General features: G+C 45.6%; 5 protein-coding genes across 25 annotated transcripts; 3 read left to right on the top strand and 2 right to left on the bottom strand.

The window, feature by feature from the left end:
* Positions 1 to 31,945: 31,945 nt before the first annotated feature.
* LOC128340957 (sterol 26-hydroxylase, mitochondrial-like) lies at positions 31,946 to 63,506 on the top strand. Its single transcript, XM_053286898.1, has 9 exons — positions 31,946 to 32,400; positions 37,748 to 37,938; positions 41,327 to 41,526; positions 43,707 to 43,904; positions 44,156 to 44,316; positions 55,680 to 55,846; positions 56,044 to 56,125; positions 56,539 to 56,742; positions 62,196 to 63,506. Exons 1-9 carry the CDS (start codon positions 32,146 to 32,148, stop codon positions 62,319 to 62,321), a joined length of 1,584 nt encoding a protein of 527 aa, XP_053142873.1. The 5' UTR covers positions 31,946 to 32,145; the 3' UTR covers positions 62,322 to 63,506.
* A 3,613-nt stretch (positions 63,507 to 67,119) lies between these two features.
* On the top strand, positions 67,120 to 97,192 carry LOC128335493 (rac GTPase-activating protein 1-like). 7 transcript variants are annotated; one of them, XM_053273914.1, is made up of 17 exons: positions 67,120 to 67,144; positions 67,774 to 67,856; positions 69,609 to 69,811; positions 71,408 to 71,544; positions 73,214 to 73,286; positions 76,561 to 76,602; positions 77,080 to 77,157; positions 79,573 to 79,705; positions 85,718 to 85,896; positions 86,228 to 86,383; positions 86,536 to 86,631; positions 91,369 to 91,570; positions 91,909 to 92,014; positions 92,699 to 92,831; positions 94,049 to 94,160; positions 94,286 to 94,400; positions 95,074 to 97,192. In XM_053273914.1, the coding sequence occupies exons 2-17, from the start codon at positions 67,775 to 67,777 to the stop codon at positions 95,123 to 95,125; spliced, it is 1,899 nt and encodes a 632-aa protein (XP_053129889.1). In that variant the 5' UTR covers positions 67,120 to 67,144; position 67,774; the 3' UTR covers positions 95,126 to 97,192. The 7 variants fall into 7 exon arrangements, with proteins under 7 accessions (XP_053129889.1, XP_053129863.1, XP_053129853.1 ...); XM_053273888.1 differs by lacking the exon at positions 67,120 to 67,144 and adding an exon at positions 67,243 to 67,448; XM_053273878.1 differs by lacking the exon at positions 67,120 to 67,144 and adding an exon at positions 67,244 to 67,448 and having other exon boundaries at positions 67,771 to 67,856.
* Positions 97,193 to 97,714: 522 nt separating this feature from the next.
* On the bottom strand, positions 97,715 to 129,520 carry PRKAG3 (protein kinase AMP-activated non-catalytic subunit gamma 3). Of its 4 annotated transcripts, none has more exons than XR_008311642.1 (13): positions 129,390 to 129,520; positions 126,054 to 126,093; positions 123,871 to 124,529; positions 122,952 to 123,033; positions 122,430 to 122,488; positions 122,003 to 122,048; positions 119,917 to 119,971; positions 117,392 to 117,518; positions 115,346 to 115,511; positions 109,949 to 109,986; positions 109,132 to 109,278; positions 105,130 to 105,311; positions 97,715 to 98,803 (listed from the first exon to the last, which is right to left on the bottom strand). XR_008311642.1 is itself a non-coding variant. In XM_053273944.1 (13 exons), the coding sequence occupies exons 1-13, from the start codon at positions 129,432 to 129,434 to the stop codon at positions 98,781 to 98,783; spliced, it is 1,581 nt and encodes a 526-aa protein (XP_053129919.1). In that variant the 5' UTR covers positions 129,435 to 129,520; the 3' UTR covers positions 97,715 to 98,780. The 4 variants fall into 4 exon arrangements, 3 of the variants coding, with proteins under 3 accessions (XP_053129919.1, XP_053129932.1, XP_053129942.1); XM_053273944.1 differs by having other exon boundaries at positions 105,218 to 105,311; XM_053273957.1 differs by lacking the exon at positions 105,130 to 105,311.
* Positions 129,521 to 140,134: 10,614 nt separating this feature from the next.
* Positions 140,135 to 191,739, bottom strand: TTLL4 (tubulin tyrosine ligase like 4). 6 transcript variants are annotated; one of them, XM_053256762.1, is made up of 19 exons: positions 191,584 to 191,739; positions 175,547 to 177,006; positions 174,607 to 174,728; positions 172,518 to 172,581; positions 171,620 to 171,744; positions 169,394 to 169,504; positions 168,063 to 168,139; positions 167,453 to 167,647; positions 165,581 to 165,663; positions 165,038 to 165,166; positions 164,012 to 164,134; positions 163,624 to 163,722; positions 158,559 to 158,693; positions 157,924 to 158,061; positions 146,470 to 146,572; positions 143,876 to 144,086; positions 143,107 to 143,177; positions 142,595 to 142,677; positions 140,135 to 141,573 (listed from the first exon to the last, which is right to left on the bottom strand). In XM_053256762.1, the coding sequence occupies exons 2-19, from the start codon at positions 176,926 to 176,928 to the stop codon at positions 141,420 to 141,422; spliced, it is 3,405 nt and encodes a 1,134-aa protein (XP_053112737.1). In that variant the 5' UTR covers positions 176,929 to 177,006; positions 191,584 to 191,739; the 3' UTR covers positions 140,135 to 141,419. The 6 variants fall into 6 exon arrangements, with proteins under 6 accessions (XP_053112737.1, XP_053112745.1, XP_053112728.1 ...); XM_053256770.1 differs by lacking the exon at positions 191,584 to 191,739 and adding an exon at positions 180,263 to 180,399 and having other exon boundaries at positions 167,576 to 167,647; XM_053256753.1 differs by lacking the exon at positions 191,584 to 191,739 and adding an exon at positions 180,263 to 180,398.
* A 154-nt stretch (positions 191,740 to 191,893) lies between these two features.
* Positions 191,894 to 208,338, top strand: ZFAND2B (zinc finger AN1-type containing 2B). Of its 7 annotated transcripts, none has more exons than XM_053256821.1 (9): positions 191,894 to 192,007; positions 192,466 to 192,550; positions 194,820 to 194,914; positions 199,346 to 199,477; positions 200,142 to 200,293; positions 200,707 to 200,811; positions 201,512 to 201,584; positions 204,197 to 204,273; positions 204,520 to 208,338. In XM_053256821.1, the coding sequence occupies exons 2-9, from the start codon at positions 192,496 to 192,498 to the stop codon at positions 204,668 to 204,670; spliced, it is 840 nt and encodes a 279-aa protein (XP_053112796.1). In that variant the 5' UTR covers positions 191,894 to 192,007; positions 192,466 to 192,495; the 3' UTR covers positions 204,671 to 208,338. The 7 variants fall into 7 exon arrangements, 6 of the variants coding, with proteins under 6 accessions (XP_053112796.1, XP_053112809.1, XP_053112794.1 ...); XR_008308747.1 differs by lacking the exon at positions 191,894 to 192,007 and having other exon boundaries at positions 192,017 to 192,550; positions 204,520 to 204,746; positions 205,434 to 208,338; XM_053256834.1 differs by lacking the exon at positions 191,894 to 192,007 and adding an exon at positions 192,017 to 192,176 and having other exon boundaries at positions 192,462 to 192,550.
* Positions 208,339 to 209,378: the final 1,040 nt, after the last annotated feature.

The following is a 209,378-nucleotide window of genomic DNA, read 5'->3' as shown; positions in this document are numbered from 1 at the left end:
CCTGACGCTCCTTGACAGTGCTTAGACTGCACAGGTCAGGTGTGCCTGCCTGGCAGAGGAAGGCAGGGAACGACCAAGTCAGACCACCTCTGGCCCATCGAGCTCCGTCTCTCCCATCTCTCCCTGGAGATGCGGCTGCTAGGGATTGAACCGGGGACCTGCTGCTGCAGGCCCAGCAGATGCTCTGCCACCGTGCTGCTGCTGCGGCTCTACCCCGCTCTCTCAGAGCCTCTGTGTGCCTTTGGTCGCCAGAAAGTGCCTGGGAGCACCTCGTGTGGCATAGCAGTCGTGAGCATTAGCTATGGGCCCGAGGATCTTTCTACCCCTCCCTTTCAGTCTCTCCACAGCCTTTAGCTTCCTTAGTAGTCCCAAGCAAGTCTCCTCGTCAGAACATAAGTCTATAAGGAAAGCCCTGCTGGATCAGCAGGACAAGGAATTGCCTTGCCTCCTTGCTGCAGTGAGCAATCCAATGTCTCTGGGAAGAAAGCGCAAAGCAGGGGTTGAAGGCAATGGTCCTCCCTTGCTGTTGTGGCTCCTCCCAGGAACTAGTATAGATGTATATACTGCCTCTGAAGATGGAGCTTCCACAGAGCCATGTCATGGTCAGTGGGCAGTCCAGTGACAGGTCCCTGCTTCATGAATTTGTCAGATCTCCTTTTAGAATCACTGATATTAGTGGCCATCACCACATCTAGCAGCAGCAAATGCTACAAACTGATAGCGTGTTGTGCGCAGAGGACTTTCTTCTGTCTGTCCTGACTCTCCTGCCTGTCCATATAAGAACATAAGAACAGCCCTGCTGGATCAGGCCCAAGGCCCACCTAGTCCAGCATCCTGTTTCACACAGTGGCCCACCAGATGCTGCTGGAAGCCTACAGGCAGGAGTTGAGTTCATGCCCTCTCTCTTGCTCTTGCTCTTACTCTCTCTTGCTATTACATTGGATGAGTTTGAGTGCTGGTCTGAGCCTCAGTCTTTTCTCTGCAATAGAGTGGTGAGTGATAATATTTGCCTTGGACTTTATCCAAAAGGATTGATTGATTGATTGAGTGCCATCAAGTGTCAACTCTTAGCAAGCACATAGATAGATTCTCTCCAGGATGATCTGTCTTCAACTTGGCCTTTAAAGTCTCTCAGTGGTGCATTCATTCATTGCTGTCGTAATCGAGTCCATCTACCTTGCTGCTGGTCATCCTCTTTTTCTCAGTATTACCTCTACCATTATTATTTTTTAAAATGTATATACAATTTTCTACCAACAAAAAAGGTATCATAGGCAAAGGAATAAGAAGATTTCACTGTCCCAAAGGGGCTCATTACCTTAACCCACAAACACACACACACAAACAGCTGGATGATGGGAGGGGTGGGAGGAGGCGATGCTGGACTTACAAGGGACAGTTGCACTCCCACTGGGGAATATAAGAGAGCCACCATTCTAAAAGATGCCTCTGCCTGCCCAGTTAACAGGAATAGCAATATCTGTGAAGTACTCTGAGCACCTAGAAAGAGAAATACTTAGTATTATCATTAAAGCATATCAAAGGGCCTTCCAGAGGATAAAAGAGTATCCTGTGGAACTCCTTATCCTTATACGAAAGTATTGCCTACAGGGGAGTGTTGTTGTTTAAAGGAACAAACAAGTTTCTGGGTCATGGGTCCAAATCAGGCATCTCAGAATAAGGGAACTTTACTGAAATTCTGTGTTATTTGGATCATCCAAATAACACAGAATTTCAGTAAAGTTCCTTGGATGTAAAGTACTAAATTTACAGCAGCTTGATATGCAGCTGTACATATGCGCTAAGATTTTATAGAATAAATTAAAGCAACTGGAAATTCTCCCCTGATTATCCAGGAGCTCTGCAAGTAAGGTAGGTCATCACAGCTCTCATTTCACAGAGACAGGAAGGGGAATGGAGTCAACGGCACTCAGGCTGCAATATTAGGTACACTTAGCTGGAAGTAAGTCCCACGGAACTCAGTGGGTCTTACTCCTAAGTAGACACGTATAAATCGGTGCCTTCATTTGTTCAGACTGGGCTTGATTGCATGAGCTGGCACCACAATGGACTCACAGGTTCAAGTCTAGAGTCTAGCATTTAATCCCCATTTGCAGGGTGTAGAAATTTGTCAATCACCCGATCTCCATTTGTCTTCTTTGAAGCTTTTCCGCCTTGGCATACACTAAAGGCAAACTAAAACTATATATGAGTCATATGAAATCCCTTCTTGATGACAAATATTTGGTACTCAGCAATATTTTTTTTTCTTTTTAGGAGGATAGCAACACCTGGCATAAATAAAGGTTTGTATTTTTAAATATAGATATTTCAAAATCCTTCTCTCCGCCACCACCACCCGCCCATAATCTCCACTCCAGAAGCGTCCCTAGAACTCTACTTCCAAAAATAAAAAAATAAAAAAATCGGAGCTGAGTTGGAAGGAGCAAAATACACTCCTGCATTTCTGAAAATCCTGCCTGCCTTCTTCGCTTCTCCTTACTTGCCTTCCCCTCTCGCTGTTCTTTTTCACCATCAGTTGTTCCAGTTACAGCGAGGCTGGTTCCCCCTCTGAATCTGACAAACTGGCAAGGGTGTCTCCAGAGGGGGGCAAGCCCCCCTCGAAGTGGTCGCCCCCAACTGCCCTCCTTTTCTGTTTCAGAAATCTAACGTGTGGGACACAACTCGCCCGCCCAAGAATGCACTTTGCCCCTTCCGTGCCCCCTCTCAGATATATATATATATATATTTGGCGCCACCACTGCAAACTGCTCCTCGCCCAAAGCAAGTGAAATCCATGTTCAGCACTGTTCTGTGCTGTGGACTGAGAGGCGCGGCCGGGTCCTGCCTCCCCAGAATATTTGTAAAGCAGGGACAGGAGAAGATCTTTGCGGCTACTCACCGCGGTCCCCCAAAAGCAGGCGCACAGCGTCCTCCCCGTGGCGGGGGGGGGGTGTAGAGAGAGGGAAAGCTTCAGGAGGAAGTCCTCACTTAATTTGAGGGGATGGGAGTGGGAAGGAAAGACACGTGGGGGGGGGAGAAAAATAAGTTCAGGGGGAGCCTCTTGGATGCTTAGGGTGGGGCCGCCTGCTGCACCCCTGCCGACCCTCCTTCCCCCACCCCCACCCCCCATGGACGCAGAGCCCTCATCGGCCCGACGAGACTGAGGACCGGGGGCTCTCCCCCGCCCTCCTTTGCGCCACGCCCCCTTCCCGTTTTAGCCAAGGGGCCAGCGGGGCAGGTGAAACCCCTTTATCTGATTTCCTAACCGCCCAAAAATCCCTTTGATGCCCCTGGTCCCGGGGAGTTCAAAGCGGGAAGAAAACGAAACTCTGTTTGACGCAACAGCAGGTGCGTCCGACGGCAAAGCTCCATTCATCATCACTGCTGCGGCGGGGAGGCGCGCGGGGCCGGCAGGCGGGCGGGCGTGGGGGGGGAGGCGCCCTTTCCTTTGCAGCGCCGGACTCGCACGCACTCACACATCCCCGCTCCCAGCCTGCTTAGGCGGCTTGCAGCGAACCACCGCCCGCCATCCGAAATACCATTCATTTTTATTCGCTTTTTTTATTGCCATCGTTTGATCGGCCGCATTGGATTGGCTGGCTTCACTCGCGGTCGCTGCATCAGTCGCTGCACATGTGGCGGCAGCTAGCAGGAGCGCTGCAGCAGCTCCTTTTTCGTCCTTGTTGTCGTACAGAGCCTGGGAACTGACTGAGGGGTGTGTGTGTGGATGCTGGTGACTGGCCCAAGGCCGGCCAGCCCAGCAGGGCTTGCTGCTGTGAGCCGGGGCTCAGCACAGACAGCAGGACTCAGCCCTGGATACCAACCATCGGGATACGAGAAGGCCTCCAGTCCTCCTGGCCAGGAAGGCGAAGTGATAGCCAGGACCAGGCGAGGCCAGGGCCTGGCCCTCCAAAGCTGAGGTTAGGGTGCCGGGCTTGCAAAAGGGAGAGGGATGGCTGCCTCAGGCGGTCCTCTTCTGAAAGATAACCCACGCAAGTCAGACTGTGCTCGAATTCCCAAACTCTCTTCCAGCTTTTAAGTTGTTACAAAAAGCAAAACATTTCTCTTTTCAGCCTACCTCCTTTTCAGTGACAAGCAGGACTTAATTTGAGACAAAACTCCCATACAGAACCTCCTGGGATCCCAACCCCAGCATGACTGAGATGCTAGCCCAGGGGGTCCCAACCTTGGATGTTGTGGACTACAATTCCCACCATCCCCAGGCATAATCGCCACTGATGGGAGTTGTAGTCCAACAACATCAGAGAACTTCCTGGGCTAGAAGATGGTGGGTAGCAAGAAATGCAAGTGTGTGGACAATGTATGGGCAGAATTCTCCCCACGCACTGAAGAAATGGCATAGCCAGTGAGCAGCAGGCCTGTCTACAGATCTTCCAGGCTGGCTCGAGCACCGTGCATGTTGGTAGCAATTAGCAATTAACCACTATCCTGCAGGTATTTGAACTGTGCTGTCAGGAGAGTCTTTTGGTGTTTCGGCATCCCTCTTGGAGAAAAATCTTGGTTTACCCACTGAACTGAATCCAAATTCCCATACATCTGGAGGAAATCTAGAACAGTTGCCTGCAAAGAAGGGGCAACCTAAGAAGAGCTAAATTAGGCCCAAGGTCCATCTGGTCTAGCACTGAGGAATGGCCATTCTGCTTGGGAAGCAAAGCAAACAAGGAGGGCATGAAGCAGACACTCACCCTTTTCTGCGGCTGGCTCTCAGTACCAGCAACCGGCATCCAAAAACCAACTACCTCTGAACAAGGGATGTCATGAAAAATGTACCAGTCCTTGACAAACGCGCGGGATTAAAAGTCAATATGAGTATATTATAGTATCTGTCATATGCTGGCCTTGGGCCGAAATAAACAAATATATACATAGTATCTGTCTGTCTCGATTGCTGTCAATAGACATAGGAACAGATTATCTGCCTCTATGGCTGCTTTTAAAAATTATATCACTGTCTTTTAACTGATTGATGTGCTGATTCCACTGACTTGATGGGTTTGATGTTTTCTTTGAGCTAGGGGCCTATTGGTGGTAATAGATGATGATGATGATGATTGATTGATTGATTGATGGAAGAGGAGGAGGAAGAGTCAACATGAGCAGGACTCAGACTTGGCATCCATTTTCAGTGCCAGAATTTTACACCAGAGCAGGAGTGGTCAACCTGAGGTTAGCCAGCGGTTGCTGGACTACAATACACATAATCTCCAGCCACAATTTATTTTCCGTCCTGCTCCAGAGCCCATGAAGGGGGAAAAGATGGCTATGCTCATGAACAGGATCAGAATAGATCTCCCTCTTGAGTCCTTCCGAGTCAAGAAAGAGTCCCCACACGCTGGGGCTTTGGGGGGGGGGGTTAAGCTTCTGAACCCAGACAGATTTTTAAAAACACTTTTAATTTTGTTGTTTTCACAATAAAGAAGAGCAAAGTTGTCAAACAGTCATCATGATCAATTATGTCGAGACAGATTTGACCCCTTCACCCACACGTATTTGTATAGAAATTAAGCATGGCCAATGAGTAACGAGGGGGTCGCGCCGCGATACTCTCGTTTTTCCCGTAAGGAAGCGAGCCGACGGTGCGCCCAAAGCCATCTAGGGAGCCCTCTAAATCCAGGTCTTCATGGTAAACCACTGGCCTGGCCACGGAGGAAAACTTTCTAGCCTCCACCAAGTCGGTCGTGTAGTTGCTCCCAAGGACGAAGGTCGACCCCCGCCTCCGCCCCCGAGCCCAGGCGTGTTGAGCCTCTCCGAGCTCCGCTTGCTGGAGCACAGCGACCCCTAGCAGCCAGCAGGCGAGAGCAGTGGGGTCGGCGACACTGCCCTCGGGGGCGCAGCAGTGCCCTTTGTCGTCGCCCACCGCTCTGCCTTCTGTGTGGGCCGTGCGAAGCCACGTCGTCCCGCCGCCCTCCCAGCCTCCGGCCCTGAGACGTCCTCCTCGACAGCTCCAGCTTCGCGGCTCTGCGGCCTCCCCAGCCCCCGCCTGAGGAGCCTTGGCTTGCAGAGCCTCTGCTGTTGACAGAGGATCGCCCTCCTTCCCCGCCGCTCCGCCGACCAAGGGAGGGACGGAAATGGACGATCCCGCTGCGGGGAACGCTCGTCTGTCTCCAACTCAAACAGCCGCCCGCTTAGCAGCCACATACTTTCCCAGCGCTTCGCGTTGCCTTTATTACCCGGGCCGTCGACGATTGAATGCCGGTGGGCCCAGCTCCTGCAGTGAGGTCATCGAGGCATGTTTGTGACATCTCAACCGTCTCCATAGCAGCACGCTGTGATGTCATAAGCACGGGGTTGCGACCTCACGGCAGGGGGAGGCGGATGATCTGATTGCAATAACAAAGCTTCGGCGGAGAAGGTAACAACTTTGGATCTTCCACTGCCTCATGGAGACCTCTTATTGGCCTAATGAGGCAGGGGGCAGAATTTGCCAGAAGCCACCTACTCATCACCAGCCTGAACCGTGTGCATCCAGCAGTAGCAAGGATCTAGATGTGAGCTGGTTCTAGGTCCGATGTAGGCTACTACTCTCTTAACTATCAGATTTTTGTTGCAACTGAGCATGCCCCAATGCAGTGGAGCCATGGGTAGGAATGGTGGTGAGGCTCAGGCACAGGCTTCCAGGCATGCTTGCACACAGAACTGGCGCACCATTGTGCACTCCTTGAACACTGCAAAGCTCATCCACACACACATAGTTAGGGATTAATTAAAAGTCAGTTGGCTGTGAGTGGCTGTGTTCATACTTTGGCCAAGACGGCTCTTCTCACACCAGCAGCCAGATTCACCAGAGTGGCGGAATACATGCCTCTAATGTTATTTTTATTGGCACTGCCTCTAGGGTTACCAACAGTCCTTTATTAGCAGAGATGTCCTTTATTTCAGCCCCAAGTTGTCTGTCCCTGATGGGATGCCATTTGGCCCTTATTTTCTGCTAATGGGAAGAGCCTATGGCTCCGATCAAACCAGTTTTTCCCCACTAATAATGAAATAAAGGTCATGATCATGAACTCCGACTCCTTTCCATTCTCCCTCCCCAACCAGAGTACTCTGTGGTTCTGGTGGCCTGGAGGCGTAGGGTTGGCAACAGTCCCATATTGGGAACATCACTAAGCCAGAGGAGAAGCAATCTAAGTTGTAAGATATAGTTTAAGTCGAGAGTGGTAAAAACTGTACTGTGTATACTGAAATACCCTTCTCAGCTACTTCTGGTAGTTCCAGAGCTGGCCTCAGAGGTGTCCCTTATGCTTTATAATGTTACAGGGCACATGGTATTTTTGCGAGCCCTCATGTAATAGTGGTTAAAATCTAGAGTTAGGTTGGAGAGGCCCAGGTTCAAATCCCCACTCAGCCATGAAATTCACTGGATGACCTTGGGCCAGTCATTGGCCTGGTTCACACAATTGTTCGAATCTAGATTTAATGTGGGTTACCAACATTCGTGTGGTTATGTGAACAATCTTTTGTGCCAAGGTGGTTTATGCCCTGAGATGAATCTGAGATTCTCAGCTGGATGTGGGTTCACACAATTATGCTAAAGCTGGTGGTAACTCACAAACCTAGATTCAAACAATTGTGTGACTATATTTCTGCTGAACAGGATTGATGGGAAGATGAAAGTGGGAGGGCAGGGGAGGGAGAATGCCACTGTGAGCAACTTGGGAAGAATGATAGATGACTGCAGTTTGAAAATAAAATGCATGGGAATGAGGTTCCAGGGACAATTTCATTCACTGCCCCACTACAACTCACCTTGAGCAGCAAAGAGCTGACAATTAAACAACTTCTCCTTCATGACTGGCTCCTGCCAGCCACCACAAAACCTTCCACTTCCAGCCTCTCAACAAGGATAATAGTGCAACAGAGCAACCTCTTCACTCTACAGCAAACTGTCAAATGATCGCCCTGAAGAAAAGCAGGAGGAGGAAGTGGCCTGAGGCAGAAGATTTGGGGAACTATTAAAGGGCGGAAAACCACCAGCTATTATTTAATATATCTCTGTTTTCAATTCAACCATCAGAATAGATTTGGTGCTCAAATCTTGGCATGAACAAAAGCGTAGCTTGCGCTGATTTATTACTGCCTCAGATTCCTACACTTATCTTTGCTCTCCTAATAATGGTCCTCATCACATATTTGCTTTCTCCAGCTAGTTTCTGAAGCATAATTCCTGTGGCTAATAGCAATTTCTGCCTGTATGATTGTGCTCTAGAGGCCTAAGATCAGTACTAGCCTGCAGAGTGTAACAATACCACTATTAATACTACTACTATCTTTAGGGTGTCACTTCCCATACATTATCTTACCATCATCCTCACAACAAACCTGTAAGGTAGATCAGTATTATGTTTCCCATATTGTGGGAGGTGGGACTGAAGCCAAGACCGAAGTGCTATTCAGATATTATGTTGAACACACTCATGCAATGAGTGTACAGTACATGGGTACAGTTATTCACATCTTATGTTGCATGCTGGTACAGCAGTACACTTCCTATCTCTACCATGCATTTCTCAGGTTCATGTTTGAACATGAATGCAGGTGCAGCCGTTCTCGTAAAAACGTGAATGTGCAGACATCTAAACACTAGGACAACATAATGTCTGGATAGGGTTAGGGAGTAGCTTGTTTAAAGCTATCTAGTGAGAGACAAGATCTGAATCAGTCACCACGCTAAAAGTTGTGCCATTGAGTTGGTGTCGCCTTCTGGAGCCCAGAGAGCCCTGCAGTTGTCTTTGGTAGAATCCAGGAGGGGCTTACCATTGTCATCTCCCACACAATGTGAGACGATGCCTTTCAGCATCTTCCTATATCGCTGCTGCCCAATATAGGTGTTTGCCTTAGTCTGAGACACATACCAGCGGGGATTCAAAGCGGCAACCTCTGGCTTGCTAGTCAAGTCATTTCCCCGCTGTGCTATGTGCTAAGGCCACTGTTTTTGCCGCGCGTATGAGCTGAATGATGTGAGGGGAGTGGGGTATGTATGGCACAACAGTGGTATGATGAACAGTGGTATGATAAACAGCAACCAGAGTGCTTCTGTGGCTCTGAAGACTGGCACTGTGGGGTTTATTGGACTTTTAAAGGAAATGCTTAACCCATGTCCACATTATGTGTTGGGGTCTGTATGCACATTCAGGCCTTATTTGCCCATTATGTTCAGCACTTGTATGACCTGTACAATGATTCACACCTTATGCTGGATGCAGGTGCAGCAATATACGTCCTAGCTGTACCACACATTTGAGGAACCTGTATCTAGGTTCATTTCTAAAACGAACACAAGTGCAGGCATTTACACAACATGTATGTGTAGATGACATGTGTAGATGACATGCATTCAATTGTCTGCACAGAATGCAGATGCAGTATAAATCTGAACTGGGCGACCGTTATTCACACATTGAATGTTCAATGTATATACAGTAGTACACTTCTTATGTGTCCCCGGAGGAAGCAGCTGGGGGAAGTGTGCTGCCAGCATAGCGTAGTGGTTAGAGTGTTGGACTAGGACCGGGAAGACCCGAGTTCGAATCCTTATTCAACCATGAAACTCACTGGGTGACTCTGGGCCAGTCATGTATCTTCTCAGCCTAACCTACCTCACAGGGTTGTTGTGAGGATAAAAATAAGCATGTACACCACTCTGAGCTCCTCAGAGGAAGAGTGGGATATAAATGTAAATTGTTATTGTTATTATGCCACTTTGCACACTAGCCCAAGGCAGCGCAAAGCATGCCTCTCATGGCACCAGTGAGCTGACCACTCTCTGTCACTGCTGTATTGCTAAGCCAGCCCCAGCACACACACCCCACCACCTCCCCCAGGGCTGTCCTTAGGGCAGGGCCAGCAGGGTTCACTGCCCCAGGCCCCGTGCCTTTTAACCCCCATAAAAAATAATTGAAAGGGGGTCCCCGCACTGGCTGATTTGCCCCAGACCCCACACCCTGCCAGTGCTCTCTACGGACACCCCTGACCTCCCCTCCAGGAAGGGGAGAACTGTCCGACAGAGAAGCTCGCCAGCATAGCAGGAGGCACGCTCCACACCCTCTCATGCTGGCATGCAAACTTCAAGTGCGGGCCGTGCTTCCCAGAAGCTGAGGCCAGCAGCGAGTGCAAAGAAGAGCAGAGTCTGGGGGGGTCAGTGAGGTGGGGAGACAGGCTGGCAGGGAGGGACACTGGTGAGGGAGGTGGGCCGAGGGAAAAAGTGAAGGAGGGGGCAGCCGCACAGATGGGGCAGGGCGGGGTGACAGAGGCAGCAAACAGGCAAGGCTTAGGTGGGTGATGCCTGCAGTGGGGCTGGGGTGCCTGCACTCACGGCCCTGTGATGGTGCACAGTGGCAGATTACTGGAGAGGCAGAAGAGGCATCTGCCTCAGGCAGCAAAATTTGAGGGGTGGCAAATTTTGCCACTCCTCAGACTTTTCCACCCCTCTTGCGGGACGGCGGTAACAGCTGCAGCAAGGATGAGGGCGAGGAGAAAGCTCCCCCCCCCATGGTGTGTGTGTTGTTGTTTTTTAAGCCACTGCGTGGTGGCGACAGTAGCTGCAGGGAGCGGGGTGAGGAGCAGAGACTTCCCCTTAACAAATCCTTTACCTTTTACCCAGGGAGGGAGGGTGGGACGGGGCGCGGCGCTCCTTCCAGCTGCCCTCGCTCCTCCCAATGGACTGTACAGGCCTCTCGCCTCTCTGCTGGGCAGCCTGTTTCCCGCCTTCCTCCCCGTGGAGGAAGCAGAGAGGCGGGACTCAGGTCAGGAGCCCCCCCCCCCCCCGTGCAGTCAGTTGGGAGGAGGGAGGGAAGCTGGAAGGAGCTCACCCCCTCCCATCCCAGTGAAAGGGGAACTCTCCCTCATTGCCCCCCCCCCCCGCAGCTATTGCCACTGCCACACAGCAGTGTTTTTTTAAAAACAACAACATGGGGGGCGGACTTTCTCCTTGCCGCCACCCCTACCCTCGCTGCAGCTGCCGCAACTGCGCCCCAAACAAAGGGGGAGAGTTCCCCCTCGACCCCCCCTTCCTGCAGCCTACTGCCGCCACACAGCAGCATTTTTGGCAAAGATCTTGTTTTGCCTCTGGGAGGCAAAAGGCTAACCTGCCCCTGCTGGTGCACTTGCTGCCAGAGGCCGGCGCCTTGTGTGGCCTCCCGGCAGAAGCGGCCCTGTCTGTTCCCTGCATCGGATGGTGCCTACCCAGGTTCCTTCCTAAAACCAGTCCTTACATATCTGCCTCATTCATTCAAGAACAGGCACATGTGTGTGCAGACCCCTTTATGATGCGTGTACACTGCAATGCCTGGGCAGGGTTTTCGATACACAGCCTTTTATGTCCTCATCCATATTGCATCCTATGAGGTCCCGCCTATTACAGCTTTTGAGAACGGCTGAGATTCCCGGGCTCACCAGAGGCGACATTTCCCAGTTTTGTCTGGTTACAGCAACACCAAGCTGGTCTGACTAGGCACGAGGGCATGCCTGCTTGCCGATGGGCATCGAGGGGAAGAAGGGTTTGCTTCAGGCAAAGCGGCTGTGTGAAGCAGCAGCATCCCAATGGAAGAAGGCCTCTGGTTCTGAAGCACCCCCTAGACCCATTGCTCCTCCTGCCAGCCACCCTGTCCCCACTCCAGCCACCAGCTTCATGCCAACGAGCTCCCCCCTGTCCTGCTGAAAGCAGCAGTCTGGTCTGGGGCCGGGTGGAGGCATGACCCTCAACCCCAGGTGAAGTGGCACATAACGTCTGAGAGCAGGGAGGGGAGGAGGGCCCCCCCATCCCCTCCCTCCTTCCTCTCAGAAGCCACTGCTGTACTAAATGCCGTGCTATGGGCTGCTGCACTCCGTCTGGACGCAGCCACCACCACCTCGGGGCCTCTGCAGCTGGGAGCTTATCGAGAAGCAGGAGGCCCTTTCATGTCCTGCCGGCCCAGACAGGCAGATGAGCTGCCAGCAGGAGGGGGGCTGATTGCTGAGCCAAAGCCTGTCCGCAGATCACTGCAAGCTCCCTGCGCTGCCGCCGCCGTGTGCGGCTGGGAGGCTCTTCTTGCATCAGACGAGCCTGTCGCACCAGGCTCTTCCTCGGAACAGCGGCCCCCTCCTCCTCCTCCTCCTCCAGCTTGGGGGTGTCTTTCAAGCCATAGTCTGAGAGTTGGTGGGGGTAGGCTCTCTGCAGGAATGTTGGGAAAGGCTGTCAGTGGATGAAAGGGGTCCCCCCCCAAAAAAATCCAATTAATCTAGTTTGTGATCCGATGTAAGCACATTTACAGATTGAAAAAACTGAAATGCGGGTGCCCTTTTTGAGACTTCTGGGGGGAAGGGGCAGCAGCGCCTCTTAAGTGTGGAACAAATTACTGTGCCATAAACCAAAGTTATCACTCATCTTCTTCTTCTGCTGCTGCTGCTGCTGGTGTGTTGATGGAATGGCAAATTGATGCTTCCGATGGGCATCCTGCTTTGGGTAGCCATGTACAGATGTGAAAGAGGGCACTGGACACCAGTGGGGGGAGAGCAAACAGGCAAGGCTTAGGGTTTTTCAAAGCATGGGCTACAGCCCCACCTGGAACTATTGAAAGGAAGGAATGAAGTTGCCAGGCCCTAGAGCATGCTAGTCCAGTGGTCTCAGGTAAAGGTACAGTGTGCCATCGAGTCGGTGTCCACTCCTGGCAACCACAGAGCCCCGTGGTTGTCTCTGGTAGAGTACTGGAGGGGCTGACCACTGCAACCTCCCGCACAGTATGCGATGATGCCTTTCAGCACCTTCCTGTATCACTGCTGCCCGAAACAGGTGTTTCCCATCGTCTGGGAAACATACCAGCCAGTGGGGATTCAAACCAGCAACCTCGGGCTTGCTAGTCAAGTCATTTCTCTGCTGCATTCGGTGGCTTAGTTGTCTCAGACGAGAGGTCAAAAGGAGAAAGGAGGCTTGTATGGATCCAGGGAGAGAAGTGGCATGCGAGGGTACAGAGGAGCTGGCTGGCTGGCTGGCTGGCTGAAGTGGTGGAGATGGAAAGTGTAGGAACCAGCTGGGCAGGAAGCAACTAAGTAAGGCAGTTTAGAAGCCCGCCATGCCGACTGACTGGAGGAGTGGGCGTGGGCAGAGAAGAGCTAAGGAGGTTCAAAGAGACCACCGTTTCATAAAGCTTCAGGAAATCCTGACACGGGGGTGGGGGGGCCCACGAGGAAATCAGGTTCTTGCAGGTGGGGCTGCACCACAACTCAGACCATTTGGAGGTCCCAGAGGCCTAGCAAGGCTGGAGTGGGCCCTAGGACCCCAAAAGGGAAGACGCCTCTGCTGGCCTTCATCTTGGGAGAGGCAAGAGGGAGAGAGTGAAGAGCAAGCTGCTGCCCAGCCAACAGGAGGTGGGGAGCCCCCTCAGGGGCCCAGCCCAGGGACATGTGCCCCCCCCACCTTGCTCAGTTACAGCGATGCCCCGGGAGGCCCCTTCTGTTAGCTCCCTGCTAACCACGATCTTCCTTTCTTGAAGAGGGGTGCTGGGGAAGGGGTGCAAATGACAGCAGTGTTGTAGTCTGATGGACAGAGTGCCACAACCGGCCACGAGATGTGTGGCTGACTCCAGCTCAGGCCTCTTGGGCAGGCGCTGTCTTCCCTCTCCCTGCTGCTGCGTGATTCAGTGGAGGGCAGAAGCTGTCTTCTCACTTGGCCCATGGAGCATTTTGTGGGCAGTTTGGTGGCCCTTTCAGGCAGCAGCAGCAGCAGCAGCAGCAGCAGCGAGGACTGCAGCGCAACCCATTCGCCCAGCTTCCCTCTGTCCCTGATTGTGTTTTACAATTACAAGCCTCGCCTGCGTAGGAGGCATCTAGCAAGGGAAGGCGGCCAATTCTGACTGGAGACGGAGATAAAAATCAGGTTTGCTTAGGGCTGAAGGCAAGCAGCCATATGCAACAGGGGCAGGGACACCGCTGCCTTGTTGGCGCTGCACATTCGCTTCCCCCCACCCCCCAGAGGGTTTTTAAAAGAATGAGCAAGCAAGTCTGAGAAATTCTTCCCTTGAGTTGAGAGGCCCCCCCCGCTTGCGATTCTCCAGCAGACGGGACCGGACAGCTCTGGGCTCTTGGGTCAAGAGGCCAGGCCCCACTCGCTGGGGGCAGCGGTCCTTCACACTGTGATGATCAGCCACTCTGCTCCTCGGCCTCTTGAAAAAAGGCTCCGCTTTGATAATTACTTGTAGGCACTTCAGACTCTAATCAGCCCAGCCCACTTGAAAGGGAGACACGGAACTCTTGGGGCCCTGGACCTTGTCACTGCCAGGATCTCCTGATGAGAAGGGCTGGCCTGTCCCTGCTGGTGCTGATCTCAACCTAGATGCCTGGCCTTTTGTTTTTCGTCCCAATCACAGCAACATATGGGTGTACAGAGCACAATTTTACACCCTTCCCACACTTGGTCCCCCAATATCAATGAGCAGGGGCGTCGTCATAACTGAACGCGGCCCATGAGGGAAGGGGGCTCACACTGTCTGGCAAGCAGCCGGTTCATTGCTCTTCCCTCCCGCCTTCCTTGCACATTAGCAAGCAGCTGTCTCCTGACTGGAGTGTGTGATGGTAAGAACATAAGAACAGCCCTGCTGGATCAGGCCCAAGGCCCATCTAGTCCAGCATCCTGTTTCACACAGTGGCCCACCAGATGCCGCTGGAAGCCAACAGGCAGGAGTTGAGGGCATGCCCTCTCTCTTGCTATTACTCCCCTGCAACTGGTACTCCCCTGCAACTCCCCTGCAAGAGGCATCCTGCCTATGAGGCTGGAGGTGGCCTATAGCCCTCTGACTAGTAGCCAATGATAAACCTCTCCTCCATGAAGTTATCCAAACCCCTCTTGAAGCCATCCAGGTTGTTGGCTGTCACCACATCTTGTGGCAGAGAATTCCACAAGTTGATTATGCGTTGTGTGAAAAAGTACTTCCATTTGTTGTTCCTAGATTTCCTGGCAATCAATTTCATGGGATGACCCCTGGTTCTAGTGTTATGGGAGAAGGAGAAGAATTTCTCTCTATCCACTTTCTCCACACCTATACATGTTATTTGTATAGGAGCAAGAGAAAGGGCATGCCAAGACTGTTTCATTTTTCATTATGCCCATATAGCCCTTCCTCAGCAAGAACACTGTGTAGGGAGAGGAGAAGGCAGGGGCCCAGGGGCCCATCTTCACTTCTTGTCCCAGGGCCCACTTCAACCTTGCTAGACCCCTATCATTGAGGCATACAACTATATATGCCACCATCGCTTATGGAACCCAAAAGCACTGGTCTTGGGTTTGTTATCTTGTCTACACAAGCAATGCCAAGATAGAGGGAGAGGCCTGAGGACAATAAGCTGAGATATTTATGGCAAGAGGTCACCAGCCAGTGCTGTTGAACAGCCTTGAATCTATGGAGCAGCAGCTGCAGCCTGCCACAGTCCTGGGGTGTTAGGTCTGTCTGGAAACCAGCACTCTAAAAACAAAGGGATCCGGAGGGAATACAATGCACAGAATGGAAACCTGGAGTTGACAAATAAGCCGGGCCAGGGTGGGAGGGACACAGAGTCTGTGTACAGGGATAAAATGTATAGTTCTCTGTTGCCCTCTAGCGGTTGTTACTATAAGAAGCAGAAGTTTGCGGTTCTTCTCCGTGCTCTTGAATTCTAGCTGTGCGGCAGCTCAAGCCAAATGTACATGGTATGTTAAGTCTGGTCATTAAGAGACAGGCTTAAACCAGAAAGTAAACACAAGTGCCTCTTCTCGGTCAAAAAGTAACGGGGAGGATCTAGATCAGGGCCATGCTGCACGTGTGTGTGTGTGTGTTTCGTGTAAGATCCCGCCCCCTGCACTGTTTTCCCACTGAACTTCGCCTCCCCCACCAGCGACTATTTGCTTCCCAAACAGCTGTCTGCAGAATCTACTGCTGGACCTGAGCCTGGAAATGGGTGTTGGCAGTGGCCAGCAGGACAGTCATAGTGCTGCTGTATGGCTAGAAACGAAGAATACTTTCGACTCGCTGGGCAGAGAACTGGAAGTACGATTTCTCCTAGCAACAACCACTAGAGGGAAACCCAAAAACGCACATTTATACCTTCAGAGACATTTATACCTTCAGAGACAAATAATAAATAAAAGAATGTATTTATTATTTCTCTGTGTAAACCACCCTGAGCCATTTTTGGAAGGGCAGTATAGAAACCGAATAAATAATAATAATAAATAATAATAATAATGTCTTCCCTGCCACCACAAACTTATCTGTCCTCCTCGTTGTGGTCTCTCTGGTTCATTTTGTTAGGTGGAGTGCAACCAGCTGCCTGAGAGATGATTAGACTGGGAAGTGGTTGGTTCAAGCTATCCATGAGTTAGTTGGGCTAGATTCCTGGGCAAATAGTTTTGGGCGGACAGACACACACTGATCAGGAGTCATATATGTCCTTAAGAGGTTCACAGGACTTACTCAATATCCCCTCTTCAAAGGGCCAGAATGCAGGCTGTATGTGTTGGGGGGATGCTGCTGAAAACAAGTTTGCCATAATGACTACGTCCACTCCCCAGTATAACATTTGGAATGTTTCATCACAAGTACCAGGGCCGTCATCAGTCTGTTGAGTATCCCACACAAGCAGCCTCAATACCACAAGAATCAGGGCCATGATCATCATGTTAATAGGATCTCTTTATTAACACAGCACCATCGTTTAGCAAGCCCCTGCTCCACAAGGCCAACCCACTAATTAGGCATGGAGAGGTGGCCGTCTCAGGTGGTGGATTGATATAGCCCTGCCTGGACTCACCCCATGCCCGACACCAATAGCCACTATCCTGCCCCACCCTATCTAGCAGCAGTGGCAGTTCCACCAAAATGTAGGAAGTGAGACAAGTGGGAGGAGGAAGAGGAGCAACAGTGGTCCTGCCACCTACCATCAGGAAAGGGGAGATGGGGGCCGGAGGGGGGAGAGAAAACCTGGGAGGGGCGGATATCACTTGAGAGGTGAGGGAAAGAGCCCTCAAAAGAACCCTATCTAGCAGCAGGGGCAGATCCACCAAAATGTAGGAAGTGAGACAAGTGGGAGAAGGGAAAGGAGCAACAATGGTCTTGCCACCTACCACGAGGGAAGGGGAGATGGGGGCCGGGGGCGGGGGAGAGAAAGAGATAACCTGGGAGGAGCGGATATCACTTAGAGGGAATTTAAGAGAACTCTTTCTTCGTTCTGAACTCCGCCACCTATTAAGATCTTCAGAGGAGGTTCATCTGAGGGTTCCACCAGCTCGCTTGGTGATGACTCAAAGGCGAGCCTTCTCTGTAGTTGCCCCAGAGTTACAGAAAACACTTCCCGCTGAGATTAGAGCTGTTCCATCCCTGTTGACTTTTAGGAAACAATAAAGTCACATCTCTTCAGCCAAGCTTTTTAGCTATCTAGTAGTCTTTATGGGTATTTTATCTTTCTATATGTTTTAATTGTTAAAATTTCTTGGTTTGTTTTTGTTGCTGTAAACTGCCTAGAGACTCCGGTAGTGGGCAATATACAAATATGTTAAACAAACAAACCAATAGGTATGGGGCACACTCTGGGCAGATGGGAGAAGACACTGTTCCGGGTACTTATGACTAGTGTATGACTACGAAGAGCAGACATGTCTTTGGAGGGGTGCTCTCTTCGTGGAAATCTCTCTCTCGGAAGATCCCTTGGGGCCATGCTCTGTTGAGCTACAGGCCCACCACTAAGGGGGCAAATTCATGTCTGGGCTGAATCCAGGGCTGTCCTTAGGGCAGGGCAACCACCCCCAGCCCCACTCCTTTCACCTCATTAAAATTAACTAGAAGGTGGCCTGCGCTAGCTGATTTGCCCCAGGCCCTGCACCCCACCAGCGCTCTCTAAGGGCAGCCCTGGCTGAATCGCTTCAGACTACAGATGGAGGCTCACACAATTGAAGGCAGCTTTAAGTCGGGGGTGAGGCAAGTTAATTTAAATCAAAAGCTAGCCTGGAGCTCTTCTTCCTTGTGGTTTAGTAAGGCGATGTGTGGTGGAGCGTTCAGTCATGTCAGCCAGCCTCCACCTACTGTCCAGTGGCGCACCTGGGCATTTTGGAAGCCTGGACTTAAAGGGTCTTGGAGCCCCCCGCCCCCGGCCTCTCCACACTTTAGGGAAAGCTTGGAACTTTTTCAAAAATAAAGAAGAAAAAAATGCTTCTCGCATGGTGCGTATTGCACACTCACCCTCTCCGGGTGCCCGGGGGCCTGCAGCTGTCCTGGGGGGCCTCCCCAGCAGTCCCCCCCATGCCCCCCCATCCACTGTCTTTTCTTTGTGCTGCAGTGTGCACAGCTGGGGATGGGTGGGTGGGAGGCCTCCTCCGTACCACCAGCTGCAGCAGCTAAGCCATTGGTCATGCCAGGCAGGTGAGCCAGTTCAGGCCTGCTAGATGCCTGAGCACAGGCGAGAGGCTCCCACATGCCTGCACAGTGTGGGTCTCAAGCATTGTGACCTCCAGCAGGCCCAGACAGACAGGGCAACCACCTAGTGGGACCAGTGGCTTAGCCCACTCGCCTCCCTCCCACCCACCCCGGCCACACAAATGGCGGCACAAAGGAAAGAGAGTGGCGTGGGGGTGGGGGTGAGGGAAGGCACAGGGGCATGGCAGGGGGCTCCAGGGAGCCCCCCCTGGACATTTGAGGGGCCCCTCCTGATGCTGAGGACCAGACTTCATCTCTGAAGTCCGGTCCAAAGAGCGCCACTGCTGCTGTCCAAAGGTGGTACAGCCCAACACAGGCCTCTGTAAGCAAGAGGACAAAGATGTTCTTGTTTCAGAAGGCCTTCGAGGCACAGGGCTGACGTGACTAACATTGACTTATATTGAATGATGTAAATTAGTGGAAGTGCTATAGTATTGCTTTGCAGTGTAGGGATGTGCACAAAACGGATTTTGTGTTTTGTTTTGAGCTTGAAACAAAATGCAGGTAGCTGAAATATCAAAACAGCAGTCAAACCAGTTGTTTTGACAAGACAAAACTTGAAATGTTTTGAGTGTTTTGGCCATAGGGAACAATGGGGAAACTCAAAACACCCCATTGTTCCCGATGGGTAGCTCCTAGGGACAGTAAAGTGGGTTGGGTGGTAGGGCATGATGGATGCTATCCACCACACAATCCACAAAAGAAATAGGCAAGTGGGCAATTTAAAACAAATTTTTAACTTCCCCCCCAAACCCTTAAAGGATCCTATGGAGTTGTGGGGTGAAAGGTTAAACATTTGTTGACAATTGCCCACTTGCGCATTTCTTTTGTAGGTTGGTAGGTAGCACCCAGCATGCCCTACCACACAATCCACTTTGGTGTCCCCAGGAGCTACCCATGGGGAACAATGGGATGTTTCGAGTTTCCCCATTTTCCCCTTTGGCCAGAACACACTGCAAGCAGTACCATCATAAGCTCAACTAGAGCAACTTCAGCCACATTTTGTCTGAGTACACCTTGCAATGCAGACTGCAGAGCAGACCAGAGCAGTGAGCAAAGCACAAGTTAGTCTCAAGGCCAGACATGGAGCTTATCACAGCAATCACCAAGAAATATCACACACACACACACACACACACACGTGCATCTAGGTGATTTTGGGGCATGGACGTAAAAGCCTTTGGAGCCCCCTTCCTCTGCAAATTAATTATCATCATGCTCCACAGGGTGACCACACCACCCATGACAGACTAAAGAGGATTTGGGGGCCCACAGGGACTGTGGAGGCCTCGGACTTTGGCCCTGAAGCACAAGGGGTAAGAGCACCTCTGCACACACAGAGAGCTGCCACTGTCCATTTCTTTCCACAACACTATCTCACAAAGAAACCAAAACACAACTCAAGGAAGGCAGGCACCCAAGTTCTGCCTTTGTCAATCTGAGATACAGCAAAACCAGATAGTCATAACAGCAACAGCACAACATATTATACTTGGTGCTGAGAAAACCAAAAAAGCAAGCCTTCCTTGAATCCTTCCTCCTCTCCTGATATATCCTCTTCAAGAGAGGCACACTATAAGGGCTCTCCCTGCATCCCAGTCCCTTTGAATACATTTTGAAACTGCCTCCTTTAGTGTTCCCCCCTTCCTCCTCCCTCCCCTCAGCCAATGGGAACACAGTTGCCCATGATTTGTGTGATAACCAACCAACCAAGAAGCAAGGTGATCAGAAGCCAGTGCCAGAAAAACAATCAGCAAGGGCAAAACAGGCCTCCCAAATGGTGCTCGAAACATTGAAACATTTCAAATCAAAACAGTGTTGTTTTGTCTCAAGCTTGAAACAGGCCCTTATTTATTTAAAGGGAATTTGGTTTCAAGCTCGAAACACTCAAAATGCCCTGTTTCAAGTCAAAACGTTTTGACATTGAAATGTTTTGCACATCCCAATCGCAGTGTTTTTAATATCTATTGCCTAATGCTGCTTTAGCCACCTTAAACAGGGCAGCAGGGAAATGCTTGACTAAAAAGCAGAAGGTTGTCGGTTCGAATCCCCGCTGCTACTATATAGGCAGCAACGATATAGGAAGATGCTGAAAGGCATAATCTCATACTGCAAGGGAGGAGGCAATGGTAAACCCCTCCTGTATTCTACCAAAGAAAATCACAGGGCTCTGTGGGCGCCAGGAGTCAAAATCGACTTGATGGCACGCTTTACCTTTAATGCTGCTTTAAATTACCTCAGACTCTTCTATATCAGCATTACTAAAAATAGCTTTAAAGCCCTGTCAAGCATAAAAGCAGGTTATAAACAAAAGAAATAAATAAGAAATACAATAAAAATAAACAAACACACCTCTCCCTCTTTAAACCACGAAGAATATGATATTCAGGTCCCTATTGACCATTAAGCAAACACAATCAAATAATTGCTTCAGGGAACAGATTCAAGAGGATATGATGTTTTCTTCCCTCCAGTCTCCATCTTCCCCTGTGTTATTTATTTTCATTTAAATAAAAAATAAAAAAGAGTTCCATTCCAAAGTGGGGTGGGGAATGTCATTTTAGACTTAATTTCAGGTGCAAAAATGTCTAAAGGCCAACACAAAGACAGTTTGCTGTTGCTGTATGAAAGATGCATTGCTACTGCCCTCTTGTGGATGTCAATGTGTCCTTTAATTAAAACACACGATGCCTGTCCCAACATGACTGCCAGTCCCTTTGAATTTGTGAGATCTGTCTGTTGCAAGACTCATTTGGAGCCTCATGTGCATCTACCTATGAATGAATGCATATCTCCCACTTTTTCCAGCCTCAGTATGACAAATAATTGTAATAAACCATTCAACATGAAACAAACAAATAAATAACCAGACCTTGTGAGTTTATTCTTCTTCTCAGAAGCGACCACTCACATGCCCCATGAATAGCTATGAATGCGAAGCAGGACTGACTCAAGACATCTGGTGGCCCCAAAAAGCTGCACCATGCACCCCAAGACCTGCCTCCTGGGACCTCTTATTGCTGGGGGTGCACCCCTTGCATTGCATACAGTGGGTGGGTGTGGTTCATCTGGGCTGGGAGGTGGTGTTCATCTTGTTCTGGCCTGTCTAAGGAGTGGTACCTATTTGGGGAAAACTTTTTAATTCCAAACCGGCAGCATATTTAGATAATATTCTTATCCTTAAATTTAGGCATCCATTTACTCTTACCCGTCTAAATGCCCTTTCAACGGCTGTTAGGGATGGTAGCTATAAAGGGATTCCCTTTAATTTAAGGATTTGCCCCTGTGGAATGGGTGCCGTAGAAACTACCCCTCATGTTATTTTATATTGTAAATTTTATAGCAATGCTAGTTTAAAACCAGTTTCTCCTCTTTTGGGGAAGTTTCCAGGTCACTCTGATTCATTTTATTTAGAGTTTTTGTTATCTAACTTTTGTAAAGAGATCACTTTCAATGTGGCTAGGTTTTGCTACATTGTTTGTTTTATACACTCTAGTCTTATGTAATGTTTTTTGTTGTACAGTCTGCTCTACAATTGCAATACAGTTTCTCTATCTATCCTGTTCTGGATGGGGTTCCACTCCAACTGAAAGATCACATCTGCAGCCTGGGGATGCATTTAGCTCCATTCTTGGATGCTCAAGTGGTCTCTGAGACATGGAGCATCTTCAGCCGTGTGACATGGAGCCACTCCTGGCCACATTTATCCATGCACTATTGATAACATCTCAGACAATCGCACCACGTCGTTATGTGGAACTACCTCTGTCCACACATGTGGTGAGGCTCTGGCACATTGGGTGTCAAAATCTCCTTTGGATCCATGCAAGTCTCCCCAGGGCAGGAGAGGGTTCTCCATTTTCTCTTGTTCCCCCTTTTCATTAGCAATTCAGTGGTGCATGAGGGAGGAGGCTGAGGAAGGCATGCACCCCTGGGTGATGGGTATTACTGCCACAAAGGAAGCAGAAGGCATGCTCATCTGGGAGGCATGGCCAGCCGTATGTGGTGAAGGAAGAAGGTGCAGTGTGAGCAGGAACAGCATTTGGCACACCCTGCCTCAGGGCACACTCAGGTCTTGGGCTGCCACCAGATTTCACTCTCTAAACCTTTAGTGTGACTTCAGTGTTGAAAGAAGTTGAAAATGGGCTCCATTTAGATCCATTTGTTTTTTCCTACATTCTCAAGATACCATCTAGATGCTGAATGCTTAGGGGAAAAGAGGCATCACACAACCACCTTTCATGCCATTATTATTATTATTATTATTATTATTATTAGATTAGATTTGATTTGATTTCTATACCGCCCTTCCAAATATGGCTCAGGGCGGTTTACACAGAGAAATAATACATAATAATATCACTTCCCTGCTTTAGTTCTTGCCGCCATCACTAACATGATGGCAAGAACTATTTTGTAAGCCTCCACAAGATGTTAATATGTGGCAGTATAGAAATGTAGTCAACCAACCAACCAAGCAATAAATGAATAAATAAAATGGATACATTAACCCTATGCATACAGTACTTCCTTGGGAGTAAACTTCACTAAACTCAGTGAGACTTGCTTCTGTGCTGCCTGCCTGCCCATGTATATCGCAACTTGTCCATGAGAGTATTATCCAATAGGCTTCATTCCTTTGCCAATGTTCCAGGTAGATTTCAAAAAATGGCTCAGGGCAGTTTACACAGAGAAATAATAAATAAATCAGATGGCTCCCTGTCCCCAAAGGGCTCACATTCTAAAAAGAAACACAAGATAGTGTGTTTCTCCAGTCACTGGAGGTACTGTGCTGGGGGTGGATAGGGCCAGTTACTCTCACCCTGCTAAATAAAGAGACTCACCACATTAAAAGGTGGCTCTTTGCTGCTGTCCAGAAATGTTAGTGCTAGGGGAACTATCCCAGAGATAATCAGTACTGAGCATGGTAGTTTCTTATGCTATTGTTTGATTGATTGATTAAGTGACGTCAAGTCGATGTCGACTCCTAGCAACCACTATTCATTAGAAGCTGCTAAATATGTAGTGTCAGATGGCTGAAAGAGGTGATGGTTCCAAATGTTAAGATCTGACTAATCTAAGATATTGGATGTTGTAGTAATGAAACTGGAAAATACTTAGGCTGGAGTCTACATTGATTTTTTTTTTAGATAAATTGGCATCCTTCTAAGCCAAGAGTTTTCAAACTTGGCCTTTGGCCATCGTGGCTAGGGATGAAGGGAACTGTAGTCCATGACATTTGGGGGCTCAGGTTTGAGAACTCGATCTAGGCATTAATAATAATAATAATAATAATAATAATAATAATAATAATAATAATAATTAAAGGTTAATTCTGTTGGCAGTCCTCAAGGAATGACAGATGAAAAGGAGGACAAAGCTCCTGTACTTTTAATAGCTTTGTGGAAATGGGAAATTTAAGCTGTACAATTTTTCTTGCAGAGGTGAGTAAAGCTCCACCTGCTGAAATTGTCTGCTCTATGTAATTATTGAAGGTACAGGAAAGCTGTTCTCCTTTACTTCTGGTCACCTGTGGGCCAGCTAAACATTGTTGCAAGCAAGCATGTTTATGACAAGTCTAGCTATGAAGAAATAGCAGCCTATGAGAGAAAGGTAGCAGCTCTAATGTGATCCTTATCTTTGGGAGGTGAATGCATAGGGTGAGGACTAAGGGTCAAAGTGCACGTTACCGTAAGCTTGTGCTCTGCGCCTGCACACTTGTGCCTTGTTGTAAACTAGAATGCATGGGGGGGGGGAGCAGAACCACATGGGGGCAGGGCTTTATCCTTTTGTCTCTGCTGTTGTCCCAGTCCAGACTTCCTTCCATGCATGCTATTTTAAAATGATTTTTTTTAAGGGGAAAAAGTGTGCAGCTGCATAGCATATGCTAAAGAAACATGTAGTTAGACATTTATTTATTTATACATACATACATACCTACATACATACATAGCCCACCCCTCCAGTACACTACTGCTGTGGTTCACAACATTAATAAAAATAGATACAATGTAAATGAAATGATTAATAATGTTAAACAAGTTAAAAGACCAGGCTAATACCACATTTAAAATCACATTTTTTTAAAAAAAAGTTTCAAATTAAAGGTTATTAATAAAAAGCTAAAAATGGAGGACTATAAAAATTAAAGACTCTACCAGATATAAGCAGCAGATAAAACATTTAAAAGCCTCTTTAAAAAGATGTGTTTTAAATTGTTTTTTAAAAACACAGAGGGAGGGAGCATGGCAAAACTCTTTGGGGAGGGCGCTGTAAAGTCCAGGTGCCACAACCAAAAAGGCTGTCTCTAGTCCCCGCCAACCAGATCTCTTAGTCTTCATCATATGCATTTATCTCCCAAATATAAAGATGACATTAGGGTTGCTACCTATTTTTGTTAGGGCTGCTAAGCCTTTAAGATCAGAATTATCACCTGCTGTTGTCCCCCCCCCGCCCCACCCCCTGACAGAGGGGATATGCTTTTAATACTGGGGGGGAAAAAGGCAGCTAGCAGGTCAAGCTGTTTCTAGCATAGAGATGCAGTAATGATGGACTTTCTGCCTGTTTTTCCCCTATTTAAGGTGCAGGGACAAATGTGGCAACTCTGATTTGATATGCTGGGTGGGTTATTCAAGTTCAGGTGACACCCCAGAACAAAGGTTAGCCCTGTAAGGAGACACCTCAGCCCAATGATTTGATGACAAATTAATAATTAGCAGAAGCTAATTATATTACCTAAAGAATAGCAATATAACTGTGGAAATGCTTCAGGTCAAGGAAAAGCTTTTGAAAACTGGGGCTTCAGCTGCACCCATTTCATATGAGCAGGGGTTCGTCCGCAGAATCTGTTTTCAGTCCAAGATCTCAACCCCAAAACAGGTGGAAAATGTTGGCTATAGTGCATAAAGTATAATCCTGCTTTGAGTAACCCAAGGATTACACATATAGTACAAGGATATTGTGTAATCCTGCTTTGAGTAACCCAGTCCTATACACGATTTCTCAGAAGTCCTCCAAGTTCAATGGGGCTTAACTCCAAGTACAAGTGCAAAGAATATAACCCCTTCAACCATACAGAACATAAATCCTTCTGGATCAGACCAAACATCCATCTAATCCAGCCTTCCTCCAGTTCCCACAGTGGCCAACTGAATGCTTCCCATTAGTGGGACAGTGAGACTGGCAATTGTCCTTCCTCACTGCCGCCTCGGGAACAGGTATTCAGTTCCCTTCCGTTGTCATGACTAGGAGCCACTGGTTGATTGATCCTCCAGGAACTTCTCCAAACCCCTTTTAATGCTATCTAAACCAGTGGTCTTCGCTACATCTTGCGGCAGTGAATCCCACAAATCGTGTCAAGTACTTTGTTGTTGCTGTCAATCCTGAACCTATTAACAGTCAGTGTAATTGGTGACCCAGAGTTCTAGTGTTACGAGAGAAAGTTCTCTCTCTCTTTCTCCATATCATGCATGATTTTATAAACCTCCATCATGTCTATTGTTCTCCCTTATTCATCCTCTTTCAAAAGTTCCCAGCACTTTAGCCTTTCCACATAGGAAAGCTGCTCCAATTCCCTGATTGTTTTCCTTGCTCCGTTATATGCCTTTTCCGGCTCTACAATATCCTTTTTGGGGTGGGACAACCAGAATTGCACAGAATATTCTCAATGCAGCTGCTCTAAAAATGTATACAAAGGCATTATGATACTGCCCATTTTAGTCTCAGTCCTTTCCCTGATAACCCCTCGCAAGAAATCCTTCCCCACCCTCCCCGGTTTTTATCACCACACACACTGAGCGAACAGTTTCAGTCAGCTATCCACCATAACCCCTTCACTGCATATAGGAAGTTAGGATAGTTTGTCCCCAAGCCCACCATTTTACTCCAGCCTAAGCTACATAGGAAGGCTGTAGTCACGAGCAGCCAAGCCTGGGTGGGGCTGCCCTTGAGATCTGCCAGGACCCACATGGATCCTGGTGGTAGTGCTGCACCGCCAAACCCAGCTCTGTAGACCAGCTCTTAGACAAGGTTAAGGGCATGAGTGTGCCTTTAACCCAGCTGCCAGGATCATGTGCTTGCAGCCTGACTGCACACAGAGACCGGTGCCTAGAGCACCTGTCTGTCTGACGGGGGAATCCCCCAACACACCACGCTTGTGTGCAGTGCATTGTGGGATTGCTGGAGGCCGGGATGCATCATCCCAGCCTCCAGAGAGCCATGCTGCTTGGCACAGCGTGGATCATTGGGGAGCGTGGTCTGCGCTCCAGGCTACATTTGTTTTATCATCTGGGAAGAAGGTAGGTGAAACCCTGCTCCCCCCCTCTTGGCCCGGTATGTTGTATGAATACCCTTGTTATGTGCATCCTTAGAGTTGATATGCCTAACATTTCTGCCACTAAATAGGAGTTATGAGGTCCTGATCTGGCATGGACCATGGAGAGCTTTAATCATTTTCTCTAGCCATGGTTCCAATCTGGATTGGACTCCCTAAACCTCTTATTTGGCCCAGAAGAAAAGCTGCCATTGGTGCCAAAGGAAGCTTTCCTCCTAAGTACAATAGCAGCCATTGGGTTGGGGTTGGGAACATCTCAGTTGGACCATACAGGGGCAAAGAGTTAGCTTCCCTCCCTAGCCTCCCTCCCTTCAGCCACAGTTCGTCTGGTTCAATCCCCATGGCTCCTATTTATATAGGAAAGTTAAGCATGCCAGCTCTAATGAATTGCTTAATGCATTGTATTCTTTTGCTCTTACTTGTAATGAACAATATTTGGCATTTTGCTCAGAAGTGTAGTACGATTGGAGAGAGCCCTAGGGAGGAAGAGGAAGAGGAAGAGGAAGAGGAAGAGGAAGAGGAAGAGGAAGAAGAATGGTTCCTGTTCTGCCCCTCTTGCCATCTCCCCATCTTTTCTTTAGAGAGGTGGGAGAGGAAGAGTGAAAAGCAAGTGGTTGCTAATCATGGGGCCCCCTCCATCAGGGGCCCAGGGACATTTGGTTTTCCCCAGCCCTTGTTCAATTATAGCTCTGATTTTGCTGCCAATCTACCCAGTTTGGAGACTCAGCTCACCTCTCAATCCACCTTTTGGAACTCAATTTGCAGTTTGCTAGGGTTTTCACTATCCTAAATGTTTTGGTGTTTTCTTCCATTTTGGTAAAATAGTACCAGTCCTAATATAGATTCTTGGGGGATACCACAGTTTACTTCTTTCCACCACAATAGCTGTCAGTGTTTGCTCCCACCTAATCCTTCATACTCTTTAACCAGTTTTTGGTACGTAAAGCCCTGTCCCCTTGTCTCACTGCTGTTAAGCTTTCTTCTGGAGAGTGATTTGGTCGAAAGCTTCTTAGAAGTCCAGGTACATGTTTATCACCCCTATTTACATGTCCAAAAGATTTGTGAGGCAGGGACTTCCTTTTGTAGAAGCCTTGCTGATTCTTCCTCAGCAAGGCTTGTTCTTCTATATACTTAATAATTATTTCATCATGCTTTCTTCCATTTTAGCCAGGATTTTAGGCTGAAAGGTCCATAATCTCCTGGCTCCCCTTTTATACATTGCTGCTAATGTTGGCTACTTTCCAAATGTTTGGCAAGGAAGCCAGTTTTAGTGAAATGTTGGCTTGCTTTCTTTTGTTTAGAAGCTAAACAATCTCACATTTGAGTTATTTACGAATTCTTGGGTGTGTGCCATCCACACTCAGCAACATGTTAATTTCTAACTTGTCAGCAAACCTTTACATGTAATCTCATGTAATTTATCTCATATTAGACAATGCAGGAGATTTGCAATCACAATCTCCCACATTAAAAAAGAAGAAGAAGAATTATCAGTCACAGGAGGCACCCCACCATATAGGACCTCACCTGTATGTTTTCCCCTATGGGAGATTGCAAATAGCAGCTTTGAGGATTTGATTCTGGAAAATGGCATGTGGAAAGGGGTTTTTAAAAGCACCCCACCCTAACCCTAACCCCACTCCAACTGCTATTAACATAACAAATAAGTACCCACAAGAAATCTTGATCGCGTATCTCTCATAACACATCTTCTTTGGCCTTTAATTTTTCAGGCATGCCCACTGCCAGGTGATTCAGTTGCAGAAATCTGGCCAGCATCTTCCACAATGAAAACTGATGCAAAGAATTCATGGGGCATCTCTGCAATCTGCCTACTCTCCTTTATCATAATTTTCAGCCTTGGTCATCTAACAATCATCTGACTGCCTCCCAAACTGGCTTCCTGCTGCTTATGGTGGTGTTGTTGTTTTAAGGTTTATTGTTTGTCTTAATGTTTTTAGCCATTTGCTCCTCAAATTCTCCACCTGCTTTTGCCACAGTCTGCTTTCATTTCTGCCCTCCCACTTTTTAAAGGCAGATTTCTTGCCTTTTCTAGTGTATCCTTGACTTTGCTAATTAACCAACCACCCTGGCATCTTCTTGGGCTTGTCTGTCCCTTTCCTAGCCCGTCTCACACAATCCAGCAGCAGCAGAGCTGATTGTTGCGGTTTGAAAGAACTTCCAAGCATTCTGAAGAGAGACAACTCTCTTTCTCTAATCCACTCAGCCCTGGATTAACCATAAGGCAAAACAAGCACGTGCTTAGGGAATCAAGGGAAGGGGGGCACCACAGAGTTCCCCCGCCTAGTTATCATGCCCTTAACTCTTTCACTGAACATAAGAACATAAGAACAGCTCTGCTCGATCAGGCCCAAGGCCCATCTAGTCCAGCATCATGTTTTACACCGCAGCCCACCAGATGCCACTGGGAGCCACAGGCAGGAGTTGAGGGCATGCCCTCTCTACTGCTGCCACTCCTCTGCAACTGGTACTCAGAGGCATCCTGCCTTTGAGGCTGGAGGTGGCCTATAGCTCTCCAACTAGTAGCCGATGATAGACCTCTCCTCCATGAAGTTATCTAAACCCCTCTTAAAGCCATACAGGTTGTTGGCTGTCACCACATCTTGTGGCAGAGAATTCCACAAGTTGATTATGTGTTGTGTGAAAAAATACTTCCTTTTGTTGGTCCTAGATTTCCTGGCAACCAATTTCATGAGACGACCCCTGGTTCTAGTGTTATGTGAGAGGGAGAAGAATTTCTCTCTATTCACTTTCTTCACACCGTGCATGATTTTATAGACCTCTATCATGTCTCCCCGCAGTCACCTTTTTTCTAAACTAAATAGCCCCAGGTGTTGTAGCCTAAGCCTTGCCTCATAAGAAAGGTGCTCTAGGCCCCTGATCATCCTGGTTGCCCTCTTCTGCACATTTTCCAGTTCTACAACATCCTTTTATAGATGTGGTGACCAGAATTGTAGGCAGTACTCCAGGTGTGGCCGCACCATAGTTTTGTACAAGGGCATTATAATATTAGCCGTTTTATTTTCAGTCCCCTTCCTAATGATCCCTAGCATGGAATTGGCCTTTTTCACAGCTCCTGCACATTGAGTCGGCACTTTCAACAAGCTGTCCATCATGAAGCCAAGATCCCTCTCCTGGTCAGTCACCGACAGCTGAGATCCCATCAGTGTATACTTGAAGTTGGGGTTTTTTGTCCCAATGTGCATCATTTTACACTTGCCAACACTGAACTGCATTTGCCATTTTGTCACCCACTCCCCCAGTTTGGAGAGATCCTTTTGGAGCTCCTCACAATCCATTTTGGATTTCACTGCCCAAAAGAGTTTGGTATCATCTGCAAATTTGTCCACCTCGCTGCTTACCCCTGCTTCTAGATCATTTATGAATAAATTAAAAAGCACCGGTCCCAGTACAGATCCCTGGACTTCTTACTTCCCTCCATTGTGAAAACTCTCCATTTATCCCTACCCTCTGTTTCCTGTCTTTCAATCAGTTTGCAATCCATAAATGTACTTGTCCCCTTATCCCATGACTGCTAAGTTTCCTCAGGAGTCTTTAATGAGGAACTTTGTTGCTTTGGAAGTCGAAGTATACTATGTCAACTGGATCACCTTGATCCACACACTAGTTTACACCCTCTAAGAACTCCAAAAGGTTTGTCAGGCAAGATTTACCTTTGCGGAAGCCAAGCAGGGCCTGTTCTTCTATGTGCTTACAACTTTTCCTTGAGAATGCTTTTCATCAATTTGCCTGGAACAGACATTAAGCTAACCAGCCTGTAATTTTCTGGATCGCCCCTGGATCCCTTTTTGAAAATCGGTGTTACATTTGCTACTTTCCAGTCTTCCGGTACAGAGCCTGTTTGCAGAGATAAGTTATATATTTTGGCAAGGAGGTTGGCAATTTCACATTTGAGTTCTTTGAGGACTCTTGGATGGATACCATCTGGCCCTGGTGATTTGTTAGTTTCCAGTTTTTCCAGACAGTTTAGAACATCATCTCTTGTCACTTCTATCTGACTCAGTTCTGTAGCCTCCATCCCCCATAAGTCCGCTTTAGGAACAAGTATATGCTCTGTATCCTCTGCCGTGAAGACGGACACAAAGAACTCATTGAGCTTCTCTGCAACCTCCATATCCTCCTTAATAATCCCTTTCACTCCCTCATTGTCTAATGGTCCAACTGCCTCCCTGGCAGGTTTCCTGCTTCTGATGTATTTAAAGAAGTTCTTGTTATTCCCCTTGATACTTTTAGCTAAATGTTCCTCAAACTCTCTTTTCGTCTCCCTTATTGTCACCTTGCATTTCTTTTGCCACCTTGCATTTCACTGCCACACTAGTCGATTTTTTTGTAATTGTTTTTATCTTCCATGTTCGACTTTACTCTGCATTGCTAAAAAAAAAAAAAATGTTTTCTTTGGCTCAGTGGGTGACTAAAGTTTCAAGAAACTACCGTACTAAACTATGTATATGAAGTAAAAAGTCATTGATCTGCAAAAGATTACTTTAAAGAGCAGTGCAAAAATATTGATAAAACTTCACGTAAAAGATGGTCCTATGGTATGATGTCTGACCTTGAAGATGAAAGATTTTTCTCAATCATTCGTTTTCTTGCGGCAATTTATAAGAAATTATAGACAGTGGAACTGTTTTGGTATACTTTAGAAATCTAGAAGAAAATTTTTAAATTTAAATAACTGTTAAGGTATAAGTAAATAATTTGCTTGAGTCTTAATGTCCTGTCAGTTAAGCAATGGAGGGGGCCGAGGGGGGGCACCATTGTTGGGCTGTGCTTAGGGCATCAGTTGCCCTTAATCCGGCCCTGAATCCGCTCCTCTGTAAAATGGGGCTTCCTTTTTTAAACACGACCGCGTTGGACTTCCCGGGCAGTTCCCCACTCAGATGCTTCTCCACGGAATTTCACCGCGCTGTGGTCGCTCTTCCCCGTGGGTTCGACCACACTTGCCCCGAGCCAGAAGCGCCAAGTCGCGGTCAGCACCACTCACACAGGACAGGACTGACTCCAGCAGGGGCGCCTCCGCTGTGCTTTACGGCCAAAAGCTGCAAGGAGGCGCCATAATCTCTGTGGCATCAGAGGCAGGCAGAGATGGGCTTAAAAGGGTCGAGCTGGAGGCTGCTGCGTTGCCTTTGAAAGGCTGGAGGGAAGTTGTGCGTCTGCGCTTGACTCAGCTCAGCTCGCCTGCCCCAATCCAACCCCCTTGGCACGGGCCCGGGAAGCCGCGCCCACCCTCCCCTCTGCGCCCTGGACAGCTCCGCCCCGGCAAGTTGGCTCCGCGCCGGCTTCTCCTCCTCTCGCCCTCCTGTCCTCTGCCTGGCAAAGCAGCCGAGGCACGCCATGGCGAAGCGAGGGTGCTTTTTGCCCCCCGGGAGGCTGAGGCGCTGCCTGGGGGCGCTGCCAGGGCCTCCCTGCCCCTCCGAAATGGCGTGGTGCTGGAGCAGCAGGGGTGCAGCCAGCGCGGCAGAGGCCGCCTCGGCCGCCCGGGCTGAGGAGCGGCTGAAGCGGCCGGAGGAGTTGCCGGGCCCGGGGCTCTTCAGATCCCTCTACTGGCTCTTCGTGAGGGGCTACTTGCTGCACACGCACCGCCTGCAGGTCGGGCAGAAGCATCTGGGCTGAGGAGGGAGGGGCGACAACTCGCGGGGAGCAGGGCAGGGCGCGCGGGCTGGCGAACTCGCCTGGGCTCGGCGAGAGAGCAGCCAGGAGCGGGTGGTACCTGGGCGTTTGGAGACGCGCGGTGAATGAAGCGGGCAGAATATGGCGAGTCCCTGGTAGACGCCGAGAAGCGTCCCTCCTGGAGGAAGCAGATCCAGCCTCTGGGGCTCGCTTGAGCCTCCCCGGTGGATTTGTGGGCAGACCCAGAGCTGAGAGCCTGAGTCTCCTTGTTCGGTGTCCTCGGATTCATTTCAGCCTTCCAAATCCCGAGCGTAGCCCCACACATCGCTTGCTCCTTAGCACCAGCACGCTGATGCTAGATGGGGCTTTATCTGAGCCAGGGGTCAGCGCAACAACCCGCCTATGCAGGGACTCAGCCCTAGGGCCCATGGTGTTACTTAAAAGGCTGAAATGCATCTGAGAGTGTGCAGAGTGCTCCCCCCTACTCCGCTGTGAGTAACCGTAACCAGTCCTTCTCAGACACATCTGGGTTTAGAGAGGAGGGTAACTTAGCGGCTGCCTGGTAAGGTAAGATGCCATGTACATTATGATGTGACAAACAGGCCATGGTGTTGGGCCAGGTGAGGGCTGAGAGAAACCCTGACATCAGTGCTTCATTCTATGGAAACTGGTAGTAGGGCTCAAGCAGGGGTGTAGCTATAATTGAGCGGATGGGTCCAAAGAACTCCCCCCCCAGCTCCACCCCTCCCTATTTTCTTCATTATCTCCCTCACTCCGAGGGGCCACCAGGGAGGGTGCGAACACGGCCCCCTCTCCCCAGCTACTTCGCCCCTGGGCTCAAGAGTGCCTGGAAGTCCCAGCATCTTGTCTAGATGCCTTAATAATCCTAGCCTATGATGGGTTGCTTCCAAGTTACACGGGCAGTTGGATCTGTGGGAGCTCCTCCTGTGAACCCAGTCCACAGTAAAGCCGTTGTGATAGAAAGACTTTGTTTTTCACAAAATGCTTCACCTTGGGAAAGCTGCCAAGGGAGCAGCTAGCAGCAAAGAAGAATCTGTTTGGCAATCCAGTTGTTTCATCCTAGTGGCCGCCTCTGAATTGTTCTGTCAGCCAGGCCAAAGGAGCTCAGATGGCTAAGAAACAAACAGCTTTAGTTGGTGTGGGGTTGTGTAAACAGCAGCTGGAAACTCAGAAGAAAAAACACTGTGGTACTCTCCGTAGACTTCAGTAAGAATGTTTAAAAGTCTGTTCCCACCCAGAGTCTGGTCATGACCAAGAAACAGAATTTCGGACGGATGTGGCTCTGCTAGGGTGGGGGCAGGGGCGTAGCTATAATTGAGCAAAAGGGTTCAAAGAACACGGCCCCCAGTTCCTGAGGGCCCTCCAGATCCACCCCTCCCTATTATCTTCATTATGTCCCTCACTCTGGGGGGGCCGCCAGAGAGAGGGATGAACACGGGCCCCCTTTCTCCTAGCTACACCCCTGGGTGGGGGAGAGGGCTATATGGACTGAGGAGCAGACCAATGACAGGACTCGGAGCTTCCTTTTTCATTCTGTGGGGTGAAGGAGCCTCTTGGAGAAGGGAAGGCTCCTGCTCCTGCCACAAAAAGTGGGGTGACCTGGATCAAGGGGTCAGTTTTAGCCCCCACTAAAGAAGGTTGTCCCTTATCCTGGAATAATGTCCTAAAATACTCTGAGAACAAGTTGGGAAAGTAACTAATTACTCTTAAGTATGGAACTAATTACTCCATTAAGTCAGAGGTGGCCAGCTTGAGGCACTCTAGCCGTAGACTACAACTCCCATCACCCGCAGCTGCAATGTATTGTGAATGGGGGTGATGAGAGTTGTAGTCTAACAGCAGCTGGAGAGCCTGAGGTTAGGGTTTGGCTCCACCACTACATTCAGTAATTAAATCAAGGAATTGTCTATAGCTCTGGCTGGAGGTAGCACCATTACCTGCTAATTTCAGTTTATATGACATCAGCGAAGCAGATGAAATCCCTCCCACCCCCGCCAAAGCCAGTTTGTTTTTACTCATTAACCCATCTTGGTTAATGAATGATTTCTCATTATTACTGGGGGCACTGATTGTCTCTGCTCCAGTCTGTAGTGGAGGGGTGCCTCAGCTGTCCAGGAAGCAACCAGAGGAGCTACCTGGCTCGATTTGGTTCTCTTTACACCTTTCTCTAAGCAGTTGTAGAACTCCTAGCTCTATAGCGTAACAGGCACTGAGGCACTGTTAGCCATGCTCAGACATACACTGGACACGGGTTGTCAATGTGCTGAACGTAACATGTGAATAGGGCTGTTCTCTCTCTATGGCATTTGTACAATCTCGGTTCTCATCCTCTATAATAAAATGCTAAAGTGTGATCCCGTGTCTCTGCACCTGTGTCTTTCTCGGCCGTTCTGCGCATGCCCAGAACATCTGAGAAAGATACGGCCGCAGAGACACGGCGGCCATGTTGCCTCTCCGCGGAAAGGCCAGAGGCGGCCACGGGGAGGGCAGAGGCAGCGGCAGCGGCGGGTACAGCCCGGCCGCAGGGGTAGGAGAGCTGGCGGCGCCGAAAAGAACAGGGGCGGCGGCAGGTCCGGACGGCCCGCAGGAAGGCCAGAGGCATCGACAGCGAGTCCGGCCTGGCCGCAGGGAGGCAGAGGCGGGGGCAGCGGGTCCAGCCCGGATGCGGGGATAGGAGAGGCGGCGGTGGGTCTGGCCCGCCCGCCGAAAAGAACAGGGGCGGCGGTGGGTCTGGACCGGCCGCAAGGAGAGCAGAGGCGGCGGCGACGAGTCCCAACCGGCCGCAGAGAAGGGAAAGACGGCGGGGGCGGGCGGCACTCTTGGAACTCTCCCCTACTAGCGCCCGTTATTTCAACGGGCTTAAAAACACTAGTTGTTCATAATCATTCAGTTTCTCTCGTAGAGACAAGTTTGAAGAATACCAAAATGACATGTATCAGCTCTGCAAACAAATGCAGGCCTTCTAATGGATGAGACTGTTGTGCCTCTTCTTACTATATCCTTTCTACTTTCCCTTTACTGCACCAATTGTTGCCAAAACAGATGTTTATGTATAGTCTCAGCAGATTGTTTGAAATATTGCAGCAGATGAATCTATTTTTGCAAAGCAGTATTGTGCGCATAATACTGAAAACAGAACTTGGATTTGATTTAGTGAAGTGGGTTTATTTCATGTATATAAAGATAAAGTTGTGCCGTCAAGTCGGTGTCGACTCCTGGTGCCCAAAGAGCCCTGTGGTTTTCTTTTGGTAGAATACAGGAGGGGTTGACCATTGCCATCTCCCACACAGTTGAGATGATGTATCTTCCTATATCGCTGCTGCCCGATATAGGTGTTTCCCATAATCTGGGAAACATACCAGCGGGGATTCGAACCAGCAACCTCTTGCTCTCTAGGCAAGTTGCTTCCCCATTCTGTCATTAGGTGGCTCATTTCATGTATATATTGACTTGCTATTAACTGCTTTGATTTGAACTGAATGATATTTTACTTCTGCAGTCAGAATCAACATTGCAAAACCTGAATCTAAATAACATTTTAATTATCTTTAAAAAAGAAAATTGTTTCTCTCAACTAAATAACAGGAAACCAGTTATTTTGGAGCAATGTCAGAATACCACACTGAAAACTATATCACAAGAGTCAGTTCAAAACAAAACCCAATTGAACAGCTGCATTAATTTGCCTCTGGTCCTATTTTAAAATTCAATTCCGATAATACTCCACATCAAATATAGTTATTCACTCAAAAAGCTAATAATCTAAATAATTGATCTGCTTTTCTAGAATTATTTATCTGAACCTGGCACTCATGGAACCTGTAAAGTTCTTCTACTAAAAAAAGCTGGTGAAACTCAGATAATTCTTTTAATTAATAATGGTTCCTAATTTTAATAAATCTACAGCCTTTCTGAATTTTTCTTGGCAGTCTTCTATTGCAAAGCTTGGTGAGAATTTTGAACACTTTGCTTTCCCATTACTTTGCAATTAAGGCTGCCTCACCAACATAATTAGACAGATTTTAAAGCCATGCATAAGATTGAGAGCTATGCACAATTCTCACTGAAATTAGAATACTAGTAACAAGGTTCATTTGACTTCAAAATATTTATGCCTTTCACTAAGCCAAGCAAGGGGCTCAACATAGTCCAATTGCACAACTTTAATGTTTAAATTAACCATGAAGTATAGGCCATCCAGTATTGTTGTGTGCCATTAGGAGAGGAGAGCTGGTCTTGTGGTAACAAGCATGACTTGTCCCCTTAGTAAAGCAGGGTCCACCCTGGTTGCATATGAAAGGGAGACTTGGAGGCACTTCACATAACATGTGTGAAGCACCTGATAGGGTTCTGTGGATTGGCCACCCACACAATTAAGGAGCCGGTGGGGATCGGGGGCCGTGGGGATCGGGGGCCATGTGGGGATTAGGGGGGGCCGTGTGGCCACCGGAAGTTGGGGATCGGGGGCCGTGGGGATCGGGGGCCGTGTGGCCACCGGAAGTTCCAGGATGCCTGCGAGCCCGGGAGGCTACTTGCAGCTTCCCAGTCAGGGGTCTACTCATGTGTCACCATGCGCTGCGGTGACACGCAAGCACTAAAACAAGGTTAACGGAGCAATCGCTCCGTTAACCTCGTTTGGGGGGGGATTTAACATGGCTAACTGCTGGGAGCTGCACAGCTCCCATTGCAGTACACGGTCACCCCAAAGCGGGCTGGGCTCCCTTAGCTCGCTTTTGGGCGATTGTGGGAATAGCTTCTTGATGTGTGAGCACTGTAAGATATTCCCCTCAGGGGATAGAGCCTCTCTGGGAAGAGCAGGAGGTTCCAAGTTCCCTCCCTGGCGGCATCTCCCTGGCGGCATCTCCAAAATCCTGCCTGCAGGCTGCAACCTTGGAGAAGCCGCTGCCAGTCTGTGTAGGCAATACTGAGCTGGATGGACCAATCGTCTGACTCGGTATATGGCAGCTTCCTAAGTTCTGTTCCATTTCATGATGTGGGACAATAATTTAAATGATGCCACCTTGGCAACTTGAACAACTTGAAATAACTTGCCAGACTAGCGGGATAATGGCAAAAAACTAGGGACGAGTACCCTCCAGCCAATATAATGTTGGCTTCAAATATCAGACATGCTTGCCATAAATATGAATGGTGCCATCTTGGTATCACTGAACGATTTTTAAAAACCACCATTGAAATTCCTGCCTTACATTCAGTTTTCCTCTCCCTCCACGTAGCCCACACACTCTGAGGACCTGGAATGGCCCAATGTTCTAGATAACCCCACTGGCCTTATTTATTCCAGGTGCTTTCCAGGAAGCTGTATGGTCCCATTTGGAAATCCAAGTTCGGCCTTTACAATAATATTAATATTGGCAGCCCTGAAGTCCTAGAGGAGCTGTTGCGTCAGGAGGGGAAGTACCCCATACGGAGTGACATGGCCCTCTGGAAGGAACACCGGGACATTCGACATCTCCCCTATGGCCCCTTCACTGAGTGAGTGCAAAGCCAATAATCCCCCCTATTGGGCTGCTGCTGCTGCGTGACTATACCAAGGCTTGTATTCCGAGAAATGAGGGAAGGCATAGATCTCGCATCATGCACTTAATCTGGGCTGGAAAATATGCCCAAGGCTGTGTATCGTCTGTACATGCACACACACACACATCAAAATTATCTGAGCTGGTCTTGTGGTAGCAAGCATGAATTGTCCCCTTTGCTAAGCAGGGTCCACCTTGGATTGCATTTAAACGGGAGAATACATGTGTGAGCACTGTAAGATATTCCCCTCAGGGGATGGGGCCGCTCTGGGAAGAGCATCTGCAGACTTGTCTGCAGAAGGTTCCAAGTTCCCTCCCTGGCATCTCCAAGATAGGACTCAGAAAGACTACTGTCTGCAACCTTGGAGAAGCCACTGCCAGTCTCTGTAGACAGTCCTGAGCTAGATGGACCAAAAGTCTGACTCGGTATATGGCAGATTCCTAGGTTCCTATGTTCCTAAAAATGCAAATCTTTGGAAATTGTATTAAATTATGCAAATTACATTAAGTGAATTTGCATTCTTCCTTATTTTGCATAATTTATTCTTCTTGCAGTAGTTATGGGACAGGCAGAGAGTGACTCACAGTACTGAAGCCTCATTTCCTAGTGTCTGGAAATACTACTCGACCACATTCACCCACTCATTTCCCTGAGATTTTACAAAGAATGGCCTTCCTTCAGTACTACTTCACAACCTTATTAGCTAGAAACTTGCTTTTTTATGGAAGATTAAAATTTTCAGAATGCTGAATTCTGCATCTAATAACTACGGTTGCTTCCACAACGTGAAAAGGGTTTCCCAACCCTGGATTTGCCCTGCTGCTCTCTTTCCATTTATGAAAGTAAAAGTGGATGTAATACTTGATTATTATTTTTTTAAGTATCTGGCCTGCCAGTGCTTGCTTGACAACATTTTCAGGACATCACTGAGGACACTTCAGTTTGAACTAGTAGCAGACCCATGCTAAAGAATCCCTTTCATTCTATTCTGGATACAGAGCCTTTCAAGGCCACTGATCTTGAACTGAAGACTGAAAGGGCTAGCAGACTTAACCCCAGTGGCTCAGTGGCTACTCATTCTCCCTAACAAATAGTGGTCATGAATTTTCCATGGCCACAGAATCTGGGAGTAAGTGTCACTTCTTAACTAACATAAGGGATCTTAAGGAAGAGAGTGACAGGAGAGCTGGTGAGGTGAGGAGAGCTAGTTTAGGTGAGGAGAGCTGGTCTTGTGGTAGCACAAGATGCCCTGGTTGCATCTGAATGGGAGACTTGATGTGTGAGCACTGCAAGATATTCCCCTCAGGGGATGAAACTGCTCTGGGAAGAGCAGAAGGTTTCAAGTTCCCTCCCTGGCATCTCCAAGTTAGGGCTGAGAGAGATTCCTGCCTGCAACCTTGGAGAAGCAGCTGACAGTCTGTGAAGACAATACTGAGCTAGATAGACCAATGGTCTGACTCAGCAGTTTCCTATGTTCCTATGACACACCACTAACATCTGAGCAGTAATTATGATTTATTAAAATATAGCACATGCAGTGTTATTACTGTGCAATACTGTGTTGTTACTATTAACTCTGGCTTGGCTTTCAGCGTTACTCCTCTTCTTTTCCATTAGATGATCTGTCCACTACCTATACAAATTTATGGGATATATATATATATATCCTTTCCTTTACAACTACAACAAAAGGGTCACAATTACTCACAATACTCCTAGTATCAGAAGGAGATAAGTTGATGTCACTTCAATAGGCCCCTCACCATACCTGAACTTACCCTGACATGCAAGAAACTTGCAGTCTATTTTTTCCACAGCTTGCTCCAAAGATACTTCCAGACTAGCCCTTTTCTTTTGCATTTTTATAGCATTCTTGTCCAGAGTGGTGAAGCAAGCAACAAAAGCCTCAATTTCCCAGTCATGATTTAGCCTCCATTGCTCATCTGTTTATTAGAGTTTTATCTTCCCTGGGTCATGTTCTGGTTTTTCCAGATTAAGCTCAGGAAGTCCTTGGGAGAGGATGGATTAATCTAGCACAACAATCAGAAAAGTCTGATTTAGATCAAGTGAACTCCCTATTCATGATAGAGGATCAACAATTCAGCATTAAGCTGTTATACACATAATGGCCCCATTATGTTTTATTTTAAAATGTGTATTAAATTCAGATTTCATTTGAAAGCAAAAGCCACAGTCTGATAATACCATCACTACAGCCAAGCAAAAAAGTTGTGAACATCCAACTTTTGGGTTCTCCAGAATGCTTAGCATCCAGGGTTCAGAAGAACTCAAAAGCTTGACTGCTCACCACTTGATGTCATTTTGACTGGTCTAATAAATGTATTACCAGACTGTGACTGGATATTTTCTAATTGACCTTTTAGGAACAAAGGAAGCTGCCATATACTGAGTCAGACCATTGGTCTATCTAGCTCAGTATTGTCTTCACAGACTGGCAGCGGCTTCTCCAAGGTAGCAGGCAGGAATCTCTCTCAGCCCTATCTTGGAGAAGTCAGGGAGGGAACTTGAAACCTTCTGCTCTTCCCAGAGCGGCTCCATCCCCTGAGGGGAATTATCTTGCAGTGCTCACACTTCTAGTCTCCCATTCATATGCAACCAGGGCTGACCCTGCTTAGCTAAGGGGAACAAATCATGCTTGCTACCACAAGACCAGCTCTTCTCTCTCCTTTTAACTTTTGTGTATCTGATCATTGATCGTAAATAAAGTTCTTCTAATGGACTAACATGCTGCCTACAGTTTTTGTGTATTTTTAACCAAGTTGCTTTTGAACGGAAACTTGCTATAATTGACTTTTTAAATCAAAACAAATTTATTACCGTACACGACCAGCTTATAATTTACTTTTAAAATGTATATAAATGTGTATAAAAATCCAGTTGTTTGGATGCTCTGCCCTGTGGTGAATAATATGAAGAATTACATTAGGCAGTATCAAGTCAGGCGGGCCAAAAGCAGCTTGGGAAAAGGCAGATCCCTCTCTCCATGAGATTCCTCTGTCTTGAGTCCAGGTACCTAGCTGGGTGTGCAGGTTACAGAGCCTGCTGTGGGCAGGTGGGCCCAAGTACCCAAGATCTGCATTCCATGAACTGAAGGTGCTGAAACAGCCCTCCCATTCCATTCCATGAATTCAGGGCTGTCAGAATGTACCTTATGGGGCAAGTGGGAGACAGACAAGCTTCTTTGGGAGCACTGCAGGGAAGAGCTAAGAGTGGATATTGGCAGATGGAGAAGCAGAGCATCGCCTGACTGATTACCTGCTAGATTCCAAGTGATGCTTGGGTTCTTACTTCCCCCACCATCAACCCACTCTTTCATTCTCAGGGACGGGGAGCGGTGGCATCACCTGAGGCAGGTGTTGAACAAGAGGATGCTTAAGCCTTCCGAGGCTGTGCTGTATGCAGATGTCATCAATGAGGTGGTGTCTGACCTGATAGTGCGGCTGGAGGATGACAGAAAAAAGAGCCCCTCTGGAATAATGATTCAAGATGTGGCTAATGTACTTTACCGATTCGCCCTGGAAGGTGTGTGGCCACTGGCCAGTTATGATGTAGCACAGTAAATTCTTTTTCCTTTCAATGATATCCTGTTGCTCTCAGGGTGTGGTTCATGTCATGTGTAGGTGAAAGATGAACCCTTATGTGGCAGGCAGGTATAGATATGATCCATGCATGGCCCATTTAAGAAAATGTCTTCTTCACTATGAGCCCCTTCACCCACTGACATCATCTAGAGAAGTTTGTCCGTAATTGCCACCAGCTCAATTCCTGTACACAGGGACAGGAATTCTCTGTTGCTACCCCAAGACTCTGGGAAGTGCTCCCTACTGAAATAAGAGCCTCCTCATCTCAGACAACTTTTAAAAAGTCTCTAAAGACACATTTATTCACCCAAGCTTTTTAACTAGACTTGTAGTTTTAAATTGTTTTATGTTACTATAAACCATTCAGAGATGGAAGTTTATGGTGGTGTACAAACGTAATAGATAGATAGACAGATAGATAGATAAAAATAAAATGTGAGTGAGATATTTGAGGCTCCTTCTCAGGTCCACAGTAGCTTGGGAAAAGTCCCTGCAAAGCACAGAAGGGAGGTAGGATTGTACCCTAACTGGTGCTTGAATTAAAGGTAGCCCTTAATGAAATCCACAAGTTCCACTCTCTTATATATTCGCCTGATCATGGGCTACCTTTAAAACAAAACCAGGCCCTCTCTGGCCACTTTGTAAATCAAGCACTCCAGTCTCAGTTCAGTTAGTAGGAGGCAAATTGTCTCCCTGCCCTCGCCCCAGGTGGTAGGGAAGAAAACAAGGAAACAGACTGCTGTTGCAATTATGCAGTATATTGACCAACAAAGCCATGGTAACACTTGTGAGGGTTGAAAGAAATTGCAGTTCTACTTCCACATTCTGTCAGGTGTGCTCAAGCTCATTAACTCTCATGGGGCTAAGCACAAGCAGCAGATGTGCAAAGGATTCGGCTTTAGAAAGTTTGGGGTTCCATTTTTCCTTTAGAAACCAAAACTAGTATTTTTTTAAAAAAATCAGAAAGAAAGAAAAGCTTGGGTGGGGGGGGGCGGGGAACCAGAATTAGACAGGGTGAAGGAACATCTCTCTTATAGTGCCATATAACTTTTCAAATATATTATTCAGAAATATTCAAAATATATTTAAATAGTAATAAAACAAATTTGTAGAAGGAACAATCCATCTTTTGATCTAGCACATCAATGCTATTGGAGAGTAAGAGAGAAAGTGTGTCTTTGTATTTATTCCCTTACACTTCTATCCTGCTTCCTCAGGGGTAGTGTCTATGGTTTCTTCCCACCCCCCATTTTATCTTCAAAAACACTTAGGAAGTCAGTTTGGGTGAAGATGGCAACTGGTGACCAAAGGCCACCCAGTCAACTTCAATGGCTATGGGGGGATTTGAACCTATGTCTTTCCAGTCCATCAGTTTATCTGTTGCACCACATCAGTTCCTATAGAGAACAGCTCTTCAACAGACCTGGGTGGTTGCTAGAAGACATATGCATTGGGTGTGTAGTCGCTGCTGGTGTGTCCTCTGCAGTCCTGAGTCTTTTCACAGCAAGGAGTGTAGAAAGAAACTGATGGAGGCCCCTGGCTTAGTTTTTCAGACATGTAGGGTTGTCCAGTTAAACATTTCAACAAAGGGGCACTTTGACATTCTTGTATCTGACCTAAGAGTCAGTTTGATGTTCATGTATAAGGGCTTATGCTTAACACAGGGTATGTCCTTTAAAATAAAGGACATAACTGGTAGATAGACACCACCACCCTTAGAGAGTTAAGTAGATAGTACCACCATCCTTAGAGAGGTAGGTAAATTGGGTAAGGAGTAATGCCTAGGTAGGCTCCGAGCCACTGTATATCCTGCCCCCTGCGACTAGCATTGCCATTCATTCCAATACTTCTTAACAACTCCAAACAGGCAAACTCCAAGTACAACCTCAACGTTTCTCCTGATCTAGTTAACCCTGTTCCCTCTTCTCCTAGATCCCAATTTCACTCTTCCCACCACATACACATAGTTTGCTCTCCGCGCAGCCTCTATTTTACACATGCACACACTGCCCTCTGATCCATTGCCATTTAACTGCAGCATTCTGTTTCCTGGGGCTACCATTTTACAGGGCACTGAGGGACCTTTTTTCCAAATGTGACTCCTGTGCTTTTGCCATCCAGGCATCTCATACATCCTCTTTGAGACCCGCATTGGCTGTCTGGAGAAGCAGATCCCTGCTGAGACCCAGAGGTTTATTGATGCTATTGGATACATGCTGAAGAATTCGATCTTTGCCACCATCCTGCCTAAGTGGACCCGGGAAGTACTGCCCTACTGGAACCGTTACCTTCAAGGCTGGGATACCATCTTTGCCTTTGGTACGTGAAAAGCGGAGAATTAGAGAAGTGATCACACTTCATCTGGACTTCTAGCCAGAATTAGTCTGGTGTCATCATATGAGGAACTGGGACCTGTCCCTCTTCATCTTTGAAGGTGGGAGGATGTAAGATGGCAGTAAGTGGAGTAATCAAAGCAATGCAGTAGATACTGTGCACTGGAGATGGATGTTGTCATGACAGGTCCAGCATTGTATTTCTGCAGTAACAGATAATGTCTTTCATTGCTCCAGGAAAAAACCTGATTGATCAGAAGATGGTGGAGTTAGAAAAACGTGTGGACCGGGGCGAGGAAGTATCAGGCTATCTAAGCTACCTACTATCCAGTGGGCGGCTTAGTCCTGAAGAGCTATATGGTAGCATAGCTGAGCTACTGTTGGCCGGTGTAGACACGGTAGGATAGCTACATATTAGAGAGTATATTGTTATCTGCTAATCAGCATTGTGCAAATAAACATCACAAGTACATTTGAATGCTCATCATGTTTTCATAACATGTACTTGAAATTTCTAAACACCATTCTGAATCAGGCCAATATCTATAGACACTATTATTATTTCTTGTTTACACAGTCAGACAGGTGTTATTGACTGGTTTGTTTTATCCAGACATCGAGTCCTTCCCAAGGACCTGGGATGGCTGAATTTTATTGTCAGTTGTTATAAATATCGTCGCAGAATATAGGCTGTTCCCAGTAAAGTTGCTTTTTGTAATTGGCTGATGGTGATTTCTGTGGCCCCTATGGTGTTGAGGTGCTCTTTAAGGTCTTTTGGAACTGCACCCAGGGCGCCAATGACCACTGGGATTATTTTGGTCTTTTTCTGCGACAGCCTTTCCATTTCAATTTGTAGATCTTTGTATTTGGTGATTTTTTCTATTTCTTTTTCTTCTATTCTGCTATCCCCTGGTATTGCTATGTCGATTATTTTGACTTGTTTTTCTTTCTTCTCGACTACAGTTATATCTGGTGTATTGTGTGGCAGATGTTTGTCTGTTTGTAGTCGGAAGTCCCATAATATTTTTACATCTTCATTTTCCACCACTTTTTCAATTTTATGGTCCCACCAATGTTTGGCTACAGGTAGCTTGTATTTTTTGCAGATGTTCCAGTGTATCATCCCTGCTACCTTGTCATGCCTTTGTTTGTAGTCAGTCTGTGTGATCTTTTTACAACAGCTGATTAGGTGGTCCACTGTTTCATCTGCTTCTTTACAAAGGCAGCACTTGCTGTTTGTGGTTGACTTTTCTACTTTTGCTCTTATTGCATTTGTTCTTAGTGCCTGTTCTTGCGCAACCAGTATTGAGCCCTCTGTTTCTTTCTTCAAGTTGCCATTCTTAAGCCATTGCCAGGTCTTGGTGATGTCTGATTTTCCACTTATATTGTGCAAATATTGACCATGCAGGGGCTTATTTCTCCATTTTTCGGCTCGGTTCTTGACTTGTTCTTTCTTGTAGGCCTGCTTTGTTTCATTGGTGTTGAATAGTTTTGCGTTATTGACCATTTGAAGTGCATCTTCTTCACTGTCCTTGATATATTCTTCAAGGCCTCTTTTCTCCTCCTCTACTGTTTGATGGACTTGTAGCATTCCTCTTCCACCTGAGCTGCGAGGGAGGTAGAGCCTATCGACATCACTGCGGGGGTGCAGAGCATGATTGATGGTCATGATTTTCCTGGTCTTACGATCCAGCGTCTCTAGCTCTGCCTGAGTCCAGTCTATTATCCCTGCAGTGTATCTGATAACAGGTATAGCCCAGGTGTTTATGGCTTGTATGGTGTTCCCGCCATTGAGTTTGGACTTGAGGATTTTTCTAACTCTCCTGATGTATTCACTTCCCAATTTTCTTTTAACTTCAGTGTGTGCGATGTTATCAGCCTGGAGAATGCCCAAGTATTTGTAATGTTCTTTCTCTTCCAGGTTCTTGATGTTGCTTCCATTGGGCAGTTGTATTCCTTCTGTTTTTCTTATTTTCCCTCTGTTCATTATTAATGCAGCACACTTGTCTAGTCCAAACTCCATTGCTATATCGCTACTGAATATACGGACAGTGTTTAGCAGTGATTCGATTTCTGACTGGGACTTTCCATACAACTTCAGATCGTCCATGTACAGCAGATGGTTGATTTGACTTGATGTTTTAGATGTTTGGTATCCGAGGCCTGTTTTGTTTAGTATTTGTGAAAATGGGGTCATGGCGATTACAAACAACAGAGGGGATAGTGAGTCCCCTTGGAAAATGCCTCTTCTAATGCTAACCTGTCCAAGTGCCTCGCCATTGATTGTTAACTGTGTACTCCACATGCTCATTGCTTTTTTAATAAATATCTGAATGTTTTTGCTAACACCAGTTGTTTCTAAACATTTTAGTATCCATGTGTGAGGCAATGAATTGAAGGCTTTCTTGTCAATCCATGCAATACTTAGATTTGTTTTTCTTCTCTTGCAATTTTCTAAAATCATTTTGTCAATCAGCAGCTGGTCTTTTGTGCCTCTGGTGTTCGGGCAATTTCCTTTCTGTTCAACTGGAAGCTGTTTGTTAGTTAATAAGTGTTGCATCACTTCATCTGCTATTATTCCAATTAATAATTTGAACATGGTTGGCAGGCAGGTTATCGGTCTATAATTACTTGGAACTGCACCTTTTGCTGGGTCTTTCATGATGAGATGAGTTTTCCCAGTTGTTAGCCATTGTTCAATATCACCTCCTTGCAAAATGTGATTGAACTGTTTTGATAGTTGTTTATGAAGGCTTATTAGGTGTTTAAGCCAAAAGCCATGCAGTTCATTGTCGCCTGGCGCAGTCCAATTTTTAATTTTCTTTGCTCTTTCACTTATTAATTCTGGTGTTATTATTAGATCTTGCATTTGTTGGTTACATTTTTTGACCTCTTTCATCCAGCCTGCTTTTTTATTATAATCTATTGGATTGTCCCAGAATTTCTCCCAGAATTGCACTGTTTCTTTTTTATTTGGTGTTTCTACGTTTCTTGCAGTTTCTCCTTCTATGCTTTGGTAGAAACGTCTCTGATTCGACTGGAATTGGAGATTCTGCCTGTGTTGTGTAATTCTGGCTTCATACCTGCTAATCTTCTTTGACACTGCTGTTATTTGCTGCTTTATTATTTCCAGGACTTCTCTAATTTTTCTTGAATCTAGGTGGTATTTTTGGATCAAATACTGTTTGGTGTTTTCATTCTTCATCTTCTTGTCTTTCATATCTTTCAGTTTACTAGCATCTGATCTAAGCCTGGAGATTTTATTTTCTAATCTAATCTTCCATTTAGGTGATGTACTGCTTTCTTTTTTTACAGGTCCACTGATCTTATATCCGAGCTCTTGTGTTGTTATTGTTGCTGCACTGTACATTAGTTGGTTTGTTTCTTGCAAATTATTGGTTGTTATCTCTGCAAGTGCAGCACTGACATCTTTTAATGCTTGAGCGAGTTGTTTTTTGGCAACTGTTTTTAGAGCTGGAAGTCGAACCCTGGTGGTTGTTTGGTTCATGTGCTCAGTTATTTTTTGCTTAAGTTCTTGTTGCTTTTCTGTTAAATGGCATTTGGGTTTTTGAGGTGAAGGCAAAGGGGTGGTTGCCTGGTTTTGATTTTGAAACAGTTCAGTAACAGTGGCATCCTCGATTTCCAACACCTCCTCCACCTGCGCCTGAGCAACTTCTTCAATTGGTGGTAATTCTTCTTCCATATCTTGAGCCTGTGTTGCTCTTTGCAGTTCTTCCAGCTCAACTCCTGTGAATACTTTATTTCTTATTATGTATCTTCTCTGGTCTGCTAGCCTTTGTTCTGTTATTTCTGTATCTGGATGCTTCTCTTTCCAAATTTGGTACATTCTTTTTAAATAACCTCTTCTAGTTGGACTAGACTTGTAATAACAGATCATTATTTCCTTGTTGGCATTTTTTGTATATTTTTTTCGGTTAAGCGACGTTTCTTCCAGTAACTTTGCTGTCTTCAGCCCTGGTTGCTCAACTGAAGATCCTGAGTCCTGTTGCCCACTTGCCACCAGATGTCCAGGGACTATAGCACCTGGCGCGGTCCTTGCTGACCCGGGCGACGACCGATCCGGTATAGATTTATTAAAGTTACGTCTCACCATATTGTTGATGGGTGAGGCACTCTTTGTCTGGCTCCTCCGGTGAGACCTGTCCAGTATGGTTGGACCTCTGGCATAGCTCTCACCTTCCTCAGAGCACACAAGCCCCACAACCACGCCAAGGTAGTGCCTCACTGGGGGTTGTTGTTGTTGTTGTTGTTGTTGTTAACACTATTATTATTATTATTATTATTATTATTATTATTATTATTATTATTATAACAGAGGAGTAGGAGGAGTGCCCTGCTATTTGTAAGATCTTGTGCAGTATTTACACAAGAATAACTCCAAGCAGAAGACATGGAACCTGTAACAAAGCATTTTTATTAAGCAACAAACATACTCAGTAAACACACTGAGTAAAGATAGCAGATACAACAGCTTGGCAGATTCAGTATATTCCAATAGAGTGAAACCTAACTGCAGATGCATTAAACAATTCAAACATATATAACGCTATTCACTGCAGGCCCGCCCCAGTTTGTACTGCAAGGGATGCTCTAAACCAGGGATTCTCAAACTTGGGTCCTCAGGTGTTATTGGACTTCAACTCCCATAATCCCCAGCCTCAGTGGCCTTTGGTTGGGGATTATGGGAGTTGAAGTCCAATAACACCTGAGGACCCAAGTTTGAGAATCACTGCTCTAAACAAACGTGGCATATCTCTTTAGCTGCAGTACTCTCCAGTGTCCAGAAAGTGCTTTCTGTCTTTCATGATCATAAGCAATTCTACCTCCAGGCATTTTCCTCAGCCAAAGCCCCCTCTGTCACCTGCCAACACCATGACCCTGTGGAAAATACATAGAAAGGAAGGCCTGGTATCCTTTCCTACCATGGTTTTCTGTGTGAATAAGCTCCTAAAAGCCATGAGCTCACACACTCCCTCCTCTCCTTTCCAGCTCCTTTGTGCAGAAGTGGTAGAGAAGGATCACATTTACTTTCAGTTTGAAATTAATCAAAGTTTCACATTGCATATAAACTCAAGAAACTCTGGTTTACTTCATAACAGTTAAAGCAGGGGAACCAGGATCAAACCAAGGTTTCTGATACTAGTATTAATTGAGGCTTGAAGTATATCAGAGTCCCCCAGTTCACACATAATACAGAATTCAGGTTGACTTCAAAATGACAATAAAAGCTCATTAAGGCCATGCACACAACCGTGGCAGCAGTGGGGAGGCAAGAAGGGGGCAGGGGGGCAGGGAGGCAGGGTTGGACCTACCTTCCCCCAGAGAATCTGTAGTCCCTTCTTCAGCACACCAGGGTGCGCCCACAGGATCCACGCTGCTCCCAGCAGCGCAGATTGCGGGAGGCCGGATAAACTGAGTCCCATGCGACGTACCATGCGATGAGAGTAGTGCACTGGGGAATCCCCCATGAGTTGGGCGCTCTGTGCATTCTGCCTGCATGCAGCCCAAGCTCACACGACCCTGGCCCTTGGGTTGAGGGTGTGCTTGTGCCCTCTGACCCAGTTAAGGGCCAGGGTTAAATGTTGGGCTTGCAGGGGCGGAAGCACCAGGATAGGGAATGATCCCAGTGCTACACACACGCAGCCCGGGCTGCTCATGTGGATAGCCTCACTGTTTCCTACCTTTGCACAGTTTCTTGTCATGTCTGAATGGGCTAAAGATTTCTATAAAGCTCAGATGTTTTGCTTAACATATATCATGCTAATTAGCAACATTAATGTAAAACAAATATTCTGGAAAATTGACTCTAAACCAAAGTTTCTTATCCTTGGGCCCCCAGATGTTGATGGACTACAACTCCCATCATCCCCACCCATGTCCATTGTGGCTAGGGATGATGGGAGTTGTGGTCCATCAACCTCTGAGGGCCCAAGGTTATGAAACCCTGCTCTAAACAATAGACTCAGTTTTCTGTGTGTTTGTTCTCTGATTCTGTGCAAATATATCTGTGCTGTGGCTCCATCTGTGAAATCTGTGTTATATAATCTCCACTCTAACAACTTTGGTTAACTCCAAAACTAACTGTCAGGAGCTACCGAACCTGGACTGAGGACTGAGATTCTGCATAATATGCAGCAGGCCTTCGAGCTTCCCAGTCCTGGAAGCCAGCCCACTTTCCGGCTCTTTCCGTAACGGGGAGGGATATCGGAAGTTTCCTGCTTGAGACTGGCCTTCCCTCCGTTTCAAGGTCTTTTTTGATGCTGCTGTGTTTGGTTTTCTTTCTCTGTTTCCTTGATCTTTGACTTGCTCCTGACCTCAGGCTTGCTGTTTGGCTCCTGCTCTTGGTTTGTCTGCTTGGCTTGACCCTGAAATCTGGCTTGCTGCTTGATCCCTGGCCCCTGGTTCACGTGCTGGCTTGACCCTTGGCTTGTTCCTGACTATCAGCACACTGCTTCACCTGTCCTGGGCTTTGATCCCTGCCCTGCACCACCTGCAGGTAGCTGCCCATGGCTCAGCCTGACAATAACCTCCTTGTGTAAGTGCAATATTTTACTTCAGTCCCAGTAAAACGCAAGATTTACTTCTTGGAACTTTACAAATTGCTAAGTAATAAAAAGGGGAGCAAACAAGTATTGTCTGCAAGATAGCCTTAATTGGGGCTGTAAACTGTAATCAGTAAATTATTTATTCATGTTATTCTTAATGTAGTGTTCAGTTTTTATACCGCCTTTCATGATGCATCTCAGGGTGGTTTACAAAACTTATAATACAATAAAACTCCATAAAAGTTTCATCTAAAACCTTAAAATCAGTGAAACAGTAAAAATCACAAAACAGCAAAAAAGAATCATCAAAAAGACAAACAGAAACAGGAAAGCTGAGAGACCTGGCAGCCCCTAAAGGGTAAAAGCCTGAACAAATAAAAGAGTCTTTAGTTGTGTTTTAAAAAACAGCCCCAGATGTCAAGGAACAGACATTCACTGGGAGAGCATTCCAGAGTCTGCGGCAACAACAGAGAAGGCCCTGTCCCATGTGCACGACAATCTAGCCTCCCTAGATATGGAAAATACCGCTCTTTATTGGTGTAATTATGAAGAGCTAAAGCTCAAAATCCTTGGTTCAAGTATCTTCTCAGCCAGGATGGCTCCCTGGATGGCTTAGATAAACCACTTTTTACCTCATCCCATCCTACACACTGGTCAAAGCTTTGGTTTAATGAGTGAGGGCCAGTTTTATTTTATTTTTTATTTATTTTATTTTACATTTTATATCCTGCTCTTCCTCCAAGGAGCCCAGAGCGGTGTACTACATACTTAAGTTTCTCCTCACAACAACCCTGTGAAGTAGGTTAGGCTGAGAGAGACGTGACTGGCCCAGAGTCATGCAGCAAGTATCATGGCTTAACGGAGATTTGAACTCAGGTCTCCCCGGTCCTAGTCCAGCACTCTAACCACTACACCATGCTGGCTCTCCACTTTAATCAGTGAAGCTTAGGATATTGTTTGTTTATTTTGAGGCTCCTTTGGCTCTGCTGTGTTACTGTAAGAGGAAACTGGTGAGCAGTGAGGAAAAAAATAAAGATGGCCTTTCCTACCTATGAGTGGTAGGTTTCATGTATTAAATTGCAAGTTCTGGCCTCAGACAGAGACACCATGAGGAGGATCATTTTCTATGTGTGCCCCCTTCCTGCATCCTCAGGTCAACATGAACAGTCCTGCTTCATGTTCCCTCACTGCTTGAAGTTAGGTGAATGAATTTGAAAGGCAGGATTGTGGCACCCTCAAAAGGCCCATCTAGCTCCCAACACTGTATAGCTTTAGGAACATAGGAGGCTGCCTTATACCAGCCATTACACTTATATCAGTCAGACCATTGGTCCATCTAGCTCAGTATTGTCTACACTGACTGATAGCGGCTCTCCAAGGTTTCAGGCCAGAGTCTTTCCCAGGTGCCAGGGATTGAACCTGGGACTCCCCCGCATACATGTGGGGAGAGAATCACCAAGAAGTCTAACACAGACACTTTGAATTTCAGAAGAGGAAACCTCTCCAAAATGAGGAGTATGTTGAAAAGAAAGCTGAAAGCGAAAATCAGGAGAGTCACTTCGCTCCAGAATGCATGGAGTTTACTCAAAACCTAGAAGCCCAGTTAGATTATATACCCAAAAGGAGGAAAGGTACCACTAAGCCCAGGAGGATGCCAGCATGGCTAATAGGTACCGTCAAGGAAGCCATAAAAGGGAAGAAGACTTCCTTCCGAAATTGGAAGGCCTGTCCCAATGAAGAGAACAGAAAGGAACACAAACTCTGGCAAAAGAAATGCAAGGCAACAATAAAGGAGGCGAAAAGAAAGTTTGAGGAACATTAAGCTAAAAGTATGAAGGGGAATAACAAAAACTTCTTTAAATACATCAGATGCAGGAAACCTGCCAGGGAGGCAGTTGGACCATTAGACAATGAGGGAGTGAAAGGGTTTATTAAGGAGGATATGGAGGCTGCAGAGAAGCTCAATGAGTTCTTTGTGTCCATCTTCACGGCAGAGGATACTGAGCATATACCTGTTCCTTTACCAGGCTCTATAGGGATGGAGGCTAGAGAGCTGAGTCAGATAGAAGTGACAAGAGATGATGTTCTAAACTGTCTAGAAAAACGGAAAGCTAGCAAATCGCCAGGGCTGGATGGCATCCATCCAAGAGTCCTCAAAGAGCTCGAATGTGAAAATGCTGACCTCCTTGCTAAAATATACAACTTATCCCTGTAATCAGGCTCTATACCGGAGGACTGGAAAGTAGCAAATGTAACACCGATTTTCAAAAAAGGATCATGGGGCGATCCGGGAAATTACAGGCCGGTTAGCTTAACATCTGTTCCAGGCAAATTGATAGAAAGCATTCTCAAGGATAAAATTGTATAGCACATAGAAGAACAGGCCCTGCTGGGGGAGAACCAGCATGGCTTCTGCAAAGGGATATCTTGCCTCATAAACCTTTTGGAGTTCTTTGAGAGTGTCAACTAGTGTGTGGATCAAGGTGATCCAGTTGACATAGTATACCTGGACTTCCAAAAAGCTTTCAGCAAAGTTCCTCATTAAAGACTCCTGAGGAAACTTAGCAGTCATGGGATAAGGGGACAAGTACATGTATGGATTGCAAACTGGTTGAAAGACAGGAAACAGAGGATAGGGCTAAATGGAGAGTTTTCACAATGGAGGGAAGTAAGAAGTGGGGTCCCCCAGGGATCGGTACTGGGACCAGTGCTTTTTAATTTATTCATAAATGATCTAGAAGTAGGGGTAAGCAGTGAGATGGCCAAATTTGCAGATGATACCAAACTCTTTTGGGTAGTGAAATCCAAAATGGATTATGAGGAGCTCCAAAAGGATCTCTCCAAACTGGATGAGTGGGTGACAAAATGGCAAATGCAGTTCAGTGTTGGCAAGTGTAAAGTGATGCACATTGGGACGAAAAACCCCAACTTCAAATATATGCTGATGGGATCTGAGCTGTCGGTGACTGACCAGGAGAGAGTTGTGGTGGACAGCTCATTGAAAGTGTTGACTCAATGTGCGGCAGCTGTCAAAAAGGCTGATTTCATGCTAGGGATCATTAGAAATGGGGTTGAAAATAAAACTGCTAATATTATAATGCCCTTATACAAAACTGTGGTGCAGCCACACCTGGAGTACAATTCTGTGTACAATTCTGGTCACTACATCTTTAAAAGGACATTGTAGAACTGGAAAAGGTGCAGAAGAGGGCAACCAAGATGATCCTAGAGCACCTTTCTTTCTTATGAGGCAAGGCTACAGCACCTGGGGCTATTTAGTTTAGAAAAAAGACGACTGCAAGGAAACATGATAGAGGTCTATAAAATCATGCACGGTGTGGAGAAAGTGGACAGAGAGAAATTCTTCTCCCTCTCACATAACACTAGAACCAGGGGTCATCCCATAAAATTAATTGCCAGAAAATCTAGGACCAATAAATGGAAGTATTTTTCCACACTACATATAATTAACTTGTGGAATTCTCTGCCACAAGATGTGGTGACAGCCAACAACCTGGATGGCTTTAAGAGGGGCTTGGATAACTTCATGGAGGAGAGGTCTATCATCGGCTACTAGTTGGAGGGCTATAGGCCACTTCCGGCAGATGCCTCTGAGTACCAGTTTCAGGGGAGTAATAGCAAGAGAGAGTGCATGCCCTCAACTCCTGCCTGTAGGTTTCCAGTGGCATCTGGTGGGCCACTGTGTGAAACATGATGCTGGACTAGATGGTCCTTGGGCCTGATCCAGCAGGGCTGTTCTTATGACTTTCTGCATGCAGAGCGGATGCTCTGCCTCTGATATATGGCCCCATCACCTAAGGCAGGGTTGCACAACTTTAACGCCTGCCTCCAGCAGTTGTTGGTCTACAACTCCCATCATCCCCAGCCACAGTGGCCAATAGTTAGCGGTGATGGGAGATGTTGGACAGCCAGAGGGCTGAAGTTGTGCAGCCCTGCCCTTAGGGTAATACTTCGCAGCAGACAGTGCTCACATGTAGTCACCTATCCAAATACAAATCAAGGTTAACCTTACTTAGCAAAGGAGTCAGTTCATGCTCACTACTGCAAGACCAGCCGAATCTTAGCTTTTACTGCATGGTAAATATCTGCTTCTTTAGGAGAGCTGTTAGAAGTTAGAGAATGCTAGTAGATCTGCTGCTGATTTTCTGAATTATCCTGCTGCCATAACTTTTCTAGTTTTTATGAGTTTCTGCAGATTTGATGTGTGGTTTTTTTCATTAATTCTATATCAATATTTTTTAAACATTATTTTCATTGATTTTCATATAAATAGCTAAAAAGCACAGAAATGTAATTTCGATTCTTGTGAGTGGCTCATTACTGAATCAGTTTTTTAAAAAACCAAACACAGACCAATATAATAATCCAAATATGCAAAGGCTAGTACACAAATTGTCTACGAGAAGGGAGGTAGTGGATTTATACATTCCTTTAATTCTGTATTCATGTTTCAACATTGATTTTTAACTTGACTTTATTAGCTGCCTTGGCAGTAAGATATACATCTTGCAATAACTTTTTATTTATCTCTCTATATCTCTTGCACTACCTTCCGTATCTCAGAATGACATCTGGAATGATCATTTGAGAATATTATATCTACATTGATTTAAAGTGTATTGATTTGATTAATCATTTCAAATATATGCATTAGTTAAAATGCTTTAACTCAGAAGCCCTAGCTTTACTTTGCATTGTACATCCCGTTGCTTTTTATTTGTTACAACTTGCATCCCATTCTTTCTCCAAGGCACTCCTTGGAGAAGCTTTTAGCCTCACAGGGAAGATTAGGTTAAGAGAAATGGCTAGTCCAAAGCCATTCCCTTTAATAGGCCAATAGGAATTTGAACCTAATTTGCTCACTCCAGCTGTTACATCACATAGGCTCACAACATGACTGAAGGAATGTGGAGGGAATCGAGGGAAAGTGTTATTTTGCAACAATAGTGGTACCAATGCTCTTTTAATTATTCAGGGGAAATGTGAAAATTTAACAAACTGTAAACAGCTTTGATAATACATGTTTTTTTAGCTATTTGATTGCTGCAAGTTAGACACTGGGTCAGTGCTATGCAGACAGACCATCTGTTTCCTGACTAAGTCATCCCCAGGATTTTGGCCCGTATTTGCTGTCCAGATGGGACTATCTTCACTCCCTTGCTTTCCCTTCTCAGACATCCAATACCCTCTCATGGGCCATGTACCATCTGGCCAGGGACCTAGAGATTCAAGAAGCCTTGTACCAGGAGGTGATCAGTGTGGTGCCCAAAGACCGCATCCCCGATGCTAAGGATCTTGCCAGAATGCCACTGCTTAAAGCAGTCATCAAGGAGACGCTCAGGTAAGTGTCATTGGTCATCTGAAGACCAAGAGATGGAATAAGAGGTGTGGTGGCCTTGGGTGCCTTCTTTGTGACTCCTTTGTGACCACCTTGCCCAACTGAAATATCGGTTCCATCCATTTCCATTTTTTCTTGTGTGAAGAGTTCCTTCTTACCTGTTGAGCCACACGGTGACCCCTCCCTTGCTGTCCTTGCAGGCTTTACCCTGTCGTCCCCACCAATGCCCGAGTCATTGCAGAAAATGACGTGGTGGTTGGAGGGTACAAGTTTCCAAAGAATGTGAGTAGAGATGTATTCCTGATTTTTCACGTCCAGCGTTTGTTAGTGTCCAGCAGCCAGAAATGAGGGTGAATTAAAAGGGAGTTGCTGGACTGGCCACTTGAACAGCCTATGCTAAGAAGGGAGCTCAGCAAAAGCAGCTTGGTGGGGTGGGAATGCGACAGTTTGGTTGTTCTATTTATACCCTGCTTTTCAGCTGGGATTGCTTCCCAAATGTGTGAAATTACAATTCGAATCCATTCAAAATTATATTAGAGATATATGAGGGTGGGGGGTGGTAGGCAATCTCTTCTGGTGGCAGTTGGATGACATAGTCGAGTTCCCAGACTGCTCAGCAGGGTGGGTGCAGAAGGCACGGCAAAGAGGCTGGTTCAAGACCGTTGCTAATTCTCTGTGTTTCCCTCTGGGCTCAGACCCTCTTTGTGTTGGCCCACTATGTGCTCTCCCATGATGAAAGCAGCTTCCCGGAGCCAGAGCGCTTCCTGCCACGTCGCTGGCTGCGGGATCAGAGAGACTCGCTTCCTCACCCCTTCAGCTCCATCCCCTTTGGCTATGGGGTGCGTGCCTGTGTGGGGCGCCGTATTGCTGAACTGGAGATGCATCTGGCTCTTGCCAGGGTGAGTTACTATATGTCAGCTGGAGCTCTGGAATTGTCTGCTTTTGGAGAAGACACGACGGCAAAATACAGGCTTGGAATTCCTCAAAGCTGAGGCATCCGGTCAGGCAAAAGCTAGGTCTCTACCCAAAGGAAATTCAGTTAAAACAGCTACTTCTGATGGTTATTAATGGTCAGGAAATCATACAGGCACTATCATGCCTTGGACTGCAAGAAACAAATTTTCACAAGCAACCTATTTTCAGCCAAGGGTAACATAACCTTTCCCCCGCTTGTGCCTTTCAATGTATCTCACATTGTTAGCTTATAAAATGTTCATTACAGAAGAAGATAATCTAAGGACACAGATTGCAGTGCATGATCGTTTGATATTTATATTTGATGTTGGTATGATAAAAGCCCCCTTCGTGCATTATGTAGATGTGTACGCTGCATCCAGTTACAACACCCACAGGAGTGTGCTGGCAAGCCCCAACCCTGTGCCAACATGCTCTGCCTCCACCTAACCATTCTCCAGGCATACGGTATTTGTCTACAGCAGGGCTGCACAACTTTGATCCTCCAGCTGTTTTGGACTGCAGCTCCCATATTCCCAGCCACAGTGGTCAATCATCAGGAATGCTGGGAGCTGTAGTCCAAGATCTGCAAGAGAGGCAAAGTTGGGACTAAATATTTAGGACTCAAGCTATACCTGGGGAGAGATCTTTCCCAACACTGGAGCATTCTTAATCATGGGGAGGATCTTCCTCTGGGTGCGGATGTGTTTGTCTTCAGATGCTGTATGCGTAGAGAGTAGGGTGTGTGGCTAAGGAGCACATTGGTAGGCGGGCAGGGCTTGTACAGGGTACACAGTTACAAACTGCTTGAAGAGGGCTAGAATGTTTGCCCCTAAAAAAGAAAAGAAAAAGGCAGCTGCTCATGCAGCCAAATATGCAGGAAGGAAGCAGCCTGTGTTGAACGTTGTGTTGGTCATAAAATAGAAACCATCTGTTCCGTCTTGCTGAACTGTGTATGAAGTAACTAGCTAACAGGCAGCACAACCTCCCCTAATTTGGTGCAGACCTAATGAGAAACGACTTGAGATACATTTGTTTGAAAGCATGTCCCCAAGATGCTGAGTTGTTGTTTTTCCCCTGTGTTTTTAGATGCAAAGTAATTGCACCATGGTGATTCACTGTATTTGCACTTATAGTGCATTTGTGTGGGAGCAATATAAGCACAAAAACAATGGCTCATCAAATGCAAATACTTTGTCCCAATGTGGTGAAGACCTATGGAGCAACAGCTGCAACTATGGTTCCCAACCTTTCCCACCCCAAGGCACACTTGCATAAACAATCGAGGCACCCTGCTCTCACTTGACACATACACCGGTCACTGAGCACAGGAAATCATTGTTAATTCTAAATAATATTAATATTGTAACTTTATTTCAATGTAAATTTTTTGCCTTGCTCCCCCACCCCAGCAAGAAATGTTACTATTACTTTATTTTTATAAGCTTTTATCTCAACCATACAATATGTCTGAGGAAGGGGGAAACACTCCCTAAGCAGGGACCCTGTTGTGAACTACACCTGGTTTCGCACTCTGTACATGCTCAGAGGGAAAGAGGGAAAGTCACATCATACACAAACTGAATTGGTTCTTGGAGATGGTGACCATGTAGGATCTAGGCGTGCAAACAGAGATAGAGAGAGAGACACTCAGAAAGTTCAATGGGCTTTATTATTAAAAGTTGCTCATCAGGACAAAATAAAAACATGTTTCCGATTCAAAGTGTAGTGTAATGTGCCTAACTAACATATGTGTGTGCAATCAGTAATTACAGCTATCTAACAATCTAACAAATCCTTAATAAAACATTTAGAGAGAAGCAGAGAAAGAAGGAGGAGGAAGGGGGGGCTTAGGAAGGGGGTAGCAGTGATTAGTAAGGAGGAGGAAAGTAGGGATCCAAGGCTTGTGAAGGCAGCATATTACCAGGATCAGAGGCTTGAGAGCGGTGGGGCTTTCAGCTGAAGGAGAGAGGCTGTAGCTGGGAACAGTAACTTGGGAGCGGTGGTCTGGCTTCTGGTGGTCAAGCAGGCTGGTCAAGCAGACAGTTTGCTCAGAGCGAGGCAGAGAGTGAAGGTACCATGGCTGGGGAAGTCTTGACTTCTCACTGCACAGTGGAAGTCACAAACAGTCCCTTCTCCCATGGAAAGAGTTCCTGCCTGTAGCCCTGCGGCTTGGGCAGCAAACTCTTGGATTGCTCATGAGCAGATCTTGCTTGTAGGCACAAGATTGCTTGTAGGCAAGAGACTGCCAGTTCTCTGTCCAGTAAGCTATTCTTTATAGTTGTATCTTCCTTTGATCTCCCATCATCTTTCCTGGGTCCCAAAAGGTGACAACTTGCTGTTACCTTCTGGATAATGTCTTTTTAATTATTCAGGCAGTCCAGGGAGAAACATCTAACATCTTCTGTTAGCTGCTATCTTGGGGAGGGGACCAAAGCAAATCTGCATCTCTGAGCTGCAAATGGGCCTCTTCTCTTGTCCCCAGATTTGGGCCTAGTCCCAGAAGGTGTTAGTGAAAGGACTAAATCTACAGGTGTTCTTCTAGGGTGGAATTTCTATAGACAGCAACTGAGTAATCCCCTTTGGGCATAGCAGAGCAATCATTGACAAAGATTAACATAGACTTCTTGCAACAGGAAAGGGGAGATCAGCCCCTGGCCTCTTCCACAAACATTATCTGATAGTGAGTTACATTTTAGCATATTGATTAGCTCAGGCCTAGCCCTTGTGTTTCTGTGAGTGCCCATTTCACAATGCAATGCTGGATTGCCTTCTCTTTCACAGAGTAGTACATGAGGCAGGCAAGAGACCTGGGTGTCAGTTCACCTTGAGTCCAGGCAGTCATTCATTCCTTAATAAAATGGAACTAGACACAGGCCTGAATTCAATATAATTCTGGGTTGATAGCTCTGGGTTGAATGTTGGGGTCAAGCGGGGAGTCCCCAACAACCCCATCCTTGGGTGATGTGCCCATATCCTCTCGCACAGAGGATACTCCTCCAGGGGGCAGGGGCCTCTTAGTAGTGGGTGATTCGATCATTAAGGGCATAGAGAGATGGGTCTGTGACCTGCGTATAGACCGCACAGTTACTTGCCAGCCTGGTGTGAAGGTTGCAGACGTCACACTACGTCTAGATAGGCTGTTGGGCAGTGCTGGAGAGGAATCAGCTGTCGTGGTGCACATTGGCACTAACAATGTTGGGAAATGCAGTCGGGAGGTCCTGGAAGCCAAATTTAGACTGCTAGGTAACATACTGAAGTCCAGGACCCCCAGGGTAGCATTCTCTGAAGTGCTACCTGTTCCACACACAGGGACAGCGAGACAGGCGGAGCTGAGGGGTCTTGATGTGTGGATGAGACAGTGGTGCCGAGAGGGAGGGTTTAGATTTGTTAGGCACTGGGATATATTTTGGGGAAAGTGAAGCCTGTACAAAAGGGACGGGCTCCACTTGAACCAAAATGGAACCAGACTTCTGGCGCTAAAAATCAAGAAGGTCGCAGAGCAGCTTTTAAAATGACACCAGGGGGATTGCCGGTGGGAACAGGCTGGTATCTGCTTCAGCTGGCAAAATCCCCTAAGGTGTAAGGGTGAACACGTTTTGGATAAACCAGGAGGGGACAGAGTAAAACCAGGAGTTGAGCAGAAGGAAACACAGGACAGCTTGCCAAATAGGTCAAATGATGGTAAGGGAGATAGCACACACCAACACCAGGTGAGGGACCCAGCTTATAGGTTTCTGTATATCAATGCCAGAAGCCTCCGAGCCAAGATGGGTGAGCTGGAGTACTTGATTACTAATGAGAACATAGATATAGTGGGTGTAACAGAAACCTGGTGGAATGGTGAGAACCAGTGGGACACGATTATTCCTAGATATAAACTCTATAGAAGGGACAGGGAGGGGAGGGTTGGGGGAGGATTGGCACTGTATATCAAAGAAGGGATAGATTCCAATAAGAGAGAAAACCTAGGTGGACCAGAGTCCTCCACAGAAGCATGGTGGGTAACATTATGAGGACTGAAAGGAAATGTATTACTAGAGACGTGCTATAGCCCTCCGGATCAAAATGCTGAGAGTGACCTGGAGTTGGAGAAAGAAATAAAAGAAGTGTCAAAGAGAGACAGGACAGTAATAACAGGTGACTTCAACTACCCACACATAGACGGGGTAAATTCATATTCAGGTAATGACAGAGAGTCCAAATTTCTAGATGTTAGTCGCAGAACCAACCAGAGAGATGGCCACTTTGGATTTAATCCTGTGCGGTGCCCAGGACCTGGTGCGAGATGTCAGAGTTGCAGAACCATTGGGTAGCAGTGACCATAGTGTGATCCAATTCAGCATATATGTGAGTGGAGAATTGTCAAGGAAGTCCAACACAGATACGTTGGACTTCAGAAGAGTAAACTTCTCAAAAATGAGGGGACTGGTAAGAAGGAAGTTGAAAGGGAAAGTCAGGAGGGTCAAATCACTCCAGAAAGCATGGAACTTATTTAAAAACACAGTACTAGAAACACAGTTGGAATGTATACCAAGAAAGAGGAAAGGTACCCCCCCACCAAGTTCAGGAGGATGCCAGCGTCGCTAACAAGTAGAGTCAGGGAAGCTATAAAAGGGAAGGAGACTTGTAAAAGGGAGAAGATGAGGGTATAAAGTATGAGATCATGATTATATCTAGCCTTAGTCACACACTATGTTCAAGGCACATGCAATCTGCTTACAGTGTACATGTGGTTGTGGTTCTATATGCACATGTAGTTGTTCACATTATTTTTAGTGCATACAGCAGTACACATGAACAGTATGCTGTACAGTTCAAGGGATCTAGTCCCTGTATTGACTTTTGAAATGAATGAATTAATGTATAGTCATTCACATAAAAGGGTTTGTGTCATGACAGACATGATCTTTGTGGCTCTGCTCATCCCTGCCCAACTCTGCCCCTTTCCCTCTCAACTCACAAGCAAAATATGACAGGCTGGAGATTCAGGAAGGGAAGGTGGCATTGGCAGTGTCTCTTGCTGCCCTGTCCCAACCCTACATCCCCAAAGAAGTAAGCAACAGGCTTTTTCTCAGCCAGGAGTTCAACATACTTGGTGTACATTATGGGGAAGGAAAGAGAATGGCATGTGGGAAATGGCCCTGCAACTTTTCTCTTGAGAAAATGTCCGTGGAAGTTTGCCCTTGTGGAGTGAGTCATCCCTCTTTTCCCTCTGATGGCTAAAAGGGCTTTACCAACATGGCAGCCAGATGCATGGCAAGGGAGTGCTGGGTGCCACAGGGGATTAAGGAAGAAAATAAAAGGGTAATTGCAGTTCTCCTGGGTGTGGTTGTGGGGAATCATATGTGGGCCACTTCATCCAAGAATTTACCACTTTTCTCTGGGTTCTTTCTAGCTTATCCGGACATTCGCATTCAGGCCAGACCCACAGCTCACAGAGGTGAAGCCCCTTGCCCGCATTGTGCTGGTGCCTGACAGGCCCATTAACCTGGAGTTCCTTGACAGACGGACGATGCATTAATGGACCTTGGGCTGCACACCAAACTCTTCTGGATAGACTGAAAAGATTCAGAGCACATGGCCCAGGGTTTGATTGTGCCCTAGCCAATGGATCACTCTGTACACAGGATCACGATGAGCTTCTGAAAACATTTGTTGTTTCCCTAGTCTATTGTTTCCCATGAGTCCTTGCATCATGAGTCCTTGCATCACTGATGACCACATTAGGGTCGTGCACGAATTAAGGTTCGTGTTCTGGTTTGGCGCCAAACTGGTTCAGACAAGTTCCAAAACAGTTTGGTGCCATGGGGAGGGGAGCGGGAACTTTTAAAAAGAGTTTCCTGGTGGGACGGCATACATTCCAATAACCTGCACATGGCGCCAGCACACACAAGGCATCAGTACATGTGCGGGCATCATTTGCATGGTCAGCATAGTGTTGCTGACCATGCAAATGGCACCCATGCGCGTGCAGATGCCAAGAGGAGAGAGGACCTGCTCTCCTCTTTTTTTTAGCTCCCACTCACTGCTCCCCTCCCTGCAGTTCCGAACCAGTGCACAAACTTTGGTCCGTGCACATCCATACACCACATTCTATTCCTGCTTCATGCTTGTGTGGCTGCAGAGGGTACAGATTAGCCAGTGACCCTCAGAATGGCTCGGCCCTCTGCTCTATCATTTCCCCATCATTTGCTCCATCATTTTCCAGGAGTCCGATTGGAATATTCCAGAAAGCAATCTTAGCAACTCAGTGGTTATTGCAACCTTTCCTTCTTTTGCTGTATATTTTCTGTTTTACTGAGGGAACTAGAGCTCCTGATACCTCTGTGCACACATGGTAGAGTTCAAACAGAATCTTGCTTACATCCAGCATCTGAAATGCAAGCGTTGCGATGTGAATTTCCCCTCAGTTTGTTATGGCCCTAGTTGGAATACTATGCACCAAACACAGTATCCCACACAACTGGACAAAACCCACCCCTGCTGCATCCTTTGCACTGTAGTCTTAGGTGCCCCAATCCAGGTAAAGTAGTGTGATATCCCTGTAATGCATGGTGGTGGGTAGAGAGAGGGAGAGAGAACCATGCTGCTGTTTGCCTTCTCCTCGCTTAAAGAAAAACCTGGCTGGATGTGTGCCCCACTTCCAGAAAGGAGAGTCATAGAATATACAAAGAATTAATAGAAATAAAACAAAGTATTCGCAAAATGAATATGCAATTCATTTCAGGGGTGGGTGTACGTGTGTTGCATTGGGCATGGTGCATATAGGGGACCTAATCCTTGCCTTAGCTATATGATGAACTTCTAGGGCAGGGGTGACAACCTGAGGCTCTCTGGCTGTTGTGGGCTATAGCTCTCATCACCTACTGCAATCAATTAGGTTAGCCTCCTCTGATACTACAGTGGAAGCCACGAGTCACCACCCTTCTCAGCAAACAAGGGCAGGAAGAGCAAATGCAGTCTGCAGCTTGTCTACCTGAAAGTCTCACCTTCTGCCCGGAAAGCCTTGAACTTCAGCTGCCTGTGTGGGAACAGGCATATCAATGCCTGTATGTAGACATTTAGGCATGTATGTAGGCATGCTCTGTGACTAATAGTAGCCTGGAGCAGGGGATTTACATCAGGGAACTAATGTAGGATCTCAGTCCCAGTCCAATTCAGCCCCCACTCTCATTACTTTATGGAAAAGGAAAAGAAATCATGGGGAGCTCCACCATAAAAACAATTAAACAGTCAGAACAATTTAAAAACCCTGAAAGACTTGGTTACAACATTATAACCATTTACAACAATTTAAAAACCCTGGAAGGCCAGGCCAAACTTATAGGTTTTGAGGGCTCTCCTGAAAGCAAATTAAAAATTCAAATTACGGATTTCTGCAGGGAGTGCCTTCCACAGTCCAGGAGCAGCTACAGAGAAGGCCTGCCTCTGAGCCACCACCAGACGTACTGGTGGTAACTGGAGACTGACCTCTTCAGATGACCTTAATGTGTGGTGGGGATCATGCAAAAGAAGGCATTCTCTAAGGTAACCTAGACCTAAGCCGTTCAGGCTTAGTCCTCAAGGTGCCACAAAATACACACTTTAAATTATCCTCTCACATAGACAACCCTACTCTGAAAACAGGTTCTGGGTTTGACCGCTGCCATAAATTTAGCTCGGCATATCTGGTTCCCCAATCTCCTTGTACCTTCAGTAGCATGGCATTGCTGGTTGATTGGTCACTGCTAGGCTAGAACAGGCACCATCCTCTCTTGCCACTGTTTACTACTCATGCCCACTTTCTTCCTTTGGATTTGATATCTATTGGGTTAGTTTAGCTCTGCAGCTGAAAAGATGGGATAAAAGGTGTGTTGCATGGAGAGCACAGGACTTGGCAATGTAGCAATCCCTAAACGTAAAGTGTACCTTCGAGTCTGTGTCGACTCCTGCTGACCACAGAGCCCTGTAGTTGTCTTTGGTAGAATACAGGAGGGGTTTACCATTGCCATCTCCCGCAAAACATAGCAGCCTTCCTGTTGGAATAGGGAAGGCATCTTACAGGAAATGGCCTTTTTTGAACCAAGTCTCACTTCATCTTTGGACTCACATCTACAGCATTAATCAGCTCCCTGCTTCTGAGTGTCATGCAGGCAGAAATTCTAAGGGGAAGGAGCATCCAAGCATAAGGCATTTTATTTTAAAAAGTGATCGTGTTGCAGTAGTTGCATTTGTGATATTTGTTCTTGCACACACACACACACACACACACACACACCAATGTAAAGGGGCAGGTCTCAGTTATTCTGCTACTTATATTTCAGAATAGAGCCTGTGCATTTATTTGTGAGTTTCCCAGTGGGTAAGTGTGTACCTTCCTCCTATTTCCTGGATTAAAGTCCCAAAACGACCTTGTAAGTGGGTATGCAGTGATCTCCCCCCTCCCAACATTTTTACAAGTATTATTATTACATGGCAGGCTCTAGAAAATCCAGTACTGTATCCTAGTAGCCAGCTGTGTGCCTGTGATGTGCCCACAGTAAGATACAATTAGCACAAGCAAGAGTGAGAAGGTTTGCCATCTTGTTTCTGGAAGGGCTCCTCCTCCTGTGTCTCTAATAGCTGTGTGACAAGCCAAAATTTAGCTCAAAGCTGTTCCCATAATTGCATATCTATGCTTGAAAAACGGGACATGGGAGCCTGGCTGGGGAGTGGGGAAATGGATGGCCTTATGACACATGATTATTGATCATTTCCATGCACTGATTCTCCTTCATCCCTATAAAGCTGGTCACTGTGGTATCCCCATCTTACCCCATTCCATGCACTGGTTGGACCATGCATCTTACCCCATTCCATGCACTGATTTTCCTTCATCCCTATAAAGCTGGTCACTGTGGTATCCCCATCTTACTGATGAAGCTTGGAATGACATATCCAAGACTGCCCAGTCTGGGTCTTCTGGGACCAGACCCAAGGTCATCGCACCATGTGAACTTTCAAATATGTGGGGCTGCCTTTGCATAGGTTAGTGCTGGCATAATGGGGAAGGTGGGTCAATCACAGGTATCTGGAGGGGGGGGCAGCAAATCTCTTCCCCAGTGTTTTAAACTTTAAAGGTAAAGTGTGCCATCAAGTCTGTGTCGACTCCTGGTGACCACAGAGCCCTGTGGTTTTCTTTGGTAGAATACAGGAGGGGTTTACCATTGCCTCCTCCTGCACAGTATGAGATGATGCCTTTCAGCATCTTCCTATATCGCTGCTGCCCGATATAGGTGTTTCCCATAGTCTGGGAAAACATACCTGCAGGGATTCGAACCAGCAACCTTCTGCCTGTTAGTCAAACATTTCCCCACTGTGCCACTTAAGGTGGCTGTTTTAAACTTCGGGGAACATTCAAAACAATGTTTGAAACAGGAAAGCAGGCGTCTAGTCTAAAGGGCTTGTGTGGAGACCTGAACAATTAAGTTTTGTTAAAAATAGATCAATACATGTATGTTAGATATATAGTCAAGGTGGTACACTGCTGAATTTGTGTTCCTGTGGCCTTAAGGGGAAGAAACTCAACTGTGGGTAGTGGGCACTACCAGAAAGGTTGGCAGTGCTGTTTGCCCAGTGCTAAACCACTTAATCCTGGATGGAGGGGGCGGGGCTTGTGTGCTTTGAGACTAGGAATGGGGATACCAAACCCGCAAGATAGATGGAGACCTCTTTTCCTGGTAGTGTTCTGTGCCTTTAAGCAGCTCTATAGTCAGAAGAAACGGAACAGATGCAGCTTGGCGGCAGGAGAGAGAGTTTCACACATTGAGTCTCCGCTGCCGGAAACATCTGCGAAAGGCTGATGTCCCAGTTGCAGGAGGGACAGAGCGCGCCCTATCCTTCACAATGCAGTGGGCCAGTTCAGGGGGTGTAGCTATAATTGAGCGGATGGCTTCAAAGAACGGGGGTGCAGCTCCTGAGGGGGCCCCCAGTCCACTCACCCCTATTTTCTTTATTATCTCCCTCACTCCGAGGGGCTGCCGGGAGAGGGGTGAACCCGCCCCTTCTCTCCTAGCTACGCGCCCCTAGTCCAGTTGGTCTAACGGGGCAGAAATGGAACAAGATTGACGGCACTGCCTTGTAGCAGAACTCCTGTGGCATCTTGGGTGCAAAGAGACAAAGCGGGGAGATACAGGAATGGCGAGATTCTTTTCTGTCTAGGCTTCTCCTGAGTGATGGGATTAGGTGGGCACTGAAACACTTCGATAGTTACTCATGTCTGAACATGGATATCGCACCATTTTAAGGTGGCTCTTTATCTTGCCGGAGACCAAGCCTCGTCTCTAACAGATCATCGAGAGTTGGGCAGGCCGCGCGGACTCATAAGTGAGGAGGAGAAAAAAAGCGAGAAAGTTTCAAGCGTGCTGGGCGGGGCTTTGCAGAGATCTCCGCCCCTCGTCAAATATATGATTCAAATCACGAGCTTCATCATTCCTTAGCTGGCGCTGAATGGGGAGAGAGAGGAGAGCGTTCCCTCTAGCTAGGGCGCTTGCTTTGATCTGTAGATGGTGGGAGGTATTTCGTGCAAGTAAGAGAAAAACTAAGGGATTAACAATTCGGTCTGGTCCTGCGGGCTGTGCAGCGGCGTGTTTCCAAATTGAGTTGCCTTGGGTTTATGCGTCAGTAGCTTGTGAGTGGATGACTATTTCTCCTACTGTCTTCTGTGGTTCCCTCCCAGACCCTGAGGTATTCTCCTGCCGAAGACGACTTCGCCAAGGAATGCTGAGACAGTCTTCTAGCTAGGCATTCCTGTCCTGGTCTTCACAGCACCCAGTGCTTCATTGTAGAAATGTGGGGCCTAGCCCTGGGGGTGGCTGCTCTCTGCACAAGCTCAGAAGCAGTCTTCTCATTGACTTGCATACGCTAAGGCTAAGCCTGGACAGTGCCTGCCTTATGCTGGACTTGCACATGCTTGTGTCCAATCTCTCCCCTTCCAACTATTGTATCTTTAGCAGGATGGCTCGCCTGGGCACCCGGCTTATGCACCACATGGACGATCTATTGCAGCTCATACAGTTCAACAGCAGCATTGAACTAGGTGTGTGTGTTTGGAGTAGGGGAATGGAGTTGGGTTTTCCTTTCCTCCATCCTTGGCTAAGGCTTGTCAATGTGTGAACTCTTCCATTGCTCTCCACTCGGAACTTTCTGACTTCAGTAACTCACCTGGGATAACAAAGGGTATTGTGGCACCTGAGATATGCTCTACTTTGGGCCTTAATCACCTGGACCCACTATGAATTCCACCTCCGGATTTCCCTATCCCACTGTGGTAGTCCACCCGCCCTCTTTTGTTCTGTTATCACTATGCCTAAAACCTATAGTATATTTTAAACACCGTAGACCATTTGCACTGGAAAACTTAATGGACATGTTCTTGATATCTTGGTGTGGATTTAGATAATGGACATACCCTCGGAGGTTATGGCCTGGCCCCTGAAGATCCCTTCTTTTAATCTGAAATTGGTTTCCAGTCCTCTAGATGAATACAAAGCGTTTGTACAGTGCTTTTAAGTATTTCAGACTCTTGGCATATGCACCACCTCAGCCCTCCAGCAAAGATGAAATATATTTTGTCTTTACTACTAGTGTATGTTGGATTCTCAGGCAGGCCTGAGGATCCCGTCTTAAATCAAACTGCAGCCGTGGTGCCAGATAAGACTTGATGTTTGCAGGAGGCTTCTTTAAAAGGTATCCTTGTATCCCCACTTGGGAGCTTGCCAAGTAGAACAAGTCTTCTGGACTTGACAGGGGTTGACTAGAATCACTAGACAATATGAGTTTATTCCAGTTTCCCAAAAGGAAATCCTGTAGGGCATCACAGCTGTTAGAATTGGGATCCAGCAATGCTTCTCTTATGACTGCTCTGCCCCATAGAACGCTTCAGAACCGGGGAGGAGGAGACAATGAATGAGAGCTCCAAGCTAAGGGATTACCTGGTGGGGAAAGGTGAGGGCTTGGGTATGCTCTGCTTCTGTCTTGTCTCAAGGGAGATTTCCAGAATATGGTTTCTGTTTGCTATATTTGATGCCAACACTTGGCAGCATCAGCACAAGACACCCTTGGGCAACTGACAAGGTCTAGCACCCTGACCCCGAGTGGGCCTGTTGCTGATGCCTGACTTCCTGAAGACAATTTGGTCCAGCTGGAGGATGTCTACATGAAGCCCGCTATTGTGGTTGTTTGTTTCTGTCATACTTGGCAGGCCAGCAGCCATGTTTTCCCCCACATGCAACATTGCAACACTCTGTGGAGCAATGTGGGATTAAAAACGTGGTATGTGGCCACTCCTGGCAGGAATACTGTTGCTACCACTGGCCTGCCAAAAACAAAATAAATCTATGTCTGCCACCCAAGTGTGGGGGTGTACCAGAAGTCGCCTTGCTAAGAGCCCCCTCAAATGTGGAAATGGCTGCTGGAAAACTGTCAACCGTCCTCCTGTACTGTATTTACCTGAATCCAAGACTATGTTTTTTCCAAGTTCTTTGATGTTAGAAATCAGAGAGTCATCTTAAATTCAGAGTCCTCTTCCTTTTGGGTAAGTATAAGTATAAACTCTATTTTTTTAAAAGGGACTTGTCTTAAATTCAGAGGTGTCTTATATTCAGATAAATATGATATTTTGGCAAGTGTCTTTTGCAGTTCCAGTCCCTGCAGCTGGTGGGTACTTCTAGAGTGACAAACGTGCTTACAAAGCATCCACAGACAACTAAGTGTTTTTCCCGAGGCCCATGGAGAACGTCTTGCCCGCGAATCCCAATTTCAATGAAATGCTTCTTTCTCTCCCCGCTAGACTACCTTCAGATTGTACGGTGTCTTGAGGGGATGCGCCAACGCTGCTGCCGATTGGGCCATGACTTGACGGGAGCAAGAGAACAGCTGCGCAAGTCAGAGTTTGAGCGTTCTGTGCTTGAGGTGAAGCTGAAACATGCCCGCAACCAGGTGGAGGTGGAGATGAAGAAAAGGCACCAGGCAGAAGCGGAACTAGAGAAGCAGGTTCTTGGAGGGAAATAGAACCCGGGTGGTAACGCGGGAGGTTGATCAGCATGTATTGTGGCGATCAGTAATCCATGCTGGGAAGATCAACCTCTTCACCTTAAAGATCATACTGCTGATTTATGTCCCGCTTGTCCAGTCGTGTGAAAGCTCGAGGTGGCTCACAAGGCAATAAAGTAAACAATTAAAAGCAAAACAAGGGGGAATAATAAAAGAGAAAATTGCATATAGCACAACAAACAAACTAACTAAGCAACAATAATGATAAATTTGAAAATGCCAAGGCGTAGCAAATACAGTCAACAGCCTGGCTATTTAAATGCCAGGTCTAGAGTGGATACTCTCCTTTACTTTCCAAAAGTAGAGATGCTTTGCACCCAGCTTATCTCCGAAGACAGGAAGTTCCACATTGTAGGGTCCACCTCATAGAAGGCTAGTCTGTGCATAGGGTTGCCAAGCCTGTCCAGGACTGGCCTGGAGTCTTACGGAACTGGCATCAGTCTCCAAGTGACTCTTGGAAGCAATCCTGGAGATCTGAATGAACGCCCTGGTATTGTGAAATATATATATATTGGGAGTGAGGAGAATAGCTCCAGGAAACATTTCAGTAGAGTTGGCAGTCTTGTCTGTGTATCACCACCCACCAATCTTTGGAAGGTGAGGGTGGGGTGTAGAAGAGCCCCTCCCAGCTAACCTTAATGAGTGGACAGATCAGCCTGGAAGCAAATAGATCCTTCTTTATTTTGCACATTTTTACACCGCCCTGTATACAAATCTCTGGGCAGTTTACAAATTTAAAGCACAAACAATTAAAAACATTAAATTAATGTTACTACCTTTTTGTTCTGAGGGATATAGGACTGCTTTTTGCTCTGAACCAGCATAGATTTGAGGAGCTAATGAGACCCCACCACTGTAGGAAGAAAATGCGATGCATGCACTAAGTGAAAAATTTAGGTCTGGTCTTCACATGCAGCAGAGTAGGATGTCAGAACTGGTATCTGTTGAGCTATAACAAACAGGCGATATAGAAATGTACTAAATACAATAAAGAAATTTGTAGAATAGACTGTGCCACTTCTGACATCGAGTAGGGAATGTTGAAAAGTGGCATCCAGTGCAACAGGCGAAGCGCTGGGCCTGAGCCTTTCCTTCATATGCTTGTTTTCTTGTTTGCAGGAAGACTTAGACATAGGGGAAGCGTTCAGATGTGGTATCCGTCACCATATGAAGTGAGGCAGTTTGTTCTACAGCCTCGGTGTTCTACAACCCAATTGTGTTGCATGTCTCAAAACAGAATTTGAATATAGTTTTGTGCAGATTTAATGTTGCCCTGGCCATTCTCCTGCAAGAATAATATGCTACATTTGGTCCAAAGCACTACATGCACTGCATAGACGTGTGTGTGTGTGTGTGTGTGTGTGTGTGTGTGTGTGTGTGTGTGTGTACATACAGTGTGTATATGTGTGTGTATACACACACACACACTTTGGAGAGGTGAGTGCATAGAGCATCTAAACATTCTACTGCTATTTGGAGGTACCATTTTGAGAATCCTGCATTCTAAACGGCTCTCCCACTTTCACCCCCACTCAGGACCGCAAGCTGAAGCTTATCTATGACTACCTGATGGCTGATCCACATCTCAGTCCTCTCACTGAGGACCAGTGCTCAGCCCTGGCTGCTCTTGATGGGCGATGTTTCGGCCGCAGCACCCTGCTGCCTGGCAAGCGGTGAGTGTCGGGGGAGCAAAGGCTTAGTTAAGGCAACTGGGATCTGGCAGTCCCTCCTAGGTCACAGAATCCTGTCTTGACCTTCAGCTCTGCTGTTCTCTTGGGGTGTCGGGGGAGCAAAGGCTTAGTTAAGGCAACTGGGATCTGGCAGTCCCTCCTAGGTCACAGAATCCTGTCTTGACCTTCAGCTCTGCTGTTCTCTTGGGGTGTCGGGGGAGCAAAGGCTTAGTTAAGGCAACTGGGATCTGGCAGTCCCTCCTAGGTCACAGAATCCTGTCTTGACCTTCAGCTCTGCTGTTCTCTTGGGGTGTCGGGGGAGCAAAGGCTTAGTTAAGGCAACTGGGATCTGGCAGTCCCTCCTAGGTCACAGAATCCTGTCTTGACCTTCAGCTCTGCTGTTCTCTTGGACCTGCCCACCCGGCATTACCAGTTCCCCTTGATCCCAGCCCATCATTCTACCTCCACCCTTGACTTACCCACTTGCTCTGCCAAGGCGGTGAGTGTCGTCACCAACACCAGTCAAGTGCTGCAATCCATTTTTGTTATAATGTTTAGTGTTCTGAAGTAGTCAAACCAGTTCACATGCATTATTTACAGCAACATTGTAAGGCTAGTGCTATCTGCTAATTGAGCAAAGAGGCACCTTCTTAAAAGTGGTTTTATCGAGCAGGAGGAGAGCAACTGGCCCTACCCAACCCCAGCACAGCATCCCTCCAGTGGCTGTTGTTGGTGTCTATTTTATCTTTCATTTTTAGATTGTGAACCCTTTGTGGACAGGGATCCCCCCCTCTCCCCCGCTTCTATACACACACACACACACACACACACACACACACCACTTTGGGAACTTCTGTTGAAAAGCAAAATATAAGTATTCATATCCATGAGTGCCTGATGGTCAAACTATCAATTGCATTGAATATGATGCACTTAACTCAAAAGCTTTAAAAATAAGACCAAGGGGGCTGAGAATGTGTCTTATGGCAAGCAGGGGGTTAATACTTCCCAGAATTAAAGATGAGGGCACCCCCCCCCAAAAAAAACCACAAGAGAAGGAATTCCCAGGTGCCTTACAAAATCCTTTATTGAGCCTGACATGTTCGGGATTTTAAGAAGTTATCCTTTTCCAAGAGGACTTCCAAGGCTTAAGCATGAAACAATTCAAAAAGGAAGCAAAAAACTGCTCATAGCAGCTCTGCTGGCTAATGCTCTCCTCTGCCACCATTTTTGCCCTGAAAATCAAATAGCTGATTTAGGAGCAGATTACTGCTGGAGGGTGTGTTTTTTCAAGGGTGAAAATGACACAAGGCACAAAGGGGAGAGCGGAGAGACAAAGGACAACTTCTTCACACATCAAGGAGAACCAGTTCCAAAGCTGCAGTTCCAAACCCAACTCTGTATCCTACTTCAAATCTAGGTTACAGATGTCAAGCTCGGAACCCCAATCAGAGTAGAATATGCTGACAGTGGCAGATTCAGATGACACACATGAGGTCGGCATCTCTTTCCTGATACTGGAAATCAGGTTCCCACATGCGCTCTGGGAACCAGCGCTTTGACCAAGCCACTGGTTTTCCATGATATGTGAATGTGAACCTGTCCAAGCTATGACACTAGGCTAGTATTCCTTCTGTAGTCCATTCCACACTGATCTGATCTTCTTCGGTAGATTGTCTGTGGTGGAAGAACTTGGCACCTCCTTCATATCTGACATCAGTTTTGACCCTTCAGATGATGACGTGGTAAGTTAGTCTCTTCCTCCTATGCTAGTCATAAGAGGTTTAAAGTGTGGCCAAGCTTTTGTCAATACTAGGTTCTGAGAGCCAAACTGATAATGCCATTGCAGACTATGGCATTTTCAGGGATTAATTAGCTGCTTCAGTGAGGGAGATTTTTTTCAGCAGGAAAAAGGGAATGCAAGTGAAAGGGTTAAACACTTAATACCCCTGCACCACGGTTCTGATCCAATTCATGGTTCTATGAGATTGCTACTTGTGAGTAAATTAAAAACCCTAAATAAACAATGACGCTTTTAAGATTGCACCTAGTTTGGTTCTTGGTACTCTGTACCAACAGAGGCCGAGATTCTCAGTGTGCTTTTAGCACAATCTCTTTCAATCTGAGGCCACCTAATGGTGCAGCAGAGAAGCTACCTGCCTAGAGAGCAGGAGGCTGTTGGTTCAAATCCCCACTGGTGTGTTTCTCAGACTAAGGGAAACTCCTGCATTGGGTAGCAGTGATATAGGAAGCTTCTGAAAGGCATCCTCTCATACTGCCTGGGAGAAAGCAATGGTAAACCTCTCCTGTACTCTACCAAGAAAACCACATGGCTCCTTGGTCACCAGGCTGCTTTCCAGACTAGACCCTACAATGGGGTCAGGATGAATCTCAGAAGTGTGTTTCCACACTTCCTGCATTGTGACACCGCAGTCCCTACACGGACAGCAGGGTGCCGTTCACATTTCCAATGCCTTAGTGTGAATTTAATCACTGCGATATAGAGCTAGGACGTCGTATATCCGGCATAAAGAAGTTGCTGTTTTTTCGGGATGTTAGTTGCTGCGAGACTGCCCCCCGCTGCTGTTTACATTCCAAATGAGACTTGCCCGAACGGAGGCATTTTGCTGCTGATGAGCAGCAGGGAAACATCTTTGATATGATCACATTGAGTACCGAGGAAAAAGGAGTGTGTAGCCCGAGGGCAAGAACTGTACAAAGGTTTGTACTTGTGAATATCCTCATGTGCAAAGGTTAATCAAAGGCATCTTTCCAAAAAGTGGATGGAGGAACTGCTGTCATTTACGCAAGCAATAAAGGGTTGCTGTTTTGAATAGAAAGTGTCCAGACCACTCCCTTTCAAAGGCAAATCTGGTGTTTCATGAGCATCTCTGAGGGCACTGTGTGCCACACTCTGTCATACCACTTGCTTATAGAGCAGCATGCAGTAGATTTCCAAAGAAAAACAATTTCCAGCTTGGCTATTATCAACGAAATGTAGTCACTTATTTGGGGTAAAAGGTCCCTGTGTTGATCACCATACAAAGTTGAAAGTTTAGGATCTGGCAAAACACACTTCTTAACTATGTTAGATACTCTTGCAAACACTTGAACCCAGAATCTCGCCACTGTTGCATCAATTAATATTTATTATTCAGGCCAGAGTGACAAGCTATGGAATCAAACTTCTTCACAGGTATGGATACCACAATGTATGGTGGGTAACCATTTTGTAAGGTCACCCTTAAAAGTTTGAAAGAGTTGAATGTCCAAATTAGCACCTCCCTGTCTGTAGGATTTCAGCTTCAAACGTTATTTTCATTGTATAATTTATTTATTTTATTTTATTTATTGTTAAATTTATATAGTGCCTTTCATTAAAACAATCCCAAGGTGGTTTACAGCAGAATTTAAAAACAAGATGGTAAAAAAGACACAATTAAAATATTAAGTGAAAAATATTAAACAAATCTGATTTAAAAATCTGATTATAATAACCATATATGGTAAATCTGAGAAAGATTTTCTGCTTGTCTTGGTCATTATGTTTTAGAATTTTTGAACTAATTATTGAGTGTTAAAGATCTGAGAAAAAGAAGTGTTAAAACATGAGGATTGATTCAGAATTTCTTCTAACTCCCCCTGCCACACACAATTATTTAAATGTGCCCCCAAGCATATTCGTGTTGGAAAATGGTGCATTCAGCTACTTTAAGAGGCAGGAATGTTCATCCAAAATTTGGTATCTGTAGGTCATCTGGAAGTATGACTTTATTTTGCTTCAACAAATTCTTCAAAATATATAATAGATTCAGGAATTGGTTTGCTTGTGGATTACATATTACATATAGGATACATCATCATCATAATATAATGAAGTTTATTTGTTAGCCAGCCACCCCATATCAAATTGTTCTCTGGGAGGCTCACAACAGAGGATTAATACATACAATAAAAACACAGAACACATTAAATCATAACAGACGGGAAAAGGTGAAAATAAAATACAAAATACAATACAAAGCAGCAATAAAACTCATTTTAAAATTAGTTAAAAATCAGATCAAATCTAAAAAGCCGAATTAAAAAACACACAACTCAAATTTAAAAAGCAAAATACAAGATCTATGTGCTAAAGGCAAGCTACTTTCTAGGTTTGAGCTTAAGGGAAAACTGGGATAACTGAAAGCTTATTGATGCATATGTGTGTGAAGCAAGCTGAAAGTCAGAACAATGAGTGAACGAAGATCCCACTGGTGAAATCTAAAGCTGTGTGCAAAGCTTTCCTCTCTGAGCCTTCAGGCAGAGAGAGACTGCAGTGCCTACACACTCAAACATTTGATCGTGTTCTAATGAGAAATCAGATTATCGGGCAGTGGTGGCACCAGAAAAAAAATTGGGGGGAGAGGTGCAGAGAAGGAGCAAAATGCATTGATGGGTGGGCAAGCTTTGTCCCACATATTGAATTTCTGAAACAGAAATGGGGGGCAGGAGCCACTTGGGGGGGGGCTCGTCCCCCCTGAAGCCTCCTTTGTCATCGAGAAGCTGGATATCATGCCAGATGTGACATTTCTGCATATGCAAAGTACAAGCTTCTCTGTTACCTTGTAGTCCAGGCTGTGAATGGAGCAGTTTTAGTGTAGCTCACAGGAAATGGGAATTTGGTATCTAGGGTTGCCAACAGCCCCGCATTATGGGATGTATCTTGCATTGTTTTGTTAACTGTTAGGGTTACAGTGAGTTCCTTGCTGCTTCATCTAAGATACTCCCCAGAGCCCAGAGGGAATCTCTTCCAATAGGTTTTCATGGAGTGATCACAAACTGACTGATGGTGAACTGACCGCTGAGCTAATACACGTACAGTGCCAGCTGTAATTTGGGGTGGGCAGAAGAGGCAAGGTAACCATGCATTTGAGGTGGAGGAGGGTGGGGAAATGACTGTTAAGTAGCTCATTAACTACATGTGTTCCTCACCCATTTCTCAGGCTTCCTTTCTCTATTTTCTCCTTCTTCTTCAAGGTTCTGGATATGACAAGACCCATCAAAGGCAGAGACAGGGGGGTAATTGAAGAAGACATCCAGTCCTGCTGCTGGCACTTGTTGCCTGAACTGCAGCACCCTTCCTGTCCTATTCAGTAACCTAGTGTGGTTACTGAAGAAATCTGTTCTGACATCCGCTGGACAGGAAACAAAGGGACTTCTGTACCCTCATGCAAGGACAACTCTCCATTATTCTGCTGTCGAGACTCTGGAAGCTTATCTGTGCCCCTGCTTCTTGGGCAAAGAGACAGCCTTGCAAGTGGTGGTCCTCTTGTATTTAGTGGACAGAGAGTGTGCAACTGTCCCCATTCAGCCCAGCATGAGCGTGGCTAACACTATAGCTTGCTCTGTCTAATCAGTATATTGTGGGGTGGAGGACAGCAAGGATCTGTACAGAACTGGCCACTTCTTGGAGTGAAGTGGGGCCCTCTTGATGTTTCTCTCCCACCAATATTTCTCTCTCTCTCTCTCTCTCTCTCTCCCCCCCCCGCCCCCCAGCGCACCTCACTGACCCCTTTGATCCAGCCAGTAGTCGCAGCCAAGCGTGTGCGTCCATCAGTAGCACCTACTCCCAGAGTGAGTATCTGGCAATGTTCTCTCTTGGTGCGAACATGAGCAGCAACATGACCTGCACTGTGTTCTCTTGGATCATCTTGCACGCCCAGCTCTGATGCTGCATACATGAACTGGGGCAGCGAGAAATTATGGGACAAACTGCTGAGCATCTGTGTATATCTGATGTGGTCAGGGAACGGAAGGGTTGGGTGGAACTGAATGTGGGTGTGTGCAAAGCAGTGGCATGAGAGGCTCCCCAGCATTGCACAACCCAGGGAACTCCTCCATTTCTCGAGAGAGAGAGAGAGAGAGAGTGTGTGTGTGTGTGTGTGTGTGTGTGTGTGTGTGTTTCAACTTCTATGCCCCTCTTTGCAGAAAAGCCTCAAGGCAGCTCATGATGCAGCATTAAAAACAACAACACCCAAGCTAAAACAATAAACGCCCATAGGGGTAATGACATGTATACAACCCACTGTAAGGTAGGCCAGTATTATAATTCCCATATTGCAGATCCATTGTGGGTTTTAGTGTGAGAAAGCAGTCCTATGCCTGAGGCCACACTGAGCTCATGGCTGAGGTAAGATTTGAACCAGCGATTTGCACTAGAGTACACCAGCTCTCTGTAAAATCAGTTGGGATCAGTTTGGACCAAGCATCCAAAAGTTCCTCTTCAGTAGTCACTAGCCTATCTCTGTCTGCGCTATAGCAACAGGTACACCACAAGCCTCTGTCATCCCCAAAACCAGGGGCGTAACAAGGCTGGAGTGGGCCCAGAGACAAAATTTCAAAATGGGCCCCTCGCTGATACACACACACACACACTTCACATGTGACTTGCCTCTGGGGGGGCCCCTCTAGGTGTGGGGGCCCCCAGGCAGCCGCCTCCCCTTGCCTAATAGTAGTTACGCCCCTGCCCCAAACATCTAGGATGTATTGACTCTGAGGAGTCAAACGCTCTGGAGTTAGCTCACTTCAATCCAACTACTCCTTCAAGCCCTAATCAATTTAAAATTCAATTTTTGCATTTTTTTTCCAAAGGAAGACCTTTATAAATGGAGATGGTATAGAAACAAAGTGATACCAAGGAAAAAGGAAAAAAAACCCATGAAGTTCTTTAAGACTTAGCATCACGTGAATAGGAAAAAGCATCAAGTTTTCATTAAAATATCCAAGTAGTGTCCACCTCTTCAACTGATGCAAAGGCCTTGTCTTTTAAATGTTGTGAAAGCCAAGATGATGTACAGGGTAACTTGGAATTCACATTTAATTTACTAACTATATATAGTATAATTTTATTTATATCTATGTAAGCTGCTTTGAGCTACCTAATGGCGCAGAGGGGAAATGACTTGATTAGCAAGCCAGAGGTTGCCAGTTTGAATCCCTGCTGGTATGTTTCCCAGACAATGGGAAACACCTATATCGGGTAGCAGCGATTTCGGAAGATGCTGAAAGGCATCATCATACTGCGTGTGAGATTGCAATGGTAAACCACTCCTGTATTCTACCAAGGACAACCATAGGGTTCTGTGGTTGCCAGGAGTCGACACCAACTCGACGGCACACTTTACTTTAAACCACTTTGGGAACTTCTGTAGAAAAGTGGTATATAAATGTTCATTGTATTTCTAAATTAAGTTTATAGAAGGCTATAGAATATCTAGAGAAGGTACAGAGAATAATCTAAGGATGGACAAAACAGCATTAGGAGAAACCCAGTAGTCTCAAAACTCTGGTTTAAACTGAAAAAGAGCTTTTTGTCAAAAGTTAGAGCTTTTTTTAAAAGCTGGGATTGGGAAGATTGTGGGCGGGGTTCCCAGTGTTTCCTCTAAGGCATGCGCATGTGTGCCTGCTCACAAGTTTTTGGATGTCTGCTCAGTTAATTTTAGATCCCGCTCAGGTTGAATCAGGAAAGCCCCATTCTGAATGCACATGTGCACGCACACTGCCTTGATAGGAACATAGGAAGCTGCCATATACCGAGTCAGACCATTGGTCCATCTCGCTCACTATTGTCTTCACAGACTGGCAGCAGCTTCTCCAAGGTTGCAAGCAGGAATCTCTCTCAGCCCTATCTTGGAGAAGCCAGAGAAGGAACTTGAAACCTAGATGCACTTACCCGAGCAACTCCATCCCCTGAGGGGAATGTCTTACAATGCTCACACATCAAGTCTCCCTTTCATATGCAACCAGGGTGGACCCTGCTTAGCTAAGGGGACAAGTCATGCTTGCTACCACTAGACCAGCTCTCCTCCCAGAACAAAACTCAATCTGCACACAGATGAAAAAAATTAGAGAACACTGGGGGGTTCTGTTCTGTACAATCGATGCAGAGGTCTCTTAAGTTTCTTTGTGCTTGTATGTATGCTTGCATCCCTAATCTGGGTAGAGGTGATTAAAGGTCCCCGTCACCAAATTCTTTTTCTCTCTCCAAAGCCTTGCCAGTCCAGTGAGATGTCTTTGGCCCCAAGATCTGCTGAGAGCAAGGGTGCCATCCACAGCTTGCCCCCTCTTACCGTGGTGCCACGTCGCAGATCCCAGCAGAGCAATTGCATCTCGACATTCACAGGTGCTTCCTCCCGTTCAGAAGCTGGCAGCGGGCTGAAAGTGAGCAGGTGTGATTAGGGTATGCTCAAGTCTGCCTGGGTGTCCTGCCTTCTGCCTGGAAGGAAGCCTTTCTCCTTGACTGGACAGACTCCAGTGGTTCACTGGTGTGCTCATAGTTTACTCTTCATTACTAAGAGGAGGGATGAGACCACAAGGTCAACAGTACCTGCAAGAAGGCTTCTCCCCGCTTACACTATTGAGACTAGTAGGCTAAGCCTAAAGGTTTCCACGGTGGCTTCCAATGTGTAGCTGAGCCAGAACTGGAAGAGGAGTGGCTCTTAGGAGGAGGGGGAAAGGTTTTGACTTGTGACTTGTCTCTTCCTCCTGGACCTCCTTGGAGGTTGGGCCTTGGGCTGTACATCCTGTTAATTGAACTGGCCCAGGGGTGTTTGGTTAGCACCCCAGTGTTTGGGCTTTGCGGGGAAATTGGCTCTTAAGGGGGTCAGTTCCACCAGTTTTAATTTGTGCAAACGTTTGGACTCAAGAAATGACTGGACTGAGGCAGGATATTTAAAAATTTAAAAATTAGTTTTTCAAAATTAAAAGAAGAATTTATTTTTGAAGAAGGGGGATACAGGAAGAGAATTGTGTGATTAAAGCAATTAAAATACATTTCTAGCTAAGTCTACTACTATGAGGCATTTTACCTTAAAGTCTAATACTCCAGGTAAACCAACTGCAATGAGGCATTTTAGCTTAAGGTCTAATTGTGTATGAGATCCCAGGCATGCAAGAGAAAAGAGGCTTGATAGATGATTGTAGAGGGGTTTGGACTTAAGAAAGGGGAACAGAGATAGTTCCAGGGCCCAAGAAGGGGCGAAGGCTCAGATGCACCTGATCCAAACGACGAGACCCGGGTGCACCTGGAGGGACTGCAGAGTCTCGCTTCTCAGCATGACGGAAATCAGGAGGGGTGTAGAGATTAGTAGAGTGGGAGATGCCCATGAGAAAGGCTTCTCCTTGATTCCAGCTTCCTATGAGTACAAGCTGGATGGATTGGCACAAGGACCGATCCAGATAGTGATTTCAAGCTCTTTGTAGGTTGTAGGAGGCCAAAAGCAGTGCCCAATGGAGTCCCCTAGTATAGCATATGAGGGAGCATGAAGGTTGGTTTGGAGTCCCACGTATAGCACATAGTGGAGTATACAAGGCAACACACTGGGTCATGGAACTGGAGATACTTAAATGCCAAAATGTGCTACATTCCTGCTGTTATGCAGGTGCGCAAAAGAGTATCCAACAATCCTATCAATAATTTCAATGAGTACACCTCTATGTCTATGTCTGACTCATCTCCTTTGTGATGGGGAGAACATTACTTCACCGTCCTACCTACTTTCTTCCTACTTGGCACAATTGGCTCTTTAGCGTGTTATCTTCTGTGAAAGGAGTGAGGGGACTGAGATGGTTCACTCTGTTTAGAGTGGCCTTGGAAGCTAGTTAACTCCCGATTCTCTGCTGCTGCAGTCCAAGGGCATCTCACGTGTGGGTTATGCTTCTCCATGTGACTCTAGAAGGCAGGACTATGCAAATTAAGTTAGGCTTTTTAAGGCCAGGAGGAGCATGACTGCCTCCCTAGTTCTTTAGTCCTGCGTGGCTCCAAGGCAGCTTTTTCTCAGCTCTTTTCTGAACTTCTCAGCTTGTTTCCCCCCCCCTTAGGTTCTTATTGTTTTTTCTCCCATTTTTGTGCTCCCTTCTATCAACCGTGTCTGTGTGTAAAATCTCAATTTGCTTTCTTACTTTCATTTTCCTTTCTCTGCCTCCGCTTCTTTCCTGCTTTTTTTTTTTTTTTTTTTGCTGCATGGAAAGAGCAGCCAGGGTACTCCACGTTAGAGTACCAAAGGGAAAGCAGCAACCGGGCCTTCCGAAGGCCATTAGAGCAGCCGGGAACCCACCCCTAAGGTCCCATTCACCAGCCTGCTCAGCAGAGCTCCTCAGAATGCTTAGCCCCCGCTGAACAGGTGGCGTTCCAGAGAGGGAGGAAGTGCTGGCCGCCATTTTGGAGGGCAGGAAAGCAGTCCAGGCATCAGCCTCACTGCTGCTTCCTGCCAGCCCTGTGGACTGCCTGCCATCTGCAACTGCAGCCCTGCTACCTCCGCATGCTCTTAGAAGCCTTGTGAAGCGTGCGGAGGAACGTTGCGGCCTGGAACTGCTGGCTATGGCCTCCACTAGAGGCCAAAGCCCCAGAAGAAAACGGGGGCACTCAAATCAGTGGCGGTGCCGGAAGACACAGGAGCGGGACCAGCGGCATCCAGAGCAGCAACTACTCGCATCGTGGTGACCAGGAGCTCAGCAATGGCAGCATCTTCTCACTCGGTGAGTTCAGCCCATGTTGGGCTTTCTGATTCCTCTCCACGCCCCACCCCAGGCCCCTCAGGGGCATCTAGCCTATCACAACTCACCCCAAGGAGCCAAGCTCTCTCCCAGATGCCAGGGGATATGCCACGTACCTGGGGCACATGGTTTGTGGACTTGTTGGTGAGCTCATTTGAGAGATGACCAACTAAACTTTAAGAAGAGGAGACAAACCAAGTGGGATTCTTCCTTCTCCTCCAGCATTATTGCTTCTTCCATCTCGGAGGTGCCAGCCCCTAAAAACGCAAAAACATGTTAAGAAAGCTGAGAAAGGGAGGTCTAAATCGAAACAGAGAGATAAGAGTGTGCATTCATCTGAACTCTCTGAACTCCCCCAACCCCAGAGGCCTAGTTTCCAGGGAGACAGGGGAACTTCCCACTGAACCTCCTCAGAAGCCTCCAGCACAACCCCCGGGCAACCCAATCTCTGCCATCCCTCTAGATGAGGAATCCACCTCACCAGAAAATCCAGGACTCACTACATACCCCCTGGGGGGAGGGGATCCTGATCAACCAAGAGAAGAGGGGGGGATGGTCAGATGTCAAGGGACCAGAGAGTTCTGAGGTGCCACATGAACTTTTTCAGTCCATAGACTTGGCTCCCCTCATGGCAAAAAACGTGCACGCCTTGGGGCTAAATCCCCCTGCATCTCAGCAATCACAGCCACTAAGTAAGAGCTCACTGGAGTTCCTGGCTTCCAAGCCAAGTAATGCGCCCCCTTCAGATTCCAAAGCAATTTGTGCAAGCTGCAAAAAGTGAATGGACTGTTTCCACCTCCTGAAAAAGAGCTAATGCCATAGCAGACAAGCTTTATGCCTTCCAACATGGTGGGGTGGGGTGCCAAGATTTTCAACACACCCCTTACAGGTGGCCATGATTTCCAGTTCAGTCCTGATGCAGGACAGAGAGTCTGCTCTTAAAGACTCCTCAGACAAATCCACAGAGGGGGGGCCATGAAACGTGTGCATGATTCCGCAGCATTATCAATGAGATCTTCTGCAGCCGCCTCTATAATGGCTAAAGTGTTCTTAATCTGGCTAGATGATTTGATTCAGGAACCTCCCTCTGACTGGTCAGGTTGAGGAAAACCCTATTAAGACTGTGCAAGGCGCAAGCCTTCATGGCGGATGCTACTCTTGACTCCCTCCGGTTTGTATCCCGGGCAACCACTGCCTTCGTGGTGGGCTGCCACAATTTATGGCTGAAATATTGGCAGGTGGATGCTGCTTCGCTTTGATGGGGAAAAATTGGGGGGGATGAGGCCCTAAAAGAGATCTTAGTGGAGTCAAAGGACAAAACGTCATCCCTCCTCGACACGGAAGCAGGACCGCCCTCAGGGACGGCAGCCCTTTCAGTCCTTTTGTCCTTTTAGATCATCCTTTGGGGGCAGAGTCAGGATTCTGGTCACAGCACTTCTACTGGGGCAGGCATACCTCAAGGAGGCATACTTGCATGTACCAATCCATCAAAACAGCTGCCACTTGCTCAGTTTCCTCTATGCAGGAGTCCATTATCCGTATAGGGCTCTCCCACTCGGCCTGTCCTCAGCCTCGTGCATAGTTACAAAGATCCTGTCTCTTGTGCATCTCCGTCTCCAGGGAATGAGGATCTTTGTGTATCTAGATTATCTCCTCATAAAGTTTCCATCAATGCAGCAGGCTCAGCAGGACCTACAGTCTACCCTACAGGTACTCGAGGATCATGTCTTCCTGATCAACAAAGAAAAGCGCCAACTGCGACCTAGTCACCAACGACTTCATCTGGGGTTTCTCTCAGATAAGCAACAAGACAAATTGTTCCTGCCAGTGGAACGCAGATGCACATTGGAGACCGAGGTGCGCCAGCCTCTGGTGAAGAAGTCTCTTCCTCTGCTGTCCCTATCCAGTCTCCTGGGTCTGAGGGTGGCAAGTTTAGAGTCGGTTCTATGGGCACACTTCCACCTGCGGCCCCTTCAATGGTTCCTGCTGCCCTTCCACCCAGAGCTAGCAGTGAAGTCCAGCAGATGGATGACCCTGACTCAGCCGGTTCCCCAATCACTGTGTTGGTGGATCACTGTCCCACATCTGTCAGTGGGCAAAGAATTCCTGGACCCGCCAAGGGTCATTGTGACCACGGATGCCATCAAGAGAAGCTGGGGTGCTCATTGTCTCCAGCAATCAGCCCAAGGCAGATGGTCAGCGGAAGAGCATCAACACAGCATCAACTGGCTGGCGCTCAGAGAGATCCACATGGCTCTTCAGGAGTTTCAGTCCATAATTCTCCACCACCATGTCCTTATACACACCATGTACAAGGCACACGTAAATCATCAAGGAGGAACCAGGTCAAGGTTTCTGCAGGCAGAAGCGGTTCTTCTGTTTCTGTGGGCAGAACAACATCTCTGGAAGCCCATCACGCGCAGGGGGACCTGAACATGGTGCCAGATTGGCTTAGTCAGTCAGATCTCATTCCAAGGTAGTAGTATCTGAACCTGGAAATATTCCACCTGATAGCAGCTCACTTTGGCCAGCCAGTAGTGGATCTCTTTGCGACCCCATCCAGTCCTCAAGTTCCATGCTTCTTCACCAGGTTCCCCTGCCAACAAGCTGAGGTGGCGGATGCGCTATCGTCACCATGGCCGGCTGGTCTTCTGTAAGCCTTTCTGCCCATGCCACGCCTGGCTTGGGTACTCTGAAGAGTCAAGATCCTCCAAGCAGAGATCCTCCTGGTGACTCTGTTCTGGCCAAGAAGACCATGGTTTGCAGAACTTTCCAAGCTAGCCACAGAAGCACATCTGCTTCCCTTCCTTGAGGTGCTCTTCACTTTTGGGCCTACAAGAACTGGGGGAGAGGCTATCTGTCAACTCCTAGATGGTACCTTCACTGATGCGCCTCCTGGCCTTAAAAAAAAAAAAAAAACCCTAACTCAATTTGCATTGTCCTGCCTTCTAGAGTCACATGGAGAAGCATAACCCACACATGAGACGCCCTTGGATGCAGCAGCAAGAAGAAACCTTAACGGTGAGTAACCATTGCTCCAGTCTACTTAGTTGGGGCTTTCACATGGAGAGAGGGGGTGTATCTTATCTCCATTCCAATTTGCTTTGTTTGCAGCCAAATCTAGGGGCGACTAGCCCACTACCAACTAAGTGACCTGTCCCCATGTGTACTATAAACTGAGAGCTCACATTGCGGTGTAGTTCCTGAGCATACCCAAAATGCAATCTCCAAGCCTGGAGATGCAACTGCAAACAGGGAGGCTCCTGGGAGCTGATTAGAATAAATGTAGCTGGTAACAATACGTTTAAGATATTCTCAAGCATTGAGTCTGATCCCTCTTCTCCATTGTCTGGAGGCTGTTGCCATATTTGCAAGCCAAGTCTCCTGGGAGCCTATTGAGCAAGACCTCCAGAACTGTTGCTGGACAACTTCATATCCAGAGAGCAGCAACAAGGGGCCTTTCATCATGGGCTCCTATGTGTGTCAAGTAGAGGCTGCAGCACGGGTGGAACAAAAACACAGGTATTAAGGTTCTTCAGTGCATGCTGAGAGGTGTCAACCCAAAGCCCTGCAAGAACATGGCCCAGGTCCATGTCTTCAAATGTTTGCCCAATACTGAGGGAGGGCCTGGTCTTCACAGATGTCACTACCATCTGGGGCAGCAGTGGGGAATCGGGTGGACGTAGCAGCCGATGTGAGAGTGACCCTATCGGCACAGAGGTTGGAGAAGAACTGAGAGATGTCCAGGATCCCTTTTCCTCTCCCTCTCCTCACCAGAGAATGCCACCACTGCAATCCCACCACTTTACCTCCAAAACAGTAAGCCTTGGGAGCACAGGACTCTGTCCCAACCCCTGGAATATTGTCTCTGTCAGTCCCCATCTCCTCTCAGCAATGCCCTCTGCTGATATACATTTTCTAAGGGGAGGGGGCAACGAGTGGGTTCTCAGCCAGTTGACCACAGGGTGAGGAGGGGAGGGAACGAAAAAGGAAAAGATTCTGTGGCTTGTCACGCAGGCAGAAGCTCCACCAGGCATGAGCAAGTTGCCTACCCTCTGTTAAAGAAATGGCTAGGAACCCTGTTATCCTTTCTGCTTGATCTCTAATCACCATCATCTCCCCCACCCTCTCTCTTCTCCCCCACCCCAAGGTAATCCGTCTGGAGTCCTGTGCAGTTTGCAGATCTCGCCTGCGCTTTGGGAAGGTGGCACTTAAATGTCGCCCCTGCCAGCTTCTCATACACCCCGAGTGCAAAGACCGCTGCTCCTCTCTGTGCATCCCAGGTGCCCACCCCAGAGTTAGAGATGTAAGTGTGGTGTTCCTGAGTTGGGAACCTCGGGGTCATTTGCTAGCTTTGCCTCTGGTGAAAGCACTCTGGATGGCCAAGTTGTCTGTGTGTGGTGGATACGAGTAGACCCAGAGTGTGTTTGGCACATTCCTCTGTCACCTCTTTTGTAGGGAACCCTGGCTGACTTTGCACCCTCCACACCACCTCTGGTGCCCCACATAGTGGTTCAGTGTGTGAATCAAGTGGAAAAACGTGGTTTGCAAGAGGTAAGTGAGGGAAGGACTGACAGTTGGTGTCTGAAAAGCTGACTGGGCTGCCTTGCTTTGGCTATGCCCTGCTCAGTTTTTTCAGCCAAACTTAATTCTTGTCCTATGTTATTCTTCTGTTATTTTTGTGCTTTATTTAATGTCTCTCTTTGACTAATAAAATTACTATAATTCCAGATTTTAAAATGTGTTGCTCTTTGCCATCACATCCTGTAATACGTGCAGCCATCTCATTTAGTTCTTTATTTCCCACTCTTTCTACATTCATGGTTGAGGTGGGTGTGCTGGATTTTTCTTGTTTTGCTGCAGTCAGCTCCTCTCAATATCTGTTTGTTCTCTACAAGCTGTTGTATATTTTTCACACATTCTTTCAACTTCCACCCTTTATTTTAGGTTTTTTTATTCTGTTGCCTGTCCTGTTCTAAAGTATTTTCTCTTCACTGTTTTGTTCTGGCACTTGCTAGAAGCTTCTTCATAACCTTGCTCCTTCCTCTCTTTCTCCTCCTTTGCATCCTACCTGTTCACATTTTGATTTCTTGTGTTATCAGCTGGTGGAGAATGCAGCTGCACATCTGCTGAATGGTACTGGGAAGTGTGCTCATTTATGGTCTGTTTTGCACTAGCTATGTTGGTTACTTTTATAGCTACTTCCCTCCATAATCACAAAGCAATATTAGCTTAGTTAACAACTCCATTTTTTCTCCTTCTCCTTTCCCTCCCTTTTCTTTCTGACTCCATCCCACACTCTCTCTACAAAATCCCCACAGGGACAAACTTCTCATTCACAAAACATAAAAGCTTGCTAGATAGAATATAACACATCCCTCTCCTTTATAACAAACAGAATTGAATTCATTTAAAATTTGGTGACAAATCTTTTAGGTGGTCTCCTGTTGCACACCTCTAATTCTTGGGGTCTCTGACACAGGAGCCGTTAGTGATTTTTCTGGTACAGAGGATTGTCCATCACTTTCATGGGCCTCATCTGTGAAGTCAAAACGGGAGACAAGATCAAGTTCCTCTCCTGAGATCAGACTCCCCTCTTGTTTCATTGTATGCATGCTGGAAAGTCACCCTTCCCTGCTCCATTTCTTTCCATCATCCAATATGGCAGAATCTCCTCAGATTTTGATTATTTGTTTTGGTCCAGAATATCAGGAACATCCCTTTCTCAATTTATAAGGGAGCTGTATTCAAACAAAGTCCCCCACCTGAAATATTTGCTGTTTTGCACCCCATTTCTGATCCACATACAGCTTATATTTTTGTTGCTTCTCCCTTTCCCAAACACAAATCTCTGCATCCTCAGAGTGAGATGGCATGAAAAGCCCTATCAGTTGTTGCCATTGGGTAGGTTTGGTGGTAGCTTTGCATCCTCTCACTAGATCAAAAGGTGATTTTCCTACAGTAGAATGAGGGAGTAGTTCAATAAGCAAATAGTCTCATGGATTGCCTCCTTCCAGGATTGTTGATGCATAGTAGCCAGTTGTAAATTTTTATTCACTAATCTGCTCATTCTTTCCACAAAGCCATTCCCTTGAGGATGGTATAAGGAAATAATAATATTATGCAAATATACTGCCCCATTTCAGATAAGGTAAGCTGTGTCCCATTGTCAATCACCAGTTCTTTAGGAAGACCTTATCTCACAAAAATTGCAGCCATAAACTGGATTACCTTGTCTGCAGTAATGTTGTCAGCAAATTGAGAATGGACAGCTCACTTGCTACATACATGTATGTTTGAAGATGATCAGGTACCCTGTTTTTGCATGTCCATCCATTAGTTATGTAATATTTAAGTTCAGTAAGCACTTGATCAGAACTGATGGCTGCTTTCCATTCATGAGTCAATGAAGCCATTTGTGCAATTACTACTACTCCATCTTCTTCTTGGCCTAGAAGTAGAAGCAGAGATAAACAACCTGCAGTTGTATTCCGAATACCTGGAAGATACCCCACCTGAGAAATCAAAGTCCATAAATCTGATGATCCATTTGGATATTCTTGGGGTCACTCTACTTGATCCCCAATCAGTAAATAAAGTAGACAGGGGTTACTATAAAGTTAATTTTCTGCCCAACAAGTAAGTCTTGAAATGCCTCACAGCCCAGAAACATACTAGATCTTCTTTTTCAATGACAGAATAAATCATATCCAAGTGCTTCCAGTAAGCACTCTGGAAGCAAAGGCAACTTTAACTTCCCTATCCCCTTTCTTCTTGGTCAAGAGATCACCCAAACCATGTTCAAAAGTATCGGTGGTTACAATAATGTGCCTGTTGGTGTCAAAAGTAGTGAGAGCAGGGCTTTCAGCAATCTGATAGTCTGAAAACTAGCCTTGCAGGATGCATCCCAATTAAATGCAACATTCTTTTTAAAAAGAAGACTCAGTGGAGCAACTTTTGAGGCAAATTGTCTAACTAATTTAGAGTAATACTCAGAGTCAGTGTTCCAATTCGTTTCACCTGTGCACGGAATGAGTTTTGATACTGCCACCCAGAACAAGGCACTGTGTGCTCATGTGCATTCAGAATGAGGCCTTCCTGATTCAACCTGGATCTAAAATTAACTGAGCAGACATCAAAAAGCTTGTGCGCGCACACACACACACACACACACCCCCCTACCTTAGAGCAGGGATCCTCAACGTTGGGCCCCCAGATGTTATTGGACTTCAGCTCCCATAATCCCCAACCAAAGGCCACTGGGGCTTGGGATTATGGGAGTTGAAGTCCACTAACATCTGGGGGCCCAACATTGAGGATCCCTGCCTTAGAGAGAACACTGCTCTGAGTCCAAAAAATGAGCGAAGCACAACCTTGTTGTGTGGCTCTGGTGCTTCCTGAATAGCTTTCACCAAAGTCTGTTTTGGGATGTACGCCACTCTGAGATATCATGTGTCCCAAGTATGTCACAGGGTGTATGCAAAACTGACATTTCTCTGCAGAGATAGTGAGTCTGTGGTGTTGGAATTTTCTTAAGACTTCTGTCAGTTTAGCATCATGCTCCTCAATGATTTTGCCATAAACATGTCATCCTGGAAGTAAGTGATGCCATCTGTAGTCCCAGAAATTGCATGCATCATTCTTTGAAATACTGAAGCTGCAGAGGCTAATCCAAAGCCCAGTCTTTTTAATTGAAAAGGACCCTCTGGGCTAATGAAGGCTGTGTATCTGCGAGAACCGTTGAGCAGAGGAATTTGATGATAGGCCGAAACAAGTCCAATGTTGTGCTTACCTCTTTCAAAGTAAGCAGCGTTTTACTGATATTGGGTAATAGATGGCAATCCACTGCAGTCATCTTAAATCTGTGCATACTATTTGATTTTCATACAAGAAGAATGGGAGAGACCCATTCTGATGAATCAACAGGTTCCATGAAGACTACAGCATGCTGACCTTAAGTGGTTGGCACAATGCTATGGGTACGTTCCTCACTTTGTGTTGTACAGGTACTGCATTTGCCTTTGCCTTCATCTGAATTTTATGTTTGAAGTGTATGGCAGTGCCAGGAGTATCAGCAAAAACATCATAAAAATCAGCCATCATATCAGAATTTGATTGCTCCATCTGTAATACAGGTTCTGTGCTATTTGGGTCTAAAACTATCTGTAGATCTTTCTGATGTTTCCAGCCCAATATTGAGACTCCTTTTTATGACATGTACACTCCTTCTGCAGTATGTCCTTTGTATTCCAAGACAGCAGTAAAGTATTTATTATTTGATTTGATTTATATACTGCCCTTCGAAAAATGGCTCATTTATGGCAATAGGGGAACCTCCATATCCCCATGGGTGGATGTCTGTAGGCTACAGGTGCAGATGTGATGTAGTAAGGAGTTTCATGTAAAGTAAATGGGAAATGATCGTGTACAGAGAACCAGAATCAGCCAGCATCCACACTTCATGGCCATTAAACTTAGGCTCTGAGTCTGTCACCCTTAAAATGCTGTTAGGAAGTGGTTCACCTGCCTCATCTTTATCATATGTTGAATCAATAATGGAGTGGACATAAGACTTGCAAACCTTAGCATAGCGTCCTCTTTTCTTGAACCTGTTGCAAGTGACCTTCTGTGCAGAACAGTGAGCAAAATTGGCTTTGTGGGCAATTAGTAGCTCTTCCTTGGTACACATTGGTAGCTCTTCCTTTCTTGTGCTGCCTCTTCCTGGGGCAGTGCCAGATGAGAAGATTGGGCTTGGAAGGATATAAACTGAACAGCCTGGATCTCAGGTTTTGGGGTACAAAAGAGTGATTTGGATCAGTGAAGAGTATTTTCCACCCTCCTAGCCATCTCTAACTTTATTTGTCCCCTGCTAACTGAGTAAAGAGGCACCTTTAAAAGTAGTGATTCTCTTTATTGAGCAGCGGGGAGAGCAACTGGCCCTATCCATCCCCAGCACAGCATCCCTCCAGTGGCTGTCCTACATTTCTTTTTTAGATTGTGAGCCCTTTGGAGACAGGGGGCTATTTTATTTATTTATATCTATATAAACCACTTTACTCTATATGACAAAACCTTGTAGCCTAGTTAGTGTAGAAAGATCTGTAGATGCTGATGGATGCCTGGTCTTCACTCACGGCAGGAGGTTGGACTTGGTGGTCTTCTCATGCCTGTTACTGGTCTTAGTGATGGATGGTACTATGCCAGGCTAAGAGTGTTGGCTGCTAGGATTGGGGCTAGTGGCTGTGTCCTACCTTGCTGACTGCTTCCGCTTTCTCTGCCCCTTGCCTGCAGACTGGGCTCTACAGAGTGCCAGGTGCAGAGCATCTTGTGCGTGAATGGAAACACAAACTGCTTCATGCCCAAGGAGCCATTCCTTCACTGGATGACGTGACTGATGTGAATGTGATCTGTGGCATTCTCAAGGACTTTCTGAGAGGCCTGAAGGAACCACTAGTGACCTTCTGCCTGCACTCCGCCTTCCTGCATGCTGCAGGTGAGTGGGGACAGGCTCCCGTAGGAAGGGAAGTGGCTGCCCTGAGTTAACTTCTGAGGATGTTGGTGGCTGTGGGGCTGAAGGTTCTCCATATTGCCTGGTCAGAGCTGCTAGAATGATTTGAGGTGGGTTGTTGCAAATGAGGATGAGTGATTCCTGCCGTTGATTGGCTGCTTGAGGGACCTCTTCTGTAGCTGTATCTAATATTGAACAATGTTGTTCTGAAAAGCTTGGGGACATCTCTTCTAGGAGGGTAGGGCTAAGTGGCTGAATATTGATGTTTATGTATGGCCTAGAAGGCCAGTAAGGATTCATTTCTCTTTTTTCCTTCCAACTAGACATTCCAGATGAGTCTGCCCGCCACACTGCCCTCTGCCATGTTTTGATGAAGCTGCCTCTGGCCAATAGACATACGCTAGCTTTTCTCATGCTTCACCTGCACAGGTGAGGGATTGCTGAAGAGAGGCAGAAACGGATTGACTGGAGGGAAAGGCAGGGAGATTAGCATCCCTGAAACCTGTCCTGTTTTCATGGATATTCCTGCTCTGACAAAAAAGTATCCTTGAATATTTGGGATTCTTATCTGACAACAATGGATATTTTCAGGATGGCAAACTTTTCTGAACTGTCCAAGTGCTAGTTTGGAACCTAGCACTGTTTCTCCATTTAAAGGCAGAGGACAGACTTAATTGTACTGCCTTGTTTTTATGAAGGAGCACATCTTCATGGTGGCTAATTCTTGCCCTTTGCAAGAACAAATTGATATCTGACTATTGTTCCTCTCTGGCCAACTTGCTGTTGCTGAGGTGCTGGGCCAGTATATTTCAACAAATTTCTCAAGGTGGTTTACAAGGAAAAGCATAACATTTGTGCTTTTCAATCCAAAGAAACACCAGTCATGGATATCTGTAGTATCCCTAGTGCACAGGAAACACTGTTTCTGCCCACGATGGTCTCATGTGGGCTTGGTTGCTCCATCACATTATGTGGCCTGCATATATCCTGATGTAATGCTCTCCACTACACATTACAGGCTCCCTTAACCTTACAGGTATTGCTGGACCAAGACTTCAGGTTAGAGATTTTGGGCTGTGACACCCATTGATCCAGCAATCTCTCTATCCTTAGGGTTATGGCGAGCCCTGAGTGTCGAATGGACCGGCATAACCTGTCACGTGTCTTTGGACCAACACTAGTTGGGCACAGTACTCCCAAACCCACCCCATTCACCATCATGGAAGACACACCCCGTCAATGCCAGGTAAAAGTATGGCCTGCATGTGTTGAATCTTTCTTTTCACACTCAGTGGGACATCAAGGAAGTCCATGCAGTGTTTAACTTACAGATTAGTAAAAGCCTTGAGAATTCAGGATTGTTTCCCTGTAGGATGTGCCTGTTGGACAAATACCCCTCTTGCTCTGGGGGTGAGGAGGACTGACTCCTTGCTCTGAAATACAAATAAATCATATTTTCACATTTTTCCAGAGTACCCTCTTCCTTTTAAAATGAAAGTACTTTTTGTGAGGTAACAGGATTATAAATGGGGGTATACGACGTGCTTATTTGTACTAACTAGCCTGGACATTTCATCCATCAGGGAGTGAGCAACAGGGATGGGCTAGGAGAGGAGTTATAAGGTCTTAATTTTGTTTTTGTTTTTTAAAAAAACCTCAACAAAATTGTTTTTTAAACTACAAGATTTTACAACGTGTATGATTTATTCATATAGTAAGGGTTTCTCTGTCACACACTCTTTGATGGCACAAATGCCCAGGTTAGTTAGATCTTCAATTCACTGAGGATCTCTCTCGATCTCTCTCTCTGCTGTTCAGTTCTACAACTTCCAAGACAGCCTACAAAGTAAGTGATGGGGAAAGGCAAGGACTTTAGGTCATTCAAAATGTTCCTTTTGATATCCTTTCTGGCCCTTGAGACTTCATCCAGTATTTTGTACAAGCTTGCGAGCCTATCTTTGCATCTTAAGGTCTGAAAACCTTTTAAAAGAAAGAGCTGGGACTCCAAGGATGATAAATTCTGACCTTTGTGTGCACATAGTATTGTATACCAAGCCCTGGCAACTAGTCATGGCTTTCTTAATCTGATAATCCCATCAGAGCAGTGACACAGCTACTGTGAGGGAAAGGACCCCATAATAAACTGAACACAAGGTTTCACTGGATGCTTCTTCATCAGTGTTCTGGTGTCTCAATTCAGAGTCCAAGAAAGAACATGAAGCCTTTACAGTATTTCAGATCTTGGCTTGTGAGAGTGATGGCTTGTTTTCTTCAAGTTTTTGTGTTGGTTTGGATACTTCACTCCCATTGCATTGTCAAATCTTGGTGTTGTAAATTGACTTCAGCGAATACCTGGTAGGCACAGATAGCCTGCTCTGCAACATAAGCAAGAACTGGCAAACGAATGTGTATGAAGGGCAGAGGGAGAGGAAAGGAAGCCTGATATATATTCCTCTCCCACAGGTGGTTGCCAGTCTCTTAACATTGCCCCTTGGATTTTGGAAACGCTTTGTGGGAGAGGAGCAGGAAAATCTGGTGCCATCAGTGCAACCGCACCATGCACTGAATGAGCAAGGTGAGTCCAATTGGATAGTGAGGTAGCCCCCCCCCCCCACTGCTCGGGGCTGGCAATCCTCAGGTGGTCAGCCAGGAGAGAACTGGACTGAATCCTCCCCTTGAATCTCGACCCTCCTTTCACAGAGCGGCTCTTCCGTCCCCTCACTTCCCCGAAAATCAACACCATCCAGATGAGCCCAGGAAGTGGTGGCCTCCCCAGTAAGCAACATGCTTGCACTAGCACCACCTACCCATCCTTGTGAGTAATATAAGAAGGGAGGAGCTGGCACCTGACTGCAGCGCATATTGTAGGGGGGTGGTATTGATGCTACCCCACCAGGATGCAGAATGCGTTTATGGAGGGCGCAGGTTGTTCTGTGTATGTGCATTCCTGCCAGCTCTGAGGTGGGGATGCTAGACAGTAGGGCAGTTCACACGGTTATTAACTGAGTAGACAAGCATCCCACCCAGGTTCAGGAGCTATGCATGCTCCCGTTTTTTAGTTGTGTGCTTGTAAAAAGTGAGGTAGGAAACAAGGGAAGTGATCATCTGTGAGGTTCCCCCTGGGTGCATGAGGTCTCTGTCCTACTCAGCAGCTACACCCAGCTGTTTAATGTGGTAGGAGAAAAAACCCTCCTACCTAGCAGGATCATTCCCCCACCTTGCTTTTTACTCTTACATGATTGCAAAACAAGGAGTTCACACAGCTCCCAAACCTAGATAGGATGCTTGTCCTGCCCAGTTAATGCTCATGTGAACTAGCTTAGTATTTTCTAGTTACTAAGGCTCTCTGGCTGCTGTTGGACTGCAACTCGCATCATACTCCTCTGTTCTTGACTGCTGAAGGTACCATTGCTAAAGATATGCTTATTTGTTTATAGGGGGAATATTAATTTCCTGGTCTAACCTGTCTGTTTTTCCCCCTCTGCCAGGAATGTTACCCACACAAAGAAGACTGGCAGATTATTCCCTTTCCCAACATAAGGAAGCTACTCTGTGTGACCACCTGTACCACCTGCTGAGGAAGGATAGGCTCATTTCTTGCTGTGATGCTCCAGCTTTCTTGTGGCCCTGCCAAGCAATCTTACTTGCCACTCAAGGCTTGGCTTCTCACAGTTCATGGGAGGATTCTTTACCTTTGGCTTCGTCCTTAAGGGTGGTTGGCACTCTGGGGGCTGTCTCCATGAGTATCACTTACAGACCCTCTCCTCTCTGACTGGAGTTTTTCAGAAGAGAGGCAGTTCTTTCCTTCCTTCCCCTTTCGTATTGCTGGACTTGTGGGTGGGATGAAGAGGTCCTGGCTTCCTCTGTTTATAGGATGCAGCCAGGTACATGTATGCATGAGGGTGAAAGTTAGGCTGGTGGGCAAAAGCCATAATAACTTCTGTACCTTCTGGGAGGTGAGGTTTCATTACCGATTACATCTATATGGCAGAGATCAGTGGTGGCTGAAATGGTGGATGGTTTAAAGAAAGAATTGGTTGGTAGAGCCATTGGAGGACTATTGGAGCAATGACCTTTCCTCCACCCACCCATCCCCAGTCTTGTTTTGAATGCAGCAGGCAATAGTGATTGCTCTTGGGCCCTGGCCCTTCAATGGAGAGGAAACTATATCCTTGACTCTGTCCTTGGTGCTAGTCAAATCACTTACCTTTCCAAGTGGTAGCTTCTTTAGTGGCAGGAATGCCAAAGCCGGAACAGAGAGTTCCTCAGAGGTATTTACTAGTCTAGGAGGGTGGAACTGTCACTGTGTTCATCTCTGTAACTGCTGTACCTCTTATGATGATCCATTTGGGCTATCGGGGTTTGTGAATGTGCTGGCCTACAACACCGGGGCAGCCAACTTAAGGTGCCTGGCTGCTGCTGGACTACAGCTTCCACTATCAATAGCTGGAGAACTTCAGGTTGGCCACCCCTGCACAACATGCTTAATATCTTTCATCTGGAAACACCTTGGGAGTAATGGCTGTGCCATGATTTGCTCATGTGTCATTCTGAAGTGTGGTGACTTGCACGAAGGACATGCGGAGTTCAAAGGCTTCATTCTACCAGAATGTATTGTTTGGAACTAAATTCATGTTGAGCTTCAGGAAGTCAGGACTCGACTCAATACATCCTTTCATGACCATGTATCAAAGGGTACTGTAATCTAAATGCTGCAAGAGTTGCTTACCTCCAATATTCCCCTGAGATTAAATTGGGTGCATCTGTACCCTTGAAGGATAGTGACAAGTGAAGAAGGATGGAAAGGTATAAGGTTGTGTTCATTTTATTCTGCCCTCTTCAATTCTGTGTTCAGTCTCCTCCCTTTCTCTCACTCTTCTGGGGCTCTAGCCCCTGGAGGACCGCACTCCTCTTGGAAGTACTCAAAACTGGTAAAAGTATTTGCTGAGGTTTTTTATTCTGTGCTCTTAACAAATGCTTCCTCCTTGAGACCTCCCAGCTGAATGGAAGGATTTGTAGAGGGAGCTACTAGTTATTGAGAGTTCCAATGTGTCAACCTTTCATGGAACCATCATACCTACTGAAACTGCTGAAGCTTTTGGCTATTTTCAAGATGGGCTGGGGCTGTGACTTCCAAATGGCTGACAAAGCACCATGAATAGGTTGTGAGGGTCCCAGATGGTGGTAGCTATTGATGCTTGGCATGATAATCTCAAAGGTCATCTTATTTTTATTTTTTTAATGTCCCAACCAAAATCCCCTTGTTGGTTTTTTTGATAAGCATACTTGGGAATTCTTGAACAAGGGCCTGTAGCTTTACTTAGTAGCTGTGTTTGGGCCTGTTTTTAATAACGATAAAAGCCACTGGTATGCAACTAACTTACATGTGGAGCAATTGGCAGCTGCTGCCCACCTCCAAAGATCACACAACACCCAGCCTGTGCAAAATGGGCTCCTTCCTTCCCTTATCCTCAAATTGTATTCCTACTTCACTCCCTGGAATAATCCCCTCACGTGGGATTATTCTTTACCAACTTGTAATATGTACATTTGTCTTTAGTGTGAACATTTATTACAAAAAATAAAAGAGCAACAAAAGAAGCTGTACGCTTTTCTGTAACGAGCCTCTCCTTCACCACATCTGTTAAGTCATTCTAGTTACTGAGGCTATTCTCATGCACACCCTAACTCGAGGCTAGCCTGGGTCAGGGTGCGAGTGAAAACTGCTGGAATTGGGCCTGATCCCAATGGGGCAGCACCGCTTAGCCCTGCTTTTAAACCCAGCTCTTAGCCAGGGTTACAAGCTCAAACAAGCCCTTAATCTGGGCTCTGGGATTGTGTGTTCACTGGGGCTATGTTTCACTCCAGCAGACACAGAGATGGGTACCTGCAGCACACATCTCATGGGGGAATCCTCCAGCGCACTGCGTGTACTTTGCAATACATTGTGATATTTGGAGGCTGGGACGCATTGTCCTGACCTCTGGAACTCCATGCTGCCGTATGCAGCATAGATTGTCAGGGAGTGTGGTCTGCATGCCCAGCAACAGGCAACCACTCATCTGGGGGGAAGGTGAGTTTATCCATCCTCCCACCACCGTGCCCGCCCAGTTGTGCGAATGACCTCACTGTGAGCAAATCCTTTTATTCTACTGTTCCGGATACATAAGAACAATGCTTTGGTTATTTGTACAGGCTCACAGTAGGGAAGATTGCTGATGGTCAATCATGAATGTGGACTGACTTGTGTTTTTATTATTCTTAAATATTTATATACTGTTTTTCAACAAGAAGATTCTCAAAGTGGTTTACATAGTAAAAACAGGAAAGAATTGTGCCCTTCTCTCACCATCGCTTTCCTTTCTTTTCTTTTCCCTTTGACAAAAAGAGATTTTGAAATGTCAACAGGAGAAAATCTACTACTAGATGGAGCTTGTTAAGGTTTCATACACAGGCCTATAGTTACTTCAAGAAATTTCTCTCTACCTTACACATTCTCACATCTTCTTGCTGGCTCAAGTGTAATGAAATATCAGAAAGCAATGCATTAGCCTGATATGTGCTCAGTCTTCAAGTGGAAGCAGCATGAAAGGGAGACTCTACCACTTCTCCAAGGCAGTATTGCCTAATGAGAAAATCCTCTTGTCAAGAAGTGGGGTCTGGTTTCAAAGCTTGCAGATGGCTCCTCTTCTACCTTCCCCCTTGTATGCATAGAGACTGTCCACAGGTCTTAAAGCTACAGCTATCAACTGCTTTTTTAAAAAAGGACTTTAGCTGAAATTAGAAGATCTGGAAGCAAGTTCAATTGACGTGACTTCACCTACATTCAGCAAGGGCTGCAGGAGGAGGCAAACACATGCATTGTTCAACTAGGACCTACTTTCTCCCCATCTGGACCAAGGCTGCTTGAAAAACCATGTAAAAAGCTTTTGAGGGATTAAATGTCTGTCTATTTACAGTTCTGAAGTCCAGGTCTCCTCTCCTCATCACTTCTTCTCTCTCACTTTCCTCTCTTCATCTTCCTGTAGCCTGGGGAGCAGGAGGAGGTGGCAATGAGTGGTCAGAGCGCTAGTATTGCTTGTTAAGAGGAAATGTCTCTCGTTTCTCTGTCTCGGAGATTTCCTACCCCACTTCATGTGTCATGGATGCAGTGGCAGTAACCCAAGGTGCTGGGGGCAGCAAGTGCTCTTTCACATCAGAGGGAATGGCGGTCAATGCCTGCAAAAAAGGAATTAAATAGTGAATCATCAAGGAAGCAGGGGCTCACCTGGCCTGTACTGCTCCCTTTCTATGCCTGTCAGAAAGCAGCTTCCATTGACTACACAATTCCCACAGCAGGAGTTCACCATCTTGTGTCCCCAGCAGTGGTGGTGTCTCAAATTCAGAAGTGCAGGGGCTCTCCATGACAGCCCCCATAGTCGCACCCCACATTTAGACAGAGATGGTAATGGGGCAATGGGGTTCTGGTACAAGAAGTCAAGGATCCTGTCGATTGTAGGGAATGTACTAGAATGAATCGGTGCACTTCAGTGGGCATTCCTTGACATTCATTTTAGTATGTCCTGACACTAGTCCACCATAGGACTTGCATGCTGACAGTCCCAGGTTCAATCCCTGGCAGCCTCTCCAGGGAGGGCTGGGAAAGACTCCTACCTGAAACCATGGAAAGCCACTGCCAGTCAGTGTAGGCAGTACTGAGCTAGATGGACCCAAGAGTTTGATGCTGTATAAGGCAGCTGCCTATGGTCCTAAGATAGGAAGAATGGTAATAAATGGGTGGCAATAATAGCACATTAATTCTATGTAGCAAGCCAAAGCCTCTGCAACCCTGTAGAGACCCTGGAGGGGAAAAAGTACCAGGACTACATCCCTGCAGCACTACACCACTGGTCCCCAGATGTTGGACTACAGCTCCCATCATACTTTGGCCATTGTGACTGGGGCTGGGCATGATGGGAGTTGTAGCGCAACCACATCTGGGGATCCAAGTTGGGAACCTCTGTCCCAGAGGACAAATTCTATCCCACTTGGTGGCCTGCTCGGTGACCCACTTGGTACAGCACCAGTGGTCATTTTGATACATGAATTCATTTGAATTATAACATTGGCTAGTAGCATTTCTGTGTTATGTTTATAGCCATCTCTTTCAATGGTTCTCAGAATGGCATTTTGGCCTTAATATGAAGAATCCATCTACCAGTGGGGTTCAGAACAATGCTGTGCTTATCAAAGGCTAATTGGTGGCTTATAGTTACATAGGTTCCCATCTGTTCTTTTCATGCTACTCTCGTCTCAGTCAGGAGTTGATGGCCTGGCCTGTCTTCTTTCTCCTCCTCAGGGCAAGAGGGCTCTTCTTAAGTAGCCCTGAGCTGGTGTTTGGAGTGAGTGATGGGTTTTGCTAGATATCTACTGTTCAAACTGTGCAGGGCATTTTCCAGATTACACACTGTCACGTGTCCCATAAGTGCCCCTCCGTATTGCCAATGTTTTGACATAGCACTTGCTGTGCTGTCAGCAGGGTGCCGTCCATATTTCCCATGCCTTGTTTCAAATTTTAATGATGTGTTATGGCCCTATATAACGTGGTAATAGTGCTGAAGGAAAGTAGCTGTGTTTTTCCATGTTAGGGAGGCTTGCAACGGAGTATATGCGTTGCAGTGTGATGCGGTATGGACAGTACCCACACACACACACACACACACACACACACCCGTGCTTGCTTTCTCCACCACCTCACTGTGGGGAGAGAAGCAGGAAGGGAGAAATCTCAGCTTTCTCCTCCTTTCCTCCTCTGCTTGCTTCCAATATAACTTGTTTTTGTTCACATGGGGGGGGGGAGATTGGAGGAGTATCCTTCCTTCCTTCCTTCCTTCCTTCCTTCCTTCCTTCCTTCCCTCCTTCCACTGGGGTTCTTTTTTGCAGTCTCCTTTTAATTTGCTACTTTGGCCAGAGACTCATACTAGTGCAGCTGAGCAGATTTCTGAATCCAACCCTTTCTCATGCATTTTTACTGAAGAGGAAGTCCGTTAAACTAAACCATTTACTTCTGTGCAATCCCATTTGCTTACTACAAGGCAAAGGGCAGGGAGAGAGAACAGTCATTTACTTAAAAGGAGGTCCACTGAATTGAATCATGATTCATTTACTTCTGTGCAATCTCACAGCCCTCACTGGAGGAGCACTCCCCTACCTACCTACCTATCTAGAGGCATGCCCGTGCCTGTCTTTCCCCCTTCCTGGCTTGCCACAGGATTCCCTTTCGCTCCCCCTACCCCCATAAGCAGTTCCCTTGTTTTGTCACTCCAAAGGATCTCCTCATGCACCCCTCTCCCCCCTGGCCGGGTGATTGCTTGTGCAAAACTGGAATGATGCAAAACAAAGTTAGATTTTTGTTTTGGAATGGTGCTTCCCCCTACTGGTGGATTTGCACAAGGCAGCCGAGAAGTTACCAAAAGAAATTTCACATTTCCCCCATCCACCACAACTCCATTGGCCCAAATGGAGCAGGAGGAGGGGCAGATAAACGTGTTTCAAGGAGAATATGGACAGTCCTGCCTTGAAAACACATTGCAATGGACAAAAAAATATAAATGGCCACCAGCCTACAATGAAGCATTGAATAACGCTTTACTCTCAGTTTTAAACCGATGCAGTATTCCGTCACACTATGCAATGCTTTACCCGTTGCAAATCTCATAGTCCAGAAAACGTCCAGATTTTGCCCTGAAAGCTATACAGATGGAAGACTTCCTGGAAGTCTGAAGCTGTTATCTGAGCTTCTTTGAACAAAAGTACATGTTATCTTAAGGCCAGGGGTGCAGCTATAATTGAGCGAAAGGGTTCAAAGAACACAGGCCCCCAGCTCCTGAGGGCCCTCCAGTTCCCTCCCTCCCTGTTTTCTTCATTATCTCCCTCACTCTGGAGGGCCGCCAGAGAGAGGGATGAACACGAGCCCCCTCTCCCCTAGCTAAGCCCCTGCTTAAGGCCATCATTAAGAGACAGGCTTAATGCAGAAAGTAAACTACGAATGCATGTTTTAAGAAGCAGCCACAGTGGGGTGCTGCTATGTAGAATGGGACCATGGAGGAGGGCTTTCCCCCCTACATTGTTTTCCTGCTGAAAATCCACCTCCACCCCCCACCCCCGCTTCAAATCGCTACTTTTGGAGCAAATAGCCACTTTGCAGGGGACACTTTTGGCAAAGAAAATGGAAGCAGGGTCAAATTTATTTAATTTTATTGTTTGTATATCATCCAAAACTTGTCTTTGGGTGGTTTACAGTAAAACACACACACACAAGTAAAAACTTTAAAACAATTGAAAATTTAATTTCCCTTCCTGCTGCCTGGTCTTAATCACCCTTCTTCCCCCACCCCATTTTTTTTTAAACAAGGGCACTTCAGTTTACTTCATGTGTTAATCCCATCTCTTGATGATGATGGATTTAACCTAATGAGTCATTTGGCCCTTAGAGAAGCATTAGATTTGGGTAGGAAAAACCTGAGTTCAAACTGACACTCAGCTATTCAGTGTTTGTAAGAGACAATGGCAGACATGAATCTAAGTTTTCCCTATCCTAGTCCAAATTTTAGCCGCAGCACCACATGGCTGAGCTTAAATCCACTGCATCATAAACTATCAACATTGGCAGCTCTAGAAGTGATTCCATTTTAGAGCCAAAAAGCTAATAGCTTTTGACTCCTCCTGTATGTCACTTTTTCAAGCATTGTAATCAAATTGGTAGGTGATGTGCCCCAACAGAGACAGTTCCCACCCTGTGCAATTAGGAACATAGGAAGCTGCCATATACTGAGTCAGACCATTGGTCTATCTAGCTCAGTATTTTCTACCCAAACTAGCAGCGGCTTCTCCAAGGTTGCAGGCAGGAATCTCTCTCAGCCCTATCTTGGAGAAGTCAGGACGGGAAGTTGGAACCTAGATGCTCTTCCCAGAGCAGCTCCATCCCCCTAAGGGGAATATCTTACAGTGCTCACACTTCTAGTCTCCCATTCATATGTAACCAGGGCAGACCCTGCTTAGCTAAGGGGACAAGTTAGAAGATTTCTCACATAAGCTGGGCCGCTGCCTTTTCCTAGAGTGACTTGCATCTCTTTGAGGAAACCCCAGGCCCCCTCTCCTCCCACTTTCCCTCAGCCAGTTGTGGGGTGGTCCTATTTGTGTCAATGGCTGTTTTTAAAAACTCATGTTTGGCAGGACATGGCCACAGCCTTTGACCAATGGGAGGGATGCCAACCTACATACACCATCCACAAACAAACCTTGGCCAGCATACAGGCACGTATGAGCACAGACCAGAGGCGTAACTAGGGAAAACAGCGCCCGGGGCAAGCACTGAAATGGCACACCCCCCCCCCCAAACATACTACATTATACTTAGGTTTTTCCTCACAAGCGCCCGCCGCCGCCGCCAAGCCAGGCCACTGACTGGCTGCCAGGCGCCAGCAAAGCAATGGGGGGCGCGGGCAGCGCGGAAGGGACCGCTCGTGGGGGAGGGGCGCCGACACGCTCCCTTGACTGCTGCAGCGCTGCTGCACTGAGCAGGAAACATTTGTATTAACAAAAAAAAAAAAAAAATTAAAAAAATTTAAAAAAATTTGTCATGGCGGCGCCCCCCCATGTGACCAGAAAAGATGGCGCCCGGGGCACGTGCCCCCCCTGCCCCCCCTATAGTTACGCCTCTGGCACAGACTCAGCTATATACATGTGACGGTGGCAATAGCACAGCATGAGTGAAGAAGGCAACCATGTTGTCAGGCAGGAACAAGGAGGATATTTCAAACTCAAGCCCCCTGGAGCAAGGCAACACAAAGAGGGAATGTGTGCATGCAGCCACTGTGGCCAAAGCATCTTCTATTATCCACACTGGGTATTGCCAGAAGGTGATGTCTTTCCTAGGAAAGACTAGGAAACTGGCTTGAGTGCAAGAAGAAATTACAAGCCATGATAGCTACATCCATTCATGGGTTGCATGCCAGTCCTACAATCAGAGAGCCACATCTGCCCCCAAACTTCCTTGGCTGGAAGTCAAACAAGAGAGGGGTGGGGAAATGGTCCCTGGCTCCTTTTTCTAGCTACTCCTCTTCATCACCATGACACTGCTGTGTAGGGAAAGAAGCCAGGCAGGAGAGTCCCAAAGCCTTTTGAGAGAACAAAATAATAAAAGCAGCAGCCTTGATCCAGTTCTAGCAGCCTACGATACTGTCCCCATACAGTGCAAAGGGTAGCCTTGCTGCGGGGAAGATGACTGACTGTGCTGCAATGGATTGTCTGTCTGGATTGGTTTAAGTGATGGGAGGAGAGAAGGGCAGCATCCTCTAGCACTGGGAGGCAGGGAGTTGCTGCAGCGGTTGCTGCCTTGATGCTATTTGCCAGGGGTCTCCTCTGCCTGTTCAAATATAAAAAGGACCCCTATGTCCCATGTTCTAGCACTGAAGTGAGATCCTAATTTATTGGGGCACGACCATAAAATTGATCAATCGGTTTACTTACCAAGACATTTTGCCTCAATACTGGCACACTACCTTTTGCCCCAAAAGTGTTCCTTTACATTATTGTTTGAGACAATGGAGACAAATTGGTTTTTGCATTGTTGAGGTCTCTAATTTGAAAGCAAAATTTGAATAGGCTTGACATTGGTTGTGTTTTCCTACATGAACAGCAGTGACGCAGAAGTGATGCATTCCAGACAGAAAGCAGTTTTAACATTACCTTTGGGCAGGGGGGAAGGACCTTGATCTGTTTAGATTTTCTTTCACTCTTGTTCATTTGGTGTTTGTATAACACACCAACAGATGGGCATGTTTGCTGCATGAACATATGATTAAAGAACTGAATGGTCCAAAGGATCCACTGTAACCAACCAACCAAAAGAGCAGTCTATCAGCAAAGCTATGTGCGTATGTGTTAGATGTATGGTGTATTGGATCCACTTTTGTTGCAGACAGAGAATACTGTTCACAAAACTCCAGTCAAGATCATTTCAATGTCTTTTAACAATCAAACATCAGAGGTGTTTGATTGTTTAAAGGCATTGAAATGATACACTGGTAGGTTGGTTGGTTGGTTGGTTGGTTGGTTGGTTGGTTACAGTGGATCCTTTGGACCATTCAGTTCTTTAATCATATCTGTTCATGCAGCAAACATGCCCACCTGTTGGTGTGTTATACAAACACCAAATGAACAAGAATGAAAGAGTATCTAAACAGATCAAGGTTGGAAGGGAGGCAGCTGATCCTAAAGGCTTAAACACAATTTTGATTCTTCTGGGTGGATTGCAGGTCCCTCTCTTACTAGAAAACCAGTGGAAGCTGGAACTTTTTTTGTGCAGCCCCCAAAAGACTCCCACAACTTGGCTGCCCATATGTCCACAACACACAGCAATGGCCTCCCTTCCAGGCTGGGTATTTGGGGCTAGACAGATAAAAATACAGACCTGGCTTGGCTGGACGGACAAGAGAGAACCAGCAGCAAGGCAAAAATGAGCAGCGGGGAAGAGCCTGGAGAGGCCAAGGCATGGGGCCTACCTGAGCCGGAGAGAAGCGGAGGAAATGGAGGGTACAAATGGAGGAAGGATGCAACGTCGAGCAGCTTAAGAGTTTAGGGCATCGATACCTGCAGGCGTGAGCACCAAGGCCTGGAGAATGTCAGAGAGGGAGATGATCCCCCGTGGGGCTTTCTTCTCATCCACCAGAACCAGGCGATGAACCTGCCAGATGAATGATCCACACACTATCACGTAGAGGAAAGTAACAGGTTGGGCAGAGACAAGTGGTTTAGATCAAGGTGGCAAAGACACCAGTCCAACCTTAGAAAAATCCTCCATACTGTTTCCCCTTGGCATGGTATTATTATCCTTGATAGTATAGCTAGAGCACAGAGTGAGACTGTTAAGAGACAAAGCATTCTGGGAAAGGTTCAGGTTCTAACCCAAGGTCTCAGGCTGCTTCACATAATCCTTTAAAAAACAAGAAGTACATGCATAAATCAATACATGGAATTTAATGCCACAAGATGTAGGGACAGCTGTTAGCTCAGATGGCTTTAAAAGGGGATTATGGAGAACAAGTCTATCAATGGCTATTAGCCAGGTTGACTAAGTAGAACCTCCAGATTCAGAAACAGTATACCACTGAATACCATTTGCTGGGGAGCAACAGCAGGGGAAGGCCCTTCATGCCCTGCTTGTTGGCCTCTCAGAGGCATCCAGTTGACCACTGTGAGAAGCAGGATGCTGATGGACCTTTGGACTGATCCAGCATGGATGTTCAATGTTCTTCTATCTCAAACATTTTCCATGTGCCTGTACTAAGTAGCACATGCACACAACAGATACATATTTCCAGACACATGTACCCAGCAGGGAGCCAGGACTGGCCACAGCTTCCTGCTTTATGGCAGCAAACATATCTGCCATCAGTTTATACATGAAAGATGTCTAATTCATAATAAAGCTTTCATTTCACTTACCTTGGGAACCTCCCTCCTGAACAATCTGGTTCCTGTGTGAGGAGCCAGGACATTCCCCCTGGATCCCCTTTTAATGATTCATTGGCAGAAGCTCCTCCCCAGCAGACAGCCTATATGAGTCCTTTGCTGAAACTAATGCAACATTCCAGAAACTGCACCACCTGCCTCCCCAGTTTGGCCCCAAATCACTTCTCTCTCCACACCACAATCAGAGAGAGAGAGAGAGAGAATTTCCTACAACAGAGACAAGAGCGGGGGAAATAGAGAAAACCAGACAAGACCTGGAGGCTATTCCCATGCTCAGCTGAAATTGGGCTAGGGTTACCTAGCCCAATTTTGGCTGATCGTGGGAGCCACCGGGCTCACACACGAGCCCGGTTACCTGCCTAAGTACCTCTCCCCTTAAACCGGGTTTGCGGAGCGAGCACAAAAAAACCCCAGGTTTTTAAATCATGAGTAGCCGTGACTACTCACAAGTAGACCCCCCCCTCCAGAGGGGAGGCGGAAAGCCGCCTCCCAGCTCCGGGATTCTCTCCAGCTCGTGCAGGGCATGCTGGAGCTTCTGGGGGCCAATCAGCCCCTGCTCACTCCAGCACCTGCTGGCTCCGTTACGAAGCCAGAAGTTGTGTGGGTGGCCGGTTTGGCCACCCAGAGCAGACTGTCTGCTTTTGTGCGGGGAGAGCGGGCTAAGCCCGCTCTCCCCGCTCACCCTTAGAAACCGGGTCTCACTGATCATGATACCCAGCTCTTGGTTTTACTGAGAAATAAAACCATTTCTGGGCTCCAGACTGAGGTGCAAGAGAGATAAGTTACTATTTGATGAGGCAAAAAGAGCTGGGTGCAAAAAAACCCAAAAAAACCCACCTCACAGAACCCGTTGTTTCACCACATATCTGATGTGACAATCTATAAAATACATTCAAAGAGCCCCTTGATTAGTCAAGTGCTATAATGCACCCACCCATGTTTCATCAGGCTCTTCCTTGGCCAAAATAAGGCTAACTCTCAACACCTCCAAGAAAGAGGCCCTAAAATCACAACCTGCTCGCTTTCTAGCTTGAGGAAGCAGCCTTAGAATGTAATGTTATGACCCAGGCCACTCATATGGGACCAGAACTCATAGTCCAGCAGGTCAGGCTGAGGCCTGTGTGGCTTTGCCAGCAATTCCATTGAGAGAAACACTGTTGCAAGGCCTCACTCAACTCTGAGTGAAATGATCAACTCATAGGAGACAAGCTGGAAGCTAATCCCTTACATCCTATGACAGAATGCTTATCATGTTGATGTCACCTATACTGTTCTGCCTTAGTCAAATGCGTTGATTAACTAGCCTCAAGCAAGTACCCCTTGGCTGTTACATTAAACATTCTTTTTCTTAGAATCACACACTAAGTAGATGTACACAAGAAATATTTTAATTGCTGTCTCACACATATAGCTTCGCTTCTTCCCTTTTAGCTTCTTACCCCTTTTGACTTTTTAACACTCTTTGGAGCAAGAGCCGCTAAAAGCCTGCCTCTTAGGCAAAGACAGACCAACAACTTAAGAAATGCAGAGGTTTGGAGAACAAAAGGAGCAAACTGCTTCCTGACAACAAAAAGACAGTATGCAGAGGATGCTGCTCTGAACTAGTCTAAGAAACAGTTTTGTCATAAGAAGGATGTTTTATGACAAGAGCGACTGACCCTTTGGAGATCCAGGACTGAGACTGCTATCTTGAAAGAACTCCTAGTGCAGGTCTATGGGAGCCAGCTGCTACAAAAAGGGGTCTCTAGACATAGCAAATCAACAAGCTTTGCCTAACCAGCAGATCTTTGCTCAAGAGCGATCCCAGAGTTCACTGTTCAAGCCACAGGGCTAAAGCAGGAATTCTTTCCATGGATAGGAACTGTCGGTGACCTCCGCTGCAAGTGAGAAGTCAAGACTACCCAGCCATGGTGCTCTCTCTCTGTGTGCTTTGCTCTGAGCATTTACCACCAGCCTGCCTGACTGCTTGAAGCCTGCATCGTTTCCAAGCCACAGCAACAAACAAGTCCTTTGAAGCCTTCTTCGTGAGATGCCTATTCAATGCACAACACAGCCTGTTCCCCCCTCCCTACTAACCAATGCCATCCTTCTCCTAAGCCCTCCCTTCTTTCTTCTTTCTCTGCTTCCCTCCAAATGTTTTAGTAGGATTTGTTAGATAGCTGTAATTATTGATTGCACACACGTATGTTAGCTAGGCACATTGAACTACACCTTGAATCGGAAACATATTTTTAATTTGGATGACATGTTTGAATTTTATCCTGAGGAGCAACTTTCTATAATAAAGCCCATTGAACTTTCTGAGTGTGTCTCCCTCTATCTCTGCTTGCGCACCCAGATCCTACATGGTCACCATCTCCAAGAACCAATTCAGTTTGTGTACGGTGTGACTTTGCCGCTTTCCCTCTGAGCATATACAGAGGGTGAAACCAGGTGTAGTTCACAACTGTAAGGAAAACAGACCCGAGAGGCACCTCTTTACCAGATATCCTCACCATCTGAGATTAGGGTTGCCAGGAATCTCCAGAAATCTGCATCAGTCTCCAGATGACTACTGAAAGCATTATTGGAGATCTAAATGACTTGATATTGTAGCTTAATCAAGCCATTAAGAAGTGGGGTGAAATTCAAGGTATAGCATCAGTCAAACTTGGGAACTCCACTTGAAAAACATTCATATACCCAGGCCTGGGGCAAATACCGATCTCCCAGGTCTTGAAAGCCACCAGCCAGGAGGCTGAGGAAGAACAAGCCAGAGGTGTTTGCAAGCTGTTGCTGCTAGAATATGCGTGCCAACAGGGCATGGCAGACTCTGAGTCCATTTAGATGGGAAAGCGGCATCAGGTGGGTCTTGAGTGAGAAACCAGCAGATAAGAAATTTAAGTTCTGCTTTTAAGGAAAAAACAAGATATAAAGCCAGAATGTGCCGTGGCTGGGTGAGATCTTTCTTCACATTAGCTATGCTTAAGTAAGGCCCTACATGTTCTTCCCTTTCCACCCCCACCACACCCACACCACACATGCTGGCATACCTGCTCCTTGGCAATGCGATCAATAATGGCTTCCAGAGTCTCATATGGGTGGCATGTGAGTACCCCCTCCAGACAGACTGAGCGCTGCCTCAGCGCTTCCCCCACACTAATGTCCAGGTTGTTGTAGGATTTCTGGGCAGCCAAATGCTGTGGAAAGACCAGGGAGGGGGTTGAAGAAGCTGTGACAGACCATCCTTGCAGGGGACTTAGCATTGCTAGCAAATCTGCCCACCCCAGTTCCTTTGGGGACAGCCTTTACTAAGGTGGGAGAACTTTAACCTTGATATACAGGTAGTTCCAATGGCTTGAGCAAGGGCATGACCCCACTGTCAGTAGCCTAATGCTCCCTTGTGAGAGTCCCTTTTCTAAATGGCGTGCATGGCCTAGTGTTCAGAGTTGAACTCTCTGATTCTAAACTGACAGCAATGTCCTCACTTGCTTTCTACCCTATATTATTTAACAGCTGGTTTCCTTCTCTGTAGCCAATTGCAAGGCAGCAATGGAAAATTATATCTCTAGCACCTTTAGATACACAGGATATGGGAAATGTTTACAGTGACTTACCAGCACCTGCATGCAAACACACATGGCTGGCTAGCTACCTGAATGATTCTTCCGCCAGAAAACAAGACACAGCAGCCACTAGATGCAACACAGGAAAACATCCCACTTTCTCGGCTTTGGCCAACACTTTCCCCCCACATTTAGCATCTCCTTCTTCCTCCGTGGGGCCCTATGCCATTTCACTCCTGCTTCTCTGACAATCTGATTGTCCAAACTGATTGAACTTGGGGAAATGGGATTGAGCCATACTTACAATCACATCAAAGCGGGAGTAGAGGCCAACGACTCTCCCTGTAAACAGAAGGGAAGGTAGCATGAGGTAAGACTCCAAGCAGGACAGGTAACAGGACTTCTCTCATAATACTGTTATGGTTCTATCCAAAGTAAAATACTTCACAGAAAGCAGTGAGACCATCAGAATAGTTGAGACATTTGAAGTGTTAATCAAAAATCTCGCTTTCAGTCCATTTTAGTATTTATTTATTTACCATATTTATAAGCCACCCAAAACTCACGTCTCTAAGCAGTTTATAATAAAACAAAAATAATGTACTGAAGGTAATAAGTTCTTATGCTGTGTATTCTTCCATTACTAATTTACTAATTTTTGCTCTTTCTAATAGGGATTTTTTTGCTCTTTCTAATAGCAAAAAAACTGTTCTCAATAACAATAACCATTCCCCCTTACATTAATGATTCTTTCTTCCCCACACAAGTTAATATACCACCCAGCTTGAGTCCTCGAGAAAACGGCAAGCTATGTTTCATGGAAAACAAATGGAAAGAAGTAGCTAAAGCTGTTAAGAGGTGGAGAGCCATAGCGAACATGAAGTGTCCCCATTGTTAAGCAGCTTTCACCTTAGTTTGCATTTGGATAGGTGTCTACAAGTGAGTTCCCCTTAGGGAAATTCCCCTCAGGGGATGGGGCCATACCTCAGTGGTACAGCAGCTGCTTGCATACAGAAGGTCCCAGGTTCAGTCCCTAGCACCTCCTGGCAAAGCTGGGAAAGACCGCTCCCCGAAACCTTGAAGAACCACTGCCAGTCAGTGTAGGCAAAACTGAGCTGGATAGACCAATGATTGTCACAATGATGTGTATCAGACAGCTTTCTATGTTCCTGTGTAAAACTGCTGATAATGTGGTATAGTGGTTAGTGTGTTGGATTAAGACTCAGGACCTGAGTTCAAACCCTAGCTCAGCCATAAAGCTCACTGAGTGATCTTGGGCCAGTCACTCTCAGCCAAACCTACCTCACAGGGTTGTTGTGCAGATAAAAGTGGGGAGAAAGAACCATGAACTCCACATGCTCTGAACTCCTTGGAGAAAGGGTAGGATATCAACGCAGGGCCGGAGCCACCATTGGGTGAACAGGTTCAAAGAACCTGGACTGCCGCCAATCAGGGGCCACGGCCCCGACATGCCCCTGCGTCTGACGTCAGACACGGAGAGCGTTATTTCACTCCCAAACGGGGCCACACAGTCCCATTTGGGAACAAAATCAGCCCGCGCCTGGAGCAACTCTCCCTGCCTTTAAAGCCAACACAGTAGGGCTGATCTCCCTCCCAAACGGAGCCGTGCAGCCCCACATGGGAGGGAGATCGGCCCTACTGCGTTGGCAGCATGGCCGGAATGGCTCTACCGGCCTTTAAAGGCAGGGAGAGTTGCTTCAGCAGCACGGGCTGATCTGCCTTCCAAATGGGGCTGCATGGCCCTGTTTGGAAGGGAGACCACGCCCCTGCATCCGATGTCAACTGCGGGGACACCACGATGTCACACGGGGGTGGGGCCAGGGGCCGTGGCGGTGGCCGAACACAGGCCGCTGCCAGCCTTGCTCCGTGGCTCTATCAATGACATCAATAAATCAGTTTAACAGACATCTTTAACAGTTCCTGCAGCAGCACATTGATGGGTCGCCAGTATGCCCCCACCTGGGAGCAATGGAGGCTGCCTCCAGGGAGCAAAGTGGGACTAAGCTGGGCTGAATGCTGCGATTTGTTCAGTACGGGAATGACGAATAATAAAATAAAGCCTTTTAACAAACAACAGTATACAGAGGCGAGCACATGCAAATCAGCAGCAAACTGAAGTGCAGTGGAAGGAATAGAAAAAGAAATTCATAAGAAATGCTTTAAAAAACATGTTGACTTTGATGCACCCCAGAGAAAATGCTAATAATCCAAGCTTGCCCAGTTTGTGACATACTGAGTCAAATGCAACCCTCCAACCACTTGGTGTGTCCTGATCGACAACTCCGTTTTTGTAGTCCAAAAAGGCAGCCTAAATCTGAAGTTTATCAAGCCCAGAATAATAGTCTATCTCCAGGGGTAGCCAACCGGAGACTCTTGGCTGCTGTTGGATGATAACTCTCATTATCCCAAATAAACTCTAGCTGGGGATGATTGGAGTTGTAGTCCCACAGCAGGTGGAGAGCCTTGGGTTGGCCACCTTTGGGTTATGCTATATAATGGAGGTGGGGGCTTAACGATCACAGGTCATGCATTCTCCAAATAAAGAATCATCAGCCTTCAGGTGAGCTGGGAACAGATTATCTGACATCCAACCTAAAAATGGGCAAACGGAGGGTTATGCCTATCAGAGTGAGGTTACACAAATCATGTATTGCAGGGCTGCACAGCTTCCGCCCTCCAGCTGTTACTGGACTACTGCTTCCATCATTTTCAGCCACTGTGGCCAATAGTTCTGCAGAAGTGCCAAAGTTGTGCAGCCCTGATATATGCAATTGTGGGTTTTTTCACCCATGTTGGTTTCTCAAGGTGCAGAGTCCTATTTAAATTTTGGGGCCTAGTGCATGAGCGGAAGGTGCATGGTGCAGTCACCATGATGAAGCTAAGCAGGTCTGGTCAATGCCTAAATTAGATATCATCTAGGAACCACGTGTTTGCTGCTGTTGAGTTCCATGATGGAAGAAAGATGGGATATTAAGGTACAATTTTTTTTTTTAAGTATACTTCTGATCCTAGTTTGTGTTGGAGATTGACTTCCGGTGTATTGATTATTTGAACCAACTATCTTAATGACAAAGTTGTTAAGGATGAATGTGAAAAGAGACTGCCAAAGACCAAGAAACAGAAGAAAGCAAAATGGATGTCAGAACAGATGGTGGAAATTGCCCAGAAGAGGAGAGAAGCCAAAGTCAAGAAAGATAAAGACCTCAGGAAGGAACTTAATAGGGATTTTCAGAAAGCTGTTAGAAGAGACAAGGAGCAATACTACAGTGACATCTATAAAGACCTTGAGGATGGAAATAGACTTGGAAAAACAAGGCAAGTTTTCCAAAAGATCTCTGAACTCAGAAGGAGGTTCCAACCTCAAATTGGTATGGTAAGGAATGCCAAAGGACAGATCATAACTGATTCAGAGAAGATCAAACAGAGATGGAAGGAGTATACTGAAAATCTGTACAGCAGGGACGTCATCATCCAAGATACTCTAGAAGATATTCCCCACTTGCAAGAACCTCTAGTACGGGAAGAAGTTAGATCAGCACTCCAGTCATTATCAAGTCAGAAGGCTACAGGAATTGATGGAAGAGCTACAGAAATATGGCAGTCAACAGAAGAAGAATCAATCAAGGCTCTAATCAAACTATGCCAGCAAATTTGGAGAACACCACAGTAGCCAACAGATTGGAAGAGGTCAGTCTACATACCCATACCAAAGAAAGGAGATTGAACAGATTGCACAAACCATTACACAATATCCTTAATTTCACATGCTATCAAATAATGCTCAGGATCATCCAAAGCAGATTAGAGCCCTATGTGGAAAGGGAAATGCCGGATGTTCAAGCTGGTTTCAGAAAAGGCCGAGGAACAAGAGACATCATTGCTGATACACACTGGATAATTGAGAAGGTAAGAATACCAGAAAGAAGTCAATATGTGCTTTATTGACTACAGAAAAGCCTTTGATTGTGTCGACCATGTCAAGTTGTGGAATATCCTTAGAAAAATGGGCATCCCAGAACATCTCATTGTTCTCATGAGAAACCTCTACACAGGACAGGAAGCCACAGTCCAGACGGAACATGGTGAAACAGACTGGTTCCAGATCGGCAAAGGAGTAAGATAAGGCTGTAGTGTAAGATAAGGCTGAATCGTATACTTTGTCCTTCTTTATTCAATTTATATGCTGAACATATATTGAGACTAAGTAGCTGGATTGGAAGAAGATGAGCATGGTTTTTAAGTTGGGGGAAGAAACATCAATAACCTGTGCTACACTGTTGACACCACTCTGATAGCTGAAAATGTGGATGATCTACAAGCTCTAGTAATGAAAGTCAAGGAGCACAGTGAAAAAACGGGACTACAATTAAATATAAAGAAGACTAAACTAATGACAACGGGTACAGCAACCAGCCTCAGAATTGACAATGAAGACACTGAAGTGGTGGATAGCTTCTGCCTTTTAGGATTGACCATCAACAGTAAAGGATCCAGCAGTCAAGAAATACACCACAGTCTAGCACTTAGTAGGGTTGCAATGAAGGCCTTGGAAAGGATATTTAGATGCCATGACGCGTCTATATCTACAAAGATTAGAATTGTTCGGACAATGGTTTTCCTCATGACACTCTATGGATGTGAAAGCTGGACTTTGAAGATGCAAGATTGAAAAAGCATTGACTCTTTCGAACTTTGGTGCTGGAGAAGACTTTTGAGGATATCATGGACAGCCAGGAAAACAAACAAATAGATCATAGAACAAATCAATCCAATTTTCACTCGAGGCACAAATGACCAGGCTCAAACTATCATACTTCGGGGACATTATGCGAAGACCCAGCTCCCTTGAGAAGTCTATAATGCTGGGAAAAGTTGAAGGAAAGAGAAGAAGAGGATGACCAGCAGCAAGGTGGATGGACTCGATTACGACAGCAATGAATGCACCACTGAGAGACCTTAAAGGCCAAGTTGAAGACGGATCATCCTGGAGAGAATCTTGCCGTCGCTTAGAGTCGACACCGACTTGACAGCACTTAACCAATCAATCAAATCCTAATGTCCACTAGGGGCATTGGGAGTGGATAAGTAGTGAGTAAGGGTCTCCCTAACCGTTCTACCTGTCTCTACTCTATGACCCCTGATATGACTCTACAGATATTTCCTGTGCTGAGTCAGAATCCCTTCCTTTCCTCTTAGAGAGCAGATGGAAACATATATCTCTCTCCCTACCTATTCATTATGTAGTTCTGTAGATTAGGGTTAGGTCTTTCCTATCCAAAGTATACTTCACCAATATATACTTAGTATTTAGTTCTACAATAATCTCCATGTGTCTTCTATAAAATAGCTGCAACAACTAAACTCTGCAACAACTCTGTAACTGGAGTGGGTAGCTTCTTTAGTGCACTGCTAATTAACTGGGGGATAAAAATTACAACCTCCAACAGTTTCCAGGCTTATCACTGTTTCTGATCGGATCCTAAAATTCATGGTTTTGGAGGATCACCTGAATGCAGCCATTGCGTTTTAATTACATTCCTATTCCACTCTTCCTCCAAGGAGCTCAGAGCAGAAACACAAGGAACACATGGACCAAGGAACACATGAGACTGAGGCAAGACTCAGCTGACACCCCACAAGCAAAGGGATGAGCAGCAAGAACTTGTTCTCACCGTCTTACCTGTTTCATTAATGACAGGCAATGCAGAGATCCTGCGGTCCACAAAGATCTCCAGAGCTGTATAGACAGGGGCTGATTCCTGTACCATGGCGACGTCACGGAAGGTGCCAATGCCCAGCTCTAAGATGGTTCTCTGCAGAAAGCGTGGCTTTGGAAGCATGGCTCCCTGAAGCAAGAAAAGATTATTGTTGGAGCAGGCTGAGTGCCCATTCCCAGTCCATGGTGGAGGGCCACAAACACAGATGAAGTATCTTCTTAGAGAGGCAGCAGAAAGGCACAGCAAGGCCAGTTGGGAGCAGTGTGGTGCTTCCTCTGACACTCAGATCCCCAAGCACCCATCGGTCCTTTAAAAACTGGAATGAATATTCAGACCCCAGGTCCTCTTAAATATCTCCTCTGTCAGCTTCACTTGTCTCATTTATGTAAGCAAATATGTGGTGAGGTCTCCTCTGCACTCCCTCCTGTTGGCATCGGACAGAAATATTGCCAGGCTCTCCCCAGCTCCCCAAGTGGTGAGAAGTTTCACAGGCTGTGCTACTGGGTTCAGTTTCCTATGGGTGAGAGTGCACTGGAGACGGATGCCACCTTTGTAACATTTGCTTTATTTTACAAATAAACAAGCACAGCACTACTGGAGCCAAATAGACACTCCCACAAGGCCAAGCACAGCACTACTGGAGCCAAATAGACACTCCCACAAGGCAGAAGTTCCCAAAGAAAGCAATTCACACCTTACGGCATCTCACAAATGGAAACAGAAATATGCTTCTCACCCTGCTACTTTCATTCCAAGGATCACTGACAAGGCCACTGCCACCACACCATTTTTCCACACTGCTGAAAGCTCTCCACCTGCTCTAACCTCTGCCAACATTGTGTGAGATCTCTTGGTTAAAAATATGTTAGAGAAACATAATTGCCTGACAAGATGTGATCAACCATTCAGAACAGACCTCAGCAGCAAGTTTTCCCTCTAAGGTGTGCACATGTGTGTGTGCGCACAAGTTTTTTGATGACCACTCAATTAATTTTAGATCTCGCTCAGGTTGAATCAGGAGGGCCCCATTCTGAATTCACATGTGCACACACTGCCTTGATACTGCTGCCCAGAACAAAACTCATTCTGCACACAGTGAAAAAAATTAGAGAGAACACTGCTCAGCAGCACTGCATGTGAAATGTCAGGCTATGCACTGCATGGTGCCTTACTGCTCATGTGCCTGCCAGAGGAAAAAAATATATTCCCACCCATCCAGAAATATAACTTCTAGAAATCCAGGGGAAGAAGCTATGCCCTGAAGAATGGCAACTCTAGCAACTCACATTTTTAAGATAATAGGGTATTTCCCAAAGGGCAAAAATAGGGGAAATGGTTTATCAGGGAGAGGGACAAGAAAACATGGGCTGCCAACATATAAGTCATCAAGATCTTTTCAAAGATAAAACTCCAGACCAAACAGGATCTCCCTAGGGTGGGGGAGGAGGCACCTCTCTGCAGCCATCTACTGTATGAGGTGGAACAAGGAAGAGCATAGAAGGCTTCCTTCCCAGAAAGCGGTGGGTGGGGGTGGGGGTTGCTCCATTGTGAAAGGGGAGCAGGCCTTGCTCTGGGCAGGTGGTCCTCCCTAAGGACAGAAGCTGGCCCAGGCTCTCCCCTCCACCCCCCACAGGCATGTCCAGGCTAAAGTTCCAGTAGTGGGATGGTCAGAAAAACTGGCCAGATTGGTGGGGAGGGGGAAGATGGGCGTTTGTTCTGCTGGGTCAAGACTGCACATGCCCTTTGGTGGGGTGGGGGGGTCATTGGTGGCGGCTGCTGCTGCTAAGCTCATGAAAGGCAAGGGTGGTGCCTCCCCCTTCAGCTGCTGGGCCACAGGCAAGGCCCAGGTCTCTCCCACTGCTTTCTCCTCCTCCCCCAACCCAAAATGTGCCTCTCCAACCACTGTCTGGTCTGGAGTTTTATCTTTGAAAAGATGTTGATTCTCTGTATAAACAAAGGCTACAGATTATAAGTCATCAAGGTTTCTTTACTCATCCAGCAGCACTTACAAAAATATGAAGGAACTTGAGGATACGCTTGTGTGTCAGGATGTGGAGGACGTTCCCGGAGATGGGCTCAATAACAGGCAGCCGATGGATCTTGTTCTTAATCAAGGAATAAACAGCATCAAAGAGGCTGGAAAAGGGGGACAAAAGGACCACACTGAATCACAGACTATTAGGGTTGGGAGGGGTCTTGGAAGTCTTCCAGGCCAACCCCTCGCTTGGCACAGAAGACGGCCACAGCTGGGAAACTGTGAGGGCGCCACCCTTTTTATGGACTCTGCATTAACAGTTGCATAACAGGCAGAAGGCAACAGGGGAAGCTTTTTTCCTAGCATGGTTGGGCAAAACTTTTCTTATTTATTCATCAGATTTTTACATTGCCCCAAACCTTCATCTCTGGGTGGTTTACAGTGACATAAAAAGTTAAAACATGGAAAATAAAAACCTTAAAACAATTTAAAACTACAGTCAGATTTAAAAGTTTGGGGTAAAAGATAACTCTTCAAGTGCTTTTTAAAAGTTGTTATTGATGAGGAGGGTTGTATTTCAGCAGGGAGCACATTCCACAGTCTCAGGGCAGCAACAGAGAAGGCATACCCCCGTGTGGCCGCCAGACGAGACAGTGGCAACTGGAGATGAGCCTCTCCGGATGATCTCAGTGGGCAGCGGGGCTCATGATGAAGAAGACGTTCTCTTAAATACCCAAGGCCCAAGCTGTTTAGGGCTTTACAGGTTATAACCAGTATTTAGTATTTTGCCTGGAAATCTATCGGCAGCCAGTGTAGCTCTTTCAACACAGGAATAACGTGGGCTCTCTGAGATGACCCAGAGACCAAACTGGCTGCTGCATTCTGTACCAACTGCAGCTTCCAGACTACGTACAAAGGCAGCCCCACATAGAGTGCATTGCAGTAGTCCAGCCTGTAGGTTACCAGCATATGTACCACCGTTCTGAAGTAGTTCATCTCAAGAAATGGACGCAGCTGGCATATCAGCTGAAGCTGATCGAAAGCCCCTCTGCTCACCGCCTCAACCTGAGATACCAGAGGGGAGTGTGGATCTTCCTTCACATTGATTTCTGCCTGTTATGCATTACAAAGTCTTGGCCATAAAAAGGTGGTGACTTCAGAATACAAGAGGAGAGTTCTAGACTAGTGTGGGTATAGAGAGCAGCAGCAGGGGCGTATCTAGGGATAGGGCAGGCAGGGCACGTGCCCCGGGCGCCACTTGAGTGGGGGCGCCATTTTGTAAAAAAAAATTTTTTTAATGGCTGCCAAAAACAAAATGGCCACCGTGCATGCTCAAATGGCCTCTGTGAAGCTCTAGGTCATGCCAGGCTTTGCAGAGGCCATTTGAGTATGTGCGGTGGCCATTTTGTTTTCAGTCGCCTTTAAAAAAAAAAAAAAGATTATTTTTAAAAACAGCCACTGCACATGCTCAAATGGTCCCTGCGAGGCCCTAGAGGCCAGCGGGGTGAGGGGGAATCTTTGCAAAAAAAAAACACAGCCTTTAGGAAGCCCCCCAAAGGGGCTACGGGTAAAAATAATAATAATAAAAATATAATATAAGACACTGTACACATATTCAGATTGGCACTATGTACAGAGAATCAGGGCTTGTGAATACTGAGCTGACGCTTAAGACCTAGGATTGTATTCATTTGCTCTTACTTTGCTTCTTGTGATAAGTGAGTTAAATGTGATGTCTTGCTAATATGGCTATTAATGGTGGGTTTATCTTTGAATCAGTGTGAAACCCTTAATATTAAGGCCCACTGGGAGTTTCTTGCTCTCTTTCTCTCATTTTAACTGTCTTTCTGAAAGACTAGAATATATTCCAAGCTGTGACACAGTTTACTCTGCATATCCTTTAATTATTTACAGAGTATCTGGGAAAAGTCAAATTCTCCATTAATTTTTAAAACTTATGTAATGGTGATGCTACAATGCATAGTAGAGAATTAGACAGGCACTTCTGTTTAGTTTTCCAAGTACACCTCCACATAGTATTTGGGTATTTCATGAGCCCCCACATACTGAAATTTGTAGTTTTCCAGCATTATTTGGTCTAGCTAAGTCCACTGCTAAATAGTTTTTGCAATATTAAAAGATTAACGAGCTTGACTTGTATTTTTCAGCTGATATTATGGTAAAGTTATCTGAAAGATGGGTGTCAGATGCTTGGACAGGGGGCGCAATTTCAGTGTTTGCCCTAGGCACTATTTTCCCTAGATACGCCTCTGAGCAGCAGAAACAAGAAGCTTTGGGGGCTCCTCCTCCTCTGCCTGCCTCCGCTCCTCAGGCCATATGTCCTCTCCCCCATTCTCTCCTCAGACTTCTCTTTCAGCTCCTCTTTAACAACATGGGATGGTGACTTGGATCTGACAATGTATGACACAGTGGGGTAGTTTTCAATTGGCAGCCTAGAGGAAAAGGGGGCAGAATTGGTGACCCTCTGAAGAAAGAGAGCATGCCTCCCCATTCCAACCTCCATCCACAGAAGAAGTAAGAATCACAGGTATGACGTACCTGTCATTTGGGGAGATGCACACCAAGGGTTTGAAAGAGCTTTGCAGATACACCTCTGAGGAGAGACAAAAGGAGGTGAGTAGTATTTGGAACCTGCGCACTTGAAGCAGGGAAGGAGCCGTAGCTCACTAGTGGGGCACATATTTTGCATGCAGAAGGTCCCAGGTTCAGTGTCTGGCTTTACTGCTCTCTGAAACTCTGGAGAGCCACCACCAATCAATGTAGACAACACTGGGTTTGATAGACCAATGATATGAGACAGTTGAAGGTGGTTCCATGATGAAACCTGGGGTGGATATAAAGCAAGGGAAACAAACTTGGCTAAAGAGGTTGATTGGATTTCCAACCAATTTAGAAGGGTGATTAGTTCAAATAAGAGCTTGGCGTGGCAATGACATAGACCCAGGGGCGTAACTATAGTAGGGCAAGGGGAGACAGTTGTCTGGGGGCCCACTGCCTTGGGGGGCCCCTCAGAGGCAAGTCACATGACTGACTCCCCCAGCCACGCACCTGCCCGGGCTTCCCTCAGTTGTATTCATCCTCTGAAATGGATGTGAGTGTTAAGACCTGGAGCTACCAGAACAGCATGTCTTTCTCTAGTACCATTAAATGACTTGCATCGTCCACAATTTACAAAACCTTTTAAAAAATAATTTAGGATGGTGTTCTATTGTGGCACACAGGAGATAGATATATATATAAATTTTACTATGCTTTTTGTTACCACTATTCAGTGTCATTTAAGATTTCTTTACTTCATGAGCTGAGCTTCAGTGGGGGGGGGGCATTTTAAAATCTTGTCTCTGGGCCCACTCCAACCTTGCTACGCCCCTGCATAGACCATCACCACCACGTTGCTTTAATGCACATCCAATGCATCCTGTGTGCACTGAAAACATTTCGGGAATTGGTGCAGGCATGCTGAAGCCTGTGTTGATGTAATTCCTTTTGTATCACCTGCAAGAGAGGCAACATTTTCTTGCTACAACTTACTGCAATATGAACAAATTGAAAATAAACCCTATGCTCTCTAACCCCAATGTGATCCTGCACTTACTGCCTCAACAGAATATCTTCTGTCCAGCAACTGTCATCTATTACATTGTGCCTCTCTCTCTCTTCAAACTCTGTGTCCTGCCTCTAAAATAAACTCCTGTGGAGACTTCCTCCAAAGCCAAATGGGTTCTGCTTCCTCTTTGCAACAACCAGACAAAGGCTGTGGCTGTACCACAGATGCTCAGTTGAGATGGCACTCAGAATAATACTTCCTCTGCTGCCACAGACATGAGGGGAGAATAAAGAGCATGGGACTCCTCAGGGGTTCCATTACCAATAGGCAAGGTTGCAAAAATGAAATATACATCTAGGAATTTGATCCTTCACATGGGAAGCAAGCTCTGCAGGAGAGGTCTCTATGCTGCCATTTAGACTATAAAACTACTGCTAGGCAAGTCAGCCTTTCAACAAGACTCTTGAACTCAATAGTACAGATGAGGCACATTTGGCAGCTGCTCCCAACCCTGTGATGAAACATCTGCTCACATGACATAATCTCTTATTATTATTTTCCTGTTCATCCCACTCTTCCAAGGAGCTCAGAGTGGCATACAAGGTCCTCCATTCTCATTTCATCCTCATCACAACCCCTTGAAGTAAGTTAAGTTGAGAGCATAAGTGACTGATTCAGAGAGCAGAATGTTTCATTTAGTTGTCTTTTAAAAAAAACACTGTGTAAACTAGCTCCTATGGACAGAATGGGAAAAGAAAACATGGGCCATATTCAGGGAGAACAAATGACAGAACACAAATAAGAATATGCTATGCAAGTCAGAACGTCGGTGGAATAAAGCAAAGCAGCCTGTAGCATAAGCTACAGCCTTTGTCTAGGGATAGAATACTGGGCACTTATCTATCAAGCTGAAGGAAGAAGAGAGAGAGAGAGAGAGAGAGAGAGAGAGAGAGAGAGAGAGAGAGAGAGAGAACACCATTAATCTCTGTTGATGTCAATGGCAGGATTTCTATCAATGTTAATGAGGCTAAACGGCACCCATGCAAACATCACTCTCCCTAGCAATGTCCTCCTCACCTCTCCATGTTTCAATTTTATGTTCCTCAATCTCGTATATCTGAACCTGCAAGGACACAAAATCATTATGGTGGGGAGTGGGTAGATGTTGTCACTGGTGGTCACCCACATATGTGTAAGGTAATGAGCTTTGTGTGAGGTATGTTATGTTCCAATAAAACTTTTGGAGCCCCCCTTGTGTTGATGACCACACTGGGTTGCGCACAGCTGCGTGGGAGGGCAGAGCAATTTGTACCAAGCTTCTACTTGGATTTAATAAAACAGAGGGGTGTGACTCAGACTCTTGGACTCCAAGGGTTCCAAACAGGTCACCCCTGCTACTTGGGCACTGAATGGTTCCCCCACTTTGCTGTTGCTCCCCTCCCCGATATTGAGAGGCTGGTTTGCTCCAAATCTGAGAAGGGAATTAGGATACTGGAAAACTCACCAGAGGGGATCGGTAGTAACGGTGTAGGATGTTAATGAAGTCAGTGATGGTCAGCATACCTTCAGAAACAGAAAACAGCAATCAGGTGTAGGGTCTGGAAGTGCTGAAGCAACAGCTAAGAGGAGTCTCAGTGGAGCACGGAACAACAGAAACAGGCCCAGTCTATTGAAACTTCTTTTAAACATGTCCAGAGCGGGTAGCCATATTAGCCGAACAAGGCTCTGTTGTTTTTCCTCCTTAACTGGTCATCCACAGAATCCCTCACTGTATGCTACAACCAACCCTGCCTTCTTGGACATCATCCTTTGTAAAGCTTGAAGGCTAGAAAACCCAAGAACTTCAACTCATAGCCCAACTTCCCTATGCCAGGTGGGAACCAGAGTTTTTCAATTCCAAACAAATGTGAAAGGATTTCCTTTCAGGATTCCTCCCAAGGATACATTCCTGGAGAATTTTCTCAGATGGGTTCTCCCTCCTGAGAACCCATGCAGTTGTAAGGGTTCTCACAACTGCATCACTTACCCACAAAACATTGCTGCTTGCTGTCCCAGAGAGGGGCGGCTCGCACCCCATTGGCCACCATTGCCAAGAAGGCTTTCTTAATCTGAGGAGAAAGAAAAGAATATGTGCAAATCCAGACTGGCAGTCGATGTCCCCCATACCTGTCTATCCATGGGCGGGGCGGCGGGGTGGGGGAGCTGCATGCAACACAGCAGGCTGGGAAGGCAAACATCCCATAGCTTGCATTCTAACTGGACCATCATCCACTTGGGCTCCAGTTCAATGGAGCAGCTCTTTCAGAGTTACTACTCCCTTGCCAGATGAGGAGGCTTCTCCTCTCTTTTTATTTCACTCACTTCCCATGATTGCAATGCCTTGTGAATAACAGCTATAGGAACATTATGAGCCAAAACAGAACATGGAGAAGTGACACTGGGAAAGTGGGTGGGGGGTGGGGGGATAACTTTGTGAAATAGTAGAATGGCTATATATATCCCAACAAGCACAGAGCTCCTGCAGCTTTAATAATTCTTTGCAAGTAGGTATTATCTGAACCAGTCCTAAATCATGAAGGCTAAGAACTGAACTTTACGTATAAATAACTTAGGAACAAGTATTGGGAAGTCGGGTGGACAACAGTGTTTCCTCTAACAGGGATTCCCAGATACTGTTGACTACAACTCCCAGAATCCCCAAGCAAAAGCCTTTGCAGCTGGGGATTCTGGGAGTTGTAGTCAACAACATCTGGGCATCCCTGTTAGAGGGAACACTGGTGGACAATGCTACTACGCACTTGGGTCAAAACCACTGCCCTGCCTTTGTTAGAGTTCTCAAAGGGCTTCATAAGAAGTGGCACTCCCAACCAACCCAGGCTCTAAGAAAATCAGCTCCCCCCATCTCAACCCCCACCTACTCACAATTACTCGCCCGTTCCCCTCACCTGCAAGGTGGTTTCAAATACTACCAGTTTGGAGCTGGTGGGAATAGCGTCGTAACAATGGTGGCTCCGCATGAAATGCATATAGGTCTCAGCATCTGGGCCCAGGAACTCAATATCAGGACCAAATCCAAGAATTTCACAGTCAAGAGAAATTATGTCACTGTCACCTTCCTTGTTACTCTCTTCTTGTTTGGTGACTTCCGTGGTTGCCGCTGCTGCTCTGGCATCCAGAACTGCAACTTTGCTATGTTGACCTGTATGTTGAGGATCCTGCATGGTTGGGTTGCCATTCCAGCCCTTATCCTTGCTTCTCGACATCACCGCCTGGGCCCCCGGTCTTCCTTGCCTGCATTCTGTAGCTGTGGCCTCTAGCCCACCATTCTTGTTAGCTGCACTTGAGTCTTTGGCCTCTGAATCTGTAGTCTTAACATCCGATTCTGTAGCAATGGCATCTGCAGCTGTCACTTTGCCACCCTGCTTTGCAGACTTGGCATCCGGCATAACAGCTTGGGGATCCCAGTTCATGGACTTGCCATCTGACATCACATTCATCGTGTCTGGCTTTGCGTCTTGACCATCTGTAGCCAGGTCTTTGGCCTCCAGCCCTACAAGCTTGGCTTCCAAAGCTGATTCCTTGACATCCATAGATAGGACAGGGCCTAGTGGGTAAGGGGAAGCATTGCAAATCCAGGCACCAAAAGTGTCTTGGCAGGTGAAACATTTAAGTAATCTCAGCCCTTTGGACTGACATGACCTTCCCTCCTTCTCACTAAGCCCATAGACATGGTGTCCACTCACAAAAAATACAGGCACATGCATGCTGGGCTGAATGAGCCATGACTTGTGCAGAGAAATGACCAAGCATCACAGTGAGTAGACAGGCACCTCCTCACTGCCCTAATCATACCATCTGCACAATAGCACATACAGTATATCCACTTAAATTACTGATCTGTCTCAAAAGCAACCAAACAGTGCTGAAAACAAAAACAGTACAGAGACAGATTAAAGAGCAGTTAAATTCCTCTGGGGGAAAAAGCAGAGCCAGCCAAGAGGGGGCTTATGTTCAACAAATTTCTATGGCACTTGTATAGCTTTATAATCTTTATTGAGTGCCCTCACAACATCCCTGTGAGGTAGGTCACTATTGTTCTCATTTGACAGATGGGAAATAGGAGGTTTGCCCAAGGCCACCCATTGAATCAAGGGGTGAAGCTGAACTGCGAACTCAGGTCTTCCAAATCCAACTGCAACACCCTGTTTATTGCATAAGCTGACAGTAGGTTGGGTTTCACAAACACCAAAAGAACTGGAGCCCCCTAGACTGGGACAGCAAAGTAATGCGGGATGGAAGAGGAGTGGCATCCCAGTACAGGGAAGAGATTCCAAGGCTAGAACTGCAGGGGAAGCAATGTGTTAGAATGGAGGGCATCATCATAGCTACATGGAGCAGTAAGGATCAGAGGTGCTCTTACCCCTGGACTTCCGGGCCGAAGTCCAGGACCTCCACAGCCCCTGGGGGACCCCAAATCCTCTTTAGTCTGTCCCAGGTAGTGTGGGTCGCCTGGCTGAGCATGATGGTGCTTAATTTGCAGGGGATGGGGGGGCCTCCAAAGGCCTATAGGTCCAGGCTCCAAAATTACCCAGGTGCACCTCTGGTAAGGATAGCTGGGGGTGGGGGATACATAATGTCCCAAATTATCGATGTCCTAAATCATGCTATTGCTGATTAGCCAGTTTAGGAGACACTCAAAGCAGGCAGTTAGCATTCAAAACTGTTTCTGGGCACAGATGTCTGGCAGGCAGTGAAGTCTGTACTTGGGAATGGTCATAGGAACATAGGAAGGAACATAGGAAGCTGCCAAATACTGAGTCAGACCATAGGTCCATCTAGCTCAGTATTGTCTACACGGACTGGCAGCAGCTTCTCCAAGGTTGCAGGCAGGAATCTCTCTCAGCCCTATCAGGGAGGGAACTTGGAACCTTCTGCTTTTCCCAGAGCGGCTCCATCCCCTGAAGGGAATCTCTTACAGTGCTCACACATCAAGTCTCCCATTCATATGCAACCAGGGCGGACCCTGCTTAGCGAAGGGGACAAGTCATGCTTGCTACTACAAGACCAGCTCTCCTCTCCTAAGTCACTTGATGTTGTCAACAGCAGGCACACCCAGTGCACTACCCACCTGCTTCCTGAGGCTGGAGGCCATTGCTCAGTAGCAGTGCCTGGAAATGGAGGAGAAAGGACAGAGATAAACAGGGGCTTCTGTGGCCCACATTTACAGTGCAAGATTGTTCAACTCTTCGTCCTACCAGGCTGACCCCGTTGTGATCTGATGTGTGGTATCTTCAGTTCTTCAAGCACACGGAGTGGGAGTACAGTGATGAAGGGGGACCCACGAAGTGCCCAGGCCCCAACCACCACAAATCTGATTGAAATTAAACACTAGCAGAATCCTTGTTGTAGCATTGCTTCTTTCCACAGGCAGGGGTCATTCAGGCATGCTGTTTCCTCTACCCCTGCATGGCTGCACTTTCTCATCTTCCCATTACTGCAGCTTTGAAATATGCACTAAGCTGTTGCAAGGAGCATTAACCATAGAGAGGAAGGCAGATGTTTAAATACTGAGCAGGATAACTATCTGTCCCTTTAATTTTGCCCAGTGGGGGAGAGGTTGGATTAATTTAACACAGGACAAGAGTAGTTAGGAAACAGTGAGAGAGAAGAGGAAGCCCCCTCCAGCTCCCATAATCCCCCCAAATAATGCCTTTTGTTCCTTCAGTTGGCACCCAAAGCTGGTACTTTTAAGGATCTGAGAATCAGGAATCATGTACTTGTTCTAGGACAAGGGTAGGCAACTTTGGCTCTCCAGCTATTGCTGAACTACAACTCCCATCATCCCCAACCACAATAAACTGGAGCTGTTGCTTATCCCCATTCTAAGAAGTGCAGCAGGATGAGGTGGGAAACACAAGGAGATCTAATGAAAGTTGCTCATTCATGCTACCCAAAGCCAGAAACAGAGCATAAGACATGCAGCCACAAAGCACATAGACACAGTGGATCAGGGGCGTAGCCACCATTGAGCGAACGGGTTCAAAGAACCCGGGCTGCCAATGAAAAAGGCTGCCGAGCCCATTGGCTCGGGCTCCATAGGAGCCCAGAGCAAACTCCCCCCTCCCATGCCCAGGCCGCCGAGAGCCCAGGCAAACTCTCCAGCAGTGATTTCAGGCAGCACAGACTGCCCAATAGAACGTTTTTCCCTTTCTCTCCTTCTCTGGAGGAAGAGAAAGAAGAAAACGTCCTATCAGGCAGCCGAAGCTGCCTGAAATGATGAGGGGAGAGCTTGCTCGGGCTCTGGGCAGCCCAGGCCACGCCCCTTTGCATGTGACATCACTTAGTGTCACTTATGCAGGACAATGGATGAACGTCTAGAAGAATGGACATGCTATTCCTCACCACACACTCCTAGGAACATAGAAAAGTGCCTTCTATCGAGTCAGACCATTGGTCCATCTCAATATTGCCTACGCTGACTGGCAGAGGCTGGCTCTGATTTCCGGTAAGAGGCTTTCCCAGCCCGACGTGGAGATGCCAGGGACTGACTCTAGAACCTTCTGCTTGCAAAGTAGGTGCTCTGCTACTGAGCCCATCCCTCCCTGGCATCAATTCCATTCCTGTTGCTATTTCCACTCATCTTTTCTCCCTGAAGGATTCAGCCCCTGAGCATCAGGGAACTTTGCCATAGGTCCTCTGCTTCCATCCTCTTCCTACATTTCCCTAACAGATGGGAAATGGATGCATGCCAGCAGGCTGAAGTAAACAATAACACTAGAAAGGGCTGAGCTATAAGGCAACAAGAGAGCCAAGTGAGAATGGAATTCATGCGCTACGATCTCTTCATCCCCAACGGCAGGGGCGTAGCAAGGTTGGAGTGGGCCCAGAGACAAGATTTTAAAATGCCCCCCCTCCCACACTGAAGCTCAGCTCATGAAGTAAAGAAATCTTAAATGAGGCTGAATAGTGGTAACAAAAAGCATAGAGAAATTTTTATACACACACACATATATATAAACCTATGTGCCACAATAGAACTTCATCCTAAATTATTTGTAAAAAGGTTTTGTAAATTGTGGACGATGCAAGTCATTTAATGGTACTAGACAAAGACATGCTGTTCTGGTAGCTCCAGGTCTTAACACTCCCATCAATTTTGGAGGATGAATACAACTAAAGGGAGCCAGGGCGGGTGCACAGCTGGGGGAGTCAGTCATGTGATTTGCCTCTGGGGGCCCCCCAAGGCAGGGGGCCCCCAGACCACTGTCTCCTCTTGCCTTATTATAGTTACGCCCCTGCCCAACGGGGTTAGAGTTCAGACTGCAATGGTGAGTGCTTCAGTTCCTTTTGGTTAATTAAAAAAGGTGCCCCCTCATTAATCAGACCACAGATTTTTAAAAAACACATTCCACCCCCCCCAAAAAAGGGATTTATATAAAACAAGAAGAAATCTCTTTTCTGAGGATGGATTTGCTATGACCTGCACTTGCATTTTCTAAAAATGAAGCATCCCTTTTTTTCTCCGGAATATTATTTGTATGCATGTACAAATGTATGCAGATTTAAACACTTGATTCAAAAAATATTTATTTGATCAGATAGCAAGCAGAGCACAAACTCATGAGTTAAGAGTGGGCAGGATCAGCTTGTAGCCAGGACTTATAGATTCTAGTCTCAGATTTAGATTCAGAAGAGAGCCTACTCAGCTAGAAGGCTGAGTGGGAACCAGAACTCCACAGAAGAAAGAAATTAAGAGGCAGTAGATGTCAGAATCCTAATTTCTATCTTCTGCTCTCCCTTTTTTGGTGCTTCTCATTCTAAAGCTAATTTCTCTGTTGCTTGGCAGCTTCTCTGGTTCTCAAGTCTGCCTGTCCCAAAACAGTCCTCTCACTGCCAAAGTGTAAATTCCATCCCAGTCCCTCCCTCCGCTGCGGAAAGATAAGCTAATCTCAGGACAGAGAGAGAGTTTGTCCGGGTTGCAGGGTGGGGAAGAGACAAGAAGAAGGGGGACTAAGTGGAAGAGGCTGAGTTAATGCATTGGCAGGCGCTTAATGTCTAAAGCTAAAGCTGCTAAGGTGGGCCAATTAACATGCATGGAAGACACACACCCTTCTGCCGAGGTGGTGGAGGGAGGGAGGGAAGCAGGCAGAGCCCTCTGCACATGCTCAACCAGTCTTTTCTTTAGTAGCCCATGTTTCAGCGCCAGGGCTCAATCCTGGCATTGCGAAGACAGAGCTCCCTGCTAAGCCCCGGCTCCTGTCAACAAAGCCCTGCCAGCCTCTGCGCTCCAGGGCAGGGACCGCGAGCAGGAAGTCGTTCTGGCGTTGTTTGCGGCAGGAAGTGTCCGGCCGGCGCGCTCCTCCGGCCTTGGGCCCGACTTGGCGCGGCTCCCTCTGTCGGGGCTGGGCTGGGGGACTTGCCTCTTGTCAGTCTCCCACCGCCCCCGCCCCAACCAGCGCCTTACCTGCTCCAAGGCTGGTGCCGCCGCCGCCGCCGCCGCCCGCTCCATGCCGAGCCAGCTGCTGTTTAGGGCGACTGGCCGAGGAGCTTGAGTGTCAGGCTGGGGCGACGGCGGCGGGCCTGGCAGCAACACACATGCACACTGCTGCGGGGGGAGGTGGAAGGGAGGGGAGCGGGAGGAGGATCGCCCGCCCTCCTTGGAGGACACGCATTTTGCAAGGGGTCTTCCGCGTCGGGTTCGAGTCTCCTGAGCAACACATGGTTGTCCCCTGGGGCTTGCACCACATACAACCTATGAAGCGCCGGGGAGAGAGGGAGAGAGCCCAGCCAGCTGCCCCCTCCCCAGACTGGAGCTGTCGAGCCAGGGGTGTAGCTATAATTGAGCTGATGGGTTCAAAGAACCCGCCACCCCCCGCCCCAGGTCCACCCCTCCCTATTTTCTTCCTTATCTCTCCTTCACTCTGTGGGGCCTCCGGGAGAGGGGCGAACACGGGCATGAGCGATCGTGGGCCGCGCCGGCCGCCCCCCCCCCCCCCAATATGAACTGGCTGGCTAGCGAGGAGCTCAACAGAGAAGTCACTTCCGCGTGCCAGAAGCACTAGTGGGAAAGCATAGCCTGCTCTGCTGCATTGAAAACAATTGTCATCCATTACATATGGGTTTAAAAATGTGTCTGCTGCTATTTCTCCTGAAACGGGCACCCACGTTATCAACCGTTTTTGGAGCCAACAAAAACCGCACTCATAACACATTGCCTCATAGGGCAAACTCAAGAACAAGTATTAACCTGTTGCATTGCTGCCTTTTAGTTTTTAAAGGCGAAGGAGTCAGCTTTCTCCAGTATCTGATGAGTGCTGTAATGGGCTGGTGTGGTGTCCTGTGTAAAGAGAGGCATCCTTCTGCACAGCTGTGGACCATGCTGCGATGGGCATAGGAAGCCAGCTGTATACACTGTAGGGTAGGGCAACTGCCAGGCCCAACACACCTGTTGCCACCGTCAGAATTAGCTGGAAGGGGGCAGGCCTCATTAGCTGATTTGCCCAGGGCCTCCGCTCTCTAAAGATGGCTCTAACAGTTGGTCTAACAGTTGCAGTCACACCTCACTGCAGATGTTCAGAGTATCTGGATCAGGGCTGATCAATTTTTGAACTCTTAGAAGCAACACTGTTTTCCAGCCAGCAGGTTATAGGCTGAAAAGTGTATCTGGGCTGCTCAATCCTCTTCATAGGTGGGTGGTCAGGTAACATCATAGGTCAGCTTCACTGTTCTATCCGAAGTCAATGCACAAGGTAAAATAAAACTCCCAATAGGTTTATATAATTGCACAGCAGAGCGGGGGGGGGGAAGCAAACATTAAAGCCACTTTGGGATTTTCTTAATGAAAGGTGGGGTATAAAAATAACAATAAATAAACAATAAACTTAACAATAAAAACATTATAACCAATGCTATTTAAACAACCACTAGTTCCCTCTTCCTGCCCTTTCTATAACACTACACTTTCATTTTTTATATAAACTAAAAATTCTTAAAACATCACAATCACCTAATGGTCAGACATTGTAGCACTAATGTGTATCACATTATATTTGAAGCCAAGAGGGAGAAAGAAGAACAACAGTATTACCATCTCTTATAACTATTTTAAACAACTGCCTTTTCCACTGTGGGCAAAATGCATACCTCAGTTAACATTTAGTTAATAAAGGCCACCAGGAGCCAGATATGATGGTTTGCAGGCCAGACCTGGCCCAGATTGGCCTTACCTGGTCATAGAACATTGGAAGCAGCCTTATACCGAGTCAGACCATTGGTCCAACTAGCTCAGTATTGTCTACTCTACACAGACTGGCAGCAGCTTCTCCAAGGTTAGATGCAGGAGTCTCTCTCAGCCCTATCTTGGAGATGCCAGGGAGGGAACTTGGAACCTTAGATGCTCTTCCCAGAGCGACCCCATCCCCTAAGGGGAAATATCTTTACAGTGCTCACACATATAATCTCCCATCCAAATGCAAACTAGGGTGGAGCCTGCTTAGCCAAGGGGACAATGCATGCTTGCTACTACAAGACTGGCTTTCCATTAGCTGCAGGACTGGAAGCACTAAAATCACATCCAATACCTGAGATTAGAGGCTTTTGACTGATGTTGCTTGAGTTACAATTATTACCCTGTACTACCATGTCCCACTTTAAGTGGCACAGCAGGGAAATGCTTGACTAACAAGCAGAAGGTTGCCAGTTCGAATCCCTGCTAGCAACAATACAGGAAAATGCTGAAAGGCATCATCTCATACTGCACAGGAGGCGGCAATGGTAAACCCCTCCTGTATTCTACCGAAAGAAAACCACAGGGCTCTGTAAGCACCAGGAATCGAAATCAACTTGACGGCACTCTTTACCTTTACTACTAGTACAGCTTGTAGAGACAGCTTGAAATGGTCACTGACTTGCAGTTGTCTCAGCTGTGACTGTAATATAGACAGCGACATGGAAACATTCAGAAAACCGCATGAACTGTCCTGCTTGATTGGACCAAGGTTCCATTTAGTCCAGTCACCTGTACCCCAGAGTGGACCAGGAAGATGCATCTGGGAAACCCACAAGCCAGACCTGAAGGCATCAGCCTTCTATTATGTGTACCCCAGCAACTGGTGTTCAGAGGCATGAATACTATTGTCACTTCTACGCCATGTATTTGTTTAGGTCCCTTTTAGAGTCATCTGAACCCATGGCCATTACCACACTCTGCGACAGTGAATTCTATAAATTAATAATGCACTGTGTAAAAAAAAAAAAGTACTTTATTCTGTCTAGCCTGAATCCATTGACAACCAACTTTATCAGGTGACCATAAATTCTGGCATTATAAGGGAGAACAATTTATCTCCACTTCCTCTGCATATAAATGCAAATAATGTCATCTAAAATTAATCTTCAACCTTGCTAATATAAGAATACATACATTTTTCTTCAGTTTTGTTTTCTGCCTTACAATAGACCCATGGAACTCATTTGGGACAAAAGAGATTCAAATAACTGCTTATTTGTATATGTTCAAAGCAAGACTGACCATTACCTTTTTAGTCCTGGTATGCCATGCTGCACTCTGAGATCTTTTTGCACCAGGCACACACAAATCTAATTAAATCTGCAAAATGTATCTCCCACTCCATTTTAAGATTGTCATTGACTGCCAACTTGGTTTCCATGTTACCCAGGATCTTTCTGCCTTCCCCCAACCCCCCCCCCCCGCTCTTTAACTTCCAGCTTGAAAAAGAGTTCTAGTGAACTTGAAAACTCATCCATTACTTTACTATTTGGTTAACCCTAAAAAAGGTTTTGTTTCACTATTCCTCTTCCAAAGTGGCTATAGGGAAACCTGTATGTTCCTCAGCCGCACTATCTGTAACTATGCATGAACACAATAGAACATCTTAGAAAAGTAAACAAATTGGAGATTGCAGCAGCCACAATTGAGGAAGGACCTGAGGCCAGCTGGAAGCTAACAGGGCTAGCAGGTGTGTGGATGAGGTATCTGGGAAAATTATAGGTAGCTGTTGATGCTCTTTTAGGATGGAAAAATCATGGAATGCATCCCTTGTGAATGCTAATGAAAGGCAGAAAAACTGAAGCGATCCCTTTAAAAATAAAGTTTACCTTCTAAATCTATATAGATTTTACATTCAAATGACAAAAAGTGTTTTAATATGATTCATGAACACTGAAAAGAGCCAACACTGTTATTTGTGATCGGGAAGAAAAAAACAACATGTTTGGAAACTTGCTTTAGAACAATTATGTATTATGTGAACAACTGGCAATTTTCACACATAAGAGCCAAGCTACCTGGTGGAGAAATGCCACAAACACATTTATCTACATGTGCATAGCTTAATCGATCCAAAGTATCCTGCAGACACCACTATTTGCTTGCTTTTAGCTCAGCCCTGGGAATGTTATTAGGTCCAACATTATGCTATGGAATTCTGTACAAACATGTTCAATTTTTGACACAAAGTCTGCAAAGCAACATTTCAAATGAGGCTCTACGGTGCCAAATTAAAGCATTTTGAACCAAGAACTTTGGCTTCACTGCAGAACATGGTGGAAGCAGTAGGGAAACCAAGCAGGAGTGCAATCCCAGTTTGTGGCAGCTACTAAGCCCCGGATTCAAGGTCCTGAAGGCTTCTATAAACACTGTCCAGGAACAATGGACTAAGAAATCTAAATGTCTGTTATATTTGCTGCTGCAAATGTTATAGAATGAATGATGCCAGAGGAGACTGAAGTATGGAATAACCACCTCTATTCAAAACTAGCCTTCACATAATTCTTACATGTAGCCTGTAGGATAGACCAGTCAACAGTAGTCCTATTACAGACTTTTGTAGGGGATGGGAGGTGGGGGAATGACTCTGCCTGTGAGTTCATAGCTGAGTCAAGATTGTAATAAGGGACATTTCAGCTCATAGTTTAAGCCCTTAAACATTATGCTACATGTTCTTGGAGCAGTTATGCTTTAATAGAGATGACTCAGCAGCCAAACAGGCTCGACATAAGCCCTTTGTCTTCCTCTCCGCTCTCCATGTCTGCGGATCCCATTGCAAGTGTCTCCACACATTCTAAACATAGTCATATTGGGCATTGCCTCCCCTCCCCCTCTGTTGTGGAGCATTCCTGGGGAGTGAGTCAGTTTCTCAAAAGAGAAAACAGCAGTCCCCTTCCCTCTCTGCGTATTCCACTACTTGCAGTCTGATCTCAGTGTGCAATAGAGACCAGGTAGCTCCTTGATAAGCAAGGAAATTGTGCATGAGTGCCCATTGTCCACCCAGAGCTGGGACTGGGAGTAGGCGCCACCCACGGCCCAGTATGCAAAGGGGTGAAAACACATGATAATTCAACTATTAACATTCCCCCTTTCTGCAGCCAACTACTGTGTTCCAGTGGTGCTGCAAAGCTGTAAAAGACTAGCTGATTTGCTCACACGCGTCAAAAGGAGCAAGGCCTGTAAAATTAACCACCAATATCTCATTGATATCCTCACCAAATTATACACTTAACATATAAACAAACCGGAAGAGTGGATAATGGAAAGCTCTGTACCAGTGGAAGAACAAACAGGTTTTTAAGAATAAAAACGTACAACTCATAATTGTTTCACCCTTAATTATCTCCGTCAAAACACAGTGGAAAGTGGGGGAAATTGTATGCTACTTTTGTGGTCTGGCTTCTCCATTTGATTATATTGATAGAGCACATCTTTGCCATAAACTTAGTAAAACAAGTATGAAGTTACTTGCTTTGATAAAAGCTTTGTACCAAAACACCAAAGAGTGTGTGTGTGTCACCTGATGGCCATCTGACAGATTCTATGAAAACCCTTACGGGCATTAGACAAAACTGTATACTCCACCCACCCCACCTAACCAATACAGCATCAGTAATAAAACAAGAGTGGTTGTTTTGGGGCATACATCACTTCAATTTATGCAAAGCATAATGCAAAGCATGCATGGACACCAACTGGAATCAAGTGCCCTCTTTCAACTTTTGGAAGGATATTTCCAATATTTTTCGGTACAATGGAAACAGATATTCCAATGGTAATAGCATATCCAGATGGCGATGGAGGCAGATCCAATATGCCAAGCTCAAGGTGTCTACTTCCTCCAAGGCTATAATTCACTTTTCCAGACATAAGGACAAAATGTGACCAATGCTGCTCTGCATGTTTTTGAAGCCAGGGAAATTATTGAATTATCCTATGGCATGCAAATATGGGATAGCAGCAAGAATATGACATAGAGAGAGAGCATACAACATTGATTTTTGAGATTACTTTTAATTTCAAGTAATAGTGCAGCTGCATTACCAAACAGGTTTTCAATCTCTTCAAAAAGTATGTACTTATTAGTTACTGGCTACAAGTACAATACATGGATGATGAGCATCTGCCCAAACATTATGTCTTAAGTACTGTATCCACAAAAATTAAGTTCTTCACTAGCGCAGATAGATTAAATCTGGGGAAGTACAGCTTTGAACAGCAAGATGTGGTAAGTAGTGGAGTTTCTAAAATCTCATATTTTAATGTTTTCATTATTCAGATAATTGGCCAAACATGCTCTCAGATGTAAAAACCCATGTTTTCAAATAGCTTTTTGTGTTCTCTGCCTCCAGAGGATGGACAGGGCAGTTACATGTAGGTGCTATAGCAATACTCCTTAAGTGGCAAATATCCCTCACGTACACTATTGCCTCCTGTACAGACCCTTGAGAGGCACGGTGGTGCACACATTTGGACAAAATGGGTGACTGACTTGCTAAATCTAAATATATTGACTGTAAAATGAAAGGACACTGGGGAAGGCTTCCAGGCCTATTTGTTATTCTGCAATCATCTGCCAATGCTCACCTTCAGGTGTCCCAGCTTTTGGAAGTAAGAACAGGGACTTCTCTCCCTGTTCGGGTGACTAACAAGGTGAGTACAGAGAACACACAAGTCTTGCTTAATCAGGCTCAAGGGCTATCTAGTCCAGCAGTTTCCTACAAGGGCCCATCAGATGCCTCTGGGAAGCCCACAAGCAAGAAATGAAGGCATCCCCCCCCCGCCGCCACTGCTATTGCTCCCCTGCAACTGGTATTCAGAGGCATCCTGCCTTTGAATCTGGAGATAGCCTATAACTAAGAGACTAGGAGCTATTGATAGACTTTTCCTCCACGAACGAACAAAAGAGCTTTTTCAGCTCTGGCACCCAATCTCCCAGGGAGATCTGGCTGGTAGACTTCTTTTAAATGCCAGGCTAAGTTTTTTCTGTTCTCCTAGGCCTTTTGATGGTCTGCTACCTTTTGAGATAATTACCCCAGAATGGTTTTAGTTGCTGTTGAAGGTTTTGTGTTTTAAGATGCTGCTCTTAGCCTGGTATTTTAATTGCTGTTTGGTTTTATGGTTTTTCTGCAGTCTTAATACCAAATTATGTTTTGTTTCTAATGTTTTGTACACACATACGTGCGCACGCATGCACGCACACACACCATTTAATGAAGGGCAGTATAGAAAAATAAATAAATAGCAACAATACTGGTTAAGATGTGACTTCTAAAGGAGCTGTTTTCAGCTGGTTTGGTACAACTGTTTGCAAATCCCAAGTAATGAGTGTATCAACCGTAAAGGTGATTAATATATGATAGTTTTTTATTTGATGACTATAAACCCTTTGCAGTCCTCAATAAAACGGTGGCTGCTGGACTTCAGGAGTGCATCAGCAAGCCCCACCCTGCACATGGCCCCAGTGCATACAACACTCACCTACAAATACTAGACTCGGGGAGAGACCTGCTCCATGATTAAGAATGCTGCGAGCTCAGCATTCCCAGTCATGGAGAGGATCTATTTCCTAGCACAGTGTTTGTCTCAGCAGTCAAAGTACTGTATGCATGGAGAGCTCGAGAGGGCATTAAGAGTGTGTCGGGGAGGGATGAGGCTTGAGTGTGATCCTGTGGATGCTATACCTAGATACAAATAGCCTCACAACAGCCACGACCACATAATTGCAATTAAAAATGCCCTCTTCCCCACTCACCCCCTTACCTACCTCAATTTAGCAGGAAGTTTTATTAGACTCCTGCCACTCTTTCAAGATGAAAGGGTACCACCTCTGGATACACACACACACACACACACACACACACACACTTTAGAAGACCCAACTACCATCAGTGCACCTGCACAGCTTTAAAATGGCAATTCCATTTGAGACTGAACAGAAGATAATGAAATATTCTTATGCATGATGTAGGTTGACAAGGCACCTACAAAGGTTTCAAATTCTGTAATGAGGAAGATATTAGGGTGGCTTGTTCTTATACACAATGTGTGTTTTCTTCCATTCCTAATAAACTTGGGCAGGTCTTGTTTTTTTACACCCTTCTGAAAAATGCAGACGCCTCTCTGGAGGTTTTGCATAAACCCTACCACAGGCCTTACTTCTTCACAAAATCATGTTCTACTACATTGTTTGGAGGAACCACCCTGGCAAGATAAAGCCAACCAAGGAGGCACCTATGTGTTACATACCCTACCCACTACTTCCTGCCAGTCTTTGTCATCCTGTTTTGAGGCATACAAAATCACCAAGAGGACATGGAATGAAGAGTATTAGAATGGAAGCTGGCAGGGCATATTTATCCAGAAATTTACTCCCGATTCCCCAGGGCTTGTGGTTTCCACTGATTTAGATGGAGATGTCAACTATCTAAGGTGCCAGAACCCAAACGCTTGGGGAATGGGGAGATAGGTCATATCTGCTGGGAACCATGAGCAGCAGTTAATACCAGAAAACCGAGGTAGCAACACAGACTACTTGCTGGACTGCTGAACACCTGTTTGCTGGTAATTGCTTGAGTTACGAGGAAGGGTGGTGAGCAACGAGAAGAGTAGCTCAGCTGGGGGAATTCCTTACGACACCCGAAGAGGCCTCTCCACTTTCACACTTCTACGCAGCTAGCTAATTTAGGTCATTTGATACAATCCTAGGAGTCAGGCTAGTTCACAGGAGAAGATCGTTGCTATGGGATTTGAGAGGGACACATTAGGCACCAGTCCCCTACAGCACCCAAGAAAAGGAACATGGCTTTCAATGTTTAGTAGGGGAGAGTAGAAAAAACTCAGTTACAGGGTTAGGACAGTATAGAATGTCATCTAAAAGAGGATTCAGAATTTCATGTGAGCCCTCTTCGTTAATGCAGACTGGGGGGGGGGAGTTGGAGTGGGGAAAAGATGTTTTAACTGATTAAAAAACCATACAAACATTTAGCATGTTAACAGTAGAAAGCAAGCCTTCCATTCTACCTCCTCACCACCCAACATTTTATTCCCTAGCAGTTATGTTTCCAATAATTCATAGCCTCACCAGAATCTCAGCAGCTGCCGTGTTTGGTTCCAAGAGTGCAAACAAGAATAAGTAAAAAGCCAGCCCATGAAGGGTTCAAACTATCTTCTGCTGGCTTTTTGGAAAGGAGAACCATCTCTAGTTAGTGCAGCAACCTCCAGCTTACGTTTACAAAAGTCTGAAGTGAAGATAGCTGCCTATTGATGAAGCCAGCAGCAAGGAACATCTACAGTATGCCCCTTAAAAAGATAGCCACCTCCAAAACCACAATGATAGTCAGACTACCTAAGGTGAAGGCAAGGAAGAAGGAACATTCTTGAAGAGATGCTGTGGTAGTTTGTATGAAGTGGAAATAAAAACCTAAAAAGAAAAGAATCTTCAACCCAGAGTCAACGCCATAAGGCCCCCCCATTCTAAATAAAACCAACAAGGTGGGCTTCTACAAGGACAATAACACAAGACTCACTTGTGTTTATCCAAACATTTCTGCTCCTATGGCTGAGTCACCAAGGGGCCATAGGGTTGCAAATGACAGCATAGTAAGAATTAGGCTCTTTACTGATTTTGTGTTATATAGTACAGGACACCCCCTGCCCTCCAACATATTCATACACATCTTGCTGTGACCTGAATCACACTTAAAATGTGACCTACATTTATGTCATGGAGGAACCAACCATATCTAGGGAATATCTCCAACACAGTGCAATTAATCAAGAGGTAAACTGTCCCCTGCTAACTGCACAAAGAGGCACCTTTTACCATGGTGATTCTCTTTATTTAGCAGGGGTAGAGTAACTGGCCCTATCCACCCCTAGTGCAGTACTTCCAGTGACTGTTACTGGTGTCTATCTTATGTTTCTTTTTAGAATGTGAGCTCTTTGGGGACAGGGTTCCATCTTATTTGTTTGTTATTTCTCTGTGTAAACCGTCCTGAGCCATTTTGGAAGGGCAGTACAGAAACTGAATTAATTAATTAATTAATTAATTAATTAATAATAATAATAATAATAATAATAATAATAATGCTTCGAATAGGAATAATGTCTGAAACAGTGCTGTATCTTTGACAGCTGCTGGGGCCAGAAAGCACTATGTTATGAGAATATACATCTCAGTCTCCACAGTTGTGTAACCAGTATTACAATTCATAAATATCACCCCCATCAATGGGAGACAATATTAAAGAGTTGCATGGTAGGAGCCCCTTGCCTCCTCCTTTCCCCTGCCTTTTTAGATTAGGAGTCACAACCTATTATTAATGCTATCTAGGAACAATACTTGAAGACTTCTTAGTGATGCATCGGATAACTTACCCTCCTCACTGAAAAATATATAATGCTATCACAGTCTCTTGCAAACTGGGGAAAACAGAAGGACTTCTAACCTGCAATTAACATACATCTCTTGAAGTCAGTTGTCAAATTCACCCGAGACTCAGACATCTCTGTCAGAATCTAGCAGCTTCCTATAAGCAGTGTCTGGATGTAGCGGGGAAATACTCCGAAGTGTCAAAGTCTCAAATGTCAAGTACATTGTATCAGTCTATCACTGCCCAAGGAACAGAACAGCAAACAGCTCTTGCTGGTTTGTGCAGACTGCAAAGTGCAAGTTTAACAATACATTCCAGACATGTGTCCTCCACTAGCCAGAGGAAGAGAGGGAAGTTTATCAGACCTGCCCTGCACAAAAGTTGGCATCCTGTACCAGTTTCAGATTAGAAGCAAAAAGTGTCTGTTCCTGAGGCTTTGGAATGCACTCCCTGTCGGAATAAGAGCCTTGCCATCTTTGGAAGCTTTTTTTAAAAAAGCCTTAAGACCAAGTTTTTAGCTCAGTTTAAATTGGTTTAACATTTAAATTGGCTCAAGTATTTGTTTTTAATTTTTGTATTGTATTTGAATCTTCTGTAAACTGCTTAGAGATGTCTGTGTTTTGGAAATATACAAATGTATACTTAAATAAATACAATATAAATAATACAGTGCACCAGATTATGACAAGTGCAGAAGGGGCAGAAGTCTGTATAGCAGCAAGAAGACAACAACGACCAACCGAGTCAATGCCACCAACCGAGAAATGCCACCAACCGAGTCAATTTGCAGCACTTAAAGCAATAAACATACTCCTAAGCAGCCACAAGTCCTAAATTTTAATCAAGTCTTTCTTGGGGGATAAAGAAATTAGAATGTGTGTGTTCTAGGGTGTGTATGTGTGCTAGAAGGCATAACAATGATCACTACCTGGCCCTTCTAAGAGGGGAATCATACAGATGTGCCCATTTCGTAGCAGAACAAAACATAATCCTCGTGGCTCAAGATGAAATCACTAGTGTTCTGCTTATGCTACGCAGCAGTGCTTTCCACAAACACACTGCAAGACCTACTTTTCCATAATAAGCAATACAGTATCTTCAAGCACTAAAGCCCTTCAGGAATACTGTGCCAAGTATAAAGAAAATATGGACAAGTACCTAGAGAATATCAAACCAGACACACCCCCTCACTATCCAAAGACTCTTTCTCTTAAGGTGCCCTGGGGAGCTAATAACTTTGTCTGTTTTGTATCAGATAAGACACTTTAAAGATTTTTGTCCCAGATCTTTGGCCAACAAGGAGCTTGTTCTGTCCAGTTGTGAATGTGTGGGACTTCCAAGCTGAATACAAACATGCAAAACTTTGTCCCATGATAGCAGGGCATTTTACACTGTCCCATGATAGCAGGGCATTTTACACTGTCCCATGATAGTAGGGCATTGTAAGAAATGACACAAAGGCTGGCAGTGCCCAGTATAATCTAATATGTTGGCACTTAGAAGTGAGAGGCACTTGTGGCTCAGGTGGTGAGGAACATGGCAAGGTCATGAACTGCAAGGAATTCACACTAAAAATGAAATAGGTTTTCCAAGCTTCTATGTTGAGAAACTTTTTTTGTCATAAAAAACTATAAACAGAGTATTTGTCTCTTTTCATCAAGTAAAAGATCTCCTTTGTCTCACTTCCCTTTCCAAAAAATAGTTCTATGGTGGGCATGTTGGACGAGAGGTTATCCTCATGTTTCCAACGCTGGTTCTCCTAGCTTCCACTGAGGTAGGTCATGAGCTCCCTCCCCACACTGAAAGGGAGGACAAGCTGGCCAGTCTCTCATCACTTTACCAGGCTTGAGTTGCTGAGGGCCTGAGAGACTGCAGATTTCTTGAGAGTTCCAGCTGCGTATTTAATCAGAGGTAAGCTTTGAGTAGAAGGGTTTGGCTCAGGACTTCGGACTGGCTCCTCTCCATCTCGCTGACCAAGGACTTTGCTGTTGGGAAGAAAATACTATTTGAGAGAGATGCATCTAGCTTGCAAAGCAGAACAGAACAAGAATTTCCAAAACATCTTGGTTCCATCAATCTAATGGAATTCTTCAGCAAAAACTCTTACTGCTGCACCAACTCTATGTGATAGAGAAAAACGGATTAGAGGCTTATGTCTCATGACCATCTAGGCCTGAATGTGCTAGATCTATACTGAAGTAATAGTAAGAGAGAGACAAGCAAGCAAAAATTAAATAGTTAAGATCACAACATTAACCTATAACAAAAGTCCCCCTCTAAAAAAAAAAAGTTCCTGAAATTGTAAGAAAATAAACAAGGAATTAAAATATCTTAAAATTAGCTGATTGTTTAACAAAAATAAGGCAAGAAGTAAAGACACCAACCACAAATGTATTTGAGAGAAATGTATTCATAAAGAGTCTGGCTGTCTCTACAAAAATAGCGGATGTTAGCCATAAAGAAAAGATCTGGCCATATTTGGTGCTGGAAGATTCCACTCACAAGCGGGTAGAAAGGTAAGAGACTGAAAGCACTTCTAATTCCCATCCTACTGCAGCACCAGCCATGAGCAGTTGATTCAGGTCCACATTCTACAAGACTAAAAGCTGATGGAATATTTCTGAGTTTTATACTGTTCTGGTGAAACATGTGAAAATATGTTGACTGCATCTTCCCAAAGCTCAGAAGACAGAAGGAGAATAGTTATGGTTTCTGGTCAGTGGGTAGGTCTCTGACATCCCACCTTCCACTACAACTTATTCTCTCTGCTTTAGGTATCAATTAATTTGCAAACCTCCCCCCCCCACCACCACCATTACACCCCACTACCGGAGTCCCTTCCATCAAAGGGACTGCCAGCCGGCAAGAAATACTCTTTAAGGCCGTTGCTTAGCCAAAAGCTATTTTCTGTCCAACCTCCTTCCACCTTTTGAGACCATTCTCCATCTGCCCCTTCCGCAAACCAATTCTAGGTATGAAATTAGGGTACAGGGAGTAGGATCTCACCTAGCTCTGCCTGACTCCACCTTGCTCAAGCCATTCAAGTGGAGATCATTCTTCAAGTAGACATGGTTTCTTGGCACAGACCACTGGAGTTGAGAGAGCAGAAGAACATAGCTAGTGAGGATGCAACTTATGGGCTGAAGTGAGAAATGTAACTTGCCCCTCTTAGAGTGCTCAGGAAAAACACTAACTCACTAGGGCAAGAGCTAAGAGATAGTTTTAACACATACATAAGAACATAACATAAGAACATAAGAAGAGTCCTGCTGGATCAGGCATAAGGCCCATCTAGTCCAGCATCCTGTTTCCCACAGTGGCCCACCAGATGCCGCTGGAAGCCACAGGCAGGAGTTGAGGGCATGCCCTCTCTCCTGCTGTTACTCCTCTGCAACTGGTACTCAGAGGCATCCTGCCTTTGAGGCTACATATCCCATATATGTTTCATAAACCACCAGATGTTGTGATGGGTACCCTCATAAAAAGAGTAGAATGAGCAGAACAAATCCCACTCATACCAGTTGGGTGGAATCTGTCACTATTCCATTGTGATAGCCTTTGTGACACCAGTTTCTGAGCAGGTCCACCCCTGCAAAAAGAAAAGCCATATAATTAATATAAGTTTAAAATAAAGAATAAAGTTAGGAAAACAATTATACTGGTGCTAACACTGCATGCAATGTTCAGGCAGACTGAATAATGTGTTCCCAGAATTCAGGCAAGGAACCAAGATGAAAGGAAACAATGGAATGCAGGCCTTGCTACCAAACACAACTTAACACACAATTTAAAAGCAAACTACAACTGCATGATGGTTTCTTGAAGATGCTGAACTTTCTTCAGCCTATTGTATAGAAAGACCTTGACATCCTCAATGATGTCAAGCTCAACAAGCTTGACAAGCTCAATGATGAAAGGAGATGGCCCACAAACCAACAACTCACTCAAGCTCTTATGAAATAAAATAAGAAGAGCACCAGTACCCATGAAGATGAAACAGAGATCAAAAGGTTAGGAGAAATAAAGAGTGAACCACTTCTCTCCTAGGACAACAAATGTGGCTGCAAGGCCCTGAAGGCAAGGTGTGGGGAGTGGCAAAGATAGCAGCAATGGTCCACATCATATTCTGGCAGTCCATAATTGTGACAGATGCAATTCTCTGAGTATGGAAGCTGCATATCTGTTCTACTGACAAAAAGATGACCCTAATCATTCATTAGCAGCAGTCTCTCCTAGGCGTTTCACAGAAAGGTGTTCTGTGAAAGGAGATGATAGGCATCCATTTACCTTTGGTCTTATTCAAGAAATATTTCAGCTCCCACTGGGTAGTGAGGATGTTGAAGTATCGTGGTTGCTCAAAGAAGCGCAGGTAGCGCATAGAGACACGTGAGGGGAAGACACGCTCAAACTGCCCACGCCGAGCAAACTCATCCTCTGTCTCTACCAGCACACGCACATCCTCTGGGGTCAGGACATCCAGGATGGAGGAGTAGAATTCCTGCAGTCAAGAGTGACAGGGAAATATCTACAGTCTCCAGGAGACAAGTGTACAAGACTGCATACATTCACCAGGGTGGGTTTTTTAAAATGTGCAACCAGAAATAAAATGTAAAACTACATGAAACGTGTGTGTCTAAAAGCATCATTATAGAATAGCAGCAAGCCTGGTCCCCAATGAAATAAGCCTCCTTGAAGCTATTTAAAAATTCCACCCAATACAAAATTACTGAGCTTCCAGAAGAGAAAAATCTTTCTGGATTTTTCACTGAAATGAGTCAGCCACATATTGACTTCAAAGAGGCACTTGGAAAATAGCTGCATTGGCATTACCAGGTATTTTTCTGGCAGCAAAGAGGCCACAGCTATGCTCTCATGTGCTCTTTTCTTCTCCATCTGGACAGCCCTCCAATTGATAAAGCAGCAATCAGGCAATCTTGATAGACACACTGAAAGCTGCCAGAGAGGTCCTACTCTCCTCGAATGTTATTCTGTGCCACTCAAGACAAGAGAGAGACCCTCTGCCTTAAGGAAGCAAGTAAGCTTTTAGCTGTCTGCCACAATTGCTTGACTTCTCCAGTCTAATGCCTTGTTGCCTACCAGAAGCAGGAAGAGACAAGTTACATCAGCAGAAAGCAAACCTCTCCACATGCTTAAGGTACTTTAAACTTTGGTGTATGGAGTATGTGTCAGATGATTAATTTTTCCTTTTTATTTAAGCTTCCTGGTTGTTCCAAGACCTTATGTAATATATATACAAAGGGTTTAGGCCAACAGGCCTTCTACTATGTTCATACTTCTCCTCCCCACTGCCCATCTCTTGTATTTAGTTTTTTTATAACCCGCTCTCCAAATAAGGTTTTGTTGTTCACAATATCTCTTGTGTAAATTTTGAATATAACGTTCTGTATTAGGTTATGATTATAGCATTATATTTGAATATAACATTCTATATTAATGTTATGAATATAACTTTAGCATTGTCAGATTCCCAGTTCTGAGAATTTTCTAGATTTCTAAATGTCATGGAATTATGGAATGTGATTCTAACAAAGCATGTGCACACATACAAGAAAGACACACAGGTGTAAGTGAATTACAGTCACAGACGACAGTACACCCCCAAATTTTTCTTTTGGAAGGCCCTGTCCCTCAGTCACTGCAGTGCCTTCTACCTGAGGGTTTCTAGAATGCTCACTTTACTCACACAACCCCCACATGAGTACTGGGACAAGAGAGAGGCATCAAAATAGAAATGTGTTGGGCGAAGGGAAGTTTCTTAGTAATGCTTCTCAAATGCTCCTCTACTGCTTAAGAGCATGTGTATGAGTGACACAATCTCACTCATTAACACACAATCTTTAATTTGGGCCTTAAACATATTGATTCACTGCAACAGTCTGTAATTCTCTCCTGAACTGTATAATGTGTGCCTGATGTGCTAGATGTTTTAGCATGAGGCGAATTATGCTGATAACTAACCTTGCTCCATATAGAGATGAAAATTTAGCACTCATGCTACACCAATTATTATTCCTTTGTAACTTGAAGATTAGGGATGAGCCCGGACCGGTCCGGAGGCCATTCTAAAGGCCTCTGGACCGGTCCGGACCTGGGCGGTTTGGTTCGGGTGGGGGGGTTGCTTTAAGAGCGGGGGAGGGTTTACTTACCCCTCCCGCCGCTTTCCCGCTCTGGCGCCCGTAATTTTAGTATAATTGGGGCGGCAGGATACCTCCCTGCCGCCCCTTCCCCGCTTTCGCTACGAAAAGCTCCCAGGAGTCCTCTGCGCACGCGCGCACATCACAGAGACGTGAAGTGCGCGCACAATGTGTGCACGCGCAGAGGACTCCTGGGAGCTTTTCATAGCGAAAGCGGGGAAGGGGCGGCAGGGAGGTATCCTGCCGCCCTAATTACTACTAAAATTACGGGTGCCAGAGCGGGAAAGTGGTGGGAGGGGTAAGTAAACCCTCCCCCCGCTCTTAAAGCAATCCCTCACCCCAGTGCCGGACCGCAGTTTGGCAGTTCCGTGCACACCCCTATTGAAGATGGGCACACTTTTTCCAAGTTTCCACAATAAAATATATGACCTTATGTATTTGGGAGTCTTATTCTGGCAAGTATTTGGTGAGCACCAAGCACTTCCTGAGCAGGGTATCATGGGCAGGATCCAGACTAAGATACGCATGACTAAGCACCATTGAAATAAATGGGACATGTTAGTTATGATCAGCTTAAGTCCCACCAGTTTCAATGGGTCTTAATCCTGACTAACTTAGTCTGGATCCTGCCCCATGATGACATAAAAGAACAGCAGAGGAACACTGGCCCAATCACGTTAGTGAGACAGCAGAATGAGGAACAGGTGAAGGCATATCCCCACCTACCTGATCAGGCACTTTCGGGGTCAGGTAATAAGCTCTCTTTGTCTTCTCAGAAGTGAACAGCTCAAGAGATGACCTGGACTTTTCCTTCATGACACTATTCAAGCTGTATACAACAATGATTAAAGTTAATTTGTACACAAGAGGACTACCAGGTCGGGTAGTACCTCTATTGAGCCATCTATTGCCAAAACCATCAGCAATGCAGCAGGCTATACCTGGTGTTAAACAATACACTGGAGTCTAAGGATGTGCACAAATCCATTTTTTAACATTCGATTTGTGCCCAAATTGAATCATCCCTGATTTGTTTTGTGTCCAAATCTACCTCCCCCCGCCCCAAATCATCCCAGATTCGATTTGTATTTGATTTGATACAGATTTGGATCAATTCGAACCACTTAACAAGATTTTAGGGGCACCAAATTTGGGTGGTGGGTAGGTCCCCATGTGTGCCACCTACCAACCAAATTTCAAGTTGGTAGGGCACTTGGTTGATCTTTAATGAATTTCTTTATTGTTTCTTTAATGAATTCCTTTATTGTTTACTGATTTTGTATATTTCCATCATACGAAATAATGGGAATTCGAAGTCGCCCTATTCTAACCCTAACATGGATCCCCAGCTTTCTTTAAAAACAAACAAACAAACAAACAAAAACTAGGCTCTAGCCTCTGTAGAAGTGGAGTTATGGAGCAAAATGTGCAGTCATTATCTTTCAAGTGTTTGGATTCTTTGGTGTATAATAACCTTTCCTCAATGAATTTCTATGAGGATTCATTACACACCTTCATTTCTTCTGTTCATTTTGACTGTCATTGGACAGTGCCATCTGTCAACTGTTATGTGCCAACTACAACCTCCCACACACACACCTGCAAGGTAGTGGGGTACTCAGTTTATTTTTTAGGAATTTTTGAAGTGTTTCGATTCTTTGGTGTCTTCATTACACACCTTCATTTTGACCCCATTGCTTTGCAGGTGGAGGTGGGGAATTAGTGGCATCCCATGTTCAAACTACCCCCCAACCACAAGCCACTGGGTACTCAGTTTATATTTTAGGAATTTTTGAGGTATTTAGACTCTTTGGCACGTAATGAATCCTCACAGGGATTCATGATGAGGAAAGGTTATTAGACACCAAAGTCTACACTTTGAAACACTTGAAAAAATTCCTAGAACATAAACTGAGTAGTACCCCACTGCCTTGCAGATGGGAGGGGTATGTAGTTGGCACCTGGCAGTTGACAGTTAGCACTGTCCAAAAGACAATCAAAATGAATAGAAGAAATGAAGGTGTGTAATGAATCCTCATAGAGATTCATTGAGGAAAGGTTATTATAAACCAAAGAATCCAAACACTTGAAAGATAGTGACCACACATTTTGCTCCATAACTCCACTTCTACAAGAGCTAGAGCTTAGCTTTTTTTAAAAACTAAAAGCTGGTAATCTGGGGAAATTAATAGGAGGGATCTGAATCCCGAATCTATTTGAATTTAATCAGGCACAACTTGATTTGATTTAATTTATTTTGATTTGATTTAAGAGAGCCAGCGTGGTGTAGTGGTTAGAGTGCTGGACTAGGACCGGGGAAACCTGAGTTCAAATCCCCATTCAGCCATGAAACTAGCTGGGTGACTCTGGGCCAGTCACTTCTCTCTCAGCCTAACCTACTTCACAGGGTTGTTGTGAAAGAGAAACTCAAGTATGTAGTACACCGCTCTGGGCTCTTTGGAGGAAGAGCAGGATATAAATGTAAAAATAAAAAATAAATAATAATAATAATAATAATTTGGACCCAAATCTAGCCAATGGACCACAGGGGTGATTTGTTTTGTCTCCAAATCACCTGAATCAGCTAGATTCGGGTACAAATTGATTTGTACCCGAATCTATTTGCACATCCCTACTGGAGTCAGAGCTAATGACTACTAAGCAAGAAACATCAGAAATCATAAGAAAGCAACCACGGCTAACAGTGGCCAGCTATTTCAAGACTTGGAATCAAGCGAGAGACAATGAAAAGCAATGTAATTTCCCTTATTCCTGGAGAATAAGGTACTTGCCAATGGCCCAAGACAGCTAATAGCTGCTCTAAATCTGTATCAAAAAATGACAGTAAAACAAAGGTGGCATACTAACTGGGCAAAGAGGCATCTTTTAAAGCAGTGGCCTCTTCTATTTAGCAGAGGGACAGCAACTGCCCCATCCAACCCCAGCACAGAATTCCCCAGTGGCTACTGTTGGTATCTACCTTGGGTTTCCTTTTAGACTGTGAGCCCTCTGGGAACAGGGAATCATCCCTATCTTTTCCCCTACATAAACCACTCTGAGAACATTTTTTTATTGATGTAGTACATAAAACTGTTGCTTAACATAACTTAATGTGCAGTTCTATGCACATTTATTGAGAAAGTAATACCACTGCATTCTATGGGTCTTATTTACAGGATGGCAACCTGAGTAAACTCTGCTTTTGCCAACAGTTATTAGTTGCTAAATTTGAATATTACATTTACCCTAATGAATGTCTGCACAACTGAAGAGTGGCAGCAACACAGTACACCATAATATAGTGAATACAGTGTTGGATTTGTACTAGGAAGACCTGGGTTCAAATCCTACACAGAGGATGGAAACATCCCACACACACTGCCCTGAGCTATTTGGAGAAAGAACACACAGAAACAAAACGATGAACAAATAGGTATACAGGCACAAAAAGGGTAGTTGACTATGAAAGGCACAGAAGATTAGGGATGAGCATAAAACAGATTTTGTGTTTTAAACTCTAAACAAAATGCAGATGGCCAAAATGTTTTGATGAAACAGCAGTTGAACCAGTTGTTTTGACAAAACAAAACTCAAAATGTTGTTTCAGCCATAAGGAACAATGGGGGAACTCAAAACACCCCATTGTTTCCCATGGGTAGCTCCTAGGGACACCAAAGTGGGTTGGGTGGTAGGGCATGATGGGTGCTACCTACCACCCAACCCACGAGAGAAAGGGCAAGCAGGCGATTTTTTTTTTTGGTGAAAAAAATTAACATTTCCCCCCAAACCCCATAGGTTAAAAATGGAGGTTGAGATTTCCTCCATTCTCGCAGCAAGAAGCCTTCACAGTAAGTAACTAATGATCTTTTCTCTTCAGCTGGAGGAGGACATCTCCTGTGGGGCTTGCCACAGCTTAAGAAACCCAGGTGGGGAGTCCGGGACTACTGAGGAGGAACAGCTTGTTGCAATACCCTTCTGCCAAAGGACGCAATAGCAGATCTGAAAAGCCTTGATCCACCTGGCTATGGTGGGTGCTGAAACCTTTTGACCCATGGAGGTGGGCAAGTATGACAAAAGAGCAAATCTGTGGAAAGAAATGGGTTTGTGCGTTTGAGGTCTTGAAATCTTTAGGCACCTATGTACATCTAATTTGTGCCAGGCCTTCTCCAAATGGGCAAAATGAAGGCAATACGATGTCCTGTGAACAATGGAAGAAACTTTGGGGACGAAGGTCGGGTCTGGAATGAGTCGAACTGAATCCTGGGGGGAAACACGTTTGCAAACAGACAGGTCCTGTAATTTTGATACTTTCTTAGCAGAGGTAATAGTGATTAAGACGGCCAATATAAATTAACGCAACCTTAGGGGAATTGAACATATAGGTTCAAAAAGAGGAGCTTTTATGTAATGCCTTTAGCACCATATGCAGATTCCAAGTTGGAAATCGATGTATAATGGGTGGAGAGCGGTGAGTGGCCCTTCTGAGGAATTTCTTAAGATGAGGATGGTTGGACAGGTGGTTCTTGTCTTGCACGGAAAGTACACTAACTATAGCCACTACTTGCCTTTTTGGAGTATTTGCTTTCAGTCCCTTACCTAGCCCCTCCTGGAAGAAAGCCAAGAGCTCTGTGATGCCGCATTTATGTTTCCGAATTTGATGTTTAGTGCACCAATGCAAGAAGGCTCTCCAGGTGTATTAATAGATCCAATTTGTAGATCGGCTTGTGAAGCTAAGACAGTGTTGAGTACACTTGGTGAGTAACTGGGGAGGCTTAAGAAGTTGCACTCAGTCTCCAGGTGGCCAACCAAGCCAGGTCATGGTATAGGACAAGATCTTGTTGGAGCAGGTCTGGGGTTATTGGCAGAAACCAGGGATCCTGTCTGGCTAAGTGCAGGATCTCTAGGAACCAGACCCTCCTGGGCCAATATGAAGCTATGAAGACTACTTCTGCTCTGTCCAAGCACACCCTGAGAAGGAACAGACTTATCACTGTTACTGGAGGAAAGGCATAAAGTAGAGTCAGGGACCATGGATTCTCTAGAGCAGGGATTCTCAACTTTGGGTCCCCAGATGTTTTTGGACTTCATCTCCCATAATCCCCAACCAAAGGCCACTGGGGCTAGGGATTATGGGAGTTGAAGTCCAATAACATCTGGGGACCCTACGTTGAGAATCCCTGCTATAGAGCATCGACCCCCTCCACTCCCTGACATGGAAAACTGGTGGAAAATCTGTCTGTTTTGGCATTGCTCAGGGAGCCAAACAGATCCACCTGTGGGTGACCAAAATGCTCTGAGATAATGGAGAAGACCTGGGGATTGAAGCTCCACTCTGCTGGATCAAAGTCCTGTCTGCTGAGCCAACCCACTTGGGAGTTGAGAATCCCCTTGACAAGGTGTGCTCACAGGAAGGAGAGGCCTCATGGATTCTACCACTGTATAAGTGGGGTGGCTTCTCCCACCCCGGTCGGTCTGTTTACATGGGCTTTTGCAGTTACACTGTCCGTCCGAATGAGTATGTGTTTGTAATTAATTGCTTGAAGGCTAATAAAGCCATGCAAATTGCTCTTAACTCTAGCCAGTTGATATTGTGTGTGTGTTCCTGTCCATCTGCCTTGTGCAGAGTGGTGGAGACTACGCTCCCCAACCTGTGAGACTGGCATCCATGGTTACAATTAACCTGGACAGGTCTAGAAATTGCTTGCCTTCCTCTAGCCATCCTGGGGAGGTCCACCAAAATAAGGACTGGTAAGCTTGTGGCAAAAGGTCCACTTTCAAATGTTGTTTTTGTGCTATGGGAGGAGGAAGAACCACTAAAGGGGTCTTAGATGAAAATGGGCCCACTGAACCGCATCTAGGGATGCCACCATAAGGACCAGTAGGCAAGCCAGATATTTGTGCGATTTCCTATATTTTCCAGATTTTCTGTGTGCGCTCGGGGGTGGGGGAGGGAAGATGGAAACTGTCCATGACAGTGCCTATCATGACCCCCAGGTGATGGATTGTCTGTGTGGGGATGAGATGGCTTTTGGCCACGTTGACAAGGAAGCCATGCTGTGTTAGTGTTTGTATTTTTGTGTCTATGTCTCTATAAGCCCCTGGGAGATCTGGAGCCCTTCTCAGGAGATCGTCAAGAAAAGCCAGGATCCTGATCCCCTTTAACCTTAGATGGTGCTAAAAGACACACCACAATCTTAGTGAAGACCTTTTGCATCGAAGAGAGGTTGAATGGGTCCTGTATTGATAATGTATTCCTCTGTAGTAAAAGCAAAGGAAGCGACAGCATGCAGGATGGATGGGAACGTGTAGGCATGCCTCCATGAGGTCTATTGAGGCTAGGTTGTCTCGGTGATGAAGAGTATCTGCTATAGAGCGTAGAGTCTCCATCTTGAACATTCTTCATCTGATGAATTTGTTCATAAATTTTATGTATAGTACGGCTCTGAGAGATCAGATGTTTTTGGGTACAGTGAATAAAAGAGAGTAGACCCCTCCACCGCACTGAACCCGAGGTACCTTCTCTATTGCCCCTATTTCCAGAAGGTGATGAATCACGTGTAGGAGTTTTCTCATCACGTGTAGGCAGGTGGTGGTTTTATTACTTATCCAATAGTAAAATTAAGAGTGTTTCCCCTGATTTATTCCACCCCAAACCCAGGGAGGTTCAGCCTCTGCTGATAAGAGGGGTGGTGGCAGCAGCATTTTAAATCTACCAGAAATATAGAATAGTTTTATGAGAAGCCCAGCCAGGGAGATCACCAGGAATCACTCAGCATTTCTTTTCCCTCACATGAGCTAGCTCTGAGACAAAGGCTTTAATGTGTTACAACATCTTTGAGGGCTTCTTCTCCAAATAGTCTTGACCCTGTATATGGCACTGAAACTAGATTAGATCTGGATGTGGTGTCTACCTGCCAGTGTTTTAGCCATAAGATCCTGCACACCACAACTGATGTTAGGTGGAACGTATAGGAAAATGTATTTTAAAAAGGGTTGTGTCAGCTATAAAAGCTTGTGCTTTTGGGATCTTCAATAGTGTTTGCTTTAGTCCAGTTGGGTCAGTAAGTGAGTTGTGTAAGAGTTCATAAGAACATAACAAAAGCCCTGCTGGATCAGGCCCAAGGCCTATCTAGTCCAGCATTTTGTTTCACACTGTGGTCCACCAGATACCTCTGGAGAGCACACAGTAAAGATGTGAGGGCATGCTCTCTCTCTTGCTGTTGCTCCCCTACAACTACTGAGAGGCATCATGCCTCTGAGGCTTGAGGAGGCCCATAGCCGCCTGACTGGTAGCCATTATAGATCCATGAGGACAGGTCTATCAATGGACACCCGGGAAGCTCTAGCCATGATAGAAGCTGTGACAGGTGACCTAATATTAAGGGGAAAGATTCATGTGTCCTCCTAAGGGCTGCCTCAATCTTTTTGTCGGAAGCATCTCTAAAGGAGTTGTCCCCATTCTTAGGGAGCACAGCACCTGATAGGAGCACCACCACAGGGACATCTGTGGGAGGAACCTTTAGGAGTTTCATAGGTACAGTAGTAGGTACCTACTAGTAGGTACAGTAGTAGGTACAGAATAAGATTTGAGGCTGTTGAGCTAGGCTTTTTGTTTGAGGCCAGAGCTGACCATTCTTGTTTCACTTTGTCTACAGATAGCTCTGAGAAGGGAACATTATTGTCCCTGACTTTCAAGTTTTGGGAAAACCAATGCACCTTTTGGAAGAGGCTTCTCCTTTTGGGCTGGAAGAACCTGTAAGTCCAGAGTAGAAACGGCCTTATTTCACAGATGGGTAAACTCCTCTGAAAGAAATAGCCTCTGGGAGGTAGCCAATGAATAATCATTTTGGTCATCAGACCATTCCCCATCCTCTTTGGAGTCGTGTTCAGCATCAGGGTCTCCGAATGGAGAATGAGGGGCAGGATGTGAGTCCATGGCTATGGCCAGGGGGTTAGGGTCTGGGTGTAGGCCCCATGGATCTGAACTTTCAGGGTCCTCTAGTATATTTGGATGGGGATCAGGATAATCATAGTCAGATAATTCAGAAGAATGCTTATGCCTGTTGCCCTATGTGACTTAGAATGTCTCTTTTTTTTGCTTAGACCTTTTGGAGACTGGGCTAGAGGATGAGCAGGAAGACTCCCTCCATCTATGCTTATGCTTCCCAGCCTTTTGAGGACTCTTCTGCTTTAGTGAATGGGACAACATATTTTGAAACAGTGTCTAAAAGGCAAGTGAGACCTCAATATTTACATTTGGCTGAGGCAAGTGATTTACATCCCTTGCTATGGGGCCCAAAAGATTGCTCCACAGAGGGACTGGGGGTGTTGGCTTAGTTAAATCTATGGGGAGGTTCCCAGGTAGGTTGCCAGATGGCCCAGGTCTCACTGGTTCCAATGGTTCTGTAGGAATGGTGTCCTCGACCAGTGTGGAAGCTGACTGTCCCGCCATCACTTGCATAATGTGGGAGCTGCCTCCAGTGCCTGTTGCCACCTCTATTGTTTGGGGCAGTGGCGTGTGGCAGCTGCAAGCAACTCCAGCCCCAATTGCCCCCCAACTGCTGCTTTCCTCCTGTCCCTGGTACTGGCTGCAGCTCAGTACCTCCATTGGCTGGCCTAGCTGTTGCTGATCTCAGCCACTAGGCTCCTGGCCACAGTGGCTATTCCTGGCTCATGCCTATTCCTCCCCGTTGTGCAAGTTCAGGCAGCAAACTGGTGGATGCTGAGGCAGCTGCCGAAAACAGCAGGCCTTATGGTAAAGGGTGTGTAGACCCTCCACTGTGTCCTCTCTGCAGGGATCAGCCACCCTGGGACAGAAGGCAAACACAAGCTCACAGAGGCAGTGGCTGAAGTGCTTGAAGGATCCTCTTCTGGATCAGGCTGGTCTCAGGGGGGCAGTGATGACGAAGATCCAGGGGTTTTTGGAGTATTCGAGGGCCATTTGGGCAGGATGCTGGAGTGGTTCCTTCCTTTTGGCAAGAAAACATTGCTAACTCGTGGTCCCTGTGTCTACATCCTGGAGAGAAGGGTGGGGGGACAGTATAGGGCAGGGTTCTCTCTAATTTCTTTCCATCTGTATGCAGAGTAAGTTTTGTTCTGGGTGGCAATATCAAGGCAGTGTGTTTTTTCTTTTCCCCAGAGTGGGACCTTCCCAATTCAATCTGAGCAGGATCTAAAAATAACTGAGTGGACATTTAAAACCTTGTGCATGTGCACATGTATGCACGCCTTAGAGGGAACACTGGTCCAGGGATAGAAGGAAGGAGTGAACAGATAGAGAGAGAAAAATAGTAGAAATAACGGGGAGAGAAAAATAGGAAAGTTATTAAAAAGAAAAGTAACTGAGGACCAAAGAAAGAATGGTCTGAAGAAGAGAGGTAAAGGCCTTGGAAGGGATAAGAGAGAAGGCTGTCTCTGGAGCAGGGTGCAGAAAGTGGGTTGGGCTATCGTTCCCAGACTCTTAAAGCTTTCAGTTCATTAGCACAGTCCTGCCTCTGGAGCAGCCCTGGATTAACCATAAGGCAAAACACGCACATGCTTAAGGCATCAAGGGAAGGGGGGCACCACAGAGTTTCCCCCCTAGCTATCATGCCCTTAACTCTTTCACTGAACATAAGAACATAAGAACAGCCCTGCTGGATCAGGCCCAAGGCCCATCGAGTCCAGATTCCTGTTTCATATCGCAGCCCATCAGATGCCACTGGGAGCCACAGGCAGGAGTTGAGGGCATGCCCTCTCTACTGCTGCTACTCCCCTGCAACTGGAACTCAGCGGCATCCATGAAGTTATCTAGAACCCTCTTAAAGCCATACAGGTTGCTGGCTGTCACCACACCTTGTGGCAGAAAATTCCACAAGTGGATTATGTGTTGTGTGAAAAAGTACTTCCTTTAGTTGGTCTTAGATTTCCTGACAATCAATTTCATGAGATGACCCCTGGTTCTAGTGTTATGTGAGAGGGAGAAGAATTTCTCTCTATCCACTTTCTTCACACCATGTATGATTTTATAGAACTCTATCATGTGTCCCCGCAGTTGCCTTTTTTCTAAACTAAATAGACCCAGGTGTTGTAGCCTTGCCTCATAAGAAAGGTGCTCTAGGCCCCTGATCATCTTGGTTGCCCTCTTCTGCACCTTTTCCAGTTCTACAACATCCTTTTTTAGATGTGGTGACCAGAATTGTACACAGTACTCCAAGTGTGGCTGCACTATAGTTTTGTATAAGGGCATTATAATATGAGCCGTTTTATTTTCAATCCCCTTCCTAATGATCCCTAGCATGGAATTGGCCTTTTTCACAGCTCCTGCACATTGAGTCAACACTTTCAACAAGCTGTCCACCACGACCCCCAGATCCCTCTCCTGGTCAGTCACCGACAGCTCAGATCCCATCAGTGTATACTTGAAGTTGGGGTTTTTTGTCCCAATGTGCATCACTTTACACTTGCCAACACTGAACTGCACTTGCCATTTTGTCGCCCACTCCCCCAGTTTGGAGAGATCCTTTTGGAGCTCCTCACAATACATTTTGGATTTCACTGACCAAAAGAGTTTGGTACCATCTGCAAATTTGACCACCTCGCTGCTTACCCCAACTTCTAGATCATTTATGAATAAATTAAAAAGCACCAGTCCCAGTACAGATCCCTGGAGGACCCCGCTTCTTACTTCCCTCCATTGTGAAAACTCTTCATTTATCCCTACCCTCTGGTTCCTGTCTTTCAACCAGTTTGCAATCCATAAATGTACTTGTCCCCTTATCCCATGACCGCTAAGTTTCCTCCGGAGTCTTTGATGAGGAATCTTGTGGAAAGCTTTTTGGAAGTCCAGGTATACTATGTCAACTGGATCACCTTGATCCACACACTTGTTGACACTCTCAAAGAACTCCAAAAGGTATGCGAGGCAAGATTTCCCTTTGCGGAAGTCATGCTGGTTCTCCCACAGCAGGGCCTGTTCTTCTATGTGCTTTACAACTCTTCCCTTGAGGACGCTTTCCATCAATTTGCCTGGAACAGACATTAAGCTAACCAGCCTGTAATTTTCTGGATCGCCCCTGGATCCCTTTTTGAAAATCGGTGTTACATTTGCTACTTTCCAGTCTTCCGGTACAGAGCCTGTTTGCAGAGATAAGTTATATATTTTGGCAAGGAGGTTGGCAATTTCACATTTGAGTTCTTTGAGGACTCTTGGATGGATACCATCTGGCCCTGGTGATTTGTTAGTTTCCAGTTTTTCCAGACAGTTTAGAACATCATCTCTTGTCACTTCTATCTGACTCAGTTCTTTAGCCTCCATCCCCCAAAAGTCTGCTTTAGGAACAAGTATATGCTCTGTATCCTCTGCCGTGAAGACGGACACAAAGAACTCATTGAGCTTCTCTGCAACCTCCATATCCTCCTTAATAATCCCTTTCACTCCCTCATTGTCTAATGGTCCAACTGCCTCCCTGGCAGGTTTCCTGCTTCTGATGTATTTAAAGAAGTTCTTGTTATTCCCCTTGATACTTTTAGCTAAATGTTCCTCAAACTCTCTTTTCGCCTCCCTTATTGTCACTTTGCATTTCTTTTGCCACCTTGCACTTCACTGCCACACTCAACTTTAGTCAATTTTTTGTAATTGTTTTTATCTTCCGTGTCCGACTTTACTCTGCATTGCTAAAAAAAATGTTTTCTTTGGCTCAGTGAGTGACTAAAGTTTCAAGAAACTACCAAGCTATGTATCTGAAGTAAAAAATCATTGATCTGCGAAAGATTACTGTAAAGAGCAGTACAAAATATTGATAAAACTTCACGTAAAAGATGGTCGTGTGTTATGATGTCTGACCTTGAAGATGTAAGATTTTTCTCAATCATTCGTTCTGTTGAGGCTATTTATAAGAAATTATGGACAGTGGAACTGTTTTGGTTTACATTGAAAATCTAGAAGAAAAATTTAAAATTTAAATAAATATTAAGGTATAAGTAAATAATTTGCTTGAGTCTTAATGTCCTGTCAGTTAAGCAATGGAGGGGGCCGAGGGGGGGCACCATTGTTGGGCTGTGCTTAGGGCATCAGTTGCCCTTAATCCGGCCCTGCTCTGGAGCATGTGGGAAGGATAACCCACAGGAGATGTCGTCCTCCTGCAGCAGATAAGAGATACCCAGCTTCTCCTCCTGAGTTTGCAGTCTATGCTTACTTACCTGGTTGTGGAGCTGCTGGCACTTCCAGAGGGTGAAGCCACATCATCTGCATTTGGCAACATGAAGCCAGCCAAATTGAGTGCATCCCGGACCATTTGGCCCTTGATGCTCACATCCAGAGGAGAGTTTGAATGGAGGCTGCAAGGAGAGAAAGATTTATTAGGAACTTTGACTGGACTGTTTCAGCTTCCTGCTTAGGCTTTTGATATTGGGGGCAACTGTAAAGCAGATCTATACATCTCCATAAAAGTGAACAAGAATAATTTTTATTATTAAGTGGCAAAGACAAGACAATATCACATAAATAGGATGGAGAGCTTAACCATTCTCTAGTTCTACAATAGCCTCAATACAGCTACAATATACCTAAAACCTTGCCCTCTTCTACGTAACATCTCACTCCTTGGTCTCCTCGAGAATCCGTTCTAAACTTCTTATTTCCACAGTCTCCCTTACATTAAGGGGAGGCAGCAGCCATGACCAACTGGAGGCAGTTCTGGGTGGCAAAGAAGAGCCACCTTGTCAAAATGAACAGCACTTTCAATAGAAACAGGCCAAATGCACTTTGTCGGAACAATCTTGGAGTAAGGGACGGTATCAACAATGCAGTGGATGATGCACCAAGTGCAGACTACCTGGGAGAGATATTGACTTCCAGGATCCATGGCTTGAGGTTCTCATCCAGCATGACATCAAACCCAAACAGCTCATGGCAGCAGTAAGGGCGCCGCACATACATCTTTACGAGGTTGATTATGTAGGGCTCTGATCTGGAAGGTGAAATGGGTACTTGGCTGTTATAGAGCAACAGAACTGGCTTCCATGAAGAGCAGCTTGCATTAGCTCTCATATACATCATTTTACTTAGGCAGTGGTACAAGTAAGCTATAAAAAAGCAGAGCTGCAGCAATAGCCCTCCCCCATATGGCTCAGATAAGACCTTCATGAAGGTCTTCTTAGTAGGGATGGGCCCGGACTGGTCCGGAGGCTATTTAAAAAGCCTCCAGACCGGTCCGGACCGGGGCGGTCTGGTTCGGGTGGGGGGGTATCTTTAAGAGCGGCGGGAGGGTTTACTTACCCTTCCCGCCGCTTTCCTGCTTGGCACCCCTAATTCTACGAGTAATTGGGGCGGCAGGACACCAGCAGACGTCGCCGCCCCCACGCGACCGGATTACGGGCCAAATCGGCCCAAACTACTGCCGCGGCCAACCACCCACCCAGCCACCCAACACAAGGCCCAATTTCGGGCCAAAGAAGCCACCCCCACACGGCCAGATCACGGGCCAAATCGGCCCGAACTACAGCCGCCGCCGCCCGCCCGCCCAGCCGCCCGAGTCCCAACCCCAACAAGGCCCGCTTCAGTCAGGCCGATCAGGGCCCCACAACTTGAAGGAGAGGCCTCTCTCCGCAAAGTCTCGGGCCGAACTGGGGCTTTGGGCGCAAAGGACGCCTGGGAGTTTTGAAGAGCAACGTCGGGAAAGGGGAGGCAGGGAGGTGTTTGCGAGGCCGCCCCTTTCCTGACGCTGCTCTTCAAAACTCCCAGGCGTCCTTTGTGCCCAAAGCCCCAGTTCGGCCCAAGACTTTGCGGAGAGAGGAGCTCTGTTTGCAAGCTCCTCTCCTTCGAGTTGTGGGGCCCTGATCGGCCCGACTGACGTGGGCCTTGTTGGGGTTGGGACTCGGGCGGCTGGGCGGCGGCTGTAGTTCGGGCCGATTTGGCCCGTGATCCGGCCATGTGGGGGTGGCTTCTTTGGCCCGAAATCGGGCCTTGTGTTGGGCAGCTGGGTGGGTAGTCAGAGGCGGCAGTAGTTTGGGGCGATTTGGCCCGTAATCCGGTCGCGTGGGGGCAGTGACGTCGGCTGGTGTCCTGCCACCCCAATTACTCATAGAATTACGGGCACCAAGCGGGAAAGCGGCAGGAGGGGTAAGTAAACCCTCCCGCCGCTCTTAAAGATAACCCCCCACCCAGTGCCGGACTGCAGTTGGCGGTTCCGTGCACACCCCTACTTGTTAGGAGGCAGTATATTATCTACTTCAAGATATTAAGATCCAGAAGAGAAAGCACAGGTCAGGAGCATTTTTTGAACCAAGGAATTATCAAAGACAAGAAAGAAATAACACTGTAGAAGGAACTTATTCCAGAAGCATAGATGAAATGGAAGTAAGCCAGAACACATACTTCCTCAGGCATCAGCTAGCACTGATACATATCCAGCTTACTGATAAGAAGCCCAGAGAGAGGGCCAAACTGAAAGAGCTGGAAGGGTTTTTAAATACCATTCAGGAAGAGTATGGAAAAGAAGGAAGAATCACCATCTCTAGGCAAGTATTTAGGGAGGTAATGCCTTCTCCTAACGATGTTGACATGGAGAAATAGACTTGAGTATCATCAGCATACTGATAACAGGCTGGACCAAATGTCCTGATTATCTCTCCTAGCTGTTCCATGTAGATGTTAAAGAGCACTGGAAACAATATGGAGCCCTGGGAGACACCATGTAAAAGTTCACATTTTGAAGAGCAACAGTCTCCAAGGGACACCATCTGAATCTGCCCAACAGGCAGGAGAGGAGCCAAAGCAAACCCTCAACCCCCTCAGATGCTCCAGAAGGATACTATGGTCAATAGTATTGAAAGCTGTCAAGAGATCCAAAAGGACCAACAGAATTACACTTCCTCTATCAATTCCCCATTGGAGATCATCCACCAGGCCAACTAAGGTAGTCTCCACCACATCTCCCATCTGAAAACCAGATTGAAATGGGTCTAGATAATCAGTTTTCTCCAAGACTGCTTGGAGCTGGGAAGCCATCACCCTCTCAATTAGTTTTCCCAACCATGGAAAGTTGGAGACAGGCCCATAGTTACATAAGAACATAAGAGCAGCCCTGCTGGATCATGCCCAAGGCCCATCTAGTCCAGCATCCTGTTTCGCAGTGGCCCACCAGATGTTGCTGGAAGCCACAGGCAGGACTTGAGGGCATGCCGGAGTCACTGGCTAGTCGGAGAGCTACAGGCCACCTCCAGCCTCAAAGGCAGGATGCCTCTGCCACCTCTGAGGACCAGTTGCAGGGGAGTAAGAGCAGGAGAAAGGGCATGCCCTCAACTCCTGCCTGTGGCTTCCAGTGGCATCTGGTGGGCCACTGTGCAAAACAGGATGCTGGACTAGATGGGCCTTGGGCCTGATCCAGAAGGGCTGTTCTTATGTTCCTGCTGTTACTCCCCTGCAACTGGTACTCAGAGGCATCCTGCCTTTGAGGCTGGAGGAGACCCACAGCCCTCCAACTAGTAGCCGTTGATAGACCTCTCCTCCATGAAGTTATCCAAACCCTTCTTAAAGTTATACAGGTTGTTGGCTGTTACCACATCTTGTGGCAGAGAATTCCACAAGTGGATTATGCATTGTGTGAAAAAGTACTTCCATTTGTTGGTCTTAGATTTCCTGGCAATCAATTTCATGAGATGACCCCTGGTTCTAGTGTTATGTGAGAGGGAGAAGAATTTCTCTCTATCCACTTTCTCCACACCATGCATGATTTTATAGACCTCTATCATGTGTCCCCGCAGTCGTCTTTTTTTCTAAACTAAATAGCCCCAGGTGTTGTAGCCTTGCCTCATAAGAAAGGTGCTCTAGGCCCCTGATCATCTTGGTTGCCCTCTTCTGTACCTTCTCCAGTTCTACAATGTCCTTTTTTAGATGTGGTGACCAGAATTGTATGCAGTACTCCAAGTGTGGTTGCACCATAGTTTTGTATAAGGGCATTATAATATGAGCCGTTTTATTTTCAATCCCCTTCCTAATGATCCCTAGCATGGAATTGGCCTTTTTCACAGCTGCCGCACATTGAGTCGACACATTCAACAAGCTGTCCATCATGAAGCCAAGATCCCTCTCCTGGTCAGTCACCAGCTCAGATCCCATCCCATAGTTGCTTAACTCTGTAGGATCCAAGCTTCTTCAGAAGAGGTCTAATGATTGCCTCCTTAAGACAAGAAGGCATCCTGCCCTCCCTTAGAGAAACATTTATAATATAACATAATATAACATAATATAACATAATATCTACCAGGCCTTTACAACAACCATCCACCAGATAGTATTAGCCATGTCAGACAAGGGTCAAGAGAACAGGAGGTAGGCCACATCGTTCCAAGCAGCTTATCCACATCCACAAGAGTCACAAAGTGAAACTGATCCAGCCTAACCACAAGAGGAGTTGGTGTCCAGCATTAGACTCTGCAATAATTGTGGAGTCTGATTCTAAGTTGGCCTGAACACAATATATTTTATCCCCGAAGAACTCATTACAGACATCACAACGGGTAACTGATGGTTCAAAATTCTGATTCAAGGACTAGATAGACTGGATGAGGGATAACAAACTAAGAATTAATGCTAATATGATGGGGGTCAAAACTTGGGAGACAATTCTGATCTGTCACTTCTGGATGGGGTCACACTTCCTCAGAAGGAACAGGTACACAGAGTGCTTCTGGATCCAAACCTCTGCCTGGTGCCTCAGGTCGAGGCAGTGGCCAGAGGTGTTTTCTATCAGCTTTGGCTGATGTACCAGCTGTGTCCATTTCTTTAGATAAATCAACAGTGGTACATATGCTGGTAACCTCCAGACCTGTCTACTGCACTGCAATCTATGTGGGCCTGCCTTTGTACGCAGTCCGGAAACTGCAGTTGGTACAGAATGCAGCAGCCAGATTGGTCTCCAGGTCATCTCAAAGATACCATATTACTCCTATATTAAAAGAACTACACTGACTACCAATAAGTTTCCGGGCAAAATACAACCAAATATAACCAAAATAGGTGTTGGTTATAACCTATAAAGCCCTAAACAGCTTAGCCCTTGGGTATTTTAAGAGAAAATCTTCTTCACTATGAGCCCCACTGCCCGTTGAGATAATCTGGAGAGATTTATCTACAATTGCCACCAGCTTGTCTGGTGGCTACACAGCGACAGGCCTTTTCTGTTCCCTTTTGAGACTCTGGAATGCACTCCCTGCTGAAATAAGAACCTCGCCATCTCTAACAACTTTTTGAAAAGTTTTTAAAGACACATTTATTCACCCAAGCTTTTAAACAGACTTGTGGTTTTAAATTGGACCGGGGACACCCAAGTTCAAATCCCTATTCAGCCATGATACTTGCTGGGTGACTCTGGGCAGTCACTTCTCTCTCAGCCTAACCTACTTCACAGGGTTGTTGTGAGGAGCAACTTAAGTATGTAGTGCACCACTCTAGGCTCCTTGGAGGAAGAGTGGGATATAAAATGTTGTTGTTGTTGTTGTTATTTCTGTTTTATGTTGCTGTAAACCACTCAGAGATGGAACTTTGAGGTGGTATAAAGTAAAGTTGTGCGTCGAGTTGGTGTCGACTCCTGGTGACCACAGAGCCATGTGGTTTTCTTTTGTAGAATACAGGAGGAGTTTACCACTGCCATCTCCTACGCAGTGTGAGATGCCTTTCAGCATCTTCCTATATTGCTGCTAGCCAATATAGGTGTTTCCCATAGTCTGGGAAACATACCAGCGGGGATTTGAACCAGCAACCTCTTGCTCCCTAGGCAAGTTACTTCCCTGCTATGCCATTAGGTGGCTCACAAATATGTATTTATTTAACATATTTTTATACCACCCAAAACTTACGTCTATGATATAATATGATAAACAAATGTTCCCAAGACTCACGCAATTATGGTTTTGACAACAATGTCTTTTATCTTCTCCCAGATGGCATCACTGTCAACTCCTTTCTGGTTCAAATAGTTCCAGAGTGCCTTCAGGGCCCTGGAGACAGAGAGAGTGTGTGTGAGTGTACATGCATGTATACATGCACACCAGTGCAACTCCAATCATTTACACCTCTTTAGAATTGTGAAAGAGTAAAGGCAACATGGTTCTGTTATTCCTAAGGATACACTTTATAAATTTCTTATGAAATGAGTGAGATCATACTTGGGATACAGCAGTTCAACTCTCAAGAGTATAGAAGTGAGACAACATCTACTGGCTAAGTGCCTTGAATAGCACATTACAGCATAAAGAGCTTCTCTTGTCTGCCACCACTGGCACTCACCATTTGTGACCCTGGCAAGCAGTTTCATCTGCGTTGGGTTTGTACTCAATGTTCTTCTTGTTGATACTGTAATTGGTCAAGTGCATGTACTTGTTGCTGAGGCTCTTCATGGAGGAGGAATATCTTCAGTAGAGAAAGAACAAAATGATTACTCAAAACACCAGTACAGAGGAATCAGTTACTGAACTGAACAGCAAGGAGATGAATGAATATTGGCAGTGCAGAAACTAAGGATGCATGTATACACCGATTTTTGAGCATATCCTCCCTTCCCCCAGACTGCAAGCTAGGGGTGTGTGTGTGTGTGTGTGTGTGTGTGTGTGTGTGTGTGTGTGTGTGTACACACGTGGACATGCACACACCAGTGTTCTCTATCATTTTTTCAACTGTGTGTGGAATGAGTTTTGTTCTGGGCAGCAGTATCAATGCAGTGTGCGCGCATGTATATTCAATGTGGGACCTTCTTGATTCAATCTGAACAGGACCTAAAATTAACTGAGCGGACATAAAAAACCATGTGCACACATGCACGTGTGCAAGGTGAGGTTGGTGTACCTGCACTATGTTACATATCAAGAATTGCTCTGACTTGAGTGATTCACCAACTTAAGTCAATTACCTTCTTAATTAACCAATAAAATGATGTAAATACTGTAGTACGTCAGTGTCATATTTGGCCATTAAAAGAAGATAGCACATATCTAATAATGCAGGCAAATAATTGATTCTCAACACTCACTGTTTAAACCAAGATATGTGCACAGATGGTTGTACCAATGCTACCGATTTTGAACAGCTGATTCATTTTTTTAACTCATCTTTAATGTACAAATCAGGAACAGGTAATTACAATTACAACTGGTGTTTCTAAAGGTAGTAAAGCTGCTGCCTAAGATCCCTCCTCAATCAATCTAGGGATAGCTTTATTTACTCCACAGTATGGAAATCATAGTCAACTTGCTCCTCTTATTCCCATCTACAAATAAACCTCCCCCCTTACAGACAATGTATTCCTGAAGAACCTACTTGCAGCTGGCAAAGCGAACAAGTCCATCTTTGAACAAGTAGACACGCAGTGGATCATAGCATGTAACGTAAACATAAATCCGTAAGTCGAACTTACTTCCACCAATGAGGTAGGGTTTATGTAAGTACCTGAAACAGAAAGAAATGAACCACTGCACATAAGGAATAGCCCTGAAATTTAGACTTGGGAAATTTAGCACTTTGCTATCAGGGAATAAGTCACAAAGAGACAATTTCTCTCCTGCAGGGCTTTTGAGACCACTTCTGAAACTCCAGCATTTTCAAGAAATACCATTACATGTCACAGAAAAATGTCTCCATCAATCAGGTTTCAGAAGACACTTCAGCAAAGAAGTAGCTCCACCATGCTCTGCCCTTAGCTGAATACAGAAGCAAAAGAAAACAACAGAACAATACCCATCTCAAAGAGGCAGGAAGTATGACCAGAGGCAAGTTAGCAACTTTACACCTTCAGAAATTCAAGCAACTGGCAAAAAGAGAAAAGACCAATTTGTAACATTTGGAGGTGGGGATCTTGCTCACCTTTGCACCAGCAGTGGCCTGCGCTTGGGCAACTGACTCCACTTGTGGATGACCTGGATGCCAATGCCCCTGGCTGACGCTGGCTACAAAAAAAAAGGTGGGGGCGGGGGGAGAGAGAAAAGTGAAACACCAGTTTGTTGTTATCTTGTAAATTCTAAACTGAAGGGCTTGAATATATGGGAAAGAAGTTGGGAAGGCGGCTGTGGTACGTGAAAATAATTGATTATTGGTAGCCCACCTTTGGCCTTAAAACAGTTGAATTAACAGGATTTATCATTAATAAGAAAAGCTTTGTATGGGTTACATGCTAAATGTACAACAGCTTGTTTTCTATACACAGTGTACAGACGCAAACACAAACCAGTTTGTTGTTTGAAAAACAAGCTTCAGGCTTCTACATTCCCCTCCTCCTTCACATATGAGGGGAGGAGAAGAAAAGCATCCACTTGCGGTTTGCAACCAACTGTACTTTCCTGTACTTAGACAAAATGGGAATCTGCGGCCTATTCAAAGAAGTTTGCTCTCAAACCAGGGCCCTGATTTGAGAGCAAGCTATGGGTTGCACATATCAGTTTCCTATATCCCACTGAAATAGGAAATTGCAGTTTGTTGCAAACCACAAGCAGAAGCATCTCCTCTTCTCCAAAGGTGTGCAAGGAAGGGGAACATGTGAGCCTAAGGCTCATGCCTGCTTGTTATCATCTGAACTTGGCCTTTGTGTCAGTGACTGACAAAGTCTACCCATAAGCAGAGATCCTAGAAACCTGCTTGGTTGTAATGAACCTGCAAGGCACAGACTCCAGCTGGTTCAATGCAGAAATGTGGCATCTGCAAAGTTTTGGGTATCCCTGTGGTGTTAAAAAAGTTTCTAGTTCTCAAGGATGTAGAGGAAAACATGAAGACCGATAGAGACATACGTGCAGCTTATAGCCCACTGTGCATCTCCATCCTTCTCTCCTCCTCATCCATGTGTTCAAAGACCACCACCCCGCTTCATTCAAAATATTAATTTCTGAAAAACTCCAGATTCAGCAGCTTGTGTACAGCATCCAGGCTAGTATTTTCACTCACACACAGTGATTTTCACAGATCCCTCTCCCCATTGTGCTCTTGTGAACCTTCAGGGACAATGGGCAAGGAGGGTGCAGATAGCTACAGAACAAAAGGGAAATCAGGCGCAATGGCCACTTCCCACCTGGTACAAGCAAAAGTATTAAACAGTATAGTGCCCAGAATACCTAGGGGAAATTAATGTAAATTGGTCTACCCTGCACATTTATTTACAAAACTAAAATTATAATACTTTTATTTATTAGAACCAAGCTATAACTGATGTATCAGAGAAGATGATTAGATTACACCTATAACTTCGAAGTGTGCTTCCTCTTCTGCTGATGGGCTAAAGTGCATTCCAGTTGATAAATCAAGGAATAGAAGGACCAGATAATCAGTGATTATCAGTCAAAAGTAGTCCCCACCTACAGGAAGAGAGACCAGCAGCCCAAATGATTATTTGGGTGAAGTAAGGCAAGGTTAAGAGGAAACCAAAGTACATGTGTAAATTGCCCATCCACAGGGATAGGACTGTAGTTCAGTGGTTGAGCATCTGCTTTTCATACAGAAGATCCCTGGCATCTCCAGGTAGAGCTGGGGAAAACTCCTGCTGCCTGTCAGAGCAGACAATACTAACTTAATAGACGACTGGTCTATGGCAGCTTCCTATATACAGGAGCTTTCACAGTTGCTAGAGAGTACCAGAAGGTAGAGTATGTACCACTCGAGTACACAAGGACAGCATGGCCATACCAGAGCAGAGAACTTAAGCATATCCCTATTCACATCAGGTTTAAACCATCTCCTCTATGCCCTCACCGGCTTGACAATCCATTTCTGGCGGCTCCCACAATCTTCCCATGCCTTCCTCAGTAGCTTGATATCTTGAGGGAGGATGAAGGACTGGGGCAGGAAATTGAATTCCTTTTTCCCAAAGCGCACCTGCATCTTGGACACATTTCTCCACAGACGGTCCTTTCGTCCAATTTGGAATGAGCCAGGAAAGTGGTTCAACTGCAAGTGGGAAAGGAAGAGATAAAAACAGAATGAACCCCGCTTTGTCTTCTGGTATGCTATCTTCAGTACAACTGGGCAGTATTCTTTCCTCCAAATTCAGGGGAAACTGTTAGAACCCACACTGCCCACACTATTCCCCAAGCACCTGCTGGCACTCCTTACAGGCCGCTCCTATGGAGTAAAAATGCCAGCACTGAAGTATCTACCAGGCTGTATCTTGCAAGCCTTAAAAGGTCTCCTTTGGAAGCACAGCCACCAAGAGTAGAACGTGAAGGGACAAGGAAGGGGACCATTGAAGCAGAGAGCAGTTACATGCAGTGAAAGGATGAGGAAAACTGGAGAGAAGGCCAGAGCTGGATGCATCTCACCCTCTCCCTACACCTTGCACAATATCCATGGCCACATCTCATACCTTCTGGTGTTCCCTGATAATTCTGAACCCAGGAGATTTCATGTGATGGCCCCAGCAGCCCAGCCAGTCATTGTTTCCTGTGGGCAATAGGGCAGTTCAGAGACCATATTTATTTACTATTATCTGAATACGTTGGATACATTTTTCAGCTCTGTGCTCAAAACTGTAACAGTCTTGTGCACACGAGGCTTTCAGTTTGGCAGTTACAAATGTGCAATATTTATTTAGCCTTGGTCCAGGCTTCCCCTTCCACCCAAACCAAGCACTGTCTCATACATGCAGCCCTCAAGAAAAAAAATAACCCTATGAAAAACTGTACATGACTATAACCCGCTTTCCTTCTCTTCAGTGACACCCCATCTATTCTCTATCCACATCAGTGTCACAAAGTATATCCCGAAGCCAAGCCCTGTTAAGTTAAAGTTAAGTTAAGTATAAAAAGACAAATAATAATCCCCATCTCTTTTTTTTCCAGATCCCTAGTTCCTTTCGAGCTCTTTTCCCACTAGAGGTGGGGGAGAAGTGTTCGTGTATTTATCAAAGAATCTATAGGAAAGAGCAGTTACAGTTTTGTTCCTACACACAGATCACAAACATATATGGCAAGTTCTACAAATGTTGCTAAAATCTGGCTGACATCCAGACTAATGTTGCGCTGGTGCTACAGGGGAGGAGCAATTTTTGCCAATCTCACCTTCTCTCTGGAGCACCCACCGTGCCTCCTGAAAATCTATTCCTGTGAATAACGTGACCCTCAGTTCAGAGACGTATTTTCAAGAGGCACAGCAGGCTTCAGAAGGAAGGGGAAGTCAACAAAAATTGCCCCTCTCCTATAGCACAAGAACAGCATTAGTCTGGATGTCAAGTTATTTTATTAAAAATAGGACATAACTTTATGCCCTCTTCGAACTGTCTTCCCCAGCTTCCATAAACACAGATCATGCTGCAGCTAGTGTAGTCTTGCAGAAAACATCATCATATCATGGGCACTAACCACTCCAAAAAACCATGCCCAAGGGCACACATCCAGGCACAACAGACAGAAGGCTTGTCCAAGAGTTGGAAGGAAGCAGTGGAAGAGTACAATTTGACCTCCAGATTCTCGACTTCCAGCATCATGCTAAGTTCTCCATGCAAGAGAGGTACAATAAGTCAAACAATTATACGGGGTCCTCCAGGTCCCTCTGCTACCCAGATTCTCAAAGTGGAACAGTAAATTTGATTAATATCCAGCCTTATGTCAGTGCAAAGCAGTGGGGTGAACTTGGGTCTACTTAAGATAAAAAGGGGACATGCACCCACAGACCATTCCCACACTGAAGAGAACTCACTCTTGCTGATTTTGAAGTTGGACCTGGCAATAGTTTGCTTCACAATGTTGGGGGTCACTGTGCTCATCTTCCATCGCAGCATCTTTCTCTGCTCCCATGGGAGCTTCTCCACTAGGAAAGAAGGAAATCCTAAGAGTAATGGAAAATCTGGTCCAAGGAGTACCCATATCTTAAATTTAATGTAATAAAGACACAGAGCAAAGAAGCTAGAGGAGATAGGTTTCTTCACAATCGATTTTAACAGGGGCTATCAAGTGAAGCAGGAAACCTTTTGCAGAAGCTCCATACCTGCCAATAGCATACTGGCTCTCAAACTGTGGGGCAAGCTCCCTTTGGAGGCACAAAACAACTGGAGGGGGTACAATGTTCCTGCGAGGAACAGGACAGGCTCCTGAAGCAAGTAGAACTTTCTTCACATACAAGCCAAGACCTGGGTGTGGGAAGGAGATCTGGTCTTGTGATAGTGAGCATGAATTGTCCTCTTTGCTAAGCAGGGTCTGCCCTGGTTTGCATATGAATGGGAGACTATGTGAGCACTGTATGATATTCCCCTCAGGGGATGGGGCCACTCTCGGAACAGCATCTGAGATTCCAAGTTCCCTACTTTGCTTCTCCAGTTAGGGCTGTGAGATACTCCTGCCTATAACCCTGAAGCTGCTGCCAATCTGGGTAGACAATACTGAGCTAGACCAATAGTCTGACTCGATATAAAGCAGCTTCCTATGTTCCTATGAATGCCCTCTAGCAGATTATCATAATTGATCCACACTGGACTCGTGTTGGTGGCTGCTCCTCCACTTACCCCATCACACCAACCTTATTTGGGAAGAGCTGCTACCTTGTTCTAATCACGTCCTCCTATGTGCGATTTCAGGAAGGGTCAGAGATGTCTTGTTTCATTATTCTAGCATAACTATTGGATTTGCGCCCCAATTCACAGATCTATGCACACGGCAGCAGGCTGTATGCAAGCATATCTACATCTGTTGTAGAACAGGTGATTGGGACTTGTTTGGGGGTAGACAGAGTAAGTTTAGAAGGGGGAGCCTAAGCGCAAGCAGTTTGAGAAATGCTGCCATAGCGAGAAGAATCCAGACTACATCTAAATGCAGACCCCAAATACTCAAAATCAGTTTTGTGTCTTCTAGGCCAAGGCTTGCTGCAGATCCTGCTACAATGCCTGCTCACCACAGCAAATACATGTGGTTCAGACCAGAGCAAACAAGGCAAACAGGCCCATCTCTTCTGTGATGACACTGTGTGCCCCCTCTTGCCACCATGGAATGAGGAAGGGAAGGCAGAGGATAAAAGAGACAGACATAAGTCCATCTGTGCAGAATTAGGACTGAAGACCAAGTGACTCAATAACTACAAAGTATTAATGCCCCAACAGCATTCTAACATTTTAGATCCTAAACACTTCACTAGCAAGCTTAAAATTTTACAGTTCTTCAAGTGTACAAAGAACAAATTTAGTTTTAAAAACTTGCCTTTCAACATCATCAGAAAACCTTTATTGTTCTCTAAAGCAGTTGGACAGAAGCCTCCTCCTTTCTCCGCCAACTTCAACAATCATAACACAACCCTCTGTCTACTTATTTCCACTCAGTCTAAATTTTGACAGGTGTTCTCTAGGACCTGTGTAAATGTCCTCCCCTTGATACTTTTAGAGGGTAGGTATCATAACATTCCGGTTTCTCAGTGATTATGCCCATGTGATTCAGGTGAGGTTGAGTCAACTGCTCATGTTCTTTTACAATGCATGTTTTATTCTAATTCTCAGTTAAAGTTGATTCAGCCTTTATTTTAAAACTTTCCAGGCCATCCAGATGAATTTTATGTGAAGTAACTTTTAGCTGATAAAGGCTGTACACTCATATTAAGTTGCAAAATTTTGTTTCTTAGCTACAAGGGATCACTGTATTCTTGTATCTCCTCCAGGATTTTGACTGAACTGGTCATGGGAATTTAGGAGTACTATCTATGTATTCGTTATTTTAGTATTTTACTACTGTTATTGATTTTTCTGTTAATGTTGATATTTTGATGAGTGTATCACTTCTTTGTTATTCTGGTGCATGGCTGTAATAAAGTATAAGTAAGTATCCCTCTGTCACCGCCACATTCTTGGTTTAAGCTCTTAACTCCAACCTCCTCATCGCACTTTCATATACTAACATCTTCTGGCTTTGCCAGCTACCTTTGACAGATTCAGAGCCACCTTACCCCTCTCATCTCGGGTACCAAAGTATACGGTGGGAGACACGTTAGGGAATAGGCTGCATGTGAGAGCTGACTTGAGAATTCGCTCTTGGCCCTCCAGCGGTGGCACCAATCCCTCAATACAATTCCTAGAGAACCAAAAACAAAAACCAGGGTTGCTCATTTATATGGCCACAATATACAAAATAAGAAGAAACTCTGAGTAGAGTTAAGACCATGTAAGGGCAAGCCAGCACCACAGCACTTCCTAAAATGTAAAATTGTGCAGTTGAGTCAGTGTCGACTGCTGGTGCCCACAGAGCCCTGTGGTTGTCTTTGGTAGAATACAGAAGGGGGTTACCATTGCCATCTCCTGTGCAGTATGAGATGATGCCTTTCAGCATCTTTCCTATATCGCTGCTGCCCGATATAGGCGTTTCCCATAGTCTGGAAAACACCTATATCGGGCAGCTTTGGGGATTCAAACTGGCAACCTCTAATCAAGTTTGCTAATCAAGTTATTTCCCTGCTGCACCATTAGGTAGCTTACAGCACTTTTTAATGTATATACACATATACATAAACAAATAATCAATCCAGTTTACTGGCCCAGAAGCCCTTGATCAACACTGACTAGAGAAAGTGAACTTCGCTTTGGCTGAGAAGCACTAGTCCAGAATAGATGTGATAGAGCCCATTCTAGAGAACAAACAACCTCTAAGTCCAACTGCTTAGCATTCAGTTTCTCTTTGCAAGGAACACAAACAGTAAATGAGTAAGTGGATTGATCTAACAAGACAAACAGAGGTTGCCCAATGTCTTCAAGGACTGAATATAAACTCAGAAGATGGGTATCTAAGGAAAAAAAGTTTCAGTGCACCATGGATAGGACATCAGCCCCACCCCCGATCCTGAAACTGACCTGGATATAATAGCCACAGAGCCATTGGGGGATAAGCCAGCTGAGGAAGAGCCATCTGATTCACCTGTAGAGAAAGGCAAAGGCGGCTCAAGCTGCAAAATCTTGGCAGTGCGCGCACGTTGAGTGTCGCTATCTATATCTAAATAGAATTACACACATGACAGATAGACCCCCTCATATAGGCCTTTAGATGTTTCCCCAGTTATGTGGAAGCTGCTTATCTGAGCAGCTTATGCAGGACTGGGAAAACATAGTATGGGATGTGGGGCCCTCCAAGAGTGATGGCTGGGTCATGTGAAGGTTCTCCCAATCACTCAGGAGCTACTTGCTGATAAGTGGCTTCTGTGTGGCTGGGGGGAACATCTAAAGACCACCATAGTTTCTGTACCAAAGACTTCAAATCAAATTCTCTTCTCTTCAGTGAGTGAAAAGGAAAACGTGCCCATTATCTACATATTTTTTAGGAGAGCCTCAAAACCCCTGGTATGTGCCCATAAGACAGGACCCTGAGAAAAGTTTGGAAGAGGGTAAAATACTTCTTTACACAGATGCTTTCCCACTCTCCCCTACTTTAAGTCAAGGTTCGCCTTCCAGTTAAAAAGTACATCTTATGAGTGATGAACGAACCCTAGTGCAGTATTATACTAAATATATCTCTTCAAACACAAACAACATTATTAAACTAATAAGACAAAGAAGAGACCTTCTGCATCACAATGTTAACATATACTATGTGTTCAGACTTATTTCGTTCAAGGAGATAACTGCCATAGGATGGGGCACACTAGCTAAAGAGGCATGAGCAGTACATCCCATATAACCAGCAAGACTGTAATGCTAGCAGGATATTCTGGAGTACCAAATCCTAGAATAATCCTAAAAGTGTATTGAGGTGATTACCACTGCTCATATTCTTATTGGAATGCACTAGAATTATGGTCAGGCTCCAAGTACCATGAGAATAGCTTGGGTCACACACAATGGCAGTGCTGAAATTAACTCATGCTGTAATATTTCAAGATAGTAGATGAAAGTAGGGTTTGCAAATGGACATTCTTTACTAATTATCAGAATATAATTCTTCAGCAAATCATAAGCCCAATTCTTGCAGTCCCTAAACAGCAGTTAATATACTTAAATAGTAAAGTAAAAGGTAAATAGCACACAACAAATATTCACAATTCTAAAGAAGTCCATAGGTTAAAGGAATTCATCAGATGTGTTTTTAATTACACTTTTAGCTACTGCATTTTATTGTTTTATGATGATTTTATCAGAGGCGTAACTGGGGAAAACGGCGCCCAGGGCAAGCTCTGCCTCTGAAATTGCGCCCCCCACCCAGCATCCTTAACCTATCCTTGCCAACTCGCGCCACCGCTACCTGCGCCCTGGCCGGCGGCCCGACGGAGTCGTCGTGTGCCCCCTGGGATGGCTTGTGGGGAGTGAGCACCAAGGTCGTCAGCCCTCCTATCCTTTAGCGCCACCGTGTGGCGCTAAAGGATAGGAGGGCTGACGACCTTGGTGCTCACTCCCCACAAGCCATCCCAGGGGGCACACGACGACTCCGTCGGGCCGCCGGCCAGGGCGCAGGTAGCGGCGGCGCGAGCTGGCAAGGGCGTGCAGCTGCCGCCCTGAAAAAAATTTTGTTGTGGGGAAGGGGGGGATCGGGGGGTGGGTAATGGCACTTTTTGCCCCCCCGTGACCCACCAAGTGGCGCCCAGGGCACGTGCCCTGCCTGCCCCCCCTATAGTTACGCGTCTGGATTTTATGCTATAAAGTGCATTGATATTATTGTGATGAGGGTATAAATCCTTAAAATAAATTAGACAAACCACGCTTTCTAATCAAACTAGCAATAACTATGGTTGCAATAAAACTCCACTTTTCTTTCATTCCTGTCTTTGTGGTATATTGTGGATTGATTGTATTACTACGGTAGAAATAATCCTTTTTATTAAACTCGGTTTTTATTTTAATTGACATTACATACAAATATGCTGATATTAAGTGTCATCAGGGTATGGCTTTTAAGCTTGTACTTTCGCAAAAGGAAATATTTAACTGATTAACAAAAAATGTCACCACTGACCTTCCCCATCCTCCTCTTCTCCCTCCTCATCTTGACTACAGGCGTCTTCCAAGCCATCAGGGAGCTCTTCCTCCACATCTTCCACCTCTGCTTGGTCAAGCAGGGGCAGGTTGACTGCAGCTCTGCAATATAAAGGGATACAGGTATAAAATGGAACCTGTTGCTAGCTTCCATATGTGCAGGTAACTTCTTTCAGTGATTGAAGCAAATATATATCTATGCCAAACATGCTGGAATGAGGAGATCTCAGGATCTAGGCCTGGCCTGGCCACTAACTGCACAAGGGCAAACACAGTCAAGGCATCCTACAAAACGACTTCTATACCTGCTTTCCACCAATATGGCACCCAGAATGTCATACTCCAGCCCATTCCCAGGGACTAAAGGCAATTCCACACACAGCTATTTTCTAGCATGGTTATTCCTACCACACAAAAACAATACATACACTAGCATATATGATGGGACATACATGTTGTACAGACCTTTTCTTACATGGATGGAATATATGTACAGAGCAATGGCAGCCAACCATTTTGATAAGGATGTGCTTAAGATGGATTTTGGATATATAAAAGAGATAGAAAAAGTATGGAGAGAAATGGAGAAGAGGTAAAAGGAAAAATGCCACTTTTACAATCTTCTCTCATACTTTCACAATCCTCTATTTTTACTTCTGAAAGAGTTGACAAAAAAGGATGGCTACCAATTGCAAAACAGAACTAGCATTCCTAACTCAAGAGATGTTTGGAGACAGTGATGTTATAAAATGTTAATAGAGAGTCCTGTCCATGCTTGGGACGGGGGGGGGGGGGACATATGTTGTTCCTGTGCCCTTCAGCTTGTTCCATAATATATAACGCACATCCCTGACCATAAGGGATACTGTAAAGCAAGCATTATCCCATCATGACACACATATACCTCTCCTTGTACTTACTCAGTATCTTTCACAGTAATAGGGTGACCCCATTTTGTATCCATGCTTAAATGAAGAGAGGAAATTTTTGTCTCTACCTCAGAGACAGTAGTCCGTGAAGACAGCTCCGTTGTTACCACCTGTTCTCCACTGTTCACAGATGCGGGGTTGGCAGCCTGGCTCGCAGTGATGGGGTTAGAAGGTTCAGTATTTGAGCCAAGAAAGCGAACACTGATGTGTTTAGTGCAGACATCAGGAACTTCTGTGCCAGTAAGGCTCTGGTGGCGGCTACCAGTTTCCAAATTCAAGGGACTGGCAGCTGGTACTTCCTTTGGGGTGATCTGTGCTACAATGTGAGGTCTCCATCGAGTGAACAGACTGGAGTGGAAACTCGCATTCATAAGGCAGGAGCTGTCAATGCGGTGACCAAACTCATTGTAGGTACTAACCTTCCGGATACCACTTGCAGTCAGCTTCCTCATGGCTTCTGTCAACCGTACATCTTGTTCTTTCAGGTTCTGAGACCTATTCTCACCATCCTCAAGCCGCCAAGAAGGCCGTTCTGCTTTGCCATTGTATAAAGGTGAGTGAAGAGATTTGGCACTGGTTTGCTCAAGAGCTAAGCCACTGCCTTTTCCAAATTTCCTTTCAAAAACCATAGGACAGCCATCTCCATTTCCTCCAGAATGGGTCCAGGAGAACCCTGGAGGCCTTGATAAGACTTTCAGCTTCTTATTCTCGGGTGGCAGCGGTTGTTGGTGGTGCTGCAAAGGCACTTTAGCACTAGTTGGCCTCAGGAAAGAATTGTTGTTTAGCACTGGTCTGTAGGAACTGGAAGCTTGCTTCCCTGAGCTGAAGGGAAACCCCTTTGACACCAGGTTGGAACGTTCACCAGCAGTGCTTGGCACAAGGAATGGATCCATAGTTGAGGACGACATAACGTTGTTCGGAGCAGAGTGATAGGCAGGGGGTGGGATTTGAAGAGGCCTTTTCTCCTCAGTATTAGGTTGCAAACAGATGGACTCAAGCCTCCTGTAGGGCTTGTGTCTGAAGTAAGAACGTCGATAGAGCAAGGTGCTTCCAAGGAAGTTTGGGAAAGGGTGGGGCTGAGATGCAGGTGGGCTTAGGAGCACTGCCTCACCACATAACGATTCTGGGTACAGTAAGCGGGAACGCTGAGAAGAGATCCCTGAGCAGCCCAGGTAGTGGTCCTGGAAAGCAGTCACATGATTATGTTCCAGCTGCCAGATGGGCTTCACTTGCTGCTTAGCAAAGTGCCAGGCCTTGCTCTCATGTAGCTTCACAGTGAGTGGTGGCACTGTCAGCCCTGATGGAATGCCCACCTGGAACTGGCTACCCCTTTTGAGGCCTAGGCTATAGGCTTCTGGCCCTGCTGAGGCCATGTAGAGCCATCCCACACCCTCAATGAGCGCAGCTGGTGAAGAGGAGTCAGTCACAGTGGCATCATTATAATAAGCAGTCTGAAAAAAAGGAAAAAATATATTAAACTTTGTGAGGCCCATAAGAAACATTTTATTGCAGCCTCCAATCTCATTGCTCAAATGCCTAATGAGTAAAGGGGGCATGGGGAAGGCAGCAATATTAGACAGCAGATTACTGTACACAAAAATCCGACAGAAATGAACTGCACAATCAGAATGTGTTCTACAAGGAAGAATGGCAAAATGGGTTTGTTTTGGCAGGAAGCTAGGATCTGACATCTATTTGTGTCACAAATAAGGAAGCAAGAATACAAATGATCAGTGTTCTTGCTGTCACATCAGTTTGTGCCTATGCATTTGTTTCTGATGCTCATGCAAGATTCTCTTCCTCTTGATGAAAAGGATCATTTACATGAATTATCTTATAGATTATTTACATCTTGGCTCCTTATATTTTATTTTAAAAATGTATGTCCCACTTTTCAATCTAAATTATTCCCATGGCAATTTACAAGAGATTAGGCAATACAAAATTATGTTGGTGAAACAGACATGCTGAGGGAACATGAAGTGAACATTTCCCCCCAGCTTTCTGGTGTTCCTGCCATCAGTATTGTTTTCTCAGGGTCTGTAGAAAGCCCAGTGAATTTTCTTTCAGGAAATGTGCCTTCTGAAGCAAGCTAACAGGGAATTCATACAGCAACAGCTATTACTGAGTGGAGAACAAGATGTAACAACCACCTTCTTTTCTTCAGATCTAGTTTCAGTATTTGGACTCCAGCACAATAATAGGTCCTTCACTTGGTTACCCAGACAAACAACAATTCCTCTTGGAGCACATGTGGCAAAGTTTTGAAGCGGTAGCTCTGAGGACTCCAGTTTGATTCATGCACAAATAGACACAATACCAAAAAAAAATTAAGTTGGCTTTCTTCAGCAATTTTGTCCCCCAACACAGCATCACTAAAAGCAAGTGTAATCAAAGAGAACATGCATCCGTTTTAAAAGTGGCATGCACAAAATCATGTTATGCGCTGAGTGGAATGACTGGGGTGCTGATAAGCAGCCAAGTGACACTCTGATACTCAAGAGAGTATCAAAATGGTGCCCAACATCATGCCTAGAGAGCAATGATTTATCTTCTGAAAATATTCAGACTTTGTGTTGCTGAAGTTGCTAGCATGTCTCCAATTACATGAAGTGTCAGGGTTAAATAGATAATTCCTCCCCGCCTCTTCCAGTTGCATAGTATGGATTATAACCTCAAGAATCAGATCTCCCTTGCAGACCAAGAAATCTGACAGTTAAATTGCCAGGTTGCTACTGGAAGGCTAGCTGTTTCTTCTCTGCTGATGTCTGCTGACAGAGGCCGTTCTAAAGAACTTAGTCCCTTGTTCAGTATGCCAATATAGGCAGCAGGAGGCACAAGCAAAGCACAGTGCAATCTGGCTCTAACAGCAATAGCCACTCATTTCATCCAGCAGCCTGACTAATGGGGATTAGCAATGAGAGGCTTCCCTCAATATTGTGAATGCCCTTTTCATCTTTCAAAGTGTAAGAGAACCTATCAGGCAATCCCATTTAAAGAGATGTTTATAGGTTTTAAGGTAGGGAGAGAGAAGGAAAGCATCAGGGGATATATACCCAAAGCATCTGAAAGGAAATAAAGTGCCCAAGATGCATATTGATCCAGGGAAGCAGCTTCACATCTATTTCCTCCTACACCAGTTGATTTCCAAGGTCATGGGCATCTATCTTTCTTTAAACTAATCCAAAGCATCTTGAGCAGAAATCAGTCTGCAGAGCCATCAAAATTCAGCTGCCCTAGAAAGATAACCTCCTGCAGAGCTACATGTTAAGCTCTTTACGGTTATCAGAAACACTGAGTACCAGTGTTCTCTCAAAAAAAAAAAAAAGTATCTGTGCGCAGCATGAATTTTGTTCTGGGTGGCAGTATCAAGACAGTGTGTAGGCACATGCATTCAGAGTGAGGCATTCCTGATTCAACCTGAGGAGGATTCTAAAACTAACTGAGCGGACATAAAAAAAAACTTGTGAGCACACACACACGGGCGTATGCCTTAGAGAGAACACTGGTGATGACCTTATATTCACACTATTGGCAGCAATGTGGAACTCCAGTATACTATGATTCAGAGATGGTACTTTGCAGCCACTCTGATGGCCTGTACAGTAAGACACCTAGGCTGACATCTTGTCTAGATTTAATAGAGGAAGTCCTATTGAAATTGAGTAGTCATTTAGAGTAACTCCTGAGTATTACTACTGAGCAATTTAGGCAGAATGTCAGCCCTTATGTCTAATTTGATGAAAAAATTCCTGTGCCTGGGCATACTTCAGGCACTTAGCAGTAGTCTTCAGTTCTTTCACAAAATGCAGTTGTCACACTTCAGAGCGTACCTAGCTCCCACTATCAGAATAAAGCCTAGAGAGTTTGGTCAATAAAGAGCAGCCCTTGCTCCCACAACAAGCTTCTATGCTACCCCAAAGCAACTGCTTATGTGCCAAAAGCATTGTCAACACTCACTAACTTTCTAGAGCAGGACTCTGTCTGCTAGCAAGAGAATGCTGCACAAATCTTGCATTCCTTCAGATTAGATCATCACAAACTAGCCTGGAAGACCGCCTCTCCCATTCCAAACTTGTCAAGGTTTGTAAAGCCAAAAGGTTTACTTGATGACCAATGGATGAGCAGCAACCTTGTTTTCTGCTGCCAAAGGACCTTGTCTCCTCATCCATCCTCCCTGCCATGGATTGCCAGTGCAACTGTGCTGGTGTGTTCTAGTTCAGAAGGTGGCACTTGATACAGCTGCATGTATTAGATTACCCAGTCTACACCCAACAACAAATTCCAACCTGTAGTGACATTCAATCCCCACACGAGGATTAAGGCAAAAAACAAAGAGACTACATTGAGCTACTAGCAGTGGCAGTATAGTGTTTCCTCTTGTAAACAGGTTGCTTAATATCCACCAGATACAGTTCCTTATGGAGATTCTGAAGGAAAATTAATCCTGAAGTATCTAAGAGGTCAAAACCAACATTACAGAACCAGAAAATTCTTCAGAATCCATGCAGCCTCCTCCAGCATTATTTCTGTCTAACCCTTACATGGGGAGGTTCTTCCAACTTTGTTTAAATTTGCACTGTAAGGACTCTATGAAAGGCAGTTTCCACCATTAAGTGGGAGGGGAGAAATGATTTCACTTCGGGTGACAGATATTGGGGTATCATTAAAAAGGCAAAAGAATTCTCTAGTGTATTATATTTTTACCTCCATTTTGAAAGCCATTTAGGTTTTCTGTCTCAAACATCAAAGTGTCTTGTGCTATCTCTGGCTCCATTACTTCCCCCCGAAGACTTGTTTCTTTGATCAGTTTTCCAAACAGTTGTTTTGAACATTTAATATTTGAATATTAACTGAAAGTTGTCTTTCTGCCACTTAATTCCACTTCATCTTGGATCAAGTATGAGCACTGAAAAGAGTGGAAGACTTAACAGAGTTCGTGTGAACAAGAAACTCATAACACACCAACAATTGGACAAGCCAAGCACCAGAGGGGTATTTCCTGAAATCCAACTCATGTAATTCAACAGCAATGTTTACTTTGAGAAATGCATATCTATAATGGGTGCCAAAGAAAAAGGTGGAAATGACCAAAACAACATCCAAAAAGAACCCAAGGTTGTCATCATGCAATTGTGAGAGGAAGCCAGGTGGTAAGGAAACCTCCCTCTCTCTCCTCTGGTGAATTCTCAGGGGCGTAGAGTTCATTAGACAAGGGGGTGCAATTGCACCTAGGCCCAGAGGGTCAAGGGGCCCCACAAGGCTCTACAGACCCATAGCCAGGGTGCGACATTGTCCCCCAAAGTTTCTCCCCCCCTCCATCCAGCTGTGTGACTCCCAATCAGTCCAGTGAGCTGTTCCTCTTTTTTCAGGCAGGATGCCGATGGCTGCTGAGAACGAAAAGGGTTAAACCAGCCCAGGGATTGGTCCTCCTTCCTTGAGTTGTGCTCCTCCCACCACTTGGCAATTCAATGCAGAGTTGGCAAGGGTGCAGGAAGGAAGCATGGCCACAAGGAGAGCTGGAATAGAAAGTCAAACAAATAACCCATATCTGTTTTTTCTGTGAATGTGATTTTTCCCCTCAGAAGCCAATGTGTGTTTTTCTCCTTCCCACTTTCATGAACCGTGTGTGTGTGTGAGAGAGAGTGTGAGTGAGTATGTGTGAGTGTGTGTGAAAGAGAGAGAGAGAGAGATCCCATCTACAACTGAAAACCTTCCCTGGTGTGTCTCTTCCCTATTTCCAAGCCCTTGTTTGTGCTTGTGTGAGATATTTTTAACTTTTAAAAAATGATTTAAAATAATTGAATTCTTTCTAATAAGTCCTGACCCATGTGATATTCCCCTTGGAATTTGCAATGAATTGTTTTCCTCTCCGAGAAAAGGAAAGCAGAAAGTAAGAAAGAAAGCGAGTGGGGTGGAGTTTACTGGCTGGTCGGTGGTTGTGGTGTGTGGTTAAATATATATTCAATTGTTTTTCAACCAAACAAGTTCTCAAAATGGTATACATAGCAGAGAGAGAAATTTTAAACTTTATTTCCCCCCCAAAAAAATTACTCCAACACAAACCCACTCCAACTGTACACCTTCTTGTGAGGAAATTAGTCACTACAAAAAGTAAAGCTTTAAAAATAATGAGGGAAGAAAAATGCTCCAGCAACATATAACTTTTTCAGTTTTCCCCTGCCTTTTGGTTTATTAAGCGCTGGTTGTTGGGCTTGAAGACTGCTTGTAGCCTTAATCTGGGGTGGGTGTGTGTGTATCAGTCAGAGAGGGTGAGAGGGAGCACAAATGGGAAACAGGGATAGGAACATTGCTAGGGGTTGTATGCATGCATATATCAGGTCACAGTAGTAGGCATATGTTAAAAATGTTTCTGAGCTAGGGGAATATGTGTACACAAGTATGTGTGTGAAAGTGTATGCATATATGAAGAGGGTATAAAAGTATATGCATAGAAGGGAAAGAAAGGACATGCTAAGAATCTTGTTTTCATCATGTCCTTGCAGTTTTTCTGCTAAAAATATATGGTGGAGGGGGGAATAAAGAAGACAGGGAACAATGGGGACCATCTTCACTTTTTGTCCCTAGGCCCACTCCAACCTTGCTACACCCCTGTTTCTGGGTATGAACAGAAGGACATTCCAGAAGTTCCCTGCTTTGGGAAACTAGAGGCAGGAAGTTGAAAATGAACTTACCCAAGGAAGGAGCTCCCTAGTGACAACACATTATGTTGTTTGGTCTTATATATTTAAGCGTTAATTATAATTGGCGGGGGGGGGGAAGGTGGTGTAAATCAGGACTGGAACTGTGGTATGGTGCATAGTAGGGATGTGCATGGAACCGATTCTGGGCACTCCTGGGAGGGCAGATGTGTGTGTGTTACTTTAGGGGGCAGGGAGGGTGCCTCCTACCTACCGCTTCCCCCCCATCGGCGCTCTCCCAAGAAGTGTGGGGCTGCAGCGTTCCTCCTTGCAACCCCATTCAGCGTTGCCACACAAATGCAACGCTGAATAGGGCTGCAAGGAGGAACGCTGCAGCCCCAAACCCACACTTTTTGGAAGAGCACTGGCAGGGAAAAGCAGCGGGGCAGGGATGGGCCAGTAGGAGGCACTCTCCCTGTCATTTAAAGCAAACCGCCCACCCCCCGCCCTACGAACCAGTTTGAAAGCCCGTCAATGGAACCAGTTCAGTGCTCCAGAAAAGGAGCACCAAACTGGTTCTGTGCACATCCCTAGTACATAGGGAGAGGAATTTAATCTTCCCTCTACATTCTATGGGTCCAATACACAGCAGCCAAACACTGCTCCAAAAGGAAAGCCTCCATTAGTGAGAATGGAAGCTTCCCTCCAGGGCTAATAGTGCTTTCAGGAGTGTGATTTTCATCAGGACTATACAAACACTCCCCCCTCCTTGTAAAGTGTATGAGATGGCTGACATTACTCTGTACGATGCTGGTCCCTACTAAAGCTGTGCTGCCTCTCAACTGATCACTCCATCTAGTAACCTGGTGCATTTGTAAGAGGGGGAAAACAAGGCTTCAGGAGGTTCTATCAAGGACATACTAAACACCTCAGAAGGACAACATGCAGCCCACCAGGCTACATAGCCCCAGGTTTTTAAAATTCTAAACATCAAAGTTCAGCTTTTTAAAAAGCTTTCAGAGCTCACAGTTTTAGGTAGGTTTAAGTCCCCATAGCACTGTGCCAGAAGGGTGAGAAGAGCTACAGACTTTAATAAGTGTATGCAAAGGTCCATCTGAAAAGCTTTGACTTCCACCAGAAAATATAACAATCATCACGGAAATGCAACATGGCTTGGAAGCTACTGTGCTAATGCAAATTATGCTAGTCATATAGAAAAATAGTTAGCTATGGCTTTCTGGCTCCAGATGAACCTGCAGCTCATTCTTATCACAAAGCAAACTGATAGTGCCGTATAGCAGACTACGTGCTGGGAAGGAAGCAAGGACATGAAACCTCCTACAGACCATGAAGAGATCTGGAGAAGGATGGCTTAAGATACACCTTTAACCTTATCTACAAGGTACAGGAACATGATAAAGAGTGAAGTTAAGATTACTTCAGAGCTTTGATCCAAATGCCAGCCTAGTGTAGTGGCCATTACCATCTGTAGACATCATTACCACAAGACCAGGATAGCTGGTCTTGTGGTAGCAAGCATGACTTGTCCCCTTAGCTAAGCAGGGTCCACCCTAGTTGCATATGAATGGGAGACTACACGTGTGAGCACTAGAAAAAAGATTCCCCTTAGGGGATGGAGCTGCTCTAGGAAGAGAATCTAGGTTCCAAGTTCCCTCCCTGGCATCTCCAAGATAGGGCTGAGAGAGATTCCTGCCTGCAACCTTGGAGAAGCTGCTGCCAGTCTGTGTAGACAATATTGAGCTAGATGGACCAATGATGTAACTCAGAATATGGCAGCTTCCTATGTTCCTTTCTCTCATCTTATCTTCCCTACTCAGCATTCAGGAAAATCCTCTAATATCACATATTCATAAGCCAAATAGTTTTGCACATCAAAAGGACAGAATCCCACCAAGACAAATGAACATCTCCCTGTCCTCCATGAATAATAATTATATGACTAGAGAACTTTATCAAGACAGACTCAACGGTACTTCCCTTCACATGCCTCATAACTCAGGTCTTGACAAATTTTCTTTGCTCTAGGAGCCAGCCCAAAAATTTATAGAGAAGCCAAACCATGGACACTTGACAAAATTACTGGATTTAGTGATGGACAATGGAGGAGGAAACTAAATGGGCTTCTCTTTATCCCCTTTACAAGTAACAAACTTAGAACAGAAACAGGGTTGCCTGAGACAAATAAAGACGTTATTAAATAACTCTGCCTCTGAATATCCTAGTCTAGGTGCCGTGGTTAAATTTCTAGGCACCATGGCTCCCGGACACCAGGGATTTCTCAAGCCCCATTATAACTGAGCTTTGGGAAAAGATTACGTATAGTGCTGCTGTAAATATGGCCAATCAGCAAGAACATGCAATAGAGCAATTATGTGAAACTGTGAGTATGTACCATGGCAACAATCCCTGAAAGTGTCAGTTGTTACTTAAACAGTATTCAAACAGCCACCAAGTCTAGCATAGAACTATGTTCTCCTTTCTTGACAGAAAAGACCAGTTTTTTTAAATCTCCAAGTCTCATAGGAACATAGGAAGCTGGCCTATACTGAGTTAGACCATAGGTCCATCTTGCTCAGAACTATCTACACAGATGGCAGCAGCTTCTCCAAGCTGCTTACACATAAGTGGAACAAAAGCAGAACACTGCTCCCTTGATCATAATAGCAACATCCAAACTAGGTGTAGGATGATTTACTAGGGATGTGCATGGAACTGGGTGGAGGACGTTCAAAGGCAGCAGAGGTTGTCTTTAAGGGCGGGGGAGGGTACACTTACCCGCCCTCTGCTTTCCTCCCACCAGCGCTTGGTTTTTTGAAAGTTCGTTGAGGCGGCAGCGTACCTCCCTTGATTGGAAGTACCTGGAGGTACTCTATACGCCTGCATGTGTCAGGCACTTCCAGGTACTTCTGGTCAAGGGGGCAACAGGGCAGCAGGGAGGTGTGCTGCCTTCCTGATGGTCTTTCAAAAAAAGACGAGCATTGGTGGGGGGAAACAGAGGGAGGAGTAAGTGCACCCACCCCTGCCCTTAAAGACAACCCCTCCGTGCCTTCAAACTGGCAGAACTGCCAGTTCTGTGCACTTATGATTTACCAAGGAAATAAAATTGCAATTCCCTTATATTATTCACAGCTAACTGTCCAAGGAATATTTTCACCACGCACGTCATAGTTCTCAGAATTGTCCAAAAGACTTTATGTGGTGCATCTTCTAACGAACAGAGTTGTGAGAGCAGCAATAAATTACAATCTCAAACTACTTACAGGTGAAACTCGGAAAATCAGAATATCGTGCAAAAGTCCATTAATTTCAGTAATGCAAATTAAAAGGTGAAACTGATATATGAGACAGACGAATTACATGCAAAGCGAGATAAGTCAAGCCTTAATTTGTTATAATTGTGATGATCATGGAGTACAGCTCATGAAAACCCCAAATCCACAATCCCAGAAAATTAGAATATTACATGGAACCAAGAAGACAAGGATTGAAGAATAGAACAGTATCGGACCTCTGAAAAGTATACAGTGTACTGTGCTTGACTGGCCAGCAAACTCGCCTGACCTGACCCCATAGAGAATCTATGGGGCATTGCCAAGAGAAGGATGAGAGACATGAGACCAAACAATGCAGAATTGCTGAAGGCCGCTAATGAAGCATCCTGGTCTTCCATAATACCTCATCAGTGCCACAGGCTGATAGCATCCATGCCACGCCACACTGAGGCAGTAATTGATGAAAAAGGGGCCCAAACCAAGTACTGAATATATATGCATGCTTATACTTTTCAGAGGTCTGATATTGTTCTATTCTTCAATCCTTGTCTTCTTGGTTCCATGTAATATTCTAATTTTCTGAGATTGTGGATTTGGGGTTTTCATGAGCTGTACGCCATGATCATCACAATGATAACAAATTAAGGCTTGACTTATCTCGCTTTGCATGTAATGCGTCTGTCTCATATATCAGTCTCACCTTTTAATTTGCATTACTGAAATTAATGGACTTTTGCACGATATTCTGATTTTCCGAGTTTCACCTGTATAATAAAACTACCATTTTTTGCCCAAGATGTCCCAAAACAACACAATAAGGATGCTTTGACTGCTTCTATTATTGTGGGGGGGGGCGGTTTTCTCCAATCTCATTAGCAACACCACAAGAAAGGTTCCTGTGAACATCTTTAGCATAGAAAGGAAGGAGCTGTACACTTTCTACATTTTACTGTAAAACCAGGGAAGTAAGAATTCCCTATTATGTCACTAAATCATAGGAACATAGGAAGCTGCCATATACTGATTCAGACCATAGGTCCATCTAGCTCAGTATTGTCTGAACAGACTGGCAGCAGCTTCTCCAAGGTTGCAGGCTGGAATCTCTCAGCCCCACCTTGGAGATGCCAGGGAGGGAACTTGGAACCTTTTGCTCTTCCCAGAGCAGCTCCATCCCTAAAGGGAATATCTTACAGTGCTCACACATCAAGTCTCCCATTTGTATGCAACCAGGGCAGACCCTGGTTAGCTCAGGGGACAAGTCATACTTGCTACCACAAGACCAGCTCTCCTCTTCCTACTTAACATTAAGCCCAAAGACATGTAATATGATTTTGCCCTTGATTGCTTGATAATAGCAATAATAAAGGCCCTAGAGAAGATAATAAAGGCCCTAGAGAAGAGAACACAGAAGGAAATGTGGTTTCAGTGCTGCTTATGAGTGATTATGCTACAAATAAAGAAGATGGGATAAACCATCAAGTTTGAAACATGGGAATAAAAAAAAGAGATATGATGAACCAGTATTTCTAAGTACACTTGGAATTTCCATTCACTGCTATGGCTTCCAAACAGGGGTAAACTAAATATATGAAAGGCAAACCGCTTTGCAACAGTATTGGAAAGGAAATATAAAAATGTGAAATGCTTAACATGTCTCAGCTTGCCTTGCCATCTATAACTCAGAATATACAACACTGCTGCAAGGAACAGGATTACCATAGTTAACAGTCAAGCTCATTTTCTTAATCCCCAGGTAAAAACAGAAGGCATCTTCTACTAACTTCACTGGTAGTGAAGAATCACTCATTTGTTTGGATACATTTACATATATTACTTTGTTGTAACTCTTCAGCAACAGAACCCAAGCCCCACAATATCACCTCCACACATCTTTGTTTCTCTAGTAAGTAGCTATCCTTCCCTATTGTTGCCTCCTCATTTTGTTGCTATCTTCCATTGCTACAAAATTATTCCTCTAACTCTAGTACATTTCTTATCCCTTTCAGCATGAAGCACAAGCTTACAGTCTTCATTTTCAAATTATTAAATCTTTGTCTGCCCTGATAAAATTAGTTTTACAGCAGTTTAACCATCATAGTAATCTCCAAAGAATTGTTGTAAGAGTTGTTTGAGGAGGATACTGAATTCCCTGACAGAGCACCCTAGTCTGTTGGCAGAATTATACTTCTAATAGTATTTAGCATGTATATGACATGTCTGAGTGTCCAAATTATTTCACATATATTATCTTGTTCTAGTCCTTCAACAATCTGTAAATTGTTGCCAGCCGGCTCCCCCACCCCACACAAACACAAACACAAACCCGCCCCCTATCTTGGAAACTTTGGCTTTTAACTAGAACAAGACTGAGCAGAACCTGTGCAAAGACAAGCATTTGATTCCAGGAGGGAAGCAACCTTCATTTGGTTCAAACTGCTTATGTCCTGCAAACCTGGAGAGGTGATGCACCCATCCTGAATTCCTTGCATTCTTGATTAAACCAGAGTTCCAGGCAAAACAGGCCAGGGGTCTTGAACAAAAAAATGGTTCCTAGAAACTTGGGCAGCCCCATTCTAAATTGCAATCAAGGAAAGCTTCTAGGCAACTACTCAGATCTGGTACAACAAAATCCTTTGGTCTTGGGATCCATCTGAATAAGGACCAGACTACCACACATTTCCTCCAAATCCTGCACCAGAAGATTCCCTATTATCTCTTGTAACTTGCCTAGGGAGCAAGAGGTTGCTGGTTCGAATCCCCATTGGTCTGTTTCCCAGACTATGGAAAACACCTATATCAGGCAGCAGCGATATAGGAAGATGCTGAAAGGCATCACCTCATACTGCGCAGGAGATGGCAATGGTAAAGCCTTCCTGTATTCTACCAAAAGAAAACCACATGACTCTGTGGTCACCAGGAGTCGACACTGACTCAGCAGCACAACTTCACTTCACTTCTTGTTTTCCTGCCTTTATAGCCCCATTAAGAACCCTTACAGAAAAACCCTAGAGGCTTCCCTTTGTGTTTTCTGGACAGGGGACAGAAGCAGTCCTTCTCCTCCACTACTGCACTGGGAAATCAAGTGCTCTGTGAACACACTCCCTTACCTCACTTTCCCTCAGTATGCTCAAGTTGATGCTCCACTGAGCCAGTCTCCCTTCCCGTGTTTCCAAGCAGCCCCCATTGCTCCCCCTCACACCAACTGACACAATTAAGATTCTGCCCACCCTAATTACCTGGGAAGTTCTATGTGCTAAAGTGCTAGAGTGGTTATAGGCTACAACTGGAACCCTGGCCTGTGGAGTCCAGAAACTCTGGCTGGGCCATTCCTTGTGTGAGCTTGCTACAGGCTACCCCTGTACCCGATCACCTTGAAAACCACACTGCTCTCTTTTGCTAGCTACTGGCATAAGGAGTGCCTTTGCTCTGAAACTTAGTGCCAATGCAGTACCTTTGGTGTCACCTACAAGATAGGTATAAAGAACAGGTATAAAAGCTGTTCTTTATCTTTATCTCTCTTCCCCTCTCCCCTTTGTCACATTCCAACACTCATCAGCTGCTTGGCTAACCCCCTCCCTAGAATTGCCTCCACTCCCTGTGCAACTGAGATCATGCTGAGGATGCCAAAAACCACATATTTACATTGTGCCTCTACTTTATACAAAAAACCTTTATTTTCAAAAGTCTTGCTCCAAGTCTGTTTGCTCCTCTGGGGTACGCTAACCTTGTCCTGCCTCTGTCTGGACTGCAATCCTTTTGTTATTCGGCCTTCCAAGCTATAAATCCCCCATTTTGGTCTCCAAATATAGGTGCATTAGCACAACAACGAAGTAGGGCGGTACTATTATTCCCACTTTACAGATGAGAGACAGAGTATGGCTTGCCTGAGAACACATAGTGAGTTCATAGCAGACATAAGATTCAGACTGAGTACTTCCTGCACAATCTTTTAGCTACTATACTACACTCATGTCTCCCTAGGGAGAGGCATGACAGTAAAATTCTACAAAGGTTTGTGCTATGGAATCTCTTTGCCATGAAATTCCCTGCATCAAAAACCAACTTTTGGTTCTCAGTTTGTCAAGACATTTTTCTATCCTCCCCATAAACCCATTCTCAGAAGCACCATTTGCAAAAAAATCTCTCTTAGCTCTATGCATCTTTACTATTCATGCATTCCTTCCCCAGCACTGTTCATCTAATGTAGACTGTCAACCTCTGGGCAGGGGCTACATCATTTGTACATTCTGCACAGCACCAAGCCTAACACTGGTATTACGTAAATATTAAATAGTAGTAACAGTGATAGTACAATTACTACTCACAGGGAGAATGCTAGTCAGAGCCAAGGACAGATAACTTAGGTAAATTCCCTCCATTCCATCCACACTTTCCCCAGCAAAAATTAAACCCAGCTAAACCATGCTGAAAAAGTTGATTAAAATATTGTTTTGGATGCTGGCAACTGTACAGGAGAACTGGGATTTAATGCTAAATCTGAATTAGAATTAGTAAGGAACCAACATGCTTGAGGAGATGGCAAAACATCACTGTAGCAGTGGAAATAGCCCTCTTCCTCCATCCAGAGGAATCCTTCTGATGTGAGAAATTAGAGCAGAGCTACATGGATGCCAACTTGCAAGTAACAGAATTCTAGGCATGAGAGGCTGTTAGGAAAGCAAGAGGATTTTCAGTTTTCAAAAATATGTTTTACTAAGTGACAAGCTAAGATCGTACACTGAAACAAAGCCAAGCACTACTGGTGACACAATAAAATGAGAGATCCTCACATTTCACTGCCCACAACTGGTGTTTATGAGTTACTGAGCTGGGAAGCAAAGTTCTTTCAGTGGTATTATATTAACACTTCCCTGGGGTCTCTAATACACCATATTTCGGCAAGACATTCTTGGTGTTCTACATATATAAGGCAGTCTGGGGAACAGGGCACAATATACATCAAGAACCAACCCACCCCGCTTTCAGGTCTTCAGATTGGATCATCAGTATCTTGATCAGTATCTGTTCCAGGAATACCTGAGTGGGGAAGTCAAGTGCAGCCCTGGACTCAGTGGAAGTACTTAGCCACTGTTTTTCTGAGTTTTATTTTATCATGTGTGAGATATTAATAATGACCTATCAGATTGCTGTGGGGATGACTATGACAAAGTGACCATATTCTGAGCAACGGTTGATAGAGAATGCATCTCTGATGGGGTTAGCATATTCTCCTAACCCCACCCCCGCAATAAATTAAAAATAGAATAAATAAGAGTAGTCCAGTACGTCAAACTGCTAAGGCGAGACAGACTAGGTGGGGACCGTGAGTAAAGCGTTTGACGTTTAAGCGGTCAACGCCGGGTATCCCGTCCCATATATCACTCGATTCAGCCCATCCATGTGTAAAGCTAGCACGGCAATAGGGCGGGTCTGCCGCTGGGTTGTGAACTACACATGGGCCCGAGGGCAGACCCGAAACCAAGCAAAACAAGATCACTAACCCGCGGCAGAGGAAAAGAGAGGGCGGGGTGGGTGGGGGGGAGAATGGCAACCAGCCCCAGTTACCACCCGACCACTTCCGTGACACTCTTGAGGGCAGATGTTTAAAGCAGGAAGGACCACGCACGCTCTCTCCTTTCTCCAGGCTGAACCTAATCAAGGCTTTATACGCAAAGGCCTCGCTCACACGGATCCCGCGCAATCTCCGCGCCTGAATCTGGCCTGGATAGTTACTACAAGATTGAATGCTCCCTTTCTCAGCCATGAGGGAGGAAGGCGAGAGAAGCCCGTCGTACAAGGGCGGCGGGGGGGAGGGGGGCTAACCCCTAGCACGCCCTGCTCCATAAGGAAGGGAGTCCCCTTTCCCTAACAGGACGGTTCTGGTGGGGGCGGGGAAGGCAGGCTGGAGCCTTCCAAAGGGAGCTCAGAGCGTCTTCTTCAGACGATCTCGAATCCCACGGGAACGCCTGAGAAAAGGAACCACCCAAACTCCAGCACTGATCTGCGTTCTGGGGCAGGACCGACGGAGAGACGAGGCAAGGAGGACAGTCTACGGGAGCGGTGGTCGGGGAGGGGATATTTCTGTCTGACTTACCGGCTCCGGGGCGGGCGGTGGCTTGCCCCCCTCCGGCCCGGCCCGAACCGCCCGCCGTTACCATGGAGACACTTCCGGCCAAGGCGGGACCAGAATACCTCGTGCTACGTCTTCCAGCCTGCGCGCGCCCGCGCGCACAAACACACAGCTCGGCTCTGTAGGGTATTGTCGAATAGAAAGGGGCGGAACTTCCCGGCTGTGCCCGGCGTAAGGAAAGAGCGGGAAGTGTGCCGCTAAAGATTGCAGCCACCAATCATCATACACCACACCATTCCCCCCCCCCCGGACTTCCCAGCATACAGTTCACTCTAGAGGCCAAATAAAAAAAGAGAGAGGGAGGGGAAAGGGTGGGGTGGCCGGCAGAGGGCAGAACCTATTTTCGCTCCGAGAGCGCATTTCCCAGCATTCCAGAGAAACGAGGTAGGTTGCGATATTTCCGGGAGGGGAGTAATCAAAGAGGGTAGGATGGGCCCGTCACTGAATTTCTTGATTCAATTAGCACCCTATGGCCATTGTGCAATGACGTCATCGTGCCCAGGAGCGGAAGTGGGTGGGAGGAAAGTGCAAGAGTTTCCTTGTTTGTAGCAAAGAAGGTGGAGTCTACCTGCTGTTTTCGGCATTTCGGTACTGCTTACCCCTTTTATCCTCTGTCTTTTTGGACGGGTTATTCTCTTTCTTTCTTGTCTTCAGTCAAGGTTGCTTTTGTCTTTTCTTTTTCTACTTTTCCTGAGTGCTTTTTCTGTTGTTTTCTAGTCACCCGTAGGTGCTAGAGCCCTCCCCTTCCTTCTCACTCAGCCCTTGTGGGGGTGCTGCATCCCTTCTCTGGTAACATCTATGTTATGATACCATAGTCTCTAATCCTGTCTTTTTCCTAACAGGTAGGATTCCTTTTCTGCCCCCACTAGTAGCACCATGGAGTTTCCAGATTTAGGTGCCCACTGTTCGGAACCGTCCTGCAAACGCCTTGGTAAGAAACTGTTTCTAGCTGCATGGCCCATGAACTTCCTCCCCTGCTTGTTCCCCAGTCCTTAAGGGTTTGGACTAAGTGGGGCATGAGCAGGACCAAAATTTCTGGGTGCTGTTTTTAGCTGTAAATTGAAAACCAGGATTTTTTCATTTTCTCCATAAATGGAGAAATTTCCTCCCACTGGAAGTAATGTGGCTTGTGATATGGGCTTATTGTGGAATGTCATCTATGGGAGGCATTGTTATGTCAAGTCTAGTATTTGCCCTATGGCCATGTGGTGTGCTTTGAAGCTGAATTTAAGTGGAGGACATTCTGAAAAGGGTTTTCCCCCAAAATAGGCCTTAGACATGTTTATCAGAGCTGTGTTTATCAGACACATCAGCAGACAAACAGATCGTTGTTTTTCTTCAAAGTCATTTGTATTCTCAGTACTCCATCCCGTGTTTGGTAAGCACCTGTGGCAATTGGCTTTACAACTTCCTGGTAGGATTCACAGGTAATTTCTGTGGCCTGCTGCACATGTCGCTTGGATAATATGGATGGTTATAGCCATAGCCAACAGAAAGACCATAGCTTAGTTGTAAAGCAACTACATGCTTTGCATATGGGTATTAAAGATGCTGCCTGAGTTCTGGTAATGCTTGATTGTTGCTACATAGAATTATTCTAGAAAGCAAACAGACAAGCAGGTGCTTCTCTATGGATTTGGACTCTTGGTATTTAGCACAGTTGAGAATAATCTTGGTTGCTTTTGTGCTTTGATTAATGGCACAAATCTTATTCCCAGAAGAAACCAAGCAAGCAAGTTCTAATGATCATGACATAGCCCTTGTTTTTGTACTAGCTTTACCTGTCTCCTGTAGACACATCCCATATACAGTCAGTCTCAGACAATAAGACTGAACGGCTTAGCAGGGGCATAACAAGGCTGGAGTGGGCCCAGAGACAAAATTTTAAAATGGGCCCCTCGCTGATACACACACACACACACACACACTTCACATGTGACTTGCCTCTGGGGGGCCCCTTGAGGCGTGGGGGCCCCCAGGCAGCCGCCCCCCCTTGCCTAATAATGCCCCTGCGGCTTAGCTTCAAGTTAAATAAATATCACCATGGCTTCTTAAGTTTGGAAATAGTAGTGGGTATTGCATGCTTCAGACAGAAGGCTTTCTGCTCCACAATAATGAAAATATGTGTCTGAACAGAGGGATGTTCATGGAACCAGTGGGGGCCTGTTCAATGGCAGCGTATCTCCCTGCAGCCCTGTTCCAATGTTGACTGGATGTGACCAGAAGTAGTAGCTGCGACTGTGTGCATCACATGTGCACATTGTGTACCCAACTGCGATGTGCGCAGTCACAGCTACTTCTGGTTACATCTGGTCAATGTTGGAACAGGGCAGCAGGGAGGTACGCTGCTGCCTTGACAGGCTTTTAGGGAATCATCGCCGGTGGGGGAAATACAGTTGGGGGAGTGTAGTGCATTCTCCCCCACACCCCTGTCATTGAACCTTTGAGCCAAACCGGTTCGTGTACATCCCTACCTGAACACAGAGAGATCAGGAACCTGCCAGTGATAAGAGTCATTTCAGGGATGCCTGGAGCTTTCTTCGGTGCTGTGTAGCGTGAAGTAGATGAGATACAAACTCACAAGGCTCCAGTCATGTGCACACGTAGTAGGAAGTAAGACCCATTGTGGGGGTTCTTATCAGTATTCTTTGAAGGAGAGAGCCCCACCCCTGTGTAGAGCTCTTGAGTACATATTGTTTGAGTGTCCAGTCTTTCATTGCACACCAGGTTTTTCTACAATCTTCACCACCTGTTATGCAATCTGTGACTCTTTTTCTTGGAAAGTATATTAATTTGTGTGTGTGTGAGCACCCCCTGGTTTACAAATGCATTTTGCTGATTCTTTTTTTAATTATGTTTTTAAGACCATGAATCAGATATGAATATGTTGCTTTATACTTGGGGCTATTTCATCAGGGACAGTGGGAAGGAGGACAAGCTGGATCCCTTTTCTGGTGGCTCTTCTTTTATCTGAGTCTGGTTTTATTCATTGCTCACTATTGGTACTCTCATTATGCTCAAATCTCTTCCTAAGTATTTATTATGCTCTTGGGTGCTGAAGAAAAAAAGTCACGTGCCCTTAAAATAAAGGAAAGTGGTAATTTCATGGCTGGGGTATCCAATAAAATGCCTGTCCATTGGATGGCTTTTGGGGGAGATGGTTCTAGCTCTTTGTCATCATGCCCTTTCCTGCTCCTCAGACTTTCTCCCCCTGAAATGTGATGCTTGTGAACAGCTGTTCTGCACTGACCATGTTGCCTATGCCCATCACAGCTGCACTTCAGCTTACAAGAAGGTGAGTGAAACTGCAGGGGGCAGAACTTAGAATTGGGTGCTTGGGGTGCTCTGTTCTACATCAGATGGAGTCCCAGCATTTATTTATTGTTTTAATACTGCCTTTCCCTATTTAAAACAAGTCCAAGGTGCCTAGCAATAAAACAAAGAGCAGACAATATATAAACTAATAAATTAACAACTCCAGAGTCCCGACTAAAAAGACCAGGAAAATATCTGATTAAAACTGGCTTGAAAAAGCCAGTCTAAACAAAAATATTCTCAACAGCTGCTTAATACCAGGCAGAGAGTAAACATGATGTTCTTGTGTCCAAAGAGCAAAGAAGCAGGGGTTACCTTGTTGTGTTTGGCTGCAAATCCAGAAAGGGCAAACAAAAAGGAAGGCTATGCCCTTGATAGCACTGTTCAGGGCTTGCTCCGGAATTTGTGATATTTTCACAACCATACTTTGTGAAAACTGTGTATTTATCCCAGATGACAACTTGCTGATGAGACTGGACACACTTGAGATTTTTGCACTGTCCTGGAAAAAAGATGCTCTGCTTATTAGGGATCAGGGAAAGGTATCATACATTACCTTTTGGAGGCACAGATTTTGCCTTCTTGTGCTCCTATCAGTGTAGAGAGGCATGTGGAGACTCATGAAGACAATTAGATTCTAGGACTCTCCAGGAGATATATCTGCTGACCTTGATGGCTGCTGTCTTAATGTTCTGTTTGACCTATGAGCAGTGTTCTTTGGAGCAGGGATTCCCAGGCTTTGTTGGCTACTACTCCCATCATCCCCAGCTGCAATGGCCTTTGACTACAACATCTGGGGATCCCTGTTACAAGGAACATTGCCTATGGAATACCCAGATTATGCCAGCCATCAGCACGCTTGTTCTCAGAGGTCCCCACCCACTGTTTGGAAGACTGCTGTGGAAGAACACTTTCACAAGTGCTGTCTAGTACAATTGTTAATGAGTAGAAAGTGACCTGGTGAACTCACTCTCCACCTGGAGACCAAGTCGTCCTGTGTCTGCTATTACAAACTTGCTACCTAGTTTGCTAACAAACTAGGTATCTCACATTTGATTTGTTTTGGAAACAAATTCAGGTTATGTACTAGTTCAGGCAAATAAAGATTTGGTCTTGTTTGTGTTCAGGCTTGGCGTGGCTCTTTGGTTCCAGGCCTATCTATAGAAGGGAGCAAAAAAAATATTTTTTTTAATCCTTTATTTTTGTAGATCCAGTACAACCTGAACTGATTTGACTCCTGATTCTAGTCAGTATCATCAGCTGATGCAGGCATATACTGCTGGTGACATGAGAGCAATTGCTTGCAAATTGGATCCCTAGTTGATGAAAGATAGCCTGTGAAACTGGATTCAGAACACTGAAGAATGTTGATGTCTAGTGTCCTAAAATGTGTTGGGTCATTCCCTGTTCAGAAAATCTAATCGTGATGTTGATTTCCCAGGCAGTTACTGAACTGCCTCCAAGTTTATCTTTCAGTGGAAGTAATTGAGAAGGTGGTTGCTTTGCATTTTCAAGGGCATGTGGTTGCTGTTAGCTCCTTGGACACCTGCCAGTATGTACTTCAACTTGAACATGGCATTAGTGCTGCATTTGTGGTCTTAAATGGTGATCTCTGCCTGGAGATCAATAGGAAACCTTGTACCCTGTTGATCTTGGATATTGCTTATCATGAGGTATTGGTAAAATGGCTGCAGGATCTGACATAAGAGTGTGTGTGTGTGTGTGTGTGTGTGTGTGTGTGTACACTTGAGTTCAGCGAATTTTAACAGAAGAGTAGTGAAAGCTCAGGGGATGGTAGAAAGAGGTTGCTCATCATCCTATAAAGTGAGGGTTGTTTGGCCATTCTGGCTGGGGATGATGGAAGTTGTGGTCCAATAGCAACTGGAGACCCAAGTTTGATAACTTCGGTTCTATAGGATTCTCTTTTGCCTGACTCAGGATCATCGGACAACATCTTCTGGCAGTTTGGGCTTTGGTGCCATTTCTATATACTGACAACACCCAGTTATGTGAGTTATTCCCATCTGACCCAGACAGTGATATAGGGCAGAAGATATTTCAGATATGTAGATATCTGCTATAGTTTTCCATGGTTAACTGTTTTAATTGCTTGATTTAAACTGTGAGTTTATTGTTCTGTTTCTGTGTAAACTGCCATGAGATGCCTGTTTTTGGCAGTATAAAAAAATAATAAATAACATTTATTTATTTATTAGATTTATATACCGCCCTTCCAAAATGGCTCTGGGCGGTTTACAGCACAATTAAAACAATTAAAACAAGTTAACAATTAAAATCAAACTATTAAAACACAATAAAAACAATTAAACAGCTAAAAACCCTGGAAATCAGGGCAACAGTTTGAAAAATTTAAAACAGTTAGTCAATCATTTAAAACTCTGGAAGGCCAGGCCAAACAGATAGGATTTAAGGGCTCTCCTGAAGGACAGTAATGATCTCAAATTACGAGTTTCTGCTGGGAGTGCATTCCATAGCCCAGGAGCAGCTACAGAGAAGGCCTGCCTCTGCGTCGCCACCAGATGAATCGGTGGCAACTGGAGACGGACCTCCTCGGATGACCTTAACATGCGGTGAGGATCATGTAGAAGATGACTCGGACCTAAGCCATTCAGGGCTTTAAAGGTAATAACAAGCACTTTGTATTTTGCCCAGAAACATATCAGCAGCCAGTGTAGTTGTTTCAAAACAGGCATAATATGTTCTCTCCGGGTTGCCCCAGAGACCAATCTGGCTGCCCCATTCTGAAGTTTCAGAATAATGAATGGAATGCCTGTCAAACTAGACATTTACAAAGATATCAACATTTTTTTTTCAGGTGACTATCCCAAGGAAGAGTGCATGCATATATAATAAATACATTGCTTTATTATATGCATGGTAAAACTAATGTTAGTCTTCAGGGCCTTCATTTGTTTTCTTTTGAAGTTTTTGCTTTTATGTCATATTGTCTGCTTTTAAGTTACCTTGTCTTAAAATGTTTACAAGTCCTCTGATAAAAATTATTTCTAAATTAAGCCTTAGATTTGTCAGAATATAATATTCAACTTGCACAAAGTGTGCTTTATTTTAATTTCCTCCAAAATCAAGTATTTTGGGTCAACTACTTCTGCCTATTGGGAAAAATTTTGAGATATTTATACAGCACAGTAAAATTACTATAGCATATGTTTTAAAGTTTCATTTGCTAAATAGAAGTCAGATAATCATGCTAAATCAGATTTACCCAATTGACTGAGAGCACTAGAAAATGTTGTCATTCAAAAATTCCCAGAAGACCCACGTCACTGGACCAGCCCATGATAGATTCAGTGCCTGACTATTGCTGGGGATGGGACTTCAGCGAATCCTGAAAAGCATTATTACATTTGGCAGGCCCAACTTAGCTGAACCTGTATTATCTGAAAAGCCAAGCCTAAAATAACCTAGTACAAAGCAGGCATCAGATAAGTCATTGGCTGGTCACTGCCACAGCACCTGCTTAGTTTCATCTGCACATCAACTCTGTACAAGATGGGTGTGCTAAGAGGTGTTCTTAGGGCTGCCTACAACTTTGGGAATTTCCTTCTCTGTGAGGCTTCTCAAACTTGGAGCTGGAGATTTTCTGGAAATGCTTCTTGTTTGGACTGGTTTTTGGTGATTGCCCCATAGAAGCCTAACTCCCACAGTAACTATTCTCGGGTTTGTTGGAAATGTAAGACCAATGTGGGGACATTCTATATCATATGTGCTGGACTTGCATTAAAGCACAATTCTGGAAGAAAATCCACTCTAAGATGCAAGAGATTTTAAAGATAAACTTTCCTTACTTACCTGAACTCTTTCTGTTAAACATGACTAAACCTTATATACCTACTAAACATACAGAGTTGTCTTTATACATGATTACTGCAGCCAGGATTCTTTATGCAGCTAATTGGAGATTACAAGCAGTCCCGACCTTGGGTGAATGGCTATTAAAGTTATGTGAATATGCCTCTATGGCTAAGATTACAGCTTATCTAAGGAACAATTCACATGAATTATTTGCTCTAACTTGGGAACCTTTTATAAATTTTAATACAGCATCTGGTCAACATCCACACCCAAGATTTGGGGGGTTTTTGAGTGCGAGGTTGATTAATTCATTATTCTTCTTTCTCTGCAATATCTGATGCGAGGGGGAGAGTTGGCAAGGGAGGGCAGCTGAATCTTGGATTGTTTCTTATAATTGGATTGTTACTTATAATTTCTGGAAGTTCAAGAAATGCTGTTTTTATTTTTTTAATAAACAAAAATGATTTGAAGAAGAAGCCTAACCCTCATCTTCACTCAGTATCCTACTCCATGAAGGCTGCCCAGTGGTCAGGGGAATGACCGCTCTGCAACAGGTCAACCTCTGTTCTGTCCCCAGGATGTGCAAGTCCCTGTGTGCCCACTTTGCAACACACCCATCCCGGTGAGGCGAGGAGAGATGCCTGACGTTGTAGTGGGGGCACACATTGACCAGGATTGCAAGTCGGACCCAGCTCAGCGTAAGCGCAAGGTAGGAGGCTACAGTTGCCTGCTCTGATCAGATCTTATGTATTCTGAACCCACTATAACAGGGCTGCTCAACTTTGACCCTCCTGTAAGATGTCCTACAACTCCCATAATCCCCAGCCACAGTGGCCATAGCCAGGGATTATGGGAGTTGTAGTCCAAAAACAGCCGGGAGGGGGCCTAAATTGAGCAGGCCTGCACTCTAATCTGATAAGCCCAGAGCCTGAATGGTGTGTCGGTCAAAGGTTCCTCGTGTTGAGTGAGAGAAATGTGTTGCCAAGCCTCAGTAGGCGCTGGGACATATCCCATACGCAGAGCATGGCATGGCTCGGATTGCTAGGACAGAACAAATTGCTGTTCAACGATTAGGATAACTCTGGGGGTTGGATGGAGTGCACTGGAAGGACTGAATAGCAAAGGAGCATATCCGAACTGAGTGGCATCATCATACATTTATTCATTTGCAAACAGCCAAATTAGTCCCAAGTAGGTTTGAAGAGCAAGGTTAATAGTACTCTAGGATCACTACTCCATCACTTAGAGGCTTAAGACCTGTGGGCTGCCTAGTCGCTTGGATACAAAGCAGGTAGATGCTGGTACCATCTGCCAGGTGGTTTGTTACCAAGCCGTCTTAACTGTCTCAGTTGTAATTGTGCCAATTTACCTAGATCTTCACCAACAAGTGTCAGCACCCTGGCTGCAAGCAACGGGAAATGATGAAGGTTCTTTGTGACCAGTGTCATGGCAACTTCTGCCTCAAGCACCGGCACCCACTGGATCATGACTGCGCCGGGGCCGGGCATTCCCTCTCCAAAGCAGGGTAAAGGCGATACGGGGGGCGGGGGGGGGCTTTCCTGGACATAACTTTGTATGTGAGAGAGGCACAGACAGAGATGGAGAGAGAGAGAAATGTGGTGACTTGGAGATGTGTGCTCATCTGTGGGGACAGTGGTACATATCTCCTTCCCCATCTCTGGTTGCTGAAGCATCTCACTTGCAAGGTGATGCCTGCTCTTCCTCTGACACTAAGTTGCCTGCCACTTGGGCTTTGCTCAGCTGGCTGCACGTGCAACTCTGGTTAGTTGCGCATGGAAGGCCCTGAAATAACCCATATGTTACTGAGCCGATGGGACTGGATCAGTTACCTCTTTCTGGCACTCTTGGTCGATGGGGGAGGCTGATGCAGTGATAAGGGTGATACTCTATTACCAACAACAGTCCTCCCTGCTTCAGGAATGCTGCTGTTGCCAGGACTCAAAAGTCTGCTAAAGCATCCACAAGTGCCACATCCAGCAGTGGAGCCATGAGATCTGCTGCCAGCCTGCCAGCCTCCAGCAGGTACAACAATGACTCAAATCTGCATTGTTCCCTACCCTATGTTCTTCTCCTTGCATCTACAGCCTACAATACGGCCTACAAGAGGTACTGTAACTACAGGAGGTACTGTAATGATGCTTTCCTCCCCCATCTACAGCTTGTCCAGTAATGTCCTGGAACCAAATGTGCTCCATTGCCCCTGAGCATGTATGTCGGTCTAAAACTAGATTCCAGTTACACAATAATATAGGAAGCTGCCTTCTACTGAGTCAGACCATTAGTCCATCTAGCTCCGTATTGCCTACACTGACTGGTAGTAGCAGCTTCTCCAAGGTTTCAGGCAAGAGCCTTTGCCAGCCATGCCTGGGGATGCCATGGAGGAAGCCTGGAACCTTCTGCATGCAGATGCTCTTCCTCTGAGCTATGGACCCATCCCCTAAGGGGAATATCTTACAATATATGCATGTAGTCTCCCATTCAAATGCAAACCAAGATAGATCCTGCTTAGCAAAGGGGAAAACTTGTGCTTGCTACCACAAGGCCAGCTCTCCTTCCTTCCTTCTTCTTCAAGGCACAAAAACCTCCAGGAGTTCAGTGAGCATCTGAGTACTTACTCTTTGTGCTGCAAGTCAGGCCCTAGTGGATCATGCCAGTGGATTCCCCTCTGCAATGTATGTGCCTCACAATTGTTATCTGTTGATCATTCTTCTCTTGCATGCAGAGGCACTGAGACAGAAAGAGCACATCAGTCCCAAAACACATCTTCACCAGTTGTTGCCCTGCAGAACGGACTGGTAAGTGGTACAACAAACTGGATATTTAAGCAGTTTATATGTAACTTGCTCCCTTTCTTATCATTGTCATGGGTTTTATGTGGGGGCTGACCTTTGAAGACAATCTGGAACTTTAAGTTGATCCAGAACACAGCTGCCAGGGTTTTGTCTGGGGCACTGAGGTTGGATTGTTCCGATCTTGTGCTAACTTTGACTACCTGGGTTCTGGGTTCAAGGGTTTCTGGGTTTCTGGGTTCAGTTCAAGGTACTGGTTTTGACCTTTAAAAGCCCTAAATGCCCAGGCACCAGGATAGCTAAAGAACTGCCTTCTACCATATGAACTTACCTGGGGCCTTTATTCCTCTATGGGGCCCTCCTTTTCCCACCATGAGAGATGCAGTGGGTGTCCATGAGAGATGGGGTATTCTGAGCTGTGGCACCCAAACTATGGAATGACCTCCTTAGGTCACCTTACGCCTGGCCCGCTCACTGCCTGCCTTCTAAAAGGCAGGGAAGACTATATTGTTTAGATTAACATTTTTAAAATGAGTTGACTGGAAGTGTGCTATTTTGCTGTGCTATAAAGCTTTTATCAATGCAGTTCTCCTGCTTAGTGTCTGATTAAGTTCCATCAAGTCAGTGTCAACTCTTAGCAACCACCTAGACAGATTCTCTCCAGGACGATCTGTCTTCAATTTGTCCTTTAAGGTCTCTCAGTGGTGCATTCATTGCTGTCGTAATCGAGTCTATCCAACTGGCTGCTGGTCGTCCTCCTCTTTTTTCCTTCAACTTTTCCCAGCATTATGGACTTCTCAAGGGACCGGGGGTTTCGCATAATGTTTCTACAGAGTGGTTGTTTATGATTATGCTCTATCAAGAAATATACTAGATGCTTCACAAGATAAAACAAGTTGCCCCCGGCCTGAACTGTTTAGGAATGGGAATATGAGGGAATGAGAAAAAAATAATAGGCAAAAATACACATTTATTGACTTAAGATAAATAGTAATGTGGAAACAGCTTATGTTACAGAAATGGCTGTTCTAAGCTTAATTTTAGAAGTATGTAGGTTTAAAAGGACTAAGGGATGGGAAGGCTTTGCTTTTTAAAAAGAAAAAAATTATGAATGTTTGCAGGAAGAACATGGTTGGAGTAAAAAGACATCGGAGTAAAGGATGATGGGAATGCTAAGACTTGAGGCTGACATTCTACACTGCAGGTTGCCAGTCCAAGGGAAAGGCAAGGTCACGGTTTCCGTGGCACTTGGAACCCTGCCCATGCTTCAGTAGCAGCACCAGCTGGGTTTAAAGTACCACAGAAGCAGTGAGCTCATCTCTCCCTTGGATCGGTAGCTTGCTGTGTACAGTGTTAGCCAGAGACTACGAAGCAACAAGAAGAGTTCAGAATAGACTAGAATGACAAAGAAAGCTTGATGAGGGACAACGTTTCAAAAGTGAGAACCAAAATATTAAGCTGAACATAAAATTGGCAGCCAATAAATAGAAAAGTAGAAGGGAGTAATTGTATCCTGAGATATGTTGGGGGATATCTTCGTTTTTAAGCTTTAAGGCTTAGCAAATGAATATATCATTTTATGTTGCTTTTAATTTGCACCTATATGCTGGGACATAGTGACTTGCCAAGGGCCTCTTGATGAAGAAACATACATCTGCTTTCAGCCAGGTCTCCAAAGATGAAGTGAAATACTTCTTATATTTAACCATATTGGCTTTCAATGTGACACGGTTTGAGATTTTTGCAAAGCTATAGTTTTGCATTGCTGCTTCAAGTTTTAGTCAATAACTAGGAAAGGATATACTGTGGAGGTGAATGGTACATATTGGACTGGGATAATTGTGGAGGAGTGCTGGTAGATTTGTGTCTGGAAGTCTTGCCTGCTAGGAGCCCCACCCAATGCTGCTTCTTCAGCTAAAAATAAGTGCACATTTCCAGGAACATTTATGCTATTGCCAGAGCCTGAGAGAGGGAACTAAGAAGAATTTCCATGTCTGAATCTGCAGAAAACTCTCCTCTCCCCCTTCCTTTTCCTCATACATGCTCGCTTTCTGTCTGATTTGATTGGGTGGCAGGGAGGAGCAACTTAGCACAGGTAGTTTCGTTCTCTGGAAGGGTTGTGGGGAGGGGTGATGGTTAGGAGGAGGGATGATGGCTTGGGGAAGGATATCTGTGGGTAGCAATGGGGCTGGAACACTAGAGGTAAGAAAAGAATAAGAATCTATAAGCATTATTTTTTCTGGGACCCAGCATTTCTCTCAAGGAGTCTGGCTGCAACTGGCTAGAAACACGTATATATGTATGTTTGTTTTTAACTGAAAGGGGGAGTTGTTTACGGCCTGCTGGAGTCCTTGATCATATATTTGAGGGGTATATTCTGCTGTTTTGAGACTGCCACAATTTTCCCCACTCCAACATATGCGGATTTAGTTTTATACAAACATTGATGAAAATGCACAGGTGGTTGTGGGCTCCAGAAGTTTGTTTTGAACAAACAACAAACAAACCCTCAACTCCAAATCTTTGAAATATGCAATGTTCTTCAGGTGGAATGCAGAACCAAGACTGAGGCTGCTAGCCCAGTTCATACAGAGTAAACGTTTTGCATCCCATTTCAGAGTGAAGAGGAAGCACTGCAACGGGCCTTGGAGATGTCCCTGGCAGAGGCGGTGCCCAGCCAACCACCACCCCACAGGTACAACACAGTGGCAACTACCCTCAAGCACAGCTATTTTAGACCCTTACTTAAGCCATTGTGCCAGATTGCCTGCTTGAAGTCTGCATGCCTGGAAGACTGAGAGTGGTGAGGGAAACACTGCTTTAACAGTCATGTTCAGACAGTAGGATTCTCCTTGTTGGGTGCAGATCTGTTGATATGACTTTCTGATGAGTCATCATTGTGCAGCGTGTCTGGCTCATCCAGTGTGTTTATCTGAAATAGTACCCAGGAGGAGGAAGATCTGGCATTGGCTCAGGCTATTTCAGCTAGCGAGGAGGAGTACAGGCGGCAGCAGCGGCAGCAGCAGCAACAGCAGCAGGTGAGCAAGATGAGGAATTCCCTGAACTACTGTCTCCCATCCAACTGTGCGTAGCCTCAGTGGGCTATGGAAGTCTTTGCTGTAAATTTGTCTTCTACCATCAGGGATGTCCAATGCAAGGTCAATCCAGGTATTGAAACCAAACAAGAACAATGGCTTCTTCTGTGACTGTGTGGTTTTTTTCTCAACAGCTTCAGCATCCTCAATAGTGGATGTTCCTCTGGCTAGGGATCCAGCCTAGGTTTGCTGAATGCTTTTTGAAGGGCATTAACCAGAATGAATCATCCTGTACCAGCATGTGAGAGAAGCAGGTAGCTCAAAATCTCAGCAGACTTGCTGAGAGCAGATACATCAAGACTACTCGAGCAGATAAATAAATCTTTAAGCACCTATCATTCATTCTAATTGAATTGATATCCTGCTCTTCCTCTGAGGAGCTCAGAGCTGTGTACGTGGTTATTTTTATCCTCACAACAACCCTGTGAGGTTGGTTAGGCTGAGAGATACATGACTGGCCCAGAGTCACCCAGTGAGTTTCATGGTTGAATGGGGAGTCGAACTTGGGTCTTCCTGGTCCTAGTCCAACACACTAACTTTCTTTCTCTGTCTTTACAATGCATGTTTAGATATGGGAGATTTGAATCCATGGCAGCCTTTAAGTAGGGAAGCAGTGGGGTGGTGGTTCTTAACAGGCTAACAGCACATAAGGGCTGTGTATGTAATGGTCATCCCAGTCGGGGGAGTGGGGTGGGGCACAAGTGGAGAAGAACTGACTCCAGCTTCTGGTGATGCTAAACTCAACATGCTTTTGTTTTAGGCTCGAACTTCAAAGCCATCCAATTGCCGTCTGTCCTGAGCACAGCAAGCATCTGTCAGCATGAGAAACTATGCCTGGCCACTGTGGTCCGTCCTCTGTGCCCGCAGGGGTTACCTCCCTCTGCTGCTGCGTCAGGGCTACTTACAATGAACCAAAGGCTGCACCCCTCTGCCTGGCCCTCGTAGAGTGTCTTTTCACCACACAGCGGTTGCCACCTCACACTGTGACCATGTGCGCCTTTGGGGGACGTTGGCAGCATTTCTCTCCCTGGATGAAGCCGTGACAGCCTTGGGGTAATACTCCCCAGTTGCTCCACCCAAGCGTATAACCTGGCAGGGGGCGGACTGGCAGGCAACATCAGATTCAATTGGTTTAAGCCTCAAATTATTACTGTGTGGAGATGTCCCGTAGCTGAGGGGAGTTTGAGGAAGTCGCGGCCCTTGCCTGCCTCTCTCTCAGCCTGTGGCAGTCCTGCAGTTGGACAATAGGTGGTGCTAACTGCTTTCAGAGTGGGGATTTTGACGCCTCATTCTTGGTGCTGTGCTTCTTCTAAGCTACCTGTTTGTTTAAGTGGGGAAGGGGACACATTCCTAGAGCGACTGTTGCACAGGTCGCCAGCCAAATGTTGTCCTAGCTGCTTCAGCGGCAACATTCAGATAACGAGAAGCACAATGCAATGTGAAAGTTGTGCCGGTTGAGGAGTTCTGTAGGACTGTTGCAACAAGCAAAGGTCTCTTTCAGTCTTCCCCTACTGGGAGGCAGAGTCTGCTTCCTCCCCTTCTGGGTTGAATTGACACTCTCTTGCTGCCAGCCCTGTGTCAGAACCCTGACACTTTGCCCCCTCTTGGAAAGTCTGCCAAAGATCAACACTGCAGTGAACGGTAGGCTGCCCTGTAGTGGTAGGGAAGAGGTCTTCTCCCAGTAGATGGCCAGCTTCTTGAGACTGCATGTTGCAAAGCTGGCCAGCCCCAGGTGGCACCCATACCTCAGTGACCACAAGGATGTCAATTTTCTTTCTGATGCATACTCTTGTCAGGCTCTGTCTTATCAAGCTGTAATGTTTTACAGCCTTGGGCTTCCAGCTCTCCACCCTGCAACAGCTATTCGTGTCTCTCCCTCTGCAGGCACCCCTTCATCATTTAGCATTCTGTGCCTTCGCTGTATCACCTACACAGCGCTGGAGCAAGGGGGGGGTGGGGTGGGCTCAGTGGCAGGGAATCTTGGGAAAGCTGATGGGAGCCAATAAACTCCGACTGAAATGGTTCGGCCTTCTGCTTTCTTGTCAACTTTTGTGTTTATTTGGGAGCACATGCAAGTTCATAAGTCCTGGAAGTTGGGAGAAGGGGCTCCTGTTTGGAGCTGCTTAAAGAGGAATAGCTCAGCACTTAGAGCTGGGAGTATTTTACACATAGGAAGCTGCCACCTACTGAGTCAGACCATTGGTCTATCTAGTTCAGTATTGTCTGTGCAGACTGGCAGCAGCTTCTACAAGGTTGGAGGCAAGAGTCTCTCCCAGCCTTATGTGGAGATGCCAGAGATGGAACCTTCCCAGAGCAGCCCCATATCTTGCAGTGCTCACACATGTCTCCCATTCAAATGCAAACCAGGGTGGACCCTGCTTAGCAAAGGAGATAATTCATGCTTACTACCACAAGAGCAGCTCTCCTTGCTCAGAAGGAACAAGTCTTAGGAAGTATCTTAACCCAAAGTGGATTGATATAAAACAGTAAGAAAAATGTCTGATTTAAATCAAGTTTCTTATTTTGGAATGCATATATTTCCTAAACAAGCATGCATACTAACCAGCTGCTGTACAAAATGCATTGATTTGCAAATAAAAGTCTTTAAACAACTACAGAGCATCATCCAAAACGTTTGGCCATGCAAAAAAAGATGACAGTGATACCTTATTGGCATTCTTTGTACATAGCCCCTGGTGGCGCAGTGGTAAAACTGCCGCCCTGTAACCAGAAGGTTACAAGTTCGATCCTGACCAGGGGCTCAAGGTTGACTCAGCCTTCCATCCTTCCGAGGTCGGTAAAATGAGTACCCAGAATGTTGGGGGCAATATGCTAAAATCATTGTAAACCGCTTAGAGAGCTCTGGCTATAGAGCGGTATATAAATGTAAGTGCTATTGCTATTGCTATATGCGTGCACACTCGACAAGCTTGCTGAATGGAGATCTAAAGCGACAGTTCTATGTGCACTTATTTGGAAGTAAGTCACATCAAAATTGAAGTGGGATTTGCTTTGGAGTAAACATGCAATTGGGCTGTAACACTCCAGAACTTTCCAGAAGAAGAGAAGAAGAAAGAACTGGTAGTTTAGAGGGGGAAGTATTGTTTCTCTTGGAGAGGAAAATAAATGTCCATGCTGTTTGGTAGAGTCATAAACATTAAAAACTTGAAACGACACACATTGCAGCAATCTAATACTTGGCATAAAATAGGAAAATAATATCCCCCTTATTTCAATTTAGTAGATTATCTTGGTGTACGGGATGGCACACCCTGTATCCTCATGCTTCCAACATGGTCATGCCTGCAGTCCAGTTGGAAGGCCACAAAAATGGATACACTACATGACTTATTGGCTGTATTCAGAGATAACAATAAACCATCATTTAGCATTGCTAGCTGATAGAACAAAGCAGGATTTATGTTTGGATGCAACAACAAATAGTTTAAGTATAAACAGAATCTGCAAGTTTCTTTTGCTTATACATGAGCCAGAGACTCATACTCATCATGTTAAATTGTGTTTCACCTGAATCTGTTCATTGTCTCATTTACAATGCTTTGCATAATTATTGGTTGTTTTCCCTTTGTTTTGGGGCTGGCTCTTACATAGCAAAGCAGTATTTGATTGTGTGTATTTAATAAATGATCATGATTCAGTTTTAAGGTCTTGTCCATCTTATTTCATGTAAACTGCTTTGAGAACTTCGGTTGGAAAATGGTGCACTGTGTAAATATTCGTCATAGTCATATATTATGCACAGGCTTTAAATGTATTTTAAAAATGAAATCTAAGTGTAACTTAAACTTTTTTTAAAACCACAAACTGATTTTTAAAAACTTAATTTAAATAATGTTAACGCCAAAAAATATTCCATCCTAGTTTATTCTGAGCACAGGAAGTTTAGGGCTTTCATATGGAGTCCTTCCTTGGTGCCTCTGAGAGGGAAGAAGAACAGTTCAGAGAACCCAGTCTCTCCTTGGTGCAACATTCCAAAGACAGTCCTGTTCGCATTTTGTAATGTTCTTCAGAACTGTTTGGGCAGGGAAGGGAAAGAGGCAGGGTTGGATACTGCAAAAATTCTTTGCTTTAAAAAAAACAACAACCAGCAATATTGTAGTAATGTTACAATGGAGCAAGTATGTTTGGAAACATGTTCTTACTTTCTGTTCATTGCTCATAGCGAGGGCATCTGTGTAGAAACATATAAGGCCACATTTCTTTGTCCTTGTGTACTTGGGTTTTTCCCCCTTCCCCTAAATAGCTGGTGGGGCAATCTACATCAGAGCCACTGTAGGGTGGAGGGGATTTAACCTTTTACCCACCACAGTCCTAATCCAGATACTCCCCCACTGGGCTATTTGCCCCAGGAAGGAAGCTGCCATTGGCAGCAAGTGGGAGGTTACTTCACTGTTTGCAGCACATGCACTGTGGAATGCTTCATACCTTTTATTCTGTGTAGATAAATGTATACATTGAAATTGTGGGGGTGGGGTTCCGCCTCTTGCAGTGAGATACAGACATTGGGTGAGTGATGGGAAATCCACTTGTACCCCTTTTCGTACATTGCAATGCAGTATACAACAGTTTTCCTCTGCAGGAATCCTTTCTGGGGGAATTCTTTTTATATACAGGTAGTATAAACAGTAGTCCATCATGCTTCTCTTTGGCATTCTACATTGAGCCTCTTAGACTGATAATTTAC

This window comes from Hemicordylus capensis, chromosome 1, assembly GCF_027244095.1.
Source record: "Hemicordylus capensis ecotype Gifberg chromosome 1, rHemCap1.1.pri, whole genome shotgun sequence".
NCBI classification, from domain to species: domain Eukaryota; kingdom Metazoa; phylum Chordata; class Lepidosauria; order Squamata; family Cordylidae; genus Hemicordylus; species Hemicordylus capensis.
This window is presented reverse-complemented; position numbering and strand designations above follow the sequence as displayed.

Coding starts and splice junctions, on each gene's coding strand:
- LOC128340957 (XM_053286898.1), top strand. CDS start 32,146: ATGGCGAAGCGAGGGTGCTTTTTGCCCCCCGGGAGGCTGAGGCGCTGC. Junction 37,939..41,326: donor CCCTATGGCCCCTTCACTGA/GTGAGTGCAAAG, acceptor TTTCATTCTCAG/GGACGGGGAGCGGTGGCATC. Junction 56,126..56,538: donor GGTACAAGTTTCCAAAGAAT/GTGAGTAGAGAT, acceptor CTCTGGGCTCAG/ACCCTCTTTGTGTTGGCCCA.
- LOC128335493 (XM_053273914.1), top strand. CDS start 67,775: ATGGCTCGCCTGGGCACCCGGCTTATGCACCACATGGACGATCTATTG. Junction 85,897..86,227: donor ACCACTTTACCTCCAAAACA/GTAAGCCTTGGG, acceptor CCCCACCCCAAG/GTAATCCGTCTGGAGTCCTG. Junction 92,832..94,048: donor ACACACCCCGTCAATGCCAG/GTAAAAGTATGG, acceptor CCTCTCCCACAG/GTGGTTGCCAGTCTCTTAAC.
- PRKAG3 (XM_053273944.1), bottom strand. CDS start 129,434: ATGGAGCGGGCGGCGGCGGCGGCGGCGGCACCAGCCTTGGAGCAG. Junction 126,094..129,389: donor CGGCACCAGCCTTGGAGCAG/GTAAGGCGCTGG, acceptor CTCCATTTCCAG/GCACTGCTACTGAGCAATGG. Junction 109,279..109,948: donor ACTCCCGCTTTGATGTGATT/GTAAGTATGGCT, acceptor GTCTTTCCACAG/CATTTGGCTGCCCAGAAATC.
- TTLL4 (XM_053256753.1), bottom strand. Junction 164,135..165,037: donor GTTCGCTTTGCCAGCTGCAA/GTAGGTTCTTCA, acceptor TCTCTACTGAAG/ATATTCCTCCTCCATGAAGA. Junction 141,574..142,594: donor GTGGAGTCAGGCAGAGCTAG/GTGAGATCCTAC, acceptor TCTTCCCAACAG/CAAAGTCCTTGGTCAGCGAG.
- ZFAND2B (XM_053256821.1), top strand. CDS start 192,496: ATGGAGTTTCCAGATTTAGGTGCCCACTGTTCGGAACCGTCCTGCAAA. Junction 200,294..200,706: donor CATTCCCTCTCCAAAGCAGG/GTAAAGGCGATA, acceptor TCCCTGCTTCAG/GAATGCTGCTGTTGCCAGGA. Junction 201,585..204,196: donor TTGCCCTGCAGAACGGACTG/GTAAGTGGTACA, acceptor ATCCCATTTCAG/AGTGAAGAGGAAGCACTGCA.